The sequence below is a fragment of the Chelonia mydas genome, chromosome 21 (genome assembly GCF_015237465.2).
Source record: "Chelonia mydas isolate rCheMyd1 chromosome 21, rCheMyd1.pri.v2, whole genome shotgun sequence".
NCBI classification, from domain to species: domain Eukaryota; kingdom Metazoa; phylum Chordata; order Testudines; family Cheloniidae; genus Chelonia; species Chelonia mydas.
The window spans coordinates 8,581,291-8,845,530 of NC_051261.2; the positions used below are offsets into that span (position 1 = coordinate 8,581,291).

Here is a 264,240-nt window from a genome sequence, read left to right on the forward strand (position 1 = left end):
CTTAAACCAAGATTTTTTTAAACCTGGGGGCCTAAACTTAGGAGCCCAAAGAAGTGGTTTGATTTTCAAAAGTGCTCAGCATTCAGCAGCCTTCTCAGAGCTCCACAGGAACTACTGCGTGCACCTATTTAGGTGCCTAAATTTAGACATCCCTATTTTAAAACAAAAATAAGTCTTCCCCTTCCTGTGCCGCTGTTTCTCCGTCTATAAAATGGGGATAATTTACCTATCGGCCTACGTATTTGCATACCCCTTCCCACTATAGCTTCTGAGCTTCAAAGCAGGGCTGGGAGCCATAATTTGTGAAAAGTGCTTTGAGACCCTTGAAGAGAAGGCGTGATACACACTCCACGCACTGTTTTTATTCCCCTCTAAGGTGCGATAGCGGCCTCCCTGTCCTGTGCAAAAACGCTGGGCTCAGAGTCAGTGACAGCAAGGAGCTTTCGGCTATTTTAACTCCCCCTGTTCGTTAATTTGTTTGTCCCGCTGCTGCCGTATCCTTTCCAGACAGAATGGAAGAGGGGGGAGCTGACATCAGGCTGGCCAGCACAACACTGCTTCAGCAGTCATGCCAGACAGCAAAACAACACAACTCTGGCTCTTCGTGGGGCAAGCAGAATGCAAAGGAGATTAATTAGCATGTCACATATTGAGGCTATTCCAAGCCTTCACCGAGTCAGGAGGAAAGCTACGTGACCATCTCCAAAGCGCTACCCAAGCCAAGCTTTCTGCTCAGCTTGGTCCTCTGGCTGAGCCCAATATCTTGCTGGCAATTCCTTTGTGTTTGGAGAAACTCCACATTGCAGACAATTTGCAGTGCAAACAGCTACCCGGCCTCTCCCCGCCCCCGCTGTATAAGGATGTGCCAAACGCTAGACAAATGTTGACCTTTTATTACCACTGGGCCTATTAATGTCTCCTAATAAATCAGGGCTCTTTGCTGTGGATGGATCTCACCTCCCTTTGCCCCATTTAGTCATTGTTGAGCTTTCCACTGTTTCAATATGAAGAGAGGAAGCTTTGGCTCAGAACTGACACCCTGATTTATTGGGGGAATTTTCCTCTATGAACTGGGCTGGGGGCATGTGAAAGCGAGAGAACAAACAATTACCAGCAGTGCAGTCGGTTCAAATTCCCTTCAGTCCTGAGCTCGCCCCACTGATGCTACTCAATCCCAACCTCTACCAGCCCTTCCTGTGCCAGCAGTCAGCCCCCTCATAGCTATGCTAATGCACCTCAATCCCGACCTGCAGCACCTGCCCCGGCATTCCAATTCTGGGCTCTACCAACGTACCACAGTCCTCAGCTGCCACCAGTCTTGGTCGTCTTCTGCGTAGAGGTTTTTCAAATCTAGCTGTGCTGTGCAGTGCTTTTGTGAAGGTTCACTCTGCACTGGGCCGAGCGCATCACATTTGCTGCATCAGGGATGCCATTAGAAGGTCTCCAACTATCATCAATTTGTTAACTTTTCTTGTGTCACTCTGACCTTCAGTGGGTACAATTTAACACCCTTGCTCCCTGTTCCACCAATTCTCTTCTGGGTGACATTCCTGGGTTCTCCGATAGGTTCGGTGGGGGAATTTGGCTGCCACACCACCAAATTGTGCCTCACGTGCATTGCGGGCGCTGCATAATCTTTGAAATTATACCCTGCATGTGCAATTGCCTTTCTCTGTAGAAACACATACTTTTGCAAGACCCAAGACTAGGCCCTGAATGCAAACTCAGGAGGACTGGCTTCAATCCCCAGCGCTGCCACAAACTTCTTGTGTTACCTTGGGCAAGTCACTTAGTCTCTCCATGCCTCGGTTTCCCATCTGTACAATGGAGAGAATAATATTTTACTTTCCACACCATGTGTCTGTCTGGTCTATTTAGATTGTAAGCTCTCCAGCGCACAGACTGTCCTTTGCTATGTGTGGGCACAGGACCCCCTATCTTAGCTGGGGCCAGCAACGATTATGTCAATATAAATAATAAAAGCCTTTAATTGAATGTCCCAAATAAGAAAATTAACGTAGACATTGATTTCAAGTTAATCAAATGATCCTACTCTTCAGGGCAGGTACCCTCTTTTTGTTCCGTATTTGCACGGTGCTTTACACATGGCAGGGGCATTAGGAGCTGCCACAGTACAAACAGTGACGAGTAACAATATTGACAATTTAACCACTGTGCAATAAGCGAACATCTATTGCAGGTTTATTATCCCTCAAGTTAACGTTTTGAATAACCCTCACTCATTATTAAAGTAACATTTTATGGCCGGGGGCAGGCCTGTGTTTAATAAAGATAATTTCATCGGGTTATTTAATGAGCAACAGAAGTAGAAACATTTGGGATTTCACTGCCCTCTCACACATATTGTTTGCAGAAGGAATTTATTACAAAGCTATTAAGTCGCAATCAATCTGCTTTTAACATTAGTTCGCCTTTACGTCACCTAAAATCAATGTCCTTTTTCTTCCCTCCCCAATTTGAATGATATTTTTAGGGGCTGTTTGGGAGAAAGCGTAACCAGAATTCGTCCTGGCTGGAGTCCGAATAACTCTTCCTATAGATTGGACCCCACCCTACATATCCTCACTAGGGCTCTGCTGATCCCCAGTGCAGTCTCTTCCATACACAGAGTAGGAGTGTGCAGAATTAAGCAGGCTATGTTTTTATACATAGCATCTTCCAGGCAAATGGTGCTGCAGAGCAAAAGAACAGAGGTCCTGCATTAAAATAACCTGGGACATCACAGGGAGCAGGGGTGGGAGGGAAGATATTGTTGCCGACGAGGTTGAGGCGATGCAAAAGAGAAGGCTCTTGTAGCAGGGGGGCCAGATGGCAGGAAGGGGGAGAAGTGCTAGGTAAGCAGAAAGCACAGGAGAGAGAGAGCAGATGGGCCTGATTCTGCTCACACTTAAAATGATGCAACTACCTTGCGCCTGATTGTACACTAAGCCCGCTTTATGCTGCTCTGGCAGTGCAACGGGGCCTTAAAATCAGTGTAAATGGCCCCCTGGTAATCCTATTCCAAGGGAGCTTCCCTGGCCAGTGTAGAACTGGTGCAAGAGTGCTACACCAGCCCTGCTCCCAGCCCCCACCCCGGTAAGTGGCACGTAGCTGGGGGGCACTGCACAGCCGGTGGTCTATTCTCTGCTGCTTAGGGCACAGTCGGAAAGAGGATAAGTTAGAGCAGCCCTCTACTGAGGACCTTTGCCCCCTCCTCTACCATCCCTATCCACACGCCGGAAGGGAATTACTGAGAATCCAGTTCACTGTCTCCAGTGCAGCTGCTCCTGATTCAGCCCCGTTTAGATGAGAGGAGAATCAGGCCCATGTCTGGGGTACCATGGAGCAACACCCAGGGTGGGCATTTACAGTCAAGGAGAGCGGTTCTGAACAAGATCCTAAGCCAACGGGGAGCCATCTGGGGCCGAGGGGAACATGCTGCAGGCAGCAGCCCTCTGCATAAGCTGGAGGAACTGGGAGAAAGGGGCTGCAGGAGTCAGGGTGAGGGGACAGCAGAGCGCACTGGCCACTGACCTTGCTGCCCCAGCACCCCTGCCGCCGTACCATGAGGGACCTTTGTAGCAATTTTTACAGCAGCTCACCTCCTGGGTGGGTTCCAAGATCACTCCTGAATCTTATACCTGCCCACCTAGTACCCTGCCAACCTGGCCTCTAGAGAGATCTGCTCATTCCCCTGTCTCAGGCCTTTCTGCCTAGCCACACCTTGGCCCTGCCACTCTGCAGTCACACACACACAGCCAACTAGCAGAAAGCCATCCTCCTCTCCTCCAGGCTCCCCTGAAGCCCCCCCAAGAGATATTAACTATGAAGTTATATGGAAGGAGAAGGGGGAGGGCAAGGCTCTCCACTGGGGAACTTGAACCAACCACCAGATGTAATGCACTTCATCCCATAACCATGGGGCAGGGAGTTGCCAGTCCTTCCCCTAGCCCCAGTCTTATGCAGAATGAGCCTGCAGCCTGTTCCCAATATCTCCATTGTGGGAGCTCCAGCCCCACAGAGCACAGCCCCCCTGTAGCATGGTGCCAGTCCTTCTGCTAGCTCAAATCTGCCACCCCGCCCAAACAAGCTGCCGCAAGACTCTGATGGGAGCTCCAAACTCTCAGCCAAACCCCATGCAGCACAAACACCCAACAGAGCACACTACAAATCTCTCCCCATCCCCACCCTCAGCAAACCCACCACCTCGCAGCATAAAAATCACTGCAGGCCGCTCCAGGCTCCCCCAACACCTCCACTCGCTGTCTGGAGCTCTGCCTCCCACCCCTACAGCCTCACCCTTGTGCGCTAGAGAACTACAAAGCACCCACTTGGGTTTCCATAGCAAAAGTTCAGTTTAGGCTAAACACCAAAAACAATTGCCAAGGTACTAGACATTGCTGCAGGGACCTTACCAGCTTCAAAGCCAGCTACTGCTCTGGACAGCCCTATGGCCACACCCAGATATCAGTTACCTAGCAGGTGCTCAGCACCTCAGATTGCATCAGCCTTGATTGGTCTCAGGCCAGACATCTTAGGGGACCTGATTAACTGATGTTTTATACCCTGGAGTTAATTTTAACCCTTTGGTTGCCACATGCCGCTCATGCAGTGGGCTCTCAGCCGCTCTGACGTTCCCTGCCTCTGAACCCTATCCCTTCCCAGCATATCCCCAAGTCAACCAGAATTCACTGAAAGGGGGAGATTTTGCAAGATACCTCAGACTCTGCCTCTCTCCTCAATGGCTCCATTAAACCTATAGTATAAAGGGCCATTTTTAAGAGCCCGATACCTAGCTTGACAAAACACAGGAGGTTAGTTTAAAACAATCCTTGGTCCTCTTCAAACTTTGGGACAAGGCGCTGCAAATTCCGAGGAAGCACGTTCAGTTTAAGCCAGCCGTTGTGTAAACTGGCCGTTCTTTCTACTAAAACCGGTTTAAGTAGCTCAGGCCTCCTGCATGGAGTTAGAGGTCTCCCTGTTTGAATTAACACTTCAGTATCAAGCAGGGGGTCTCACACTTCATGGTACCGCGACCCCCTTCTGACAACAAAAATTACTACGTGACCCCGGGAAGGGGGACTGAAGCCCGAACCCCGCTGCCTGGACAGGGGGAGAAGCTGAAACTTGAGGGCTTCTACCCTGGGCGGTGGGGCTCAGGCTTTGGCTTCAGCCCCGGGCCCCAGGAAGTCTAACACCAGCCCTGGCGACCCCATTAAAATGGGGTCTTGACCCGTTTTGGGGTCCAACCCACAGTTTGAGAACCACTCAGCTACAGCATTTCTAAGGAAATCTGGGGAGTGCCAGTGTACAGGTGCAAAACTCCTCCTGCCTTTGTGGTACAAGCTCCAGAGACCCTGTTGCCTTTGTTCACATCTCTTTGAATTTACTAAGGCAGAGACTAGTAGCAAATAGAGAAAATAGTTCAGACACAGGTTTGTATTCCTCTGATCTTGGCTTCCTCCTGGGCTTGCTTCACTTCCTTGGAGAGGGATGAAAAGATCCCTGTAGCTTTACCTGTCTTCCTGGCACCCACAGACCCACTGAGGAAGGACACAGATCTCTTTACGCCTTTGATCACTCCAAGGAACCTGCTGGAGGAACTCAAGATGGCAGCTTTCACTTTTGCCATCTTAGAACGGCTGGCTGCAGCAGCCCTGAAACTATCTGGCTTGCTCAGGAGCTCCTGGAGGGTGGCAGGCGACGCATTGTTTAAGTATTGGAGGGGCTTTCTCCCACTGCAGTCCCGGAGATCCACCTTGGCCTGGTAATTCCTGACCAGCATGGCAGCAGCATCTTCACGCCCATGGATGGCGGCGACATGGAGCGGGGTGTAACCTCCGTAGGACTTTGTGTTCACAGCGGGGCAGCCGCTGGCTTTCTTGGCCATTTCCATGAGTTGGCGCGCCATCTCGCAGTCCCCACTCCTGGCTGCCCAGTGCAGAGCAGTGAACCCAGGCAAGAAGTCCCTTTTCCCAGCGAGATTCTTACCTTTGAGCAGAAGCCCATGAAGCTGGCAGGTCCAGTGGCCAGTGGTGACTTTCACCAGCCAGTCATGCTCCCCAGCTTCCAGGGGGATCTCAGCAGAGCACTTGGTTTCTTTGTCCTCCTTCAAAGCGTTTGACCCCCTTTTCAGGCTGCAGCACTCAGCGCAAGCCTCATGAAACTGCCTTCTCTCCATAGAAAGGGATTTAGGGCACATGACTGCAGAAGGACAAGACTCCCTACTTTGCTAATGGGTTTCCAGCCACCTTGTCTCCACTTCCAGGCTATGGTTCTGAGGGTGCTAATATAAGTCACAATCCACCAGTCTGAGGTCAGGAGGAGCTAAACAATGGGCAGTTTAAAGGTATAACCACTGAGTGTCTGGGGAGGCTTACGTTGTATGTAGTAATACCTGTGCATTATTACTCCGAGGGCTGACAGGCTTAGGTACACAAGAAAGACAAAGGAAGGGGTATTTTTGTAAAGAACCGAGGTGCAGACAAAGTAACTTGACCGAGGTCACACAGGCGGAGCCGAGACTTGACCCCAGCTCTAGAGCTGGTCAGGAGCTTTTGGATGAAACGTTCTCCCCACCCTGGTTAGGAAAATGCCGATTTGTCGAAACTTTTCTCTGGAAAGGGTCTGATCTGAAATGATCAAAACAAAATGTTTGGATCAACTCAAACCAACGTGGTGGTTTTTTTTTTTTTTAATTTTAGTTGTTGGTTCACTCAAATTTTTGCGATTTTGACTTTTCATCCTGATTTGGGGCAGGACATTTTTCTTAAATCTCAAAAATGTCCCCATGGGAAACCCATTTCCTACACAGCTCTCTTGAGACCCAGAACACCTTTCCTCCCCACCAGCCACCGGCATCACTAGCTGCTGAGCTTCCCTGCAGCTGGCAAACTAGCTGGGCTGTAGCTTCTGCTTTGCCAATATTTTCACCTCCACGAGCCCTGATATTTATTAATAAATATCTATTACGCGACTGGAGAATAAACGTCCTTCTGTGCTTGGGGCTTTGCTGCTCATTTATTTTGATTTAAACAGAAAGGGACGGAAGTGGGGAGATTAGCTGCCAAGGCTGAACTGACTGTCGAGAATATTCTCAGAACCCAGGCCAGGAGCTCCAATCCCCGCTGGCTGGATCCACCACCGGGTTTGTTGCGGAGTGCTTTATTGAGGGATTGGGCAGCCGCCAGCAGCTCAGTGCAAGGAGCAGGCAGCTCTGGAGGGCAAGGTTGATACTAGCTGATTTGAGGCCATGAATCTAGATAGAAACTTAAGATCAAATCTCCTTCCACTGCAGTAACGGCTTTCTCAAGGACCACCCTCTTCTAGGAAGAAAAGACAGTTCACCCCATTGCTGTCCTATAATGATTGAAAGAGGTGTGCCTTTTCCCCAGGGGATGCAACTGCTTCCTCTTGTTAGGGACAGGTATCAAGGGTCAGGATGGTTTCTATAGGTCCTACACTTTTCCAGGAGCCTGCAGAGCTAATAGAAGGCTCTCCTGCAGGTGACATTATCAACCACTCTTTTTCAGAGCTGTCCAGTGGTGCTTGGGAGTCAAGAACCCACCAGCTCATTCCACTTGTTGGGCTGGTCAAATTCAAAGCTGAGCCTCGACAGCTCAGATGTTGATGTGGGCAGTCAGTGTGTTGCAGGCATCACGCACAGGTGCACTCCGAGGGGGAAGAGCTTCCAAAGGCCAACTCTGCTGGCTGGGATAAACACACGCTCCTGTTCTCCTGGCAACAGCCCTGGGGATTTGCTGGAACAAACTGCCTGCTTCTTGCAATCATGTCATGTAGTTATTCATTAGTATTATTTTTGTTTTTATGGCTGAGGTTAATATGAACATGAAGGCCCTGGTGACCCTGCCTTCCTTCCCCACTGAGTCAAACCTCAGCTGTCTAAAACACTGCATGCAGGAGGAGCATGGGGGCGGGGGGGGGGGAGTGGAAGCACTGTCACCATGAAAATACCTGTGCCATGGTTACATGCAGCAGGCAGACACTTTGGAGGCTTCTCAAAGAAATGAGAGGCACTGGGTTCCCAGAGTCTTTGGTATGTTCTAGAATCAAAGTGTTCCAGACTCTTCACCTTGTTCCAGAGCCATTGGCTTGTCCAGAACTAATGGGCTCCAGAGCCTTTGTCATGGTCTAGAATTATGCTCAGCGTCTTTGTCATATGCTGGAACCATTGGGTTCCAGTACATGTCTCGTGTTCTAGAACCAGTGGGTTCCAGCACCTTTGTAATGTTCTAGGAGCAGTGGGTTTCCTAGCCTTTATCGTGTTCTAGAAACAATGGGTTTCAGAACCTTTGTTGGGGTCCAGAACCAAACTGAAACCAAACAATTTGTTTCTGAGTTTCTTGTCTGGCTTTTTAAAAATATTTTTTTACCTCTGCTCCCTTTGGCTCCAGGTAGGACCAAATGTATCGAAGCACCATGAGAGAGACTCTAAGATTACCAGCCTGGCATAAGCAAAGAGGGGAAAATGTGGAGGAGACTGCCTGAGTTAATGACCCTCACCCCTTTCCTTCTCCCCTCGAATTCTTCAGTCTTGTAGGCCCGAGGCGGCAGCAAGCTCAGGTCCACCAGATCTTTGAAAGTGCCAGCCATCCCCTCTGAGATCTGAATGTGTCCTCACTTCAACAGCTGCTAGTTGGTTGGCCAGAGCACCTGGGACTTGTTCCAGATTGTCACTGGTCATCAGCAACTTCCGCAGCTGGGAAAAGACCAAGAGACCATCTAGAGAGCTCATCATTCTTATCCCAGACAATGTACCCCAGCCTCTGAAAGCTACCACTGCTGGGGTCTGCAAGCAGCTGGCTCAAAGACGCAGGACATAGGTCTCTGGTGGGAGAGCAGATGGGCTTTTCTTTGTTACCCTGTGACCACAGGGGAGGGCTACTGGACAGGGAAGCTGTACCCCAGGGCCAGCCCTCCCTGCTGACCTGGCTCTTCTAGCTAGCGGAGCTCCTCCCTGGGAGTGAGTGTGTGACAAGCTCCCTTGCCATGCACAACAGGGATCACGACGAAGTCATTCCCACGCTTGTGCTCCTCAGCCTGGAGGCAGGCCAGTGAAGCTCAGGAACGTGCGACACAGGTCAGGCAGACACCCCAAAGGCATCACTCACAGCTAGAAAACAAACTGGCAAGCGCCACTTATTTTTTGCCCAGCAGAAAACGCAGGAGTGTTCTTCTCTCAGTATCTAGGTGAACTTCAGTTGTGAAAGTGCAGGGCAAATAGTCTGGGGTGGGCTAGTGGCAGGTACACGGTGAGGTGACACTCTGCAAATTCCCCCCATATAGCTCTGCCCATGCACTCGAGTGCACCCCTGCAGGGCTGCCTGCTATTTCAGTACTGGGATCCTACACAGCTGAGCCCAGTGCATCTCCTTCCTGGCCTGCAGCATCTCCTGCCACGCCAGTCCTGGGCTGCCCAGAGTTTTTCCAATGCACCATGATCCCAGCCAGCAGAATCTCCTGCAAGTCCTCTTCTGGGCTCTCCCTCAAGCACAACTCTGCCAAAGGGCCTTAATTCTGACCTGCGTATACAGTTAACAGGCCAAGGAAGCATCATGAACCCTGGACTGGAGCGGGAGGCCAGGCTAGGAGATCAGGCACACAGGGTGGGAGGGCAGAAGACAACACACCCTGGATCCATGGGTAGGAGAGTGCTGCATTGAAAGAAAGGGGTGTGTTGCTCACAGATTGTCCACAGCTAGTAACCAGCAGTTTAGACTTTAACCAAATACTGAACATGGTGCACAAAACAAGGCCCTGAATGGAGGGCCACGGGAATACGTTGAGTGCACTAGGCTACAAACAATGCTGAACTGATGTCTGGAGCAGAAAGAACATTTTCTAGAACCTCAGTTACATGGCTCAGCATCTCTGAGGTCCCTGAGTCCCAGTAATAAAAGCAGGCTAACCGCAGGCTATGGGGGGAGAAAAGGCTGCGGAGAATGTGGGGCTAAAGAGGAGGTCAGGAGAAAGACGCTGCAATCTGCAGGCTGTTTATTTTTCAGTGCAGACTAGGGCTCTTCTGGAGCTGAAGGAATTCATCTCCCTGAAAGAGCCTTGTTTTTCATGGAGGAAATGAGACAGGGAGCTTTTAATAGGAAATAAAAACACATAAAATACAGAGAAACTGAGACACAGGCCTGGAAAAAAAAATCCAGCCAGCCAGCTCTGTCTCGCCAGCAGCCCGGACACTGCCAGCAATCCCAGCAGCAACTTTGCCATCACTCGCAGTCTAGCTCTATCTGCCCCCTTTCCTCCCATTCCCCTTTCTCCTTCCTTTTCTGACCACTAAAAGCGTTAATTCCAGCTCCATAAAGGCCACTCCCTGCATGGCATGTGTGTGTTTGTAGCCTTCGTTTCCTCTCTTAAGCCTAGGGCAGATGTAGAACTTCTGCCCTGTCCCACCCAGAGCTGGCCTCAGGCAATGATAGGTGAGATCATCTCTAGAGATGCGGCCAGCTTCTGCCTAGGCTTATACCTTGCCTGACTGCATAGAGCTGCATGGAATATAAATCTGTGCAGAGTTCGACTGAGGGGGCCTGACTGTCCGTTGTTATAAGTGGGCGTAGCTCCACCAAAGTCAAAGAAGCTACATCTATTTACACGAGCTGTGGACCTGATCCAGGATCTGCCCTGCAGCTGGGATCCAGTAGGATGAAAAATTCTAGATACATGGGAGGGGCTTTCTCACCAAGGGCATGTGAACACCTCCCAGTTGATCCAGTAGAAGTTGTACCCATGCAACTGGCAAGAAGAATGTAAGTACAGTGTAAGGTAGATTTATTCTGTTCTAGATAGGTAGATAGATAGATAGATAGATGGATGTGGTGTATGGGGATAGATAGATAGGTAGATAGATAGATAGATAGATAGATAGATAGATAGATAGATAGATAGATCTATAAAACTCTCAAGAGTTTAGTGAATCCCTGAAGATCAATCCTTCCTTATTATAATATTTCTGATGACATTAGAGAGGTTTGTACAACAATGACTAGTTTCCTACCCATCGAACCTATCTGTCTGTCTAGGTACTTATATGTCTCCTCCCCCGTCACTACGGTACATAAGATTGCACTTGATGCCACCTATGACGTGAGACGTTTCACTGATTTGTTTTCTGAGCCTTTTCAGAAAATCGGAAGCGATGTAGTCTTCTGATGGGCGAAAAAACAAGAGCAGTAGCAAACAGTGCCGGGGAGTCTGAAATCAGCTGCAGATGAGTTCAGAATGTAAGGGGGGGAAATGGCTTTGACTGAAAGGGTGGAAGATGGACAGGCAGCAGCAAAGCTCCCCGCTAGCTGAAATGAGGCATGTCAGGAAGCGAGGTTCTGTCTGGTGCTTGGAAGGAATTGCTAGCTGAACATGGATATGCCAGAGTCCACCCCATTCTCAGCTATGCTCCATATAATCATGGCACAAGTCCCTTTTCGAAGTCCTGGTGGTCACAGCCAGGGATGACTGAGCTCTCCTCAACCAGACAAAGGTGCTGTTTATTCTTCTGCTCGGCTGATGAGGACGGTTGAGTAATTCTGCTTTCGTAGTGTTGAAGATGAAAGGCCCACAAGCTGTCCTCTGCCTCGTCCCTTGGCACGGAGGTTCGAGTTAGCAAACAGCTGACTTGCTTTTTCTGCAGGTCTCTCGAGAGCCTACACAATGACTCTGCAGCACAGCATCCCAAGGTGCAGTATGCAGTTGCAGCATGCACTGTTACATGCGATCCCATGCTTGGGGCGACTCTAAACCTTTGACTACCAGAAGCTGAAAGTGGAAGACGGGGGTGGGTCACTCTGTAGTTGCTCTGTTCTGTACACTCCCCCTGAAGCTCCAGTACGGGCCACTGTCAGAGACAGGATATTGGGCAAAATGGACCATGGTCTGACCCAGTAAGGCAGCTCTCACGTGCATCAGCGCACATCAGTCCAGATCCTGCCCTGGACTTGGTGAATGGGCAGCGCTTGCTATGATATCAGACCACGTTTCAAAGGCATCACAGACACCGTTACATGGATGCACAACAATGCACTCGTGCGGTGCACACCAACACTGGTGGATGCCAACTGCACATGTGCGATCCACGCCATTAGACTGAAGTCTGCTAAACCAGATGGAAAGGCCTGGTATGTCTTCAGAATACGTGGCACACGCCTTTATATTAGATTATATCAATGAGTGGGACATACCATTATGCCAGAGTGTACCACTGTGGTACTCGTTGCTAAAGTCCAGCCGTACTACACGCAGTATGCATGGTTCAACAGAAACCTCCTGATATTTGGTACTCGGTTTCAGCAATAGATGGTACAGGCCATTACAGTGTAATGCTTTGGCGTGTGGTGCATTGCATCACACCAGGACACACTGGTGCACGTGATGGGTCACAATGCAGGGGGGCATCAGTGCATGGCAGGCGCCATTGCCCGTTGACGTGCACTACCTTTAATTAAACCAGAACATCCCATTGCAAGGCACGGGCTGCTATTCCAGAGCAGATCAAGAAGAACAACTGCTTTGATCAAAGACAAAGAAAGCCAGACAAAAACCAGGGTAGAACCTAGTTCCCAGCTGCACATGTTATCGTATCTGAGACATTTATTATGTGATCAGACAATAATTAGTGCTTGCCTTCGGGAGAACATCCTGGCCCACCTCAGGGATGTTTCTAAATAACTACATGCTCTGATGGAGTCAGGACTTGGTCACATCATGTAAAAGGAAGGTTCACAAACAGGGCATTAGCTAAATAGGTATTGGACAGTAAGCACAATGATAGGAGAGGAATCATTATGGAAGAGAACAGGCCCCAGGGAACAGCTGTGGAAATGTGTTTTGAACAATTCATTGTTTTATGGACCCACAATAAATGTGTTATTAAATCGGAATGAAATGCACATCTGGAGATTGCACTGGGGAGCGCTTGCTCTCATTCATCTAGGACTGGTTAGCATCCTTAGTACACCATTGCGCACTGCTGTGTCCTTTAGCACACCACGGCCAGAACTTTCCCAGTGCTCAGCACAATTGGAGCCAGATTTAGTGTAAGAGCACAACTCCCACTTAGGCCCCTAAAGAAATGGCTGGAGTTTGCAAAGAGCTGCTGGGGGCAGAACACATCTGAAAATATGGCCCTAATTTTGGGTGCTGAGCATTTGAAAATCGGCCCCCCGGATGAGCGTGAAGGAAATGAACTAGCCATTTCACTGAATATATTTAGCCTATGTAACAGTCTACCTGGAAAATGACTAACACTCCCCAAATGCCCTGCAACAGCATATAATCAATCCCATGCAAAACTTGGAAGGTGGATTTGGTTGTGTCCTAAGTTGCTTCGATCTTCTTAAATCAAAGCATTAAGGCGGGGTAGTAAGGTATGTTGCTGAACTTTATTGAGCTGGTCCGTGCTGCATGAGTATTCACACAGCACAAACTATCAGAGTTCTCTCTCATGATAAATAGAACCAAACTCCTTCTTAAACAGGCATCTATTAAAGAAAACAGCTGTAACTACAGACACAAACAAACAGACTTTCACACAGCTCAAGTTCCAGCTCTCTCTCTTGTTTACCAGGTACCACATCCTGTCTGGAAATCTGTGTGGCATACAAAGACATCTAGTGACTGAATGACATAACTGCACAGATCATTACATGAACTGGGCTCTGTGCACAGCCTGAGGCTGGTCTCTTCTTTGATTTTTCCAAAATCCTGGTCAGGATTGTGGAGCGGACGTTAGTTTCCCCAGGGGTTCTCTCTGTTTTTGGGTTTCCATAGGCTTCGTCAGAAATCTGGAGTGAATTTTTTCCAGGCTATTACACACTCATCCGCTCCAATAAACCAACATTCATGCCAATTAAGTATATACAGTATGGATCTACAAGGAGAAGCCGGACATGTGGCTCAGGGTGGATCCCAGCTCACTGGTGTTCTCAGAGAAATGGAGGAAGGTTTTCCATGACACCATTCTGCATTTTGGGAGCGTACACTCTGAAATGCATCTTAAATTTGGTAGCGGCAGATGCTAGATGAGATAACAAACTCTAGAGCCAGCCCCCAGCCCCACTTCCCACAATGGCCGCACCGCATGTAAGAAGTAGAGGAATGGGGCTGGTGGGCAGGTAAGATGGAGAGGTTGTAAGCTCAGTAGTGGAACTCCCCATTCAAGGAAGATGTTGTAGGAGCATCTTTAATCTGACTGTCCCGGACCTAAGTTCTGAGTGGTGTCTCCTATTTTAACCAGGCTGGCTCATCATCTCTAGTCAAACCTAGACTCAGATGTTCTCCCGAACCTAGATAGGAAGGAGGGGAGCACAAGAGGGTCTCATTGCCAGGCCCTAGCACGCATCCAAAGCACTGTAAACCACCCTGCTCTAAGCTCCTCTTTCTCTGTACAGCCTGTTGTCCACTCCTTTCCTTCCTTCTTGGAGGGTTAGCACTTTGCCCCATCGAGGTAGGACCTAAGGGAGAAGAGGGAGGCAGCTTTCTGCTTTCAATGTCATTTCTCGAGGTCTGAGAGCTTTCCGAGTCCTCTCCAGTGGCACGGCAAGGAGGACATACTTTTGTGACCATGTATTATTCGCAACTGGGAATGCTCCTGAGGTATATTCGCTTAATAAAGCACGCCACCTGCTGCAGCCGAGCATCTAGGATTTCCTGCCTCACCCCTGTGCTGATGGTGTCTGGGGCATTTCTCAGCAGAATGCCAGAGCCTGCAATTAAAGCTGTAACAAAAAGCACGTGCACCAAAATCCCAGAGATACTGGCCCTGGTTTCTGATCAGCAGGTGAACTTCACCCTGTACGGATCCCAGCTGCTGCAAGTGAGACTGGCAAGCCGGCAGCCTCTGAAGACTTAAGGGAGCTTCAAAAGGGAGCCCACAGAGCAGGTAACCAAGCACTGCTAAGCTCTTTGAATCAGTTCCTCAAAGGCAACCTCCTGGGGACCCCTGAAACGGCAGGCGCACCAAGACAGTCTTGTTCGGCAGTGTCTAATTGAGAGGGTGGGAGGAGAGGGGACGCCCAGGCATGCCCAGTAGCTGGAGAAGGAACAGAAGGAAGAGACTAGTGTGTGTGCAGGTGTGATTTTTTTCTATGGCATAATGACCCCAGGGAGGGTTTGCAATGGAGGGTCTGATACAGAGCTCACCCCCGCAGAGGGTGAAATGCTGTCTGAAGTGCACTTGGAGTGGGGGAGGTGGATTCCTGGAAATCTAGGAGGGGTGATGAGGTCTCTCCGTTGGCTGTGTTTAAGATCTATGCCACCCACCCGCATCCCTACAGCCCGCCACAGGCACTGGGCTAACAGCTGTGCAGTTCTGTTCTCCCAGGAGTTCTGTGCCCAGAGGGGTGTCTATACTGGACCCATAATTCTCCAGTGGCTCTCTCAGTGGTAGAAGCTGCAGGTGGACAGGCCTGTGTTGGGGACAGACACGGGAGCCAGTCTTGCCCCTTGTAGTTGCAGTTACGAGGGTGCAGGGGAAAGGCAGAGTTTGGGATGCTGTGTGTGTGGTGCATTCCCTCCAGCCCCCTTTGACACTTGGAGCCTTGTCTGCAGAGGGTCTCTGTGCAGCAGCACTCAAGGGGAGGTCCTGGAAAGGCACTGGCAGGTCCTCCTATTTCCCCCCATGTGTGTGGGGGGGTCCCATTAGGACCATGGGGACAAATGCAGGGTGAAGCAGAGTGAACCCTGCAGCAGGTCCTTACCCAGCAGGGCAATTCCTCTCCATTGCCTTCCCTCCCGCCCACCTCCCCAGCGCCCGCTCTTCACACTGGGGTCTACAGGGAGGATTGTCCCAGTAAAGTGACAGCAAAGTAGCCGAGCTGAGGCCATGGCTGTGATACGTGGGCCTTTTGTGGCATTGCTGTACAGCAACCAAAGGGGTTTTTGCTTCTCCTTCTCCCTGAGTGACGGTAGCTACGTCCACAGAAGCATTCTTCCATTGACCTCGCTGCATTTACACCAGGGGGTGAGGGGTGTAGGGCAGTGTAGCTCCAGTGCTCAAGGGGGTGGATTTTTCACACGCCTGAGCCCCGCAGGTATGTCGACCTTCGTTTTAAGGGCAGGCCACTGGGTGGATTCCAGAGCAGAAGGCGCCCTTCTATCTGGAACGATGGTACCAAGCCGAGCCGTCCCAAACTGCAGGTCTGCTCCAGCAGAGTGCAATAATAAACGCCCAGGCACGAATATTGGGTTTTTGTTTTCTGGCGGGGGTGGGGGGTGAAGAGAAGGAAGGTTGAGAGCGAGGACGGAAGAAAAAGCTACCACTCTTTTGCCTCCATTTTCCCCAACAAAAGCCCCTTCAGTCCCTGTGCTCCCGGCTCCTCGGAGGAAGCCAACGGTAACATTTTTGTATGTGGAGCTATAAGGAAATGTGTTTATTTTTCAATGCAGTCACAGAAACCGTGCATGCATGGATGGGGAGTCAGGGAGACCTCAGGGCCAGACCCTCAGCTGGTGTAAATCAACAGAGCTTCGTGGATTTCAGTGCTGCACTGGCCCCTGACACCAGTTGAGTAACAGGTCCCCGGAGTTTATCTGGCCCCATCAAGTTCCCCTGACCCTCAGACAATTTCCAAACAACAGCATGCTGATACAGTATTGTCACTGGCAAAGCATTTAACCCTTTCAGTGTCTGGCCCTTTTCACACAACAGATTTCTCTGAAGTTTAATGATAGATACTGCAGAGAGGGATAGGGAATCAGGGCTCGGTTCTGTTCCTTGCTCTGGTGCTGACTTGCTGGAAGCCTCAGACAGGTCACGTACACCTCTCCGGATTCCTAGAGGAAAGTGCTAGCTCTCATTATCCACTAGTTCTAGGGTTTTGTTGGGAGCAAGGCTCCAGAGCAGCTTGTCTGGGCAGTAATATCCCTAGATGTGCATGGGGGAGCAGGAGGTGCAGGAACTGAGCTCTCCATGCCGTGTAGCGGGGAAGGGGCAGGTCAGCCTACAGCTCAGATGCAGAAGCCTGAGCTACACCACTCCACAGCTTCACGGCGCCCCTTCCACGCAGCCTGCACCGCAGCCGAGAGTTACAGCCACTCGGGGTCAAGCTTTCACATCTGTTCTCAATTGTCCTCAGTCACTGGAAAGAGAAGCAGCTGGAGACCAGGCCGCTTCCTTTATTTTGCTCTCTGGCTGGAGAAAGGCAATCCGGTTCCAAGCCCCGTGCCACCCCCAGGCCACCATTTCAAGAGCACTGCCTGGTGGGCAGGACAGACAGGCCAGGGCTTAGCTGTGGCATTTTCATGGTGCGGAGCGGCATAGACACAGAGAAAGCCGGATGGACGATGCTTCTCTATGTAGGTTCTAGGGCAACGACTTAAGGGGGAACCAGCCAGGTAAATCCAGGGATCTGGAGGCACAGGAGTTAGAATCTGGCGCTGCTGGAAGAGAGCAGGTCCTGGCTCGTTCATGCACTGTCAACGGGGTGACTTTGCAGCTGCTATTCACGCTGGTTGGAGAACGTAATCACAAACAGGTGTTGTTTTGCTGCTCGTTAATTCACCTGGCGCTGCGGCAGCCTCCCCGGCCACAGCAGTAACAGTAGCACGTCAGGCAGATCGCATCGGACTCAGATGCTCTTCACCAGTTTAAAGTACTCGTTTGTCTTGTTTCCATTTAAAACTCTCCCCTCGGGGTTGACTCTCTTTGATTGGTGTCAGAGATCATGAAACAAAATCCCCGCCAGAGAGGAAGGATGGGTTCATTGCTTATGGCAATGGCCCGGGCCTGGCATTCAAGCGAGATGAGTTCAATTCCTCACTCAGCCATGGATCTCTTTTGTGACCTTGGGGAAGTCACTTCCCCTCTCTGTGCATTGGTTCCCCATCTGTAGAAGAATCCATCTGAGACCGGGAAGCCTCCTTATGCTAAGGGGTGAGAGATGGTCCTTGCCCCAAAGATTTTCCAGCCTAAGCAGACAAGACAGGCAAAATATGGGAGGAAAGAGGTATTATCCCCATTTTACAGCTGGGACGTTCATATATAGATTAAAGGACTGGCTCAAGGTCACAGAACCAGAAACTGAACTTGATTCTCCTAAATCCCAATCCAAAGCTTTACCCACAAGATCTCCCTCTCCAATCAGGAGAAATAATACCATAGGACTCACCCGACCAATCACAACTAACCAACACAGAGAAAATGGTGAATACTCCTGAGGAAAAAAATTGTCATAAAAAGTGCATTGAATGATTTCAAACCATGAAATACAGTAGTCAGTGGACATCCTGGTCTGCTCAGAAATATTCCCTGGCCAGCAAAAGAGATTAGTTCAATATGTGAAATTTTTCATTGTGAATTATTCTCCTAATTCTGCAATTTTATCATGGCCACCTTGGGAACAGGAGCCTTATCATTCTGAGTCACTGAATCACAATTAGCATCCCTGATATTCACAGCAAAATCAAAAGACTCCCTTCCATTGACTTCAAAAGGGCTTTGGATGAGGAGGTCCAATGTGAATTCTTGGGAAAGTGTTTGCTGTGTCACGTTCTCTTGCTTTAGGGGTGGGTGGGATGGGAGGAAGGGGACAAAAAGGCTTGGGGAGGGCGGGTTGGCCAACAATGTTTGGAATCACAGCTGGGAACCCACAAGTCAACAGGAAATAGTGTTTTCGTAAACACAGCTGACGATGGCCAGCACACCAAATAAAGAATCTTTGTGAGTGTTTGACACAGAGAGTGAGAACAGCTTCTTTGAGGCGGAGTTCAAATGCTCAGGGAAATCCAGCATTTTCTAAATATAGAGGGAATGGAATATTACAAATGCCCAGCTTCATTCCCCTAGTGGTGTGTGCATTTCTGTGCCCTGTTTTACTTTGGAAAATGTCGCTGATCTGGACTGAAGGTTGGGAAAGAGATGTTAAATAATAGTGTGATGTCTTGCACTTCTCCTCAAGCATGTTAACCAGCTAATCATAATACAGCCCCCTGGCATGTGAAGAAGCTTTATTATGCCCATTTTATAGGTAGGGAAACTGAGGCACATAGCAGCAACTTGCCCAGGGTCGCAAAGGTATTTTAGATCAATGCAAGACAAGAACTCCATTATTTGCCCAGCTGAGATCAGGGCCCCATTCTCCAAGGAGCTCTACAGACACGTAATAAAAGACAATCCTTGCCTGGAAGATCTTTGGTCTCAATAGACCAGGCACACAAAGGGAAGCTTATTGTCCCTATCTTACTTCAACTGGGTCCCTCCTGGGAAAATCAATAAACAAATTAGGAAGGTCATTTTTCTTCTTTTTTTTTTCTCCTGCAGCATTATGATGCCTCTGAAATGCCAAGTAAATATGATTATTTTCTTTGGGCTAATTAGTTGTTCTTCATTCATGCAATCTAGTGGCCAACAGGGTCTGGCTGGGGATGTAGGGTGGTGGTTAGAACACGTTGCAGGTGAGGATTTATTTAGTTTTTCCCATGGGAGTTGCAGACCTGTAGCTTAAAGCAGAACTGGGATCTGGTTATTTATTATGAATACATTTCACATTAATGATAATTTATTGATGAAGAGTTCCGACTCCTTAGAAGTGAAGCATCGGTTTATTATTCTTGTCAGCCAGTGTTTTCAAAGGAGTCTCACGGCCCCAGCTCCAAGCCAATGCAATGTGGATGCCTGACTCCCTTACGAGCTTTGAAAATCCCAGCCATGATTAGGACGATACCACCTAGGCAGCTCATTGAAAATCAAGGCCTGGTTGTTGTTATTATTCATATTACTGTAGCACCTAGGAGCCCCAGTCACCGACCAGGATCCCACTGTGTCAGGTGCTGTACAAGCACAGAACAAAAAGACAGTCCCAGCCCCCATGGTAGATGCTGTGAAAGACCCAAAAGCTTATAGTCTAAGGCAGTGCTACTCAAAGTGGTGGTCCGCGTACAGGTGCCAGTCCGCGAGCCATCAGCTGCCGGTCTGCGAGCACATTGGAAAAAAAAATTGCCAGTCCCCCACATCTGATAGCTTGAGAAGCACTGGTCTAAGGCCTTGTACACATTGGTGGCAGCATGTAGGGTACACGGAGCGACAGATGTCAGGGAAAGGCAGGCTGCGTCCTCCCTGTGGTGTGCAGCTACACGTGGCAGTGAAATGCTCTGGCGGTGGGAGACGACACTGTGTATCTATGGGAGGTGTTGCTTGGGCCTGTAGAGAGCTGTGGAGGGTACATACCCTAGGGTCCTGGCATGTCTCTACTCACTCGCAACAGGCCTTACCATCTACACTGCTATACAATCATGCTAGCAGGGGGTGCAGTGTCCACGCTCTGCATGTTGCTGTTAAGAGCAGACCTGTCCTAAACAGACGAAAGGTCGGGGAAAGGGTAGATTATCAATCCCATTTTAAAGAAGTGGAACTGAGTCTCAGAGACATTAAGTGACTTGTCCAAGGTCACTCAGGGAGACTGTGGCAGAGCGGAGAGCTGAACCTACATCTCCTGAATCCGAACCCAGTGCCTTAACCTCAAGATCATCCTTCCCTTATTGGTACTGTGACGCCGGCAGACTAAGTTCCAGCTCATGCCAAGGTCCCCGTGTCTCAGTTGAACACTGACAAATACACAGCTGGAGTCAGACTGGCTCACCTGTGTGTTAGCATTGTTAAAATAGGTACTAGAGTTATAAGCATGTGTTTAGTGTTTGGACTTTACTGAATACTTGTAAGTTGCTGCCAGCACAAATCTCACTTATAACATCTCTATCCCGTATTGCAAGGTAATAGTTGAGTGGTTGTATTGTGACTATAAATCACCAGGCAGGAGAGAGACATTAATTAGTGTGAAGGGCTGATCTCCCACAGAAGATGTTACGCCCTGCCCGAAAGGAAGGATCCAGCCACACAAGACGGACTACTGAGGGACACTGCAAATGCAATTTCCCCATGTACCATCAACAAGAGGACAAAAGACTTTCCTTGTCCTGCTCTCCTCCACTGTGAAGATGGGCCATGCAAGTGGACTCCTCCTGTCAGCTGAGTTTGCAGCTCTGAGCTCATGGCAGCAGGGGCAAAAAAAACCCAACAACCCCAAACAAAAGGAACTTGGGATCTTTATGCTGCTTGGATTCTGGGGGTGCAAGTGTTTCTTGGCATAAACAAGAGATCCCCAGCTGCTTAGCCTGGGTTAGCCCTCAGGGACATATAGTGCTTGCTGGATATAGAAGCTTTTATTACCTTTTGAAATTTACAGCTGTAACTCATTTGTGTACGTTCATCTGCTTTAACCTTGTAAATAACTCTTATTTCTTTTTCCTAGTTCATAAATCTTTAGATAGTTTACTATAGTATTGGTTACAAGCAATGTCTTTGGTGCGAGATCGAAGGTGCAATTGACCTGGGGTAAGTGACTGGTCCTCTGGGAATAACCTGAATATTGCTGTGATTCTTGGTGTAAACAATCATCTATCACAGTGGTTTCCAATCTGTGGTCCACGGAGGCCTGGGGGTCTGCAGACTATGTCTAAGGGGTCCACAAAAGGTTGTTGTTACCCTAGAACATCAGTTTTCAACCTGTGGACCGTGGGTTTCCAAAGGGTCCGCACCTCCATTCGAAATGGAGTCTGCAAATGAAAAAAGGTTGAAAACCACTGATCTATCCCAAAGGCATGCTCACCTGGGTGGAAAGATAGATGGGAGTACCCACGGGGATGGTCTGTGGCTCCAGGTTAACGCTGTTATAGCGCCTGAGGAGTTCAGACTTGGGTGGTGAAATCTAAGTATAGATCTCACAGCCAATTTGGGGCTTATGCCCTGGTTCTACCAGTCTCCCCTAAGCTTCCTACTCATGCTCTTGTGTCATTGCCTGCAGGCCACGTTGCAATTATCCTGAAATTAACTAGTATGGATTCCTCCAGTACAAACTATGTGCCTGCTGTCAAGGCAGCTCCGTGGAGGCCAGCCCCATCCGCACTCCAGCTGACCGGCTGCTATCGCTGAACAAAGCTTCTTCCACAGCCGAGGCCCCTTGGGCAGCACCAAGGACTCTGAGAACAGAGTTTATTCCCCCCACTCCCGCCCCACGTTCCATTTTGCCCATGTGTCTGTAACACTATGGCAACGTCACGTGACCCATCCCCAGGCTGATGAGATCAATTTCCCTGAATAATCCTGGAGACCGCTCAGCTGAGAAAACACTTGGAGGGATGAAGACCCAGCCTCCTTCAATGAACTGAGAACTGCACGTTGATAGTGTGTACTATCCTTTACAGCCCATTAATTCCATTTGGGCTTTGGAGACACTCTCTCTCTGTGATTAGCACAAGACACAAGACAGCCAACACTGCGCACAAGGGAAATTTAAGTGCCTGAGCCTGGAAGAATATAGCCAAGTTCTATATGAAAGGGTTTCCTGGCTGCTATTTCTGTGCAATGTGACTTTTATTACCAGCTGCAGAGAACCTAGGGAGCCAAAGAGACCCAGAGCTTACACATCAGCCCGGCAGCATCTCTCTCATTCTTTCAGGGAAAGAAGAAAAATCACATGCTTAATATTCCACCCGCCCCACCCCTTCCCTCACATAAACCAGCAGTGCCTGGACCAAAATAGAGCTGCCTTTCATTAGCAGGGCAAAAAGTATTAACAGCAATAAAAGCAATCCTTTTTCCAGCAGCCCCCAGAAAGGCGCGAGCGCGCCAAGGGCACTGGAAGTGCAGGTGTTCCCCGTGCTGAGAGCTGCGCCGCAAGAGAATTGGTGGAGGGGGTGCCCAGCTGTTTGTACGGCGGCTGTGCACCTGCCGGAAGAGGTGCCACCTGCCATAGCAGAGACCTGCCTCTTTCCCAGTCCAGAATGTTGGGCGTACATGACCCCGGTATATGGGCATGATTGCCCACGTGCCTCACGCTGCAGTTCCCACTGGGGCCTGGAGGGGGCGGGATTGTCCATTGTTCTCACTGTGAGTTGCCGTGTGCTGGCCCGTACTCTCTTTCAGGGGCAAGAGGTGTCACTGTCCTGGCCAGTGCAGAGGGGAATCCCGCCGACCCCTGGGCTGGTGGAGAGAGACACCCAGAGGAGATTGGGGGGTGGGAGGGGAGGAGAGGGGAGTTGTTCTTTGAGGGGCAATGAGATGCCTGGGGTTTGTTAATTCTTTTCCTATCGTGCCCCCTGTGGGATATTCTCCCATGTGCACGGGTGTACGGCTGCAGGATGATGGCTCTCTCCAGGAAGGGGAGGTGAGAACAGATCCAGTCTCTGGCTGGAAAGGAGAGCTAAAGGGTCTGATTCTTCCTGCCATGAAGGGAGAGGGGACAAAAGCAGTTTAAGGCTCCTTTGCAATCCCCATACCCTGTGACCGTGCAGGGCCCCTGGTGTAATTTAGGGCAGCCTTACAGCTGCTCTAATTTGCCCCCCTACTCTCTTTCTCCCTGAAAGAGAAGCTGTGAACAGAGACAGTGAACTCCAGCCACACTCCCAATCCAACCCCCACACCAGGGGCTGGGAGTGGGGCAATGAGAGCCATTACCCCAGCTCTCCCACAGCCAGGAAGGCCCCCTGCACTTACGTGTTCTCAGGGGACAATCCCACCCACGTTAAGGCCCCTTTACGTTGGCAGAGTCACTGAGGCTCAGACTCCAGATGCCTCGGCCTCTGGTTCAAAGGTCTCTGGAATCAGCTTTGAACATCAGCAACATTGTTTCAGCCCTGAAACCTTTTGCAATCCACTGAATTCCCTGCAGAGTGGCTATTAGAAGTCTTTCCGCAGGGGCTGTCTCGGTAAGCACAGGGGCGTGTCCCGGGCCAGACCTTTTCCTCCCCATGCTGTTGCGGGGTGCACCCTGCCGCGACTGCCCTCTGCTCCAGAAGAAGCTGTGTCTCACCTGTGGGAAAGGCTCTGAGAGCCCTACAGGATGCAAAGTCTGAGGGGCGTATCATTAGCGCCGGATCTCGAGGCCCAGCTCCATGGCCGTAGGGAGGGCAGGTTACCCAACAGAGAGAGATCAGGGGTACCCACAACTCCCACCTGGGGCTCTGCCAGGAACCAAGAATGCAAGTCAGATTCCTGCTGCCTGCAGAGCCTTATTTTGCATAATACCCACAATTCCTTCTCCTGATGCCTCTTTCCCAGCTCCAGAATAATCCTCCCTCCTCTCTGGCCACAGTTAATGGTTCTGCCAGCAGCCCAGGGATTGACTTGGCTTGTTAACCCTTCTGGAGCTGTCCTTGTCCCCCACTAAGGCTGGCTGGTCCTCGAGAGATGCAGTACATTGCAGCGCCCACGCGTGGAACTGAAATCACAGTTTGCCAGCTGGGCTGCCCCTCCCCTCTGATCAACAGCTAACAATGTGGTGCAGGGACATACAACGCAGGGGATTCGCTCCTGGCTGATGCTCCATTGCGTCACGCCTTGTCCCTTTACCAACTCCCCCCTGATCTGTGGCAAGGGGGAGTCAGAATCCCAGATAGCAGGGCTGAGCCCTGATCTCTGTAACTGACCAAACTGGAACCCTGGATCTGAACTCCTGAGCTCTGGGGGGCTCCAACATCCAAGCAGAGTTTTCCAACCCTGGGCCTCTCTCTGTTATGGCTGCCTTCCCCGCGATTTCAGTGTATAAGGAAATTGCCGGGCTGACAGCTCTTCTCTTTTTACCCACCAATCGGGTCCGACATCAGCAGCTGCCGAGCAAACTTCCCACACCTGCCGGGATCTATGGTTGAACACGGAGGTGTCCCCCACTCCATGGCCGTTCAGCCCTTCAACAACTGCCTATTAAGGTGGAGGTTTCCATTATTGTGTCACCAACCCGGACTGAGACTCACCAACCTCATTTCACACAGGCCATGTAATCGCCTTCAGATGGTGACAACGGCTCAGCTGGGGATCTCCACCCAGCACCCTAAGCTCTGCCCAAGCAAGCAATTTGTCCTGATTCCAGCTGCACCGCTTCAAGCCCATGGGCACAGACAAGGAAACAAACTGTGATTCGCACCAGAGCAGCGTAATCAATCAGGGATGTCGCCTCAGCCTAGTCAGTCTATTCTAGGGGCTTGCACCTGTGCAGTTACATCAATGGCTGCCCATCGGGGCAGATGCCCCATGGACAACCCTTACAGCAGCCCCCACATCAGGCCATATCACTCTTCAGCCAGGCAAGACTGCAGCTCCTGAGCCGCAGTCCCCCCCCCCCCGGCACCCACGGTTAACATTAGTTGTGTTGGTGGGTAGGGCTGCATCAGGCACGCACTTCCCCAAGCCCGCCCACTTGCCATCTGTGCAACAAAAGCCGCTTTTTAATCATTAGCACTGCAGGACCAACAGGAGAACTAGGCGGGCGGCGATCGCATCCTCACGGAAGAACGGTTGCAACGGAGCTGCCCCTCGTGCGAAAGAAATTGATCTCCTCTCGTCACCACGGGCAGTGGGAAGGCAGAGCACACGAGGAGAAGGAGGAGCAGGAGGTCTCAAGGCTGCTGACCCTGTGCATAAATCCACGCACCCCCCGGGCTGCTGTGGAATTCATCGTGCTGGCCCAAGGGTTGTGTGCAAACAGTGGCTCGTGCCTGCAGCTATCCTAGCAGGGCAGCCTTTCACGCCTTGATGGGGCAAGGGGCCCCTTCACTCTGCCTCTTCTCCCTCCCCCCACATTCACCTCAGTCTTCACAACCCCTTCAGTGTCTGTCTCCCCTCTCTTCATTCCCCTTTCCTCCACTTCCCTTCTCAGCCCAGGTGGAATGCCGGTCAATGTAGTCAGAGACTGCAGGTCCCACCGAGGTGTGGAGATTTGGGATGGTGTCATAATCTTTAAGGCCCCTTGCAATCAATATTGGGATCCTCCCATTGGGGGCAAAGCTTGCATGAGTCCCAAGAGTTTGCTCTGTATCCCAAGGAGTGGCATATGGCAATGTTAGTGCAATTGCATTAGTAACATTTTCTTTGGATCAATGGATAGATAGAGGGACAGACAGGATTGTCCTGCAGGAAATGACTGAACTCTTTCATAATAGGCATCATTTCCTTCAGGGAATGAATTCACAGTACAGAAGAAGCTTCCCTTTTCAAAGCTCTCTAGTGTGTGCATGAATTAGTGCAAGGGACCCAGAGCCAGGCCCCCTGAGTCCTAGCCCCAGCGCTGTCACTGATTCATTGTGGCCAGGCTTTTCAAAAGAACCAGTGATTTTGGATGCCCAACATGAGCCACATTCAGAGGCCCTGATTATCAGCACATGGGTGCTCAGCACTTCTTGAACGTCAGGTCCTGTCTCACTCTGGGCCCCCAAAATGGATGCCCCTTAAATAACAAATGCCTTCTGAAAACACCGGCTGGCACAGCAATGAGATTATCAGCGCACCCCTGCTGTCAAATGTATCTACTGTCTCCCTCTTAGTGGAGTAGCTCGACTCACCAACTCAAGGGTTCATAAAGCACTGTGAAATGTTTAGATGTAAGGCGCTAAGCTCTGTTCTCTAGTCTTTGTCTCCATGTCTCCAGTTAGAGGAATACTGCCGTTGTCTCTGACTGAATACAGCTTTGGGCTCTGAGCCCAGCCACATCCCCAAAATACAGCTCCATCCCTGGGAATGTTTGGCAAGGAGCTGCTGATGGAATCCTTTCAGTCATGCAAACTTGGCTGTACAGAGTCTATTTACTTATTTAATTATTTTCCCTAAAGGCGGAGAAATAACTCATCCCAGCAGGAGTACAGAGCTCCCAGGGACATCAAAAACAAAAGACATATAATTGCATGTGGGGGGAAGTAATCTATGAATCACACAGGTACAGAAAACTTGATTGAGGTCTGAAGGATCAGGGAGAGCGGGGGGTTTGGGTAATGGGCACAGGTTTGCAATGACTGAGGCTAGATTTTGGGGGAAGGCCATTTCATGGGGGCATCACACAGGTGTGGAGGGAGCTGCGTACAAGGGAATCAGGGTGGGGCACTATTTGGAGTAACAGGGCCAAGGTTTGCAATGACTCATACTTGTTTTTAGTGGGAGAGTAGATCAGAGCATGGCAAAATTTCACATACTAAGCAGGCCACTTTCATCTTGAAGCCCTGTTGGCAAATGTTGGTGTCAGCAAAAGGCAGATTACACCAGTAACAAATAGGATACTCCTGGTCTGTGCAGAACAGAAGTCACTGGTGCCTCATTCATGGAAGATGGAGTAAACTCAGCTGACAGCAGCTCCAGTTCATACCCCTGCAATCAGATCCCCACTCTGTCCTCAGAGAACATCTGCCAACCAGAAGACAAAAGACAGTCTAAAGAATATGACTGGAAAACTTTGTTCTAATTGCATGTATCCAACCCTCCCTATAACGTATTCAACTCTCCGCGTGCTAATCCGTGGCAGCATTTAAGAATACAAAATATAGGGGGTTGGATATTAGGGAGCCCATGACCTGACCACCTGGATGTTTGAATAGTAACACTGGAATGAACTGGCTAATGTGTCTGTGCACCATTGTCCCCTATTAGGGAATCAGAATTTTCCAAGTGTGTCTCATAAGCTGTACGTCTCTACACAGAAATTGCAATGAAATTCTGTGTCTTGTGTGCAGGAAATGAAGTGTTAAGTGGCCACAGCTGCATTACAGTATTTTGCAGTCTTCTGGCACCTTCCATCCAAGGACCTCAAAGGAGCTTACTTAATGAAAAGAAATTAATGTCTGTATCACTGTACTTATTTATTACAGATGGAGAAACTGAGGCACAACTGGCAGCAAAGCTGGGAATACAACCGAGTGGGCCTGCTCCCAAATTCTGTATTCTAACCACTCGACCATTCTTCTGCCCAGTGAAGCATCAGCTTGAGAAGAGACTCCCTAACGTTATTGGGGCAACTCTGTGGACACTGCAAAACCTGTTCAGCCCAGGGAGAGAGCTCTGCATACAAACAGATTTTGTGTCTGTGATATATTGAGGAGTCTCTGACATGAGCAGGTTTTTGCTGTCTTCCCACTGGGGATTTGAAAGAGGGTTTGCATCCAGCTGGGATTTCCATACATCAATATTCATGAATGTTATCCGCAAGCAGCTTTGATCATTATTAATTATTATTTGTATTCTGGCAGCACCTTCAATGTGCTAGGCACTGTCTCCTCCTCCCCCCGACACCAGGAATTCAGTCTATATCTAAGTACCTACATGGGCCCGCATCATGGCTCCAACCCTACCCATTTCCTCCAGCACACACAGGAGAGCGGAGGCGGATACAAAGAAAATATGTACAATTTTTTCTGTGCATGTTATTGTAGCAACCTGCCTGGAACTTGGAGGGAGGAACACAGGTTTCAAGAGGGAAGAGTTTGGAGGAAGCACTGGAACTTAGTCAACGGGCACCTGGCCAGAGTCAAACACTAGCTATGGTTGCAGCATTTCCATAAATAGTTCTCTTAATAAACAGCCAGTTTAGTTTTATGAGCCTGGAGTTCTTTCATGTTATTACCCTGCAGGCAATGTGTGAAACAGTGATTTCTGTTATTATCTGTATTACAGTGCAAATAACACTGAGATGAGGGTCTCATTGTGCTAGGGCTGCACAGGCATATAGTAAAAGGCGGTCCCTGCCAGGAAGATCTTACAGTCTCAAGAGACAAAGGGTGGGAAGGGAAAACAGAGGCACAGAGAGGGAAAGCTATTTGCCCAAGGTCACCCAGCAGGCCAGTGGGAGAACTAGGAACGGAACCCCAGTCTCTTGACCCTTCCATCTAGAGCCCTGACCATTCAACAGCACTGCCTCAGTGGATACATACATTCTGTTTATTGTTTCAATTATAATTAAATAATTATATAATTTAATTTAATATATTTGAACAAACCCACATCAAATCTACCCAGCAGCTCCCTGATGGCCTGTGTTAAACGGACATCACTGGCTGACATGTACCACGCCAAGGGTTGGTTTGCACACAGTAGAGAGCAAGGCAAGGCAAAGATTTCTATTTCTGCAAGCAGAAAATTCACAGAAAGCCCCCGGGTCCCCTGAATGTGCCAATCTCTGACCTCTTTGGACCTTGGGCCTCTGGCTGGCAGTAGCCTTCAGATATAGAACTGGGTCTGAGGAAGGTGCTGTATGCGTGGGGCTGGCTGCCCCATGCGTTGCTGTGTTGTAACACAGCGGCACCTAGCCAGTGTTCCTCGGCAGAACGGGCCTTGCTGTACAAAGCAGGGCCGTTACGCGGTTCTATAATGGGATAACAAGGTTTGGTCCTAGCTCTGATCTGATCCCCTGGCAGGTAGGGGGATGTAGATGGGCTATTAGCGGCCAGCCACGAAGCGTAGCTTATTTTTCTTTGGCCTCACCAATTCATTAGGGGCTTCGCTGGAGTGGGTGGGCGAGATTCTGTGGCCTGCGTTGTGCAGGGGGTCAGACTAGATGATCATAATGGTCCCTTCTGACCTTAATGTCTATGAATCTATGATCTCTGATTAACCAGCCAATCCCCTGTAGGCATTATGGAACCAACCTGTGTTATTATTTGCAATGCAATATAGCTCCAAGGTCCCAGTCACGCTCCTGCTGTGCTGTGCACCCAGAATGAAAGAGAGAGTCCCTGCCCCTTACAATCAATGGGCTTGTCTACATGCAAACCTGCACCAGCATATCTAAAGCAGTGATTTTAAATGGATGTCATTAAACTGGTGCCAGCCGCAGTGGGGATGTCCTTTAATCAATATAAACCTGGTTTATATTGAGTTGGCTTTTGTCCGACAGGAATATGGTTTAGCTTAAAGGACATCCACTCCGCCTTCTGTGCTGGTTGAACTCAATCCATTTAAAAAGCACGCCTTTAGTTAAACCCGTGGAACTTGTGCAGATGGAGAAGGCCTAAGTAGTTCAGAAGGGGGTTTGAAGGAGGAGAGGGCAGTGCCTCAGCGGCTCGTTTCAGAGAGGCATTGGCTGTGTTTACTGAACACGAGCTCCGTGCCCCAGGAGAAATGAGGTGGGGCTGACGCCAACGCAAGGAGACACTCAAAAGCAGGGCATTTCATTTATTTATTTGTTCTAACAGAAAGCCAGGCGGCGGGGCCAGGCGGCACGGAATTGTAATGGCTTTCCCAGAGAGCTGACGTTTCCCTTCAGTTTCATATTTCAGACATTTTTAAGGGGAAAAAACCAGCCCGTGTGCACCGTCTGGGAGACACATTTTGTGCGTGACCTTCTGCACCATGTCTCCCCGAAGGCAGGTGGGGTTTATTTCAAACTAGGGGAAACTGGGAAAGCTATTATGGATTTGAAGAAGTGTGGAAATGTTCCACAGGGTCCTCTGCTGCCTATCAACAAGGCTTAAAGAGAGCAGGCCACCTGCAAAGATAGCAGACCGAGCATAGGGGAAGGAGGCTTGCGTACCTGCTGGAAAGGAGGAGATCTATCTGCAGTGGAGTCCTGGGTATTAAGTGTTTTGCTCTCCAGCCCAGGCATATAGAAACACTGGACTGCTGATTGTTCTAATAGGAGATGTGCTTTCTGCTCCTAAAACAATGGGATGCTTATGCCCCCCCGCCCTAGATTGTTGCTGTGCACTATTAAACAGCTGGTTCTTTCCACCCCAGAAGTGGCTGCATTTCAGCAAGAGGTGAAGCAATTCCTGTGTACGGTATTTCACAAAGTGCCTGACAGGGAAAGCGTGGTCTGAAAAGAGGGTCTGTGCTCAGAAGAACACACAGAAGCTGAGCAGGGCAGGCAGCTATGAACACATGACAGATTGATTTGTGTTTATCTCCTCAAGAGTCGGCGACACTGTTTTTGGAGAGGTTTGGGGGTCAAATTTTGCCTCCAGATCGACACCCTTGAAGTCAAACCAGTGGGAGTCGAGGGGACTCAGCAGCTGGCTGGCTGTATGAAAAATGACGCATAGCATTCCGCAGAGGGCTTTGCCTTTCAGGGATCTCAGCCGGCTGTCAGTGGGATGTAAAGGAACCTGTTTCTGTTGTGCTGTTTGTTTAGGACACTGAGGCTTCTGAGACGTGCAAAGCGTTCGGTGGTTCCTTGAAAACGCGAATTCAAAGCTGCGAGTAAGGAAATGCAACATTTTCCCCCTTCGCTCCTTTGACAGCAGCAGCCTTGATGCCACAGCCTGGAATGGTGGGGGCGGGAGAGAGCTTGCCTTCAGCCAGGTGGCTGCTGTAACCGTACAGCAAAGTCATGCATAACAGACATTAAGCAGAAGGAGCCACTTGGACCTGGCCTCTGTCTTGAGATCTGCTGGAAAGCCAAGTCTCCTGTCACCTTGTGTGAAATTTGCCATCTGTTACATGGCATCAGGACTAGGTGCTGAAGGTCGGGGCGGTGGGGAATACCTGCAGCACCCCTCAGATTATGAATGGGAAAATTGCTACTCCAATTTTAAGAAGAGTCCAAATTGTGATCTCAGATACAGCACTGTAAGGCCCATTGTGGGATTGCTCAGGATTTACACCAAACAAGACATGTCCCGGCCTGTGATATGTCCCTCCCAGCACTGCAAAACAGGAGACGATATAAGCCAGTTCCAGCTGTCTGGATCTGTCATCTATCCCACACTCTCTAGGCCTTGGCACTCCTTGAATCCCCGTGAAACAGGTTCCATAACCAGTCCTGTGTCAGAGAGAAATAGCTCCGAGGGAAACAGCCTCTGGGAGTATCAAGGTGAAAGGGTAGTCTTGGTAAATTCCATGGGGATGTCATAATTCTGCATTGTCATAGTCTGGGTAAGGGCCTTGGAAGCTTGGTCTCCATCCGCAACCTACTTCACATATCCCCAATACACTGTGGCCTGGGGGTTTGACCAGACTGAATCCCTTTTTGGGATCCTTGCCCACTTTCTGCTCAGGCTTGTTTACTGGCCCATGGCTGGGACACTGCTGTGGTTTCGCAGACCACTTCAAAGCAGCTGTGGAAGACAATCCTTCAACACCCCCCAGTTTAACCTGGGCTTTCCCGATCTCTTTACGAGGGCTGCTGATTTGCGGGTGCCTGTGTTGTGGGGAAGTCGGCCTTAGGAGGCTAACATCCCAGAGCTATTTCACACACTACCATAGGCAAACCCCTGCCTAGAAAAGTGCGTCCGAGCTGCAAAAGCAGGAAGTGGGCTGTGATCTTTGGACTATTTCCTGCGATCGTTATGAAACCTCTGCAAAGGGCCAGCCTGCCAAGAGGGGCATAGTAAAAGAAAAATAATCTTGGATCTGAGCGGCCCACAGGCTGCCACTATACCCTGAGCCCTGAACACAAGACATCTTGCCCGCTGTCCTCTATCTCCAGGATAGGAATGAATTGCAGCGGGAGTCTGACAAATCCTGGTACCTGCAAGTGCACTGATCCCAGTTCAGTTCCCATCTGACTCTGATGACCCAGAACTGCCATGCCTAGCCCTTTGGAGAACCTGGATTCCCATGCAGAATAATACACCCCCTGGCTTACTGTATGCTTGAAGTGAGTAGCTCAGCTTCTTCACAGCTGGAAGCTGATCTACCTACCACAGGGGTTTCTACAGCAGCCATCATTTGTAACCATTGAAAAGACAATTTGTCCATTGTAGACTTCCTAATGTATCCGTAGCATAGTGACTCAAGAGCAACAGGGGCTCCTCCAAGATTTGGGGCATTGCTAAGTAGGGAAGGAATTTCCTCCCAAATCCAAAGGATCACTTTTAAACCGGGAAGCAGGATAGTCAAGTGTCATGCGGAGAGTTTACCATGTAAGTTTATAAACCATTAAACTTCATTCAAGTGTTACTGGGCCCCAAGGCCAAATATACATCCCTAAGAACAGGGCTTCATATGCAACTCTATGGCAAGCTTACCCACAGGAAGCAAGGCCCAGGAGATGGGAAGATAAGGAAAAGGCAAAAATCCCGACCATTAGGTCACACAGAGGCTTAGGCCTGCCAGTTACATGAAGGCGTCTAAATGCCATCCTGGTAGCATACAAAGCCTCAAGGGTATTGAACCAGCCTGCTGGGCATACCCCCAGCCTGTGCAGAACTGGTGTAAGACCTCTACGTAAGCCCTGCTCTCAGCCCCCTCCATAGAATACGTGGACAGAATGCATTGGTCTAGGGCTAGCCTCTGATTCCCAGGACACAGCTCAGGCCTGGTCTACCTAGAAAATGACGTCAATTTAACTACATCGCTCAGATGCGGGGAAAAACCAGCGTAAACCCCCGTATAGACAGCATTAGGTTAATGGAAGAATTCTTCCATTGACCCAGCTATGGCCTCTCGGGGAGATGGATAACCTACGCCGAAGGGAGAGGGGAAGTGTCTACACTGAAGTGCTACAGAGGTGCAGCTGCAATGGTACCGCTATAGCCTTTCAAGTGTAGAGAAGCCCGGTGGCTGCTCTAACCTACCTTAGAGGCTGGGCAGGTCCCAACCAGTCCTAGAATATGGGATGCACAAATCCTGACCGTCTGCCAGCCACCCACACACCCTTCCCCAAGCACAGGAACAGAGTAACTGAGACTCAGGCCTGTGAAGTACTATAAAGAGAACAGACTGCACTCAGCTGTACAGGGTTATGCGGAGTGACAGCATAAACCACGAGAGAGAAACATGAGTCCCCAAAAATGAAAATGCAGCTGCACCAGGTGGGTGCATTCGCACTTCTTTATTCTACTTTCAGTACCGTAAAAAAACCCAGCCACCTCCCAGAAATCAGCACGACTGCCAATTCACTTACTGTGCTCCTGAATGGATTTGCACTTGGCTAATCTTGTGCAAATGCCTCTCTTGGCGCCTCTCTTCTCAGAGTTGTTTCTCTACATGCTAACAACTGACCTTCCGTTCAGCTCGTTCGGTATTAGCATTGCATGGCGTTTGTTCCCGGCTATGCAGCATGGCCTTGCTAATGCACTCTGACGCCTGGGAGAGCCTTTGGAAGCTGCTGCTGCACCTGTAACGTTTCCTCAATTAAGGACCCACCCTTTTCAAGTTGATTTGGCACCGTGAGTCCTCCCCTCTTGGGTATTGTTACTCTTTCTCTTAGTACATAATGGGTATTCGGGGCCACTTTTATTATGAAGGTAACAGTCCAAACCAGCTGGGAGCAATGAGGAGGCAAAATTTAGGTTTCAGGGCGATGGGTGCTAAGGAAAAATGGAAGGAAGACAGGAAGGATGAAGATTAGGTAGATAGACAGACAGATAGATGGATAAGCTGGTCTGATAGAGTGTGTGGCAGTTCTCCAGGGTTACATCCAGTTCTTTTCATACAGAGGAGGATCATCTGAATACAGTGTCCCAGAAGAGTGGGGATGCTGAGGATCCTGGAAACCCTCTCACCTGGCTTGGCAAATGGCTTGTATTTTTATTCGGTCCCAGGGACCATTGACTGGATGACGGCATCTTATGACCCCCACGAGGCTAGAATCTCATGGCACACCCCATTGTCCCAGCTTTCCCATGCTTGGGTGGTTCGTGAGATGTCAGACTTTAAAAATCCCGTGACTCAGATTATATCCTCTTCACATCCATCCTGTCTTCTGCTTGCAGAGTATCTCCCTGGCCTGGGACCCAGCCTCGCCTCTCCTGTGCCCAGTGGTGCTGGTGAGGAAATGGATTTCTAGGGCAAACAATGGAGGTTCTGCTTTGAAATCCCTCAAGCCAATGGCTCTGAAATAGGTCAAGCCAGGTGGGTTTAGAGAGACCTTCCTTCCTTGATGAGGCCTTGGGACTCTCATTACTGAGTCCAGGCTTTTGCGGGAGGGAGGAGAAGATGCCTCCAGCCTATCATCAACCCCCCCAGTTCCTGGGTTAGAAGGGGGTGCTAATTACCCTCAGGATCTGGGCTGTAATTACCGTGGGACAAGTCAAAGGCTGCTCTAGCAAACTGTCATTCCCCAGTGCCGGCAGCCAAGCCGAGTCAGCAGCTGGAAGCAGAGTGGCACCAGTGCACCCTGCTAGCAGGGGGTTCTCCTGTTGCACCACTCTGATTCTAGAAAACTCCAGGCCGAGAACTCACAGTCACTTATTTATTTCATTTGAGGGTAAACATTAAAGAATCTCCCATGGAAACAGTGTGACCCCAGAGAGTCTGGGGATCCAAGGTGGCAAAGACTTTCCACTGAAACACAAGCGTCGTTTATAAAGCACCAACCAAATAACTCTCCTCGGAGTCAGAGTTTCCGGGAGTGGCGCTGGGGCTGCTCCCCGTAGCCGCATTGTCTCCGAGGGACCGTCTCTCTCTTCAGACTCTCAAATCTCGATTCAAGAATGTTGTTTGGGTTGAAAAAACTATGACTTGGAAAAGTGAGATCATGGGTGAAGAGGCAGGTCCTAGGAGAATTAACCCTCCCATCCCCATCATGACCTCTGGATTTTCGGAAAGCAGTATTATAATGGGGCTTGGCAAAACTCAATTTTTTAATATAATTTAACCAATAATATCAATCTTTATTGTTTAGCATTTTTTCAATTTTGATTGATTTCAGTGATCTCCGTTGCATGAAATGGTGGGGCGGGGGTGGGGGGGCTGTCAGATAATTATTCAATGAGAGTAAACAGAGAGATTGAAAAAGTTAAAGCTTTATAAACTGTTGACACCAAATCATCAACATCACGTGTCAAAATATACAATGCAAATAGCCTTAAATCAGCAAGTCACCCCTGTTTGTACTGTTCACTGGCTAGTCCATCCGTAACAAGCCTAATGCAAAATTCTAAATCACTGAAGTTTGGCTGTAATATGTTCGAAAGCAACATTTTTCTTACTTTGTCCGTCTGTCTATTTCTATGATTATCCGTGGATATATTTCTTCGTGAGGGTGTGTGCGTGGGTGTGTACAGTGGAATCGACGGTTACCGACACAAATCTAATCCTTCCAAGCCTAATTAGAACCACTGGTTATGGCCAATTAGTAGATGTCATGTAGGTGCCATACAAGCTTCCCATGCACTGTTTGATGGAGACACCTCCATTCTGATCTGCCACATCCCCTGATAACCCTCTGCCCCCTTCACCCCTGGCCTTCCTTCCCCACCTCCATCCACTCTGCTAGTGCACCTCAATGCCGTCTAATCCCGTCTTGGTCTCCACTGTAGCTCTGCCAAAACACCTGAATCCAGACCTGCAGCACCCCTGGCTACTTCACTCTTTGACTCCAGCCCTGCTGCCCATCAACCCTATCCTGCCGCACGCCTTGCCGTGCTATTAGTATTGTTCCCATAGTAATAATGCCTAGAGCCCCCAGTCAAGACTGGCTCCCCCTTGCGCTAGGTGCTGTATAAACAGAGTTAGACGTGGTCCGGGCTGGGAAGAGTTTGCTGTCTAAATGGACTAGACAGATGAACAATAACTGACACCAAGCAAAATGTCAAGGGTGCACGACTTGTAGTTAGATTTTTTTTTCTCAGTGAAGAGCCCCCCCACCCCCCTCCCGCCCCAGGGACCCCAGCCAGCTTGCTCCTCCACGGTTAGGCTTTGATTTAAGCAATCCATACAAGGGAGCAGGGTTCGAGAGGTGCTTGGTTTCCCAGAGGACACTCTTACGAGTGATCAGACTGAATTCTGTGTCCGCTGTTTACATTTCCAGGGTAAGAGGCCATTCCCAACCCCAAACTCCCATTCATGGGCACAGACTCTCTTATAACAAGCTAAACGAATTAAATGGTTTCCCGGCTTATGATAGTACTGGGCACAAAGCCTGTGCTTCACACCCTTGCAGTTCCCCTGGGAATGTAATATGGAATCTCTGATGGCCACTAGTGGCCCATCCCCTTGGCATTAGGTCTCAGCTTACTGCAGCAGCACAGGGCATGCAGGGGGTGGGGCACTTGTTTCGTACTAACTCAGAAGGAAGGGTGAGGCCTGCTGGATCACTAGCTCTATTTCCTACACTATCCTGGCTTTTCACTGCAGCTCAACCATCCAAGTCGTGACCAGGGCCAGTGCTGCTTAGGTTACAATATTTGACATTAGTACAGCAGCAGGTGGTATCTATACTGTGGGTCTGATGGATGTTCCACATTCCCTTTGAATCTGCCTTTCCTGGCCTCTTCTTTGAGAGCACAGCCCAACCCAGGTATCTGGACTCAACCCCCTTGCTGGACAGCAAAGCCCTCCAGGAGCCCTGCAGTGGCTTGTAGACCTGCTGCTCACCCCTCGGCTGTTAGCTGCCTTTTCCAGGATGCAATGAAAATGAGCAAGGGAGAGAGAGAGACTCAGATTTGTTTGGAGAACTGGCACTCTCTGTCAGCGTCAATACAAGCATCCTTTCTGCCTTTCAAAGAGGATGGAGAGAGGTAACGCTGGCAAGGAAGACTGCGTGGATGCAAACTCTCAGACGTGCCAGTCAGGAAACATCAGGCCTGAGATCCACAGAGATCCCCTGCAGAGACATGCGGCAGAGTCTGAAGTCAGTTAAGGGCTATTTCTCTGCCTCTCGCCCTGATGTTCTGTAGTCACCACTTCCTGGATCTAGCTGGTCTTTCTGTGTCGGCACTTGTACCATGCTCATCATCGGGCTCTCTCAGTGCCTTCTGGGAAATCTACAAGGCTAACGAGCAGAGCCTGGATCCTATATTCTTGAATCTCTCTACGGGAAGGTGTTCAAGGCTTTAGGCTTAGGTGTTGCAGATGGTACCCTCCCAGCTGTCACTCACCCTGCCGAGTATATAATATTTATAGGGTATATACCCTGTCTAATATAAGAGTGGGTGTTGTCACTATCCAAAGAAATGTCTAACCCTTTTAACAGCCTACTAAGTTCTTGGTGTTAGTGGTGTCTTGAATTCCCAAAGATTTGACTTTGGTTCACCTGTCTAACAAGTGGGCAATGTACATTATTGTGTGCACCTCCCCTCTTTGACAGCAGGAGAGCCCCCTTCATAATTGTGTTGCTCTTCACATTAGACCAAGGACAGCTTGTGTGAAGCAAATAGGGTCTTTTCCTCTTAACTGTAGATCCACCTAACAGCACACAAAATAGAACTTCCTGGTTGGTTTAGTGGGTAGGGGACCCTTTCCTCAGACTTGGCAAGCCTAGGGTCAAGTCTGTGCTTTGACACTAATCGTAGGACTGGAAGGGACCGCGAGAGGTCATCCAATCCAGTGCCCTACTCTCAAGGCAGGGCTAAGTATTATTTAGGCCATCCCTGACAGGTGTTTGTCTAACTTGCTCTTAAAAATCTCCAATGATGGAGATTTCACAACCTCCGTAGGCAATTTATTCCAGTGCTTAACCATCCTGACAGTTAGAAAGTTTTTCCTAATGTCCAACCTAAACCACCCTTGCTGCAATTTAAGTCCATTACTTGTTGTCCTATCCTCAGAGGTCAAGGAGAACAATTTTTCTTCCTCCTCCTTGTAACAAGCTTTTATGGACTTGAAGGTGAATACACATTTAAGGTGTGTATTCATGAGGAATCAACGTGTGTTCTTAGTCTAAGGCTTACCTTGTCCTGCAAACTTGTGTGAAAACTACAACTGCCTTGTTTTCATTAGGATTTCACCTTATGTTAGCTAATTCAAGTTAAGAACACATCTTTTTTCCTAATGAAGCTAATGCCTTAGTTTCTCGGTGCCTCAGTTTCCCATCTGTAAAGTGGGCATAATAGCATTTGCCCAACTCATAACTGTGTTGTGAGGATAAATATATTAAAGATTGCATGGTGCTCAGATCCTATCAGAATGAGGGGTCTTGTATGTACCTCAGCATATGTCCATGCTTGAAAGTTGTTTGGGGTTATGTCGATCTGCGTTAAGTGTTCCTGAACAACTGAATGCGAGCAGCATATCCACACTGCATGATCCCAGGTTAATGTACTTCTCTTTGGGATCATCATGCCCACACACCCCTGCATTGCTCCAAATAAGCACTCAGCCTTCAGGGCAGCAGACATCCCCCAGTGCAATATTCCTCCACTAGGCTTTATGCATTCTGGTATTTTTTTCCACTGTGCCTTGTGGGATAGCTACCCCAAAGCACTGGGATTCTGGAACTCGGGGTCAAACGAATTAATTCCCAACCAATTAGTTCCTCTCACTAAATCCCATCATTCTTCTGGCGTTTATGAGCCAGCTCCCTTTTCCAAGCACTGTCACACAGCGTAGCGGAAACACTACTGAGGGCTGTGCCCCTGACGGTCATCACTACAGACAGGTTGCTTCCCATGTGTCTCAAACTGTGGGCAACGGTTTCTGGGGCAGCGCAATACAGGCACCTAGAGAGGAGGCGGTTGAAATCAAGCTGTCGCTTCTGCATGAATTTTTCCCTGGAGCGGCTTCCCATGGTGGGCTGCTGTTTTGGGGCACGGCCAACGAGCTGTGATGGGCGGGGCAGGACAGAGATGCAGACCTGGGAGACCAGCAGAGGTGGCTCACCCCACAGCTGCAGCGCTGGACCCAGGTACGTGGTGAGTGGTATCTGGAAGCTCGCCACAGCCTGATTGCTACCGGTCAGCAACTGCCCAGTGGGGTGTTGGTAGATCAGCCGTTGGGGCTATTGTCATGGAGGTGCTATCCGGAATGTGCTGTTGCCCTAGGTCATAAAGCTTGGAGATGCTCAGGGGTTTATTGCTGGAGTTGCATGGTTGGGGTTCTCAAATTGTATATGGGTTAATGATGGGAACCACATGCTTCTTTTTGTCCCACCCCCAGGACTCAGAATTCATCAACAGTAAGGGGTATCTCTGCACGGTGCTGCAAGGTCTGGCTGACCACCATAGAAGGTTCATCGGTATTAATGGAGGGTGGTCTGAGAAGGTCCATGATGACAAGACCACTAGAAACTCTGCACCTCATTCTGCAATAATAAATGGAACTGTTGCTTGGAGGACCACGATGGACCTTAATGGTGTTGGATTCCTCATGTCATGTCTGCAACTGCTCAGTGAATGCCAACGACAACCTTGAATTGGTTCTTACTGTGTCCCACAGCACGCTAGCCTCCAAGGAACTTCCATGTTCCCCGCGGCTCATCTGGCGGCTCTGCAAATACTGCAGGGTCAGGCGCTCTGTGCTCGCAACGCTCGTCACAGTAGTGCACGGCTGTGCAAGATCCATGCTTACAGAGATGGCGGATGCGTGGGTTGGAGGGGCTTTTGAAAAGAGGCATGAAACATTATTGGTTGCAGATAAAATTATGGGATGGAGAAAACTGCATCATGAGACATAGAAACCATGTTCCCCGTCCTCCTGTACAACGCATTTGCTCCCATGAGGCATTGCAAACCCTTCCCCAAACAGCCTGCGCTAGATGGTGGCAAGTTGCACAGTGGCACAGCTACCCACGGTGCACTGCTTTCCGCATCAGTGCAAGTGCTAGTAGTGAGGACGTGCACCACCAACCCATGGAGCATAGTGTGGACATGCAAAAGCGATTTAATTACTGTGGCGCCTGTATGTCGACATAACTTAGGTCAACATAATTTTGTGATGTAAACTTGCCTCAATGACGGGTGGAAGGAAAAGGTGGACAGGCAAGCTGAACATTATGAACAGCCAGAGAGGTGGCTTCTATGAAATGCTTCAACTGGTCAAGGACACAGGGTCAGGGATGTGTTATGCCCCTGCTGTGAGGCCAAGGTAGTCTTGTGGACAACCCATCTACTTTAGTGTAAGGCTATGGCTACACTATGAAATTAGGTCGATTTTATAGAAGGCTTTTCTCATGATTGCATGCAGGGACCAGTGATGCATGGTGCAAGGCTCATAGCAAGCTTCACTTGGGGATTTTATCCTGTTTCGGGCAAGGCTTTCATGAAATTTCTCAACAACCTCATGACATTTCCAATGACATTCAATGTAATAAGAAATCATCTTACAAGCCCGTGCCAAAAACCACGGGGCGCTGTAAGTTGTGTTAAAAACTATTGCCTAGGCATTACACAGATTAATTGCTGTGTAGACCTTTAGGCTCAGGCTGGAGTCCAACTCTGGGATCTTCTGCCCTCCCAGAGCCTGGGCTCCAGCCTGAGCCCGGACGCCTACCCTGAAATTGGATAGCCCCGCAGCCCGGGCTCTGCGAGCCCAAATCAGCTAACTCGGGCCAGCTGCAGGTGTTTTACTGCGGTGTGGAGAGAGCTGTAGCAGGCAGGACGCTGCTCCGAACAGCATTCATATTGCTACAGAAAGTGTGACCCTTTGATCTCTCCGGCCATACCCTGCCCAAATAAATAGCAGCTGCTCTGTAGGACAATGATTCCATACAACCAGCCCCTTTCCTAATAAATTCCATGAATCCGCCTCCCGTTCTTTCCAGCTACAAAGAGCGCTCCTACTAGCAATTCGTTACGAGTTATTAGGGTCACTGCAAGCATCCCAAAAAGCAGTGATAGTTTAGGCTGGGATTTTCAAAAGAATCTACATAAAGACAACCCCCTAAGGGAGTTTGGCATCCATCGCCTGTTGAATTTAACTAATTTACTCCAGGCTCCTTCAGAAACCCTAGCCCCGGTGCCCTGACTGCTGCTGTACTTAGGGGTTATTAGCGGCTGGATGAAGATCTATTGGTTTTTCTTTTGTGAGGGGAGCGGGAGGAAATGTTTGAATAACTAATAATTACGTCTTGAAGTCTGAAAAATACCATGTGCGTCGAGAGCTGGTGAAAGCGGATAGCCCCGGAATTACAAAGGCCTCTTGCTTCTCCAGAGGCAAGTTGGCAGGGAATAATGTGGAATCTGGAAGCAGCTTGGACTGCCCTGGCCCGTGTGGTGGATAAATAATAATATTTAAGCCCTTGTATAGGCCTATTTGATCTCAAAGAGCTTTACAAAGCTGGGTCAGAAGCGTTAGCTTCATAACACAGATGGGGAAGCTGGCACTGAGACGCGAAGCGACTTGCATAAGTTGAGCGACTAGCTGTGGCAGAACTGGGAGCAGAGCCCCCAAGGCAGGAAGGCTGGGGCTGTAGATAGCATGTGACTCTGGAAGGCTCCGGTCCAATTCCTTTGGCCGTGTGAATCTTGGCAAGTGCCTTCGGGCTTGTCTACAGGGGAGTTATTCCACTTTGCAAGTGGAATAAGCTGATCTGGAATAAGGGCATCCACACGTGGAGTTAATCAAGAACAGTGAATCCACTTTAAATTAGCAGTTTACCTTGTTCCAGATTAATGTTCAAGTGGAGACAAGTCCTAAATGTCTCTGGGCCTCAGGTCCCCCATCTGTAAAATGGGGACGGTAGCGCGGCCCTTCTGCACAGGCATGTGATAAAGATTAAAGATGGTAAGATGCCCAGATATTACAGTAATGGGATCATAAAAGGATGGATAGAAACCCAGGACTCCCAAATCCTGGTCTATGTGCTGTGTGTCTTAGATACTTCTAGGGCATCCTTCCCCACAGTATCTAAGCAAGAAACTATGTTGCTTCTCATGTGGCTTGACAGAGGACTCCAGCTAGCAGGACTGTCAACCTGGCACCTTTCAGCAGCAGGTGAAAACAAATTCTTAGGGTTACATTAGGTTTTTGGTATGTAGTTTATGTACCTTGGATGCTGCTTCATTAGAATAAATATTTCTATGATACATTCCTATTTAATAGTAGAAAAATAAAATATCAAGGTTCGCTGGTGACCCAGAGCCAAGGGATGCAGCCTGTGGGCCATTCTGCCAGCTCTCCCCACCCGCAGTGAAAACGTGAAAGATGCTTTGTTTCGAAGCCGTTCATCCTCAGCGTCTCCCCCCACCCAAAGCCCGTTTTTTTTTAAAGCGGCCTCATCGTCTCTGTTTGATGAGAAATGCAGGAGACTTAGGAAAAGTCTTTTACAAAACAACACCCACGGTTCCACTAACTTGTTAAACAGAGAAAGGCTGGAAACTGCCAACGCCTCTCCAAGGAAAGACACGAGAGTGAGAGAGAGGAGAGAGAAAAAGCAGGTTATTTATAAAGTCAGGCAGTGGTAGGGTATCTTCACTTGAGTCTGCAAACTGTCTGCTGCTGGGAGGTCACTCCAGAAGAAAAACCTTGCAGTGCCCATGACCTGCAAGCACACTATTTGATCAGGACTGCGGGGCGGGCACCAACCCTGGCAAATTGAGACACACACATGCTCTTTAATACACAGGAGATCAGGCAGACGAACACTGAGGCTTTGGAAAAGGGACTCTGGGTCTGGTAAGTTGATTTCTGTATTTATCATGGGTTATGCTGCCTTTTTTTTTTTATTATTTGTTTGCATACCTGCACCGCAGAGGGAATGCAACCCCCTCGCCATGCCGGTGGCACGACGCTGACACAGGGAGCCCTGTGAATCACATGCCAATGACATGGATGGCACAGGTCTGAGCCTCAAGGGCTGCTTTGGCTACAACTGGGGGAGCTTTCGCCCTTATTAACAATGCCATTTTTCATTGGTGACTTGTTAGGGAGGGGTGAGACAAGCTAGACAGACAGATTCATGCCAGACTCCATCCTCCAGACCCCCAACCACCACCTACTCCACCCAGCACAACATCTACCTGGCTCTGCATTGGGTTGTAGATGAAGGATATTACCGGGTTAACAGGGTGAGAAGGTGGCAATGATGGGGATGGATGAAGCTCATGCTGTCCGACTCTGGTTGTTCCAGCAAGGTGCCCTATGCAGCACAATCCCAGTTAGACTAGCAGTCAGTGGAATGGGACCAGCTTATTCATGCTGACAGATGAAGATGTTAAACTTGTTTTATCCTACACATGAAAGGGATACAGACCCCACTGTAGAAATGGGGTTGGACAGTGGAAAGCTCCCTATAGGAAGGGGGCTGTAGGTTGAGAGACAAACTCTGTGGACTTGGCATTGGACAGAGGGAAACTGTGCTGTAAATGCAAGAGAGACTCCTTAGGAGCGGGTAGATTGGGGGAAAGACCATCTCAGAATGGTGTGTACTTGCAGGAAGGTACCCCTAGGAACAATAGTGTATAATGGAGATTCCCCCTTAGGAAAAGTTCCACATAGTGGGAGAGACCTAGGAATTGGGGCAGACCCCCTAGGAATTGTGCCAAATAAGGGGGGACAGAACCCCTAGGAATTGTGCCAAATAGGGGGGACAGACCCCCGAGGAATGGTGCTGTACAGTGGGAAAGATGGCCTTTAGTGGGGGTGGAGGAAGCCCATTTATCGGGAAGCAGTAGTATTTTACCAGCCAAGGTACCCCTGGAATGGGAGGAGGAGGAGAGCTGCTCTCTGAAGCAGCCTGCATGCCAAGCTCCTGCACCGCACATGGACTCAATAATGCACCACGTTTCACTGGCCCCATCGGCTGCAGGAACTCCTGTAGGTATGGAAAATGGAAGAAACCCAAGAGCCCAGCCACGGAGTGTTTCAATCCCTCTTTTCTTCCCACACGAGCAGCCTGCCAGCCAGCAGTGTGCCTAGGTGGCGATGCGCGGTCTGGCTCAGAGCAGGACTGTACCCTCTTTGTCTGGCGTGCCGGGATTCCTCGTTAGGGCTGGAGCTATAAATATCCCCCCCCTTCCTGCAGCTCTGTTCTGTATGTAAGTCTGAGTCAGGGCTATGGGTGCTGTGAGGCCTGCGACAAGTAACCCAGAGGCCTCCTGTGATAATTAGTCTGGGGACGCCCCTGCCAAAGCCGCAGTTTGGACAGGCTGTCTGCACTGCAGGGGCAGCAAATCCAGATCAGAATGTCCAGCAGGCACCAATTTCACAGCTTTGCAAGGGCCTGGGCATGCCTGCAAGGGGCCCTCTGATCTTCCACCCTTACTTGGATTATAGTAGCACCAGCCAAGTGCGCAGCCCCATTGCGCTAGGTGCTGTACATACGGGCAGTGACGGTCCTTGTCCCACAAAGCTTACAGTCTAAATACTCCAGACAGAGAAAGAATGGGAAGTGTTATTGCTATCCCCATTTCCAGACAGGGAACTGATGCCCAGAGCGAGATAAGGTGACGCAGGAAGATGGTGGCAGAGATGGGAGTTGAAGCCCGGTCTCCTACAGCCCAGGCCAGTGCTGTAAGCACAAGGGCAGCCTTCTCCCTCCGCAGAACAGACCTTAACATTAAGTTGGACTCCCAATGCTCAGAGTAGCTGGAAGCCTCTGAGATGGAAGAGCAGCCCACTCTCCATCATGCTGGTCACTCTGAGACAATAAGGCCAGGCCGTTGAATGTTGATGAAATGCTTTGTGGTACGTACTGGAAGATGCCTCCGTCTCCAGAGTCATTCTCCCCTCCCCTCTGGGTGGCTGAGCCCAGTCCTGCCCCCACTGGGAGTTTGCTCGCTGATTTGAGGGACTCAGCCTGCTCCCATTGTGTTACCACTGCCCCGAGGTCCTGGCGTGTAAGAGGAGGAGGTGAAGGACTGAACCTGCTCTCATCCCTTTAACCTCCCCCGCTCAGTGCAGCCTGGGGTATTTCCCAGATGCTTTCCAAACTCTTCCTTGCATGCTGTTCTATGCATGCAGAATTAAGGAAAGAGTGTAAGCCACTGTGTGGGTGGTTATATGGCCCTCATGGCCATGGTGTGCCAAAACCTACTGTCGTTAATGGCAAGGTAGGGCAGTATTATGTAGGTAGGGCTTGTTTAGTTTGCAGAAGAGAAGAGTGAGGGGGGATTTGATAGCAGCCTTCAACTACCTGGGGGGGGGTTCCAAAGAGGATGGAGCTCGGCTGTTCTCAGTAGTGGTAGCAGATGACAGAACAAGGAGCAATGGTCTCAAGTTGCAGTGGGGGAGCTCTAGGTTGGATATTACGAAACACTGTTTCACGAGGAGGGTGGTGAAGTACTGGAATGAGTTACCTAGGGAGGTGGTAGAATCTCCATCCTTAGAGGTTTTTAAGGCCCGGCTTGACAAAGCTCTGGCTGGGACGATTTAGTAGGGGTTGGTCCTGCTTTGAGCAGGGGGTGGGACTAGATGACCTCCTAAGGCTTCTTCCAACCCTAATCTTCTAGGAATCTATGATTCCATTAACCCCATTGTACAGATGTGGAACTGAGGCGCGGGATAGATTAAGTCACTTCCCCAAGTCACGAAAGACGCCTGTGACAAAGCCAGGAATGCCAGGTTTCCTGGTCTCAATCCAAAGCCCTCTCCAGTAGGCCACCCCTCCTCCCCAGCCAAACAGGCTTTGTCTCATTGCGTCCAGGTGTCTGGGTCTGTGACTGCAGCCTGATGAAATATTAACAGCAACAATTTCATGCCACTAATTTAGCCCCTTTTCTTCTGCTTGTAAATTATCCATGAATAGACTTTGATCTTAGTAAACGTGTTTGCGATGCAAAAGTCGATGATGAATGGTTACTTCAGCCTCTGGGTTTCATCGTGACTATTTGTCACTTCAGACAATTGCTATTCATGGGGTCTAATTGGTCACTTAAGTCACAAGGTATTGTTTCTGCTTCCTGAGTGGGTGACGCCTAAAGAGCTTCCAAGCAACCACTCATAATGCAAATCTTTATACAGGTCCATGTGCATTAAATATATTTGCAATGTCAGGAGACTTGGGTTCTCTTCTCAGCTCATCACTGACCTGCTGACTCTGTCTCTCCTCCATCCTGTGTACTTCTTGTCTATATATACTAGGATCAGGAACTCTTACAATGTACAGCTCCGAGCACAATGGGGCTCCAATCTCATTTGTAGCATCTATAGACACTGCTGTAATAATAAAATAATAATAATAATAATAATTAATAATAAATCAGTTATCATGATCAAAATGTCACTGGCATGAATGTTCACAAAAAGCAAATGAAAGGGTGGTGAATTGGCTCCAGCTCTCTCTATTACTGCCACTCAAGGGCCCCCACCCACAATGGTATGATAATAACACCTGGTTCTTATACAGCACTTGTCATTAGCAGACCTCAAAGCACTTTACAAAGGAGGTCAGTGTCATTATCCCCGTTTGTACTGAAACGCCAAGAAGGGAAGTGACTTGTCCAAGGTCACTCAGAAAACCAGTGACAGAGTCAGGAATAGAACCCAGGTCGCCTTGTTCCCTCTCCAGTGCTCCAGGCCCCATGATAAACACCTGCCTGTTTCCTATTTCTAGTCACTTGTGCCTGACCTAAAGTTGTTCATATTTTTCCCACTTCTATACAGGTTCCATGAGGTTCTGCACAATGCACTGGGCTTCTGTCCTGATAGTAGCTGGGCTGTGTGGGGTCTCCCTGGGCCAGTATGAAGACGAAGAAGATATGTACTGGCTGCATCAGTACCGTCGCAGCCAGGCATTGTCCTATGACTACATGCCGTACTACGAGGCTGAGGTCCCCCCTTACTCTTATGTCCCGCCTGGGTCATCCTTTGCGGAGCCCAACCCTGAACCCGTTTCCCGGGAATGCCCCCAGGAGTGCGACTGCCCCCCCAGCTTCTCCACAGCATTGTACTGCGACAGCCGCAACCTGAGGTACCTTCCCTTTGTGCCTTCCAGAATGAAGTACGTCTACTTCCAGAACAACCAGATCACCACCGTCCAAGAGGGGGCTTTCGACAACGCCACGACGCTGGAATGGATTGCGCTGCATGGCAACCAGATAACCAGTGAGAAGATGGGCAAGAAGGTCTTTGCCAAGCTCAAGAACCTGGAGAGGCTGTATCTGGATAACAACAACCTGACTAAGATGCCCAGCCCCCTGCCCAGGTCCCTGAGAGAACTCCACCTGGCTTACAATCAGATCACCAGGATCCCATCCAATGCTCTGGAGGGGTTGGAGAACCTCACTGCCCTGTATCTCAGCCACAACCAGATCCATGATATAGGAGCATCTTTCAAAGGGTTAAAGTCCTTGATCCTTGTTGACCTGAGCTACAATCACCTCAGGAAGCTCCCTGATGGCCTCCCAAGCTCTCTTGAGCAGCTCTACCTAGAGCACAACTACATCTATACCATCCCCGATGAGTATTTCAAGGTGTCCCCCAAGCTGCTCTATATCAGGCTGTCCCATAACAGCCTGACCAACGAGGGGCTCTCCTCCAACACCTTCAACACCAGCAGCATCCTAGAGCTCGATCTGTCTTATAACAGGCTCCAGAAGATCCCCCGGGTTAGCACCAACCTCGAGAACCTCTATCTCCAAGGGAACCAAATCAATGGTGAGCAGCATCCCAACCGCAACCTCTTGATGCTAGGGGGTCCCATTGTCAATGGTCAGGACAAGGGGTAGGGAGATGGGGAGCCAGGTTCTGGCACTGTTTGTTGGACACGGCCTGGTCTAATGGCCTGAGCAGAGGGACCAGAACTCAGAAAACCTGAATTCCATTGCGGTCTATACCACTGATTTCTTATGTAGCCTTAGGACAGTCACTTCCCTACTCTGTGCCCCTGTTTGCCCCATCTACATGGTACTTTTGTGAAGTGCTCTGAGATGCTGGGATGCACGGTGCTCTGGTAAGTGCAAGGTGTTATCCTTTTGCTCAGTGGAAGTCTTTCTCGTGTCTGTGAGATTATCTTTTTAAATTCTGCAAGATGAGGTAGAACTCCACAGGGAATTTAAAGGTGAAGAAATAACGAGATTGAGATACATTAATGATTAAAAAAAATACTAGCTGAATTAAATCATCAGAGATCAGGTGACAAAGGTTATTTTAGGTACAAATGATGTGGCTGCACGGAGGATGGGGGATGCCACCGAGAGAAGAGGACACCAGAAAGTATAGTGTATCCGAATAGGATCGTATCCCTTTAAATGTTTTGAGAACCCTGTTGTGGCACTCACTGTGTCCTCTATATTAGAAGCCAGTGAGAGCAGCAGCGTGTAGGTGGCTAAGACTGGCATGTTTGTGTATATCGAGTAAACACAGTTATTTGGGACCCAGCTGTGCGCCCATGTGGTTTCTTTATATGAACTTTTGTTGTGAAAAGAGTAAAAAAGCACAACAGAAAAGGTGTGAAAAGATGAGAAAGAAACTCATTCTTTGTATGGCAGGTGAAAGACAATATTCTGCCCTCCCCCCTCACGCTGGTGCACAGGTGAATAACCCTAGAGACCTACATTTGGTTCCCTGCACTGGGATGTAAACCGTGGTGCAAGTGATGCACCTGATTCCATTCTCACTTACGTGGGTGTAAATGGGGAGTGACTCCACTGAAGTCAGTGGTGTGGGTGGGAGCAGAATTGGGTCCAGAGGACATAGGTTTGATCAGGAAGGAGGGGTAAGTGGCAAAGTGGTGTAACTTACGCCACGCTTTGGCACTCAGTGGGCGTGCAAGTCTGCAGGGCCCAGATTCAGACCAGAAGAGAGCACAACTCCTATTAAACCTAATGGAGACTGTGTCTGCTTACACCAGACCTGAAGCTAACTCTGGGAATATGAGTAATGGTGTAGGTGCACCTACCCATTTACGTGCATGGGCAAAGGCTGCTTTCTGAATGCCAGATCAGCGCAAGGTTTGCTACTTTGCCACTTACATGCACCTCATAACATACTCTGTCATTTACACCAAGACTGATTTGACCCATGGGCGTTGTACCAGCTCACTCCAGCTTGCATTTGGCCCATGCAGTCCACTTGCGTCTATGCATTTGGGCTTCTGTCTAACTTAATCCTGTATCCATTCCTGGCCTGGAGCACTGGCTTCTTGACATTACTGGCTCGGAAGCCAAAAATAGTGATGCTCCTCTCCCTGGGGTGCTAAAGCACCACAGTGCATCTCTTCCGTCCTGCTGCTCCGAGCATGCATCATCATTACAATTAGTGAGAGCTGCTGCCTGGCCTTTCCGGCAGCCTCCTCGGCACAGGGACTAAATCCATCTGCACTGTCCAAGAAATTCCAGTGTGGATTTAGCTGGGGGGGGCCTGGGTGATACTGACACGAAAGCCTGAGCAAATGTCTGAGGGAGGGTCTCCATCAGGGTGGGATGATGGGGTTCGTGCTGGGGTCAGTTGGGGCTGGGGGTAACAGGGTCTGTGTTGTCACAGGGATTCTTGTATCTGCTCACGTTGGCAGTCCCTGAGCCATCCTAGATCAGAGATTTGTGCACAGGATAAATAGTCTTTCTTGACCAGCTGTTCTACAGCAGGACCGGCATCAAAGCCTGCCCTGCTCAATGCTGAGCTTCTGTCTGCTTCCTCTTTACTGGTGCACATTACATTCGAAGGCAGGGGTTCTCAACGTTTGTCTTTCTGAGGCCCCCCTCAACACGCTATAAAAATTCCACGGCCCGTCTGTGCCACAACAACTGGTTTTCTGCATATAAAAGCCAGGGCCAGAGTTAGGGGCAATTTCCTGGGGCCCCACGCCATAGAGGGCCCTGTGAAGCTAAGTTGGTCAGACTTTGGCTTCAGCCCCACATGGTGGGGCTTCGGCTTTCTGCCCCGGGCCCCAGCACGTCTAATGGCGGCCCTGCTTGGCGGACCCCCTGAAACCTGCTCGTGGCCCCGAGGGGGCCCTGGACCCCTGGTTAAGAACTACTGCTCTAAGGGGCTATGGAGTTCCCAGACACCACTGCAATGTAGCATGGACACAGCTGAATCGGAAGTGACAGAGCCAAGGAATTAGTCTGGTTCACTGGGACAGTGGTGTACCATGTTGCAAGAGACACCAGGTGCTGTGTGAGGTCTCATTCAGAGGACTCCCTCGCACGTGCTGTCTGTGACTTTGATACAGCCATTACACCACTTGTCACTAGCCGCAGCAGAAGTCCCATCTGTAGAGGCAGCATCTCCTGGTTGGAAAGTTGTTGGCCACCTCTCCTTTTCCATTCCTAAAGTCACTTATTGGTCCCCAGAAACCAGCTGCCATTAATGGAAGCTCTGCGGGTCCAGATTGGAGAGGGGATGCAACCCTAAACTGTAGCTTGCATGCTGGCCACTTAGTTAATAATATCTCAGCTATTCCCAACACACATGGAACAAATACGGGAAGGAGGAAGCCTTCAGTCCGTGACAGCATGTTACTGAAGCAACCCATATCATGGGCTCCAGTAACCAGTACACAAAGGTTACCGTGTTCCATAGATGACTCTTCATTCAGAGGGATCCCAAGAAGACACATAGAAAGGACCAGACAAAACCAAGCATCTTTCTTCTTTCAGTCTGCCTCTCTCTCTCTCCCTCCTTACTGGGATCCCCTAAACTTCTGCCATCAGCAGCTGTTTAAAATTTCTCCAATTTGGCAGCATCGGGGAATTCAGCTTTGAGCCTGTTTATTCTAAAACCTTGGATCATCCAAAGCAGCTTGGATGTAATAGGCAGATACTTTCACGTCAGAAAGTCTCATGTCAGCGTCTAGATTTCTCTCTAAAATATCCAAGTCACAGGAGCAACGTTCCTGTTCAAAATTTGGTTCCCCCCTAAAAGGCAACTGGAAAAATCTTGTCTGAGATTCTAAATGTGCTATTTTTTTGGGTTCCGGAACCTTTAACCTGACAGTCACCACTTTGAATCCAGCCTAGGTCCATTGCTGACCATAAGTCATGAATGTTATTTTCTGAAGGATGTTCAGTACACTGAAGAGGTTTCATCTTATTATTTATTATTGTTTTGCTTATAGACCCACCCGAGATCGGGACCCTATTGTACTAGGGGCTGCACAGACTCATGGTAAGAGACAGCCCTGCCCCAAAGAGCTTGCACACAGAGCCTCAAAGATATTTACGTGCCTAACTCCTATTTATTTCAGTTTACCTCCAAAGTGGATTACGCTAATTCAGAATAAGGCATTCCTATTCCGAAATAAGAACATCCACACATGGAGTGAATCAGGAATAGTTAATCTGCTTTAAATTCACATCCTAACTTTTTCTGGATTATTTTTCATGTCAACAAGCCCTTGGTCTCTTTTGCCTTGCTTTGCCAACTGTTTGATGCAGATAAGAGCACGGCCCTACCTCACCGCAGTGTTGTGAGGGTAAATCCATTTTTTAAGAAATTGGGGGGTTCCTAGAGTAATGGTGGCCATATAAGCACTTAAGGCAGGCACCCCAAAAGAGGCCCCTCCAGGTTAGTGGAAGCATCATGTGTGGGAAGCTTGCCCTGTCATTTCCTGTGCTGCTGAGGTTCTGTGGTTAAACAGAAGCCTTTCAACTCCAGAACCAATCTGGCATCTTTCACCAGGGCGAAATTCACTGAAATAAGAAAACAAATGGAACATATATTTTTTTAAGCTGAATGCCTGGAAAAATCCATTCCTGCTTCGCTCCCCTGACAAGCCCTGCGATCCGGATGCTCTGTAATATCAGAGAAACCTGAGCAACAAGCCGTGGCTGCCTGGATCACTTACTTAAATTAAGTGTTCGTGATGCCATCAACTGTTTTAAGGGACGTGTGTAGCCCTGCACTGGGGAACTGACAGACATGCAAAACGAGAACAGACTCCCAAATGTTTGCTTTCAACGTGTGCAGTTGTTGAGTCTGCACATAGATGGCGTTAAATCATGCTGGCGCTCAACCCCTTCTGTTTATTTAGTCATGCATTTTTACGGCTATTTTTGCCACTGAACTTGAAAAATATTCAGTGGGGTTCTCTGAAGACCTTTATTTCCCTGTAGTGAATGAGGAATGCTGAAGATCGACAGAATCGAGAGGCAGTGTTTTGTTTTAACACAGACCTGGCCTCTGCTGAGCTTTTAAGATAATGATGTTGTGATCTCCTGGATGGAAGACGTTCTCCCTGTGACTCATCTCCGATGACAATATCACTTTGTCTTTAGTGTCATCATCCAAGGATCTCAAAGAACTTTACAAATCCTAATGACTGAAGCTGAGGCAGTGTGGTCCAGTGGATGGGGCATTGAACTAGGTTTCGGGAGAGATTGGTTTGACCCCCGGCTTTGCCATGAACAAGCTGTGTGACTTTTGGGCAAGTCATTTAACCTTCTCACCCACTGACTGTCTTGTCTTCTGAAGCTCTTTAGGGCAAGGGCTGTCTCTCACTATGCGTATGTACGGCACTTAACACAATGGGGCTTGGATCTTGGTTGGAGCCTTTAGATGCTACTGCAGTGTTCCCATATAGGTAAGTATGTTGGGGTACTCTACATACTAGTACTTAAGTACTTTAAATTTTCTGTACTTAGTACTTGAATTTAAATACATTTTAAAGGTACTTAAAGAATAAATAACTTTTTTTACCTGCAAATACTTTTTCAAAATAGCTGTTTGAAACCATCACATCCCTCCCAACTGTCCCAGAATCTGGCTGGCCCCCAGAACCCATTGTCCCAGCTTAGGGATTTCAAGCCTTGAGTGCCGGCTACCAGGGCTTTTTTCCGTTGGCCCCGCTGTTGCACTAGCCAGGGAGGGTGGCAGCCTTGCCCCCTCCCCAACCTTCGTTTCTGATTGGTCAATGCAACCGGCAGCGGGAGACCCGCTCCCCGGCCCAGCTGCAATGGGGAGACTTGTTCACAGCCCCTGGGGAAACCCCAGAGCACAAGGCCCCCTTGTATGGATACTTTTCTGCAGCAACAACTCTGTGATGGATCAGTGTCCAAAGAAAAAACAGATAAGCTATTATAAGAATTAGCTTAATTCTTATAATACGGGGATTGAAAGAACTTGTACATGTACTTATAAATACATCAGTTCTAATTCCACAGCATACTTGTACTTCTTGTAAAGTTCTCTGTAATGGTGTGCTTGGCACTTATATGGAAGTCCATTTTATCAGTACGTGCGGCAACACTGTGCTGCTGTAACAGAAATAACAGGGTGTCACAACAGGGAAATGGAGGCAGTGAGAGATGAAGTGACTTGACCAAAGACACATAGTGAAACAGTAGCAGAGGCAGGAATAAAACTCACGTTTCCCATCTCCCTGCTCTTAGCATTAGTCAGGGCTACTCCCCCTGTGAAAGAGCGACAGAGGGCCAGCGGGCGGCTCAATGCCTATTCCCTGTCCCGCTGCCCCTGGGTGGTGCTGGAGAGACGGAGTCTCACTGTTCTCCCAAGTCTGCGTGTGAGCAGTGCGGTCACCTCCCCAGCTTTAAACAAGGAACATCTGTGCTAACAAATTCTCTCTCCCCGGCTAGGTATTTGTTAAGTCTCCACCAAGTCCTGGAGCTTTGCTGCCCCCTGGTTGCTCTCTTCCTTCCCAAAGGCTGCACGGAAAGCTGGAGCATGCCCCTCTCCAAAACACACCCTCTCCCGCAATACAACAGGGGGCTTTCAAGGTTTGCTGTGGCTCAGTAGTGACCCACTGGGATCACAGCAGCCCCCTTCACTGTTAGCAGACAGATCTTGCTAGAAGTAAGGATAACAGACCCAGCCCTGCTCTGCAATCTACTTCCCTTCCCCATGTTAACAGGAGGGCAGGGTCTGAACCCTCCCTCAGCTACACGAGTGAAACTCCATTGACTTCAGTGGGGTGACTCCTGATTTACACAGGAATGAATGAGAGGAGAATCAGGGCCAGGGCATTTTCTGCCCTTTCAGACATGGCTAGTGATTTTGGTAGCCTCCGTTTGTTGGGTGCCCAACTTTAAGGGTCCTGATTTGCAGAGAGAAGGTGCTCAGCGCTGTCTGAAAATCAGGCCTCCTGAAGGTGTCCCAAAATCGTTACTCAGTTCTGAAAGTCTTGGCCCTAGTCCAATATATGTTCCAAACCCCACTGAGATAGCCCAAGTGTGGTTTTTAGTTATGGGAGGGATTTTTTTGTGTGTGGGGGGGACAACAAAGGGGGCACAGTGGTTCTCAACTGAATTCCAAAGGCCCTGCGTCTGCACTATGGAGCAAGACATTGCAATAAAATGCACTGTATAAAAAAGTGTATTCCCATGGTGCCTAGGCGTTCTAGTCATGTCCACTTGTTATGACTATTACTACCCATGGTGCTGTTAGTACTGATCGAGCCTAGGCATGGCTCTTTCCCGTCAGGACTGTATGAACGCTAGCTAGAGAGTTCTGGGCTCCAGCTGTCTCTTAGTGCTCTGTCTCCTTTTCCCCCTGCAGAATTCTCCATCAGCAGCTTCTGCACACTCGTCGACGTCATGAACTTTTCCAAGCTCCAGGTCTTGCGGCTGGATGGGAATGAGATCCAAAGGAACGCGGTGCCCCCAGATGCCCCCCTCTGCCTGAGACGTGCTGCCGTCATTGAGATTTAACCCCGACCGACCCTCCTCCTCCCCCCGTGCTCTCCCCCTGTCCTCAGGGCAGCACCACACCCGTTCCAGTAATCCAGGCTGGGGGAGGCCTCCACTCTCGTTTTAACGCAGCTTGGTGGTTTGATTTGGCTTCTGCAATAGCGTAATATGGGTGGCACAATAGCAGCCAGAGTAGAAGGGATGTGTCATTAACTCCACCCACTAGCTGCTACCCCTTTTAGCTTATCAGGTCACACCAGTATGGAGGCAGGTCTCTGCTTTGTCCTATAAAAACCCTACTTTTCTCTCTCTAACCAGCCAATCAGTTCTCTTGATGATTCCCCACCATTGTCTTGCTGCCCGCATGTCCATGCAGCTCCCACCAGCATGGGTGGGCTGCCTGGAGGGGACTCAAGTTGTCTCCGTTCAGATGCATTGGATTTGAAAGTTTGATGCCAGCTGGGATGGTTTTGGGGTTCATGTTCTGTGTAGGAGGAACTGTGGTAAAGGGATCAGAGACAGGGGAGGAGGAGAATTCAAGTTTTTAAAAGGTGATGTGGAAAAACAGAACAGGCCATGGGACAGGATGGGGATCATTTGAAGAGAGACTGTGGAAGAGAGGAGAGGAAAAATTGCAATAATCTATGGGTCAGAACTTCACCAGGTGTAAATGGGTGTAGCCACATTGACTTCAGGCAGCAGGTTTAAAACAAACAAAAGGGAGTATTTTTTCACAAAATGCACAGTCAACCTGTGGAACTCCTTGCCAGAGGATGTTGTGAAGTCCAAGACTATAACAGGGTTCAAAAAAGAACTAGATAAATTCATGAAGGATAGGTCCATCAATGGCTATTAGCCAGGATGGGCAGGGATGGAGTCCCTAGCCTTTGTTTGCCAGAAGCTGGAAACAGGCGACAGGGGATGGATCACTTGATGATTCCCTGTTCTGTTCATTCCCTCTGGGGCACCTGGCACTGGCCACTGTCGGAAGACAGGATACTGGGCTGGATGGACCTTTCGTCTGACCCAGTCTGGCCGTTCTTATGTGCTTATGTTCTTATGAATGATGCTGATTTACACCAGCTGAGGATCTGCAACTTTACATCCTATATGTACTGGTCTCCTCTTACCTGAGACTGCCGAACTTTCAGGGGACTATCTTCCTAGGACACACTGCAGGCTTCTGTGTAGCTAGCAAAATGTAGGAGCTGGTTTATAAAGGGGAATTGCTGGGGTGGGCGGGGGGGGGGGCAGATTTGTTTGGTTCAAAGGTTTGCAGGCTAGTTTTTGAGCCCCGCACTTCCCTTCCCTCCTCAGAATGTGGGCAAACCAACACGGCCTATTGCCCGATATGTGGCCAGGTGTCACCATTTAGCTGGAATTTGCCACTAGGATGTTTCAAGCTGAATTGGTCCAAAAAAAAAAATACCAATAGATACATAAAGCCTGGTTCCCATTTATCCTATGGCCCTTTTGAACTGCAAGAGGGTGGCAGATCGGCTTTAGCGTGAGTGCAATTATCTTAGTGCCAGCGAGACGCTGTGCTGTGGGTTTTTAAATTGATAGACCGTGGGCCAGATTCTGATCTCTGTAACAGTGGTGTCAAACCCGGAACAACTCCATTAGATAAACTATAAGGGTTACAAACCCTCTTGCTTCTAGGTACCGGCTAACCAGCAACTGCTGGAATTAGGTGAAACTACTGCTAAGGGAAGCTCGTCCAAGAATTGTCCATGAAGGAATTTCTTGAACATTGCTGTGAAATCGCTGATACTGGTCACTGTCAGAGACAAGATACCAGACAGATGGGCTCCTGGTCTGAGCTAGTATGACCATTCCTAGTGTATGCTAGCCTTCATCTTTCTCTGTAACATTTATAGCATGCCTGCCACCGAAGTGGCTGCCAATGGAAGTCAGTGAGGTGTTACTCTGGATTTTTGCCGGAGATCAAACCTAACCTCTCCTCTTTGTATTAACTCTTAATTCATAGACACAAACACCCTCGGTGGGCAAAGCAAAAGGCACATATGTGGCTGAGCAACAGAGATGGATCGACAGGCGCCTGAAACAAAGTTAGCCACATGAACGTGACACATTTACCAGGCAGCAGCGCTCACAGGTGGGGGGTGCGGTGGGGGGGTTGTCCCTGACCTGTCAGCCAGCCATGCCAAAGTACCTATAGGTGCTGGAACTAGGAGTGCGGGGGGATGCTGCCGCACCCCCAGGCTTGAAGTGGTTTCCACTATATACAGGGTTTACAGTTTAAAATTCCACCTTTTTCTGCAGGGTGTTTGCATTGGATAACTGAGTTCCTGCCAAACTTTGTCCCCTTCGGGTGGGACGAGTGGAATTTCAAGGCTGCAAGAGCATTAAGTTTCCCAGTTGAAAGTTATAAACTTCTGGCACGACGTAGCAACCTTTTCCAGTCCAGGGAGCAGAAGGGCAGATCTTGGGTGGCAGCTTCCTTGGGGTAGTATCATTCTCTGAGAGACCTTTCCTGCGTCAGTTCCACCAAACAAATTTGCAGGTGACCAGGAGGAGACAGTGCAGCAGCCATAGCTAGTGAGGAAAAGCGTTCTTGTTACTTTCAGCTCCTGTGGAATCCAGCTTTGCTAATCACTGCTCGTAACATAGGGATCATACCTTTCTTTCCGTGTGCTGCTTGGCTGCAGATGAAGAATGCTACAGTTTAACAAAGTGGCATTCAGAGTCAGTGGTAACTATAATGCGACCCGCCTTGACATTACAATACCAGGCAGGATTCACTCTGGTTCAGTGAGCTTTTGCTTCAAGGCAGACAATCTGATTCTGGAAAGCTGGTTTCATGGTTGTGTGTGAGCCCAGTCAGATGTCGCAATCAAACGAAAGGAGCTGCCCAGACTCACCCTTATTGCAAATTCCCACTGTGCCTTCCCGTTGTGGTTAATTGCGTTTGTTAAGTGTGGCACTCTCTGGCTGTACAATTGTTTGCTCTTTTCTCTTGAGGAACTCACAGGGTAGCAAGGCTTGGTCTGCGCTAAGCATCAATCCCCTTGGGCTGTTTTGGTCTGAAACACCCCTTTTCCCCAGCCCAGATTGGGGTCCCATTTAAAAAAAATCTTGGCGGTGAATTTGAATTCCACAAAAGCCAAAATACCAGCTAGGTTCACTGGACAAGGCAGAGAACAAGGGTCAGGTGACCTTCTGGGGTACTTGGGAAGCTCAAGAGGCCATCTAAACCCTCCACATTTAAACTGCATGCTAACAATATAAAGGAATCTGTACTCTCACCAAAGCATGAATTGTAGATATCATACCAATCAATAAAACCCTTTTTATAATTGCATGGAATGTGTTTCAGGAATGCAAAAAAGAGAGGCCAAGTTCTGAATGTCTGGATGGCAATTAGAGATGGGCCTGAAACAAACACTCCAGAACTTTATAAAGGTTTAAGCCTAAATTTTCAAAAGTGACTAGTGATTTTGGGTACTGAACATGAGATGTTAACCTTCAAGGGGCGTGTTTTTTCAGAGGGCAGGACCCTCAACGCTTGCTGAAAATCAGGAAGTCTCCTAAGAATCTCAAGTTGGGGTTCTAACAACGGAGGTGACCAAGATCACTCGTCATTGTTGAAAAGGGAGACCACAGAGTCCAAACCCAGATCCTAATTTTACAGTCAATACCATGCTCCAAACACTCCTGAGCTTCAGGAGTTTTGAAAATGCATCTCTGGATGCAAATTTTGCAGCTTGGATCCCTCTTCCGTGGTGACTGGCAAGCTCTCATCTTAATTCTTGTCTATTCTGAAAGATTCTGGAAGGGGGCTTCTGGGCGGAGGGGGTTGTTACTTTAAACAAACAAACCAGCAGCTACCCCAAAATTACGAGAAGCCTGCTGACACAATCACACCAGGTACCAGATCTGCCACTGGGCTAAAAGGTCAGATAGTCAATTAATGCAAATCATGTAGCACCACTGACCTGTCTGGAAAGTGAGCCATGGACAGTGCCCTGGTAAAGGCTTTCTGCCAGAAGCCCCATTAGCCAGTAATTTTACTACAATAGCTCTTAGAGGCCCCAATGCACAATTGCTCTCGGTGCTGCATGCCCATATAGTAAACAGAGTCCTTGTTCTAAAGAGTTTGGGGGGGGTGGCATCACCCTCTCTGGATACCGCTAAAACATCCATGCACCCAGGGCTTAAATTCAGCCAGAACTGTCTGGAGCAGGGCTCTGTCAAATAGTTTCAAACCCATGAGGCAGAAGCCCTGAGCCCTGGCATGCCCCATGGGGCTGAAGCATGGAGCCCCGAGTGGGACGGGGCATGGGGGCGGGTGCTGGGAAATACTGTATGGGAATTTAAGTCTTGCCTGCACCCCTCACTATAGCCATTGGCTGAGGGGTGTTGCTTTCAAGCAAGGCATCAGAGAGGCAGTATGATTCACAGGGTAAGGCCCACCTTGATTTTAAATGCGTATTTACTGTGATGAGTAAACTCTTTTTAGGCACCACTGTATTTCTGACGCTAGGTGTCAGTGCTGCATGTCAGTTGCATTCAACTTCCTCTGTTTTTAAAGCCTGAGCTGAGATGGGAATGTTCTGCCCAAGTTTTTCAGCCCCAAATACCCACCCATCTGGCACCTCTCCGAAGCCCTGATGAAGAACACCATCCGCACCCCGCAGAATGGGGTAGGTTAAGGCCAGACCTGTGGGAGCTGAGTCTGCAGTCTGAAGTTCCTCCAACTCAACAAGAAGTCGATGGCAGAACAGTAACGACTGGGCACAAACCCCCAGCTGATTGCTCCATTCTCGGGAGGGTTGGAGTGGGCTAGAACGGGAGGGCCATCAAGCACTCAGGAGGAGGAGAAAGGAAGAAAGATGTATCTAGTAGAATCTAGTCTGGGGACGAGGCAAGTGTCTCCAGGGATTCTCCAGAATATTCATGAATCCGGGCTCCCTGACAGCCTTCATCGGCCCCATCCCATGGGAAGGCAGGAGGCAGATAGGGGGATCTGAGACACACCCACTGTCAGTGCCTGTTAAAATGAAAAAGGACCTTGGACCCTGCAAGGTTAGAGCAGATCAGAGGCCAGCTATGAGCTACAAGCCCATGAGCAATCCAGGGATCGAGTGATATAGACAGCTCCTCTCTTTTCAGAGGAGAAGCAGATGGGGTGAGGCGAATGGTGCTTCAGACCAGGCTCACCTAAGAAACAGGCTCTTCCTAGGGGGGGTAGGACGAGCCTGAGATAGAGTCAATAGATTCCCAGAGATTTCTAGGTTGGTCTCCCTAATGTACAGCCGCTGGCTGGATGCTGGCACACCACTATCTGGATCAGCTGCCTCCAAATGGGATGCCTTTCCGTGCCCGGCATCTCTCCATCCTTCCTACCTGCACCCAAAATCCATTGCCTTCAGGTGGGGGCAACCCCATGGCCCACACTGCCTCTTCACATGGCTTCCCAGGACCAGCTAGAGACGAGGCCCACAGGCACTTGGGTACTGCTAGCACTTTGAGCTAGCCCGCATGGTATTCCAGCAACCCCCTGGGAAGAACGGAAGCCCCTGGAGGTGGAAAATGATGGGGTAAGGGAATGAGAGGTGAGTCTCACCCACCAATGGGACCACTGAGCAAACACAATATAAGTACATCGGCCATCACAAAAGCCAAGATAATCCCTTCTGCACAGAATCTGGGTCAGTCCAGTGAAGTCAAAGGATTTCAGCCAGCGCTGGGGGCGGTCCAGGTGTGGAGAACTCCTGAGCCTGTGGGTACCCAGCGTGGGCCTACGTAGGAGCGGAGCTGTTGCAGCTGGAATAGTCGGGTCAGCCAGGCAGGAGGCTGCCTGGCAGAGAAACTGGGGCAGCGAAAGCTGTAAGGAAATGCTGAGTACCAATTGCGTTGACACAGGTGCGCAGAGCCCAGGTTACACAAACAGCAGATGGGAGATAATGGCAGTCTCTCTCCTGCAGCTTGCGCCACGAGGGGCTGACAGTACCGGCTCCATGGTGCAGGAAGAAGGGAACAGCTTGCAGCCTGACCCAGATAAGGAGAGAGACCTTTAAACAGGCCAGTGCCTGACCACACTGGAGCTCAATATACTCCTCTCTCTCTCTGTCTAGGAGTTGGAAGGAAACGTGTTCATCAGGCAGCACACGTGAAATTCGAGGCTGGGGTTGGCCGCTCATATTCGGAACTTTATGAGCGCCATGTCCAGCGATCCGTGTCTTCCTCATGTCAACTGATTTTGGCTAGCCTTGACTCTTCTTTGCACACCCCGTTACCATATGAGTTTCCCCCCCACCAACTACACTGCTCTGTTGCTTCCCTTCTTATCGGCTTGATCATCTACTCTGGTTGAATTCCCATCCCAATCTCCAGGCATCTGCTGTTGTCAGGGTCAGATTAAGTCATAGGCACTATAGGCCAATGCCTAGGGCCCCAGTGCTTGGATCAGTGTCAGAATCACAATTTTCATTAAAAGCGAAACAAAACGTTTCTAGCCTTCGTCGTTGCAAAGAACATCCCGAAAATATGAACCCAATGCCTGAGTATGCAGACAGCCTGCAACAATAGCTCTGAGAGGTGCGAACTGCCTCATGCATCTCAGTGGGGTGTTAGCTCCAAGACCCACTACACTGGGGGCTTCCTCAATGGAGGACTCACTGCAGTCAAGCCAGACCTTATGTTAAATCTCTAGCAAAGAGAAGGCCAGTGTGTGGGAGGAGAAAAGTGCAGCCGGCCTAGACCACCCACACACCTCAGTTGCTGGGGTAAGTACTGAAAGGTCCCTCTGCCTCTCTTGGGTTTGGAGAGGAGTTCCTGGTACACGATGCATGAGTGAATATGACGTGCCGTGAACCCCTTTCTGTTAGGGGATCATGCTGGATTATGGAGCTAACGGAGCCAAAGCAACAAGGGAACCCCACAGCAGGAACAGACCGGGAATCCGAAAGGCTCGGATTGTCACTAGCATGGGAGTTTCAGGGAGCACACTGGGTGTGGTTAAATGGGATCAGTCCCAGACAGTCCCTCTCCAGCAGATGCAGCCCTCCATGCACAGTTGTTCACATACAGTGTGAAGAAGTGAGGTTTTTACCCACGAAAGCTTAAGCTCCAATACGTCTGTTAGTCTATAAGGGGCCACAGGACTCTTTGCCAGTGAACATACAGTTCACATACAGTGACTGCTGGATTTCCAGACAAGTGGGAAGTATCAGTGACTCTCATCAGGTGCATGGTCCCTCCTCAGCTGGTGTTAGCCCAATGGGTCTCCCTGCTGACCCCCAACCATGTCTTATAATGCCCACTAAATGCACACATCTGTCTTTCCTCACGATCGTTGGGAAGCAGACAGTTAACAGTGGCTGTGTCCATGGCTTTGACGTAGGTATACACCAGCTGCAGTGAATGTGTCTGCACGCCCTGGGATTGACTAAACTCCCAAAGTCCTGCCATATGCTCAGGGTCAGCCCAGAGATGGATTCTTTGTGGAGAGGATCAGGCTCAGCATAAGCCCAGGGATGAAGTGTTTGTGAGGAGGGCTCTAGCGTTCTCTTCAGTTGTCCCAGAGTCCTAGCCAGGGCATTACAGCACACGCCAGGCTGTGCATATCTGGTCCTGGCGTTCGGCAAGTGACCCGACACCCATCTGCCTTCAGTCTCAAAGCCCTGCCAGAGGCAGCCTGCAATCAACCAGAAACATACCATGGCTCACTACCCATCCTCCTTCCTCCATAATAACATCCATTCATCCAGATCAATGGGAGTAGGGGGGCTAGGAATGGGAAACACACCCCCTGAAGCAGTGCGGGGAGCCCCACTGTCGTGCAGGGCACGAGCATTTGTGGGACAGTTTTTCTCTTGCAAGGAGGGCTGCAAATTCCTTCCCTTTCAGCTGCTCAGCACCCCCCTCCCCTTCCTGTGCTCAAAAGCTGCCCAAGTGCCCTGTACACACAGCTCTTTGTTCCCGGGTCAGATTTTTGCCTTGGAGCACCAAGCTGCCCTTCCAAAAACAACAGCCTGGCACCCTGGGACATCTGCATTGGAGGCCCCTGTCTGCTGACCCATCCCACACCCCCAAAGCCATCGAATTTGGCCTGGGGCGAAAAAGAGGGGGAAGAAAACAAAAATTAAGATGCACTGGGGTGGTTCTCGTAGACAGTGGGATTGAGTCACAGGCAGGTGGGGACTCTGCATATTCTGCTTTTAGGACCAGATCCTCAGGTGGTGTAAATTGGTATAGCACCACGGCATGCCACAAAGCCTTGCAGATTCACACCCAGCTGAGGACCTGGCCCGTTAACACCAACGGAGTGATGCTGATTTGCACCAGCTGGGGATCTGACCCACTGATACTAACAGAGCTCTGCAGCTTTATACCAACTGAAAATCCACTGGAACTTGGCAGATTAACCCCAGCCAGAGATCTGGCCCGTCGGCTCCAATGGAGTGATGCCAAGTTACACCAGCTGGGAATCTGGCCCTGAATATTCAACTTCACAAAGAGCTCAAGGACTGGGAGAGGGGCAACCCCCACGCCCCTGGATGGCCCGTCCCCAAGGCAGCCTCAGAAACATCACTGTGCATTTCCAGCTCCATGCATGTTGTCTGGACAAAAACCTCCATGCAGGGGGGAGATCCCAGCTTGGCTGGGGCTACTGTCCTGCCTAATCCACCCCGCGTCAGCAAGACTGGCAAGGGGGGGCTTGACTATCCCGCTTCCTTAATAAAACAGGATCAGGGCTTGCAAAGCAGGTCAGCGCTGGGAAAACACCCTGCAAACAGACTTCGCCCGGCGGGCAGCCCTGGCGAACACAAGCAGCTGCCAACTCCCCCTTCTTCTGTTCCCCCCCACCACCACCAAAGGCCACGGCTGCTACAAGGATTGTTGATTTCTAAGGGGCCTCTCCCCCACCACCCTCCCTCTGCAGTGGGCACCGACCCTTTAACAGCACCCCAAGTCACGCCCCCCCTTTTTATCTCCCAAAGGGGAAGGCCCCCATTGGGCCACCAGGCTGCCCAATCAGAAGTCTGTTGTCATGGGGGGGTGGAGTAAGCCCTTGGCGGTGGGGGGAAGATTTTTCACTCTGTTGCTGGGAGAAGGAGGCAGAGGCTGGTACGACAGGCTGCCCTGTGGGGTGGGAGCAGGCAAAGCTCCATCTATCCAGGGCAGGCTGTTCCCACCCACTGCAGGAAGAGGGCTGGGGGAGGCGACCTTTGTCTTTGCCTGGTTTCCTCGATCACCAAAAATAAAAATCCTGCAGTGCTTTTCCCTGCCATGGTGGCACAGCGTGCTATGGGGAGTGGGGGGTCCATCTTGGGGAACACAGCAGGGGGATTGTTAGAGGCCTCAGCAAGACACAGTTTCCCAATTGACCTCGGGTTTCGGACACCTCCCTTTTAGGGCACTCACTGTGAGCCAGGTTTTTCAAAGGTGCTGATCCCATTAACCCCGAGCAGTGCTGCAGTTACTCCACTCCCTTGCAACTCAGCCCCTCAGAACCAGATTTTCAGAAGCACCCACCACAGTAGCCAGATTTTCAGAAGAGCGCAACCCCTGTGTAGGCACCTAAATAAGGCCCAAGTTTTGCAAAGTTCTCAGCACCCAGCAACTCCCCCTGTGACACAGATGGACAGATTTTTCCCAAGAACTCAGCACCCAACCTGCATCTAGTGTGCTGAGCTCCTGTGAAAATCTGGGAAATATCTTAAAAGCTGGACTCCCTAAAAATCAGTGCTTACGTCTCAAAATCTTGACCCTGGCGATCAGCTGTTTTATTCTGGTCTTAAACACCCCCCAGTTACAACTTTAGACACCTCCTGGGTGCTCAAGGTTATTTGGGTTTGCTGTTTCAGCACATGCCATTTTTTGTTTATATCTATATTTCCCCCCAAGAAAAGTGCAAAAGACACAAGGAAAATCACAATGCAATGAGTAATCCATTTAAGATGATTAACACTACTGCTCCGATAGAAAAAATCACAGAGAGAGAGAGAGAGAGAGAGTCTCTGTCTATTTATCTAAGACCTTGATTCCACAAAGTTATTGTGAGACTACTCACATAACATTAAGCATGTGTGTAAATGTTTGCATAATCAGAGTCTGAGTCATAACAAAGGGAAGTGTACACACATACACACACACTGTCTATTGCTTTGTGTTTTTCCCTTCTAGGTTGGGTTTCTCCCCGGTTGAAGTTATCATACATATTTGTCACTTCTATCAGCCACAGGCAAAATTCTGCTCTTTGTTATGTTGGTGACTCTACTGAGGGGAGTTTGTTTGGACTGATACTTGTGCAGCTAAAATCAAAATTTGCAAACACGCAGGCCTGCCATCTGTAAAACTGGGGAAATAATCCTCACCTCACAAGGGTGAGGCTTAGTTCCTTACTCTTTGCAAAAGGCTCTGAGATCTTTAGCGGGAAGGTGCTAGAGATGAGCAAATTATTAATTGTTTATTATTATTAATAAGCTGTTGGTTGTTTGAATGTTGGGCGCCAGCAGTTCCTGTAGTTCTGGAAGAGGTAACAAACAGCGCAGACAACTTCCCTTAATAACAAGGAAATAAATAATAAATACTTTGCTCTGGTGACGCGCTTTTCGTTTAAGGCCTTCAAAGTTCTTCACCAACTTTCTCTCATTTTCGCAACACTTTTGGGAGGTAGGGGAAATATTATCCCCATTTTACAGAAGGGAAAGCTGAGTCATGGAGAAAGTAGATGATTTATCCTAGGTCACACAGCCAAGTCAGGAAACCAACGCAGGAGTACTGATTCCCAGTCCCCTGCTCGAACAGTTATACCCCCGCCCTAAGACAGGAATAGAACCCAGGAGCCCTGACTCCCAGTGTTCTAACCATTAGACAACCCAGCCTCACCAATGTATTTGGAGACTGCACCTGTACCTCCCTACTCCTTCCTGTACACAAATAAGTCTTCAATCAGTATTTTTGGAGTGAAGGGAGGCCGAAGGAAGGGGGAAGGAAATTCCCAATCTGTTCAGCTCTCTTTCTTGTCTCCCCTTTTGTTGAATCTGCCATCTGTCTCGCAGTACAGTACGCCCCGCACCATTCTACGGTAACAGCGCGCGTGCCATAAATATCAAGGCAGGCTTTGTTTCTGCTTCAAAGACACATCAAGACCCTCGCTACTGAGCCGTGCCGTGCGACCAAAGCGTTTCCCAAACGGGGGCTGCCGCCAGCTCGGAAGGCATGGTGGGCCGCAGAGCTCGCTGTGCTGTTCTGGCTTTCCCCTGTCCGTGCTTGCGTTGGGGAAGTCAGGAATCGGGTGGGGAGGGTTTGCTTTTCATTGTTTCCTCTTTCTAACCTGGCAGTGTTTCACTCTGACCCCAGACGAAAGGTAGTCGCTCACTGTGTGTCCCTGCTCCAGCCTGGGGTTTTGTCCTCTCCATGATACTAGCCCTGCTGCTGCCTTGCTGAGGGAGAACTGTATTCAAGAATGGGGCCGGGGGGGGAGAGGGGGAAGAGTCCCACTGCCTGAAAGTAAGTGTGTGTGTGTGTGTGTGTGTGTGTGTGTGTGTGTGTGTGTGTGTGTGTGTGTGTGTGTGTGTGTGTGTGTGTGTGTGTGTGTGTTGCCCCTGGAGATGGTGCTCCAGCTAACATCTGCCATGCCGTGCTTGCAGAGTTCAGGAGGAGAACGAGACCCACAGAAGGACCTTCTCCTTTTCCTTTTGTCTCTGCTGCAAACAGAAATGTAAATAAGACACAGGGGTCCTGCTCCCCCAGCGAGCACCAGAGAAAGGCTCCTGGTAACCCTCATTTCCAAGGGCTCATTTTCAAGGCAGGCAAAGGGTATTGTAGAGATAAAGGAAACTCTAGGGTTTTTCTCCTAGCACCTTTCACCCGAGGATCTCAAAGCACTTAACAAACCATAAATTAAGCTTCAAAATCCCCTTGTGAAGTAGGGAAATATTATCCCCCATTTTACAGATGGGCAGACTCAGGCAGAGAGAGAGTCAATGAGCTGCCGAAGGTCATACAGCAAGTCAGTGGCAAAGAACCCAGGAGGCCTGACTCTAACCACTAGTACAAACTCCCCTGCCTAGCAAGCCTTTGAAACGATCAGGGTGCAAGAAGTGGCATCTTGCCCCAGGCTCTGGTGTGGTAGCTCCTAGAGCCACTACCATGGTGCTTTTAACACGCTAGGCGTGGGCATAAGGGACGAAGAATGGATACCGGCCCTAAAATCGCTGGTCTGAGTGCCCAAACCCTGAGTGAGGAGAGGAGGAGTGGGGGACAAACATACGGCGAAAGCACTCACCAGGAAGGACCTGGGAGGCTGCTCTCAGGATGCTGATGTGACATGATGGCCCCTGAGCTGCTGACCCCAATATGGTGGCGCTGGTGCAGCTTAAGGCAGGGGAGGAAAGGTACATGCTCGAGCTCAGTGGGATAATGCAGGACAGAGAGACACAGGGGAATAAACAGCGACCAAGAAGGTAGGAGGCAGTGTGCTCCAGAGAGTACAACCTGACCTGCGGTGCGACCTTAGGTAAGTCATTTCACTTTTCTGTGCCTGTTCCCCCTCGCGTCCTTTGTCTGTTTTGATGATCAGCTCTTCAGGGATTTTCTCACGTATGGACAAGGCTTAGCACAACAGGCCCTGACCTTGGGTACTCGTGGTGCTACGGTAGAGCACATTATACCACCAAGCAAAGGCCTGGAAAGCGAATAGATGCTGACGGTCACAGGGACACAGCGACAGATAGCTTGGGAGGTCCCTAGACATGGGAGCAACAGGCTAACTGCCCCATTGGTTGTTGCTGTCTGATGGTCCCTCTGTTCCAGCACTTAGACTCCCCGTGGTGTGATGGATTCTGCAGATGTCCTCTCTCCTCCCGAGCGGCCCTCGCTTCAGTAAGCTGTGCAAATAGACCCTTTATTGCGGAGAAGGTAAATTCCTATTGAAATAACAGCCTACAGCTCACCCAGGGCATCTGGCAGCTCATTCGCTGGAGCTTTGATCCTGGCTCTTCTGTGCCAGCCAGTGTCAGGGATGCTCTGGGCTGGCTGCAGGGCTCCTAGTTGCATGGTTTCATTTGAAATGCGGGAAGGAGGCATTAAGTCAGCTCGCACTGGGCTTTGAGTAAACAGAGAGGGGACCAGGCCTTGCACTCCAGATCCAGGATTTGGAGCCCTGCAACATTCGGGGGGGTTCAACTCAGGCGCATCTCTTAAAAAAAGAAAGTGATGGGGTGGGAACAAGATCTTCCTTCCTAACTGCTTCTCCCCCAGCCATGCCTCTTGTTTCCCTCTACCCCCTGCATTTATGTCATGTCTCCTTGGCTCCCAGCTTGTCTTTTCCTCTCTTTATCCAGGGAGCTCCAACTCACCGGAGGGGAATCGGATCTCAAATGATCCTCTCTGCCAGATGGGTGGGGGGGAAATTGTCCTGGCCTGTGAAGCTGCTGAGTCAGAACAGGGCAGCAAGGACTTTGTAAGCAGCCAATTGCAGGGCTTGCCGGTAAGGGATCAGTTACACAGTGAAAGTGACAGAATTGTAACAGGGGCCCTGTCTGGGTCCTGTCCACCTAGGAGTTCGAACTGGGTTATAAGACCATTTCCCAGCGCGGTTTGCTGTGTTCCGCCATACGCTGGCCTTCCTCTCTTGTGCATATCTGTTGTTTTCTCCTTTTTCTCTTTCTTACTTATCCCAACTGCTCTGTTTTCCTGCTTCTCCCTTTAGTAGTCTCAAGCGCTAGAGCAGTACGTGCTGGAGGACAGTCCTGCGAGCCAACGCCAGTTATTATAGTTTATACCGACAGAGCGCTCAGCAGAGTACAATACACAAAACAAAGACAGCCTCTGCCCCAGAGAGTTTACAGGTTCAAGGATAGACACACAGGGGATGTCGTAGTATCTGAGCACCAGGGAACAGACAGCTTAGATCTGGGAGGGGCATTTATTTGGCTTTCCCTTGCTACTTATAAGTCATGTGTGATGAACGGCAAAGATGAGGTTCCTCTTTTAGAAAGGTAGCATGGCCCAGTGGATAGGACCGCAGAGAAGAACACAGGAGACCTAGGGTCTATTTCCAGCTCTACCACTGATCTTGGGGAAGTCACTTCCCTCCTCTGTTCTCCCTTCCACCTTTGGTCACCCTTGTCTGTTTAGATTGTAAGTTCTATAGAGCAGGGACTGTCTTGCACTCTTGTTCTGATCCAAAGCCCATTGAAAGACTCCCACTGACTCCAATCGGCTTCAGATCTGACTTATATGTTTGTAGACAACGGTGTGCCTAGGCTCTATTGTAATACTACCAATAATAGTTTCTGATATCACTGAAAATGAGTGTCATTGGTCATTGGCCTTTGAGTGCCAAACGTCCAAGCCACCAGGTAGCAAAGACCGTAGCACTTCATGCTAGTAATTATATAATGAGGGAGTACGACACAGTAGTCAGAGTGTGGGAGTGTGAATCAAGTGTCCTGCTGTGTGACCTTGGATAAATCACTTCAACTCTTCATGCCTCAGTTTCTCCATCTTTAAAATGGGGATAATACTGCGGCGGGTTTGGGAGGGTTGATTAATCAATGATTGCAGAGTGCTTTGACATCCTTGGGTGAAAGATGCTCTAGAAGTGCAGCATACCAGTAAAGAAAGGGGGGGCAAACAGTGTTTCTAACAAGCTAAGATTCCAGTGGGTTTTTCTGAATGAGCCCCCAGCTGCAGAACCCAGAGGTTAACAGAAAATGTAGGCATGCTGAGCTGTAAAAATAGCGACACTGTTTCACACCAAATCGAAATGCAAGCCCAGCGCTTCCGCCCCGCAGGTCCCATTCCCGCAATCAAAGGCCTGAAGGTAGAAAGTATCTGTTTGCTTTGGCTGTCTGTACTGCACAAATAAAGGGATATTCTGAATACACCCATGCACAAGGGCGTGGGGCTTTATTTTTGCTGGCAACAGATCCCTTCTTAGAATCAGTGCCCGCCACCACCTTTCCTCCAAAAATGTTGTTTATTCCTCCCCCTGCCAAAAAATCACCTGACATGATGTGCATCATCTGCCAGCCTCTGTCAGGCGCACTGTGTTGCATGAAGCATGATTACTGTAGACAGTACACTCCAGAATGACTCAACCTGGGTGTAAGTGGGCAGAACATGCCCTATAATACACTAATGTGCTCTAAACTGGCATCTCCTAACCTGATCCTGCCTATTCTGGCTGCCTCTAATCTAATGAGTCATGTCCTGACCTGATCCGTCATGCCCTAGAATGTCCTATCATGATCTAGCATGCCCTATAACATTCTAACTCTGCATGTCCAGACCTGATGCCCTATAAACCATACTGTACTAACATGTTCCAGCACACCCTAAGATTTCCCAGTTTGAGACATCAGCTGAGTTACTGAAAGTTTGTTCTCTCTGGGTGACAACAAGCGTACGTGAGTCTGTGGGCTGGACAGCTTATTCCGTTCCTTCTCCTATTTAAAATTACCCTGAACTTTTTTGTTGGCTTCTACCCAACCTAGAGGAGAAGCGAGCTTGTGGAAAGGCTGATACAAGGAGGATGTTCTCTCAACTGGTCAGAAGACCAGCTCAGTGGGGAAGATTTATTTCTGAGCGCTAATCCCCTCCTCTGCCTTCTGTATTCCCAAATTCTCTTCCTTCCGTCTGTCTTTGAATAGCTGCAGTTCAGGACCCAATAAAAAAAAAGAAGTAAACGAGAGTTGGGTGACTAGACCCACTGCACAGCTGGGAGTGAGCGTGCAGGTGCATGTTCACGTTTCCTCATGTTGGCATGTGAACGTGTGTACGGGTTTGTGTGCATGCGTGCGAGAGAGAGGTGTGTGTCACAGGCAGGGATGCGGGGACAGGAGATTGGATGGTCTAGGAATTCCACAGAAAAGAGTGTTTGTCAATCAATATATAAAGGAAAAACAAACAATCTGTGAACTAACAGCTGACGGACTGAAATCAGTATTAGTCATTTGGACGGGTGGGTGGCACTCAGGTACTAAGTTGACGGAGGCCATACAAGTATCTAGACAGATCGACCTTTATTTCACCATTTCTGCTGTTAATAGTAAATACTTTCAATATCAGCAGCACCGTCACCCGGAGCATTTCAATGCACTTTTCAAACATTAATAAATTAAACCTTAAATGAGTAGACAGGGGAAAAGTTAACCCTGTTTTACAGATGGATAAAGTGAGGCCCGGAGCGCGTGAATAACTAGCATGTGTGTGGGAGGGTTAAGAATAGAACCTAAGCATTTTCAACGCCGGTCACCTACTCTAATCACTAGGTCAGTGCTTCATCTCCGATAAAACTTCAACAAAACTTTGTTCACAATCACACGGGGTCAAATTCAAGCTAATCCCCTTGAAGATTTTCCCTGTTGGAACAGGAGGAAATTGGCCCTTTCAATAAGCAAGGTAGTCTATTTTCTGGCTCGACCAAAGCCTATTAATTAACAATGCCATGAATGAATCAGTAAGACCAGCTGCTCTGCTTTAGGTTCGTGCTTTCACTTTTTTATTTAATCATTTGATAGAATAGAAATAAACTTCTGGGGGAAAAGAGCATTGTCGGAGGAGAAATGTTCCCAGCACTAAAATAAAAACATCTCAGCTGTGCCTTGGCCTTTATCTGCCAGCTGGAGATGCCCTGGCACATAATACGCATTTGTTGACATTGTTGCATATTAAATATTCCCAGGGACACATTTTCTAGACGTCCCTAAAGGAGTGTTTGTATTCATACAATAGGAAAGCCAAAGGGAGCCTCAGTCCCTGCAGAGCTGAGTTATTACAGTGCTGGGCGCCATCATAAACACAAAGAGGACTGGCATTAGCACGTGTTTGTTGGACTCTCACCTCCAGGACATTTTTAAACAGCTGGGCTGGGTGTTCTGGGCATCAGGAATGGTCTGCAAAGCCTACTGCCTCCAGTCCATCTATTCAGACCTTAGCAGTGACCCGAGAGTTGTTTCCACCTGGTGGCTTGTCTGTGAAGAATGAACGGCTGGATCGTGGTCCCACCCCCTGCCCACAGGGGTGAGTATCACAAAATCCACCACTGCATTTGCACCCACCAGAGATGTTAAGGATTCAATGGTGCTAGAACTCCAACGTCACTCTTAAGGTCCACCCCATTGTATGCAGGTGAAAGGGGCCTGTCTGTTGGGAACCCCTGAGTAGCATGAGCATGGAGGAGGGGATAGCACCCAGACATGATGTGCAGAGAGATGTCAGGCAGCCGCCTGAACGCTGAATTCTCTGGCGTTGCTCGGCCTGCGTATGTGAATTCTAGACGTTCTCTGGCTGAGGCCCCAGTTCACTCCCAGGGTTGGTGTCAGTCTGTCTGCCACACGTGAGCCTGCTCTCCGAAGCAATCAGCATAGACCATGACATTCATATCTGCCTGTTGGGGGAAACCTGAACCACTCCTTTGCCTTTCCAGAGGACTTGGGAGGGACGGGACGCCACCAGCGACACTGCGTACAGGGCAAATTGGGAACCTTATCTTCCCAAAGAGGCCCCTGCTAAGCTGTGAGGAATGCACAAGGTAGCAAGGCCAATGTATTCTTAGTCAGAGCCATCTCCAGAGGCTGCATACAAGCTGGGTTTAGACCCAGAGTGGTAACTGTCTCAGGATGAGTAGGACAGGAGGACAAAGGCACCAACAGAAAGTCCTTGCCACCAGGATGCACATAGCACTCAGCGTCCCCATCTTGAGTCAAAGCTCCTGACATGTGTGGCTGTGAATACCCAGCACCTGGTTTATTCATCCCAGTCCCTGGCAATTTGTCTGTCCAGTTCTTAGCCTGAAACACTCCACTAATCAACTCACTGGAACAGCAGATCAGGGCCCAGAGCGGTGGCTCAGTAGAGCCTGACAGGTAAGGGCCTGACAGCTACACCTCAGAGTGCAAGAACCAGGCAAGAAACAAAAAAAACCCAACAATTCCCATGAGATTCACATTCTACTTGACACCCGCCTCAGAGAGGAGCACCACTGTAAGAGTGGCAGATATAAAACACCCTGTGGGGTGAATGCAGGCTACTTATGCTTCGGCCACTTCCCCTGCGCTATCACCACTGGCCAGCCCACCTCTGAGCTCTCTGAATGATTAGCTGTGCCTGTGACCCTGCACAGCCCAGGAGAATTAAACCCTTGGGCTGATCTGTGCAGGTCTCCTGTATGTCCTGTCCCCTTGACATTCCCCGCCAGGAGAGAAAGCCGCCAGCATGATCAGGGCTGGCCTAGTCCAGCAATGTGATGTGCAATGCAGCTGTTTGGGCTACATTTCTCCCCTTCCCCCCACCCTATCCCACTCCCTCCCAACCATGAAAGAGGGCAGGGCGGGAGGGGGGGAGAAGAATAACTCCATAAACACAACACTCCTCATGGGAGGGGAGGTGCTGAGGTCATCCATCATTGGCAGCCCCCACAGCCACAATCACTGCAGGAAAGACACTGAGATAGGATCAGAGAGCTGCTTTCCCTACTTTCAGGCTGGCTCAGTGTGGGACATGCCCGGACTACTCCCTCTCCCAAAGAGGGCTATTTGGGGTAGGATACAGGACGGGGGGCGGGCGAGGGGTTGTCATTAGCTTGTTTAGCTTTGACAGATTCCTCCGAATAGGGAATCAGCATGCAAATCCCCCCGGCTAGAGATGCAAGTTCTGCCCTGACCTGTGTAATGAACAAACAAAGAGAGGCCACTTTTCTCCCAAGCTCCCCCAGCCCCGCGAGAGACAAAAGGTGCAAGCTTAGCATTGCCTGAAAGGAGACACAAAACACAACCTCCCCCTCCCCGCCACCATTCCCAGTTCCCCCCACCCCTTGCAACATCCCCCACTAGACAGATGGCAACAGTCGCCCCCAAACACCGGTTGCGTGCCGCAGGGAACGAGCCCCTTTTATCCCACAACAGGTCGTAAATGAGAATGCCGCAGACAGGCCCCGAAGGAGCGCCTGGGGAGGGGGAAGGGGGAGTGCTGTCAGGCCACTCGGAGGGAGACAAAAAAGCAACTGAGAGTCACTCCCAAGGGAGCCCATCTGTCAGTCTCGTGGGGCTCCCTTGACCACGTGCTCGCAGTGTTCGTGCGCTCTGCCACTCTGCCGGCGCAAGCCCGTCACCCTCCGAACGTTCTAGGGATAACACTCTGGGCCTATCCAAGTGTTTCTTTTCCATGGATCTCAAATACTCACTTTACAGGATCTCCCCCAAACCTACATGTGCCTATTTTCTGGTGGAGAATAGAAGGATTATTGTTTATTATGTGTATTACGGTAGCAACAAGAGACCCCAGCTGAGATCAGGGCCCCACTGAGCAAGGCGCTGTACAGACACATAGGGAGAGACAGTCGCTGCCCCAGAGAGCTTACAATCTAAACAGGAGAAAAGGGTGGGAAGGGAAAGACACAGTCCCATATATGATAGATGTGTGTCACTAGCCTCTATTGTCCGTATTACAAAAGCACCGAGAGGCCCGCGCCAAGATCAGGGCCTCAAGCTAGGCGCTTTATGTACACAAAGTAAGAGACACTTTCCGCCCCAGAGAGCCCTCCTAGCCTGAGCAGGAACACTGCTCTCTGAGCCCAGCCCTAGCCCACCTCTGTCATCGGCTGTTTGAGCGCGTCCCTCTGTTTGGAGGGGGAACGCCACTTAGTGCCATTCAGCCTCCTTCATGCAGGCTGAGGCATCGAGTGACGCAAGGGAGAAGGACGCCTCCCGGCTCCATTGTTCTCTGTGGGAAGTGCCCATGTTTCAGGAAGCGTAATGGAGACAGTCGCCTACTTTCTTCCAACCTGGGGACATTTATTATATTTTTTCCTCCCCGTTTTTAAATTTTTTTAATAAGAGAGAATTTGCACATCTCAGAGCCTCCGGCCACAGCCCATGTTTTGTGCTCTCCACCCCGTGTGGCTGTGTGAAAGGAAGCGAGCAGACAATGAGCTGAAGGAAGGTGCTGTGTTGTTCAGTGGCTGGAAGGTTTTGCGGTTGTTCAGGGGGGACTTTTTGTTAGCATTAAACAGCGCTTCAGTCTGCTCGGTTCTGATCTTGGAATTCTTCCAGCTAGACCAAGCCAAAGGAAAGAACCGAGAAAGAACACAAAGCATTTACATTAGCATTAGCATGTAGAAGAGAACAGGGTGCGTGGGTGTGCATCTCTGGTGTATATGTGTACACATATGCTTGTATCTGCATAAATATAACTGACCCTCTTAAAGTCATATTTTCCACAGCTCAACTTCACTCATAGCAAGGTTTCTCTAGAGCCAAAACTAAAAACTGGAAACAAATTAGTTATTTTGCGTGTCACAGTACCACCTAGCAGCCCTAGTCATGTGCCAGGACCCCACTGTGCCTAGGTGCTATACAAACACAGAACAAAATGACAGTCCCTGCCCCAAAGAGCTTACAATATGGATTGGCCATTTGGCTTTGACCTACTCAAGCTCACTGTGTGTACGCACACTAGAGTAGGCACCCAGCTGCTAGCTTACAAAGGGGCACTGAATGGAGGATCACTTAGGGAGAGGTGCAGCGGGAGACCGGGGCCAAGGGAGCCTTTATAATGACTGTAAAACTCAAAGGATTTGTAAGAACAATAGACATGGCCCCAAGTGCCAAGTCAACACCTGGATCTGGACTTCTGTCAATGTTCAAGCGAGTGAGGGATCTGGTTAGGTCCATTGTAGACACAGGACCAGATGCAAAGTCTGGGTCACAGTCCAGGCTTGTCCCAACTGTGATGAAATTTGGTTCAGGACCCATCTCTAGAGAAAATACCAGACATGGGGGGCTCAATTTGCCCTCAACGCTGAGCATATTTGGTCCCTTCAAGGAAACTGGGGGAAGCCAGCACTATATGTATGCATGGTACAGGAACTACCCGGTGGTCTGTGACGTTCAGGAGGTCTGGCTAGCTGATCCCTTCCCTCCATGAACTCTCTGACTACGGCACAGTCCTTGACCGCCCTTGGCATTGGCCCTGATTCCAGTCACTCCTGCTGGAATTAGACAAACCTGCTGTGTGCACCAGTCGACACCTCCGTTTCCAGTCGGAGAAAGCTCTCTTGGTGCAAACAGGGGCTTTGCCCACCTATGCTAATGGCACAAGGCACAGCACACGCACTGGGATTCTGCTGATCTGGGTGAGTCTACACCTCTCTGTCAGATTCTGGAATCTGTTCTCGAGGAGACAGGCAGTGTGATTCACGCACTTTTATGATCCTGGAATCTCCCGGTAAAACACCGCCCACTCTTAGGCAAAGAGTGGGCAAATGAGGAGCGCTGAGCCTGCACCAGGCTTCCTCTCCTCTCCGCCCCCATGCCTTGAGGAGGCAGGTGTTGCAAGCCGGCTTCAGGCCGCAGCCCCGTCTCCCCAGATACAAGAGCTCACAGCTTCACCCACGCTGCTGCCTGATTGGCCTCTGCAGCGCCAAAATAGAGAGCTCCCTTCCCCTCTAACCCCAATCAGAAAACAAAGTGCAGGAAGCACCTGGAGGCTGAGTGCCTTCTCCGGGAAACAGCCCGGCTAGGGCAGAGGGCCCTGAAGCTCTTAGTTTCACTTCTGTGTCCCCCCCCCGCCAGCTGCTGGAGGGGAAAAAACAGAACAAAACAGCTGACGCCTTCGCCAGCAGCCTGCCTGGGAGGATTAAACCCCCAGCAACAACGGCGAAACATTCCCAGCCCAAACGTGCTTCCTAGGGCCAGAAGCCAGGCTATGCGCCCAGCTGGAACCCCCCAGGCCAATACCACAGTCATGGGGAAAAGCTGGTTACTGCACTACCTCCCCAAAGACGGCCAGATCTGCAATCCTTTCACTCCCTGTATTCATAGCCCAGGAGGGTCCTGTTCAGTTCTTCATCTTTCCAAAGGAGCAGAGCAGTGGAGGAAAGATAGTCTTGTGGTTAAAGCATTGGATTGCGGACTTGAGAGAGCTACGTTTAGTTCCTTGCTTTACCACAAGCTCCCTCTGCGTGACCTTGGGCAAGTCACTTATCCCCATTTTACAGATGGGGAATTGAGGCACAGAGAGGTTGTTTCCCTTCCTCACAGGGGAATTTATGAGAATAAACGAATTGACATTTTGTGAGGCTCTCAGATACTATGTATTGTGCATGGACAGTGTGTTAGGGCAATGGGACCCTGAATGCAGCTGCTAGGTGTTTCTGTAGTGTAAATAAGCCATGGGAGCCACAGAAGTACATAGATATCAATAAAATCTTAAAATCTACATTAAAAGCCCATTACGAGAGAGAGAGAAGGAATTTACCCTTGTGCTTTTGAATGCTAGTTTATCTTCCTCATTGCGTGCTAGCTGCTGTCCTCCACACCAGAGGTGGCTGCATTTCAGCGCTGAAGTGATTCCTATGTGGAGATCACACACAGAGAGCTCCTCTATGTTTGAGCCCTGAATTTGTCCTGAAGCGCTTAACCTTATCCCCCTCTCCACTGAGCTGAGAGATGCCAGGGAATTAGCAGCATGTACCCAGCTAGCAAGAGTTATGAACTGGCCTTCCTCATTGGAGGAAGAAGTTTACAGCCTGGTTTTTAAGGCAAAAGGCTTAGCTCTCCAGTGTCAACGCAGAGGCGGGCATACGCCCTTGTTTATGGAAAAATCCCTCTGTACAAAAAAAACAGACGCAGGAAGCGTTATTGTGGATTTACAGTGACACCCACCCCAATAAGCTTTGGTAAAAGCTGAGTCCAGATTTCTGCAGGGAAAAGATTGCCCTGATTAAACAGTGCCTTTCTTATTTACTTAAGATCTTTTATACAGGCTGCTTCAATCTGGCAGGGGAGGAGAGAGCTGGTTAACAAGGCCCTGTTGGTGCTATTGTAAGATGTGCAAAAAGCACTGTTCCAGCGGAGACAGGTTCAGCACAGCTCCTGCCAGCCTTTTCCGGCTCACCCGACAGAGCTATATGGCCTGCATAGGGCCATGTGGGTGCTTGTTCAAGCCTGGTCTATAGATACAAACCGCATCCAGCCACCCACCCAGAAAAACAGGGAGATCCCCACAATAGTTTAGTCTGACAAACTTCTGCTATAGAATGGGCAAAATTCTCTTCTCAGATCTCCTCTGTCTGTCTTCCTAACCGCAAGGATCTCTCAATAGTGTCAATGAAAAAATAAGAATAATATTGATTCAATTTAAAAGAAACTCCACACCAAAGGGGGACATACATTTAAACACACAATTTCAGCTAGCACTTACACACGGCTTTTCATCCACAGACCTAACGGTGCTCTACAAAGGTGAGTTGTAGAGAGAGGTTAAGTCACTGAAATGAACCCAAGTTTCCTGACTCTCAGAGCAGTGCCCTAGCCCTGGGACATGAAAGAATTCTGTTAATGAGGGAGACAGGTTTGGTCTAGTAGATATGGAGACCTGGTTTCAATTTCCAGCTCTGCCCCTGGTTTGCTAGTGACCCTGGAAAAGTCACTTCCCTTCTCTGTGCCTTGGTTTCCCCTTCTGTAAAATGGGGGTAATTATACTGACCTCCTTTGTCAAGTGCTTTGAGATCTCCTGATGGAAAGCGCTGTATAAGACGTGGTATAGTGGGACTGAAATGCTTTCCTGAGTCTCAAAAGGCCAGGGGGTAGGTGAACACATACACAGTTCATCTTTGCCCACGTTCAGTTTCAATTGCTAAACTCCATCAAAACATCCTTTAGATGGTCCCAATTTTAACCATTCTACCAAAAGGAGAACTGCAAAGCAGATACAAATATTTGAGATGAATATACTGGCTTTTTAAAGGGCAAGTGTTCCCGTGTGAAGTCAGGTTGCTGTGGAAGTATCAGCCACGGCTTACTAACACTCTGCAGCGTAAAGGTGTATTTTTATCTTGATTGCAACATAAAATGGAGTGAGTCACCATGTCACCTGAAAACTCAGAATACGACCTTGTATAATGGTGATGAATGCAGTTAAGTCATTAAGAGGGCGGACATCTCACTCTAAATAGAGCCCTTGAACCTACATACTCTTAGGAAATCAGCAACTGAATAGGGCAGCCATTCTTCTTTAAAACCCCTGTTTCATAAGCAGTGGGCAATTAAAGGTTTAGTCTACACTTCAAACTTAGCTGCAGCACTTGGGGGAGGGTGTGTGTGTGAAAACTTCACACGTGTGTATGCCCTACCTATGCTGACCTAACCCCCAGTATAGACATTAGACACAGCTAGGTTGACTAAAGGACTCTTCCCTTGACCTAGCACCTGTCGATCAGGATGGGGGAGTGGCTACAGCAATGGAAAAACACCACTGTAGTCTGGGCCCGTGCTCCAGGGTTACAGCAGCAGAGCTATGGCCCAGCAGTGCCTGTTGTGGAGATATGGCATAAGTGTTTATTGAGGGGTGACTTTCAAGGGAAGCAGTGTCCGTCACAGCACCTATGCTGACCTAACTTCTGTATCATGGATGCAAAGAGTTCTCTCCTTAAAGAGGTACTGAGGTAGTAAAAAACAAATGGGAAGAATCCACTTTATCTTCCCTTGTGGGGGCCTTATTTATACTGATCTGAGGCAGGTGCTATTTTGTGTTGGTGCTTTGTCATTACCTTAACTTTTTAGGGCAGCAATGATCTTTTGATCTGTTTGTACAGCGCCTAGCACAACAGGATGTGGGTTTATGACCTGTAGTCCTAGGTGTTACCACAATACAAGTAAATAACAGGATCCCATTCAAAGCCCACTGGTGTTAGAGACTTCAGTGGGTTTGAGATAAGAGTCAATGGGAGTGTCTTATTCGATTTCAACGGGCTTCGGATTCCATCCTGTAACAGGGGCAATTTTAACCACACCACAACCAGCCTCTTCAGCATTCCAGCTTGACTCTCCTCCCTAAATACCACTCTTACAGTTCCTTGCAGGAACCATTCCTTGAAAATGATGTGCTGAAGAGCCACCTCTCAAAAGGACAATGAATTGATAGTATATACTGGAGACAAGTACTGTAGGCCCTGAATCAACTCTAGCTGCCATTTTCGTGACAACCCCAGATCCTTCAATGGACTGGAGTCACTGGATCAAAGGTTTTTCTGGCCAATGATCTCTCTCAAGGACTTCTGTCAGAAAGCGTCTACTGGCTTGTCCATTTGGAAGGATGACAGCGAGCTTTAGGGATAGTGATTTATGGAACATTGTTTACTTGGGATTGCGCAGGTACTCTGTAGGCACCATGTAGTTTGGGATCCTCCATAGCCAAGGGAGGGCCATTATTAGACATTTCACAGTGGCAGGGAGACAGATGTAAGAGGACACCTCATCTCTCATTCTATAATTCCATATTTTTTTAACCATAGTGGAAGCATCAAAACAGAGGTTGAGGAAGCTATTCCACCTCCATGTTCTTTATGACCCCTTTCCTCCAGCAATGGAAGGATACCCAATTGACACTACAGTGCACCCTGGATGGGAACTGGTGCCCAATTCAAAACCTCACTGATATCTTGTCACTGACTTCAGCATGCTGTAGGTCAGCCCTGGTCCTTTTTCCCCCCTAGAGTTTTCGTTTTTTGATTTTTAAGATCAGAGCTCAGCACATTGAGGGTGAAGCTCTTTTGAAGCAGATCTTTTTCACATGTGGATTTTATGTCTGTGCACACAGTCTTTAGTGCTCAGTGTTTAGGTAAGACCATAACGCCCTTTTGTGAACAATCCACCAGCACAGATGAGTTTCTCAGCACAACGTAGTTCTTCTGAATTGCTACATTTTTATTAAAGTAACAAAAGTGTACATTGGTCAGTGAATCTGTACATTTTGTATATAAAAACACTACTGTACAATTAGTATTATTCCCTCCCCTTCTCAAAAAATAGCTTACAAACTTCCTACCATTTTCACCAAATACAAAGCAGGTCCCGCTCAACGGTCCAGCTCGGTTTTTAAAAAACAATGAAAGAGGAGAAAACCCAATAGACACTACGGTACAGTTCTTCAGCTCTGCAACAGGCTTGAGAAGGCAACAGAGAACACACTTCATTCACAGCTTTTACGTGTAACAAGCTACAAAAAACTGATTCTGTCTGAATTTGGTTGGTTTGAAAGCAAACAAAACTTAATACTAAATTCCTGGCATAGAGTTAACAGCATGAAATTTGGCAGGATTTTCTTAAAGAAAAAACCAAACCAAAAAAAAAAAAAAAAAAAACCCAGAAAAGAAGGGGCTTGATTGGAACAATGGTAGTGTAGAAATTTGTTTTTTTCAAAAGCACTGTTTTTAATAGGAGAGAGGGCATGGAGCATATAAAGATAAGATTTGCATTCATCACACCAAATTGATAAACAAACCAAGTACCAGTATTTGGGAAGGGAGTGCAGAAAAGCGAATGTTGGTTTGTTCGGGAAACTTGATGAAAACGTATGAGTGAGAACTATCAAGACACCAGATAAGAAAGAAGGATCCCACACAGCACTTTGAACCGATACTTTTCTTGGAAGGGAAATTTACAGTACAGAAGCATCCACGTATTTCCCTTCATTGTGATGAAAAATATTGCACAATTCAACTCACTGTCAGCTCACAAAAGGCTCTAGAGTGCTTCATTCTAACTTCTGCTTTGCTGACAAGAGAAGTTACAGCTGGTGTGATGTAACTTCAGCTTTACAAGTCAGATCTCTTTAGTGAGAATTAAAACTGCGTGGGGGATAAATACAGGCCATTGGGCCTCTAAACGATATGCTGAGTTTTCCAGTTCAGGAGTTCAAATGCTGGTAAAAACCTTACAAAAGCCTGAACCCAAGTTTGCACATGGGAAGCGATCAAAAACAGTTAATTATCTTTTTTAAAAGGGGGTCGGAGGGGGTGGGGGAAAGAATTGTGGCAAAGAGGAATCCCCTTCCTTCTCCAGAGTGCCCAAGATCTGGAAATATATTGCACAGTGTCTGAGAACTTAGTCATAAAAGGCTAGGAAGGAACAGCTCTAGTTAGGCAAATCATTTGCCAGTTCAAAACAGGAAGGCAAAAAAACCCAGTGTGCTTTGAAACTAATCTGAGGAAGTTTCATTAAAAATAATGAGTCTTAAGTGCCTTGTGTTTTTAAGTCACCTCTTAAAGGGTCACTGGCAGGAGCTTCAGTTGGTCAGTAAAAAGGCAGTGAACAGACAAAGTCCTGGTAAAGACGTGTTCCCCAGCAGGTAGATCAATTCACATTGGTCTGGCACTTCGGCGAATTACAAATGTGCGTTGGGAACTACCAAACCATTTCAGGGCCAAATCCTGAACATTGGGCTCAGTCAAAACTGATTAAGGATCAGAAACTTTAGGCCACAAATTGCTCAGGCTTGCTGGGGGAATGGGGGAGCGGAGAAGTGATGAAATTGCAACCCCTTATCAATGTAATGGAGTAGGCGATTTTTTTTTTATCGCCAACAATCAAGGCTAGAATAGACTTCTCAGGGGGTCATGACACTCCAGTCAACTTGGGGGGGGGGGGGGTAAATTGTTTATATGATCTTTAAAAGCCCCACCCACTAGGTATTCTAGCCTTTTCATTCACAGTTGCTCAGCGCTTACTCCATAGTTAAAAATACTCTTTAGAAATGCTGTATTTCCCTCTACCCCGTTTGGCTCCTCCACCCCAAGCTGCCCAGACAGGCAAGCCCACCCACCCAAATTGTCATTCAACACTAATTAGGTAGATATTGGCTTCATAATAAAAACTCATAAGCTTGCAACAGCTTTAAAAAAGAAAAAAGGCACCTAACACTGCTTCGCTACAGAGCAGTGTCTGATATTTAAATTTGGGATTTTCTTGCTTTTTTAAAAAATATAAATAGCTCTTCATTTAAAAATAGATCCTCCAGTGAGGTATACAGTAGCCTAGGTCTTCGCAGTGTAAGAGCGCTAGGAGCATTTAGCTGGAGACAGTCATCATGTAGTTTTTGGAAGGGCTCGTGCGACCCAACATCATCTGGTTTTTACAGGTGAGCATCCCATAGGAGCTCACAGGTGTTGCCACCGCTGCTTCATACAAAACACAGATGGAGCCATCTTCACCGATCCGGTAAGACACCTCGTACGGGTCCACCCAGAGCGTGAGCTCACTGGGCAGGAGCTGATACAGCTGCTGGAGGTTGAGTCCGATCTGGCAAGCTGCTTTGCTGATAATGGGGTCCATTTTATGATTGATTCGGATGCAGCGATACCCAGAGCCTTTGAAGGGTTTCTCAGGAAACCAGTGATGTTTGTAATGCTCTGTAAGAAGAGAAGAAATTTCTAAGTGGACATGCACACCCTGCTGGAGCGAACTGGACAACAAGCAGCACTTGCAGGACACCCTTCATATAAAATAGTCTCCCCAAAAAACATGGAGGCCCATCTTAAGTACTTCGCTTGTTTACACATGAGCTGTTTGCTCTTACATTCAGAGCTAGGATTCTCCAGGCATCAGCAGAAGGAGCTTGTTTTAACCTTAACTATACCAATCTCGTCAGTCTGCTCTACTACTATAGGGAATGAAACTACAACTGACTACACGAATGGGACCCAGCAGATATTTTCCATCTCCTGATTTGTGATTGTGGGGCAGTACAGCAACGGCCTGCCTTGGAGCCCAGTTCATATGCATGCAGAGCTCTGGCTTGGTAGGGCTGGGGCAGTATTCCCGAACTCAAACACCAGGGTACATGAGCGATGTTTAGTTCCTCCGCAAGTAGCATCATGCATTTAGTTTTGGTAAACCACAAAGCCAGCTCCCATGTTGGTTTGTATTTGTTATCCTGACGTGTCTTAGTCCAGGAGATATTATCTAGTCCAACATCAGCGTGCAACAAAGACTAGAGAGGAATAAACTTCTAGAGGGGGTTGTTAGCAACAAGTTGAAGACACATTGATGTTCAACTGGAAATGGCAGAGCTGAGCCCTAATGTCTGATGGCCCAAGAGCAAAGTTAGGAAACATTTCCCCTGCCCACAAAGTTGGCCTGATCCAAAGCCCACTGAAATCAAAGAGACCCTTTCAGTTTACTGCAATGTAACTCAACAAGATCCTAGACACCAGTTGCTGAAACAAAGGGGTCCAACTCCCAGCAGCACAGAAAGATCAAGATCCTGTTTCCATCTGATCCCCTTACCCCAGCGAAGCAAGGAGCCACTTCCAGACCTGCCTTCTCCTGATGTAACAATGCAGCTGCCCCCCCACTCCCTCCCACCCAAAGTAGTTTCTTATGTTATAGGGACACAGACGGTGGGGAGAAGGACTGTGTTTATAGAGCTGTATTTGTGCCAAGGTGACGACACTCCTTTAACATATGAGTTTAACCGTTCACTCGTTAATTTCTCTTTCAAAAAAAGAAAGAAAAGAAAGAAAAAGAAAAAAAAAAAAAAAAAGAGATAGCCACAGTAATCCCTGTACTGTGTTACATCTTTACACCAGCTGAAAGGGGGGGAAGGGAGGGGTGTGAAGAAGCAAATGGCCAATAAATTCCTACAGCACCGTAAGCTTACGTGGCACAGAATGAACATCGGGGAGAAGGGGACCCTAAAGGCTGGGATATGGTGAATAAGCCCCCCCACCACACACACAATAGGGCACATGAGGGGGAGCCCCAAGCACCCAAGGGGATGCCCCCCTCCAAGGCACATGAGGGGGAGCCCCAAGCACCCAAGGGGGTGCCCCCCACTCTCTCTAGGGGGGCAATGAGCGTGTCCCCCCTCCCCTCACCTGTGAGCGCCTCCTGCAGGGCCCCGCTGAAGACCTGCAGCTGATGCTCGCTGACGCAGCCCCGGGTCCGGAGCAGGCTGGACACGAAGCCCACGGCGGCGGCGATCTCGGGCACCATGTCCGCCCGGCTACTGCTGGTGCTGACCCCGCTCCAGCGCTGGCTCATGGTTGGGCTCAGAGGGCGGCGCGGCCCCTTTAAGGCTCTGGTGTAGGAGGGGGGCGGGGGGGTGTCGCTGCACCGACCGCTCTCAGGCTCTGCGCCGGTCTCGGAGGGGAAACAGCGAAGCGGGACCCTTTATACCCCTTCGCCGACAGGCGTCAGCAGCGGCCCGGCCTCTGATTGGCTGAGTCTCTGCTTTGCTATGCTAATGAGGTGTGACCTCAGCAGGGTGGAAGGAGTGACGTGAGTGCGGGGAAAGCCAGGCTCTCTGCGAGCTGGGCTGGGGGAGGTCCAGGAGGGGCTATTTTTAGGGTCTGTCCTGGTGCTGGTGGGGGGGGCTGCAGGAGGAGGGGAAAGAACGGCACATGGCATGCCTGGGCACCGCAGCGTCTAGGGTGACCAGACAGCAAGTGTGAAAAATCAAGACGGGGGGGGTGGGGGGAGTAATAGGAGCCTATATAAGAAGACGACCCAAAAATCGGGACTGTCCCTATAAAATCGGGACAGCTGGTCACCCTAGCAGTGTCACACAGCTGCCTTTGCATTGTTACGAAGCCCTTTAGACCAGCGGCTCTCAACCTTTCCAGACGACTGCGCCCCTTTTTCAGGAGTCCGATTTGCCTTGTGTACCCCCAAGTTACACCTCACTTCAAAACTACTCGCTTACAAAAGCCGACATAAAAAACCAAAAGTGCCACAGCCCACTAGTACTGAAACATTGCTGGCGTTCCCTTTTTACCATATAATGACAAAATCAATCAGTTGCAATATAAACATTGCCGTGTATAGTATACAGAGTGGGATAAACAAGTCATTGTTTGTATGAAATTTTAGTTTGTATTGACTTTGCTAGGGCTTTTTATGTAGCCTGTTGTGAAACTAGGCAACTCTCTAGATGACCGCTGCCTACCCCCAGGGGTACGTGTGTACCCCGGTTGAGAATCGCTAATTTATACAAGCGACCATTATATGAAATTGACTCCCAGTCTTCTGTACTAGCAACTCTGTTGGCTTTTTGTCTGAGTTGTTGGACTTGCCGGTAGTGGGTTATTTTGCACTGGACTCCTGAACTTTGCTTGTTAATTTTCAACTAATGTCAAAGATGCCAGGAGCATATGGATAGAGGTGCTTTTTAGTATTTGCATAAATTTAAATAAATGATAATCCTCTCCGTGGGGAAAGGCATTTAGATGTTACAGAGATGGCTGTGGGCAAAAGCAGTGTTTTCTGGGAGGGTCTCAGAGCATTTAACAAATATTCTTCATTCAACTAAGCTTCTCAGACATCCCTGTGAGGTACCAGTGTTACGGACTATGGGTGGATTGGGCTGGCATATGTGAAGAGTTGGTCTTTTCCCCAATGACTGCTCCAGAATCTAAACTTGCATTAAAAATAATATTAAATCCAACATTTTCAACAGTGACTAGTTATTTGGGGTTTCATTTTTTAAGGAGCCCAACCTGACACAACTTCAGGCCTTCTCTCCTTCCTCGCCTGCTTTGATCAGCCACAGAGAGTTAACAAATTGACTGATATTTCAAAGGCTCCAGAGTTAATACTGCACAGAGTCAAGTTCCTTGTGTGTAAGTATCACATAAGACATTATGATCCCTAACACTTCATATTGACATTCTCAGCAGAGAGGATTTGAGGCACCAGGTGGGACAAATCAAAAGTGTTTTTATATTTTTCTTGTTAAAATTGATGTAAAAAAACCCAACCCATTTTCTATGCAATCCAATCTGCATGAGACCTCCATTGCAGAATCTGTGTGTGTTTGTGTGGAATCAGACCATTGTAGGATCAGGAGATACACTCTTTGCCTGCCACTGAAATGCAGCCATTTCTGAAGTGTAACACTATGGTAATTAAACAGCACACAGCAACATTCTACACAACAAATCAGGATGGGGGGAAAGTTTTAAAATCTTATTTCGGTTTAGAACAAGTTTATTTTAAAAAATTGATCTCCTATAGTTTTGTGCAAACCCAAGGTTGGTGCTTGCCCTAGCTTAAGAAAGGTTTGGGATCCGCATGTAAAAATGATCAGTGTTCACCCAATTGAGTATCAAGCTAGCCTGAAAGTGGAGCAAAGTAACAGCCGTGTCCTACCCTCCCCCACCCATCTGCCATTGCATTCATCAGTGGGTACAAGGAAGCAGGCAAATCTCTTGCTACAAACCAGATTTGTCCTTGTAGGCTTTGAAATAAATCAAGAGATTAAAGTCATTTAAAGGACTATTTTTTTAAATCGGTGACGCTTAAAGAAGCACATGGATGCAAGTGAGATAGAAGTAAGGATAGCGCAGGATGAGGTTATTTATATTACTTCAGTGCCTAGAGGCCCCCACTGGGATCAGGTTCAGGACCCCCTTCGTGACTGTGTAATGCCTAACACCCACACAATGTAAGGGCGCATCTATACTAGCGAGTTTTGCTGCTTTAACTATATTGGTGAAGTTAAAGCAGCAACCTCCTCTTCCCTCCCTCCCTCCCAGCCCCTGTGTGGACATAGTTATATCAGTATTAAAAGTGCCTATCGTGTATTCCAGTTTGGAAAGCAAAATAAGCTATACCAGTATAAGGCACCTTTATACCAATATACCTGCAATCCCACTCGGGCTTATATTGGTATAAATATATGGGATAAAAAAAAGTCATATTTCTAACTGGTGGCATTTTACTAATGTAACTTTTCTTGTGTAGACTAGCCCTGAGAGACAGTTCCTGCTGCAGAGTTTACAAACTAACGAGACAAAAAAAGATAAAGGCCGGGAGAAAGGAAATATTAAAACCCACATTTTAGATAAGGACTTTTCTCTGTAGTATTTGTGGTGTTCAGAATCAGCGAAAGCTATCATGATCGTCTGAGAACATTAGCTGTCTTCAGTGCTGGGCTCCGTTGGGCCAATGGCTCTCTTTACCATGGGACGAGCAAATAGGTCTGGCACTTAAAACTCAACCCACCGCGGGATCAGAACTGTGCTAACTACAAATGGATGTTTTAATATAGTTGGTGTTAACAATGGTCTTACAACTGTTACCCTGATCATGGGGGACACGTTTTGGTTTTTGTCCTCCCCCTTCCTCATCAACCAGCCAAACTATGTGATGACACCGTTTCTCAGTTCAGACCTGCTAAACCCTCTCTGCTACATCCCTCCTTAATCCTCAGCTCTTCCAGCAACCTTCCTGACTCTGTCATCAGCAATACACCGGCACGTCTCAGGCACTCGCTATTGTTCAGTGTGTCGCCTTGTGTGTTGGCCTTATCTAACTAAAGCCTGATCAACCCCCAAAATGTAGGTCACGCTAGCTGCATCACTCAGGGCAGTGAAATATTTCACATTCTCAACACCATAGTTAGGTCAACCTAACCTCCAGTCAAGACGCCGCTAAGTTGATGGAAGAATTCTTCTGTTGACCTAGCTACCGGCAGGTGAATTACCTACAATCAGCAGAGAAACCCCTTCCATTGATTTAGGAAGAGTCTATACTCCAGCGGCACACGAACCCTAACAGCAACGCAAATTCCCACTGATACGAATGGGAATCTGTGTGGGAACAGGAGTCTGGCCCCCCTCTGACCCAGTTTCAGGATGCTCACTTTAGATTGTAATCTGTTCAGGGCAGTGTCCTATGTGTTTGCCAATTGCTTTGGAAGCGTACAGCAAAAACAACATTATTTTAAAATAATAATTGAAATCAGGAGTTTTAATTTGGTTTCAAAACCATTCCAGCTAAACCAGTTTCAGATGTGGGTTTGGCTGGCAAGTGGGTTCGGTTATTTAATAAAAACGTTTTTAAAATCGGGGTTTGTCCACACTGATTAGCCAAACTAGATTTAAAACCGGTCTGGCAGGAAACAAGTTCACACTTGTGTTTTCAGACAGTGTGTGGCCCTGCTTATCCCAGCCAGTCAAAACAGATTTCAAACCGGTTTTGCTGGAACCCATGTTTAAATAAAGGTTAAGAGTTGGTTTTCAACCCACAGTCAAAGCCCAGCCTCAGCAGGCCAAGGCACCTACACAGGCCGACCATCTGCATGTAAAGGAAATCAAATACACTTTTTCCATAGTTCTTTAACGGGACAGCAACCCACCATGTATTATGTTGTCACTTTGTATCAGTACATAATCTTCTGTACTATTGTTGCTTGGAAACAGACCTTATCTCATCTTTATCTGCCCCAGACAACCCTGCCCATTTCACGCCCTAGTTAGTTTAGGCCTGCTCAGAACTGGTTTATCCATGATGGTTATAATGCCAGCAGCAACCTGTTAGCTGCCAACAACAAGGACAAATCAATGTAAATTTCCGGGTGGGGAGGACCGAGGTGGGCAAGGCCACTATGTTTAAACACAGCTGTAGGTCGTGAGCCAGTTCAGATCCTGAACACCAGAGACAGAGGTCACAACAAAATTCTGCCTATGTTGCAAACATCAAACCTCTTTTAAAACCACATGGTTGTGAAACCACATGGTAGCTGTCACCTAACTGTGATAAGTGCAAGGAAAAGGGTGGGGACAGAAAACAAAGCGCATCGTTGTCTCGCAGCTAGGGCCAGATTTTCAAGTACTCGGCCCCCCGTAGCTCAGTTCAGAACGCAGCATGCACCCAATGTGCTGAGCTCCTCTGAAGATCTAGCCGCTGGCTCTGGTGCCTAAATAGAAGCTCTTTCTCAAAAGCTGGTCCTTTGTGCTGTTGGTTTACTTAGATTTCGGAACATGATTCTATCACAGTGTTTGGCGTGTGGATAAGACATTTTAGCACATGTATTTCTAGGCATAGCACCAGCACAGTTAGACTTGGAATATATACAGGCCCATAAAACACGATTACAACATCTTTTTTCTCCCTGTCCACCCAGGCAAGAATGCATTTATATACAGTTGGGTGACAGCCATATTTCACAACCGTGTTTGGACGTGGTTGTTTCTGTAGTGCAAACAGCATTCCCAGGGGAGCAACTTCCCAGGGTTGCCCCTCTGAACTCCACTTTTCTTATCACCAGGAATTTTTCCCTTTGTAAAACATGCCTGACTTTTTGTGAATGAGGGTCTAGGCTGAGATACTTTAAGCAATTGATATCACCTTCTTACTGTACTCAGTGGAAGAATGGTGGTGATGGGGAACTGAATGAATTTTCTTCTAATTTTCTTAAGACTTCTGGGCTGATTTTCAGGGATGGTGGGCATCCACAGCTCCAGCTAACTTCAGGGAGAAAGAATTGTGGGTGAAAAATCACGTCCCATGTGCTGATGGTACTCTCCCTCACCTCATTACAGTAACTTATCTTAGAAGAAGCTGTGTATTCAAAGAGTGACACTGCCAGTAGGAGAACAAGCCCAGGCAGAAACACCCCAATGCAGAAATCTTGCCAGAGAAGGTGAGCTGGTGATCTCACTGTCTATTTCGGAGCTGGTTTCCTGTCCCTCGCATCTGGTTAAAGTTTTTCCACATCCTCTTTTTAGAATGCAGCTCCTCCCACCCCACCTTGCTTGTGTCAATGATTCACGTTGCAGAGCAAAACCGAAGGAGGTGGCATGGGCAGAAAGAAATGAGAGATCAGCCTAAGCAGCAAAATTTGGATCCATAGCTAAACATCACTGAGTTTGGGGCTTTGCAGATGTGGGGTTTTAGTTGGGCCCATTATAGAGAAAGCAGCTAGCTGCGTAGCCTGGACCTAGATTAATGACTTGGGAGATGAGGAGTGTTCAGATCCAGAGTCCTGGTTGAGGCCTTTCTCTAACAGCAGAGGAGCAAGCAAAAATTAGCATGATAGAGCTGGATGTAGCACTGGATGGAACAGAGGGAGGGCCAGGGGAGCAGAGAGAGAAAGGAAGCGCTGGGGAGATAGGTGAAGCAGGGAGCAATGCAACAAGACTTGCCCCTCAACACTACTTCACCATCATGCTTGACGAACTCTGCAAATCAATATATCTCTCTCAAAAACATCTTCCCACAGTTCCAGCCTCCTGCAAGCAAGATAAACAGCACGTTTCGAAACACAGACACATGCAGAAGGCCAGCAGTCCCCCAGGCAACTCTACCTTATTACAATCACACTGAGGCTTGCCACGTCAGCTGGCCTGCTCCTTTCCTCTTTCTGTAGAAAAGTCCCCTAATAAGTAAATATCAGAGGCAACTCCAACTAGAACACAAGCTCCGATTTCCCCTACCCACCCACTCGCCACAAAAAATTGGGGGACATTTGGATCTAGTACCCAGCTTCATTGTTAGTATGACAGCAGTGCCTGGATCAGGTTCCCAGGGTGCTAGGCACTATAAAGGCAGTCCCTATCCTAAAAAGTTTACAGTAGAAAAGACAGCCAACAGGTGGGAGGAGAAACTGAGGCACACAGCAGTGAAGTGGCTTGTCCAAAGTCTCATGGCAGCGCTAGGAACAGAACCCAGATCTCCTGACTCGCAGGACAGGTCCCTATCCATGGAATAACACTGCCCCGTTATTTCAACCCAGCTTTAAAATGGGCTGAACCATAACGTCCTGCAATTTCGTAAGAGTTCAGAGTTTAAATCCAAACCTCCCCACTCAGGTCCATCTCTTGTTTATATACTGATTGGCAGCACCTTTCCTTCTAAGGGATCGCAGAGTGCTATATATAGGAACCACTTCACACTTCCCTGAAATAAAGCCAGGTTACCTAAAGGTTGTTCTTTTCTTAGAAAAAGAGAAGTTAAGAAAAAAAAAGAAGAACACCTCCGACTGAAACTACAGGAGGGGAATTTGTAGGTGGTTAGAATGTAAACTACCTCCCCCGAACTGGAAGGTGGCCAGAGGACACCAGCGCGACTGAGTAGCTGCCAAAGAGGCAATAAACGTTGCTGGAGGATTCAGAGTATTAATGTGGAATAACATGTCGCTCAGCACCATAGCAACTCAATTGTCAGTGAAGAGTAAAATGGCAGGAATCACAGTAGCAGCAGTTGAGCAAATTTACCAGCTAGCTCAGAAGTGTCTGACACCCTGGCTGGGATAGGGTGGCTCCTGAGCGGGACACATTTTTATGCTGTCTGTCTTTAAGGTCTCCAAAGAATTGCTTAGACTAGAAGATGAACAATCCATAGGGGCCACTGAGACCCTGCACTAGGGTGACCAGACAGCAGATGTGAAAAATCGGGACAGAGTAGGGGGTAATAGGAGCCTATATAAGAAAAAGACCCAAAAATCAGGACTGTCCCTATAAAATCGGGACATCTGGTCACTCTACCCTGGATGCCCAAAAAGCCAGCAGGTAGAGCTCTTCATATTGGATTCTAGGGGACCTGGCTCTTGGAGACGTATGAAATCTGATACCTACGCGGAGGGGCATGGCAAATGGGGCAAGTGGCATATTTAATGCAGGACCGTGGGATCAGCTGCTGCCTGAGAGTCCGAGTCTGTGCTGCACCTCCAGGATATTCAACAAAAAGAAAAGGAGGACTTGTGGCACCTTAGAGACTAACAAACTTATTTGAGCACCTCCAGGAGATTCAGCGCACAAGGTGCAGCCCAGGAAAGACGAGCGCAGAAGTGGCCTTAAACCCTCCGAGTTCTGGGCTGCTCCGGTGCTTGAAACCACTCACGGCTGGTTTAACTTATGACAGCTTGGCACAGGCCAGAATCCTAATGGCACCGTGTGCTGTGGGCCTCCTCCCCCAACCCACCCCCATCTTGTCCTGCCCTGGATGTCAGGGCTTGCGATGGATGCAATGGCTGCTCTGCTGTTCCTCTGCTGTTGGAGGTCTTCCCCCATCCGTTGTGGGGGCTTTACTTGACCCCCGTATGCTGCTGGAGCAGTGTATGCGTGGTGGGGAGAATCTACTCCTAGATCAGAGACCATGGTGGCTGAAGCATAACAGATGGACAGACGTCAGGGAGAGGAGAGACAGCGGAGACGAGCGCCCCAAGAACAGACTCTGGCTCTGCCCCTCACTGCTGAGTGCAGTATGAACCTCCCAGCTCCCTGTGAAGAGAGAATCACCCACACAGACGGAGCAACGCTCTGGCATCCAAACCTGGGTGTGACCAGAGGGTTAATCCCAAATTTAGAAAGAGATTCTTCTAATACCAGAGGGGGTGGGTGGACTTGGAAAGAGGCCCTAAAACTAGTCCCAAGTGCTCCTCGCCATGCCTGGCACTGCCCTGGAATTCTTTGCACCTGGGCGAGGAGGGTGGGACAAGGGTTGCTGCTTGGATTCCTCCTGCCCCTGCATTCGGTGCCTTCCTATGGCACGTGGACTTCGGTTCGGCCAATACGCTGCATTAGCTCCCGCCTCGTTAATAGCGAACACAAAAATACAGCTGGAAGGCAGCAGCAGACACAGAGTTTGTGTTCTGTTAGCCCGATAGGAGCAACGCAGGCAGGCCTGGGGGATCAATCAGACTAAACCCCTCGAGGAGCAACTACTCTCTTAGCAAAATGGCTCGTGTGGGCTGGGATTGGCTCATTGTAAAGGAAGGGGCTATTGGCAAAAACGTCTGGATTTGGATTCTGAATCTGCACCGTTTGGATCCAGGCTTTTTGTTTGGACCCCTCTCTATTACTAACGAAGCACCTCAAAACAGCTTCATCATGAAGGACTGAACGTGCATTTCAGCACTAGCTAGTACATCAGTGTTGTTTCTGGGGACATTATATTATCCATATTAGAAGTGGAGTGAGAAGGGTGTTTAGTCTCAGAGTGTGTGCGGGGCGAGGGGAACTCTGAACCATTTACAATTTTCAGCTCAAAACCTTGGGACGTCTCCAAGGATTTGTTCTATTGCTCAATTCTGCACGTTGCTCCAGGCTCCAGGCTCACTTTACTGAAGCCCAGGAGCTTGTTACAGAGAGTTATTAGGGAAAAGGCACATTTGGAAGTGAAACATGTTCAAGTTAAACATGGCTTGCCCTGCCAGCTGCTGGATCACACACAGGAGCAGAACAGCCTGCTCCAGACCTTTCCCTGTGTTTCATCCCTACCTCTACCCCACTGTAGCTTGCTGTGGGACAATATGTTCCCATAAACAGATGATACTTTGCCAGAGAAGGGTTAAACTTCTCCCCTCTGAACAGAGAAAGTATGTACTTCCTAGGACAGCACCACTAGGCCAAAATGGACACAGCTTTCTCAGGCATATCTGAGGAAGGCCTTTGATTTCTTTGCTATATCTCAGGGCCCAGTTCTGCAACACTTTGAAGGAGTTGATAGAATTACTCATGCGGGTAGAGATGGCTCACATGAGTAAGGACAACAGGATCAAAGCCTCATCCTCCAGCTGAAGAAATCTGTTTGAGGGGCTTCCTTACTAACATGGCTGATATAGTTTATATTAGAGGGGAATTGATTTGAGGGAATAAGATGAACTCCCTGAAAAATAGAGAACCCAGAATCCTCCAGATAGTTTAGAGTCTTGCAGGGGATGAAAGGGAACAACTTGGCATGCGTCTACACCCTCTTCCCACCCCTCTACCCACCCCCACCCCCGCCCAGGTCTTCCTCAGCAACCTTGAACGCCCTCCCAGTGCAGAGCTCAAGTGATGAATATAAAAGTTGTCTTCACGTTGTTCAGCTGTGTGTCTCTGATGCTATCTGTGAGGCCCTCAGTGTCATCCACAAAGCTCCCAAGCCTGCATAGGCGCGGGAAGTAGGAGTGCGTGGGATGCTGCAGCACCCCCAGGTTTTGTGCCCGGCATCCCGGCCGCTGGCTCCGCGCCCCTGCTGCCCAGAGTCCTGGCTGCCAGCCCCACTGCTGCCTGAGGGCTCTGCTGCTGGCCCCAGATCCCACTCGGTCACTGGTCCCGAATCCCACCCAGTTGCCAGCCCCGGAGTCCTGCCCAGCCACCAGGTCTGGGCCCAAGAGCTCTGCTGCTGGCCCTGCATGCGGGGTCCCAGCCGCTGGCCCCGCGCCCGGGGTCCCAGCCGCTGGCCCCGCGCCCGGGGCTCCGCACCCGCCCCTAGCTGTGGCCCCCACCTCGACCGCCTTACCCCTGTCCACATCCCCCCTTCCCCGAGCCACGGCCCTGCTCCCGGCCCCAGCTCTAGGGGGCGGTGAGGAGCGAGGACAGGGATAAGGGCGGTGCAGCTCATCACCCCCCACTCCAAAAACTGTCCCAGCGGCACTGCAAGCCTGGGTAGAAGTCAATGCACTGCTTGCCAACCTGCCGTTCCATGCATACCCCTTAGAGTTACATCCCCACCACCACCCCACCCAGCAGCAATGGCATTGATGATTTCCACCCCCACACACACATAGAAAGCTTTGTTCCTGTGACAGTAAGGGGTGAGCAAAACCTTCTGGGCTGCAATATTTTGCTCTAATTTTGGTTGCTGGGCAGGGTGTGGAGGTGGTTGGGTTGTGTTTAGGGCCCGTGATATACAGGTCGGACTAGATGATCTGGTGGTCCTTTCTGGCCTCAAACTCTATGAAACACATCACTGCTGGTGACTGGCTCATGAACTCTGGTGACAGAGCAAAGAAACCCAGACTAGGGGTGCATTTCTTTCTGAGGCGTGGGAGGAACCCTATCTGGGCTGAAGGCAAAGGCAGCCCTAAGGAGATGGGGAACAGGTAACAGCAGCGAGGAGGGAGGTTGTTACAATCGACGCAACAGCTCCCAAGAGCTGGTTGCACCTGGGTATGTCTCCTTTGTGTTTGTTTGGATGCGGTGACATTCGTGTTGTTCCTGACAAGCCTCCCCACGACTCACATTACCCAGGCTGGACGTGCCTGGTCCAGAGGAATGCAAGGAACATGCTCTTGAATTCCAAGGCAGGAATCTGTGAAGAGCCAGGCTTGGTCCAAAAGCCTTTGGCAGCCACTGGCGCTGCTGCACTTTCTCTTTATAAAAGAACGGATGTTTTGGAGAAACTTTCCCCTTCCTGTGACGGGTCTTGGCTGAGGCTGCTCGGAGGCTGTTACTGTTCAGCTGCTTTGTCAGGAAGCCCTCATCACAGCCAGGATAAGGGGAGGCCACGTTGCCGAATCTGAGACGTCAGTGGCGGCCTTGGGAAGAAAATGGAGATGCCAGGGCAGACACTGGGAGACCTCCTGTGCTGGACCAGAACCCACCCTGTTTCCAGGCACCGTGAGTCCTGCCCTGCTTTTGAACCATGGAGCCCTCTGACTAAGCAATTCATTTATAAGGATTAGGAGGCCTTTACGCGTGCTCACCAAAGGGGCATGGTCTAGTCCTCTGAGCCCAGGACTGGGAACCAGGCATGTTTGCGTTCTTCTGAGCCCACTTGACTAAGGAGTGATTTGCCCATGGCAAGCCACTTGGCCTTGCTGAATGAGACCTGATGAGAGTGGGAAAAAAAAGTGAATTGCGCCTGTATGATGAGCAGAACCAGAGCCACTGGGTTTCTGGAGGGATCGATCTTAGGCACTTTTATGAGCCCCATCACCACAGTACCTGAGCACATCACCATCTATAATGTAGCCCCACATCACCCCTGTGAAGCAGGGCCGGGCTGTTATCCCCATTGTACTGATGAGGAACTGAGTACAGACAGACTTGCCCCAAAGGTCACACAGGGTGATTGGGAAAGAGCAGGAATTGAACGCCGGGTGTCCCAGAGCTCAGGCTGGTGCTCTAACCACTAACCCATCCTTCCCTTGCTTGGTGTGACCAGGGGCTCAGGAATGCCAGGCTGCTACATCACAAACTACAGCCACAGCATATAATGCTGGCCTCTCAGCATACTTAGGATCTTTCCTACAACTCTGCCTGCTTGCCTGACGAGCCTTTATTGCTAATGTCACAGCACCCGCTGGAGAAATGCATCCGTGCTGCTTGACCAGCCTTACATTTTAAAGGGACAGTCCCACACCAGGTGGCAGCTCCCAGCTGTGCAGCTAATTGCTCAGCCATTCTAGTGACAGCCATGCGAGGTGTGGGTGCCCGTGAGCCCTGGCAGCTCCAATTCCCCACCCTGTCCTGCTCAACATGCAGAAGGTCACGTCATACCAGCAGCTCGGGGCATCCGTCACTGGACCTCCTCTCTGGGGCTCCCGACACAGAGGTGGCTTCCTGAGTCAGTTGCTTGTAGGTGCAGTACAAACGTTGGTGTGGATCGCTAAAGCTGCCTCTCTCCCTGTCTGCCTTCACAACAGGTGAAGTCAGCTGGGACCTCTGGCGAGGGGCAGGGGGTCTTACGGGGACAGGACTCTGGACTCTGGGAATTCATTCCCCGCCATGGGCCTAGCATAGTCTAAGCCCATTGACCGTCAGGGCAGAGTGTCAGGCTTCTCTCTTTGCTCAGACCTTTTGAGGGGGTTGACATCTGCTAACTAGTTGTGCGTGCCTGCACCCTAAGATGGTGGCAGAGGACGTATTTCACACAGGAAGGAAGAATGCTGTTGTTTGCGTGTCTGTTTAGATACTTCAGGTTTGTGTTGCTATCACTCTGGGTCCCCTCTCTCTCTAGTCATATCTGGGGCCAAGGCTTCACAGGCCTACCATTTGGAGTAGCCTAACCATCCCTGGAAGAGTAGGCGTAGCTGAGTGGAAGATGGTGGGTACCAAACTGGGCAGTCCAGCTCTTAGGCAACTGTCTCCTAGGTTACAAGATTAGATTCTATTCCTGATTCTGCTGTCTACCTGTGTCTTACCACAGGCAAGTCAGGTCCTCCATCGATGCCTCAGTTTCCCCGATAAAATGGCAATAATGATAGAGGTTTTCTTGGGTAAAGTGCTCTGAGATTTATGAACTTTGGGACGTTTTGAACTACATAGCCAGTCAGCAGAGGTAGAGACTGGGAACACAGCTGCAAGAGTGTCCCTAGTGAGGCGACCCAGCATGCTGATTGCATCCCCCACAGCAGCCTCCAGCTGAACCGAAAAGTGTGCGCGCAGGGCATGGGGTGGGGGTTTTCATCCCAAGTCCCTGTAGTTCAGAGGCTGAAATGGAAGCAAGAGGTAGAGGATTGCTTTATTATGTTCTCTCCTATGGGGGAGTTTCTTATACAGGGCCTCTGCACGTGTTTCTCTGCGGACTCGCCTCTCCAGTTATGTGTAATTAGGTGCTCATACAATTTGTCTGCTATTTCTGTAGGTTTAATGCATAGCAGGAAAATTATCCATGAGAGTTTGGCTTAGATGATCAAAACTGAATGCAGGGTAGAACCTATGGGGCCAGAGATTCCATTTTAAAATAAACCTCTCCAACTCCAACCTATTCATCATGAGGCAGCGTTGTCTACAGGTTAGAGCAGCAGACAGGGAGCCAGGAGACACTGGGATCTATCCCTAACTTCAGTGTGACACTTCAGCACATCACTCACCTGGCCATTACCTTCTGACATGGAGTCTAGTAGTGCTTAGCCAACTTTGTAAAACATAATGAAGTTCCTTGGTTAGAAGGTGCTGGACAAATACAAAGTATTATTGTTTGGGTCAGTAAAACACCAGGTCCTCAGATGGTGTAAATCAGCCGCGCTCCATTGGATTTAGCCTCTGAAAAGAGCAAAGAAGTTAGCGAGTATCGAGCAAAGTATGAGTGTAGTGTCTGACACATTACAGGGAGATAGTTTCCCTTGGATGAGGCCTTTTTCCATATTGAATTTCTGTGATCTGCGTCGACTCCGCTTTTATTAGACGTTTCTGGCAGACAGCCCTCCTTGTTGTTCTGCTCGCAGCTTCGAGCCTGCAGCTCCTGCCAGGATAACCAGCATTTCTGAGTTGCCTCATGTACGGGTCCTTGAAATCTGCGGAGGCTGGAGGAGTTTGGCACTGGGGGAGTAAACAAACCATAAAAGGGTCTGAAATGTCTGTTTGCCACTCCCCCGCTTCTCGAGAGTGCTCTTGGTCTGAGCAGCTTTCGCAGGAAGTGGGCTACTGCAGGTGCTCTCCATGGTGAAGAGGAACTAATAATAGCCCACGTATTGTATCCTAGCCACTCCAGAGCTCAGAGGAAACATTGCCTGGCACATTTTTATCTGCCATAAATGGCTGGTTTTTCCCTCCCTCTCAAGGCTAGCTGGACATGAGGACTTAGATTCTGCTCTCAGTTACACCAGTAGAAAGGCAGAGAAATTCAGTGTCGCCAGCTCATGATCTCATCGCAAGCCTCGTGATATTTGATGCTTTTCTTAAAGCCCCAGCTCCTGGAGTCAAGTTATTACATGAGACTCTCAGCACTCATTTAAAACACATTTCTAGACCCCCATGGTTGTGGACAAAACCTTGACAATGTGAACCACGTGCATCCCAAAGTTAAAAAAAATCCGGGTGGCCAATAAAGAGAACTCAAAATGTGTTGTCTTAAGAAATCTCATAAATTTGGCAAGGGGGATGATGTGATTTTTGAACTCTTGGGGAAGCTGACAATACTTATAACTCCACCGATTTCCCTGGAGCTACTTCGGATTTACACCAGTGTAACAGAACATGATGCAGCCTAGTGTTTTATTCTATCTCTGCACAGTGAGATGGAGGGGATGGGCTCACTTGATGCAACTACAGCATTCAAGCTCTTGGTGGTGATCCCACGTCCTTTTCCTCCTTCCCCCATTCTGGTAGGATTTCATTGAACCCGAGCAGCTCAGTTTTGGAATCTAGATGCGGGGCCTGGAAAGGTCTCTCTGAGCAGATGGGAGCTTGTATGTTTAAAAACAAAATCCCAACATATGTGCCACCCAAACCAGACAAAGAACTGGCTGCAGTCTCCGATGTAGATCATGAGGGATTTTTTGCTGGAAAAATGGATGTGTTCCTTTTTGAGATCGACTATCATTTTGCCCAAGGAGGAGTTAAAAAGTCCTCCACTGAACATTATTGTGCCCCACTGACTTCCTCAATCTGAGCACCCCAGCAATGGAAAGGCAGCTAAAGTCCCTGGTAATATAATTATTGTGTCGGAGCCTGCAGGCCTACTCCCCTCTTCCTGCAGGATCAAAAGACACCAGTGGGCCACATTCTCTCCTGCGTGATATGCGTGGCACGGGAGGGAGCTGCTAGAGAGCAAGAGGAGAGAATCTGGGCATTGGCACTGCAGAGCCATGAGCCCAGATTCAAGGCTGGAACTGTTCAGAGACACTGCCAGGGCCTGCCCCATCTGTGGCGAGAGGGAGACGCGGGTGCACACCCACCTGCAGCCCCTCTTCCATCTCCTGCAGAATGTCTAGCTGAGGCTCTGGCTGTGTTTTTCCCCATCCGAGACCTCCATGTCAGCCTCCTCCTGGCACTGGCCAAGGCAGCTTTTAGTCAGACCAAAGAGGTGGAAGCTCAACTGGGAGTGGTGGGGCAGCATCCCTGTGACAGGTGTTTTCCATTTTCCCTGGATGCGTGCATGGAAGATTTCCTCAGTTCTTGGAGCAATGGCTGTCTGGGGCTCTTTGCTCAGTGTCCTCTTCTGATTCCCTTCCATACCTACGACCTGCCTCCTGCCCATCCCTGTGTTTACAATTTTGTCCCTGTACTTTGACTTCTGAGCTCTGTGATCCCTCCTTCATTGATTCCATGATGGTGCCATGCACTGATTCCAATGCATGGCACCATCAATGGCCCTCTGTGCTTTGTCTATGGCACCCCTCTTCCAAATCCTGCTCATCCTTACCTGAAAGCCCAGCTAAAATGGCCATCACTGTCAAAGCGGGAGTGGGCGCAGAGGCCATCAGACCTGCTTCTTCGCCTTGGAAATGTCCAAGCTGCCCCGGAGAGGGTTTTTGCGCACAGCATCTGAACGTTGTCACGGGTGGCAAATACAAAGTGAGTGGCTGAGTTAATATAAACCTTCCCCCTGCTGCTCTCCAAAAGCAATGAAATTGGTCAAAGAATCAGAAAGCACCAAGGCTGCCGTGTTCTTGCCTATTGCCTTTGGAATCCACATGCACAGCTGAGCCTTCCTGCTTCAGTACCTCTTGGGCACCCGTGTAACAAATACGAATCTGTCCCTCCCTGTCAGGGCTCTCACTAGTATTCAGATGCCATCAGAGATACTGGACCATTATTTCCTTTGGCTGCCATGGATTTATGGCTGCTTAACAAAGCAGAAGCTGGCTTGCCTCAGAGGAGTCCAGCCCCTTTGCTGCTTGTGTCCCAGGTAAGTCACTACCAAGCAGCAGCAGGGAAGGGATATACAGGCCTTAAGGAGTCCAGTGCACACCCAGAATAGAGAGGTCAAAGAACCAGCTTGTTCTGCCCCACACGTGGGTTATATAGGGGTGAAAGGGAGCCGATGATCACGTATCTTGGTTGCCAGCCCCTGAAGCCAGCGGGAGGAAGAACGATCTTTGGAACAGACTAGACACGTTCGGCAGATTAATCGAAAGGCCACGGATGCATTGTGCAAGTTTGGAAGAGGCTCAAAGAGATGACCCCTTGAAATGGGGCCGGGCATCAAACATCATGTGCTAAAGGGGGCTTAGACCGAGTGCTGGGCAGGAACAGAGCTTTCCGAGGGGTACGACACTGCTAACAGCTAGTGATAGCACCATCGCCACCACCATAAGCAGTGTAGGAGTTGGATCATTTTCCTTGATTCTTCATGTATAGCAAGGTCATCTGCATGATCACAGCCCCGAGGGTCCCGGCTTCTTCCCCTTCCTCCACTCACACCGCCTACCTGCCGCCATCTGACGGGGCAGACGCCTTTCGGTGCTTGTTGTCACTTCTTACTTGGCTGAAGGGGCCTGCTGTTGTGTGACATAACGTAGAGCTGGGCCCAAACCAGACCTCTGGTCTCATCACCCTTGCCCACAGACTTGGAGAATTTAGATCCAGAGCCAGACTTGGTAGCTTGCCCATTATCGAATCGGGATGGACTAAAGACCCCAGATCCAAACACCCCAAACCCTGGAGAAACTCAGATCTTGATTGCAGTTTCAGCACACGAGCTTGTCTCTCGACGGGAGATGCTCCTCTTTCCTCATGCTCATTCCCTGCCGGCCCACAGGCTGAGAGGCCCTCAGATGGAACAGATTCTGGTTCTCCCTTGTGGCAGCTCCTAGCATTGAGGCAAACTCCTCATTTTAAATAGCACCTAGGCCGTGCATCACAGAACAACATTTTGGTGGTAAGTGACTTATCAGCTACCTTGGGCCTAAGCAGTTCCTGGAGCATCCTAAAATCACCCACAATTATACTGCTTAGTACCTACCCTACATGATTGCTCTATAATTACATAGGGGTGCCTAATGACACTATGATTAATTCAATAAATAAATGCATAGGACACAGGGTCATACCTTCTGATCGAGGCTTGACCAATGGAAAAACATTTCTAGTGCAGCCTTCATGGGCCTGGCCATGAAACCCAGCTGGGGTGGTGGTTTCCAATCAGTCTGCACCTATGAGATTAGAGACCTGGGCATGATCCTCCCTTATGGCAAAACACTCCTTAAAATCAAGTGAGATCAAATTTCTCAGTGGCCTCAGGATCGTATTGAGGGAAAAGAGGAAATAAAGGTACTTTTCACTGTGCCAATATGTAAGCATTGCGTTTGCCCACGGTAGTACTAAACTGGCTTGTCTTAGAGCATGGTCTAATTAACATGGTGCATCAAGGGGTAGAGAACTAGTCACAAGATTAACGACCCTCTCCCCCCGCAGGATTTGAACATGGCTCTCTCATAACTTCAGAGCCGTTTAAAGATTTTTGTAGGTGGGTGCAAGACAGCCTAGCTCACTGCAAAGCCACATTAAAGGAGGAACTTAACACTGCTCACAGCACAGTCAGACCTATAGGGAAGGTAGAGAACGAAGGCATGTCTACACTGCAATGTAAGGCCAGGGTCTGAATTTAGGATCAAACACATAAATCGCCCTAGCCCAAGGCTTGGACTCAGGCTCCCTGGATCCCACGGGGTGGAGGGTCTGAGCCTGAGTCAAGCCAGGACCCAGGGTTCATGCCCTATTGCTTTGCAGTGTAGACACAGCCCCACTGAACTCATGCTCAGGGAGTCCTCCAAAAATATCCCACAATCCCAAGGGCCAACTTTCTTTGTCCTCTGGACAGTCAAGTTTGGTGGACAGTCATGTTTTCCCCCAGTGCACCAGAAGCAAAGGGCTAGAGCGGCCACATTTTGGGAGGGCGCTAGGAAGTCTGGGTTATGAGTGGTTGAACATGGGCCCAGATAATGCAGTGTAGATGCTGGAGTCCCAACTTGGGACCTAGTGTTCAACAGTTGGGGTTACAAATGAGTGTAGATGCTCAAACTGTAGGTTAACAAAGGAACAATCTGCTCACTCAAGTTCTACTAATCTTCGTCTTACGTTGCAGTGTAGAGATACCCTGAGAGACCTTTTATTGAATGAAGAAAGAAAGAAAGAAAGAAAGAAAGAAAGAAAGAAAGAAAGAAAGAAAGAAAGAAAGAACCAGTGATTGGCATTTACCATAAATTTTGGGTCCAGAGCTGAATTTCCCTGAAACTAAGGGGGACGTTGGTTCTGAGGTTTGGGTTCAGCCCATCTTAGTGACAGAGGTCAGGATCTGAACTGGCTTGTCTAGACAAATTCAGACCCATATGACAGTTTAGGGGTGCTCTGATCCAGGGTTATTTGTCTGGCCTGTTTTAAAGCCAAGCCCTTCACTGGAGTTCTGTGGTGTTCAGATCTGGGACTTAGGTTCTAGCCCTTTCTCTCGTTACAAGACATAAACTCTTGGGTTCCAAAAGGATCTTGCTTCAGGGTATTGGAAGGTTCATGCCCTAAGCACAGCTGGTGTCACTCTATTTCAAAAAGCATTGTGCTGTAGCCACCTTGGAGAAGCTAGAGCAGTGAGCAAAACTGGAGAGAAATCAGAAGTCTACTAAAAATATCCCAAGGAAGAACATTCTGCCTGAAGCAGTTGTCAACAATAACAGGAGGAGAACATTGTGCTGAGCGCAGGAGAGGGATTTGCCCGTCCTGGGATGTGTTTGTGGGGAGTATTGTTTAAGAGATTAGTACTAGATTACTGACAGAGACCAGCTGTTCTCTGAATCTCGCCCCTCCCCTCCATCCCAGCCAAGGCATTTTGCTTCGCTCTGAGCCCAAAAAAGGAATGCATTTCCCTTCCTGCCTGTGTGGCGTCTGACGTGGCCAGACTTGCACACGTCAGCAGGATCGGCTCCCCACGAGGAGGCTGGTGAAAGCTGCTTATAAACATGTGACGTAGGAGACCAACAGACACACACAAAGCGGTTAACTCCTCCAAATCCAGAGCTGGCGCTGAGGGAGGGCCAGAGCTGAAGGGACAGAAATGCCACCAAGGGAAGCCAATATAAGTTCCGTCTCGCAGTAACACACACACACACACACAAACACACACACATATTGCTAACTCCAAGCATTCACATATCATGAGTCATCCCGCCCCAACACACACACACACACACACACACACGTATTGCTAACCCCGAGCATTCAAAAATTCCCCCTGCTCCAACACACACACACACACACACACACGTATTGCTAACCCCAAGCATTCAAAAATTCCCCCTGCTCCAACACACACACACACACACACACACACACACACGTATTGCTAACCCCAAGCATTCAAAAATCACACATCCCTCCGCTCCCAAAATGACAATGATTGGCTTAAAAATCATGAGGAAAAAAACCACTGGGTTCTTTTTATTTGCTCTGTGGTTTTGAGCCCTTAGGTCGCACTTGCTAATATTTTAAAGCCTTTCTCTGCAACCATGATGAGGGAAAAAGAAAAGGAGTACTTGTGGCACCTTAGAGACTAACCAATTTATTTGAGCATAAGCTTTCATGAGCTACAGCTCACTTCATCATGATGAGGGCTACACGTTTCCTTTTAGAAGTGAAAGCTTTCATTTGTCTTGCAATTTCATGATTCCAGCAGCTGGGACTTTAATATAAGCACTAACAATTGTAAGGCTCACCATGAACTCATAAGTTGGCAACACTGCTATAAACTCCCCACCCCCACCTCCCTGCGGTGCACTACAATGTGTGTGGCAGGGGGAGGGGAGGTCAATCTGCAGAAGTCAGGAGAGCACATGTGGTTATGCTACAAATTGGCAGAGGATAAAAGTCCCTGTTGGGGTCTCTGCAGGGATGTCAATTTATCTTCTCTGTGGACAGGGTGAAGGAGGGAGGTGAGTCTGGTCCATTTCACCCACTGCACTATGGCACTCAAGGACTGAAACCCTGAAGGTAGGTGAGCAAGACACTCAACCCCTGCCCAATGAATTCCTGACAGATTCTCCTCTGTTGTGCCCAACCCAGATCAGACAGTGGGTAGCTTTTCAAACTGTTCTGAAAAATAGGAGCAGCCTTAAGATAGTCCCCTTCACCCAATTCCTACTTTCCAACTTCCATGTACCTAGTAAACAAGCCATCCAGCAAGCAATTGTTAGCTAGAACTTAGCGAGACAAGGTACATGAGGTAATATATGGACCACCTTCTACTGGAAGAGATGAGCTTTTGCGCTTGCGTAGAGCTCGTCTTCAGGGCTGGGAAAGGTACTCAGATTGTCACAAATTGGAACAGATTGGTTAGCAGGAGTTAACACGTTGCAAGAACTATACAAGGTGAAGTGGGCAGTTAACACAAAGGGGTCTACAACAGATTGTTGTAATGAGTCATAAATCCAGTGTCTTTATTAAGTTCATGATTTTTATATGTCTACTCTAATATGTCCCGTGTAGAGCTCTCCCACCAGCATAATTAAACCACTCCCAATGAGCGAAGGTAGCTCTGACAGCAGGAGAGCATCTCCCACCAACATAGCACTGTCCACACCGGCACTTTTGTTGGTCGGGGGTGTGTGTGTTTTTCCCCCCACACACTTATGACTGACAAAAGTTTTACCGACAAAAGTGCTAGGGTAGACATAGCCTTAGTGTCTAGCAACATTATGAATTTAAGCTCCCAAGCTCATCTTCTGAAGAGCTCTGTGTAAGCTCCAAAGCTTATCTGTCTTTCACCAACAGAAGTTGGTCTAATAAAAGATATTACCCCACCCACCTTCTCTGCCTAGAATTCTGGGACTGACAACATTGTAAACTCCAAACTTGTTAATGTTTCTCTTTATTAACCCAGCTCTTTGCCCCCTGGAGCATATCTCTTGGCAGGGAAAATAATCAGTCGTTTCTTTAATGAATTTCATCTCTTTTACTGTTTCCAAACTGGCCGTAAACCTTGAGTTTAATAGGATTTCATGAATGTCGGTGGTATTTGAAATTATTTGCTGAATAATTTCTATGAGTAATTCTGGTCGGCAAACAGTTCACAAGCATTTGAAATCTAAGCTGTGCTTAGTTCTGAGTGGACACGCATTGTAGGTCACATGGTATTGTTCCAGTTCCCTGACTGGAGGAGCATAACGTAGGCCACCAACAGAATCTGGAACCTGCCAGGTTGAAGCTGGTTTACCATAATGAATTGCCAGGTTCATACCATCAGTCTCCCGAGGGACAGAAATTCTCCCACAATTAAATACACTGTGAAACATTCATACAGCAGCGGAGATTGCCGTGATGCTGTCAGGCATGGGATGTACCTCCAGAAGTCTTAGCACCATGAGTGATAAGCACCAGGAGGTATTAAAGCACCAGTAGAAATGCAGGGCTTTACAGCTGCTCTCCATCATGATAGGCTAAAGTAACTCAAGGGTAGATTCCTCAAGTTAACTCTAGAGTAAAATGCATCCTTACAATCAGGCTTATCGTCAGTCTACCCTTGTTTGAAAATTTAACATTTTCTAATTAAGCATGCAATTTCTCCCTCTCTCAGCTGGTCTACAGAAGGATAAGAGCCTCCCTACTGCTATCAGCTAATGGAGATACTCCTTTAACTCTGGGATATAGGCCTGTGTTTTTGGTGCAGAACACTCAGGTTATATATATCCCTGCTTGGGACAAACAGTGTGGGTACAAAGGTCTCTTTTCTCTCTTCCAGTCTTGATCCAGACAGCTCCATATATGTGTGGATTGTCAGCAGGTGAGGTTGTTGATGGAAGGGGCTCAAACCATAGACATTTGGATCCACATCTAGGATTTCAAATGCCTCAAAATCCAGGTCTGGGATTTCAGTTCAGCCCCTTTTGAAGACAGGAGCCATTCGCAAAACCTGGCTCCGATTCCAGGCTTCAGATTTCAGATACCCTCAGAGAGGTTGCACATAATCGTCTCCTGTGGACTGTAATAGTTCGGTATCATTTCAGTGGTTGGGTTTAGCGTGCGGGTGCTGGGTGGTGTTGGTGGCCTGTAAATATACAAGAGGTCAGACTGGAGGATGGGGTGGACCCTTCTGGCCTTCAACTGTATGAGTCTAGATGCTGTTCCATCTGGGGATTTTAATTCTCAGCTGCTCTGTTACAGGAGACTTTCAGATAGAGACAGGGGGAAGATCGAGCACAAATGTCAGCATTAAACACAAGTCCAGCCATAGTTCTCCACTCCCCCTTGTGGTCAGGGTGGGAGGCATTCTGAAAGCACAAGCCTACTTCCCGTCTGCTAGAACTGTGGAGCTGCCGTTTTATTATTATGCCTACTGTGTGCGGTTTATCCAGCCCCTGCCGCTTCTCCTTCCCTGTGCCATGGGAGCCATCATGTTTCCTATGCAAACAGTAACTTTGCTAATCTCCGCCATTATCCAGCTCCCTGTTCAGGTCATAAGAACAAGAACAAATCTAGAATTCTAAGACAGCTCTCAGATTAGTGTTACTGACCGTCCTTTGCCCTGAACATCACCCAGAGCCAACACCCTCCTCCTGCCCTCTTAAGATACTGCAGATCCAGACTCTGCAGAGAGATTATGGGGTAGAAAGGGCCAAGAATTGGGGAGGAGAACACAAGGCTTTGGGTTTTTCCTTATATGATCAGTTGAGAATCGATTGTCACCTACGCTGACTACAATCACCCTCTGAATGGCTGTCAGGGAGTCGGTAATCTATGTTAGGATTTTATACTGCCACCCATCACCATAGTATCTGGGCACTTTCCATGTAAAACTGATAGCAGAATCCCTAGTGGACTTCATGGAGTCTCTGATTCTTCTCCCTTTTTGGAGTTAAAAAATAAACTTTGTGTGGGGTTGTGTTTTTGATTGTTTACATTTTGATTAATTTTGGCTTCTGGTTATTGGGAAGACAGGGAGGGTCAGCGTTGAGAGTGTCATTCTAATGGTGAAAAGGCTTTTTCGAAGAAGGTGGTCTGTGGAGAAAAGTTCTGAGGCATTTCTTGAAGATGGTCAGACTCTGGCTTTGTCCTATCTTGTCCGGAAGTCTTCAAAAAAGCCTTTCCACCATAAGAATGACACTTTCAGAGCTGCCCAGTCAAGAAGGAAAGAGACACCAAAAACCAAAACAAAACAAAAAAACCCACATAAAACTGGTGATAGAGAAGGGAGAAAGCCCCCAAAACATCTCCATTCTAAGTGTGTTGGTTGAAGAACTTTGTATATCAACTTTACAAGAGACAAAAACAAACAAACAAAGGAACCCCTCCTTCAAAGTTGCTTTTCAGATTACAGAAGTCAACAGTGAGCTGGGGGTATCCTTCCCCAGTAAAAGTAAAGGTGTATTGTCTCCCAGACCTTGCAACCTTTTCCCTTTTCCTGGGCAGCTGTCCCAGTACATGGAAGTTTGGAAGAAGACTTGGTCCCACACAGTGTAGTTGACCTAGGACTTTATTTTCCAAAGGTAGATAAGATTGAATAATTTTGACATTTTTTGTTTTCTGAACAAGGACAGGAATCTTCAGATGAGGTCATTGTCCAACAAGAGGAGACTAAACCAAGAAAGTTGGTCAAAGACAAGGGAAAAAGGTACTGTAGTGCCATTAGGCGTGTACCAAAATACATGATTGCCCTCCCCCACTACTTACAAAACAACCTCTCTACCCTAACTCGCTTTCGAGATCACTATCATTGCATTATCCTGATGTCCCAGTAACAGCCAAGGATGGATCATCATGCATCATCCAATGATGGAACTGTTCATTATAGCCATAAATGTTTCTTTTTCGGATCCTTGGCAGTATTGGCTTATTGTTTAGTGAAGTGCATTTAATTAGTAGCTTATTGTGTGGAGCTCAGTTTTAATTATGTGTCTGTATAACATGTACATTCCACAGCACGTACTGGTTGATTAACATTTTCCAACACCCCATTAAACTCTTTTCCTTCTATAGATAAGTACTCCATCAGAAGACTATTTTCCTCAGCATTTCAAGGCATTGTTTCCATCCCAACTAACAATTAGCAACATAAGACATAAAGAGGCGCTGCAAGAAAATCACATTCGCTAGTTTTCAGAAGGGACCTATGAAACAAAACTCACCTACAAAAAAGGATGGTAATATTTGTAGTGAAATGGAGAGTGGAAGCTCATGTAAATTTTGCTAGAATTGAGTGCACATTTCTCTCGCTTCAAGAAAATTCAAGGAAAGGATTCAAGTTGAAAGTTAATTTTTTACATTTAATGCTTTTCAGAGTAGTTGGCATCAAACATTGTTTATGTCTTTTAATATTAGGAGTACTTGTGGCACCTTAGAGACTAACCAATTTATTTGAGCATGAGCTTTCGTGAGCTACAGCTCACTTCATCGGAAGTGAGCTGTAGCTCACGAAAGCTCATGCTCAAATAAATTGGTTAGTCTCTAAGGTGCCACAAGTACTCCTTTTCTTTTTGCGAATACAGACTAACACGGCTGTTACTCCGAAACCTGTCTTTTAATATTAGTTATTTTAGTAAAAGGGGCTTCCTTTTCCAAGTTTCTGTGATCCAAGTGTTGTTTAATTGTTTGAAATTCAGCACACTGGGACCCAAAAGTAGCAATACACTTGTAAGTGTGGGAAACAGAAACCACTGCCCTTTTGCTTGCAGTCTAATGCCCCACAAATTGCAGGTTTAGGATTATCAGGCTGGGGGAATAATGGCGGAAATGGGTTGTTCACATTCAGTTCTAATTTAGCCACGAGCAGCACACGGAACTTCTCTAGGCTCTTCTAACCAGCTGGGCAGGTGCATCTCAGCACCTGTTCCTTCGATCCACTCTTCTTGTTATGTCCTGTAAATGTTTAATAGGAGACGGTTGTTATCTCTGTTACCTAGGCAGATGGTTTAGGGTTACTGAGCTGGTGAACAAGGACTAATTGGAAAGTGACAGATGTCAGCTAAGCAGAGGTGCCAGGCGGAAATAGAGCTTCATAAATAAGTAATTAGATGAGGGGGGATAGTGGTGGGGCCAGAGCTACCTCTACGGTATCCAGGGGAGAAAGGGTGTGGTCAGTAGCCAGGAACACTAGAAAGGTCCTCTCTGTTTGAGCCCTGGTGTAACTTACTTAGAGTTGAGGCTACAGCTAACCCAAGGACTGTCTCATTTGGGTCTGAGAGAAACGGATCCAAGCGTAACGCAATGGCCAGCTAATGTCGGAGTCCCCTTCAGGGCCTCCCGTGAACAGACTAGGGTTCTTTAAACACGTGGCGTAAGAGTTCCCAGTCCAAAGATCTTGGGATCAGGTCCCGCTGATGACTACTGACATTACCCGAGAGGAGGAGGAGAGAAATCTAGAAGTTTGCTGCTGAGCAAGTGGAAACACAAAACAGTCTTCAGCAGGCGTTCCCTTTTCTGAAGAGAAGACATGCATGTTCTGCAGTGTATGTGCACGCGCTTTTGGTTTTCCCGGTGGGCGTGCACACATTTTGTTTGATTGTGTACACACACTTGTTTGTGTACAAGTTTGTGTTGTTGGGCACACAGGTGCATCCGTACCTGAGCTTTTATGGATCTGTGGGCATGTGTATTTAAGCACAGTTGTGCAACATCTGCATTCCCGTGCATGCACCTATAAGTAAATGTGTATAAGTCTGCATGTGTGCGTACACACCCCATGCTTCCATACACCTTTCAAAAGACGTCCCTTACCTGATGTCACATAAGGAAACTATTCTTGGCTCTAAAGGGAAGTCTTGGGCACAAACACTCTGATTCTGGGGTCTGCTTTTATCTATAGACAGGGCAGGCAGAATCCATAGGAGTCTCATGTTTGTACATGGCACCTAGATACTACGTGATAGGTCCATTAGAAATACAGAGACAGATGGAAGACCCTGGCACTGGAATACATTCTTAGATGCAGAGGGCATCCAGTTCATTGACGACCATGACACTGGGGTCACCACGGTCACAAAGAGCCAGGAGGCTCATTGCCTCAATCCTGCTCGCTGCGGAATGTCCTTACGATGCCTGCGGTGAAGAGCGAAGGCTTATTTGTGGAACAGGTTGGTCACAATTTGAGTCAAAGCCTTCCACCACCTCAGAGGAAGCTGGAGATACGTTTACATAGCCTAATTATAGCTGTTTGGTGCCGGCGGGAAATGGGAGAGGTGAATGATGCCCTAACAGGCAGGTATAAATGCAGATGGGATTACGGCGCTTCTTTGATTCTTCAGGAAAATTCTTTTCCCAGTGGTCTGATAAAATGCACACAGGGCTGTGGACAGCACTCTCAACTCAGATGCACTGGCCAGGTAGACAGGAAAAGAACCGTGAACTTTTGAATCTCATTTCCGGAGACTGCGGGAACTGTGGGATAGCCACCCACAGTGCAACGCTCCGGAAGTCGACGCTTGCCTCGGTACTGTGGAAGCACTCCGCCGAGTTAATGCACTTAGAGCATTTTCTGTGGGGAGACACACACTCGAATATATAAAAACGATTTCTAAAAAAACGACTTCTATAAATTCGACCTAATTTCGTAGTGTAGACATACCCTAAGTCATGTGCAGTAGCGAGGGGTGAATTACAGGTGATGTCTATGGGAATGTGTGCTTTGAAGACAGGAATGGCTGGCGTCTTAAGAAGTTAGCAGCTATTTAATTTAGTTCGACTCTGATCTACAGCGAAGAGGGACCGAGCATTCGGGGTAGATGGGCATGAAGCAGAACAGCCCCAGCCCATGTCACGAAGGGCTACTGCTGAGGAAGCTGGGCTTAAAAATAGAGTCCTTTAAACAAATCAACAGGTGTCATGTGACATTAATAAAAAAGAAATAGGACTCCCTCCTGACTGCCTTAGATAGGCAAAGTGCTCTGAAGAGACTCAGTGTGGTTATCTTCCGCGTGAGCAAACCCAGACATGTTTAAGCGTTGGGTTCCCCTCCGATGATCTGAACCAGAACGGAGTCCTCCACCTCCATCCTCTGCTCCTGGAGCGCCGGGGGATTTTGGATGGGCCATGTCTTCTTGCGGCTGGTGTGGAGCTGTGTGCGTGGGCTGCTGTTGTGGCCTGGCTGGTTTTGGTCAGCCGGGTTTGAGCTCCCCTTTGGTGGTCTCATGGGTCGGCGGTATCACTACGCTCTTTTCTCCTGGTGGTGGGTGGACAGGGACTCACCAGGCTGTAATATTTGCAGGCACTCTCCCCTGGATCCAGGGATTTTTTTTTTTTGTTCCAACATGCAGTTATTTTTTCTGCACATTTGGGGCTGGCCTTCTTCCTATCACACCTACAACAGGTGTCCGGTCCGCGGGCTCTTCTCGGCTGGCCTGTAAAAATGGAGTTTCCATCACCGCACCAGAAGCCCCAACCCATTTGAATCATTCCCCCAGCCCTAAATGAGTCGCATCGTGAAAGGAGAGCAAGAGACTGAATACCACTGCCCCTTAACTGCTCTCAAGTTCGCTGCTGGGCAGCTGAGCCGATGCCAGATCCCTGGGTATTTCAGCTATCTCCTTACTCACACAATGAGTAACATTACACCAGATGCCATCATCCCTGTGGCACATGCAGAGTGAAGAATGCCTGATGGGTCATGTGACTCGGGGAAAATCATTCTCCCCAGCTGTGTTTACACATCAAGTTTTATAATACCAGTAAAAACTGAACCAAGAATAAAAAATTCCGTCTAGGGCCTGATTTTCAAGGGATCAGCCCAACCCGTTACTGGGACTAGCTTTTCAGAGGAACTCAGCAGCTAATGTTGAGAACTGAGGGTGAGAGGCTTTCACAAGCTGGCCACACGAACCTTGGAAGAAGGATCATGCAATTCTCCGTGAGCTTGCTCAGTGCATCTCTAATATATCCATCAGCGTTTGGATTCTATCCCTGGTTTTGCTACCAACTCCCAATGTGGCCCTGGGGGAGGCTGCTATTCTACAGTAGTTTCCTCATCTTTAGAAGGGGAATGGCAGAGACTTACCCATTCCAATGTTGCAAGACTTAAGTCATTAGTCTACATGGAAATCTTTGAGATCCATGCATGACAGAGGCAATATAAAAGCAACGTTATGTGTATGGGTGCTAATCAGTGAAGGCGCTATGCCGAGTTGGTGGCTGGGTAAAAGCAGACGTCAGGTTGGTTGTGATGAGAGCCAAGTCTGGGGGCCTCTCTGATACTTTGCTAGCTGCTGCCAGTGCTGTCATTGATATTTACCAAGTTAAAACCTAAAGGAGGCCTATGTAGTTACTCGCTTTAAGTCATGACATTAGCAAATGAAATTAATGCGACATGTTTGCATGAATGCCTGGGACAGGCTTGTCTTAACTAGCCTACTCTTCTGAAATTCAATAAGGGTAGTTAATGCAGGGATCAGAAAAAGCTTTGCGGGAAACAGGATCACTATTTATCTGTACCAAGAAGGATTGCATCAGAGTCATTTCCCAGGAGAGCGCAGCTCAGGCCAGATATGGGCAAAGCAGAAGGGAGGTCAACAGTGCCCAGCTACAGAGGGAGACAAAAAATAAATCGCCAATGTGGTCTCGAAGTAGGGTCAAAGTTTCTGATGCTCATCCCATTTTCGCTACTCAGACGTGTTATCCCAATGTGCAGACTCTGATGTTAGGAGCTCCAAGGTCACTCATTAGCAAGACTTTAACTCAGGGAGTTTAATGAGTCACTATAGCAAGCAGACAGGAGTGAAAGTAACACCATATGACTAGCTATGAATAACAAGATAATCTGAATGCCACTGCCCCTTAAGCCCCTTTTGATTGTAATTTTACACTGAAAACTCAGAGGAAAAGCAGAATCTCACATAGTTTCTTTTAGAGGACCCAGAAAAGTGTATGTGTCAACTGTATGCTGCAAAAGTCCTGGCAAAGCATTGGTCTGGAGTTTCCCACTTTGGATTTTATTCTGATTTAGGCAAGGGGTTTTAAGGAGATGGCTGTGATACAGCCATGATTGCACTGAGTGTGCGGGAGAGAGCGACACCCCTTCTAGCTGAAGCTGTAGCTGTTTGGAAGTATCAGGAATGTCCTCTGGGGACCTTCCTTATTATTGCTAGAGGATTTGTTGGGCGCCTCAAAGGAGGCGTATGGGGCACTCACCCACTTAGCTGAAGGGTGTTGAAGCTTTAACAGAGAAGCCTTTTATCCAGAATGTTCATCGTTGATGTTAAGGAGATGCTAATGGACAGCCACCCTTTTGGTCAACTTGAGGGGTTGAACCAGGGTCCTCCAGAGGTAACAGCATGATCTTAAACTAAACAGCCAAGGCTTTAAAATGAATGGCTGGTAACAACTCTCATCGTCTACTTATTGGCACAGAGGAGTACCCTTAACACTCACCAGCGAATTACACTAACGATAATCCCTTCTCCTCTTGATTGCTCAACTTTCACTCTCTTGTGACCAATTACATTAGCTCTCCAAAAAGAAAAGGAGGACTTGTGGCACCTTAGAGACTAACCAATTTATTTGAGCATGAGCTTTCGTGAGCTACAGCTCACTTCATCGGATGCATACTGTGGAAATCGCAGAAGACATTATATACACAGACACCATGAAACAATACCTCCTCCCACCCCACTCTCCTGCTGGTAATAGCTTATCTAAAGTGATCATCAAGTTGGGCCATTTCCAGCAGAAATCCAGGTTTTCTCACCCTCCGCCCTCCCACAAACAAACTCACTCTCTTGCTGGTAATAGCCCATCCAAAGTGACCACTGTCTTCACAATGCGTATGATAATCAAGGTGGGCCATTTCCTGCAGAAATCCAGGTTCTCTCACTCCCTCACCCCCCTCCAAAAACCACACACACAAACTCATTCTCCTGCTGGTAATAGCCTATCCAAAGTGACCACTCTCCTTACAACCTGCATGAAAATCAAAGTGGGCCATTTCCAGCACAAATCCAGGTTTTCTCACTCCCCCACCCCCATACTCACACAAACTCACTCTCCTGCTGGTAATAGCTCATCCGAAGTGACCACTCCCCCTATAATTATATATTAGCATTGGACAGAAACAGAAAGACAGATGAAATGTAACAACTAGAGGAGGCTGTTCTACGCTAGCGCTGCTTTATAGACCAAGTCCATCTGTCCTAAAATGGTTACAGCACAGAACTTCCAAAAATTCTTAATCCAGATTGAGCCACTTGCTCATTCAGTGGGACCTTAAAACAAAACAAAAAAACACTTGTTTGTGCCTCACTTTGTCCATCAGGAAGCCTGGGCATCAAGCAGAAAACGCCGTGGAAAACAGACCTTATAATACATATGGCTGGCCAGTGTTTAAATTGTGGATTATTTTATTCACTGTGATGAACCTAAACACCCAATAGATGGCACTATTGCTATAGGGGGAAAAAGCAGAGTGCTTCTCATACATAGTTCCAACTGGAAAACGGGATGATTGCATCGGACTGAGCTAAGGTGAGATCATCTCTTTTATTGGACCAACTTCCATTGGGGGGAAAAAGATATTACCCACCCACCTTGGCTCTCTAATATCCAAGGACCAACATGGCTACAATATTTAGCATTGGACAGAGCTGTCACATTCCAGTGTAAATATCCTGTTGTAGTAATTCATACACAGTCCCCAAGGTAGAAGACTGGATAGCAGAGCCTGTAACTTGCAACTTTTTTGGTTTTTTTAGGGTGGTCCCTTGTTTCATTGATTTTATCACACAGATTAAGTTAGGCAATTGCCTTTTCCTCTTTTGGAACACTGATTCACAGACGCCTCGCATTAACTAAGAGTATGGTATTGCAACTAGCAAGAGCCTGCAAACAGTGATACGTCATCCACAACACAGTGCTCCTCAGCTTCAAGGCATTCTGCACATCTGAACTCACAAACGTCTGAAGAATCCAGTGCTGTGTCATTTATTTGCATTATTTGCACAGGGTCCTATCACTGAATCCTATTCTATTTTGTAATTATATACCATGATATACCATGGCATATATCATGGCAATTATATACCATCATGGCAGATGTATTTTCTAATCTGCTCTCTTCAGTATTGCTTAGTTATATCCAAGGCAATCCCAATCACTGTTCTCCATTGACTGGATTTTTTCCTAGGTTCGTATACATTCGTGGTGCTATATGGTGCATAAGGGGTTATTTGATGCATGCAGTGACAAGGTCTCCAGCCTCATATAAAGTCAACTGGTTTCTTGCCTTTGAGCAAAGATATAGTAATTAGCTTTTGTCCTAAACAGATTTCCACTTTCCAGACTTGTTTTAGGGCTTTATTTTCTTTCACAAGCTGGTTAAAAACCTGCCTTTAGCAGAGTCACTAGTGTAATAACAGCAAAGTGACTGAAAAGGCCACTGTCTTAATCCTCCTTGTAGGTCTTAAAAGTCACATCTGCTGGCCTTACTGACAGGTGTTTGCTCTCTCCTCCCGCAGAGCTGTTGCAGCCACGGGAGGGGGATCCAGATTTTATTCTGTCTTGTGCATCATTCAATAGAATGGTCAGCTAAATTCCGCCTGCAGAATCCTTATTCCCTGTGATGTCAGACAGCAGGAACCCAGCCGGATTTCTAGATTCAAGAGCGAGTTTGTGACCCCAGCAGTCAGTAAAAGTATCTTTTCACTTGTAAACTGAGCAAGTTTGATCTGGGAGTGATTGAGGCACAATAAATAGATGACCTCATGGTGTCATTTTACAGGTGGGAGCATAAGTGCTAGAACTAAGGGTGCATAGCCCACCACTGAAATGCAGCCACCTCTGGGGTGAACGGCAGCAGCTGGCCCATAGTGCTACAAATTTCAGCTTGGAACACTGTGGCAGATTCCTATCCCCCTTTATGAAAGAGCTATGGGATCAATAGGTCCTGGTTTTTAGCCAAGTCTTTACATGGTTTCCAATATTTTGGGAGCGCTTGACTCAATTGCAGGGAGCCGAGAGGCACTGATCATTTTGTCTTTATCCGACACAAGGGTGAGTTCCCTCAGAGAATGTACTGTAGGAACTCCTTAAAAGCCACATCATCTACTAGTGTTACAGGAGTGCTCCGTACAAGACAGATGTCTGTATGTATGCAAATAATTACTAGATAATGTGCCAGTAGGTAGCACGCAAGATTATGTAGCATTATTTCTGGATGTTATAGGATTAAAGTTTATGCTCAGATAAATTGGTTAGTCTCTAAGGTGCCACAAGTCCTCCTTTTCTTTTTGCGAATACAGACTAACACGGCTGCTACCCTGAAACCTTCTTTTTGTTGTGCACCATATTCTGCAGTTCTTTACGGGCTGCTCTTAACTATAGCAGGGCTCCTGCCAAGGATCAGTGAATCAAAAGTATAAATTAGTCAAACAGAACATGTGCCTCAAGAAATGACTTTAGATCCTTAAAATCTTGTGATTCAGTGATCACCAGTGCAATTGCAAAACCTGCCCTTGAAAATTTAGGCGATTGAGCAAAATTCCTGCACATGGCAAAATCCTTTAACTGAAGACTGGCGACATGCACTCCTCTCAGTTCAACACAGCTGCCCTGCATGGGTGTGATCAGCTATAAAGAGAAAGCCTGAGCCCAGGCCAATGCTGAGCATCAATCTGCAGCCAGAGGCACATCCCAGGTCTACAGAACCCAGCCCAGACCATCTGCAGCCACCATGGGCAGGGCGTTTGTTTGGGTTGGTAAGTTTGCAACTGGAGATGAATTTATGTGGGATGTAACTGAACAGGACTGTTGAGTTTTATGGGATTTGGATGTGAGACTGTACCATGTATTCTTCCCCCATGGCGTGGATGAGACATTGGGTTAGGCCAATGGCATCCTGCAGAACACCCACTACTAAAAAGTGGGTGAGAGAAAAGTTGCAACTGTCTAAACTGAAAACCAACATTTCTTGGGTTAACCAATGCTGGGATGCTTGACTACAGTCGTGTTGGTGGAAAAGAGGAACAATATCACCCCCACAAGGCAACGTAGTATTATCCTCCATCTTGCAGCTGGGAAAACTTTAAGGGACTTTCTGAAGGCCGTAGAGGCAGACTGTTAGAGCTAGCGTTAGAACGCAGGAGTTCCTGGCTCTCAGTCCTGTGCTCTTAATCCACCTCTCCCTGCAAATTACTTAATTTACTTTTCAAGGTAGTTCTCTTTTAGTTCTCCTGGGTACGTTACAGGAGAACCTAAGCTCCGCTCAGCTATAACATGGACAGTCTTTGCTGCCACGTGCCGAGGCTGGAGACTGAAAGCGACTTTGTCTTTGGAACTGACTTTGCAACATGTGGTTCCCTCTGGTTTTGAGTTTATTTGTATTGCAGTAGTGCTTACGTACCCCAGGCAGGAGCCAAGGTCCCATGATAACAAGTAAGGGAAAAGACAGCCCCCACTCCAGGTGGGGAACAAGGAAGCAGAACAGAGGTGCAGTGGCATACATTAGATAGTCACAGTGGTCTCAGTAATAACAGGTCCAAGAGGATATGTGTGGTCATTAGTTATGCAGTGGACTGTAAACTTCTTTCTAGTGGGACAATTTCTGCATTTCTGCACATTTTAACCTTGTAACAGTTACCACTAATGAACACGAGGCTGGAAGTTAGCAGGCCTGGGGGAGGGATTTTTAAACAACAATCCTCTCTGCATGCATCCGATGAAGTGGGCTGTAGCTCACGAAAGCTTATGCTCAGATAAATTTGTTAGTCTCTAAAGAACTCCTAATCTTCTCTTCTGTTTTTATTTTCCCATAGGTTTAGCTGTCTTGCTGTTTCTCCAATGCAGTAAGTCACCTTTTCCATGATCGTCCATTTCTTAAAAGAGTCATGGGTAGCAGAAAAGAAATCACTCTGAGTAACAGAATAAGGCCCAGTGTTCAGCTAGGATTCAGTAAAGCTGTTTCCTTGTTCAGAGGGTTAATTTTTGAAGTGGTCTCTGTGAGCCTGATCCAAAGCCTACTGAAGTTTCATTAACTTCAGTGGGGTTTCAATGCTACTAATAAGCTCGAGTCAGTTACCTGTATGAACGGTACCTCTGTGAGCACATCCACAGCCTGCATGAGTGTAACTTAGCTGCTTTCAGATGCAATGCTCCTTGCAGGGCAGTGGCAAACAAACAGCTGCTCTCCCATACTGTCCCATACGACCACAAGTGGCCCATACGCTGGGGGACACATTCGCTTTAAGAACAGAGACAATGGAGGTTGTTCCTACTTAGCTGACTCTTTTCCTGTCTCCATTCAAAAATCAGGCGCAACAGACCCTCTTCTCACGAAAGCTTATGCTCAAATAAATTTGTTAGTCTCTTAGGTGCCACAAGTACTCCTTTTCTTTTTGTGGATACAGACTAACACGGCTGCTACCCTGAGACCTGTCTTCTGGAACTGTAACACTTAGCATGTCTTAGATGTTCAAGGTCCTGTATCACTGCTGTACTGCAATTCTCAGTGGGGTGGCCACGGGCCACCTCTGTGGGACAAAGTACAAAGCAAAATGGCAGTGAGGCCTAGCATGACCATTTCTACACCAAGATGTGCAACCCAGCTTTTCTCAAAAGCTTTCGTCACCTCAGTACCAAAGCAGACCAGTCCCATTCCCCAGAGACAGGAAAGGAATTGGAAGGGAATTCCAGGTCCTTCTGGGTTTGGGGAACCATGACTCAAGAGCTTGAATACTGATGAATACTAATGAACTCAAGACAGTCTGTGAGGTCCCATGTTATCAGCCAACTGAAGGGGTGCATCGCATTTTGATTTCTTGCCTCAATCCTCGTCTCCTCTTGACACCTCTCTCCTATTTCCACAGGCTCTGCTTGCAAACTGGTCTGTTACTTTACCAACTGGTCCCAGTACAGGCCAGCCCAGGGGCGCTTCCTTCCTGAGGACATTGACCCCAACCTGTGCACTCATCTCATTTATGCCTTCGCTGGCATGGACGTCAACCGGATCACCACTGTGGAGTGGAACGATGAGCAGCATTACAAGACTTTCAACGGACTCAAAAGCAAGTGAGTCAAAGGGGAGAGGGGCCTATCTCCCAGCGCTGGGGTCTCACCCCAAGGACTGGAGCCTCTGGGTTTATCCTGAAGGAGGAGGCAGACCTGGGATTTAAGCTAAGTCTCTTTCTAGCTTCACCGAGGGAGAAAACGCCTTTGGAATCATTATTTATCATGTGCTCAGCTGTGTACAAGACCAAGTCAGTCCTTGGCCCAAGGACTTTAGAGTTTAACCTATCCTCTCCACGAGAAGAGTGAATGTGACAGTTTGAAGAGACTCATGTTGACATCACCATAAGTGTTAAAAAGCCCAACTTCTTGCATCTGAGAGGGATTCTTCTCTGACAGATCTGCTCGGACACAGAATGGACATGAACAAGTTTTCAGTAGGGTTATAGCAAAATATAATGTATCATCAAGCACTGGGGCAGCAGCTAAGCTAGAGGGAGAAAAACCCCACCCTTCAGTATCTCCGCATAATCTGGGGACAGTTCCTTAAACTTCAGGGATGTCCCAACTTCTCCTTCCTCATGTTTATCTATAGGAAGGTTTGAGGGTGTTTACATTGCAGAAGTATGGAAGCTTTCCCCCAGATTAAGCATCCAGATTATGTCTGCATTTATTAAGATCGGAGAACACTTGCAAGTCCAAGTGCGAGGGATACCATGAAAGTGAGCTTTTTCAGCTGCTTTTAATGCAACCTTTTCTCCCTCCAGGAATCCTGGGCTGAAGACCCTCTTGGCCGTTGGTGGTTGGAATTTTGGCTCTGAAAAGTAAGATGAGAGGATATTTGTTTTCTGCATGCAAAGCGTGAGGTGGGGGGAGTGAATTAAGCTAAACCTCAAAATCCTGTGAAGTCCAGGAGAGTCAGAACAGTAGCATGGAGGAAGGAGATTGTGCATTCTATCCACCTACATTAGGCACTTATATGACCACCCTTGCCATAGTATCTGAGTGCCCCATAACACACCTGTAGTTAGCCTCAACACCTCTGTTTTCCCCATTGTACAGATGGGGAACCGAGACACAGACACTCCGTGACTTTCCCGCGGGCGCACCCAGTCGGTGACACAGCAGGAACTGAATCTGGGTTTCCACACCTCTAGACTAGTGCCCAGTTCATTGGTGTTCTATTTCAGAGCTCAGTCTCCAAAGGCAATCAGTATCAGCTGTACACCGCCTCGTGATGCCCACATCAATCTTCAGTACAACCGGGAGTTAGTGGAGTCACTCCAGCTTGACACTGGTTTAAGAACAAGATCTCGCCTGGGGGTTGTTTACGCCCTTTTTTGACTAAAATTTGTCACTGCTGAGGTTGCCTCAGAATCTTCATTCTGGCCTTGTTGTCATGAAGAGGTGGTCTTGGAAGGCAGAAGCTCAAATACTGTGTCTGGCACTGAGATTTGTGTGGTAACATTTTGGGAAGTTTCCAAATCTCTCGTGCTTTGACAACAATACACTTCCTAGCAGCTGTGAAGTCTTTGGTGCTGACAACAATTCATGTCATCAGTGTTTAGCAACTTAGATTTTTTTATATTCATTTGTAAAGCTTTAAACCTGAACCTCTCCCTGAAAGCTTCCTCCATAGCAAACAATATTCAGAATACTGTTTTGCAGACAGAAAGTCTCTTTCCTGCTCTGGATGTGACGTGGGCTGGAATTTAAAGTGAACTTGGGCTGAATATGGCCCTGCGAGCACCAGTGGCCTTGCACCGGTTTCCTCCCAGCTGTATGTAGCCCTCTGTGCTGCTGAGTTTACCTTTTGGACGTAGCAACTCTAAACTAGCCCCCCAATCTGCAGCGGGTGGTTAGCGGCACGGATGGGGGAGTTAACGTGTCACTTCCGTGTTAGGTTCTCCAGCATGGTGTCCACGCCTGGTAATCGGCGGACATTCATCCTCTCTGTGGTTGAGTTCCTGCGCAAGTATGAATTTGATGGTCTGGACCTAGACTGGGAATATCCAGGTGCAAGGGGAAGCCCACCTGAGGATAAACAGCGTTTCACTGCTCTGGTCCAGGTACAGTAAGACCTAGAAGTACAGCCCCCTCCCTCCACTGCCAAGGCAGAGATATAAGGATTCAGGACGTGTGCTTTGTCCTCACATTCCACCTGCAAACACTATGCAGTCTGCAGAGTTGAAGTCAAAGCTGGAGCGCTCTCTAAAGTAGAGACAGACAGTTTACATATGAAAGGGTCAGACAAGTGACGGAATCAAGTCACCAGAGTGTTCGACCATCTGAACCATGTTTTTTGGATCCAAGGTTTGGGCTCGTCTCTAGCTCAGAGATCTCCAAAGAGTGGGGGAAGATTGTGATCAAGGGGCATACAGGTAAGGTCAGGGATTGGACTTCCTAGCCTGCTGGCGGCTGGCTCTAGGAATCCCCACCAGATGAGCAGACACATAATGCCACAGTATCAGAAGATATTGATCAGCCACTTTGATTACGTGCTTCCTGGAATCTACCATCAAGACCTGTGCCTTCGCAGAATCAAATCGTTCACAGCATCAGCCCTGAATACGTTAATACATTGATCAAATATGTGATCTAATTGGCGTGACCCACAGCTACCAAAATGCTCAGGACCCTTCTCTAACTGTGTTTGTCAGACATGTGTGCAGTCTCTCCTTTAGTTTAGATTTGCCTTTTTTAAAGAAAAAAATAAAGATGGAAGGCACAATTAAAAGGGGGATAATTGATGGTTGTTTGGGGCTTTCTATTATTCCCCCTCAGGAAATGGCTGAAGAATTCAAGGAGGAAGCCAAGAGGACAGGGAAGGAGAGGCTACTGTTGACTGCTGCTGTGGCAGCTGGGAAGGAAAACATGGATGGAGCCTATGAAGTCAAGAACATCTCAAAGTGAGTCTATCCAGCCATGCAGTTTTACAGAGGACAGTCAAGCTACAGGACCAAATTCTATTTGGACCAGGATGCTTTGCAATGCTTCTCTTGCAGAGGGGAAATCAATGTCATCTTAGTTCCTTATTCTCCCTTTGTAGGGCCTTAGACTTCATTAACCTCATGACATATGACTTCCACGGTTCCTGGGAAAAGATCACAGGACACGTCAGTCCTCTCTACAAAGGGAAGACCGACACTGGATCCGCTGTGTACAGTAACACGGTAAGTATCAAAGAACTCTGTCGGTGACCCCTCCGTCCTGACAAATAAATAGAGCTCAGCTGCAGGAAATGGTTGAAAAGTCACATTTCCAACCAACCTGCATGTATCATCCTTCCCCCCTGTGCAAGTATCAGAACTTGCGTCACAAGCCCCAGACAACAGACATTCAGTGGCTGTATCACAGTTTGGTTGCAAACTCCAAAAACTGTTCCAGCGCCACGGTCGCATGGAGAGACTTCATGTCTGATCCCCTCGTACAGGACTATGCTGTGACATACTGGAGGAACAAGGGTGCTCCAGCTGAGAAGATCATCATGGGAATCCCCACCTATGGACGGTCTTTCACCCTCTCTTCCTCCGAGACAGGTGTTGGTGCCCCTGCCTTTGGGCCTGGATCACTCGGCCCTTTCACTCGAGAGGCAGGATTTTGGGCCTATTATGAGGTAGGGAAGAATTCACTTTTCCTGTAAGCGGCTCATTAAATGGTCCTGGGTCTACTGTGATTTAAATATGGTGCCTTGGAACTGCCCCTTTGATCCTTCTATTGGCAAACATGCTAAGATTCCCCAGGAGAATCGGCATCCCCCTCTGTATTAATTCAGAGAGGCAGCCAATCTCGATGGTCTCTTCCCGTCTCTCCATTTCTGTATTTTTTTCAGATCTGTACTTTCCAGAAAGGTGCCACCACCAAAAGGATCGAGGAACAGAAAGTCCCATATTCCTTCAAGGAGAACCAGTGGGTGGGGTATGACGACCAGCAGAGCATTAAAACCAAAGTAAGCAGTTCCTGTGTATTCTTCTTGCCACACATTGTGGAAGGCTGGAGGGGGGCTGTCAGAACCTTCCCCTAGCCCAGAGAGATGGGCTCCGCTTTGCCTCGTTGTGCTATCGGCAGACAATGCTTTGTGTGTCCCTAGCACTTTGCCTCTGAGAATCTCAGTGCACTTCACCAAAGTTAACCTGTTAAGCCTCCAGTCCCGCCTACCTTCTGGGAAGGCTAGGGTTATCCCATTTTACAGATGGGGAAATCAAGGCACAGAAAGGGAACGTGACTCGCTTGAAGTCACAGCAAAAGATGAGACTAGAAGATGACTTATGTGGTGTGCTGTGAATGGAAGCGTGGTCTGGCGGCTAACACCCAAGTGAGAGCAGGATGCATCTCCTGAGCAGTGGAGGAGTAGACCGAGTTAGAATGGAGAGTCTCCTCTGTTCCTATCTTAGTACCTGGGGTGCATAGTGATACACGGGAAAGGGAGTGAGCTGCGTGCTACAGCTGGGTCTTGTCCCCTTGCCAGGGGAGTTCGAAAGCCTTGCAGGTGAAAAACATAGAAACTACTCTCAGTGATGTTGCACGGGAGGAATCAGTCAAATTTGGCCCGTCAGCAGGTGAATTCAGCAAACAGGCCCCCCCACGAGCCCACACAATCTTTTCCTTGCGTGTAAGTGTAGCAGAGAGGATCCAGACAATGTTCTGGGGCAGGGAAGTTCCATGACTTGCAATCTGCTCCACCCTGGCAACAGAATCTTAAGGTCATATGAGATTTCAGACCAAGGAGGAAGTAGCACAGGGCTGTAAACATCCCAGACATGAGCACCCTTAGCCCCAAAGGGATTCCTGCCTACATGAGATTCATTCGTTCAAGCATAGGCAAGCTTTTAGCATGCACTTGCCCCTTCTCCCATCCACCTCTCAACCTCATAGCTGATTGTTTTGGATTTTCAAGAGGCTCCTTAGACAATAACAGTTGCTGGAGTTCTAACAGAGGCGAGATGTTTTAACTTCCATCTCCCACCAGCACCCAATGTCACAGTTTTGGAGTTTTTTCCCCTCCCAGGTTCAGTATCTGAAAAAGAAAAGTCTGGGAGGAGCCATGGTCTGGGCCATCGACCTGGATGATTTCAGCGACTCATTCTGCGGCCAGGGGAATTACCCTCTTCTGCAAACTCTGAAGAAAGAAATGAGATGCGGTAACGCATGAGTTCGTGGTCTGCCCCACACAGATAATGCAATATCTTCTTGACACAGGTCTTTTTATTATTGGGCAAGAGAATTTGTGTGGGATGGGGAGAGAGAATGAATTGCAAACTTGCACCACAGCCTCAGCCTCCTCTGAATGCTTTCGGGGTCCCCAGGGAAAGCCCTAATGACAAAAACATTTATGTAATAGACCATTTTTCTTTTAAATGCCCACGTCCAGCTTTTGGTGTAGAGCGCAAAGGCTGGAGCTGCATCACTGTTGCAGGGCCCAAGCCTAAAGAAGGGAGCCTGGGACACAAAACACCCTGACGAAAGTTGTCTAAAATCTTTGCATTGGGCCATGTTGTTATGCCTCCTAAAATGCACTCATGCAAGCCCATTGTGAATACTGAGGGAAAAAGCCACGTAACTAGGGAAATATAGAGAATTGGAAGAGTTTGCATCTAACGCTCATGAACTGTGCCACCAAACCTGCCAAAAGCAGATGGGAAATTACACATCAGAGACCCCTCCCCAGAATCATAGCTTTGTATCTGATTAGCCCAAATCTGATTTACTTTAAAGCACGCCTCTGGTAACAGCCTTATTTATTAGTTTCTCCCCCAGGCCTGTTTCCATGTTGGTCCCCATGTGCCCTGTTCTCTCTGCTCTGCCAGACCACCACCTTCACACATTTGTATCCCTCTTGGAAACTCATTTCTCAGACAACCCTCCCCATCAACTTTCAACCCCACCCTATTTAGATACATTACAAAAACGATCAACCAGAAATACTGCCATGGTTTGTGCATGCCTAAAGTAAATAGCCACACTGCATTGCTGTAACATTTGTCCTTACATATCCCATTCCCCTCACTTGTTTTCCTCCCCTATGTCCTGGGCAAACTCTTCAGAGCAAGGTCCTAGGAGACTTTGGGGTGCTATCAATAATCTATCCAGCCACCATGTATTTACGCTTCAGCACTAAGTCACCTTTAGTTTTACAGGTGTCTGTACCCAAAAAAGTCTTTGAATAGTGTCGCATAACATAGTCCATATTTATCGCACAAACAGTAATTTACCAGATCACTTTCTACGTCATTTGATTCAGAATTAGAATCCTTGTGGACTTTATGCTGTGTCCACTACAACTGCTGCGTATCAAAAGGTTGTCCTGTTGTTGGTTTGTTCTGCCCTATAGAGCCCCTGATCTAGCTATCGGCACCTTTACATCATCGCTCGTTCATATTTCACAATAAAAAGCCCCGTGTCACCTAACAATCATTTAAACCCATCACCAAACTGTCTAAAACCTCCAAGGGATTGACCATAAAATGTCTCCCTTCGTTCCATTTTCTTTCTGACTAGTAGATGCCGATAACGTTGTTTCTTCTGTTAATGCCCCCGCAGGGCTGGTTCAGACAACGTCTGTTTCAGAAACCACTGTCAGCTCCACGACATCATCGCCAACTGTTTCCTCCTCAGCCCTCAGCTTCACTACATTACCATCTATCCCCACCACAGCTACCAACTCCACGACCAGCAGGTTCTGCCTCCATAAGGCCAATGGTATCTACGCCGTCCCCGAGGCCAACGCCATGTTCTACATATGTGCCAACAGGCGCACCTTCCGAATGTCCTGCCCAGAAGGGTTGATTTTCGACTACTTATGCAAATGTTGCAACTGGCCTTAAAAGCAAAGAGCCTCAAATCACCTTCACGGAGAATTAAATATGAGATCGATTTGTATCCACTCAGATAGTTTAGTTTCCTCTGCCATCAAATCAGAGCTTAGGAGATGGTCTATATTGCAAGTGTACCCAGCAACCTTCTTCTCTATCCTTGCTGAATTACTTTCAGGAGCAACAACTATCTCAGCAATGCAGGTCAGAGTTAGGGAGGAGAGTGAGCGGGAGCAAAATATTGGCACTAACAAGCCGGGCTGACAGATTCTCAAACTGTCATGCGTTTATTTCTTCATTTTGCATTGGTCTCTTTTAGAGTCTGGCTTCATCCTCTGTCCTTATTTCATGTTTGTTTGTTCCAAGAAAATAAAGCTTTCATTTCTAAATGAAGTTGTCGTACTTTTCGTCTATGGGGTAGAAGTGTCAGGCCCTATAAGCTCGTGTTGCTACTGAAAAATGGGGCAGGGAGGAGAGAAGGAATGAGGAGATTTATGGCCTCCTTACATCAATACAATACCCTAGAGTTTGACGTGTCGTTCACTAGACAGTACAGTAAAGCATAATGCTTTATCTCAGCTCCATATTATTCCTTTTGGAGAGCTCAGCAACAAAAATTCAAGATGTACTGGAGTGTCTGTAGGGGAACACAATCTGCTACTAGTCCAGTCTGCCACGGGTGTCAAAGCGAGCCAAACAGTTTCTGGTAACACCCTCCCCTTGGTGAAGTAGCCACAGTAGCAGAAGTGGAAAAAAACAACCAGGCTTATCAGGGTCTGAGGCCCTTTGGGGCCAACCTTGCTGCGGTGAGAACTTGCATGCAATGATAAAGGAATGAGGCTTAGAGATTACGCAAGTCTCTCCAGTACAATGACACTATTTAAAGAGTCTTTGATCTACATCTTCAAGAAGAGTAATAAACCACAGAAATTTGTATCCAAGATCTCCCGCTCCTTGCCTCGGCACCATTTGTGTTTGTACATCAGGACAGAGCCAGGCTGATGGTAGGTATTGCAAAACCTACACAAGCGCGCACACACACGGTGCATGCTAAAATTGCACAAGAATTCCTTCACTAAAAATAGCCAGCTGAGTTCTCAGAGAGACAGAGTAAATAAGGCGGTTCCTTTGTGAAAAAGAACTTGAGGAGTTCTCGTAAATCAGGGTTATTGTGTCAGACAGGTATAAAATGTGGCAATGAAAAGCAGAGACCAACCATTTTGCAGTCAGATCCTGTTTCCTCCACACCACAGTGAGAGAATCCAGAGCAGAGCTGTATGACCCAGCATGGGACAGGCAATCATTTGGGCTGGTAAGACTGGAGCTGGTGACAACTAGTTTAACTCTTGTGCCGGGTGTCACTGAATAGTCCCTAAATTGTATGGCAGTTTGGTGAAGTGGACGCGATGGGATTCCCGGCTGGGGAAATCTCAATGAAACAGGCACTTGGGGTGGATGTATTTGGAGACTCATTTGTTAATGGATTGTGACCAGGGCCACCACAAAGCAAATTTTAAAGCAAGAAAGTAATTGAAGATGCTTAAAACAATCTAAAATTTTGTGATTGTCCAAGCAGAAAAGTTCTTAAACATTCAGAAGAGATTTTAGAAAGAGAGAGTTCCAAATTCTGGCTTTCATTTTCGCATCTGCAATTTGTGCTTGCAATCAGATGCTTCGACATTTAAGTGGCCTAAATTGCACCCACAAACTGCAGGTGCAAAAAGAGGTGTTGTTAGGGCCATTGTGAAGATTTCTTAGACATGTGCATATGTCTCTTTGGGAGTAGGGAGGTGGGGTATTTATCATCCAAAACTCGAATGCTACTTTACTCTCATATAATCCACAGCATCTCAAAGATAGGTCTTTACCCTTGTTCTTGTATTTCTCTAGGTTTAGCTCTCTTGCTGTCTCTACAATGCGGTAAGTAGCCACCTAACATTGTCCCCTGGTTTTACAGAGGCCAATAGAAACGTGATTGATCACATGGGATGGGGAAGAAAAGTTGTTGGGTTTTAGTAAGTCCAGTTTGGGTGGGATTTTTGATTCTTGTACTGGGCCCTGCAGTTCAAAAGCAGAAGGGGAAAGTCCTTCTCCTTAAAAACATCTCCAAAAAAGCTGTGCAAGGCCTATTCACATCCTGCATGGGTACAAGCTGCCTGCAAGGACATGGAGTCATTTGAAAAGGAAGGAGGGAAGTTGCAAGGTTAGAAGGAACTGCAGGGATCATTCTGGCTGCACGTCCACTGCCTCCCTGTCTGAGACGACCACTAGCCAAAACCTCCCCTTCTCTGCCTCCCCCTCAATCCCAGCTACACCCATGGCAGAGAGACAGATGCACCCCCTTCTTCCAATGATTAAATGACCCCTGTTTTACTGTAGAGCATGGGCAGTCTAGCGTGCCCACTTCAGTGCTCTGTGGTTAATATCGACTCCTCCATCTATGGCTTTCAGGTATAAATCCCAGATCTCTGCAGGCTACAGTCCTGTCTGTTAGCATTGCATTGCACAAAGGTGCACCATGATCCTTAGTCATTGACGGGGGAGTGGATCGCAGAGCTGCTTTCATTCTTCAGAACTCAAGTCAAGATTCCTCCTCCTTTGGCTTTTGTTCACCCGGCTATCGCATTACAAGTAATGCGCCTTCTAGCATCGGAAGCTGCCATAGGCACGATAAGGCTCAGTATGTTTTGATTCATCCTGCAGATCACAGCTTGGTTATTTTATCAGGTGGGGCCTGGGCACCCCCAGGAAGAGTCTATCATGGCGCTGCCCCATAAGAGTCATGCCATGTTACGGCCTCTCATAATAGATCACTGTCTACCCGAGGCCCCAAAGGAAATGCAACAGAAACCGCAATCCACTCACAAAGCTGTATTGATATTAGAGGACTAAGAGGCCATTCGGGCCCCTTGGGTATTGTCTTGTTGGGAGATCCCTGGGAGGTGATAGAGATAGCACAGCGATCTCAGGTTTTCATGGCACCCAGTCCTCTCACTGTCTCCCCAGGTTATGCCTCTAAGCTGGTTTGTTACTTCACCAACTGGGCCCAGTACAGGCCTGGGGAGGGGAGATTCCTCCCTGATGACATCGACCCCCATCTCTGCACCCACCTCATTTATGCCTTTGCCGGCATGAGCGACCACGAGATCACCACCGTGGAGTGGAACGATGTGACACTTTTCGAGGCTTTCAATGGCCTTAAAGCCAAGTGAGTAACACGGGGGCGCACCTGCTTCCCTGCATCCGGGGTCTCGCCGCCAGGCTGGCTGCGAGAGAGAAGGCTCACCCTCTGGTCGAAGGATAAGAGTTTTCCCAGGGAGTATCGTGTCATCCTCAGGGGATAGCGTGCATGTAGCCAGAAAGCAACAGAAAGCTTCCAGGGGTGGGGAATTAAACTAAACTCCACAGCTGAGCATTCACTTCAAACCCAGTTCCGTGACAGAGGATGAGGGGAGCAGCTGCTCCCCACATCTCGCCAGCAGCCAGTTTGGAGCTGGATTCTCAGCTAAGCAGAGCCTGAGCAGGCGAGTCAGCCAGCTTTCCACTCCTCCTGGGTAGGCCTGGCCTGAAACCACCCTGGGCATAGTTTAGATCATCCAAATCTCTCCAAACTACTTTAGCTAAGGCAGTCCCACAGGGACCGCTGTGCTAGCTGGATCCGAGTGCCATGCTCTCCCTTCCTTGCCCCCGACACCCACCTCCATGCAGACGGGGTAGTGGGTGGGAAGGAAACTAAGTCTGTGGCGTGAAAGATTCCCCATAGGACAGCCAAGCCAACCTTCCATTGTTTAAATGCACGTTCCCCCTGCAGGAATCGGAACCTGAAGACCCTGTTGTCCATTGGAGGATCAAACATGGGAACCGAACGGTAATACTGGGATCTGCGTTACTATTCCACTTCTGAGTGTGGAAGTTAATCTACCCTCGTGACACACTTGCTCGGAACAGCGGCGGGCTCGAACCCACCACCTCCAGTTCTGGGAAAGCTTTTAGCTTATAAACATGGAGGTTGAGGAAGGGGGAAATTGGTTCCCCCAAGAGCAGATGTAAAGGAGTATGGGCACGTCTAGCGTGCCTTCGCTGTTGAGTAATTATTGTCCTTGTAATAGGCAGTTTGCAAGCTATGAAGTGTGTATTTTGAGTGCAGCCAGTTCAAAGCGTACTGGGAATCTATACTACGATATACATGAATACAGAAGGCATGTCACTTTCATTCCAGCTTCTCCCACATGGCTGCTTCGGCTGCTAATCGCTGGACATTTGTCCGCTCTGTGGTCCAATTCCTCCGGACGCATGAGTTTGACGGACTCGACGTAGCCTGGATTTACCCAGGGAGGAAGGATAAGAGACATTTCACTTCTCTGATTCAGGTACAATAAAACCAGGGGGTGTGGTCACAGTCTGCAAAAGGGCTACCCAACAATGGCAGAACATACATGTCAAGCTCATAGCCTACTGCACCCAGCACATCACACACCCAGTGGATCTCCGGGGAGGTGAATTTTGTCCGTCTTTCATGGAGACGGAACCACTTTCAGAAAGAGTTTGGACATAAGGGGAATTCAGAAATACATGAACATTTAGGAAGTATCACCCAGGAGAGCAACAACACAGTCATGCTGTGTCAGACTTTGGAAGGTCTGAACAATGCCCATGAAATCCTGCTGCACAGCCACTACACTAGGATCATAGCCCAATTCCTTTCCCTCCAGGCACACTGTTGCGGGGACCCTTCTGGGTCTCATTTTCACTACAACCCATGTGTTCCAGCCTGGGGAGATGGAGAAACGTGGGCTTAGTACTAAAGAGCTGGAACATTGATACTGATCCTAAGAACATCCAGAAGTAAACGAATCAGGGTTAAAAGAACCCACAAGGAGTTTCCGAAAGGATCTACAAAAAGAAAAACAGGACTTGTGGCACCTTAGAGACTAACACATTTATTTGAACGTAAGCTTTCAAAAGCTTATGCTCAAATAAATTTGTTAGTCTCTAAGGTGCCACAAGTACTCGTGTTCTTTTTGCGGATACAGACTAACACGGCTGCTACTCTGAAACCTGGCATTAAGAAAGGATCTAAACGCTCCTAACTTCAAATCAGAAGCTAACCTCAGAGAGGCTAGATAGGAACACCCATGGAACCGTCACTGCAGGGTTCCTTGCACCTTCCTCTGCAGCAGCTGGTACTGACCAGTGTCAGACAGGATGCTGGGCTAGATGTGCCCCCGGTCTAATCCAACGTGGGACGTGCCTATGTTAATTCGGACATTCAGGTGAGCTGCTTACTTATACCCTCTAGGAACTAGCAACAGCATTTGAGAAGGAAGCTCAGAAAACCAGAAAAGAGAAGCTTCTACTTAGTATTGCAGTGTCTGCCGGAAGGATAAATATTGACACAGGCTATGAGGTCGACAAAATCTCCAAGTAAGTGTACCCAGTGACACGATTTTACAAAGGCTTCTAGAGAAGCTGTAACCAATCAGGAAAAATACCTGAGCATCGTCGTGAACAGTTCAATGAAAACATCTGCTCAGGTAGCAGCTGTCAAAAAAAGCCCAAACAAAGTTAGGACAAATGAGGAAGAGAATCTTCCTGAAACTGCTCCAATGATACTATATAATTCAGTTGTACATCCTCTGTGTTCAGTGCAGGTCACCTTCTTTCAAAAAAGGATAGAGCAGAAATAGCAGGGATTCTGCCAGGCAATATTGCCTAGCGGGTAGGGCACTGGATGGGGACTCAGGAGAGCTAGGTTCAATTCCCAGCACTGCCACTGGTTAGCTGGGTGACCTTGGGCAAGTCACGTCCTTCCTATGCCTCCATTTCCCAATGGGTAAAATGGGCATATAACAATATTGACCTCCTTTGGAAAGTGCTTTGAGATCTATGAATACATACACATGCAAATATATATAGGCAACAAAAAACTAGACACCTGGAGAGAGTTCCATAAAGAGATATTGGAGACTGGCTTAGAGAGATGAGTAAAAGGGTTTATGACAGAGAAATAAAATAGTGAATGGTATAGAAAAGGTGAAATTGCCAGCTCCTATTTACCATCTCATCATGCAACAGAAGGGGGACATGAAATCACATGAATGCCGCTGGAAATTTTACAATATAGATTAGCTTGGAGAACTCATTGCCACAAGATAAATGACAAGGATTAGACTACATTCATTTAGTATTTTTGTTTTAAGAGCTATAAATCTTCACAGCTCAGGCCATCAGCCAGTCATCAGTTGACAAGGTTAGACGGAAACTTCCCTTAGAGCAGATTCATTACACAAATGTCCCCAATGGATTTTCTGGCACCTTTCTTTAAAATATCTGGTGCTGGCCGCTATCAGACAGGATAGTGACTAGATGGACCCTGAGTCTGATTCAGTATGACAGTTCTTAAGGTACATAATCAACATACTTGGCCATATACAGTTACCCAGAATGCTTCATATCCTTGTATGCTGTTAGAGGTGCTAAAACTAGAATCTGGATTCTGAAACTCAATCACATGTCAGGAATGCTCCTGCCACAAGAGTTTTGTTTCCATGTTCAAGCCAGAACCAAAAAAGGGTCCATGTTCTTTTTTTCTTCTGTGTACAGCTGAGTTCGGGGCAGAATGAAATCACACTATTTCCACCTCTCACGATTGCAGAAGTTTCACCAACAGAAAAAGTCAGCAGATCTTGTCAGATGAGACAAGTTGGGATGAAATGTTATGAGGACAGTTTGCAAGAGATTCCACCTTATCAGTGGATCCAAACCCACACACTCATTGTGTGAGAGGCTGAGGGAACTGGGTTTGTTTACTCTGCAGAAGAGAAGAGTGAGGGGGGATTTGATAGCAGCCTTCAGCTACCTGAAGGGGGGTTCCAAAGAAGATAGAGCTCGGCTGTTCTCAGTGGTAGCAGAGGACAGAACAAGGAGCAATGATCTCAAGTTGCAGTGGGGGAGGTCTAGGTTGGATATTAGGAAAAACCATTTCACTACGAGGGTGGTGAAGCACTGGAATGCGTTACCTAGGGAGGTGGTGGAATCACCATCCTAAGAGGTTTTTAAGGCCCGGCTTGACAAAGCCCTAGCTGAGATGATTTAATTGGAGTTGGTCCTGCATTGAGCAAGGGGTTGGACTAGATGACCTCCTGAGGTCTCTTCCAACCCTAATCTTCTATGATTCTATGATTCCAGTTCAGCCTCAAAATTATTAAACCTAATCCAGATCCAAATGTAAATATTAGGTTGTCGATCCCTCTCCACACATTATTCCTGTGTGCCATTTTGAGGATGTTTATTTTGGGTTATGTAACTTATCTCATTCTCTTTTTCCTTTCCTGCAGGATCGTGGATTTTATTAACCTCATGACCTATGACTTCCATGGGGCCTGGGAGAAGACTACAGGACATGTCAGTCCTCTTAACAAGGGAAGGAAAGACCTTAGAAGTGCTGCATACAACAATGTTGTAAGTGCCAAAGATCCTTTTGTCTCTCCTCCCCTCATCCACCTAAAGTTTTACAAGCAATACAAGTTCTGAAAGCGAGGAAGTGACTTGCTTTGGAACTGTTTCCACAGTAACTGAGCTAGCTACCAAGTAGATAGAGAGACTCGTGATTGTGACTCCTCCACATGCCTGAGTACAAACAGCCCTGTACTTTGCCAGCATTCCTACAACACAGTAAAGCAGGTCAAGGGGTATTTTCAGTGTCGACAGATGACGGGGCACGAGGGATGAGGTTCATCAACAGTAGGACCACATCCTTCCAGCTCTCCTGAAGATATTCGGATGCTGGTGTTGGGCTAAAACCAGCTGCCCGAAGTTACGTGGTGGCAGATAGTGTAGGACAGCAATGTGTCTTTTTTTAAAACTGTATTTAGTGTCTCCAGGTAAGTCCGGTGTGGTCTGGGGTTTAAGTCTGGCTTGGATCACACACGAGAGGAATTTGGCAGTCCCAGCGTAGATGCGAGTTGAAAGTCATGAGTAACTCCATTGTAGCCCAAGAGTGGCAGTAGTGTTTAAGCAAGAGAAGAAATCTGGCCCCTTTGCTCTAATACAGCGTTTCTCAAACTGGGGTCCGCAAGGATATTCCGGGGGGTCCACGGGCCCCGCTGATCAACGCCTCCCCCTCCCTCCCAGCGCCTCCTGCACTGTTCCCTGGCATGCAGGAGGCGCTGGGAGAGGAGCGGGGATGGGACATGCTCAGGGGAGGGGGTGGAAAGAGGCGGGGAAGAGGAGGGGCAGGAATGGAGCAGGGGTGGGGAGAGGTGGAGTAGGGGCAGGGCCTGAGCGGGGAGCTTGGGGGTCCAAGTAGGGTTGCCAACTGTCTGATCACACAAACCCAAACACCCTTGCCCTGCCCCTTCCCATGAGGTTCCGCCCCTGCCCCTGCCCCACCCCTTCTCCAAGGCCCTGCCCCACTCACTCCATCCCCCCTCCCTTCATCGCTCGCTTTCCCCCACCCTCACTCACTTTCACCGGGCTGGGGCAGAGGGTTGGGGTGCTGGAGCAAGTGAGGGGTGCGGGCTCTGGGAAGGAGTTTGGGTGCAGAAGGGGGCTCTGGGCTGGGGCGGGGGGTTGGAGTGTGGGAGGAGGTGAGGGGTGCAGGCTCTGGCCAGCAGGCACTTACATCGGGCGGCTCCCGGGCAGTGGCGCAGCGGGGCTAAGGCAGGCTCCCTGCCTGCCCTGGCCCTGTGCCATTCCTGGAAGCTGCTGGCACATTCCTGCAGCCCCTAGGGGAGGGTCAGGGGGCTCTGCGCACTGCCCACACCTGCAAGCGCCACCCCCGCAGTTCCCATTGGTTGTAGTTCCCGGCCCGCAGGATGGGGATGGGGGCACTGGGGATGGGGGCAGCACACAGAGCCCCTGGCCCACAAGAATGTGCCAGCCGCTTCCAGGAGCGGCATGGGGCCAGGGCAGGCAGGGAGCTGTGCTGCCAGACTTTCAGTGCCTAAAATCTCCCAGTTTGGCTTCAGTAGCCTCCAGGAGATAGAGCCTGATTCCAGGAGACTTCCGGCGAAACCGGGAGGGTTGGCAACCCTAGGTCCAAGAACAATTTTAAATCAAAATGGGGGTCATCAGGTTGCTAAAGTTTGAGAACCACTGTTCTGATACACAAAATTATCATGCAATTTAGCAGTCCAAATGGTGAGGCCAGGAAGAGGAAAGGACATGGTGACAAGAAAGAACATCCTGATCTCCTCACACGGGGAAACAGTTGTTTTGGGGGGAGTGATAGCTCAGTGGTTTGAGCATTGGCCTGCTAAACCCAGGGTTTGAGTTCAATTCTTGAGGGGGCCATATTATTATTTTTTTTTTTTTAGGGGTGGGGGGAAGGTCTCAGTTTAGGCTGCCAAATACACGTTTAATATTTCCTTCAAACAGGACAATGCTGTGAGACACTGGGAGAGAAAGGGCGCCCCAGGGGAGAAGATCATCATGGGAATCCCAGCCTATGGGCGGAGCTTCACCCTTGACACGCTGCATACAGGCGTTGGGGCCCAGGCTTCCAAGGCAGGACTGCCAGGCCCTTTCACTTCAGAAGCAGGATTTTTAGCCTATTATGAGGTAAGGGGCGTATTTGTTCCATCTGGGCGTACTTTGGGGGAAGCAGCTGTAAGAATAATCTGTGATTTTGCATAATCAAAGGGAAGCCGTGCTCAGTTTTCTAACTGAAAATGGTTTCAGTCTGTACGCCGAGGAGGAAAAGGCTACTTTCATTTCCTCCCCCGTCGTGCTGGCTCCAACCCAATACCCTCAGCCTCATCCTGCCTCCGATGTGTTTTGTTTTAGATCTGCACCTTTAAACAAGGTGCCACCACGGAGATGATTGAGGAGCAGAAGGTCCCTTACTCCTATAAAGGGAACCAGTGGGTAGGGTATGATGACGTGGAGAGCATTAAAACCAAGGTAAGGAGGGCCCCAACCGTTTGCTTTGGGCCGAGAGTGACCCGACGTCTGGTGCCAATGAGCGTGACACCTACTTCCCGCTGAGAAGTATGGCCACTTGGCCAAGTCACATGACAACAGTAACAGCTTCATTTTGGGCAACGTGCGTGAGGTTTCATCCGCAGCATCAGGCTCCCATCGCCACTCAGGCTGAGGTTCTGCCAGCCAGGTCCATATGGGAACATTAAACAAAAGTAGCTGGAGGAATGTGACTATTGCTGCGACAAGCAAACACCGTTAGGTGCGGTGGGAGCTGCCCGTTCCCACTTTTCCATTCTAAGCTTACCACGCATTTCAGGGAAAATATTGTTCTTCTGGGCTACAGCTTCTTGTGTCCTCAGTCCAAAAGGCAGCATAGAAATGAACAGAAATCAAGAGTTTACCTGTTTGAATTCTGCCGGGGCGGGGGGGGGAGAAAGAATTGCCACCACCCTCCTCCCCAAAACCTATTGTAAACATTGTGCCGGTGCTCGCATGCCTGGGTACATCTAAATCTTCCAACTTGGGCTGAGCATTCAGATCAGAACTAAGGAAACAAGTTCTACGCATCTGGGGCAGTGGAACCGTGGGGGTGGATGTCTGTGCATGACACACTGAGTGCAACACGAGGAGGACTGTCAGTATCAAGTATGAGGCCATACGGCTTTCTAAGGGCAGGCAACAGAAAACAGCCTGGCTTGATGAAAAGTCGGATAAACCTACCACAGATAGGTCAGCTGGCTGCTCTGTTTATGAGCGCCATGAGGGGAGGAAGGGTCATGCTTTTCTTGCTGTCCTGAGAGAAAGCAAGTCTCCATCCCCCTCCGCACACACACAGCGCAGCAGTGGCTGCTTAGGATCAGTGCCAGACTGAGCTATGGATTTCCACCCATCAAGTTTAGGGGGAATATTCTTCTCCCCTGTCAATTCAACCTGGATCACATACCCCCATTGTACTTTGGAGCTCTCTGTTGCGTTTTGACAAGGGACGTTGCGCTGTAGCCAGGCCTCACCACAACACTGACATCTGGGTTCGGAAGCCCTATTTTACAAGATAAATTGCCCAGGGAAATAATGCAGCTCTCAGAGCCAGGGTTTAAGTGTAAAAAGCAGATGCTGGAGAGAACTCCCAATACCACCCGCAACATGTGGGTACCAGACAGGACCCAGCCAAGATGGTCAGGGACGCACCCCCATGCTCTGGGTGTCCCTAAGCCTCTGACTGCCAAATGCTGGAACTGAACAACCGGTGGATCACTCGATAATTGCCCTGTTCTGGTCATTCTCTCTGAAGCACCAGGCACTAGCTGCTGTCGGAAGACAGGAGACTGGGCTGGATGGGCCATTGGTCTGACCCAGTCTGGCTGTTCTTATGCTTTTATGAGTACTCACCAACACAGGGGTTCTCAAACTGTGGGTTGGGGCCTCAAAGTGGGTCATGACCCTGTTTTAATGGGGTTGCCGAGGTTGGCTTAGATTTGCTGGGGCCCAGGGCTGAAGCCAAAGCCTAAGCCCCATTGCCCGGGGCCGAAGCCAAAACCCTTGGGTTTCAGCCCTGGGTGGCAGGGCTCAGGTTACAGGCCCCCTGGCTGGGGCTGAGGCCCTTCGGTTTGGGCCCCCCCACACAAAGCAGGGGCGGTGGGGTTTGGGCTTTGGTCCCCCCTCCTGGGGTCATGTAGTAATTTTTGTTGTCAGAAGGGTGTCACGGTGCAATCAAGTTTGAGAATCCCTGCACTAACACAATGAAATCCCTCCCTTAGATCCCAGAGGAAGGTCAAGCAGGGAACCGGTGTGAAATACGATTCACAAGAAAGCCTGTTTCAAGAGGCTTTTGCCCAAATGGAAAGAGAGTTCAAGATCTTAAAGTTTGGAGAGAGGCTGTCCCGTTCACCCCTCTTGCCTCGTCAGGGCTATTTCTCACTTTAGTATCATGTTGAAAGGAAATGCCCACCTGACAGAGCTCAAGTAGCACAGGGGCATCTAAATGTCTGTGCCTCATTTCACGCCCTCTGTTTTTTCCCTTTCCCTCCATTAGGTTAAATATTTGAAGCATCGTGGTTTGGGAGGGGCCATGGTTTGGGCCATTGATCTGGATGATTTCAGCGGCTCTTTCTGCCATCAAGGAGCTTACCCTCTCATACAGACACTGAAGAGTGAGCTGAGCGCTGGCAGACAATGAGTGATTGCACTGAAGTGCAAAAGTTGCCAATATATACAAGGAAAGTGATCACTGGAGGTTTTGGAAGCATATTGATTTACTTTGCCAGTAGATCTGAGTTAGCTTTGCTTGGGTGTCTTTAAGATAACAATTGTATAAAATTTGAACAGCAGCAGCAGTCTCCTCGGGACATGAGAAAAACCCCTGTTAAGCAGAGACAGTAACATTTGTTATTAACTATATGCACAAGTGGCTGCTTCTTTTCATATTTTTAAGTTGCTTTATAGCTAAAACTGTCCACCATAAAGACAAAGGTGGGGACCACAAACACACTGGATCTGGGTTTAAATTTTCCTGCTTGTATAGATTAATAAATTATATGCTAAGAAGCCCAAAGATCTATACTTCCTTAATACAGAACCACTTGAGTAAAAATCAGCATCTGAAGGCCACACACACAAAATGGGGTCAGAGATAGAGATGTTGCCTCTTAGCCAATCTGATCAACCGAGCTCAATTTCCCATAGGACAAAATTTCCTTTGGGGGATTAAAAATCTAACTCATGATGGATGTAGCTGTCAAAGATTTAACAAAGCCAGAGGAGCCTTCTCAACAGCAAGCCCTAGGCGCTGAACTCACTAACAGGGGACAGGATGATCCTTGCACTTTGAACTGAAGGTTACAAGAATGAGACACATACACGCACCTCTTCATCAGACCATTCTTCCGTGAAATGGACTATCTTGCAATGCACTCTAAGGTAGAAGCCAGTGACCACGTCACAGAGCAGGATAAAGAGAAAACTGACTGTCCCTTCTGAATGCATCCGATGAAGTGAACTGTAGCTCACGAAAGCTTATGCTCAAATAAATTTGTTAGTCTCTAAGGTGCCACAAGTCCTCCTTTTCTTTTTGTCCCTTCCGACTAACTTTCTCTGCTCCTTCACATCACACAGACAGGATAATAGATACTTTACAAACATTGGTAGATTAACAGGTGGGACATACAGAGACATGCCACAAGACGCTTCTTTTATGGCTCACAGGAAACACGACACAGAAGTCAGTGTTTGTAATAATCTGATGCTATGGCAATTGACACTCTCCCCATCACAAACTTTGTCCAATATATCAGTGGAGTGATTGTCCAAAGGAAAACCTTTTCTTTCCGAACTGGTGCAATTGGCCTTGAATACAGTTGGTTGTGCCAACAGTAAGTTTATTAGGCCATGTAGTTTTCCTGTCTGTACCTGCATTTCCTCAAATACATTTTGAAGATCTAGCCTAGAAAGAGAAACTTTTCCGGATCACAAAGAGGTCCTGCCCTTATCATGGCTGCTAAAACAAACAACTTAGCTTAATATTTCAAGATTTGTGTCTCATCTCTAGCCAATGGCTTAGCATAGCTATTTTCCAGAGTTTTCATTCTGCAGGCCATTTTGAGAGAGAAATTAAATCAAGTATAAACGTTAGGGGCCTCATATCATTGATTGTATTTCTGAAGAAGCCAAAACTCAGGATCTGGCTGGGAGATAAGGTCCATTTGGTAGCTCTTCTTTTTCCTTATAATCAACTATGGATAAAAATCACATGGTACTATAGCAGCCTACTGACATTGCATTCTAGTCATTGCCTAATGTGATTTGCATTTGTCTTGACCCACTTATCTTTTCTAAAGACTAATATACACAACTTAGCATTTGTGGAGGGCCCTGGACAACTTCAGGATCTTGATTTGCTTTGGAACAATGAATGGTTAGCAACCTCTAGAGATGCAGCAGCTTTCAGGGAGCCAAAGCTGGGACTTGTACCACTGTTTCTAGTATTGCAGAACATTTCTTCTGACTTGAAAAATGCAATTTCTACCAGCTAGGGAAACTCCTCTTTGCCACATTGATATAGAAGAGCAAGCAACACTGACACCTACTGGTTGGTGACTTGAATTGCATGGATAGACCCATCTGTGTCTCATTTCTTTCAATCTGTAGCAAAAGCCAGGCAGGAGGGAACCGGGGAGGGTTGAAGGCAGAAACGCTACAGTTAAGTGAGAGAAAAAGAAAAATAAGTCTCTTGGAATAACACTGTTTTCCTTATCCCAGTAAGAATGTCTGTTCAGTGTTATAAAAAAGTGGCTTTATGATTCATCATCATTGTGGCAACATCACCCTGTTCACAGGCCTGTGAACTTCCCCTGTGCACAAAGAAACATTCCTTTTCCTTGCTTCTTTCTCTAAGTGTTCACAGGAGTCTTAAATCCTCCCCCTGGGAGTGAGTCCTCCCTGTTTTTTCCAGTTATTTCCCCCCCCTTCCCCGGCTTTTAAAAGAGACCTGATTTTTTTAAAAAAGTCAACTTAAAAATGTTTGTGTAATTTAGGAAAATGTGGGATCCCTTGCCACAGATTCTGGAGATGTCCCTCAAGAGCAGAATCACATTCTGCAAGAGTCTTTTATGGATTGCTTATATTTTTAGAGGCAGATTGTTCATCTCCTCCAGACTCAACAGCTTCAAAGCCACCCCTTTTCCCCCCCGACACACACCACCACCACCCCCTCCAGATTCAAACTGCATTTCTACATTTGTGCTTTCGTTTTGTCTCCTGTAGTGAGAGATCAGCAAGCATTTCAAAGGCAAACCCAGGAAGCATACAGCCAAAGGAACTTTCTCTTTCCTTTACCCCTTAGAATTAGGTGGACCCTGAGATTGTTATTTGCAGCAATGCTGAGCTTATCTTGCAAGAGGAGTGATAAAATAGAATAAAGCTGGATACTTGTTCTGTTTGTATAGTCCACCAACCCAGACAAACCTGGGTTTTAGATCAGGTGACAGATCATGCTGGGTTTTCAGGGCATTCAAAACACCTCTGGCTACAAATGAGATTAGTTTTGTATAGCTGGTTTTCCTCACAAACTTCCCCTGTGAATGGAGATAGGAAAATCTTTTTAAAAAGGAGTACTTGTGGCACCTTAGAGACTAATCTTTGAATCAATAAGTAACTGCCAAGTTGCCTCCAGCATCTGAAACTTCCCACAGTGACAAAGTACAGGACAACGATTTAAAGAGAAAGAGGGTCGTATTTTGCCATCTGAGCGGTCTCCTCTATGGGATGAGATCAAAGTGCTTTCCACAGATGAATCAAGCCTCACAGCCACTCTATGCTATCCCCTTACTTTTTCAATGACCCCAAGTAGACCTAGATTCTGACTCTCCGTCCTGCATATTAGCCGCCACATCGTCCTTGTTAGAAGCTTTAGATGTATTGGTTTCCAGTGATTTTATAGGATTGTGAGTTTTGCCTACAGTTCCCCACCTCCTGACTTAAGAGGAAAAAGGCCTATGGCCAGCCAAATACTGAGTAAGCATCTAGACTTACAAATCAGTGCATGTTTCAGAGTAGCAGCCGTGTTAGTCTGTATCCGCAAAAAGAACAGGAGTAACAAAGAGACTAACAAATTTATTTGAGCATAAGCTTTCGTGAGCTACAGCTCACTTCATCGGATGCATACAGTGCATAACATTTAGAAAGAAAATGCCTGTTGGCAATGCAGAGAATAAAGATCAGCCTGCTTTCTCCTACATTAAACTGCATTCCATTTTGCTGTGGGCAACACAGCTCCAACCTCTCTCCCTAAGTTTCCCTAGCAGAGTGCCTGTGTGGGAAATAAAGAAAGGGGGGAAAGACACACCCCCCCCCCCAAATAAATACCCCCACTACTCCCACATGCAGTCTTTAAGGGCTTCTGATTTCACACACCCACTTTCTCCACCGATCACTGCTTGCAAGATGCTTCCTCACCCATCCCTTTGCAGCTGGGGAAGGTAATGAGCGTTATCCCAGGTGTCTTCCATTAGGGTCTCTGGCACTCACTTCCAGCCTGTGTGAACACACAGAGACACACACCCAAGTGAAAAGTAAATTAAAGAAATAGTATTTTCTAAGTCAGTGGCTCTCTCGACCTTTCCAGACGACTGTACTGCCTTCAGGAGTCTGATTCGTCTTGCGTACCCCCAAGTTTCACCTCAATTAAAAACTACTTGTTTACAAAATCATACATAAAAATACAAAAGTGTCACAGCCACTATTACTGAAAAATTGCTCACTTTTTGATTACCATATAATTATAAAATAAACCAGTTGGAATATAAATATTGTACTTACATTGCAGTGTGTAGTATACAGAGCAGGACAAACGAGTCAGTGTCTGTATGAAATTTTGGCTTGTACTGACTTCGCTAGTGCTTTTTATGTAGCCTGTTGTAAAACTAAGCAAATATCTAGATTAGGTGATGTACCCCCCTGGAAGAGCTCTGTGTACCCCCAGAGGTACATGTACCCCTGGTTGAGAACCACTGGTCGAAGTGACAGATGAGAGTAGATATGGGCCAGAGCCAAAATGTGGGGTCAGATGTGAATTTCAGAGGGGAGAGTATTGGATCAGATGATCTGGTTCAGATCTGTCTCTGATTCAAAGGGCAGATTCCCACACAGGATTGTATCAGCGAGCTGATGCCCGTTCTCCTGCACACCAGCAGACCTCAATCTACATCACCCAGTTCAATCCCCGTAATGCCCCAATGAAGCAGACACAGTGGCATGGTTCTATTCCCTGCCCTGCCACTGGGCTGCTGGGTGAGGCTGGGCAAGTCACTTAGCTGATCTGTGCCTCAGTTTCCCCATCTGAAAATTGGGATAATGATGCTAATGACTGCCTTTGTAAGTGCTGTGAGACCTGAGCATGATGTGGGGATTGTGGGATTTTGGCTGGGGATGGGTCAAGACATCTATGCTGCTCATAAAATACAGGGGTACCAATGAACCTTAAACTCATTTCCATTAAGTAAAGGAAACATTCATTTCAGCCACATAGAGCATCCTGGCTTTTACATTTCTCACACACATACACACACACACACTCAAACAAACTATTTTTGGCTTGACATTTTTCACACTTGGATTGTCTTAGGGCAGAAGAGAATCTCTTTGGGAATGCATGAGGTTAATCAGACAAGCAAGCTGTTCATGGTTTATGGGACTTAGAACACTCAGGGTATGTCTACATTGCAATTAAAAACCGGTCGTTGACCCACACCAGCTGACTCTGGCTCGCAGTGTTCGGGCTGCAGCCCAAACTCTGGGACCCCCCCACCTCACAGGGTCCTGCAGCCAAAGCTCCAATCCGAGCCCGGAAGTCTACATGGCAATTAAACAGCTCCTTAGCCTGCGCCCCTTGAATCCAAGTCAGCTGGCACGAACCAGTCACGGGTGTCTGCCTGCAGTGTAGACATACTCTGGTGGCTTTTCATTTTTTGATAACCATTCTGTAGACTCTAGCCACTAGCTCTAATAATACAGAAAATACCATACTCCTTTATGTACATTATCAGATACACAACCACAGCTGATCAATTTCCATGACCATAACAAGATTGATACCTGCCCATTATCCACATACGGCATTCCGGCTTTCCATCGCTATGCCTTTAATCGTGAATATTGCTAAACTACATCACTCATTTCTTAATAACTCCTATATGTTATTGTGGTCTAACTACCCAGTTACTGCCTTGTTACCGGATTGCTAAAGGCACCCCCCGCCCCGCGACACACACACACATACTCCCTTCTTGCAGAATTCTGTGGTGTACTGTATTTTTCATGGTTACTTGTTTGTGTCTCGTAATGAAAGTTCAGAATTTGTGATCTGGGCTTATCTTCTTGGGCCTACCAGCATTTAGCTAAGATTCAGCCTTTGGTATGACTACTCCCACAAGACCTCCCACTAAAAAAAACAAGCCTTTAACCATAGAAAAGCCTAAAAACCCAATTATGTGTGTTCTCCTACTTGCTGTCACAGACTTCATAATGTGCTAAGCATGCTTAGCAAAGAATTATATGTTACCCAAAACTACAAACCCTCCAAGATCAGGCCAGGGGATCAACAGTCAACAAGCAGATACTCGCAGAGAAATTATAACTGCTTTCAGTAGGGTGTGATAGAGTGGACAGATATGGGATTCCAGCCCTACTTTCCTCTGTAATTTCTTATGGGTGTCTTGCCCTGTCATTTGCATTTCCTGTATGAAATCTAGCATAGAGCTCTGTTCAATTCCCTCTCAAGATGAGCTCTCAAACTAAGTAAACAAGCACAGCTCTTTAGTTAGTAATTAAAGGTCTGAGAACAATAGACTTGATTTAGCTGCTGAAGGTCTCCATGGACGCTTAAATACAAGAGAACTAGAATTACTATAAAAAGAACGAGGAATACTTGTGGCACCTTAGAGACTAACAAATATATTTGAGCATAAGCTTTCGTGGGCTAAAGCCCACTTCATCAGATGCATGCAGTGGACTCTTTGAAATCTGCAAGCTGAAGCTGTTCCTTAAGAAGGTAACAAAACCGGCATTCTCAGTCTCATCCTAAAAGCTGCAGATAAAATTTCTTTTTCTAAGCACCCACGCCTTGAGAAGATGGGTCGGAGACTTTCTGTCTAATATTGGATCCCCTAAAGGATTTCCAGACAAAATTCCTGGTTCCACAGGTTGGCAGTATAGGATGGTGTGAAGAAACTTCCGATCCTTTCTCTCAAGAAATAAGCTGAGTCTTCAAATGAACCAAACCACTCAGTGATGATTATTGTCTGATATTTTAGACTGCGTGCTCTGCATTCTAGTCACCTTGCATAGAAATATGAAATGCTGGGCCAGATTTCCAGAAAAGTTGGTGCATAATTGCACTAGCTGAAGTGTGTGTGAATGTGTACACCTAATTTACATATGTCACTGCCATGACTACACTCCCAGTGTGGTTATTTATGCGTCCAGATAGCCAGTTAGATAAGAAGGGCCAGATTCTCAGCTGGCAAACAGCAGCGGTGCTCCATTGACTTCAATGTACTGTGTCCATTTACACCAGCAGAGAAAATGATCTGAAAAAAATCTAGTTTTGTCGTTCCATTATTCCAGGAGAACTGGAATTATTGCAGTGTCTTAACATCTGTCAGCTGGCACTGCGACTTGAGAGGACAGCAGCTCCTGAGTTTGGGATCGTGCCCTAAGATCTCCACAGTAAAGATTCCCCTTGGTAAATAATCCCCAAAAGATTTAACAAGGAAACAGCCTCTAACTTCATTTTCCTGAGGGATCTTACTAATATGCCCCTATATTACCCTATATACCTATGTGGGGTAAAGAAAATACCATGTGAAGACCATCAGTGCCTTTGGCATTCGCTGACAGCAGTTTGGATTTGCAAAGGTCCTAATAGAGGACTCTCTTAGGGTGACATTAATAAATATCTATGTTATGGTATTGTGCTAGGAGCTGAACTACAGTAGACATAGACATGGTCCCTACTACAGCGGACCCGGGGCTATAGGATGGCTGGGATCTACTGGGCACTGGCTCCCCAGCAGCTGGTCACATAGGCTGCAGGAGAGGCAGGGAGCTGGCTGGACAGACAGAATATTTTTTAAATATCCATTCAGTGAAAATTTTTCTATATCTGACGTTTTGTTACAGTTCTGAGCAAACCTTCTTTGATTCGTTCACGGTCCAGAAATTCTGGTTCCTGCTCAGCTCTAGTTCCTATTCCAAAGATGTTACCATCCAAATTACTTAACAGTGAGGACCCCTGGGACCTTCAGGGCTCCATTATACTTCTCCAAGGTCAACCGCTGCGCCCTTAATTTGGCCCCCTCGTATGTACAATAAGTCTTTAATGACATGCTTACCTACTATATTTTCCACCGGACCTCTACCTCATTCAGTGCACAGGATAGATCTGCTCTGGGGGTGTGTAGTGAAGGGGGCTGATGCCTGTAGAAACCCTGCCTCCTTTGTTGTAGAAGTCAGACGGTGTGCAATGGATGAGGCAGGGGACTGCAAGATGAGAAAAGAGGGTCTCATGATGAAGGCAACTGCATGCTGCCTTGCAGAACTGGGTCCTATCCCTGCTTCTGCCACAGAGTTCCCATAAGTTGCTGGGCAACTCCCTTAAACTGAACTTTCCACACGTCCGTTAACGGTGTGTTCTGGATGCCCAACTTGAGACCTTGGGAGCAAGCATTCCCAGCTGCCACTGAAGTCACTGGGAGCTGTGCTTTGAGCATGCAAAGTGCTATTTAATGCTACGTACTCTGACGTATCAGGCGTGATGCACCTCAAGTAGGTCATCCAAAATTAGTGGGCACTTTTGATCTTAATTTCTCGGTGCCTCATTTCCAGACCTGTAAATCAGGGATAACAGTATCCCCTCGCTGCACAGGGTATTGTGAAAATCAATCAGGTAATGTTTGTGACATTCTTAGATATTATCATGATGAACACCATAGAAAAGGCCATGAGGAAATTAATAATTCTCTATTCAGAGCAAGGTAAGTGAACAAGGCTTCAGGCTACATGCTATGTAAGGAGGAGAAAACAAAATGTTGACTAGCTGGGCATTCAGTGAGCACCATTCATCCTGTGCACTCAGTGAGGCGGGGGGGAATAGTATGTGATCATATAATTGAGGATTATAGCGTAATGCATACACACAAGAGGGCAGAGTTAAGGTTGCCAGGTCCACCTTAATTCTGACATTTCCTAACTTTTGAGTGCTTGACTTTGCAACCTTAGGATACTTTTGATGTATTTTTTACATGTAATATTATATACAGTGAAAAGTGTTGACGACAACAGTGAACAAATTCATCCGGTGCAGGGAATATTGTGTAGCGGTTACAGCGGGGGAGTGTGGAATCAGCACTCCTGGCTTCTGTTTGTAGCTCTGCTACTGATCAACAATGTGACCTCAAGGCAAGGTGCTGATCTGCAAGGTAACCAGTGTTTCAGGTTTTTCCTATGGGAGTGACTTCCCAAAAGGCATGTGGAGAACGGGAACAGCTCCACCCATCCTGAAAGGAGATTGCGTAGTCGTTCCCACATCGGAAAATCCCTTCCTAGCAAAGAGGAAGAACTTGTCTCTCCTATTTTATTTCATGGCTGCTGAGTTCCTGTAAATTGGGGTGGGTGTAACAGCCAGATCCATAAAAGGAAGGTCGAAGAACCCAGATGCTGACGCCGTGAACCTCCATTCTCTGGGCCACCACGAGCAGAGCAATTGCACCCAGCCCATCCCATATCATGAAATGTCTTGGAGGAGCTGGCAAAAGCATTTCAGGAGAAAGCTCAAAAGACAGGGAAGCAGAAGCTCATACTGAGTGCAACAGTGGAAGCCCTGAGGGCACTAGTGGACGCAAGCGATGAAATCGACAAAATCTCAGAGCGAGTGCGCACAGCCGCACCTGGATTCTGCACAGAGTAATTAATCCACATGTTCAGCCATGATCCAAGATGCTTTGCATTTGCACCCGTTCCCCAGGACACCTTCTCATTCTGTGCTCTCCTCTGCAGGGCTGTAGATTTCCTTAACCTTTGACTTCCATGGTTCCTGGCAAAAAGTCACAGGACATGTCAGCCCATTTCTCCAGGGTAAAGAAAACTCCAAATCCTCTTCTTACTGTAATGTTGTAAGTGTCAACTTATGAATTTCATGGGAGATTTCTGGTACCATAACAAATGGATCATGGGGTTGAGGGATCAGGAATGTGAGTGATCAGTGTTCCAACAAGAAATCAACATTTATGAGACTATCCCCTTCTAAAATCCTTAGGACTCTGTGTGTCACAACCCCAAGCAAACAGAAATGAATGAGGAAATTCTCCATTTGTTTGTGCCATCTCCATGGGTGTAGACACCCATCTGCAGAACAGTTCTTTATCTCCAGTAACCAGAAATCACATTAACATTACAGAGTGGAATTAACATCTAGGGCCAAATGTTCAGTGGCCCACCAAAAAGGCACATGCAAAATTTGCTGATGCAAAGTTGATGAGTTTGCACATGCTGGATGAGCAATTAGCCATGCAAATACACAGCACAAAAAGACCAAACTGGCGCACGAGACAGTGGGATTCTCTCTGCAGAGGAAACCCTTTGCCACTTCAGCCCGTAGGGAATGTGCTCCCAGACCACAGAACTGTTTGCCACCATGAAGAAGATCCATGCCCAGAAATATTAGGATGCAAGCTGTCATAGAGCTCTGATTAGGATCTGTAGAGAGGTTTTCCATAGCAGAACAAGAAGCCAATCATTAAGCAAATGCCAGCAATGCTACCCTACTGTGAATTCAGTTTACGGTGCAAAATATATTATAAACCATATGTCATACCCCCTCCTACAGGACTATGCTGTGAGATACTGGAGGAGCAAGGGTGCCCCAGCTGAGAAGCTCATCATGGGAATCCCCACCTATGGACGGTCGTTCACCCTCTCCTCCAGGACAGGCATCAGCGTGCCCGTCTCTGGGCCTGGATTACCCGTCCCATTCACTCAAAAGCAGGATTATTGGCCTATTCTGAGGAAGGGAAGATGCTGCTCTATTTAATCTTGCCCTGATTTGGGGATGCAGCTGAATCAGTGTCTCTCTTTCTATTGGGACCGGCCGTTGGGATTAATTCACAAGGTTTTGCCCTCGCGCCCAGGAAATCACCCTTATGCAACGTGAATATCTTAAACCTTTCCAACAACACCTTGAGAGGGACCCAGCACTGACATTCTTCTCCGGTCTGCAACTGGTGGTGTGGTTTTGTTTGTTTTTTTAGATCTGTACTTTTACACCAGGTGCCACCACCGAGCGGATTGTGGAGCAAGAGGTCCCATATTCCTACAAAGGAAACCAGTGGGCAGGGTATGACGACGAGCCAAGCATTATAACCAAAGTAAGTGTATTTAAGGAGGAGCAGGATAAAGTCTGCTCTTTTTACGATTGTGACCTCTCCTCCCCCATTCCCCTCTCTACAGTGATCTATTCCAGGCTCTGGTTAAAAACCCATCACCAAATTGAAGGGAGGGTTGGTTTGGTTTTTCTAGCTGCTGATGGAGTCAGACACACCTGGATCCACATCTGGATCCTACCAAGGCACTCTCTGCCACGTCTCCGTTGGGGTTATAAAAATGCAATGGGAGAACAGTTGTGGAATGCGTCAGCTCAAGGGGCGCAAAATGCTGGCTCGTCCCCCGCCCACCAAGGACCCACTGCCAAACCCAGCATCTCTTTCTAGGCACAGTTCTATTCACCAAACATAGGCGACAAGCACAAAAACAATTCCTCAGCCCATACAGCACCCAGGGGCTTTTCCCCTTTCCCTCTCTTAGTCCCTCCTGCTTCATGGCCTTCTACAGGATTCTTCCCTGCCTACCTCCCCATCCCAGGGCTTTCTCCCTGGAGGCCCTGTTTCCCTAGCCGGTTCCCACTGCCTCCCCTCCCAGGGAACTCCATGCCACTCCTAATCCCCCTTCCTCACTGACATCCAGATTTTTATAGGGAACACCTGTCCCCTCTGCAGCTGCACCTGCTTAATGAGCAGCGCTGGCTGGCCCCAGCCGTTCAGCCCATCAAGGGGCAGGACACCCTTTGACACAGGAATTCACTAGAAAAGTGCTCATGGAGGAGATTACTCCATCACTCCTTCACCTCCCTACCCCTGCACAATGACACACGCTATACCCTGTGCAACAATATACATTGCCAGTGAAGTGCAGCCAGTGGACCAGCTTCCTGCCTTGGGAAAGAGAAAAGGTTTGTGTTCAAAGAGGAAAATGGGACCGGGGGGGGGGGGGCATGCCTCCCAGTGCACAAGGCCAGCATGAGGCTTAACATTTAACTCTCATTGGAGCTCCCAAAATAAGACTGAAGTAGGACTTGACAGCAGGGGTGTCATTTCAGAAAAATTCCGGGCGAGGGGGTAAGGCTGGGGGATGGGAAGAGTTGTGTCAGCATATAGAGCATTATATGTGATTGTATTATACCCAGCAAGGGCCGGGGGAATGGAGCATATGGACCTATGAAAAGTCTGAGAGGTGGGCAAACCAAGATCTGGGGGGAGGGCAACGGCCCCATTGCCCCATAGCAAATGATGCCCCTGCTTGAGAGTTGCATAGGCCTGGGGCTGGTGGATTTCACCCATAGCGCAGAGGGGTCCAAATATTGTGTCTCACCTGCACCTAATCAGGTTTCAGAGTAGCAGCCGTATTAGTCTGTATCCTCAAAAAGAACAGGAGGACTTGTGGCACCTTAGAGACTAACACATTTATTTGAACATAAGTTTTCGTGGGCTACAGCCCACTTCATCGGATACATAGAATGGAACATATAGTAAGAAGATATATATATATATACATACAGAGAACATGAAAAGGTGGAGTAAGAGGCTATGTTCTCTGTATGTGTATATATATATCTTCTTACTATATGTTCCATTCTATGTATCTGATGAAGTGGGCTGTAGCCCACGAAAGCTTATGCTCAGATAAATTTGTTAGTCTCTACAGTGCCACAAGTACTCCTGTTCTTTTTGCACCTAATCAGGTTCTTAATGGGTTTTCCCCCTGCCCCCTCTGTAAGGTTCAGTATTTGAAGAACAACAAGTTGGGAGGTGCCATGATTTGGGCAGTGGACCTGGATGACTTTGCTGGCTTGTTCTGCAACCAGAAAAAACCATATCCTCTAATAGGAACTGTGAAAGCAAAGCTGAGCTCCGGCAATTGAGTCGACAGAGTGTGAAGCTATGAATGCACTACGAGGAAGACATCTCGCTTTCTTTCTTTGTATGGGGAAAGGGTTTGAAGACATGCTGGGGAACATTCATGCAGCTCAAAAATAACACTCATGTGTGGCAGACCCGCTCTCTTTCACCAGCACATCCACTAATGGTTTCCTCTCCTCTCATTTTGTAATAAAGCCATGGCCAATGGGGCCCCTTCACCTCAGAATTGCCCAAGGCAGAGAGCACCACAAACACGCTCCTCACCCTTTTTCACCTTAGACTGCGTATTGTGTCACCCAAGTGAACCAAACCAATGGGAGTGAAAACTGTTTAAATGAAGCGATAGGAAAGGAGATGGACTTCCAACCCCCCAACCCCAAATTCTTCCTCAGAAATAATGGTGGGTGAAATGTCCACCTCAAGCCTCCAACACAGAAAAGCACACGAATCAATTGCAAATGGAGCAGGAACCTCCAGCTCTGTAAACACAAGCTCATTAAGGGCTGCAGCAGTCTGATTATCGCATCCCAAGCCCCATTATTATTATTCGCCCCCCGATAAGCTTCACCGCCTCTCTGCAAATTGGGATTATTCCACAGCTGGCCCATAACTGTATCTTATCAAGGTCTTCAGCATAATCTTATCTTGGTCCAGTCAGTGAATGCTTGGGAAGAGATTTCCAAAGGCAAAGGAATGTTGGCAGTTTATGTTCCCCGGTACCGATTCCACTGAAAGCAGTGGCTAATCAGTCTCCTTTTAGAGCTACAGGGGGTAAGCAGTTAGCAGGTAGGGTGACCAGACAGCAAGTGCGAAAAATCAGGACGGGGGTGGGGAGGTAATTGGCGCCTATACAAGACAAAGCTCCAAATATCGGGACTGTCCCTATAAAATCGGGACATCTGGTCACCCTATTAGCAGGCTACTGGTAAAAGCCAGGATATGGCTCTCTGTTTTCAATATATCAAAGACCTATGGAGCAGTCACCCACTAGTAAACTATAATTCACCTGGAGGAAACTCTGTGTCATATTAACCTCTTCTGATTCCCAGTGGATCTGCTGAGTGGGAGGTATGCCATGTGTGCCCCTTAGACTTGCAATGGGCATAGTCCATATACCCAACTATACTCACTACTCCAGGCTTGGAGAAAACCAATGTATTGCAACACCAATGTAAATGGAAAATGCCACCACCCTAGTACTCAGCGTCAGCTGTTATTAAATAATCATTGTCTGCCCTGCCCATAACTTCCCACAACTGTGAAAATTTAAATCAGTACAAATAAAAAATGCTTAAACCCCATAATTTTGCACTACTGTGAAAATGTAAATAGATAGAAATAGAAAAAAATGCTTAAAATAAAAGTTGATTATATATCAAAATGATTTTTAAAATATCAAATTCTGCCAAGCATCATGATATTGCACTGAACGGCTCTTTAGAAGTAAATGGACAACGTTTTATCTTCTTGCACCATGAGATAGATAAGATAGATTCACATAAGGACTCATACATTAGGCAAAAGATGGGGAGCCATGTTTCTGGAATAACTCATATTAGCATTTGCTGCTTTAGCTGAGAGCCACGCTGGACAGCTGGGTGGACATTCACTCAGTTTCCTGCATCAGGCACATGAAAACCCTTACACATGCTCACTGAAAGTAAGTGATAACTGTGGCTGCAGATCAGAGCTGGTCAAACTCAGAATTTCCATTTTGCGGGAAATTCTGGCATTTTTAATATTTGTTTTCATTCTGAATTGTGGGGAAAAAAATAAAAAGGAAATTGAAATTCCCATGAAATGAAATTTGTTTAAAAATTTCATGTCAGGTCACTCGAAACATTGTGTTTTTTAAATAAAATCAAAACATTTTATTCTATTTTTGGCTTTTTTCAGTCATTTTGAAATGAAAAATTGAAACATTTCACTCTGATATGCTCAAAACATGACTTTTCCAGATGGAATTTCACCAAAATTGACATGTTCCCACAGAAAGCTTTGATTTTGATGAAATGGCATGATCTGACAGAAAAACGTTCCATCTGAAAATTTTTGGCCAGTGTTATTGTAGAGTTGGTTATTCCCCCATTTTTCCTGCCTTCCATCCTTCCTCCACCCCCGTGTTGGAGCCCGGGGAATCTTCCGACCACCAGGAGCCAACCATCATCTTCTGGCTGGGTCTCCCTTCAGAACCCTGATATTCTATGATTCTGTGATTCCCATGGCTTGGGAACATCTCCCTGACTGGCTCACTGCGCCGTCTCCTCTAGGATTATGCCATGAACTACTGGAAGGACAATGGCGCCCCAGCTGAGAAGCTGATGGTTGGATTCGGGGCCTATGCCCACACCTTAACCCTCAGCAACCCTTCCAACCATGGCCTGGCTGCCCCAACATCCAGCCCACGTGCCACGGGAGCTTATATCCAGTCAGCCGGGACCCTGGCCTACTTTGAGGTAAAACTATGAAAACAGGTGCGGCGAATCGGAATGGTTGTTAGCTATGGGCATTCGCACAGTATTGTTACTGGAGGACATGTCTGCAAAAACAACGTTTCCGATAGAGACACTTGGGAACAGAATGACACAGCTATGTTTTATAACACACATGAGCTTACGCCATCATCGCAAAAATGTTACTTAGCTGCTCTAGGGGTTGTTTGCTCTGGTGAGTTCAGATAGTGTTGCCAGCAGACTGGTAACACCTTCACTGGGTGGGACCATGACCATATTTACTTTGGCTGCAAGTCGTTTGGGGCAAGGACCATCTTTGTGTTTGTACAGCACCTAGCACAATGGGGTCCAGGTCCATGAATGTGCTCCAAGGCGCTACCACAATACAACTACTAAATAATAATGTTCAGTCTTGATTCACACCTGCAGCCTTGCAATTCCACCGAAGACTGCAAAACTGTAGCCCTGTCACAACCAGGTTGTGAGTGGACAGGCCTAATGACTGGGACAGGAGTCGGGCCTAGTGGTTGGAGCAGGAATCAGGGAACTGGAGACAGGAAGCAGTGCCCAGGGTTTTTAAGAGACCCTCTCCTTTTCCTAATGCAATGTTAGTGACATGAGGTTCTGAATTATAGTGGCTTCTTGACAGCAGGAGGAAGACCTCCAGCGGATGTCTGAAGCTGGTGGTATTCCTGAACATTAAAACTAGCCTGGTCAGACCTACAGGATGCAGTGTGCTGGGTCAGTCCAAAGAGACTAAGGAGTTGAATGAACAGTCAGATATAGGCCTCTAGATCAGTTAGGATAGAGTCACAGACCTTCCTGGACCACCTTAACAAACAACTTTTATGTCCCAGGTCTGTACCTTCTTGAAGACTGGAGCCACCATCGTGTGGAATGCCCCTCAGGACGTCCCTTATGCCTACAAAGGAAATCAGTGGATTGGCTATGACAACCCTAAGAGCTTCGCCATCAAGGTAAACCTGTTGTCTGTCATCTCTTTGTGCTTCGGGTAAGGGCTTTCATCCCTGTATCGGGCTACAGAGCTACACTGCTCTCTGGAGCATGGGACAGAGGCCACTATTCCATACTAATCCTTGCCAGTTAATATCTTACAGGATCTCCACATTGCTTCTTCCTCTGCCTAGAGGATCCCTGAGATAAGAGTGAATTCCCCTCTGCTTCGTCACGCTTCTCAGGACTAGATGTGAACCGAGACCCTTGATATTCCTTACAGGTTCCTAGGCTCAGGGAGGAAATGATCAGGGTACCAACACTATACGGTGTTAACACCTTGGGATAAAGTGCACAATTTACATCCGATACGTATTGCTCTAGTTTGCTGTGAACCTGACCCAAAGCCCACTGAAGTCAATGGGAGTCTTGAATAGACTTTGAATCAGGTTCTATGCCAGCTCTGTAGCTATTTAAAGATTTAGCTTGCAGCCCTTTATCTACTCCCATTGACGTCCAGTCTTTAATGTGAGCAAAGACTGCAGGCTGAGGCCCTGAAACCTTCAGATAAGATATAACTTCAACACAAGGGAAGGCATGGTTTAGAGTATCTTTACTGATGCATTTACAACTCTGCTTAAAAATCTTCTCTCACAGGCAAAGTGGCTGTTGGAGAACAATTTTGGAGGTGCCATGGTTTGGGCTATTGATCTGGACAACTTCACTGGCACATTCTGTGGAGAAGGCAAATACCCTCTGATGAACTCCTTGAAATCTGTCTTAGGTGTCTCCACGCCCAGGAAGTAACACCCCAGTGCCTGAGGCATGGAGTGAGATGACCAGCATTCATCTGAACTCTTCTCCAGGCCTGCATCTCCTCCTGTCTTACCTCCTGCAATCTCCTCCTCTTTGGCCATGCTGACACCCCTCTCAGGTCTATTCAAAGAGCTGCTGTTGAGACCATCTTCCTGGCACGTCATTCGGACACGCCAGCCCCACCCTGCTCTGAATGTTCTTCCTTCTCCACCACACCAAATTCAAGCTTTTTGTCCTCCCCTGGAAGCCCCTTTTCGGCTCTGTTCCCCACCTTCTTATCTGCTCTCGCATCCTGTTGTCTTGCTCCCTCTGCTCTGCCACAGAAGCCAGCCTTCCGCACCCGCTTGCTGCCTTACCTCACATGCATCTTTGCACTTGCTTCCACATCCCCCAGGCAAGGAAAAACCTCCCCAAACACCTCTCTGAAGCTGCTACCCTGCCCTCCTTTAACTCCCTCCTCGAGAGGCACGTCTACCGCCATGCCTCAGACGCTTAGAAGAAAGCACATTCTAATGCCTCCCCTTTGCATTTATTTCTTTCAGACTGCAAGGTTCCAGCAACCACCCCGGGTACCAGTGCTAACCAGCCAGCCACGGCGGCTCCTTCCAAAGGCAGCGGCAGTTCCAGCGGAAGCTCCAGCTGCAGCAACTTCTGCTCTGGCAGAGCCAATGGCCTCTACCCGGATCCCAGTAACAACCACGCGTTCTACCACTGCGTGATCAGGAAAACCTACCTGCAGTTCTGCCAGGCCAGCCTCGTCTTCGACTCCAGCTGCTCCTGCTGCAACTGGGCATGAAAAGAACCCCCACTAGATTCGCAGAGCTCATGGCAACAGGTGCAGACCTCAGACGAGAGAATGATCAATGAACGCGCATTGCATTAAAATAACAATTTGTGGTCTCTGTCACTGTGTATGCACAAAGGTAGCGCTGGGCTAACAGAGCAGAGTTTGGCCTTTTGGGCAACATAGATTAAACAGCCATTAAATAAACTGTTTTGTGATACACATTCCCACTAATATGGTACCTGAATGAAAGAGGGAGACTGCTTCCCTTTCCTGGCTTGCTGAGAAGGGAGCTTCAAGGAGACGCTCTGGCCTACTGGACAGACCACGGGCCAGGGAAGCTGGACTTCTAGGCTGTTTCCAGCTCTGCCACTGACTCGTTGTGTGGCCTTAGGCAAGTCAACCCACTTCCCCCCTGCCTCAGTTTCACCATCTGTAAAATGGGGATAATGATCCTGGCCTCCTTTGAGATCTACACATGAAAAGCGCTATGTAAGAGCTATGTGTTATTTTGTATTATGGCATTAAGAATCGACCCAGAACAACTAGAAACCCTCTTTGCACAGAATAACATTATATCTTTAAAAGCCTCCTTGGAAATAGACAATAAAAGTAATTTTACTAGTCCTTCTTCACTTACTCCCAGTATGTTCCAGGCTGAATTAAAGCCTTCATGAAATCTCCATGCGACACTACCTGCATAAAGAACTGGAACACTAGAAATACTGGCAGACTTCACCATTATATGGTTAGACCAGGGAATGAACAGAGAAAGCTTTATTATTAATAATGTTGCCCCTTTTGGCCCAAGCAGTTAGCCAAAATTCAGGGTCTGACAGGTTGTTTCGGTTAAGAGGAGAAATTGATGATAGAGAGTCAGGTACCTTTCATGCAGTCATGCTTATTTACAAACAATGGACAAAGTTCTGTTTCCTTAAACAGAGTAGGAATCAAACAGCATGAGTCAGTTTTTTTGCTCCCAGTCCCAAGCCTCTTTCCAACCAGCACTCTGCCCAAAAGCTGTCTGATCTTTTCCCACATTCACAGTACACACGTGTCTCTGGTTGTGTCTTGGCTTCCTTCTCTGTCTGCTCCACTGGTATTTCTGCTGCTTCTCTCTCACACACAACTGCAATCCAAGTAATCGCCAACTCTGTGTTTGTTCTCAGATCCATGAGAAAGCCCTTGGCCCACATGGCCCAGCCACTGCCCAGGGTAGCAAGCAGTCTAGTGATTGGGTGTTGGTTTTCCATTGTTTCTTCTACCACCAAACAAAGGGACATTTGTTCCCTGGTTTAGCCTGAACGGAAGCTTGCTATCACACCCAACAATTTCAACCAAACCCCAGCATAGCAATAATATTTATTATGTGTTATTAATATAATGCCCTATGTACCCATGGCATAGTGCATTTGCTTATGAAAATCTAGGCTTGAAACCTACTATATATAAAAATGAAGCAAAAATTCAGCAGATAATAGATAAAACTATGAAATATTGATGGGAGAAAGCAGAGAGTGGCAGAATGGGCAAGAAGAAGAGAAAGTGCAAAAGAGAAACAGGAATTCTAACCTCCAAAAGTACTTCGCAAAGCCATACCAGAATCTAGTTATGCAGATTACAATTGTCTTTATACCAAGAACACAGAAAATCATCAGGAAACCAATGTTGGCTCCTCTGCCACGAGTGCAGCTAGCCGTCGTACCAAGCAGTATTTCAATCATGTCAATAATTTCTAACTCCTTTCTATGAAGATACATTGACATACACCATGTGCTCCCTGGCTGACTTGGAGCATCTGCTCCATGGCTTGATTATTCTCAGTGGAAAGAAGTGTCGCTCTCATTCCATTAAGTCTGGCCCTTTTATAGAATCAGTGTGTACCCCTTGCTCTAATACTCAATGCATAATCAAACAGTCCTGGGGCATCTCTCCTCTTTTTCCATTTGGAATTGTCTCTACCTCAGTAGGGCCAACACCTTATAGTTTCTCTTCCTCACCATTTTGGGGCCGTGGGGAACGTCTGCCTGAGGGATCTGAAATGAGGCGAACACCCTAGCAAAGCAAAAGGATTTCTTAGTGGAGTGGCATGTTGCACAGCAAAATATTGGTTTGCCCCATGCTTCGTTCCAGCCCATCCAGCATAGTCACTGGCCCCTGTAATGGAGTTGGGCAGACAAAAGGTAACTGCAGTGCAGGAAGCTGCGTACTTTGCACACGCTGCAGGGACTTGCAAGTGAAGCGATGTATTTTGAGTGCGCGCAATTTCAGATCTGAACACCCTTTGAGCACGAGGGAAGTTGGAATTTAGATTCAGACCCAGACTTCAGCTCTTGCTGGGCTGGGCTGGGCTGGGCTGGGCCATCAACTGCAAAGACCACCTAAACCTTGGGGAGATTTAGATTCTACTCTGGTTACTGAACTCCACAGCTTGGGCCCATCTCTACTAACTACTGCGGATGCATTCTTCATGAGCCTTCACATTACTTGTTCTCTGTCTGTTACCATTTATTTCTGGAAGGGGAAAAAAAGGATTAAAGTTAAATACTGAGCATTGCCTCTTTGTCTTTGTCCTCAGTGTGCAACCAGTGCCTAAGTCCTGATTGAGTCCTCTAGGCATGATTGCAATATTATTGTTAGTAGAAGCCATGCTTCACATTTCCACCTTCCTCTGCAGCATGGGGTGTTGATAGCCTACTGGGAACTGCTAGGCATGTCTCACCTAATCAGTTTCCTGCCATTGCAAGAATCAGAGGCATTGGGGATGCTTTCGTCTCTGCCTGTGGCACACCACCGTTTCATTTCCCAAGGAGTAAAAAGTTTTAGTTTAACTAAAGTCATTGGGCTCAACACAGGGGCATTTGGGTAAAATCTCTGGTCAAACTATATCTGTTTGTTAGTGCCTGTATCAGCACCACCTTCAAATGCATAGATTGGCTTTGACTTCTGACCTATCCAAGCCTGAAAAACAATATTTCATAACGCTCTGTATCCTTCATTGTACAAAGCCACTGTTGCCTTCATTGACCTTCACATCTCTCCTCATTTACCTTCCCACAATCAGAATCATAGAAATGTAGGGCTGGAAGGGACCTCAAGATCTCATCTAGTCCAGCCCTCTGCACTGACGCAGGACCAAATAAGCCTAGACCATCCCTGACAGGTGTTTGTCCAACCTGTTCTTAACCCTCCAATGTCAGAGATTCCACAACCTTCCTTGGAAGCTTATTCCAAAGCTTAACTACCCTGAGAGTTAGAAAGCTTTTCTTAATATCTAACCTATGTCTCCCTTGCTGCAGATTAGGGCCATTACGTCTTGTTCTACCTGCAGTGGACATGGAGAACAACTGATTTCCAGACTAATCTCCGTAACAAGGGCAGGTGGAACAAAGGACTTATATAAAGCAACAGACCTTATACATTAAGGTTACTGGTATTTTCCCCAGTACGTCTTTTTGCACACTGCTTTTGTTACCGCACTGCCCGAGAAGCATGTTGGGAAAAATTTCACAGGAGGCTCTGCCCTCTCACATCCATTAGATAAAAATAATTTGAAATGATTGCCTATGTCTTATTCATCTGCTTTTGAGTGAGTTCAGACCCAGCGTGGTCCTTTGTGGTTTTTTCCAGAGTCTCATGAAATGAAATCTAGATGACTTGGTGGAAATTCTCTGTCATTTCATTTTACAGGTTGTTACAAAATGTTTCAGGGCACAGGGACTTGGGGGTCTCTATGCTATGCTTTTACAACACCCTTTTCACTAGCATTGCTAATGTTTCACGCTCCCAGTGTCTAAGCTTGGCCAGAAAACAAAGACCAATGGTGCCATCTGGTCTAATAGGGGGATGTTGGGAAATGCATGGAGTAGGGGACAAGGAGTCAAACTCCAAATTCTTTGCTGGGGCAAATGGGCAAAACTTCACTGAAGTCAACAGAGATGCACTCATTAACACGAACTGAAAATTGGGCTTCTAGACTCCTGGTTCTATTTCCAGTCTGGCACTGATTTGGTGGGTGACACTGAGCAAGTCATATGACCTCTCTAGCAGCTTTTTGGTGGCCCGTGTGAAATGAATTAGCAGGTCTCAGCCTATTTCCTAGTTCCTATCACAAAAGCACCAACTTAACTGGCCCTTGTAAGGGATCGGGACATAGGTGGTGTGGTCTGGCCTAGCAGTCACAGCTGGGCCAGTGTCCACAAATAGTTAAGGGTAGCCACAAGGCAGTAGTGGCGGGGATCAGAGTAATTACTAGAGCCAGGATCAACAGGTACGGGTCAGGGTCAGAAAGCAGAGATGGTTACCATGCTCAAATCAGGACGCAAGAGTCAGGATCAGAGTCAGGCTGGGGTCAGAGACCGGCGATCAGAAAACAAGGTGAACTCTGGAGTCACAGCAGGCCAATGATCTGTACGATGGCCCAAACAGCTTCCTGGAGCACTGTGCAGGGTTAAACAGCGTGCATGGGCCAATTAGAAGGCTGCAGCCTGCTGTCTCTCTCAACCCTTTGGGTGGTACTTCCTGAGGGACCTAATTCTACAGTGCTCCTTGTAGCTAGCTCTGTGTAGCCTCCTTGTGGCAATGTGGGAATATCAGCTGTCCCCAGCTCTGAAGACCCAGGTTCTAGACCTGTGGATTTTTACAGCACCAGCTGAAACACTGACTAGCCAAGGGTTGGCTGGGCCATAATGAAGCTGGAAATAAGCTACAGTTGCGCAGATAGATCTTTGTTCATATGGCATAGCAGTGAAGGGGCATGTCTTTCACAGACGCTGCAAATACATACACCCATTATGAACACAAGACATAAAAATGGACACAAAGTATGGTGAAGTACACACATAGCTGACACTCAATCAGCAGGACACAGGAGGAATACGGACTGACAAGTGACCGGTAGGTATTGGAACAGACTCTTAAAACACCACTCCACCAGAAGAACCAAGTGCAGGGCAGTCTCTTGTCATCGCAAGACACCCCCCAACTCTAACATCAAACTGCTTGCAAGTCTACACAGGACTTTGTGCAATAGAAGACAATACCTTAGTTGCCAAGCTAAGAGAAAAGGAGTTGTTTTAAGTTATATATACATGATGAGAGAGATTTTGAGAGAGTGTAATAGGCATTTATATTTAACATTCTGTTATGGTATTCATGTTTAATGTTGCTGTCTCAAATGTGAGAAAAGGGCTATTTCCCTAGCTTTCCAATATGGACGTTGTGGTAAGACAGTATGCTTATGTCTAGGAACTTAGAAAACTTTAAGAAAATGCTTGATGAGAAAAATAGTACAGGTGGAGAAAAGAATAACGCCTGAAACGTGCACTGTCTTGGCTCTCTCTTTTTATGCTCAAACACTGAACATGGTGCCAGAAATGAGATGGCTCCTGCAGGTCTATGAAATCAGAGATGTAGAATGTTGTGGGGAGGGGGGTCAAACAAAGAGAAAGTCATCATAATCCTCATGGCAGCATACCAGATTCCTGTCCCTGAGCACAGGAACATAAAAGGAGATGTATTAGCAATGGACTAGCCTAGCAGGGTAGTTCATACAAATGTTCTTTATACTCACTTTAAGGCCCCTTTACGCTGGCCATGTGGTGTCAAGTGGGCTTAGTGTCAATGAGAATCTGGCCCAATAAATCAAGCAAAATTCACATCTCTCTACAATAAGTTTCTGTGTTGCAAACATGAAACATGCCTATTTCAACGCCACCTTCAAATGCCAACGTTCGCTTTTAATTCTGACCTTTTCAAGCCTGAAAAACAATACTCCATATCACTCCATCTCCTTCATAGAACAAAGCCATTGCTATGCTGATTGATCTTTACATTTCTCTGCATTTACCTTCCCACAACGTCCAGACTAAGCTCAGTGACAAGGGCAAGCAGGACAAAGGATTTATATAAAGAAACAGAACTTATGTGCGAAGTTTACTGGTATTTTTCCAATTTTTGTTTTTGAATCGCTTTCGTTATTGCACCACCCGAAAAGCATGTTGGAAAAAATTTCGCAGGAGGCTCTGCGCTCTTACCTGCGTTACATAAAAATAACTTAATCTTATGAATTTGCTTTTGGGTGAGTTCAGAATCAGCGCGTGATATGGGATGGTTTGAAAATTCCTTTGTGTTTTTGCCCCCAGGGTCTCAAACTGAGTCTAGGTCACCCAGTGAAAATTCTCTGTCACTTCGGTTTATTACAAAACACTGCACAGGACAAGGTTGAGAGGCTCTATGCTGTGTTTTTACGCCACTATTTTCACTAATATTGCTTGTGTTTCATGTTCCAATGTCTGAGCTTGGACATTTGTGGCTATTGGGCAAGGAGGCTACATAGACATGGCTACTGCAGCATGATGCAGTCACCACAAGGAGTTGGTGACCAGTTATCCCATCCTGAAATACTCCCGTGTGACTGAAGAGGCAACCATATAATGCGAGGGCAGTGAGATGAGGCTTGGAACATCACTCATATAAAAGGGACAGCTGGTAGTTCTGTGTCATGGTCAGTATCACCAACTGAGCAGAGATATGCCTAAATTGAAAAGCAATGTATTGCAATAGGGTTTTCGTGTCGAGAGTTTGACCAGTACGTTCAAGGATGGGAAACCATTCAAGTAGAAAATGACCATAAACCACTGGAGAGCTCTTTAAAAAATCATTTCTAGTGGCCTTAAAATGCCTTCACCTCCGCTACTGAAAATACATGTAAATCGTAGCATTGCAAGCCACAAGAAAGGGACTTAGATGTCTATAGCTAGCTTCTTATCCAGAGCAAGCCTTGGAGCATGAAAATATGGTAACTGAACACAAATATGAGATCCTCGATCTGATAGCAATACAAAAATCATGGAAAGACACAGAAAGCATAGACCAAGCAAGGCATGTGTTAGTTTCAAGGCAAACAAACTTTACAAGACTTGGAATTACTCATGTCGGCTGTTCGGTCAGGATGGCCAGACACCAGGGGAGAAGCGCCACCTGCCACTCAAGAATGCTAGAGCTAGGGAGCTGAGCTGAACATTCAAGATAGCATCATAATGCCCAGATTTTTTTAAAACAAAAACTCTGTCAAGAATCCAGAGCCACTCTGAAACAGCAGCCTGGATCTGGGATGCCAAAGACATCACGTACCAGCCAAACATGACGAAGGCTATCTGACACGTGGGGAGCAGCTGGGATACATCTGGGGAAATGCAGGGCAAGCAGCAAAAAGGGATCATTAAAATACACTGCATCCCCCACAGACCTTGGAGAAAGTAGGAATAGACCTTTTCATGGCAAACCACACTCAGAGCAAACTAGGGAAAGCGGTCTAGATGAAATTACTATAAGGTGGGTACAAAACTGGTCGAAAGACCATACTCACAGAGTAGTTATCACTGACTCGCTGGCAAACTGGGAGGGTGTATCTATTGGGGTCCTGCAGGGGTCAGTCCTGGATCCAGTACTATTCTATATTTTCATAAATGACTTGGCTAATGGAGGGAAGAGTATGCTTATAAAATTTGTGAATGACCCCAAGCTGAGAGGGAGTGACAAGCACTTTAGAGGACAGGATTCAAATTCAAAACTACCTTGACAAATTGGAGAATTGGTCTGAAATCAAGAAGATGAAATTCAATAAAGACAAATGCAAAGTTCTACACTTAGGAAGGACAAATCAAATGCATAAATATAAAATGGGGAATAACTGGCTAGGTGCTAGCGCTGCTGAAAAGGATTTGGGGGTTATAAATTACAAACTGAATATGAGTCAGCAATGTGATGCAGTTGTAAAAAAGACTAATATCATTCTGGGGTGTATTAACAGGCGTGTCGTAGGCAAGACATGGGAAGTAATTGTCCTGCTCTGCTTGGCACTGGTGAGGCCTCAGCTAAGCTACTGTGTCCGGTTTGGGGCACCACGCCTTAAGAAAGAGGTGGACAAAATCGGAAAGAGTCCAGAGGACAGCAACCCAAACAATAAAAAAACCCAGGTTAAAAACTTATGAGGAAAGGGTGAAAACACTGGACATGTTTGGTCTTGAGAAAAGAAGATTGAAGGGGGATCTGATAGTCAAATAAGTGAAGGGCTGTTATAAAGAGGGTGGCAATCAATTGTTCTCCATGCACGCTGAAGGTAGGACTCATAGTAAATTGGCATCATCTGAAGCAAGGAAGATTGAAGATAGATATTAGGAAAATCTTTCTATTATAAGGATAGTTTAGTACTGGAACGGGCTTCCAAGGGAGGGTTTGGAATTCCCAGCATTGGAGGTTTTTAAAAACAGGTTGGACAAACTCGTCAGGGATAGTCTATGTTCACTTGGTCCTGCCTCCGTGCAGAGGGCTGGGCTAGATGACTTTGAGGTCCCTTCCAGCCCTACATTTCTATGATTCTAAGATTGTGGGAAGGTAAATGAGGAGAAACGTTGATGCCCAAGCTATGGCAGAAAACTAGGGCAACAGCTATATCAAAACCAGGAAAGGACCACTCCCTCCCAGCTAACTCCTGGCAGATATAAATTATGAGCTGTGCTTACAAACTTCTGGAGAGACTAATTCTGCAATGAATCTTTCCCGCAGCAGAGCAGACTCTGGGTGATGACCAGGCAGGATTTAGACCTAATAGGAACACTTGTGACCAAGTTCTTGCTCTTGCCACCTGTATAGAAAACAGCTTCCAGCAAAAGGAAAAGACAGGGCTGTGTATTTTTATTTGCCAGCCACGTATGATACTCTGTTTACAACAATGAAGTCATTGTTGCCCTTTTTTTGACCCAAATGGCGAATCCGATTTCTGGGCCATGGGAATGTTCCCGTTGGAAGTCTGGTACTCTTTTTGATGCAATCTTATTTTTTAACAAGGGTGTCATGGGCGCCTCTACTCATCGTTTGTCAGCACCTCCTCCTGGCCACTCTGGGGATTAGCTCTTTCAGCCCGACGCCCTCTCCTTGTAGTTCCTCAGCCCGCCATCTCGCTTCCTTGGTCTGTGGGCCCTCTCTTGCTCCTCGGAAGCTGCAGGCCCTCATCTTCATGGCTCAGCCCTCGGCCAAGTCACAAGATTCCTCCCCTTGCAGAGTAACATCAACATCTTCCTTGCCATCCCAGGCAGTCCTTAAGCCCACTGCCCTGGCCGGTCCACTCCCTCAGCAGCTAGAAAGCTTGGCCCCAGACAGCCTCCAAGTCCACTGCCCAGATTGTGCCACTCACTCAGGGGCTGGTAGGGGAACCCAGGTCTGCCCTCTATTCCGGGTTCCAGTCCAGAGCCCTATCTCCAGCAGCGAAGCTCTGGGCAACCACAAACCTTCCTGCCCGCCCTTGGACTACTTCCAACCTTGCTTACCCCAGGCTCTCGTTCTCCACCATTCTAGCCAATCCCCTTTCCTCTGGGTCTGCTAGGCAAACCCCTCCTTTTGGGTCCAAATCCCTTCCTCTCCTTTGTCCTAGGAAAAGTGACTGCAGCCCCTTTCCTCCTGCCAGCTCCCTGGTTTCACAGCAGCCCTGCCTGAGCTTCAATTAATTAGGGCTCAACTCTCATCCTAAATGTCCCCCCCAGCTTGCAGCCTAATAGGTTAATTGGCCCCTTTGGCCTACGTTAACCCCTTCAGGGCGAGCGTGGGGAGCACACCCCATCGCACAAGGAACGGACAAAGTCCTGCTTCTCCGAACGCAGGAGGAACGAACAAAAGGAGCAATTTCTGAGCTCATAGGTTCAAGCCTCTTTAGCCAACAGACCCCAGAGCGTTCTCTCTAGCTTTTTCAAGGGTCACACGGGGAAAGATCTATGGCATGGCCGCTGCTGGCTCGGGTCAGCTGGCACAGGCTGGCAGGGAAGGGGCGGTGGGGCTAGAAATAGCTGAGTGGATGTTCAGGCTTAGGCTGGAGCCTGAACTCGAGGGACTCTCCACCTGAGTCGGGCCAGCTGCAGGCTTATTATCCCTGTGTAGATGTACCCACTGTGCTCACGAGCTACTGCTTGGCTTTCTTGCTTTTTGCCTCTGTCTGTTCCTGTATGCAGCGTAGCTGTAGCCATGTGTTGGTCCCAGGATATTAGACAGACAAGGTGGGTGAGGAAATATATTTTACTCGACCAGATTCTGTTGGTGAGAGAGACAAGCTTTCAAACCACACAGAGCTCTCCCTCAGCTCTGGGACCTGAAGAATTATGGACTGAACGGAGACATTGGATTTACAGCTTATCACAACAGTCTGTAACCCACTAACCCCCTATTGACTGCAGAAGTGTCAACAGGCCACTCTACCTTGAATGGTCCCTTAGAATATGGGCTAACTAGGTATGCTCAGGTTTCAGAGTAGCAGCTGTGTTAGTCTGTATTCGCAAAAAGAAAAGGAGGACTTGTGGCCCCTTAGAGACTAACCAATTTATTTGAGCATAAGCTTTCGTGAGCAACAGCTCACTTCATCGGATGTGAGCTGTTGCTCACGAAAGCTGATGCTCAAATAAATTGGTTAGTCTCTAAGGGGCCACAAGTCCTCCTTTTCTTTTTAGGTACGCTCAGCAATCTACTCCACCTTGCATTTAGCTGTGACCTCGACCTAACAAAGAGCTCTGTCTCTCTCACCAACAGAAGCTGGTCCAATAAAAGATATTACTCCTCACCCACTTTGTCTCTCTCTTCTTGTCTGTTCTCAGTTTCTGTGTGTTCTCGCACACCTCCCACACACCCAGTCCTGCTGATAACCCCTTGCCTACATGGAGATAGCTTCTGGGCCTTGTTTTAGATGTACCCGCCCCCAAAGCTTTCTTACAACTACCTTAAATGAATGGCGCAATCACACCTCAGTTTAAGCGAGGTTTTAACTCAACCCACAACGAAGCATCACCCAGCTCATAACATTATTCTTGTCTTAAATAGATGTAACTGAGAGCAGAACTAGACCCTAAGTGCCTTTAGTTGGCAAAAATGGTTCAGGTGAGCTGGTTAACTAAATTGTGTATAAAAATCCTACACCTTCTTGATTCCAGCCAGACTAGAACCTAGACTAGAAAAGCCTTGTATACGCAGATTATATAACACAATATCTGTGGTTGTACAGTAACTATTTAGTACTGGGTAATCTATTATATAATCTAAAATTAATCAGTAGAACAAGCATTCCCAACAACAGTAACACTGTAATCTATTTCTACCAGGGTCCAGCAGCTCTGTAAAATATAAAGACTGGTAACACTGTTTTCTTAGACTCAGATTCTCAAACGGGTCCACTGTACCGCAGATACTGGAACGTGTTACATGCTGCTAATCATCAAATGCCAGAATCTTCCCTTGGCTTTGGTGATAGTAGGATAGCACGGCCCAGAGGGAAGTACGCCATAAAAGCCAGAGAGAGGCAAGGCTGGATCAGTACAGAGGCAAGATGGCCAAGCTGATGCTTCTTACCAGTAAGTCCAGTTCTGTAACTTCTCTTATAGTGGCATGTACTTGGGGCAGCTAACCACTCCCACTGTTCATGATAAAGCTAGTGTGCTAGTTCTATCAACGTGAACACGAGTGTGTCTTCTCCAGCTGATGTATGGCCCAGAACCCCAGTATCAGGGAATGATAAGTAGCACTGCCCTAGAATTTAAAAACAAGTGCAGCAAAAATTCTGAGCAATGCTAAAATGTAAAAAAAGAGAGAGAGAGAGAGAGAGAGAGAGATGTTTTAAAAGACTTACAAAGAGACTAGTTAAAGGAAACTGGAAGTTTGTAAATATGTTAGTTAAAAACACAGCAAGATGTTTTCCCACATGCATAATTGGAGAGAAAACGGGCTACTGCAAGGGACAAAGAGGGAGGCAGTGTTTCCTAGTGGATAGAGCACCAGCAAGGCATTCAAGAGACCTGGGTTCCATTCATAGCTCTGCCATGGCCTGCTGAGTGACCTTGAGCAAGTCACCTCCCTGCTCTGTGCTCTGATACTGACCACCTTTGTAAAGCACTTTGAGCTCTATGGACGAAAAGTTCTTTATAAGAGCTAGGTATTAATAATAATGATACTTTATAATAATCTGTGATATGAGTTATATATATTTTATTTCAGAGGGGCAGCCGTGTTAGTCTGCATCAGCAAAAATAACAAGGAGTCCTTGTGGCACCTTAGAGACTAACATTTATTGTATTAAACACTTGCTGTTAGAAAGCAAACATTAGAAAGCAAAAATAAACACACTTCTTGATATTCCCATTGTTTTCATATGCATTCCCAGTGTTGTTTAAACAGCTGCTGAATTGTAAAATACACTTCAAAGATATGAAGACTCAAAGATGTCAATGAACCAAAGAGAATTGCTTTCTTTACTACGCCATACTCTAAAATGCACAGTAGCGAGGCTCAGGAGATATTTTAGGTGAAGCCCTGATACCAGTCAAGTGGTTGCCTAGTCCCAGGTTTAAAGTGGTAATTATTCTCTTTTTCTTTAAAGGGTTGGCACGCCTGCTGAATGCACAGGTAGGTAGGAGGTTTTTTTATTCTGAAAACACATTATTATTTTTGTTTCCCGTTTGGGACAGGAGGATATTTTAATATATTCTGTATTATTTTAGGAGTACTTAGAGACTAACAAATTTATTTGAGCACAAGCTTTCGTGAGCTACAGCTCACTTCATCGGATGCGTCCACTGAATAGGTAGGTCAGAACTTGACCTCTATCTTAGTCATTACCAACACTTGGATAGTGTTATGGGGACAGTTCCACTTCAGAAGATAAATGGACATCCTAGACATCGGACAAGGATCTGATATTCAGATGTTGAATAGCAGGGCAAGTCATAAGGTCACCCCTGTTCTGGTATGTGCACTGAGCCTATGAGGGGTTTCCTCAAGCACACAACTGCACCTACCACCTAGTTCTAAGCACTCATGGGCATTATGGGTTAAATCCTCATCCCATCCTAAGGACGCACAAGACCCAAAGAGGAGTAGAACCACTGTGAAGGAGAAGAGGGGTAGACTGTGGAGAAGCCATGCACTCAGGAAGTGGGAGCATGACCAGTGTCACCATTGTGGAGCCAGCACTAACAGGACAATGAACCATTCAGTGGGTTAAAAAGGATTGGAGATAGATGTATGTAATGATCCCCACAGGTATCTGGACTACTTCCACATATGACAGCCATATGGCTTCCATGGCTCCTGGGAAGGATACACTGGAGAGAACAGCCCTCTCTACAAAGACCCGGCTGACGCTGGTAGCAATGTCTACTTCAACGTTGTAAGTATATCTTGAAAGCTTACGGCCAGGGTCCTTTTGGTCTGTAATGACATCAGCCTTTACAATTGCAGAGGTGTAAGAATTAACATGGCAATTAACAGTCCTTGGAGAGACTAACTCATCTGTTGCCTATAGGATTATGCCATGAATTACTGGAAGGTCAACAGTGCCCCAGCTGAGAAGCTCCTTGTTGGATTACCAACCTATGGACACACCTTCATCCTAAGCAACCCCTCCAACACTACTGTCGGCGCTCCAACCTCAGGACCGGGGCCTGCTGGACCTGACACAAGACAGTCTGGGTTCTGGGCTTACTATGAGGCATGTGTGCTTGCTCATACCACACAAATATTAAATCACTAATACTCACGGAGAACAGTTAGCCAGTGCGTCATAGGCTGAAATTAGGTCTAACAAACGATCCCATTGACTAATTGCAACTAGCTAACTAATTCATCAAAAATTACAGTTTGTTCATGGACAAAGAGAAGAGAAACAAGGATCTAGATTCACAGAATACCTTATTTTTAGTGATTTATTCTGCCTGATTTAAAAATAGACTATATTACCCTAGCTAATTTCAGCTGAATGTATCAGAAACAGAATAAAATGCACCCTCATCCTTGCACACCATAAATGCCTTATTAGACACAAAGGGTAAATTAACAGATTATTAATTACTGAGTCTACAAGGTAAAGCAATCAGGGAGCCTACTCGAATTCTTTCCCCTACAGTGTGTCTAATTCTTCCACATCATCTCTTGGCGTTATTTAAATTAATTTAAATGAAGCTGATTAAGGAGTACAAATCCTTAGAGACGATACTTATGGTCATAATTAACGAGTAAGTCAAAGAAACTGTCACAGTTCTCTTTTACAGGACACTTGTTAAAATCCTCACTTCCACTTTGCTTAGATCTGCACCTTCCTGAAGAACAGAGCCACCCAGGCTTGGGATACCCCTCAGGATGTCCCCTATGCCTACAAGGGCAACGAGTGGCTTGGATATGACAATATCAAGAGCTTCAGCATCAAGGTATGATGAGACCTTCTGGTGTAACTAATGCCAGACGAGGCTTCTATTCAGCATGAGCATTTGGGCTGATTTTAGCTTCTCTCCTGGCACTTAACAGGCTCAGTGGCTGATGAAGAATAACTTTGGAGGCGCTATGGTTTGGTCTCTCAACCTGGATGACTTCACTGGCACGTTCTACAACCAGGGCAAATTCCCCCTGATCAACACTCTGAAGCATGCTCTTGGACTGAAGAGCGCTAGTGAGTAACTCCAGCAGGACGGGCTCCCAGAATTAACTCGCTGGTCGCACATAGAGATGAGAATCTGCATGCTAGCAGGGGTCTATAATGTTGCTTTTGGCCTGATTCAATGCACCCCTGAATAGCCACTCTCTCAAGAGTAATAACATATAGACAAGTGACTATCCACAACTCCCTATTTTAGAACATTTCTACCCTTTCCACTTTGTGCGAATGCCATAGAGTTAGGTGCAAAGTCAGATGTTAAGTGACACAGGGGACTAACACTGCAGCTTTTCATCTCCCTGAGACTTCGCTCAATCCAAGTCATGATTAAGGATATGAAAACATGGCTTTCAGTCTTTTGAAGTGTGGTCACAAGGCAAAAACAGTTCGCAGTTCAGAACAATTGATAGTGTCTGCCCGCAATTAGACAGGGGCTGGAACAGCAGGATCGAGACTGAGCTCTACTCACAGAGCTGTGGGGAGGACCTAGGAGCGGGGAAGATGGGGCTGCTGTGGATCAGGAGTGAATAAACTTTGCCTAAACTTTGGGATGCTTTGGGAAGCTGAAACTGGATCCAAATCTGAATGTAATGGTTTCGTTTCCTCTTTATAATGAAGCAATCAGAAGCTCAAACTTCAGCGAATATGAATTCAGGAACTAAAATTTGTTTCTTGGGACTCCTTCGCTGCTGAAATGGTGGGGGCCATGAAAACGGGTGGGTAGATGGATAGCTCATCCTGAATGGAGTACAAACCTGGCCCATTTCCTGGTAGAATCATAGTGGAATGGTAATGATCTGCTTTTATTTCAGGCTGCACTGCCCCTGCTCAGCCCATTTCTCCAATCACAGAAGCTTCCAGTAGCGGAAGCGGGAGTGGCAATTCTGGTAGCAACCCCAGCAGTAGTTCAGGCAGCAGCTCAAGCAGCTCTGGAGGCACCAGCTTCTGTGCTAGCATGGCCAGTGGCCTCTTCCCAGATCCATCCAACAGTAACAGCTTCTACCACTGCATGAATGGGAAAACCTACCTGGAAAATTGCCAGGCTGGCCTGGTCTTCGACTCCAGCTGCTCCTGCTGCAACTGGGCATGAACCGATCAGGTTATTATAACTAATTAACCATCCTAATATGACCAAAATTCCACAAATTCATTATGATGAAATAAAGCCTTCAGCAAAAAACCATTGTGTGACTAACTGCATCTTCTTTAAGAGCAGCTGAATTTTCATTGCCCTGATATGACAGTGGGGGTCTCCTCAATCAATTTGCCCACATTACTGTAATATCCAAGCACCTCACAACTTTTAATGTAGCTATCCTCACAACACCCCTGTGAGGCAGAGTGGGGCTATTGTCCCCGTTATATAGATGGCAAACTGAGGCACAGAGAGGTTAAATGCCTTGCCCCAGATCATACAAGAAGTTTGTGGTGGAGCAGAAATTGAACCCGGCTCTCCCAAGACCCAAGCTAGCATCCTCACCAAGCTCACCCTAAACCACCAAACCTCCAGCTATGCACTGCCAAAGCACCATCTCTGTAATGGTAGCTGACTGCACTTTGGTCACATTCGTAACACTATCTCCAGGGATGTGCAGGGACGTCTTTTTGATGGTACCGTCAAACAAATCAGGGATTATTATTGTTTAACAAATAGCTAGGGGTGCTAAGCCGCTTATTTTAATACTTCAACTACCTCAGTCAAATCAGATTCTCAGTAGAAGACATTGGTCCGGTCCCAAAGGAATTCTGTGTGTGACCTGCTCTGCTTGCTATACAGGTAATCCATCACCACTCAGTGTGGTGCTCTGTCCCCCTCTAGTGGTGTCTGGGCCACAGTTAGAGGGGCACAATCCAGCATACACACAATGATCAAACAATGCACTTTCAAAGGACTTTTATTATGGGTTAAAAAAAACCCCAACAACCAATGATGAAAGAACAACAAAAATCGCCACGTGTGACAGAAGGCAGAGTGTCTCACTCTGTAGGATCCTCTGCCTTCAGCTGTCTTGCAGCCCCACCTCCCACCCCCCTGGCATATAGACTGACACAGTTAAGTTTAAAGGTGGCGTCTAACAAGGAGATCAAAGCTTTATACCGCACATATTGTTTTGCGGGTAAAATACAGACACAGCAATCTCACCAACAGATACTATAGTGATAGAAGACAGACAGACAGGTAGGTAGATAGGTAGAGAAAACCTGTTAATGTAAGGGTTGACAGAGACCTTCACATCTGAAAATCCAAGTGATCCACCACACCACACCACAGCTTCATTCCCCACAACAGACGTATTTAAGCAGTGTGATCTATTATAATATGACAAAGAGCCATGGCCCTGCAGTGAACAACGTTATGTCGGCTGCTTGATGGCAGAGCCGCGGTTCATAGATCAAGGGAATCCTTTCTTTGATTTTGGTGAACATGGGTGTGACAGATAGGGCAATTTCCTGAAATATCTTTGGGAGGTCTTATCGTATTAAGTTTTTGTGTCATTGTGAGCCAGGGTTTGTATGTAATTCCATGGGGGAGAGGAAAACACAGCCCCCTCAGGAATTAAGAACAGTGGGATGTGATGAGGCAAATTAACTCAGGCTGTAACACCTCCTGAGAAGTCCCACCCCTGAGAAGGTTCACCTATATTGGCTCAAACTGGATTCTCCAGAGGCCAACAAAATGGATAAATGGATAAATAACCTGAGTTTAAACTGACTCTGGGCCTGCTTTCTGACCCAGCAAACAGACAGGACCTTGTGACCAAGGTAGGAGAGGACCCCAATCTTTAGGGAAGGGTTGCAAGGACTGACACTGACCAGAGCTCTTATGGAGACTGAGGGGATGATCTCTGGTAAGCTTATTAGCATCTATATAGGTATTTAATTGTTTTAATAGGTTTTCTTTGCAATGCTCTCACCAGAACAATAGATGTGCTTGCTTAGAAAAAGTCTGTGGTAACTTAGAACCCTGGGCTGTTTATAGGGTTGCCAGCTTTGGTTGGCCGAATTCCTGGAGATTTCATCACGACATAATCTTTAATTAAAGATGAATCTTTAATTCCTGGAGCCTCCCAGGCAATCCTGGAAGGTTGGCAACCCTAGCTTTTTGTGGGCTCTGAGGAGAACACCAAAGTGCAGGAACAAGGCCTCTTTGGACAGTCTGCCTTGCTGAGGGAACTCACAATGTACGCCAGGGACTCAGCAGCTTGGGGAAACCCTGGTCAGGTGTCTCCACCCAAGAGAGGTGACAGTTGAGGAGTAGGAAGCCTTGCATGGGTGCCCTTGTTGGGCCATAATGTGCAGTTCCCCTCAACCGTGACAATGGGTTTCCAGTACGAGCTAAGGTTGCAAATGAACTTGACAACTCAAAGCACCAAACCAAGTTATAACAAGGGCAAATGGCTGGAAATTGAAGGCAGACAAATTCAGATTAGAAATAAGGGTGCAAATTTTTAACAGTGAGGGTAATTAACTATTGGAACAATTTATCCAGGGCTGTGCTAGATTCTCCGACACTGGCAATATTTAAATCAAGACTGGATGTTTTTCTATAAGATCTGCTCTAGTTCAAACAGGAATTAATTCAAGGCAGTGTAATGGCCTGTGTGAGACAGGAAGTCAGACTAATCACAATGGTCCCTTGTGGTTTATAATCTATTAATCCAGTTCACATTTTGGTTTTTGCCTCTTTCTACAATCTAACTCAGCCAAATAGAATACATGGGGAGTCAGTTCACTTTGCACAAGAGATGGAGATACTGGGCCCAATTCTGATCTGATTTTACAATTAGTAAATTGCTTAACTCCATTGATTTCTGGGCTGAAGTGGGATTCAAGTCCCACTCCCACTTAAAGGAAGCAGATTGTGGATGTCATAGCATACACACAGAGAAATTATATAAAAACATAAGTACTCTTGCTGGAAGGTTGCAACATAACATGACTTTATTTTTTAGAATTCAAAACAATAACACACCAGAGAGAGACAAAGCAGGCTGCTCCCTAAAACAGCGAGGTACAGCTCACTCCACCTTACTTTAGGCTGGCTGGTTTCAAACTGATTGCTGCTAGACCTAGTTTGCACACTTCCCTACAGAGTCCCCTAGCTTGTAAGCAGGCCCAGGGAAAAACCCTGACGTTTAGAGTGACAGCCTATGATTTGAACAGTGTTTAAATAAACCACAATAGTTACATAAAGTCTTTAGTTCTCTTGGCATCTCCAATCTCATTCAAATAACAATATTTACAGTTGTTTTATCTAGACCAGTGGTTCCCAAACTTGTTCCACCATTTGTGCGGGGAAAGCCCCTGGCGGGCCGGGCCAGTTTGTTTACCTGCTGCGTCCATAGGTTCGGCCGATCGCGGCTCCCAGTGGCCGTGGTTCGCTGCTCCAGGCCAATGGGAGCGGCACGGGCCGAGGGACGTACTGGCCGCCGCTTCCCGCAGCCCGCATTGGCCTGGAGAAGCAAACTGCGGCTGGGAGAGCTGCGATCGGCCGAACCTGTGGACGCGGCAGGGGCTTTCTCTGGACAAGCGGCGGAACAAGTTTGGGAACCACTGATCAAGTAACATTCAACAAACCTATTAAAAGGTTATTTGCATTGCAAATAGTACATTACAATACATTTTCATTAGGGACATTAAAATAGTATAAGAACCAGCACATTGGAAAATGCATGTTTATCTTTTATATCGCCTTAGGTCTGCCCTTTCCACATTGGCAGGACTATTACACAAGATAGGTTACCTAGAAAATTGGAATCTATTTTATTACAAAGGAAGGTTGGAAAGTTTTGTTGATTTATCCATTAGCTAACCATTAAACTCTGTTAGATACCGCATCGTTTGTGTCTGTTTGGTGACAAGGTGACTGTGTGATAAAGAAGGAGGCTACATGGTATAAAAGGACGAGAGAAACGTCATTGGATCAGTACAGAAGTAAATCATGGCCAAGCTGATCCTCCTCACCAGTAAGTCCATGCGTATTATTTTATATTGGTGCATATTTTTCACAAGAACTGTGCCGTTCTATTCTTGGTCACTTTAAGCTGCAACTGCAAAGAGACGTAGCACATAAGTAGGTCCTTACGGAGCACTCATTCTGTGCTGCATTGGAGCATGTGCTGAAGATCAGATTCACCGTACTAAATCAAGCCATTTGGTCCAGCTAGACCAGTGGTTTTCAACCTGTGGTCCATGGATCTCTGGGGGTTCGCAGACTGTGTCTAAGGGGTCCACAAAAGGTTGTCATTACCTTCTAACAGTGGTTTTCAATCTGTGGTCCACAGATTATGTCTAAGATTTCCAAAGGTGTCCGCACCTCCATTCGAAATTTTTTAGGGGTCCACAAATGAAAAAGGGTTGAAAACCACTCATCTAGACTAGTGCTTTGCCCACAGCAATGGACAATGCCTGTGCTTGGAAGAAGGTCAAAGAACTTCCCAATGATGCACCAACCAACTGCGCAATGCTGTGCATAGGGTGGAAAATTCCTTCCTGACCTCCTATGGCATCAGTTTAACAGCCTGAGATATGATATGTGATCATTCCTATCCTCAGGACTTATCGGTCAATTATCTGACCTTCTTTATAAATACAGCTACAGTATTTGACTCAATCTTCCATGAATGATGTATGCTAAATTCAATCCCTGAATATCTACAACTTCCATTGATATCACTTATTCATGGGCAGGATTTGACCACTTGTTTGCAAGGTACGTCCTTGGGAAGGTCTTATTCATGAGTGCAATATGGCATCTTATGACTAGAATTGATTGGAGGTATTTGAGCCCTAGGCTCGTGAACTGTTTGTGCATTTTGCATTTTATTCCGATAGTTTCTTTACTTTTGCTTTTCTTGACAGGTCTGGCACTTTTGCTGAATGCTCAGCTGGGTGAGTATTTTTCTTAAATGACTTTGTTCTTTCTTTGATATTTGCCATATCTTACTTGTATTCTGTCCCACCCATGAATTAAGCCCTATATAGCTATTTGCCATGTCTGAGGCGCATTTAAAATGGATCCAAACAAAACAGTGACATCCCATCTACATCCCACTCACATAGCCCCTCTACAGGAGATAGCAGTCGAACAGATATACATAGAGCATGGTGAACAAACAATTCTGTGAAGCTGGGAATGGGTGACAGGGGATGCATCACTTGATGATTACCTGCTCTGTTCATTCCTTCTGGGGCACCTGGCACTGGCCACTGTCATAAGACAGGATACTGGGCTAGATGGACCATGGGCCTGACCCAGTCTGGCCGTGCTTGTGTTTTTAGGATAGCTCATCCACAATGGCAAGTATAGGAAAACAGGAAAGCATAAGATAAACATAAACTCTCAGATATAACCCATCCCTTAGTTCCTTATGGACCTACATTGTATGAGGAGCAAGATGGGCTTTAAGGAGAGCCCAAAATTCAAATGCGTGGCGTTCATAATTTAATCAGTGCACTCAGAACAGTGCATTAAGCCACCACATTCAATCAGTGACCAAGCTCCATTTTCCTTCTCTGCCTGACAAAACTGATGAACTGTTCTGTTGTTTTAAAGGTAAAAGGTATAAAATCCACATAAAATTGACAGGCTCCAATTCTCCTGTCACTTACACTGGTTTTACTAATAGTGTAATGCGACTGACTTCAGTGGCATCACTCCTGATTTACACCCTTGTGAGTGAGTGGAGAATTGGGCCCATAGTTGATTTTGACTAGAGCTGGTTGAAATTTTGAAGTCTTGTTTTTGGGTTTTGGTTTTTTTTAAAATCACCCAAACAGCTGGTGACACTTTTTGAAATCGAAAATGTTGACTTTTCAAAATGATAAATGTTCAGATTTGAATAAAGGGGGAAAACAGGGTTTGTTTTTTTAATTCCCTCCTTTTCTATCAGCTCTCATATTAATAGAATAGACCGATGCCTAAGAATTCAAATAATACTGTTTGCCTGCCATAATTAGCAATGTTATCCAACCTTGCCATTAGTAGCTTGGTTGCTTCCATCATTAGTATCCTCAGTGGATCAAATCAGGATATCTGAATTATATCATCAAGACATTAACAGGACATTCATGGGCTCATTCATACCTTCTACATTTTATGAATTGTGGATCCACAGACACTGGTACCAGGCCTAAATGGGGGAGTTTGAAGAAGCTATGCAGCAGCCTTCCTTGTCTTCTATTCCTATGTTTCTACACTGTGCAAAAGTGCTGCATTTTTCCTGAGGGTTTATTTTGTCGGCATTGACTTTACTGAAACTACCTCAAAGCAGCAAGCACCATGTCCGGTAGTAAGTGTTTTCAGAGCTGGGTCTTAAAGGATTAGAATGCTCCTCATCATCATCTCTACTCTGAGGTCCCCTTGGTGTAGCCAGAAAGAGTCCTATCTGTGGCCATGCTTCATTTTCATGAACCGGCGTAGTTTATTATAACAAATATCCCTGTAACATCTCCCCCTCCTCTCGGCCAAAAACAGGTTCTGCCTATCTGCTGACATGCTACTTCACCAACTGGGCCCAGTACAGACCAGGCCTTGGGCGCTTCATGCCTGATAACATCGACCCATGCCTCTGTACTCATCTGATCTATGCCTTTGCGGGCATGAAGAACAATCAGATCACTACCATCGAATGGAACGACCTGACTCTCTACAAATCCTTCAATGGTTTGAAAAACCAGTGAGTAACCCAATGACAAGAGACTAAAGATAGATTTGTGCATTAACACCTGACTGTATATACTAGATCCTTAAAAACCTCTGCATTATTATGAACAAGGCACTGAGACTTCAGAGTGAAGCACACATGACTGCTAGCTTTATGGATCATGTCTGCATTGCAGGGGCATCTGCACAGTGCTGGCTGAGCTCCCGAAGTCCTGACCAGCCTGCACTGGGCTCAGCATGAAACCTAGAGACAGTGTCTTCTTTGGTTGCTCTAAAGTGCTAGGCATAGTCCCAAAACACCATAGTAACCACCCTTGAAGATTTGAGGTATTGTTGTAGAGGGAGATGGTACAGCAGCTCAAGAGAATCCATGTCTAGATCGTTATTTACCTTCAGTTACTATGATCCTATATCCAAAATAGATTTCTGGGAACTTAAAGCAATATACCCAAGTGTATATTCTATTTATGTATATTATATATAATATGTTCCCATTAAATACATATCTAAATCAAACTGAGCTAATTTCAACAATGAGTGATCAATTGGGAGACGGCCTAGCAATTTCTAAGGCTCACTTAGGGGTGAAATGTGACACGGTGGATAGGAATCAGATCTGGGGTCCTTTCCTGGCTCTGCCACTAAAGTGCTGTATGACCTAGGGCAAGTCACTTCCACTCTCTTTGCCTCAGTTCCCCCATCTGTAAAACAGGGATAATGAGATGCTTATCCCTCTGTAAAGTGTGTTGAGCTCTATGGCTATAAAAGAACCACTATAAAGAGCTAAGTATTTCTGAGTAAGGCAAGGCAACACAACAAATCTCAGAGCACACTAGTCTCTCTTCTATCTCAGGACAGCAGTTACAATACAGTGGGACATACCAAACCAGAATCCCTCCATTTGTTCTTTATTCATACCGCCCCCCCATCTCAATCTTTGTAGGAACGGACAGCTGAAGACCCTCTTGGCTATCGGAGGATGGAATTTTGGAACAGCTCCGTAAGTCCAACCCATCCCTTTCTCTCTGACTGCATCCTGGTATTTTGAACATTTGAGGGAGTGAGCGAGGCAACAACCTGACTCCCTTCCCCTTTTTCCTCCCTAGATTTGTTTCGATGGTTTCCACTCCCGAGACTCGCCAGACCTTCATCAGCTCCGTTATCACATTCCTGCGCCAGTATGAATTTGATGGCCTAGACTTTGACTGGGAATACCCTGGCTCCAGAGGCAGCCCAGCTCAGGATAAGAGCCTCTTCACCGTCCTTGTTCAGGTAAGGAGGAAACCAGCTCCTTGGTGCTGAAAGAAACCTCAGTAAAAAGAAGAAAAAAAGTCACATTGTTTGTACAATGCACTACAAATGCTCCAGAGATGCATGTAAAATGTAAATGCATATAGGATACCAAATACTGGTGATATTAGCAGAATTATTTATTCATTAATTAGGATTCAGCTCAGCAAATCTCCATGGGATTCTATAGCATAGACAAGAATGGCGGATCTGACCGTAAATCAGCTGTAGGTTTATGATCATATGGAAGAGCCCTTAGTACTTGTAATTTCACAGCTGATGAATATTAAAGACGGGGGTGAAAATTTCAAAAGTGTGTAAGTGACTTAGAAGCTAAAGCTCCATTTTCAAAAGTGACTTAAACACTTAGACCCAAATTTTCAAAAGTATGTAGGTGTGTAAAAATGCAGACAGGTACCTAGTGTGATTTTCAGAAACGCATGAGCACACTGGACACCTAACTCCTCTCAATTTAAATGGGAATTATGCACCTAACCCACTTAGGTGCTTTTGAAAATCTGACTAGTCAACTATCTGCATCTTTAGGTGCCTAAGTGCCTTTGAAAATCTGCCCTTAGGAGTCTCAACGTCATTGAAAAATCAATGGGAGTGGGGCTCTCAAGTGCCTAAGTCACTTTTGAAAGTGGCACTTAGGAGCCTAACTCACTTAGACGCTTTTGAAAATGTTACCCGTCTTCTTCACATTGCCAGACAGAATTAACAAAACATGGGTGGACAAAACCGAGCAGTCTAATGGCCCTACTCATTGCAGTAAGAATTCTCAAGGAGGGAATGGGGCCATTTCTAATTCACCAGGTACACATCGAGGGCGACAACTGTTCAGTGTTGCTACTCCTAACCAATTATGGGTTGTTGTTTTTTAATCTGCCTTAGGAAATGCTAGAAGCCTTCGAGCAGGAAGCCAAGCAGGTTAACAAACCCAGGCTCCTGGTCACCGCTGCTGTGGCTGCAGGGCTCTCTAACATTGAGTCAGGCTACCAGATTCCTCAGCTCGGCCAGTGAGTACCATGCTTTCAGATATACTCTTCATCCCTCACTTAAAGCACAGGCCACATTCGAGACAACGAATATATTTCACTGTGAAAACCAGCTTCATGTCCAAAAGCCTCAAGCCTGGCTGCCAAATTAGGCACCCAAATAAAGAAAGCCCTGATTTTCAAAGGTGCTGGGCACTCACTAAAACTTATGGGAGCTCTGGGGCTCAGCACCTCTGAAAACTCAGACCAATATGGATTTAGGTGCTTGACTTGAGCCACTGAAGCTTGAAAAATTTGGCATCTGTAGTGAACTTTTGGCACTTAAAGCAGAATCTATCCTTTATCTACAGAGAATCTTTAAAGAAGATACTAAAAATACAAGGGCTGTTTATATCACTGCTTCTGATTAGGCTTTGAAAAGCCACTGTTGATGAGGAAATGAACCATTCCGAGATGAAGACAATAGCGCAAGTAATTTTATCTCCTCAGGTATCTGGACTACTTTCACGTGATGACCTACGACTTCCATGGCTCCTGGGAGGGATACACTGGAGAGAACAGCCCCCTGTTTCAAGGCCCCACTGACACTGGCAGCAATATCTATCTCAATATTGTAAGTATATCTTGACCAAGATCCTTTAAGGCCTACAACGATAGGAAATTAAGAACAAAGAACTGATCCTTGAAAACTGCAGTGATGGAAGAATTTACCTGCCACTTGTGATCCAGAGTCTGTAACTCACTGACTGTTTTTATAGGACGATGCCATGAATTACTGGAAGAACAACGGTGCCCCAGCTGAGAAGCTTATTGTTGGATTCCCAACCTATGGACACACCTTCATCCTGAGCAATCCATCCAACACTGCTGTCGGCGCTCCAACCTCAGGACCGGGGCCTGCTGGACCTTACACAAAACAGTCTGGGTTCTGGGCTTACTATGAGGTTTGTGTGCTATGTAGTTGCAGTGCACAAGTGAACAAAAATATCTGCTTGTTAAAACAACCTCAGGCCATCACAATGCATATAAATCAGAGTATAAATACTTCTATCGGAATAATTGTAACTGAGTATACAGAAAAGCAATTGTGACATCTAATATTAATGAATAGTTAATCAACCCCCATCATGGATTAACTGTTTTTCCTCTTTCTGCTTAGTTAGTGCTAGAATTAGGCCCAAACCAAAACTCAGGAACCATACACCCCAGACCTCTGGAAGCAGAGTATGAAACACGAATTTAAATTTCATAGCTTAGCTCCTCAGTGACTGACAATAAAAAGCTGACATCTGTCTACTATGTGCTAGAGAACAGGCACCCGAGTATAGGAGCCCACAAGGCCACCCATAAAGTATGAGATGAAAACAAGTGAATCTGCTTTGTACAAGAGTTGTTGCTTCAAAACTGCTGTTCCGTTTTCTGTCCATTGGCTATGTGATTGCAGCAGTGATGGAAGATTTTGTTTCTGTTTCACCCCCCTGTTTTTAGATCTGCACCTTCCTGAAGAATGGAGCCACTCAAGTGTGGGATACCCCTCAAAATGTCCCCTACGCATACCAAAGCACTGAGTGGGTGGGATACGACAACATCAAGAGCTTCAACATCAAGGTACGATGGGACCCTCTGACCTGTCAAAACCAGTGGGATCCCATTCTGCATCACTGTAGTTCCTTGAGTCTCTTTTTTGTGGGGTTTGGACTGATCTTGGCTACTTTCCTGGCCCTTAACAGGCACAGTGGTTAATGAAGAACAACTTTGGCGGTGCTATGGTATGGACAATTGACCTGGATGACTTCACTGGCACGTTCTGCAACCAGGGCAAATTCCCCTTGATCAGCACCCTGAAGAACGCTCTTGGACTGCAGAGCACAAGTGAGTGACTCCAGCAGGACAGGCTCCCAGAATTAGCACCCTTTCCTCAGATGTAGATGAGAATTTGAATACGCCCACTGGTGTATATAATGCTGAGCTACACCCTCTCAAAAGAAGCAATTTTATATCCCTGCCTACAATTCACCTTCCATTAAATTCTCCTTTTGTGACTCCCCACCCCACCTTCCAGTCAAAGCACGGCTCTTTAGAGAGACCAGATTTGCTGGGATTCAAACGAACTGGTTTACTAAGGGGACTCCCGGCTGTTGCTAACCTAGCTTGAGCTAGTTTACAGATGCCCCTGCCATCTGGCAGAGCCCTTTAAAGATCTGTGTTCTGGAAAAAATTAACAGCTGCTCTAGTGGATCCCCTTGGAGCTCAATCTCCTTTTACTTGAAGCTTGATTATTTTACATTTCTGGGCCCTGATTGCCCAGTAATTCCACTGCGTGCAACAGGTTTACAACAGAGGTGAGTCTGAACCTCTGAATCCATCAAGGAGGTACCCACTGATCACCCGATCCAAAACCTGCTTACGCCAATGAAAAGATTCCCATGGCTGTCAGTGGGAATTGGATCAGATCCTTCTTCTTCCAGTGTCTGATGCAGTCATCATGAGGCTCAGCCAGCGCACGGGGGGGCCTGTCCCTCTCAAAGCCAGCCCACTGTGCATGGTATTGCCTGCTTCTAAGCACTGCATCTAATAACCACGGTCAGATACTAGAGTGATTGGGCATGTTATAAAATAATGGATCGTTATAGACCGATCTGTACATCATTTTCTGCTTCAGGCTGCACCGCTCCTGCTCAGCCCATTTCTCCAATCACAGCGGCTCCCAGTAGCGGAGGAAGTGGAAGTGGAAGCTCTGGTAGTGGCCGTGGGTTCTGTGCTGGCAAAGCCAATGGCCTCTACCCTGTTGCCAACAACAGGAATGCTTTCTGGCACTGTCTGAATGGCATCACTTATGAGCAGCATTGCCAAACTGGCCTGGTCTTTGATACGAGCTGCAGCTGCTGCAATTGGGCATAAACCAGGATCTCCAAGCAGATGAATTTGATCCAAATTCCCTATTGCTTTATGCATATCACTGAAACCCAAAATTCTGAAATAAAAGCGTGTAGCAAAAGCCCTCGTGTGTTTGTCTGTTTTGCTGGACAGTGACTTCAGCGTCACTTTTTATTGTTTTAGATTTATTTTTAGATAATGTGTCATTTTTAATTTGCCCCTGGGGACAGAAATTGTATTCTTTGTATTAAAGCATCACCAACTGAGATCGGGGCCCTATTTTGGTAGGCACTGTACATGCACACAATAAGAGACAGTCCCTGCCCCCAAAGAGTTTACAGTTGACACACAAGCACACAAGACAAGGTAAAGGAAGGTTTATTATCCCCATTTTGGGGAGCTTAGAGAGACAGAGTGACATGCCCAAGGTCACACAGGGGGGTCTTTAGCAAAGTCAGGAATGAGCTCCTAAATACCAAACCAAAGACTTAATCACAAACCAACCAATATTGTTCTCAAGGAAAAATGCATGTGTCCCAAAGTGTGAAATGTGCCATTTAAAACTGTTTTTATCACACCGTCAGCTAGACCTTTGCTGAGCAGAATGAAACACATCAGTAAAAACACCAGAAGCTGCGAGAGTCTTGTCTAGCACTCCTATAGTTGCTCCCAGCAATGGAGCAGCACCCAAATTAACAACAGAGGGAAATTTCTGGCCAATAAGTCGAGTGAAGAAATCCTCCCAAAAGGAGCCAAATCCAGCATTCTGCCCACTCATGCCAACTGTACATTTTGACAGCCATGACAGCAGCTCCTACTGCCTCAAACTTAGGTGAGATAAGAAATAAAATGCTGGCAGAGTTAACCCAGATTAAGACTGATTTGGGAAGGGGAAAATATGAGAAAATTTGAAAGAACTGAGATTTAGTTTGGTGCTTTGGAAAAAAAAAAAGACATGCTGGAGGTGTTGCTATTCTATTCTACTCTGCTTTTATCATTATTTTTGTATTGTGATACACCTAGGGCCCCTGGGCATAGACTGGGACCCCATTGTGCTAGGTGCTGTACAAACACAGAACCAAAAGACGACTCTTGCCCCCCCGCCACCCGAGAGAGGACAATCTAATAAAACAAGAGACAGCAGCTTGAGACAAAGCCAGGTGGGGGAAACAATGAGACAATATTGGTCGGAATGAGAGGCAGTGGTCTTAGCATGCCAGCTGCCTATCTACGGCCAGTTATAAGACATCTATCTAGAAAGCATCTAAAACAGCGTGTGTGCCAGGGGGTGAGGCTGTAGGATAGGGATGCTTTTAAACATAGGTGCTGCACCCCCTGGCCTGAAGTGATTTCCATCATACACAGGGTTTACAGTTTGGTTCAATGGCTCTCAGCACCCCCCTCCCCCCCCCCCACTTTACACATTGTTCCAGCACCCCTGCTTTTAAACAAGGCGGCATGCTGATAGGATCTGGCCCCCTGTGGTATTTCTCATCTGAATTTTCTGTGGCTTGGATGCATATTATTCAGACCCTTTACTGAGAGTCCCTTTTGGCTAGAAGAAAAGGAGGGCTTGTGGCACCTTAGAGACGAACCAATTTATTTGAGCATCAGCTTTCCTGAGCTACAGCTCACTGCATGCGATGCACGGGTCCTCCTTTTCTTTTTGCGGACACAGACTAACCGGGCTGCTCCCCCGACACCTTTTCGCTGGGTAACCTCAGCCTAACCCTGCAGGCTGGGGCCAGGGGATACGAATGGGTCAGGTCGGAGCAGCCTCCCCTCACCTCCAGCCTCACTGCGAGCAGGAGACCAGCGCAGCGAGCCGGTCCGCGGAAGGACCGCCACAAAACAGCCTTGCCTGGGCTCAGACCCTGCACCCGGGGTGCCCCGCCGGGGCTGCTGTTGTCTTTTGGCTCCGCCGGCAAATCGCTGCTCTCTGCGGCGGGCAGGGCGCAGCGGCCAGTGGGCCCCCCCCGGGGCAGCAGCCCGGCGCTGGGCGCCCGCGGGCAGGAGCGCGGAGCAGCCCGGGGGTCGCGGGGGCGGCCCCAGCCGGTGGGGGAGCCCGGGAGTCCCCGCCCCCCCCCCGTGGCCATGGCAACGGGCCGTACACACGGGCCGGCGGCATGATCTGGGAGTGGGAGCTGACCGGTGAGTGGAGCCACGCCCAGCCCGGGCACCTCCCGGGGTGGGGGGCTCCCCCATCCGCCTCCGGCCCGGGCACCTCCCGGGGGGGGGGGGGGCTGCCCTACCCCCGCCAGCCTCCGGCCCGGGCACCTCGGGGGGGAGGAAGGGGCTTCCCCGCCCGCACCGAGCCCAGGCACCTGCGGGGGGGGCTCCCTCGCCCACCTCCGGCCAGGCCCCCCCCACCCCGGGGGCTCCCCAGGCGATGCTGAGCAGAGCCACCGCCTGTGGCTAAATCACACCCCACGCGGGGGGGGGGCAGGTCGCCACGTGCTTGTTGTAACTCCATCCTGCTTCTTTCTTGCATCTGTAGCGGTGCAGAAGCGAAACTCGTTTGGATCATGTCAAGCCAGGAAAATGTTCCCCTTTCACCATGCCCCAGACAGACTGGGGAACCAGCTGGTCCCCATCCTTGGGGACCCCTGTCGTGGGCCCGGGAGTTACCACACTGAAGAGGTGAGTCTTCTGCAGTAGAGCTCCCATCCCAGGGTAGCAGGATGAAGAGCCAGCTTGTGTCGCCAACCAAGATTGAGTCTCACCTGGCCTGGGGTATTTAATGTATTCAATGAGACAGTCCCGGCCTTGGAAAACTGTCTATAGAGACAAGGGGAATTTTTTTCAAGAGCACATAAACGACGTAGACTCCTAAGTCCCATTTTGAATTGTACCCAATAGAAACAAAAGAAGGCATTATTATCCCTCATTTTCCAGCTGAGGCAGAGAGAGAATTAAGTGACTTCCCCTGAATCACACACAGAGGCTGTGACACAGCCAGGAATTGAATCCACATCTGATTCCCTGCCTCCTGCTTTAATCACAAGACCATCCCACCCGTGACAGTGACAATTGAAAAAAGGCCTTTTCTTGAGATAAGAGACTTTAACAACAGGTTGGTCTCTAGCTGCTCAAATGCATTAAACCGTAAACTGACGGGAATGACATGGTAACTGGCTCTAAACATGCTTCTGCTTTTTACATACAGAGGAGTAGCATGATATATGCCTTGACTCATAAACCAGAGAGCCTCAAAGGTTATGTACTGGGAGCAAGAACATCCCTACGTTTCCCACCAGACTGCAAGGTAAGGAAAGCACACTCTACTGTGCGTCAAGGCTGCTGCGCGTTCCTGTGGGTGGTTAAAAAAAATGAATGCACTGTAATTCCATCACAAGTGCTTGTGATATGTATGCCCAATTTCCATTCACTTTGCTGGCTACTGCAGATATTTGATGACAGAATTAAGCAGGTAGGGCCAGATTTTCCAAAGCATCCCTCCATCCATTTAAGCACCTAAATAAGTGGCCCAATTTTCAGAATCACTGAACATGCCAGGTGCACATTGGGTGCTGAGCTCTTTGGCAGTTCTGATCCCTGGTTCACACAAACCTAAAATGAGTCTTACTCTGAATTTTTTGGGGGGAAAAATACTTTTTCATTTACTAGTCACAGCTCTATAAAAATAAGATAGTTCTACAAGGATTGCTAGTTTAGAAATTTATTCACTCTGGGTGAAATTCACCCTTGTGCTGAAGGCTAGCTCAATGCACCACTTAAATTCCACCTAAGAAACAGAAATTAAGCGATGGATGGATCTTATGCTGATCCTCTGCCCAGTGCTGAATTTCTCCCTCAGTTGCATATAAATATATTTCATTATAGATTACTCTGATATGCTGAAGCGTGGGGAAAGTATTCAACTATCCCCTCTACGGCTGATAAAGTAACCAAATACAAGGAATCCTTCTGTCACCTTCATTGCATGAATTTCTTAACCTGCTGAAGTAGCTCTTTGTTCTTACCTTCCTCAGCCAAGAGGATGTTTATCAGAAATAGATGCTGTTTATGAATTATAGATGGTGTCTAGATACAATGATGATGGGCACTTCAGAAATAGATTGAATCAGTTAAAGAGACAAACACAGACCAAACTCTGGAGGTTTCCACAGAAATACCCTACATACCTGCAGATCCCTTCATTGCTCCCAGAAGATAATAATTTTAGGAGTGATAGGGCACATACTGATATAAGATTAGTAGGAAAGTTTCATAGACGCCTCCAAGAAAACTGCCCAGCTTTAAGGTTTGTGCTTTTCGGCCAAAGCACCTCTAGCAAACCAAAAACAGAACAGAATTACAGACTTCCTAAAATATAGGGGTCCTGTCCTGTCCTGATTCTTATTTACACTCCAACCACTTTACACTGCTTTGGCAGCGTGCGTACATTTACATTTGCAAGCACTTTAAGGCCCCTTGACATGGTCAGAGCAGCTAGACTGTAAATGAGCATCAGGCCCTCAGTGCTAACTTCTTTTCTTTTCTTTTTTAATCTGCTGCCTGATAAATAGACTGTCACCCCTGGTCCTGGAACACACCAATCAGCATGGGTCAAAGACCGGAAGTTCCAGCCTGCCTACGCCCCATTTTCTGTCAAGTCATCACGATTTCCACAGAAGGCTCTGGATAGAGAGTTTTTCCCTGGGTACCATAAATCTGTTTCTCACTCCTTTAGTAGCAAGGTAAAAGCCAGCCTAGTCATTAAGGGATAGGATTGCAAAGGCACAAATGGGAGGTAGGCAACTGCGTACCCTAACTGCCCTGTGTTGTGTACCTTGAAAATCTCACCTGGAGTGTATAAAGACACCCTACACCCCGAGGTTCCAATGTTGCCAAGACAGGGTAAATTTCAGCCAGATTTATCGGTAGAAGCAAATGGCTCCAAAAAAAGCACAAATCGATCTTCAGATGGGAATCTACCACACATGCCACATTTATTGTGATCACTTAAGATGTCACTAACACAAGTGGAGGATGAGGCCCAAAATCCTGCTTTCATAAAATAGAATGTAAATTTCAATTTAACCACAGCACAAAACCAGGAAATCTTTTGGCACAATTCAGCGAAACGGAATCTCCGCTCAAGATAAGCTCAGGGCTCCAATAGAAAGGGCGCTAAACATGTTAGCGTTAAAGCCCATTGATTGAGCATGACAGAGGAAATTGCACAGCATCAGTGCTGCCCTACATTGGGCTCCAGTTAGTGTCTTAAGCTCTTCATTTTCATGAGCATTAAAAAACTGCCCCATATTCACCAACAGATTGGAAAAAAATAGCAAGGTTATGGTGATCTCCAAAAAATACTTCTGGAAACAGAAACACTATGCAACAGAAAAAGATTAAAGTTAAAGCTACTATTGCATAGATGTATTTTAGTGGACAAAGTCAGCTTTTGTGGTTTGTAGTCACAATCTGTAGAGTAACAGTCTGATTTCTGTTGCTTTGATTATTTAGATCATAGTAAGACAAGAAATATTCACAGCAAAAAAGAGAGACTATGTTGTCTGTTTTACAGATCTCCTTTTCACATGGCATGTTTAGAAGCATGCCTTTAGAAATCAGCATCCATGAACCTCTCTCCACTATGAATTTGTTGCAGGGATCTCGTTTTTTTTTTTCAATCTTTTGACATGTTTGCAGCGTACCCTGAGTCTGAAGGACTGGATCAAATACAGAGAGGAGAGATGTAACCAGGGACTGCCCCAATAGCAGTGCCTAATCGATTTCATAAATGATCTGGAAAAAGGGGGAAACAGTGAGGTGGCAAAATTTGCAGATGATACAAAACTACTCAAGATAGTTAAGTCCCGGGCAGACTGCAAAGAGCTACAAAGGGATCTCTCAAAACTGGGTGACTGGGCACCAAAGTGGCAGATGAAATTCAATGTTGATAAATGCAAAGTCATGCACATTGGAAAACATAATCCTAACTATACATATAACATGATGGGGTCTACATTAGCTGTTACCACTCAAGAAAGAGATCTTGGAGTCATTGTGGAGAGTTCTCTGAAAACATCCACTCCATGTGCAGTGGCAGTCAAAACAGTGAACAGAATGTTGGGAATCATTAAGAAAGGGATACAGAAAATATCCTACTGCCTCCATATAAATCCATGGTATGCCCGCATCTTGAATATTGTGTGCAGATGTGGTCGCCCCATCTCAAAAAAGATATATTGGAATTGGAAAAGGTTCCGAAAAAGGCAACAAAAATCATTAGGGGTATGGAATGGCTTCCGTATGAGGAGAGATTAATAAGACTGGGACTTTTCAGCTTGGAAAAGAGATGACTAAGGGGGGATATGATAGGGGTCTATAATATCATGATTGGTGTGGAGAAAGTAAATAAGGAAGTGTTATTGACTCCTCATAACAGAAGAACTAGGGGTCATCAAATTAATAGGCAGAAGGTTTAAAAAAACAAAAGGGAGTATTTTTTCCACACAACACACAGTCAACCTGCGGAACTCGTTGCCAGAGGATGTTGTGAAGGCCGAGACTATAACAAGGTTCAAAAAAGAACTAGATAAATTAATGGAGGATAGATCCATCAATGACTATTAGCCAGGATGGGCAGGGATGGTGCCCCTAGCCTCTGTTTGCCAGAAGCTGGGAGTGGACGACAGGGGATGGATCACTTGATGATTACCTGCTCTGTTCATTCCCTCTAAAGCACCTGGCATTGGCCACTGTCAGAAGACAGGATACTGAGCTAGATGAATCTTTGGTCTGACCTAGTATGGCCGTTTTTATGTGATGACTACTCAAGATTTAGAATCCCAGTGTGATGAACCAAAGACCATATCATGCACATCTCCTCGTGGATCAACGTGGCACTTGTAAATCAGCAGAGTATAAACTCCTTGTCTAAATCAGTTGCAGAAATTAGATCTATTTTGTGTTCATCTTCCTTTAGACCTGGAACTTATGAAGCAGACAAGCTGCCACACAAGAAAATCACCTGGCCAATGAAGTTTGGGTCTCCAGATTGGTCTTTAGTACCAGTGCTAGAGAGGAGGACTCTAAGAACAGAGGTATGGAATTTATGTAAAGGTATCCACATAGTTATTCTTTACTTTTGAGATAGGACTTGGTTGATCAAGGCATCCGACAAAGGAAACCATACAGTTACCCAGAGGGACTAATGTCATTCTCCCCATGCAGCATGCTGTACATAGAGAAAGAGAGGAAAATTACTAGAAATCCAAGGGGCTTAGAAGCAATGGGAAGGAAACATGACTGTTAATGAAGTTATGGTTGGGCATGCAGGGACTAATTTATGAAGAATGGGTCTGGAGAGAGGGCTGAAACAGTAAACTGTAAGTTATCTAGGACAGGACAGTTCCGGTCTAAGGATATAAAGAACCTAATGAAATATGCTAGGGCAATGTCTCATGTTTCCCTCTAATGCAAATCCACATAGAGGCTAATACTGCTAACAGCTAATGAGAGTTAGTCCTGTAACTCAAGCGATAGAGATTCAGAGTTCAAACTGCACTCCCGACTCACACTGGAGCTTCTTAAACTTGCCTATTTCTTTCAGCGCTGTTTTACAATGTGCTCTACTTTTAAAAGCTGTAACATCCATCCATATTTATTTCTGTTTTAGCTGATTACAGATAAAGAATTCAGGAAACATCGGAATCGATTGGCCTACTTGAGCTTATACTACAGCTGAATAGTTCTACCCATCAGAGCGTCTCTTTTCCTTTCCAATTAAGCTTCCCAATTCTGTTTTTAGCTGCACCAAGAATCGGGGTGTAAAACTAGTTCTCCTATGCTACTCGGACTCCAAAATCAGGCTGCTTCATAAAGAACTGACCAGTGTTTACATTAGGGCTTGGTGTCATTGGTGTCATTTCACTTTTTAAAAAAAAAAAAAAACACGTCAGGTTTAGAACACGCTCCAGCGTCAAAGTGTATGTGGGCAGTGTGTGTGGGGGCGGAGTTTAATAAAAGTATGACTTTTGGTGCTAGTGGGTTTGATTCTCTACTGCGCTGGGTCTTGCACTGTGATTGACAGTAGTGCAAGGTGGGTTTAAAAGGCTAGCAAATCGGAATGTGCAGGAATAAGCAAAGTAGTGGAGGATTAGGCCCAGTGGCTAAACTTGGCATGGCAGTAACAGTGTTGGTGCTGCATTTCCAGCCAGCAGCCGGTGGTTATCTTCACCTCATAAGCCTGAGGATCCTCGTCACGTAGATTGAAATCCATAGGAGTTAGCCTCCTAAATGCCGTTTAGGTTCTGGCCCATACCATTTGTTGCTCTTTCACAGAGATTGTGATGGACGACAGATGCTGCCAGAAGGTCATCAGCTGTGGATCTAGAAAGTCTGCTTAGTGTTAATAAAAAATAGAAGGGGTTGGGGTTTTTTTTATTCTAGCAACGTCCTGCTTATTGGAGGACCCTAGAAAAGCAAGCTGCCCCAGGGCATATCTACAATACAAGCTGGAATTCATGACCTGGAGGTGTTTGGGGGAGGGGGGGAAGAGTGAAGAAGGGGTTGAAGATGCACATGCTTATCCATTTCCTGTGTTCTTTCTTCCCACTCCCTTGCATGCTTGCAAGTCTCTCAAAGAATAGATGGATTTTGAAACTAGTAACTCCACCACTGGAATGATCCTCCAACGCGGATACCCCCTTCTAGCCATAAGCCCTCCTGCCCCTTCCCCAAATGCAATTAATAAAATCTAGCGAAAAAAATAGAAACAAAAACCCAGTCCCGAGCTGAGCTTTTACCCCAAACAGGGAAAAGTGCCAGAAATTCCATAAAGTCCATTGGAGACTTTGTTATTGATCCTAATTTTACAGGGAAGGTGCTCAGATGCTACAGTGAGGGACAGCAGCATAAAACCCGACGATGGATAGATAATTTCCATGCCAAGCCTGTATTACCTTCTGAAACCATTATAATACAAGAGTAATCCCTTGTCACGCTAAAGCTGGCAGGTTATAGCTCTGAACGCAGAGGCTTTAGCGGCAGTTGCTGATATTTCTTAAGCAACGTGTTATCAGTCCTCATAGTAACTGTGCTTCCTCTTATTACACACCCTCAGAAATGCGTAGTTTTTCTTGACGGCATAATTTATCTAAATTCATGCTAGGCTATCAGGGGCAAGGAGGTAATGTTTGTGCATAGTGTGGGAAGTCCCATTATGCCAGTCACTATATCGTTTTCATACATTTATTCAGAAGCCACGGACCTCAGTGCATTTTCGTTTGTGCAACAGCTGCAGTACAATATTCATGGGATTGCTACTCTTCAGTACGAATTCACCTGGAAATTTTGTGCACAGGTCACATTACTGAGAGCCTTCACTGTCATAGGGGAATAACTCAGCTAGTGAACGTACCAAGTCAGCTACATAAAATCTTTCAGGCATTCTCTCAATGGAGAAAGTTTTCCAGAGAGTTAGATGTATTTATTTCAATGTGTTAGATTTCTTTGGGACTTGTGGAATTAAAATTACACACTCTTTTAGCTTTAATCTTTCCTCAGAACCCTAGGGATTGATGACATTATTATTATTTAATATTTACCTCACTCAAAGGCCCCTTGCCAGGCAGAGCCCCATTATTTTAGGCACATAAACACTGGCATCTCACCTGGACCAAGATGGTGAAGCGATGCTTGTCCTCGGGGGGGGGGAGCCCCTAGAACGTGTTCAAAGTCCAGGTCGATCCCATCGAACCCATACTGATGGAGGTACCCAATGACGGAGTTGATGAAAGTTTTGCTGACAGTGGCTGTGGCCACCATGGTAGTGAACCTGGGAAGAACGGATTTCTTAGTTAGACTGGAAAACCATCCTCACTTTGACTCCCAACCCTACTATTCATCAGCAGCAACTCCTCTGTCTATTTTCCTGGTCACCCCTTTTGTAAATGCAGCTCCCTGCCTTCCCAGGCCAAGTCAGCCTCCCTTTCATTGTCTCTGCCATCATTTTCATCTGTCATCAGAGTTGCACATGGTTCACAAGTGTCTCTTTCACCACTGTCATCACCTTTAACGTTCCCTTTGTGCAGAGGGTCAGCCTGAGCCCATTTAGGCCCCCCAAAAGAGGGCTTATTTGGTGCTGGCGCTCTGGACAGGGGTAAATTTCATCTTTGGAACATGTTAAGTGCCACATGAAGACTCTTTTATTCATCACTATCCTAATCTTCATCCCCCCAGACTCTCCTCATCACCATAGCCATCCTCCTCTTCCTCCATCACCTATCATTCTCGCTATCATTATCCCCATCAACGCCACCCGCTCCGGCTCTGCTCTTGACCAGGGGACCATCAACAGCCATCACCAGCGTGTCACCAGAATGTTCATTTCCATCCCTAGCCATCACACACAACTTAGGGAAACTCACGTCTGGGTCCCAATGTTCCATCCTCCAATGGCTAGCACGGTGACCATTTTCTTGTTGCTGTGGGAGAGAGTAGGAAAAACAATGAAATATATTTAGAGAGAGCAAGGCATCTGTTTGTTTTTTTAAAAATCAAGCTTTTCCTTCTAGAAAGGCAGATCCTCAGCTGGTGTAAATCAGCGTCACTCCATTACAGCCAATGGAACGACGTCAGTTCACACCAGCTGAGGAGCTGGCCCAGAGATGTAGGAACTATGAGTTACTGACCACTGAACCATGGGCCGAGGACATTATTGTTCCATTCGTACGGAGCGATCTCATTGTTGCTCTTGGTGGCAAAGGCATAAGTTACATAGGTACAGAAGCATAGGTCCACATTTGCTGGTTTATATGTGGCAGTTCTATAAATCAGAGTAATAAAATAAATAATAATAAATTGACCACCGATAGAAACATCACATAAGATGTAACAGACAAATATCATCAAAAAACAACCTGACACATTGCCCCCACGTAGTCAGAAAGGTGGTCTCGAGCCATCATTTTCCTCCCACTCCACTTCTTCTGCTAAAGTAGGTATCAACTGGTGATTTGGTCCCTCCCCTTTTGCCTACCAGTGGAGAGGGATATACAGCTGGCCCATGAGTTGCAGAACTTGTATGGGATGTATGGGCCCCAAAGCAACGGTACCCCTATTGGCCTCTTGCTTTGCTTGTGCTGAACATGTGTAACTGAACAAGTTATATAAGAAAAAGAGTTGAAGGTTTTGTATAGAGGGGTGATCAATACAGTATCACCATAATGCACAAGATACTAAGAACTAATGCAAGTTAAACAAGGTAAACAATTACGTTGAAATTAAATATGGCCCAATCTCTACAGCCACTGGACTCTCCCTTATCTGCTCTATCAACCACTCCTCCTTGGCACAGACACCGTGCCAGCACTGTGAAAATGCTGTTATCTGAAAGGCCCAGGGTGCCTCTTGTGTGTTTGAACTTGCTTTAGAAAAAGATTGAAGAATTCACTGGAGAAGAGCTAGCCAGCCATTAGGAGTCAAGGTAGTGTGCTAAAAAGCGGCTCAGATTTTCTTCCAAGCTAAGAACACTACAGAGCCCCGAAGAAGTATCTACAGAAACAAGGCTGGAATTTGCATTGTATCAGTAATGTTCATGAACCCAATGTATTCTTCTCCCCATAGGCTATTATTCCTGACTGACAGGGCACAGCACCAACCGTCCAGCAGCATTGTTCTCACCTATCGCTCATCCCAGCTTATCTCCCCACACTAGGCTTAGTTGTGTCCTTCAGGTGAGGAAGGAACCAATTGTTTTTCAGAATAATGGTTTCTCATTCAAATCAGCTGGCTTTACAGCTGCATAAAGATGACTCATGCTCTTTGGGCTTGGGAACTTGACCTCCCAACACCTGTTCACCTGGGAAGTGAAAGTCGGACATGAGCAATGGCCCATCTAGTCCAATATCCTGTCCCCAACAATGGCCAGTGCAGCAGGTGCTTCAGAGAAAGGTGCAAGACACCCTGCAATAGGCACTGATGAAATCATAAAATAGCTCGTCTTTGTGATGTTGGAAGGAAAACTGAAGGGAATTCATATGGTGCCGCAAACACAAAGCAAAACACTCTCATGAATAAGGCAATACTTTCTTGCTTTTGGTTGCATTTATTTATAAAGGAAGGGACTCCAAGAGTGCTTACTATAGGAATGCTACAGCATTTTGAGACACATTACATCGGGGTTCCAAAGCAAAACGTGGACAGCATATTTTATGTAATCCCAAGATTCAGAATCAACGCAGTACTGAAATGGGATAGCCAGACTATGTGATCTGCTGAAAGCCTGGATCTGAACTCTTTCTGGAACATGGCCCCACCTCTGGATATTCCAAATTTCTGGGCTGTTGATAGTTTTGGTTTGACCCACTACAGAGATATGGGCTAGATCTAAATGCAGAATTTCACCAGAGTTTGGAGGTTTGGGGACAAAGGGGTTTGGAGCTAGGTCTCTCTTGGTATATTTTATACATAATTAGAATTATCTCTGGTGTTTCGTGAGAGGGTTCATACATACACTATGACAGCATATGGAATGGGTCTGAAGGACCAGACTGAATGTGGTAACTTCTGCTCCACAGCCAGAATGTCAGCTTGGCCCTTGCATCATGGTACACCGTGGCAGCTTTGTCAGCACAAGATTTATTTACAGGTGTTTGAATCCAAAAAAAACAAATTAGGAAAAACAGAGTTTAGTCGTTTCTGCAAGTAGGGCCTGATCCAACACTCACTGAAGTCAATAGAAAAACTCCCCTTGACTTCAGTGGACATTGGATCAGGTCCCTGGACAATAAATATGATGTTTCCCTCCCTGCTATGCTCCTTTCTTGTCCAACGATTTGGCTCTCAGTTTCCAAGGAGAACCTTCAGCTTCCCTACAAGAGGGTTGGCTCCTGCACCACAGAAAGAGCCAGTGAAATCATCCATGCCAAGAGCCCAAACCATGGCTCCTCCGTAGCGCTTCTCTTTCAGGAACTGGGTCTGCAGAAAAAGAACAGACAGCTATGTGCAACGTCCACTGCTATTTAAAACTGGCATGTAGTAATGTGCCTTAGGGAACAACACTGAATTGGGAGGGGGGTGGCTCAGATGAGGTCTTTTGTACCTCTAACTTTGCCTCCATTGATACCAGGTAACCAGAAATTGTTTCAGAGGAAGCATAGCATCTGCTAAGCAATAAAGTGGCCCACGCAAATACATTTACAGTACAGTGTGCAGCGCAGCACCATATGTGCCCAGTGCAGCAAGAATGCACCAAGCAGACTTCAGTGAAATATATGTAGGATCATCCTTGTGTGGTGGAGCCACTTGGGATTGCTAAGAACAGGTGAAACTTACTCAAAGCTCCTGTTATTTCCAGTTGTGCCTGTCTAACCAATCAGAGTGCAGGCCTTGAAATAAATTCATTTCTCCGGAGAGGTTTCTATAGTATTTTAGTGCCATTTCAATTATATAAACTTTAGGAAGAAACGTAATGTCTCCACTTGAGCTCTGAGTCTTCTTCCTCGTGAGCCCTACCACTCCATTCCTAACAAGGTCTGCTCAGAGGGCTACATCCCAAGCTGGTGTAGGTTGGCATCATTCCACTGACTTCTAGGGGGCCACACTGATTTACATCGTCTGAGGATTTGGCCCCATGCCTCTGCCCGGAAGTTGGCATTGTCTCATCTACTAAGGGACACTTATATGTTCCTGTTTCCAAGGCTTTCTAATGAGCATCTTGTGAAAATGACAAGAACCCACCTTGATCTCAAAGCTCCTCACATTGTCATATCCGACCCACTCTCTGTCTTTGAAGGCATATGGGACCTTTTGCGCTTCAATCCAGCTGGTGGTGGCTCCTTTTAAGAACGTACAAACCTGTGTAAACGAAAGTCAGTAACGGCCAGTGAGCCAGATTCACTACATATGAGGACACATTCTAAGTTTAAACAGAAAGTATGGGGGGGGAAGAGATGACTTAAGCAATCTATAGTCCTGTCCATTACAACAAATGTCTGTCACGTACTAGAAAAGTATAAACAAATAAAAAAGCAAGTTTGCTCTAGAAATATTGTATGGAGGAAGAATGGTACAGTGGTTAGCGCACTGGCTTGGGACCCAGGTTCAAATCCCTGCTCCACCATAGACTCCCCGGTGTGACCTCAGGCAAATCTCTCTGTGCCTCAGTTTCCAATCTGTAAAACAGGGATAATCTCCCTGCCCTGCCTCACAGGGTGGTCAGGAGGACAAATACATTAAAGATAGGTGCTCAGACACTACAGTAATAGGGGGCCATGGAAGAACCAGCAATAGATATAACTTGCTTGAAATGCTTACCTCAAAGTAAGCCAAGATGCCAGATTCACGGGTATACACCCCAGGAGATCCACCCCCGGAGGCTGGAGCACCAACCCCAGTATTCGTAGTAGAAAGCTTGAAAGTTCGTCCATACGTTGGGAATCCCATAATGAGTTTCTCAGCTGGAGCACCATTATCCTGCCAGTATTTCATAGCATATTCCTGTAGGAAGAAAACCCTTCACAGTAACATGACTTTCACCCCAGACAAATACCAAACCCTGGGCCTGATCCATTGAAGTTGGTGGAAAGATTCCTATTGACTTCAATGGTCCTTGGATCTAGCCCTGTATTGTTATTTGTTTTCTTACACAGTTGTAGAAAGGAACTTTGTCATCCGAGCCCTTGTGCAAGGGGCTGTTGTGTCCCGTGACAGACGCCCAACTTCCATGGAAGTCGTAGGTCATCACATTGATAAAATCAAGACTCCTAAATGCAAACAAAACAAATGCCACAGTAAGGAATCCATTTCCTAAAAGACTAAGACCTCTTCACTCTGAAGGGCTTAAGAACACCCAGACTAAAGAAGTACAAGACAAGCTAGATTGTGTTAAAGATGGCAAGTCCTTCAGGATCATCCTTAGATATTGGATAACAACATTTGATGTAGAGAGCGATCTAAACTGAAACCTTTTCTCCAAGCTCCCAAACTTTGGTGGTTTGGATAAAATTGGACTAGGATCCGAATTAACCCTGGGGTTGATTTCATTGGATTATTCTTTAATGTGGATAGGAAAGAAGAGCAAGACAGACAAACTTTCAGGATTATTACCTAACAACATCTACTGGGACTACATCCAAAGTCAAGCCAACAGACCCTACAATGCACAGACTTTTCCTTATGTTCTCGCTAGCCACCTTGCAGAAATCATTTTGACTTACCTGCCCAGTGCAGCAACTTCATATCCAGCATCCATGGTGTGTTTACTGGAAGACACAGCTGCTGAAACCAATAGCCTTGCACGTCCTGTTCTTTGTCCTTCTTCAACAAAAGCTGCTACCATTTCCTGCAAGTATAAAACAAAGAGCAACGGTCAGTCTTGTTCACTTGAGATAAAGAACAATCTAATGGGAATTAGGCCTTTTTTAAAATTTGCAAACGTCTGCAAATAATTTGAAAAGCCCTAACGTTGTCTGTGATCACCCTTCATCTCATGTCAAAACAAGCACTTTTCAGGCACAACTAACAAGTTACAGGGCTACACGTCAGCAGTTAACTAAAACATTTCAATGACTTTGATGAGCTTTGGATCAGGCTATCGACTGTACTCCTGTACCTGAACTAAAATGGTGAAGCGATGCTTGTCCTCTGGAGGGCTTCCCCTGGAACCAGGATATTCCCAGTCGAGATCTAGCCCGTCAAAATTATACTTGCGGAGAAAACCAATCACTGAATTGATGAATGTTTTACGATTAGCAGGCGAGGAAACCATGGCAGTAAATCTGGAAGAAATCATTTTTGTCTGATGATTGCATTATTAGCCCCACCCGCCTTTGGTCCTCCAGTCTTTCCAGATGGCCAGATCCTGAGCTGGTGTAAATCAAGGTAGCGCCACTGATTTCAATGGTGTTATGTTGTTTTCCGCCAGCTGAGGACCTGGCCCATAGTTTCCATCATACCATCTATTATCTCAACAGCCTTATCTCTCTGCTGATGTCTAATGCTTTTCATTATTGTTTTTGTAATCAGATTTCTCTAAACCTTTTCCCTTCATCTCTTCCCCCTCCACATCGTTGCAACATTACCTCCTCTTTTCATCATCTAACCATCAACAAAACAGACAAACAAAAACAACAAACATCTAACAAAACAGAGGTCTAAGCATAAGGCTTGATCATGTGCTGAGCCCCCAGACCCCGGTCCAGCAAAGCCCAGCTTTAAGTCCAGGAGTAGTCCCCGTGAAGGCAATTGCACTGCTCACATACTTAAAGTTAAGCACATGCTTAGGTGCTTTGCTGGATAGGACCAGAGGGCTCAGCACCTTGTAGGATTTATCCCATAGCACATGATCCAAAGCCCGCTGAAGTTAACGAGAGTCTGTCTATTGAATTCAATAGGCTTTAGATATATCCAGGCTTGGAAGGATTCAGTTTTTAATCAGAAAAATGTCAGTACACAAGGTACACTCATACCTTAAATACTGCGTGCAGATCTGGTCACCCCATCTCAAAAGAGATGCATTAGAATTGGAAAAGGTACAGAGAAGGGAAACAAAACTGATTTGGGGTATGGAACAGCATCCATACGAGGAGAGATTAAAAAGACGGGGACTATTCATCTTAGAAAAGAGAAGACTTAGGGGGATATAGAGGTTTATAAAATCGTGAATGATCTGGAGAAAGTGAATAGGGAAGTGTTATTTACCCCTTAACATGGCACAAGAATTAGGGATCATCCATGGAAATTAATAGACAGCAGCTTTAAACTAACATAAGGAAGCACTTCTTCACACAACGCACAGTCAACCTGCGGAACGCATTGCCAGGAGATGTTGTGAAGGCTATAAATATAACTGGGTTCAAAAAAGAATTAGATACGTTCATGAAAGATAGGTCCATCAACAGCTATTAGCCAAGATGGTCAGGAGTGCAATCCCATGCTCTGTATGTCCCTAAATCTCTGACTGCCAGAAGCTGGGATTTGACAGCAAGGGATGGATCATTCAATAATTGCCTTGTTCTGTTCATTCTTCTGAAACATTTGGTACTGGTCACAGGCGGAAGACAGGATACTGGGCTAGGCAGACCACTGGTCTGACCCAGTATGGCCATTCTTATGTTCTTATGATTTCACCATACACACACAAACTGATGAAAAAATGTTTCCAGCAATAATAATAAAAATTTACAGATAGACCAAGTAAGAAAAATGCTGCCCGACAACTTCTTAGAGTCAAAATCCAGTGCTTTAGACTTCTGAATTAGGTTTCTTACAAATGTACTAGCCAATGAATAGTCCAAACAGGTATGACTTGTTGATATAAGGACATGTGATGTTGACAATTTGTATTTTAAGAGTTAATAAAGCTTTAACTTTTTGAATCTCAGCATCTACAGTCATTAAATAATTGTCTGACATCCCCCCATAATTTCATGCAACTCTAAAAATTTAAATTTAAAAATTCTTAGAAATAAACATTGATGTTATCCATCAAAATTATTTTTAAAAATATGTCAAATTTGGCCAAGTCCAAATACATCCCATTATCTAGACTCTGGAAGAATAATTATTATTATTTGTGTTGCAGTATCACCTAGATGCTCAAAACTGGTGCTCCATTGTACTGGGCACTGTATAAACACATAATAAAAGTCAGTCATTGCCCCAAAGAGTTTACAATCCAAATAGACAAGACAGACCAAGGGTGTTAAAGGAAACTGAGGCACAGAGAAGGAAGTGACTTGCCCAAGATCACATAGCAAGTCAGTGGCGGAGCTGGGAATAGAACCCAAATCTGGGTCCCAGCCCAATGTTCTGTCTGGCCAATCAGCCTTCCTCTTCATGCAGTAAGAAATCACATGCTCTTATGGATAAAACACTGGATTGGGACTCAGAAGAGCTGGGGTTCTATTCCTGACTCTACCATTGTTCTGTTGTATGACCTTGAGCAAGTTACTTCATGGTTCTGTGTCTCAGTTTCCCTATCTGTACAATGGGAATAATGATACTGACCTCCTTTGTAAAACGTTTTGACATTTTCTGATGAGCTAAGCATTATTATTATTGTTGTTGTTATTACTACTGTTACCCATGGTCTCTATCCCACATTGTGCGTTATACTTTCTAATTTTGATTGCCACTGTCTTCATTAACAGTCAATACAACTGTTAAAGGAATATAGGACCCTCTTCCTTGCCGTCACCAACACCATCTTAAAAAATGAAGGGAAAAGTTCTTACTTTTGAGTACCAAAGGTTCCACCTCCAACAGCCAGGAGTGTGACAAGTTTCTTATTTCTAGAAAGCAGGAAAAAGTATTGGGGGGGGAAGAGGGAGATTAAGTCAATAAAGATGATTATTTATTTATTTTTTAAATCTATTGTCAGCTTTTAAACAATCTTCTCTATTCACACCTCCTTAGTGAAGTTATTCCAAGTTTACACCCCTCTGACTGAGGTCAGAACCTTGCCCATTATCCTTTGCTCAGGACACTGAAGTCTACTGGCATGAAACTGATTTGCATTCACAGATTCAACACCGATACATCTAGAGATGGGTTCGAACAAAGGCCTTAAACTCAAAAAGCCCCTCCTAAATTTCTGAGCGATTGAAGTCTGGATCTGAATATCATAATAAGGGCCTTTCTGGAACTCCTGATTTGAATATCTCTTTGGTGTTGGTGAGGGCTGCAATGCAAACCCAGTTCTAAATTTTGCAGAGCAAACCTCTCTCTGTTTACTGTGTTTCTTCGTGGTATGATGAGGCAACCGGAATAATCTAAACCTGCCTTAAGCAGAATTTTAAACAACAATTATCAAGTGAACTGTAAAGAAAACAACCGATTTACTTCCTGTTTTGCTACTTGTTGATGAACAAAGACCAAAACTCTTGGAAAAGGTTTACATTTTGATTGGTTTTGTTTGTTTTTTCTTGGTTGTTGGGGCCCTGATTGTTCTTTCTATTCAGGCCTTGTCTATCCTAGGAAACTCTGTGCACAGCCGGTGAACTAGCAGGGTTATAACATGAAAGATACCAGAGAAGATTTATTTTTTAATTGGTAGGGGAAATGATTTGTACTTAGACTGTATAAAACTCTGGATTTGGTTTGTTTTTACTAATAGCTGCTTTAACTAAATGCTCTTTTTAAGAAAAGGATTTTGCAAACACATTTCCCAATCCACATTTCTGAGACACTCAAAAGTCCTTCAACTAAAAACTAAGGGAAAATATGATTTTGACATCCTGGTTATTTCTAAGAATAAAAAACAAGCAGGAAAAAAAACCTGAAACACAAGGAAGCAAAAAGGGGCACAAAACCACATGTTATTCATTTATAGGTCACCTTTAAATGAACTAGTTTTTAAAATCCTCTACACATTAGACGTTACTTACTTCTCCTTTAGGGCATTGAACTGCCTGTAGAGGGTTTCATCATTCCATTCCACAGTGGTGATCTTATGGTTATTCATCCCAGCAAAAGCATAGATCAAGTGGGTACACAGGAGTGGGTCCACATTTTCTGGAGTGTACTTGGCTGGTCCTGTCCTGTACTGAGACCAATTAGTAAAGTAGCACACAAGTTTGTAGGCAGAGCCTGGTTAAAAAAAAAGAACAAACAGTGGCACCAGTGGTGTTAGTCATACGTCATAGGTGGGATAAATCTAGGAATCTCATGGGCTGACAGCCACCCCAAACATGGCATGGCTACACAATCAACTGGTTAGAATTCGTGAGCCATGATCTCATCTGTATATGCTGTATTAACGACTGATGTCTCAGGGCTGTAAACTTTAAATCCCTACGTGGGGGGGCAGGGGGCAGATTTTTTAAAGATATTTAAGTGCCTAGTAAGATTTTCAAAAGCTCCAAAGCACCCAACTCCCAGGAAGTCAGACACCTCTCTACATCTTTAGGCACTGGCTTAAATACCTTTAAAAATCTGGCCCAACATTCCTTGGCTACTAAGCACCAAACTATAAATGGAGTCAGTACTCCAGATTCCCATCAGTGCTTCTGCATGGTTCTCTTGCTTCCCAGTTCACGGCAGACAGTGTAGTGGAAAGGACACACATGTTTCATCCTCATAGACAATATGACATCTAGTACTTTATCTATTACAGGTGTGTGTGGCTGGCAATATAGACAAATGACACCATTTTCACATTAGATCGGGGTGCTGGAACAATTTTTATAGTGGGGGTGCTGATGATGGAAACCATGGAAGCCATGTATTTGGGTTGTTATTACTATTTCAAGCCGGGGGTATGGCAGCACCCCCAGCACCAGCACCCTTGTTTTACACAATATATAATTCAATAAAGGGCCTCATGTGAGTCCAACAAGTAAAACATACACCAGTTGCCCTAATGGCAGGTTTCAGAGTAGCAGCCGTGTTAGTCGGTACCCGCAAAAAGAAAAGGAGGACTTGTGGCACCTTAGAGACTAACACATTTATTTGAGCATAAGCTTTCGTGAGCTACAGCTCACTTCATCGGATGCATTCAGTTGCCCTAAGTTATACATATGTTCGTTCCATGTGGAAACACCAGGTTAGTTTAAAGCTTCCCCTCCCCTTGTCAAGACTATGTAACACTTTCTCATCCTTTGCCAGTCCTAAAGGCCATATTCAGCGCCTGATTTTACTCTCGCACTGGTGTAAATCAGGAGTAGCTCCTTCGAAGGCAATGGAGTTGCACCACTGGGAGAGGATTATCATGTCATCAGTCTTCACTTAGGCAAAATTCTCATGAACTTCAGTGACAGATTTGCCTGTAGTAGGAATGGGTGAAAACTGAACAGGGACTTGGCGATTTGACCCATTGTCTCTATTTATATTATCGGCCCCCAGACACCTAAACAGGGAACAAGACATTCTTACCCAGCTGCAGCTGCACAAGAATGGCCAAACCTGCAAACCAAATGAAAATGCATTAGAAAATAAGTCAGTCTGGTACTTTGTACTCTTGGCACCCATTCACTTAGGGTGAAATTCATTCCTGCGCAGAGGGGCCAGCACCATTTAAACCCCCATTCGAGCCCTCAAAGTGCTGCATAGGCCTTCTGCACGTGGGTGAATCTTACCCATTAAGCATAAGGTAGCCAAAATCCATTAGAGCAAAGTCTGTGCTGAAACATCCCCATGTAGGATGCTGCTGTTTCATAGATTTTGAAGGCCAGAAGGGGCCATTAGAAAATCTAGTCTGACCTCCTGCATAACACGTTAGAAAGGCGACAGATTTGTTTGAGTCTCATCCGCAGCTTTCAATTCCTGGGCAAGGATTCCCCAACTGTAATGGTTAAAGTGTCATTGGGAAGGGATCAGATTTACTCACCAGCCCATAGCAGCATCTTCCCCACCTCAGCTTCAGATTTTGGCTTCAGGAATTACCTATAAATGGAAAGGGGGAAAAAAAAAAAAAAGACTTGTATAAGAAACATGGGAGCAACAGAGGAAGTTGCAGGGTAGACAGGGGTCCAGGCAGCTGCCCATGTTTGATGCAACTCTTCTCAATGCTGTATAAGTCTAGGTGACCCAGCAGCTGAAATTCCAGTGATCCCCAGTACAACTGCTCCCAATGTTGTCCCCTCTGTTGGAGCTGAACTGGACATAACAATGAAGTAAAATTTTAGAACGGGGTCCTAGTGCGGACAGGACTGAAACAGGGAAGAACAAATATTATTGCTCTGCTAACAACAGTTTAAAAACACATGGGAATAACTGCAGCAGCTATGCACACATAAAAGCAAGCGTATAATGTGCGGTTATAAGACACACACTTTCTCAATGCACTTGGCAAAAAATCTTTTTAAAACCAAACCTATAAAATAAATCATGCATTTTAAGTTACCTTTCTAGAGTCTCCTGTATCCAACTTAGACCGATTGCCACAACTTACAATTCAACTCACAAAACAAAGCTAAAATTAAATGAACCCCTCCTTGATATGCCCTGCATATGACCTGCATATGACCTGGCAAATCCCTGCAGCATAACCCAGGGTAGCTACCTGCTTCTTTCTGCTGCCTGCCTCTGCCTATTACATATACAGGAAGGATATCCACTCCCATACAAATATACATACTGAGCTCGCATTTGTTAACTCCCCACTTCCTGCATTTTTCCCTCATAAACCCCATGATCAGACCAATGTTTTCAGGAAATAACCATAACAGAATTGTGCCATAAAAAGGCAGCTAGTAAAACTTGTTCTAAAGCAGTCACCAGCTTAGGTAAGAGCAGCAGTTCCGATCAATATTACCCCATTTACCAGGCCAGTCAGCGGCCCACTCACTCCTCCACCACTTTTACATTGCATAATTCAGCATAGAGCGCTCGCCAGGCATCACAGAGTGTGGTGCAATGTACCATGGTGCCATTATTTTGCACTTTTATCCATGCATTAATTACTATTATTAAATATTACCATAATAATTAAAGGCTTAACTGATTGTGCTGGGCATATAGTAAGAGAGAGTCTCTGCCCTAGAAACCACTGTATAAACAGACAAGACAGAGAAAGAGAGGCAGAATGGAAATGTATGTCTTGCCATTTGCTCTCATCCCTTGTTGGTTAAGTGCCCCAGTTACTAATTATCTGCCTCCTTCCATTTACAGAAGTAGAGTGGCATGAAATTTGTCCCGATATTCATCTTCCCTTTCTTCCACTGCTCCTAGCATAACCCAAGGGGGTATCGCACTAAATCATTCCACTTCCTCCTTCAAGGTTTACACCTTTCATACGTTTGTAGGCTAGTATGCTCCTCCTTTTACTCACTGTGGAGCCAAACTGCAGTATAGGTTGTTTAGCTCTCTTCATCTTTTCTCATCTACCAATACCTCCAGCTCCCTGATCTTGTCCGAGATCCCTCTAACGTTGCCACTCTGTTCCATGTCATGTTCTAAGCGCACACCTTTGTCCGGTATGATTGTATCTCACCCTTCTCAACTTTTTCTTCCTCAGCTTCACCAAGACTAAAATTCATGGATGAGTAGAAGGATATGGCAAGATGTTAGAGACAAAGAAGGCTCCTGGTCAAGTTCTGACCCATTGGACCTAACTGAGCCTCGTTTATACTCATGCAACCTGAATGACATCTTGAGCCAGATCCTGAGCTGGTGTAAACTGACATAGCTCCACTGAAGTCAATGGAGCTGGGCCCATTTACACCCACATGGGATCTGGCCCAAATCTCTGTTGAACTGGTTTATATAGTAGGTCATGATAAATCCCCCAGATTTTTTTTCCCTTTGCCACTCTCAGGAGAGAATATGGGAAGCAAACAATGCTTCCTCTGAGATATCTCATCTGCAGCCTACACTGTGACTGTCTAGAGAGGCGAAAGATATCAAACGCCTACTCCCTGCTGCAACGATGGACCCGCAAGTGGAAATAACCACCCAGACAATGAACCCGCCATTCCTGAAACTCATGTGAAGTGACTGCCTGGTTCCTGTGTTCAGTTCCAGCCTCCAAGGGAAGACAGGCAATGGGAGGTCTTAAAAGAAAATACGGAGATCGCTTCTAAGTCAGTGGGCCAGATCCTAAGCTGTTGTAAAAGGTAAATGGTTCTGTTGATTTGAAGCGGTGTTGCACCCATTTATACCAGCTGAGGATTTGGACCAATAGGATGATGTCTGATTTTTTCAGCCCCAGTTCCACCCTCAGTTACACGCATGACACAGTAGCCCCCTCAACCTGTGATTTCCCTCGGTTTCATTAAAAACCTTGAACAGCAAGAGCAATGGGCTAGATGAGACGTTACTCCTTAGGAGGCTGGTATTTTACAGGCAGCCAGCCAGCTGGCAGAAGCCAATGCAATCAAACCTGCAGCAGCAGGGTAATCTCCTGGCGATTACGTTCCATGAACTGGTCTGAAAAGCAGAGGTAGCAGGTGCAAAGATGTCTTCCTGTTAGGGTCCTTTCTGTGAATTAAAAATACCCTAAACTAGAGTCTATGGCATGAGGACACAGCATAAGAACTGAATAGAATAGAGCTTATCGCCTTCTTTCTGAGGAGGCCTGTCAAGAACCCCTCTAGACCAGGGGCCTGAGTCTCTGCTCCTTTACACCAGTTTTACCACTGCGTCGCTCCTATTATCTTTATTATTTATATTTGGCCCAGTGAAGTTACTCTAGGATTTACACCAGCGTCAGTGAGAGGAGAAGTAGGGCCAAGCTGTGCTTTTTATGTCTGTTAGGTAGCTAGGGTCATTATGAAAGGTAAATGTACGCTTCAAGGTACCCACTTGAATTCAATGAGATTCGCTACTATGATTTGTCCTCCCAATGTATGTTCTATCGTGACTTACGGCGGCAGGAACCTTCATTATCTTGAAGTCTTCTGATGAGTAAAGGGGCACCCTGAGATAATTTAACACACATTAGGAGCTATAGCTTGTAGTGGACTGTGCCAGTGCGTGCAAGGCTGTGCTATACAACAACCGTAGCTATTCATTTCCCACATTTCTCCAAGCAGGCTCGACCACTGCGTGAAGATGTCTTGTGGAACCTTCACCAGCAGGGGAGGGAAGTAAATCCCAAAATAAGGACTTGGTCGGCCCAGGGGATAGGGAACTGTACTGGGTATCAGGAGATCTAGGTTGTGTTTTCAGCTTGGGCACTAATTTGCTACGTCACCTTGGGAAAATCACTTCCACGCTCTGTGCACGAGATTCTCCATCTGTAAAATGGGTATAAGGCTATTTACCTTCCTTTGAGATTGAGGGAAGAAAAGTGAGATAACTATTAATTATTATTATTAAAAATTATATGAGCTGAGATGGAGAAGGACACAAATCTGAACCGCAGAAAGATGTCTTAGGAAATATCTGACTAAGCCAGGCTCAGCCTGTGTTGAATATCTTGCCTATGTAGTTTTGCAATGCATTAGCAGAGAAGACACTATATAAAAGAGATTATTATTTATTACTGTTAAAAGCAGGGTCACCAGTCACACAGCAGACAGAGAACATACATATTAATGCCTTATCGCCACCACTTGGCTTTTTTTAATAGGGCAAGAGGGATTCTGCCAGGAATGATTCGAGTTACAGTATGTTACTCATCAGTGTTTGTTCTGAGCTGGGACTGGGGTTAATATTTTGGATAATTACAGCACTTGCAGCTCTCATCAAAGACGAGGCCAGCTGCACAGGTAAAGTGGTGAGTCCTGCCTCCAGCACATATGTAGAATTTTGTATTATCTTTGGGGTCGGCATAGGTACCATCTTGTCTACCAGCACAAAATGAACCATCTCCCCCCTCAGTTGGGGGAATAACTGGAGAGGTAGTTGTACTGTCATCTGGAGAAGGTGTGGGGTCTGGTGGAGGGATGTCTGTCGGACAGTTGGGCACAATCGGATCTAAAATGAATAATTAACAAGTCATTAAGATACATGGATTCAGCCAGATTTCATCTACACATGTATTTCTGTGTGCCTGTCTATGTTTCTGGACTCTATGCTTCATAACTTGTAATGGCTGTTATCTTGTTTATCACCTGGGGCTCCTGGACTATGAGCACGATCCTGCATAACTTGAGCTAAAGGACTGGCCCCACCCCCACAGGTAAGAGCTGTAGCAGATTCACATCCTCTGCAGATCAGGCACAGAACGGGCATAGTTCACACACTGACAAGCATGTTTCAGAGACATGGTCTAGACGTCTAATCCTGCCTCTGGATTAACATGGCCTTGATGAAGTCACGTAACAATTCAGTGCCTCAATTTCCCCATCTGTAAAACAGGGCAAGTAATATTTATCTGCCTTATATATGCTGTGAGGATTAACTATCTTACAAAGCTCTTCCAAAATGTAAAGCGCTATATAATGGCTCAGTGTTAAGACACCACACATAGCAAAATGCTGAACTTTGCCTCATCAGTAGTTTTCTAAAGCTCATATTTACCACATGACAAGCACTTGCATTTTTATAGGCGTGCAAATGGAAACAGGAGATCCAGCTACAAATATGTGTTTTTGGGGTGACACTCACCTCTGTGCAGAGGGCTAGCACAAAACCAAAAATTCAGGCACTGCTTATGTTCTACTTAATAGCTATATTGAGAACTAGTCCATGTTGTGGCCCTCTGCAGAGGAGGGAATTTCACCTTAGCAATGTGACAAATATATACTGAACCTCCTAATTATATAGGCTGGAAATACTCATTAGCACCTTCTTACCTTTTGTTTCGAGGAGTCTCTTCAGCTCACTTATTAGAGGATACTTTCCTTCATTGCAGAAAGAGCCCAGGAAATCATCCAGGTCAATAGCCCACACCATGGCACCTCCAAAATGTTTCTCCTTCAAGTATTTGACCTATCAAAAAAATTCGTACAACTATCAATAAAATTTCCACAGAGGCTTAAGAATTCCTTTAAGAATTTCAGCACACACACACAGTGAAACGAGTAACTGGCTAGACAGCCATAGATCACAGAACTTCTAGGCAGTAAAGCCCCAGCTCAAAAATAAATGCTTTGGGAAACATTCCCATCACATTCACAGTGCCTTAGTGCAATACGAACGATGCTGAAAATATCTCCCTTTATCGAGAAACTCTGAAATGCACGGAATTTAAGCCAAGTGCTTCCTAATAGCAGGAGCAGAGCATAAGTAAAGCTCACTTTAAAATGTTAAAGGTCTTACTTTGTGTTTATAGCTGCACATGTTGTCATATCCAACCCATTCATTCCCCTTAACGGCATAGGGGACTTTCTGGTCCTGAATCCATTGTACCTGAGCAGTCTTTAGGAATGTGCAGATCTGCCAAAACAGCATAGGGTTAACACACAGTGGACCTCGTTCAGAAGCCAAAAGGTGAAGTCAATGGGCTAGATCTTGTCCCCCCTTTTAGTCTGCAATCCAGCAGCCTAAGTGGTCAGTTAGGAGTTACTCTGGTGGTGTAGAATTGGTGTACCCTGCCTTACCACCTCCTTGCAGCCCCTAGGCCACACAGCTGACAGGAGAGAAGGTGATCACATCACAGCTATACTCCAATCCCCCAGAATAGCCCCTTAGGCTTTGCAGCAGCAAAGAGTAGCTTAGAGCAGCCTTACTTTAATTTGCATCAGGGACTGAATTGGCCTGGGGAATAGGGGAGAAGAAGCAGACACAAAGGGGGGTGGTACAGCCACGTTTGCCCCACCTCCCGTTTGGGACCAGAGCTGAATGGAGCTCTTCCAGACCTGAAGATCTAGCCTGCTAGTGTCCCTGCAGTACAACACTAGTGTAAGTGGGAAGAGAATCTGTCCACTGTACAGGAAGAGAGAGAAGCTTAGACAAGAGATAGAAACTCAGCAACCAACCTAAGCAAAAAAGAAATATGTCACCTATAAATCATAAAAGTACATGCCATAAAACACTAATTATGGGCCAGATTCTCCGCGGCTACAAACTGGCATAGCTCCATTGAAATCAATGGGTCTGATTCACATTTACACTCAGGACCCTCTACCTCTCTAGCAGTGTAAAGGGGCCCTTAAAGTGAGCATACGGCCCCTTTGCACTGCCAGAGTGAAGTCAAGGCATCTTAGTTTCGCCTGAGAACCAGGACTAATGGAACTAGCTCAGTTTACATCAGCTCAGGATCTGGGCCACAAAATGTAATTTTCTCAAGCTTCTCACCTCATAATAAGCCCAGAAACCAGCTTCCCGGGTGTAAGGCCCAGAAGACCCAGCCCCAGAGGCTGGGGCACTCACAGACGTGTCACTGCTGCTAAGCCTAAAGGTACGCCCGTAGGTGGGGAATCCCATCAGGAGCTTCTCGGCTGGGACACCGTTATCATTCCAGTATTCCATGGCATATTTCTGCAGAGATCCAAATGGAAAACCTTTTTACCACCAGTGCCCGTTATCTCAGCTCCCTCTTGGAGAAATAAAAAGGGAGTTTGCTGTCTGTTCCCTTACACAGTTGAAGTACTTGAAGTCACCATAGTCGGCAGAGCCTTCACAGAGCGGGCTGTTGTGCCCTGTGAAGGAATCCCAGCCTCCATGGAAGTCGTAGGACATCACGCTGATGAAATCGAGAAGCCTGGTTTAAATTAAATGAAACAAACAAACAAAAAAAAGAAAACACAGTTAGGAATATGATTTCCTGATGGACAAATGAGTCAGCAGACAATACATCATCCCACGTTCACCTAAAGGATGCACAAGACTTTGGGCCTGAATATCCATTGCCTAGAACCTTATGCTGTCATTTACGCCTGCCCAAAGGGAGTGTAAATGCTACCATGGAGATTTAATAGCGTTTTGCACCCACCTATTTTGCATGGGTACTAATGATGAGGCAAGGGGCAAGGCAGCAGAGAACCAGGCCAATCGCATGTAAAGCACAATGCGGGAACCAGTCTACTCACTTCCCTATCTCTGCAATTTCATATCCAGCGTCAATAGTTCCTTTGCCAGCAGATACCGCTGCGGTAACCAACAGCCTTGGGAGTCCAGCGCTTGCAGCCTCAGCTTTAAAGGCTTCCAGCATTTCCTGAAAATGGAAATGAGAGCGTTGGCAGTGATTCTTGTAAAAATGTCATTCATGTCTAGCAGGGAATATCTATCTAGAAACAGCCCCGCAACCTGCCCTTTGCTATACACTCCTAAAGGTCTTCGCAAGGTTCCTTCCATGTCTCATTGTCCCCAAAGCCCTTGCAAGATGGAATAGTATCTTAAACAAGGTCTGATACCATATGTCCACAATAGTTGGACTCAAGGAACTAAAGGTGAACTAAAATAATGCAGTGCCAATGTAAACACTGCTGATACACAGCTTGGTGGTTCAGATCTGACTCACTCCAGCTGACATACAGAATAACTGAGATAGCACACTGGTTACTCACCTGAATCAAGATGGTGAAGCGATGCTTGTCCTCGGGGGGGCTACCTCTAGAACCTGGGTATTCAAAATCCAGGTCGATCCCATCAAACCCAAACTTACGGAGGTATGCGATCACCGAGTCAATGAACGTTTTACGATTAACTGGTGAGGCAACCATTTCAGTGAATCTGGAAGAGGATAATTCTTAGACAACTTGGCCCCTTTTTTTTTCCTCCACCAACATGCAACAGCAGACTTGTTCAGTTCCTCTTTTATAAATGTAATTGTCTTAATACAGAACAATCTAATTAAAACCCACTTCCACTAATCACCTCCCTTGCTGTCATTAGCAAAGTGTACCCAATAATCCACAATTAATAAAGTCTGTTATCACCAAACTCCAGAGTCTGAAGACCTGCGTATTTATCTCAGGCTGCCCTCATCTTTATCCTCCTCCTTCTCCACCATGAAACTATCCTCACCAAAATTCATCCCAACCTGTTCTCTACCACTGTCGTGTGTCCTCTAGTACCACCATCCCATTCTCTGCCCGATCTGTTCATTCAGCGTACCCTTAATCACTTTCCTAGCCATTATCTTCACTCTCAGCTTGATCCACCATCCAATGAAGTCAATGGAAAGACTCCCACTGGATCAGGACCCATCTTCGTTATCTCATCATCGTTACACTACCATTTTCTGTTTAATGCTCCCATTATCCGCTTGGGGTTTCCAACCACTGCAATATCCAACCTAACTTTTCCCAGCCATCCCCTGCTTACCCATTCTCCACAATCACCTGCCATTCGTATCATGAATGTCTAATCACCATTAACTATCTATATTTTCATAATTCATCACCATTCTTCTCCTTATTTCTTCAACCATTGTCACCAGCAACCACAGTATCATCAATACCCAGTTCTTCAGCTACCCAGTCACTACCACAGTTTACATCTTGTCATTCACATCATCATCGTGGGCCTAATCCTATCCCCCATGAAGTCAATAGCAAAGCTCCCACTGACTCCAAAGGAGCAGCAGGAGGCTGTATGTTGTCAAGGTCTCAGCATCGTCTTTGTCATTAAGTCAAGGGAAAAGTTCTCACTTCTGAGTGCCAAAGTTCCACCCTCCAATAGCCAGGCTGGTTACAAGTTTGTCGTTTCTGTGACATAAGAAAAGAAAAAGGAAGGTCAGTAAGCAGCAGTCACTTGGTTGCGTTTGAGACTTGGCTCAGTTATGAACTTTTTGTTGTTGTTATTATTTTTCATTTGAGAAAACCTATTCAGTTCTTTTTGGTGATCATAATTCAGTATTGGTAACAGCGTTGCCTAGAGGCCCCAAGCCAGATTAGAACCCCATTGTGCTAGGTGCTGTACAAACACATAGCAACAGACCGACCCTGCCCTGAAGAGCCAACAGTCTAAACAGACAAGACACACAACGGGTGGGACAAAAAGAAATGTTAGCATCCCCATTTTACAGATGGGAAGAGTGAGGCACAGAGAGACCAACTCTGTCAGAGCTGGGATTTGAACCGAGAGCTCCTAAATTTCTGTGCGATGCCTAGCCACAGGGTTCCTCCTCTTTGGTTTAAAAACTGTGTTTTTGTAAAAAAAAAATAAAAAAATTTACACTTGAACTGGACTCCTGCGTCAGACCACATTCCAGCCATGAGTAACCTAATGCATCCAAAATATACTAATCTGAAAACGGGGTTGAATACAATTGACCCTTAGGACTTGATCATGGAACCTTTACTCACACTGGTGCACACTTACACAGTTCCACCAAAATCAGCGGGACTACTTGTGTGAGTAAAGTCCCATGAAGGTTGTGGAACAGAGCTCTTAATGAAAGCATTGCTGCTAGATATCTATTAAACTATACCTGTTCTCTAATAAAGAAATTCTTCATTGCTGATAGAAAAATCTCAATTTTACCTGGCAACAAGTAGTATTGTTTAAAAGCAAAATTTGCTTTAAATCTTGTACATTGGAAAGTGCTGACCTTTTCTTTAGTGCTTGAAATTCTGGGAAGAGTCTGTCTTCATCATTCCATTCATATGGGGCAATCTTATTTTGATTCATGGTTGCAAAGGCATAGACCAAGTGGGTGCATAGATTTGGGTCCACATTGTTTGGGAAGTACTTGGCAGGTTCTGGCCTGTACTGAGACCAGTTAGTGAAGTAACACACAAGTTTGTAGGCAGAGCCTGGCAGGAGAAAAGCAAATTCCAGATATTAAGATGGAAACGTCGGTTTGTTTCTTGATGGAGACATCCGGTGTTATTGAGTGTGGAATCAGACATGCCATTCTCCTTTCACCAATGTTGGTGCAGGAGTAAATCCACTGATGTCAATGGAACAACACTGAGGTAACGAGGAAATTCTAGCCTTTTCTTGCTCATCTTCTGATCATACAAATAGATGCACCGGTCCCGAGTGTGAATGGGGATTTCATTTAACAGTCACTGTCTACTCACAAATTCTGCGTACGCAATGCTACCCTGGTATGTATATTTTCTGCATCTACATCTAGGAGTCAGTTACATGTCCCATTCAAGCAACTTCCCAATGACATGTTCCCAATGACAAATATAGCAATAAACAGTGTTTCTGAGATATCACCAAGGTCGGGGCATACCCTTTCAACCAACCACAACGCAGAGATAAACATTTGGCCCAGAGCAGAACAATTATGTTATCGACAGGATAATCTTGCTTAGTTAGAAACCAAGGCCCAGGGTGAGTAGACTCAGCTATCAGTCAGCATTAGAGAAAAAAAAGAGTACTGGTTTTATTGCCCCTTGCTCCAATTTAATACCGAGTTGCATGAAAGACACGTGCCCATTCTTGAAGTCAGAGAATGGTTGTTACAAGGAGCAAAAATGGATGGAGCCAACAAAGGGAAACATTAAAGAATAATGAAGAGGGATCAGTGAGTCAGATCCTCAGCACAAAAGCTTATGCTTAAATAAATTGGTTAGTCTCTAAGGTGCCACAAGTACTCCTTTTCTTTTTGCGGATACAGACTAACACGGCTGCTACTCTGAAACCATAACTACACTGAAATCGAGCTACACCGATTGACACCAGCTGAAGGTCTGGCTAACTGTTCTTTCTAACTGTATTGCAGTTTCATCAGGACCTTGTGCACAAAAAGAAAGAATAAGATGCTCTTACCCAGCTGCAACTGCACCAGAATGGCCAAACCTGCAAAAAGGAAGAATGCATTAAAAATAAACTTGACTAGAGCCTTTCAGTGCTTAAATCAGTCCCAGAGCAAGTAAAACGATTCCATGTACATTGGTACCCAGACACCTGCTAGGACCAGTTCTAGAACACACTGTCCCTGGGCAAAAGGCTGTTGCCTCTGAGACCAGTCATCCAGGGAAGTTATATCCTGACGTAGTCAGCAAAGGCAGAGAGAGTTACCCACCGACCCACAGCAACACCTTTCCCATCTTTCCTTCCAAGGGAAAGTCCCACCGAGGGAACTCAGAAGTGCTTTATGTGGCAGAGGCAAGTCCTTATCAGTGTGGAACCTAAACACCTGCGTAAAAGACAGCAGAACGGGGCCCCCCAACCACAAACAAAATAAAACAAACAGATAGAAAAGCTCATTTATTCAAGGGCATCAACACCTCCAGTGCCAAGGCTGGGGGTGGGAAGCTGGAACCAGATCCCCTTCCATTTATCTAAGGGAGTGGAGAGCACCAATTCCCTCTGGGCGAAATGCCGCCCGAAGCAGAGGGCCAGCAGAATGCCAGGCACTGCTTATTCCCTCAAAATGGTTTTGAAGGAACCAAACTAAAATGTTAACAAAAAATATTACTGCCTAGATCTTGTGCTGCAGGTGGGGACTCACACACACCACCCCAGGAGGGTTCAGCAACAGTGTCTCCATCCTTTGCACCTCCCCAATTCTGGGCTCCAGGCTGCCAACAGCTTCAGGTGGCCCCAGGCCAATATGGCAGCCGAGGCTCATCAGAGTGCAGGGAAGGCCTGGCCATACCCATTTCCCTCAGCCGGGCCCTCTGTGCCAGACACGGAGACCAGAGGATGCATAGGGATTGCTACACTGGCCTTGAGACATTGGCAAATACCCCTACACTGGGATGATCCTGCCATGGCTAGCTATGGCAGCTTTTTGGCTCAAAGAAGCCCCAACACAGGGGAGAATCTGGACCTCTATAAGTCTAAACCTACAGCCACTGAAGTTAGTGGGAATGCTCCTGTTAAAGTGGATGAAAGTGCATTAGGTCACTGGATCTGGCCTAAGGTGCTTATTATCCCCCCCTCCCTGACCTCATGTAACTTGTTTATCCATTAACGGCCAGTTCAGACACCCAAGGGAAATCCTGGCTTCACTGAATTCCCAAGCAAAATTCCTGTTGACTTCAGTGGAGCCTGCACGTCAACCCAAGCATCTAGCTTTCAGCAAGGGCCCGTCTTGCTTCTCAGTTTTCTAGCGTGGTTGGCTGGGACGCAGTGAGCTTACATAACTTCAGTGGCACTGCCCTCCTCAGCAACTTTAATCCCCTCGTCAGCCAGGCTATATTGGCAACACACGAAAAGATAAGGACCGAGAGGGATAGACACAAGGGGGTGGATACAAGATATGCCAAGAGAGGGCCCCTGATAAGACCCAAGCATGCCAGGTGCAAAAAACCCCAATACAATTAACCTTCAGAGAGTGACAAATGGCCTGAAGATAGACTAATCGCTAAAGTAAGTCAAGGCTGTTAAGCAGCTACCCATCGCTGCTTGCATAACTGGTTGGGAGAGCTAGATTAGGCATATCTCTAATATACTCCCCCTTTTCCTGCACCTCAGCCTACTTCTGTGCTGAACCACTGGCCAGAGCTCAAGTCTTTTCAGGACCTTAAACAAAAAGAATTAAACTGCCATGACAGAGAGCGTGCTCCCCAGTACTGGATGTTCTGTCCAGTTCCTCCACCAGCCAAAGGCAAGCTTTATGAAAGGCGAGCATCTCTTCTATTTCTTGCCAACGTCTCCTCCTCTTCTCAGAGCATTCCAGCTCAATAGATCTCACTTCATTCAAGAGTTATGCGCAGGAAATGTTTCTCTGTTGACGGTCAGGACCAATACCCTTGCTTCTGATTGTGATTGGAAGGGATTCATACCAACCATCTCGTAAAACCGTGTCATGCATGTCAGAATCAAATACTGTGTCTTTCTCTCCGCCAGCCTCAAGAATCTCTTGGGCCACCTTCTCAGTACAGAGCGTCACTCTCTGGTATTTTGGTACGTTTCAGAAAACTAAGCCTTAAGATCTGATGCACTCATTACACTTCCCTAGGCCTTTTCTAGAACCCTAAAGTCCTCAAATAGTCTCCAGTACTTGACTTGGGACCAGTTCCTAAGGCTACCCACACTGCTCCGTGATATAAATGATAACCAGTTCATGGTAACACTGCACTCATAGAAGTCTAAATTAAACCAATTGAAATGATGAAGTCACAATGAAATGTTTTTACCCTTATTGAAGCAAAACGAGAAAGTCGAAAGGATTCATCTCAAGGACCTGGGGAATTACAGACCAGTCAGCCTAACTTTGGTCCCTGGGAAGATACTGGAACCAATTATTAAACCATCAGTTTGTAAGTACCCAGAGGCTAATAGGGTTATAAGGAATAATCAGCATGGGACTTCAGTAGGACTATTCTCCCCGTAGGAAAATCATGATACTTACTTCCTTAATTCAGCTATTTCATATGCAGCATCAATAGTCTCTGACAGTCCACACAGCTGCTGTGATCAACGGCCTCCGGCATCCAGTGCTTGCAGTGTGAGCCGTAAAGGCTTCCAGCGTTTCCTAAGGGGGCAAATAAGGACCGCGGTCACTCTTGTGGGAAGGTCATTCGCTTTCCTCAGTACTGAAGTGAATGGGCCAGTACCAGCTGTGCTAGCTCGTATGAGCCACCCATGCAGGCACCCGGTGCACAGCATTCTCTCAATAGTCTGCACAGACAGCTAGCCCAGGCCTTCACTTAGTCACAGAGCAGGGTTTGACAGATGCTGAGTCTCCACAGCTCTTACTGAGGTCAGTGGGGCGAATACATGCTAAAGGTTAAGCATGGGCTCAAATTCCTTTCTGGATGGGGGCACAGGATGGAGCTGTGGGATAGCACGTCGGTTTCTCACCTGAATCAAGATGGCGAAGCAATGCTTGTCCTCTGGCGGGCTGCCCCTAGGACCCAGGTATTCGATGTCCAGGTCACTCCCATCGAACTCAGACTTATGGAGGTAGGCGATCCCCGAGTTGATGCTTTTATGGTTACCTGGTGAGGTAACCATGTCAGTGAACCTGGGAAGAAAAGGTGTCCTAACTGGACAATAGCACTATCACTTTCCCTCCTAATTCTTATGTGAGTGACACCCCCAGTTCTGATCCCACTGAGAACAGGATTTGGAGTCAGGGAGCCCATTACCAGGAACAGGACACTAGCTAGGTCTCTACAGTATCTGCAGATTAATGCAGTGATCATAAACTCTGGGACAAAGGAAAGACAAGGGAGAATCAAATGGTTACATAAAAAGTTTAATCAGGTCTGATGGTGGTGGTACTTTATATCCCAACTGACAAGGCTCCAAGGACAAAATGCAATGAATCTTGCTAGAAAGAGTGACCGGTTATGGGGTGATTACACTCAAGGCTCTGCCTCTTCATCCCTTGTGACTCTTCCTGACTACACAGATGCAGTGGGATAAAGCTGCCTGTTCCCCATTGCCTTCCTGGTATAGCCATCCAAAGGAGACAGTGTGGCCGCGCAGATAGGGCACTGGGGACTGGGACTGAGGAAATCTGGGGTTTTGTTCCTGGCTCTGCCACGAGCCTGCTGGGTGACTTTGTGCAAGTCACTTCCTCTCACTGTGCCTCAGTTTTCCCATATGTAAAATGGGGATAATGACACTGATTTCCTTTGTAAAGTGCTGTGAAATCTACACCTGGAAAGTGCTGTATAAGAGCTAGGTATTATTCAGATATAACGGGTCCCCATTCCTGTAGTTCAAGAACTACTTCTTCTGGCAGGGATGGATGTAGTGATTCCAGATCAGGATATCCGATGTGCTCATTTGTATCCTGATACCCAGAATGACCTCCCAGCTCACAACAATGGTAGTGGTTGGCCTTGGGAACAAACCAAAAGTTGCATGCATATTTATGGACGAGGCAAATACTTCGTGTGCTTGGCAAATTAGAAAAGAGGAAGGGCTTTCCCGTTCTCATACTCCCCCCATCCCTCCCTCAGGAGAGAGGAGAAATGAAACCCATCAGAAAGGAGTGCAACAATCTGCAAAAAACTGAGCAGATTTCAGTCCAGACTAACAACAGCCCACCGCCTTGCGTTACATAAAGTAGGATTAATTTAGGGCCCAATGCTGCACCCAGTTCACGTGCACAGTGCCTGACGTTATGAACAGGACAGGGAGCACAGGGGACAGAAATTCTGCATTAATGACACATTGCTGTTTGGCCATGGTTACTCTGCCTCATGGCGTAAGGGGGGCCTAAGAGGGGAGTGTATAGCTAAGCACCATATTAACACTCTTGGTGATTGGGATCAGTCTTAACCTTCGGTCTGTGCAGACATGCCCATTTTCTCCTCAACCCTCATTTACCCTGTGCCGTTGTGGGGAAAGGAGCAGTTGCACGCAGAGTTTAAGACTCCTTGCTTCTCAGTGCAGAGGACCATGCCTAGCACTGAGTCTCAGCTGCATTCACGTGCCGTCTTCCGCTCACACAGGAGCACAAGATCCTTTCAGGCTCTTCTGTGAGTCACCCAAGGAGCTGCAGGGGCCAGGGCTTTTTTTTGCAACTCCAATGAAAGCAATGGAGCTAGATCAGGGTAAAACTGGAATAATGCACGGGGGTACCAGACCCCAGATGCAGTCCATGCTAGTGCATTGACAGCAGGGATAGTCTTCAGTACCAGGCATTGCTCTCCAGCTCAGAAATGTGGCAAAATTCCAGGGCCGGCCTGGATGGTGGAGTTCTTACTCCAGAACACGGAGGAAAAGGCTGAATACAAACAACCAAGGGAAGCTGTTAATCCCGGATAGACATTCAATCAATCCCTAAGCGCATCCAAGGTTCACACGTCGACAGTGACTCGATGTTATTAGAGACAGAACTTCTTTTATTATGAACTTAAAAATAATTATTTTCACTCTACTTTTGTCCAACTCAGGTTTTTATCATCAAAAAAGCCTAATCCAAAATGCCCAAACAAAAATATAAATTTATAAATATACAATGTCTGTATGTACATACATTCTTCTATACAACAAATGCACTGGCAGGCTTGACAATGGCACGTACAGGGCTCTTTCACTAGGGATAACGTTTAAGAGCTTCTGGCTGGATTCTGAGCCTCCCACGATGGAACAATTCAACCTCAGGGAAAAAGGAATTTTACATGTTGGTCCTGGTGGCATTCAGGCCCCAATCCTGCTTCTGCTGAAGTCAATGGCAAATCTCCCACTGACTTGGATGGTACAGAATGAAACCCACAGATGGCAGGCTCCGGCCTTTGCATTTAGAATCTCCCTTTAGCAAACAGTTTTTACCCTCATTCTGTTAGACATGGGAGTGATGTGACATCACCATTAACTACAAACAGCCACTGCTTTGGCCAAGGTTGTCTTCTGAAGGGAGGAGGATTCTAGCAGAAAAACAAGGCACGTCCAAGCATGGACACTTCTTTACTCCATCATCTCAGCCACAGCACACAGAGCCCTTGCTTTCTGAAAGCAGGGTCTCAGCACAATAATTGGCTTGAGTGAAGAGGTTGTTGTGATTACTCCCCCCTAGCACCTCCCCATGCCACACTTGTCCTTCAGCTGGGAGGACAAGGAGACTTCTTCCAGTGGGTAAAGTATTGAAGCATAAGAGATCAGCACCCGACTCTCTCCGCTGGGCAATGCTGCCAGCCTGCCAGGGGCATTCTTCCTGATCACAGTCTCATGAGACAGCATGGTGAATTGTTCCAGGAATCATCAAACCAGCTAGTACCGAGGGAAGAGACTGGAAGACAAAGGGATATATTTCTAGATAGCTGGAGAGTGATAGGTGAGAGGGCAACTGTATAAACCACAGGGTACATGGACAGAGAAAGGGAGGTAGAGCACCAAGAGACTGATATTTCCCATAGATTTCTGGTTCCTTGCCCAAATGCACAGTAGGCTGGATGTTAGTGGAGTGACAGAAAGGGTTGAGCACGACCAATTTCATTGCAGAGATAGAGAGCTTAAAGAGCTGGTTTACTGAGGTGAAAAGGGAATGAGATTTTGATACTTTTCATCTCAGGATCTTTTCCACATATGCCTTCTAAAAAAAAGGCCTGATCAATTTTGCTTGCAGTTTCAATAGCTCTAAAGTGTTTCGTTTCTATTTTTCCAAAATTTAATTTAAAAAATGCTTTAAAATCATCAACCTGCTGCCTACTTTTCTTTCTCGGGCAGCCCAATTTTGGAAGGGGTAGTGGTTTAGCTAAACCTGTATACATGTGCTTCAGAGCAAAACCTTCCCGCTTCCAACAATAATAGCGTTTAACAAGGCAGTCTGAAGCGGTCAAGCCATTTGCAATTGACAGTCTGACCTCTGCAACCACTATGGGTGCAATGTTTTCGTCTGCCACGAAATCTCTGCCATTGCTGAATATTTTCACAGAGGCATCTTTTCATTTAGCACTAGCAGTCAGAGAAAGCTATTTGGTATTAGGGGCAATCCCTCGCTGGGTCCATGGATTTACAGCAGGGAATTTCTCTACTCAGGTTTTACTTATCCTTACTCAAGGAAAACTGTTGAAGTCAACCAGTGTTTTGTCTGAATAAAGGCTGAGCGAAAGTTAAGTAAGGGTCTCAGGATCCAGGCTTGAGTGAAGACTTATACCATCCCTAGGTCACTGGTCATGCAAGAAAGAGCAGTGTTTTTTGGCTGTTAAAGAAAAGGAGTCTTTCCAGTCAATAAAAGCCCTGTATTTCCGCAGGACAAAATGGACCATAAGGACAGTCCGTCAATTGATTCTCATTCCGTATTCCAAATTTTCTAGCACAGTGGTTTTCAAACAGCTGGCAGACTCTCAGGGGACCTGTATTGCACTGAAACCAAACAGAATCGAAAGGGAGCCTGAAGCAGCTGTTAGATCTTGCCATTCAGACAGCTGGAAAACATTCTCTAACTGGAAAGGTATAAACAGCATGCTTACTGCTTTTAAGTGCAGCTGTAGTCAGAAAAGCATGGCATTCTGGACCTCTGTACTTATTCCCCTCCTCTTAAGTGACACACCAGATGCACTCAGTTTACCAGATTTAAAAACAAAAAACAAATCAACTTTTAACTGCCAACATTATAAACAAAGTTTGAGAACTGAAAACGTACCAGGGATTCTTCTGCCTCTTACTGGACACTCTCCTCACAAATAAAGCCTCTGCACAGTGAATTTAGCAGATGCTGTGCAAAGCAGAGAGAAATCCAGCCCTATGGCTAACAGGCATAAAAATCTTGGACTTTTGCCAGAGAAATGCACCAATAAGACAAAGACACACAAGAAGCTGATCTATTGATTAACAGGGAACCATTCTGACAGATCTGTTGAGTAAGAAGGGGACCACAGTTAATTTTCTCAGTATAAATGCACTTTAAAAAATAGTGTGAACATTTTCTGCAACTCCACATTTAAACACTAGAATAAGTGGCATACTTGGGCAGTCTCCCTCACAACCCTGATACACATGCATAACCCTGCCCATTGCTCCTGAATAAGGGGATTTGGGCCAAACCAAAACACCAACAACTCTGAATATTCAGCAACTTTGGATCTGGGTCTAGATTTCATGGCAGGACCTCTAGCTCTGGACAACCTCAAACTCTAGGGAAGTTTAAGATATGGAGCTTTCGCAGCAGCCCAAGCCAATCTCTGGTTCAAATAGAGATCACAGTTAACAAGGGACCATGGTGTGAATCCTGTGCACACCAGTGCAGACAGGCAGAGTGGAATGGACAAGTCTTTCTTTGAGTCGAGACGAGGACTCCACCAGCCTGTGGAAGCACATCGATTCTTGCATTCTACATAGTCCACTGGGAAATGTTAAGCAGCGAAAACCCTTCTGCGTGCCTCCTCCTTACAGGACGAATCCATCCCATGAAGAGGGGGAATGTCACAGCTGCAGCTAGGTGTTCTCTGGAGTAGATGGCCTGATTCCAGTGTGAGGACTGGTGGCTTCCATGCCCCTTCCCTACTGACCGTGCCAAGCCAGCGGGAGATGGGGGTAGGGGGGAGGAGAAGTGTAGTCTGGTATGTACAGGAGGTCATCCCTCTGCTTCAGCCACTCGACCAGCAGTATCTCCCCTCTTTGTCCTGCACCACTCATAGCAGCAAAGGAAACCTCCGTGGGACAGCCAGCTGGCCTCCTCTTCCTCCATGCAGTCAGCTTGCTGCAGCTCACTTCTTCCTGCGGATCTTGGGTTTTTTCACTGGCCGGAGGTAGGGATTGTCTATTAGGCTCTCCTCTCCGTTGCGGCTGCCGGACAGGGATGCATTTTGCTGTAGCACTGAAGCATTCTCTTTCTCAGCTCCCGAATCATCCTGCCAAGTAAAAACAATAAATATTTGAAGTTAGGAACAGCTGAGCTGAGGGGGTCTGCAGACCAAAGAGATACACAGCAACCAAGAGCAATAGGGATAACGAACAATGAGCAGCACTCAGGGATATGACCCTTGTTTCCTACTGGGAGTAGATGCCTATGGGAACAGTACAGGATTCTAGGGAAATCCTCTTTCCTCTGAGGTTGCAGTGGAAGTGCCCTCATATAGTCAGGATCCAACATTAACAGCCACAAGGCTCTATTCTGTGAGCTGAAGCATGACAAAGATCTATGACGTTTTGCATGTCATTTATACTGGTGCAAAGGGGACATAAAATGGTACCCAAATCAACGCTTGACACTCTGCCCAGGCATGTCAATGATGATTCAAAGGGCAGGACAGGATAATCAGACCCAAGGAGGATCACAATGGAGAGTTCCAAGTTTCTAATCCTGGGCATACCGTGCTCATGTGGAGGGGGAGGTTTTCCGTGTCCGTCTGATCATCTTGCTCGGATGAATCCGTTTCCTCCATCTGCTGCATCTCCAGCTCAGAGGGGAGAAGAGCAGTCAGGTACGGTATTGTGAAAGGTCTGGCAGCAATCACTAGGGATGGGGAAAGGAGGGCACAGTTAGCAACTTAGGAGACTTGCTTCTCAATTAAATGTGTGTTATTTCTAAGCCAACAGCTATCAGGAAGCACTGAAGCAAACGTATTATTAAAAAAGCCCCAAAAGTGTTTAACCTCTCCTGAGACTCAGTCCCCTATCTGTAAAATGGGGCTAACAGTCTTTCCTTACTCCACAGGGTTGTTGTGAGGATAAATACATGAAAGAGTCTGTAGTACTCCGACATTACATGGGGGCCATGCAAGAACCCAAGATAGATAAAGAAATCATTTATATTTAGTGTCTGGCATTGGGCATCTTAGATAGCTCTTACATGGGAACGTGCTGACATCATCCTTGAAGAGACTCTGCGTCTCTCCCGTCTTTGCCATGAAGCGAGTCAGAGCTCTTTCCACATCACGCCTCTGCGACGCTGCCTTTTCCCGTAGTATCTGGTAATCTGCAACTGGCTCCCGGTACGTCTGTTGGGCAGGGAGGGAGAGAACAAGGAGATGTGCAGACTTAGGACTTGCAGGTACTAGGTCTGTAATAGAGTTACCGGATGCAGGACAGCCAGCTCAAGTTAAAGACACTATTCGTGAGTGGATGACACAACAAAACATAGAGCTCTCAACTAACAATGCCTTGCAGAAAGCTGCAGAGCTCAGAAATACAGAAACCTGCGGCCCAGTAAATGAGATGATTCACAGTAAATGAGAAAGTATCCTAGATAAATGGGTACCAGGCTTACATTAACAGTGTTTATGTTGCTGCTGCTGCAATGCCAAAGAGACGATGAATGACATTTGGTAAAGTCTTTTCCACTCACCGGAGTTTTGATGTAGGTGTGAGGATCCGGGAACTCAGGAAAATGGCCGGGGATGTGGGATGGATGGGGTTTGTTCTGTCCCGCCGTCAGGGCTTTGGGAGTCACGGGCTGATTTGTCACAGGCGCTGCAGTTAAATAATAAAAACTTAGTCCTCATTTTTCAGCCCAATCCCCAGCATAAGAGGAGTGTAAGCAGAAATCGAGCTGATCTCTCTATCTATAGACCATCTATAGTATAACAAGGGACAGACCATTTCCACTAGGCAACCGTTTCAGACTCCATTCTAGATCACTCCAAGGAACAATGATCAGTTGAAATTGACAATGAACTGCACTCAGCCCACCATGTAAGTATGTGGACAGCAAACCCCATACAGAGAAGTTCAATGGGCAATGAGGTAACACTGGAACAGTACCAACTATTTTGACAAATGGGGCCCTATTCCTTCATTTATCATTTGTCAGTTACAGAAAATCTGAATACAAACTGCTCTTCCAGTAGGTAGTCGTCTCCATCGTGCCTCAAAAGAACAGAAACTCTTTGGGTGCTGTGACGAAGCGGGAATGTTCTTAATGTTTGCTCTGAATGCTGTGTGGGTGCCTCAGTTTCCCCTATGCAGTTCTTCAGTATCTAGGTGGTGGGATAAGGGGGTGTGATTGTTGCAGAGCCCTACAGGGGCTGCACAGAGAATGGCCGACACCCCGTCTCCTGGCAACTGATGGCCTGGGCCCATCTCCTCTGCAAAGGTGCCAGCTGAAGGTGTTGGAGAACAAAGAGGTCAGCTGACCTCCTGGCCCGGGAAAGAGACAAAGGCTGGATGGGGGGGTGGAGGAGGCTGGGGGAGACTGCTGGAGAGAGTTTCAGTTTTGGAGCTGGCGGGGGAAATGGAAGGAGGCCCAGATGGGCCTCTGGCCTCCCTGCCCCCCCCATGGAGAAACGGAGGGGGGGCCAGATGGGGCTTTGGCCTCCCTGCTCCCCAAAGATGGACCTGACTGAGGGATCCTGGTCTCTGTACCTACAAGCTCTGTTTTAGACAATGTTCCTGTCGTCTAATAAATCTTCTGTTTTACTGGCTGGCTGAGAGTAACGTCTGACTGTGGAATTGGGGTGCAAGACCCTCTGGCTTCCCCAGGAGCCCCGCCTGTGCGGACTCACTGTGGGGAGCACACGGTGTGGAAGGGGATGCTGAATGCTCCGAGGTCAGACCCAGAAAGGTGGAAGCTGTGTGAGCTTTTTGCCCCGGAGACAGCATGCTCACAGGGAGGAGGCTCCCCCAGAGTCCTGACTGGCTTTGTAGGGAGTAGTTCCAGAGCATCGCCCAGTGAAGTCGTGACAGGTGCATGCAGAGGGGCTGGTGGAGTGCGGAATACAAGTGCATTCACCCATTTGATGGGCGTACCCCCAAGCTAAGATTTTACGGTCCACAAAATTTTAGAAATGGCCAAAAACATTTACAGGCACAGAATTACTTGTGGATTCACAGGTTAGTCAATTTCTCTTCCGTTTGTCATCAATTTCACCTTCTGGTTGTTGTATCCTAAACATTGCAGAGTCGGGCTAGTGCACAAAACCTCAAGAGAGATTTTTATTTGTTAAAAATGTTACTTTAAACAAAATAAAATCCCATGGAAACAGTCTGTTGGTCTCAGGATCCATAAAATCTGTTTGTTTGTTTTTTAAACTATACGTAGGTTTTCAACCAAACATCACCTGACAGAATCCCTTTAACAACCATTTCAATCTATCTATATTGCTTTGATTTATCTATCTACTATTGTTTTGCATGGCACCAATTTACTTGCTTAGTACAAATTAATTTCCTTGCTAGATGATAACCCACGTACGTGCAGTGATGACCATCCGCTGGGAGCGCTTGGCATATGCAGGGAGAGTTTCTACATTGAACCCTGAAACACAAGAGATGGGGAAACAGAAATCACGCGAGTATCAACAAAACAAGGACTGACGAATGTGGGTGCTTGCCCATATAGAAAACACTGCTTCTTGGCTCAATTCTGATCTCACTGAAGTCTATAGGAATTTTGCTATTTACTTCAATGGGAATAGGACAGAACTCCAAATGATCTCAATCTATATTTATACCTATCTGAGCATGAAAATGAGGCCTTTCCACTAAGACCTGGATCATTGAGGCCACCCTCTCCTCCTGTTCTATTGTCTATCTTTTTTCTCTCCAGAACCCTCAAAGTTTAGTAACTCTCTCTCCAGCTTAAGAAGACTAGACGCAGAGAAATCTGGAGGAATTTAATACCACTGAGCGTCATCCAGAAAGATATAAACTACTCTCCCAACCCGATCCCAACTGCTCAGGAACCTAGCTCTCTGCTGTTGTAACACTAATGGACCTTGTAAGCCCTGGGAAGCTCTCTCACAATCTCACTAGCCCCAATCTGAAAGGCAATGTTATTCTTAGTCAGGCTGGTAAGATGCCAAACAAGCCATGTTCCAATACCAGCAGGAGCAAGCGTAGCAAAACAACCCTCCACCCGACCCTTCATGATGCAACCATTGGAGCTTGCTGTGAACCAGTCTGATGCTCACCCATTTCGACTAAGGTAACAACAATATCCGAAAGGGTCGGCTGAGTTCTTGCTGTATGCTCACAGTAGGACTTGGCGCTCCTTCCAATTTCTGACACATCTGGGAAAGAAATGTCCAGCAGAACACGGACATTTGAAACAGACCATGGCTTACAGATTTATATCAGACTAATCCTGATTTCAGACACTTATACCTGATGAGAGCTTCAATGAGCCCTTTCACTGAGGTTAGAAAGGAAAGAAAAGGTCTTTTGGAATACAAAGTCTTATGCTGGATTTTTAATTTTTTTGTAAAAAAATGGCTTTGCATCATTTAATGGAGACATTAAGATCAAATAATCAGACAGCGTCTACCAAGTTTGCAGCACATTCATCTGCAAGCATGCAAAACCCCAGGTTTGTGAACTCAGAAAAACATGTATGCTAAGCAGTGAGTGCACAAATCAGAAAGTTAGGTGCATAGTTGTCTATCTTAGGTACGTCTATGGTCCCCTTTACTAGAGCATCAGCACCTCACAAACTTTACTGTATTTATCCTCAAACCAACCCTGTGAAGCAGGGCAGAGCTATTTACAGATGGGGAACAGAGGCAAAGAGACACTAAGTGACTTGCTCAAGGTTTCAAAGGGAGTCCGGGGCAGGGCAGGAAACTGAACTCAAGTCTCTTAAGTACTAGACTAGTGCCTTAACCACTGGATCATCCTTTCATTCTCTAGTTACCTCATTTACACAAATGAATAAGTGCTTGCAAAATATATACATTTAAGACTGGAAGCCTGTTTGAAAATGTTGCCCTAAACTTTAGAAAGAGACCAATGTAAAGCTTCAGTAATTAAGAAGCAATTAACTACTCTGGTGATCTGTCAGGTCTGTTTACATTATAGCAATGTTGCTGTATCATGGGTGCTCATTTCTATTTCCAGTGGGAATACTTGATTTTAAGACCACTGTATTTTATTTCAGAAACTATGCTGGCCTCTCAAATCTCTGCTTTATTGGTTGAAATAGCTGCACCTGTGATACAGATACTTACAGCTCTGTAACATCTCTGTCAGGGTTTCCACCGCTGCCTTTTCGGCACTCTCAAACCCAGCCTCTGTCAGCAGGGAGCTGACCACAACCTGCAGAGTCCTTCTCCGAGCCAAGTAATAATTATCTGCGGGCGTTGTTGAGTGTTTGCCTCCTGATCTCTATCGAAACAGATCCCCCCCACACACACAAAAACAGGAGATGTCAACAATGACTTCAACGAAGTGAAAAACACCACCACTTGATCACAGAGGAGTAGGGTACAGAAGGATATCATGCAAGAGCCTAAAACCAGTTCCCCAAACCTCAACTCTGCCAATATCACCTCAGCCCTGACTTCAATACCCCCTCCTATTCCAGTCTGGCAAAAGAACAGATTGGAAATAAGCATTAGGAATCACACTGATTCTGTTGCATTGTCACGCTAAGTCGCCAGATGGGACAGGACTAGAATTAAACTCACAGCACTGGAACAATTTGGAGTGCTCGGGGGCAGAACTGTGGGCATGTTGCAAGTGGAACTTTAACAAAGCAGCGTGGTGTAGTGTTTACAGCAGGATACTAGGAGCCAGGCCTCCAGCTCTGCCTTGATTTAACAAATATAAAATAAACCATAAGTCTCTCCTTCACAGTTTGCTTGTCTTCTCAGATTGTAGGCTCCTGGACTTAGGGCCAGAGTCTTGTACATTAGGGTAGCACTTAGCACTTGGCTGCTACTGAAATCCAAATACATAATAGAAATAAATTAGAACGAGCAACAGCACCTCCTATCTGATTCACTGGCAGTTGTGGGTGTGTAGTGCCTCTGAAAAACAGCCCAGTCACATCTCTGTACCTCAGTCACCCACTCGTAAAACAGCCATGACACCACACTGCCAGACCACGTCCCGTTTCTCTAGCAGGAGAATCTCAAAGAATCCCACCTGTGTTACTGCAGGAGGATCTCAAAGACAGAGGAGCCCCCCTTTTCCACAGGAGCATGTTACTAGCCCCCTCGTGCCCAGGGGCAAACAGCGGCCCAGGGAGGGGAAAGCAGATGAGCTGGGCCCAGTCTCTGCTTCACACCCTAGCCAAGTGTAACACCTCCCGCCACAGGACCCCACGTGCCCCCTCCTCTGCTCCATCCCCTCCCAGTGCCAGGCTCTGCCCGACCAACGGGACCCCACCCCTGGGCTAAGCCCTGCCAGGGCACTAGACACTCTGGGACTCGCCTCGCAGCCACCCATGCACTGTCCCTTTAAGACCCGCCCACGCCAATCTTCATGTGATTGGCAGCGACCGCGGTCAATCAGGCTACAGGCACTTCGGCCAATCGAAGGCCAGCCCCAAACCCCGCCTACTCCAGCAGGTCAGCCAATCAGGGCCTCCCTCTCTTCGGCCCAGCAGGCCCCGAAGCCGCCCACCCGAGCCGCAGCCGCTTCAAAACGCGTCGGATAAGCCGGTCCCCCGGCCACCTTGCCCCGTGCGCTGGCAATTCCCCAAGAAACTTAACCCCCCGGTATCCGCCGTTACCGTGCCCGAGCCGCTGGACACCGTGTCCGCCATCTTGAATCCATGGGCGACGACGCGCGTGCGTGGCCGCGCGGGGCATTATGGGAGTTGTAGTCCTGACGAGAGGCTGGGGCTGCAGGGGGAACCCAGTGGCATAGGGGCTGTGGTGGGGAAGCTCGTGCTGAGTCTGGGCTGCAGAGGAGCCCTAGGGCTGGGGACCTGAGCGGGAGCTGTCTACCTGAGTCTGGATAGAGCCTGAAACAGCTCTAAGAAGTGTGAATTGCACAGACCCAGTGATTTAAAGGGTATCACTGTTCACTATTTCACTGCGGATCAAGGGACGACAGAGCCTGGCTTAGGGGTGGAATTTGCGAGGGCACCGTTAATTAATTTTTCCAGTTCACAGCCTGGGCCAGTCTCAGGAAGACAGGACTTTGTGTGGGACTGGTCCAGGGCGCTACTGAAAATCCTGGAAACCTTCTGCAGTAGCCCTTCTCTCCATTGCTTCTCCCAAAATACTGTTCCCCAAATTGGTGTGACCCCAGAATCTACCCCCAAATGTGTTAAAGATCCACTCGATCTGTAGCCTAGTCAGATGGTACAAGGGCCGCCAGAAAGCAGTGCAGTGCAAGAGATGCGGTACCTGTCTAGAAACTTACCCATTCTCTCTAATTGCAGTACAAATGAAAGGACCCCCATGAGAAAGGAGCTCTCTGCCTTTCTGACATAAGGGGTCAAGGAATAGTTGGGTTGTCCTTCAGGGAATCTGCTATTTATGTCAGACTGGAAAGAGCTGAAGTTGCTGTTAGCCCTGTTGATGCCATTTCAGTTATTTTATTTCAGTTTGGCTAATAGTTTCATTTCTTTACCACTTTTGCAACCACAACAAAACATCTGACATTTACGCAAAACCTTTCATCTCAAAGGATGCTGCTGAGTTTCAGTGTCCAACGGATGGAAAGTTTGAATCTACAAAAAAAGTCTCTTATCAAGCTTGTATGAAGGGCCTAAATCACTTGGCTGGGTTGTTTGAAATATTATTCGGATTGTTTCTCAGTAAGCAGTGCTTTCTGAGCACAGCTTCAATTTCCCTTCTAGGGTGTTCAGATCTTGTGATCAAAACTTTGGTGAATGTCAGAAGTCGGTTGTGTGCTTCAGAAACTACAGAACAGGAAACCCCCCTCCTACAGCTCCCACCTCTTGCTTCCTGTTTAACTACATGTGTGGGGGAGAGAAGCATCTTAAGAACCAATAACTTTGTTGCAAAAAAGAAATGTAAACAACAGCTGCCACGCTGGAAATTAAAGGTCCTGATCTCGGTCAATTCAGATTGCAATGCAGCTTCCACGCAGCGCTTGTTTTTCAGAAGCGATGGTAGCGAAAACAGTAACCCATGGAAAAAGAAGGGGGTGGAGGAGAGGACAGACTGGATTGCTGAAAGGAAACATGTCCGGTGAAGCAAATTTCCTGATCGTCAAGAAAGGTAGGAGGCAATTTAGTTGCATTTTTACTGTAAAGTGTAGATTGAAAAGGAGAAAGAGAGAGATCTCATGTCATAAACAACAAAGAACCAGGAAAAAATTGGTGCCAAAGAGGTTGGTCGAACATAAGAATCTCGGAGACACTTCAAAGTGGTTGCTTGACAGGGAGTGATTGTTTATTGGAGGTAGATCTTGGTGCAGGGTTGGTTATGGATATATATCCCCTTGTTGTGCAGATGGTGTCAGAACCCAACAAACCAGTGACGCCGTAACTTCTGTAGCCCACGGCAGGTGTATGTGGCCTTGCCAGAAGTGCTGGAGTGGAGGCGTAGAAGCTTTTCTGCCCATTGGTGAACTGAGATGTCTGTGTCTTCTTGCAAAAGACACAGGGCATAATTTTCACAAGTGCTGAGCTCCTGCATCGTGTAATTGGAGTTGCAGTGGCCCAGCACTTCTGCAAAGCAGGACCTTCATGAATAAACCAAGATTACAGGTGGACATGGGAGAAGCTACTTGTGAGAGGATTTAGCGCTGGTACCTTATGATGGAATCTGCTGGTTAACTGTCGACATGGGTCTGAACCAGTTTGGGTGAAAAGGGGAAGGAGCGCTCTAGGTAGTCTGGCTTGAAAACCTCAACTCACTGCAACTGCCTGGAGCTAAAGCACAGGGTCAGGCTTAGCCAGTAATGTTTATAAGAGTAATAGCTGACTATCAAACCAAGAGGTAGCATGTCATACCTAGTATATACCACTAGCACTGCACATCTGAATTCATACCCTACCTCCACCTTGGCTTATGTGGTACCTAGCATGGCATGTCTGAATCCATAGCTGTAGCTTGGCATACCTGATATCCATCCATAACATGGAACAGCTGGTACCTACCTGTAACATGGCACACCTGAATCCATAGCAAGAAAGTGACGCATCTCTGGGGTGCCAGGATGTTAATTCACTGTGTGTCATATATCTGTCAAGCATCATGTGAAACCCAGGTTAGGAATGGAAGTGAAATGCTAATATGGCGAGATGGGAGTGGTGATGGCTGAGAGAGCATATGAACATCAAGCACCACACCAGAGCATTGAGCAGTGGTGCATTTGCTCCGTGTAAATACATCAACTGTCTCTAAGTCCAAAAGAAATATCCCACAAAAAATAGCTCAGCTTCTCCTTGTCCTTGGAGGATTAGGGCCAGAAACTCAGACATTTCATGCAACAGGGAGCCCTTGTGAGGGATAAGTAGGTGGTGGTACAGTACAGAGTGAGGGAGTGTTATCTAGTGCTTAGAGCTTAGGACCTAGTCCCGGCTCTGTCACTAATTCACTCGGTGACCTTAGGCAAGGCACTGTTGTGCCTGAGTTTCCCCATTTATGCAACAGGAAGGATGTTAATATTATCTACCCACCTGTGTTATTTACACTGAAAACCTTGTGTGAAAGGTGTGATATAAATGCAAAGCATTATTAATTATTCTTGTTGTTATTGCTATTTGTTTTATTATCTCAGGCCTTAGAATTCCCTCTACTTGATTGGAACTTTTGCTCTCCTCAAGACTGGTAGCCTGCCTTCCCATAGTTTGAAATATCTAGTATTTCAGAGTGCTATGATAAAGGGGAATTTTAGGAAAATGTAGGGCATCATCAGACCCTGTAACAGACAGGAAGACTACTCTGAGTCTTGTAAAACAAGCAGAGGGAAGGCTCTGTTTGGGTAGCTCATCACTGAAATCTGTTGTGAACACCTTTGTCCTCCCTTCTTAAGGCCTGGTTTTATTGTTTGTATGAAGACATTTAGTCTCTTTGACACACAAAGGGGAAACCACTTCACCCCAGTTTGGTATGGACCCCCCAACAAACTCTGTGTAACAAAACAAAAACAATCCCCTGCAACAACAACAACAACAACAAAGGGTGGGGGAGAGAAACTCCACTATAATATTTAAAAAATTCCATACCAGTAACCAAGAGTGACACTTAATAATCATGTCCATTGCCTCTTTTACCAAAGAATCTCAAAGCACTTTACAAACATCCATAAATAAAGTCACCTGTCAACAATGCTTCTCAAAACCAGGAATAGAACTCAGGATTCCAGATCCCCAGGGCTTAACCAATAGACCCACTTTCCTTAGAGCCTGGAATAGAACCCAGGAGTCCTGGCCCACTCCTTGCTCAGACCACTAGACAGTACCACCTTCCTTACAGTAACCACAAGAGGCACAAATCTGCATAGAATGGGTCCATCTGTATCAGGGAGCATTAGGGAGAATTGCATTTAAGAAAATACCCAGATGTCCTTGAGTTCCTATCTGGCTCCCTAGGCTGCAACCTTGGCCTAGACAGGTAGTGCCAGCTTTGCCCTGGTGATCATGCAGTGCCAAGTAAGCTGGTGACTCACACGGCATCTTGTCAGGTCAACAGTATTATTAGTGCTCTCCACACAGTATCTGTAGAACCCAGAGTAGAACTGCCTGCTGCTGGTTTGTTTGCCTTCCCTTGACATTTCTGGTGTTTTACAATCGGTGGCCTCTTCTGTCTACCAAGAGAACAGGGCTCCCCCAGTCCACCCCACCCGGAGTTCTGACCAATAGCAGAGAACAGAAGGCTACGCAGAGTAGGCAGAGCCTTACCCAGGGATCTGGGCCATTGTTAACAGCTCAAGGTAGTATTTCTTCCAGACCCCACCTTCCTTTCTCAGCTGAGGACAGCAGCTGCAAGGACACTGGTAAAGCCATCACACGTGTACTGAGGTTCCCGCGCGCACACGCTGTTGCGTGAGTCTGCATGCACAGAGTGATGCCCATCACTTTTGCACATTCACACTAATATGTCGGTGCTCACAACTCTCACATGCATCCTTCCACATCCACAACTGTCACCCTGCCCCCCAACACACACACAGCCTCCCTCTCTTGTTCTCACTCCACAGACTGAGGGCTGCTGTGATCACCACTATTTAAATTTCAGTTTAGGTGCGACCTCCCTGCTCCTGTCATGCTGCCAGTATGACTCATCCTTTGGGTGCCCGTTTGATAGGTTTGACTCTCTGGAGCAACAGTTTGCACGCCTTGATCTGCACCTTTTCACTTCGCAAACTGCAATATCATATTGAATCACTGTGGGGAGCTGTTAGGCAAATAACAGGACCGTCCCAGTTAAGTCTCATCTGTGCGGTTTGCTGGCATTACTTTATTCTCTGTCCATGGGTAGGTATTCTTTTTCTTTCCTTCCCAAGTTACCTTCCAGACCCAACTCAGGAAACAAACCCCTCTCTGAAACGAAGCATGTAGATCATTATATTACAGTGGCTTTGTTTGGCACTGGTTCAGAGACGGGGGGAAAACTGTGGAAAAAAGTTGTGATTGGTTAAGGCAGTGTTGTCTAGTGGATAGAGCACTTGACTGGGACTTGGGAGAATATGTTCAATTCCTGGTTGTGCCACCAGCCTGCTGGGTGAACCTGGGCAAGTCACTTTCCCTTCCTTGTGCCTCAGTTTTCCCATCTGTAGAATGGCGATAATGACCTCCTTTTTAAAGTGCTTTGAGATCCACTGATAAAAAGCACTAGATAAGCACTGGTGGGGGAAGCAAGACCACCTGGTGGGGGAAAGGGGCAGTTTGCCCCATCCCCCGTTTGAGAGGGCTCCCAAACTGAGTGCTGTTGCAACCTGGCACACAGGGTTGCAGTGACACTCAGGTTTGTCCCAGCCACTCCTTCATCATGATACCCTTCGTCATGATACCCTTCGTCCCCTGCCCACAGGGAGCCAGGCCTAGCCCCATGGGCAGGAACCACTGCTGCACGGTGAGTGTGGGGTGGGCTCACTCACCAGCACACACCGCTTACTGCCAGAGCCTCCTCCAGTTCTAATTGTTTTTGAATGGGGCCCCCCAAAAAACCTCCGTGCAGCCCTGTTATTCAGCATTGCGAGCAAGTTGATGGATAAGGAGCCCTGGAAAACTTTCCCCATGCAGTGTTTCATGGCCTCACTGCCCATGTCTTGCTCTGTGAAGAGCAAGGTATCGAATGACCCAACTGAAATCCAGAGCTATGAGCAAACAGTCCCAGTGTTATAGGTACAAGATCCCTCCCCATGGTACAGTAAAAAACAAAGCTTATCCATGCTTTATGGCATAAACCCACCTCTAACTGATGAGGATTTAGAAAAAACTTCCGCTGTAGGCAAGTTATTCCATAAATTCTGACTGCGGAGTTTCTTGCACCTACCTCTGAAGCAGCTGGTACTGGCCAATCTTGGTTTTGGGACTAGAAGAACCCCATGTCTGGTATAGAATGGCAGTTTGTATGTTCCTAATTAGAGCAAAGCAAGTGCATAGCTTGAAATTCATATTACTTAGAGTCATGTGAAATTGTGAACTAAGTTTTCACTGGAAGCATTTGGCTGCTGTCATTTTTTCCATTTTCCCCAGAATCTTATGAAATTGGTAATCTAGCTGGAAGGGGGGAAAAGCAGGATTCTCACCTTTCACATGTTTTTCCGGTAAAATCTGTTTTTCTCAAGACTTTTCATTTTCATCCCTAAGTGTTTTTCATTTTAGCAGGAAAATGTTATTAAAAAAGGAACCACTTTCTAATTTGTGGCAAAAGGAAAAAAAAAAACCCTGGGTGTCAGATGTTTTGAATTGTGTTGGGAATATTCTGCATGATTTAGTCAGACAGAGATAGGAGTGGGAGTCAAGATTCCTGGGTTGTGTTCATTGAACTGTTGTTTGACGGCAGGCAAGCTCATATAACCTCCCTGTGCTTCAGCTGAACGGTTAACATGATGCTCACTGATCTCAAAGGAGGAGCGGAAAAGCTTCAATTCATGTGTGTAAAGGATGACAGTGATTCCAGGCTCCTTAGGTGTGACTAGACCATGACATTGTCAGTTTTACTCTCGGGAGGCACTCAGGTGTTATGATGAAGGAGGCCACATAGAAACATGGAAGGATAACCTTGATGTTTTCAGATCCAGACTGTATGGCTTTCTGGAAGATATGCTTTAGTCAGGCATAAGTTGTTGGGCTTAATATAGGGGTAACTGAGTGAAATTCTGTGGCCTTTGATACACAGGAGGTCAGGCTAGATGATCTGTGGTCCTTTTTGGCTTCAAAATCTATGGCTAGATAGGCAGACTTTGAAAAGCATGCTTTGCTAGACTTGTGGTCCCAGCCGCTGAAAAGAGTTAATTTCCTTCCCTTTGTTTTTGTCTTTTGTCCAGTCCCAATCTGTATTCATCGAGTAAGATCTCCTACAAAACAGGCACCTTTATTTCCCAAGTACTAGGATATAGGGCAGGGTAGCCCCATCTCTGCCCCACCTTCCTTACCTAGCTAATGAGGAACCCAACAAAACACAACTTTGATTACCTTTGCCACGAGAGGGCGGCGCGTTACCAGAATACTTTCAGGCTCCTTCTGGAGTTGTTAAAAGACATTGTTACCCTCCAGCCTTGCACAACCTAGGGGGAAAAAATCCTTTCTTCAGCCTTCTGCTGCTGAAAACCTTTTACAAACATAGGAATTGACAGATTGGATCAGATCGGGGTCCATCTAGTTATGTATCAATACCAGATGTTCAGAGTATGTTGCAAGTGGGCAAGTATGGAATAGCCTATCCACAGAGAAAAAAGAAAAGGGGGACTTGTGGCACCTTGGAGACTAACAAATTTATTTGAGCATAAGCTTTCGTGAGCTACAGCTCACTTCATCTGTAGCTCACGAAAGCTTATGATCAAATAAATTTGTTAGTCTCTAAGGGGTCACAAGTCCTCCTTTTCTTTTTGCGGACAGACTAACACGGCTGCTACTCTGAAACCTGTACACAGAGAAAGTTTCTTCCTAACCCTATCAATCAGTGGTTGGCTTATGCCGTGGAGGAGAGAGAACCATAAAGCAGGGGACTTACCGTCATGTTGTCATTGTTATTTTTATTATATTAATCCTATCGAATGTAACTGAATGCTCTAATTGTTCATATCAATAGCTTTTTATTTAAACCTACTAAGCTTTTATTCTCACTGATATGTTTGCCACAGCTTTGTTATCCAGCTGTATATGAAATCCCTGTGTGGTGGAGGGGCAAAAAGGGCTAAAATGATCCTTGGATGTTTTAACAGGGAAATATTGAGCAAGAGTAGAGAGGTGATATTGACTCTCTAGGTAGCACTGGTGAGACTACTGTTGGACATTGTCTCCAGTTCTGGTGTTCACACTTAAAAAAAGTGTGTGGAAAAATTGTAGGGGATCCAGAGAGAAGTTAAAAGAATGATCTGTGGTCTGGAAAACACACCTTAAAATGAGCGAGTTAAGGAGTTCGGTCTTTTTAGATTGAAAGATTAAGATGTAATTAAATCACAATCTATAAATACCTACACAGAGGACTCTTTAATCTAGCAGACAAAGGCACAACAAGATCTGGTGGCTGGAAGTTTAGGCCAATAAAGTTAGAGCTGGACATAGAATCCACATTTTTAGCTGGGAGCGTAATTAACCACTGGACCAGCTTCCCATGGGAAGTGGTGAATTCGCCATCACTTGGAGTCTTTAAATCAAGATTGAGTATCTTTCTAAAAGGTAATGCTCTAATTCAGCCACAAGTTATTGGGCTGCATGCAGGAATGCATGGCTGAAGTTTTATGGCTTGTATGATGCTGGAGGCTGGACTAGATACTCACAGTGAGGTAGGTATTGTACTTCCAATTTCACAGATGAAGAACCAAGAAGAGAAGAGAAGTGATTTCCCCGAGGTCACAAAGGGGAGGCAATGTCAGGGCTGGGATTAGAAATCAGGTGTTCCTAGCTCCCAGTCCTGCACTCCCCCTCGCCTCCATTCTTGTTGAGGCATCAGAGATGATAAATCCAGGGTTTCTTAGCTGTCTCACGCCACTCTCCCAGGATGACCCTAGAGCACCCTGTAAAGACTCAGCAGCTGGCCAGATTGGAACCCCAGGGTGCATCTGTGAATTAAAAGGGGTGCTGGGGATACTGCTGTTTGCTGGATCTTTTAGATGACTCCCCCATTAAAAGCTGAGCATTTCTGGTCTATAAGCAGCACGTGGCTCTGCTTCTGAGTCACAGTGGCCTGTCTAATCGGCCAGGCATGTAGACCCATACCTACAGGCTGTCCCAAGTCTCTGCTGCCGAGAACTATTGCAGATCTCTGGTCAGCTGGCCCTGCCTAATCAGTGACTCACTGGGTTTTGTGCTCTGTTCTATTCTCTCTCTTCATTTGACTGAAGCTTTAGGGTTTGAAGGTTACAATGAGATCAGCTCAGCTGTACCGGGAAAGGAAGCTTTCAGTGGGTCTTATCACTGGTCAGATGCAAGATTTTCCTTCTTGGAAAGGCAAAGGAGTGGATGTGCTGGAACAACCAGCCTGCTCTGATCTGTTTGCACAATACACAGTGAAGGGAGCCGAGGAGTGGGGAGAGTCTCTCCATCACAGATGCTTAGCACCAGTTGGAGGGCATGTGGTCCCCACTCTGTGTCTTCCCTCTAATGGGAAAGATCTTTATAATCTCCGCCTCATCAAATAGAACTCCTCATCCTCAACATCACAGTCATGATTCTGCCTTCCCGCCCTGGCTCGGGAAAGCCTCCTCCAGCTCGCCTCACCAAAAGGTCTCTCTTGTCTCACAGCTGCAGAGCATTCCAGAGACACTGGCCCGAAACAACCCTTCGGCTTGCTACCAGGTATGTTGTGAATCGCAGTAGCCCACTGGGATTGCAGGGGAGAGGGGGATTCAGTCCAGAAGCTGAAGCAGAGAACTAACAGTGAAACAGTCAACATGTCCATGGCCCAGCCTTTCTTTTGGCAGGGCAAGGCTTGGTGGAAAGCCCCATCACCTGGGACATTTAAAACAAGGCTGGAAAAAGATCTGGCCACTAGGCTGTTGGGAACAACAATCTGGTCACTAGGCTGCAGTGACCCCCCGGGAGGAGCTATTGAGCTCTTTCATGGCAGGGACTGTGTGCATTTTGTGTCCTTTACAGCACTGAGTGAGTTGCTGATGCTTAATAATTAATAACAGACTAGATGACCTAATAAAGGCCATTTCTGTCTCTAATATCTGGGATTCTATGATCTTTTATCTGTTCTTCTCCACTTGCAAGGAATTGGACGCCATTCTGGTTCATTTATCAACATGTTCCAGCTAGAGGGTCTTAGCTTCCAATTATCCCTAGTTCTCGTGGACATCAGGAAACACCAGTGGCTCAGCCATTATGTGTGGTATCACCATCAGATAACTGGGCCAACCACAGGCTTATTCTTCTTACAGTAACTCTGGAAGGAAATCTCAACTGCACTGTCTCACGTGCTACGATTTGGCCTTGAAAAGCATCATTGATTTCCGAGTGCCCCTGAGTACTCTTGTTTCTGTCAGAAGCAGTGATTGCTGTGGATTCGCTGTATTCACGTCATCTGGCTTTTGAGGTGAGCCTGAGAGCTGGGATATTAACTTATTTGTTGGTCCCATACAATACAACGTCCAACCCAACACCCAGGAACAGGAGAGGAGGAGAACCTCTGTTTTTTAAAAGGTAGGAGCAGTTGCTGTGCAGTCTTGGTTATACAAGGGATTGTATCCAACCTCTTTGGTCTGCAGCATGCTGACCGTGCAGAGCTTGAGAAAGGACGAGAGATTGCAATCCCATAGCAGATCTATACAGCCCCTCTCAATGGCATGGAATCTTTTCCATGCAGCCATTCAGGAGCATGTCAGTGGATACCAACCCCTCTCATGTGACAGGGGTATTTAACTGTCAGTAAGTCTGACCTATGTCAGGTGACTTTGGCCAGGAAATAAAGTTCTGTCTCTTATCAACAACTTTATTACAAGGTGCACAGGTCCACACGTGGCCACTCGGGACACAACTCCACATCCCCCACTTGGGCAAAGATCCATACCTCTGTCTTCCTGCCATCTATCACAGACTTCAATTTCCTCCCCGGCTGATGTTAATAGAAGAGGAAGTTGAGCTCAAGGCCATGTTCTATTAACAGTTTCTGGTCCAAACATTAGGGGGCAGGGTAAGCAGGAGACATTTGGGGTCAGAAAATTCAGACTCAAACTCCTCTTCATTCCAGAAACTAACTGCTGCAGTGCAGGATTCTACCCCCCCACCCCCTTGCAACTTGGGTTGTGGGAATGAGCCCTCAGACAAAATGTCCATGTAACCAGATCTCTTCTCATGTATCATGACGAGAGATGGGCCTGAACTGCCGCCTTTAGACCCAGATCTGAACCCATCCAAAGTCTGAGGTTCCTCGGATCCAGGGTTTTGATGTAAACCACGATAGAGACTGGGGAGAGAGGCAGCCATACAATTTGCCTTTGGATCCAGCCCTCCTCAAGTTTGGATCTGAGACTCTGGTCCAGGCCCATCCCTGGTTGTGAAGTTATGAATGTGATGTCCTGTTGCCATGACACCAAGGAGGTGAAAAGAATTAACCCCATGTCTACTGAACCAGACTCAAGATTGTCTGGGGTTAGCAGATTTGCAGCTGGGCTCGGCTTCCCCCATGCCTCACTTCAGCCACATGCCCAGCCCTTAAACAGCCTCTAAAGTACCTTCAGACTGCAAGTGTGAGTAATGCAGAGTAAGATGGGCATCATCTCCCTGATAAACCTGGCGCTGGAGTGAAAGGGAGGACAGGACTATGTCTGCATCCTTTCATGTCTGAGCCACTTGTGCACCTCCCCCTGTGGCTGACAGCTTGCCAGAGGAAGCCCATCTCTGCTTCTGAGCCAGAGGTGCACCCAAGCCACGGTGCCGCATTGCATGTGCCTTTGATCACTTTGCAAAGAGCAAGGTGTTGCCGGCCCTGTGCAGTGACAGCCTTGCTCCCAAGGCCCAGCGCCAACAGCTCTCTCACTCGAAAGGGGCCGCTTATCTCAGCACTTTACCACATTTGGGTTTCTTGCCAGTGCTTTTGACGAGCTGCCTATCGTCTTCAGGAAACCACATGGCGGGTGGTGCCCTTGCTGGGTGGGGCTGGGGGAGGGAATCCTACTCCTCCAGGTTGCATGGCTTCAGGAATTTAGCTGGGTTTGGGATCCCAGTGACTTGATCTAGGGAAAAGTGTTAATATTCTCTGCCTGAGTATAGCAGAGGTGCCTTCCCTTCCCATGCAGGGGTTGTCAGGGTAGCAGAGCCGGGCTAGCATAAATAATTCCTTCAGCATACTACAGGGGGGTGTTGTGAGTGGTCCAGAGTGGCTGGTACGTGGAGTCATACCCTCCTTGACCAAAGTGGAAAAGCTCCCCGATTAAGTGCTTGAACTTTGGCGGCACAAAGCTATATATTTGATTTGGACTGAAGGAGCCTTTCTGAGCTCTTCCATAAGGCCCGGCCATAGGAAGTTTTTTGTGTGTTTCAGTGGGGCTCTGAGCAGCCAAGGGATATCGGTAAACTGGACTTCAAGACCCTAGTATGTTGGTGCCCAGTGTAAGCATGGCTTACTGCCGGACCTGTCAGAGGTGGAATCCAGAGGCTTTATGAGCGTTTGGAGACACTTCCAGGAGTGATGGGTGAACCTCTAAAGAGTCAGAAAAGTAACCCCAATACAGAACCTTATCTGCACAATCTGAATCTCCTATGTCATATGAGGAAGTTTGGTCCAGCAGCTAGAGCACTGGGCTGGGACTGAGAGCTGGGTTCTCTTCCTGGCTCTGCCTCTTGTATAACTTTGGGCAAGTTGCTTCACCTCTGTCTGCCTCTGTTTTCCCCATCTATAAAATGGGGATAATAATCCTGACCTTCCGTTGTAAAGCACGCTGAGATCTGTGGGTGAGAAGAGCTGGTATTATCAAATCTGCAAATCAGAACTGGGAATGTCCTAAGAGGGGTCTGTCTTTTTCCCGGCTGGATCCTGGAAATGCAGAGACAACAGCAACATATGAAATATAATGACAAAAGTAAACTTATCAAAACTTCCAAACAGGTTCACTTGGAGTTTGGGGCTAAGGTTTGGGCCGATTCTTATTTGATCAAATCCAGCTCCCCCGCCCCCAACTTCAGGTGGCATTTGAATTTTCACCATCAGCGGAAGAAAGATCCCACAAAGGACAAAGGCTGGGGTCTATTCACTGTAATCAGGAAAGGGGCCTCATGGAAAAGACGCCTGAGTAGGAAACCCTAAGGTGGAGAGGGTTTAAAAGCCCGTTGATCAGCACTGCTGTTTCGTCGTGGCCTGATTTGAAACAAGCTGAGCTCTTGCCGCGCTCATTGACTTCAGCAGGCACTCTGGTTGCTCAGCACCTCGAAAATAAACGTGCAGCTGTTTGTAAAGACCCCTTTGTGTTACAGCGAGTGCATAAAGCGTCTCCAAAGACCCTTCATCCCCAAGGCACACCTGCAAATGTTTGATTTCCCCATCGGGTTACTCAGTTAGATTTCATCCTAGAGGTAAGCGAAGAATAAAATAACACCAGCTGATGAGCAAAATGCTTGGAACCCTGTATATAAACCTGGTGCTGACTTGGAACTCACAGGATTTCAATTTTACGGCACAAAAGGGTCCCTCTGTGAAGCTGAGAGTTAAGTTTCTGGATAGTGGGAAGCAAGAAGTTTCCAAAGCTGCCGGTGGACTTTGGCAAAGGTAATAGGTTGCTATAAGGGAAGCAGTATCCCTGAGATAACGCTGGCAAGCACAGACGTAAGCAGTCGGCAACCTTGGGGGGGTCTATACGAGTGGGGCACTTTCATGGGCGTTTGTCACACATCATATTTGCCGACAGGAAAAGTGGGTCTCGACCCTGGGCTGCCTCACTTTGCTTCAGAGAGAATCTACCTCTCTCCTGGAGTGAGATGACCATGCAGCCTCTGTAATCTGTCAGCCACGACTTCCCCAACTGCCCTACCTTTGTCCCCAGGGCAAGAAGGGAATCCAGGCTCCATCTTCATCCACTAGGTAGCCCCTTCACAGTGCTCCCTAATGAGACCTTGACCTTACCCGCCCCCTGTCTCCCACGCACCTCTATTAGGAGGAAAGGAGGCTTCAGGCTCCAGGACATATGCCTAAGACCTGGGTCATCATCCCTTTGCCCCGTGACTGCTCAGGGCCTTTACCCAATCATCTTTGTTAAGAGCCAGATCCAAAGCCCATTGACGTCAATGGGAGTCTTGAGTCTTTGGGGACTAATGGGAACCCTGAATCCAAGCCCCTCTGAAATCCAAGATCATTCAGACACAGGGCTTAAGTTCATGCCTCAGGCCTATTTCCACTCATTAACCAGGCAGTAGGAGTTTTGCTTCTCGTGGGACATCATCAGCAGCCGTCAAAAGCTGGAGAGACACAGACAGGCAGAGATAGGGGCCGGTGGCTGGCAGCTGTTCAGGATACGCTGCTGATTCTGCGTAGCCCATCTCCCGCCTTTTTGGAAATGGACAGTAAGCGGGGAGAGAGAGAGAGAGAGAAATAGCTACTGATAAAGCCTCGCACAGACGAGCAGCCGTGCTCCGAGAGGGCTGCGACCCGCAGCCCGTCTCTGGGGATCTGCACCAGCTGGGAGACAATGATAGAGTTCACTGCTCGCTCTGTTTTTTCACGCTCCCAGCTCTGGGGATGGGGTCGGATATAATCTCCCTTCCTTCCTCCCTCCCTCCCCTCCTCCCTTATGTCTCCATCTCTTCCTCTTTAGGTCTAAAGTTGTCTCTTTAACCCCTGTTAACTCGCCTCAGCAGATTTACTGACTCTCCTCCCCTCTAGTCTGTTCATTCCCCTAACCACCCCACCCCAAACAGACATCTGGCTTTGGTCCCCAGGGGGGCTGCACTCAGAGGGACCTCGCTGACCAGGCTGGCTGGCTGTGGCATTCTGGGAAATCCCACAGTGCTCTATATCACATTAAAAGTGAATTTAAAAGAGTTCAAATAAGGTGAGAACATGCTTAGGCAAAGGAAGGCCAGTGAAAGCGGGATGGCTTGGGGCAGGGGGTGAGGTGGAGTGTCCCTGAAGACAGGCTCCCTCAGTGTGTGAGCTGGCGTCGGTTGAGGAGTTTGATTTTCCCAGGCTGGGGAGACAGGGTCTGTGCTGGGGTCAGAGGGGGAGAGAGCCCCCTGGGGTTTGGGGCAATGAAGCATATGCTTGACAGGGTCTAACAGAGAGACGGCAGAGAATAATGACTGTGCTGGAGTCAGATGGGGAGAGGGCTCCCTGGGGCTGGGGATAACGGAGTCTGTGCTGGGGTCAGACGGGGACGGGGGCTCTCTGGGGCTGGGGTGATGAGGTCTGTGCTGGGGTCAGACAGGGATGGGCGCTCCCTGGGGCTGGGGTAATGGTATCTGTGCTGGGGTCAGATGGGGACGGGGGCTCTCTGTGGCTGGGGTGATGAGGTCTGTGCCAGGGTCAGAAGGGGCAGAGCTGTCCCTCAGTCTGGAGTGTAATGGGGTCTGCTTTTGGGTGAATATTGAGGATTGGGGGTCTGTTCACATTCTGGGGTACAGCTTTTATCAAACCAACTCTCCTGCGCGTAGCCTGGCGTCTGTGCTTGGCGGCTAGCAAATAACATGGCAACCGACTCCTAACTCGCTCGGTGGGCTCCCAGGCTCTCTCTGCAGTGAGTGTACAGAGTTCCCACGGCACCCGGCAGAGAGCCTGTGGCTTGGGGGTACGCGAAGGGCTGCAGGTCACACTTCACCTGCGAACAACTGTCACCACTTGCAATCTCGTTTTCTTTTCCTTTTCGTAACAAATGAGCAGGGTCCCCACATCTGGCTCGGCGGTTGAACAGGTTCGATTTAATCATAGTAAGATACAAGAGACAGAGCAGAGGGAAAGAGTGGGGGGGGGAGCACCGAACACCTGTTCACCTAGACACAGTGGGCCAGGTTCAGGTTTGTGCTGCGCATGCGAGTGCTCCAGGAAAACCACAGCCAGCAGTGAGGGCACAGGGCGGAAGTTAGCTGACCAGAGTCTGCCTGGAGTGGAAAGTCATACGGTAGGCACCTCTTGCAGAGGCCCACTGCAAATTACATCACAGGTGGAGGGGAGCCGGGGCCCGATCGGCATGCTGATGCATGTCTGCAGCCATGCTGAGCCAGCATTGGCCTCCGTGCGCATTTCCCCACCCGAGGGCAAATGATTCCTGCTGGGAATGGCATGCACAAGGGGAGTATGGGGCAGGCAGGATCTGGGGACACATGAATGCTGTTTTTGGAGCACGATGGTGCAGACATTGTTAAAAGTGTGATAAACCCTCACGCTTCAGGCTCCAAACCAACCACTGACTGCCTGGACACAGGAACAATCTTCCCCGGGGCAGGTTATTCTGTAATTGCCCATTATGGGTTTCTTTGCACCTTCTTCTGAAGCAGCTGGCACCGGCCATTGGTATAGACAGGATAACAGACCGTGTGGATTTCTGGTCTTGCAAATCCTCTGCACAGCTGGCCCTAGGTGTTTTGCCATTTTTTGCCACTAGGGCCAGGGGGCACAGCAATTCGGTGCCCACAAAAGTTGACACCGAGGGCAGCTGCCCTGTTCCTATGTTCCAATGGCTGAGCCATTGTGTCTGTTCGCTGTGTCCCCACTGTCTCTCTGCACCAGCCCTATATCAGAGGTGCCAATCCCAGACCAGAAGGAAACGGCGGCAGGCACTGAGCTGATCAGAGAAGGGAGAAGGTGCTATCTCTCCTGGAAACATTTCACAAATACTGCTGAAAAGCCTATAAATATAAATTAGTCATAGTGATGAATTCACTGATACTGAATATCATTCAAGTTAGCACAACAATCCGGGCTGGGGCTTGCTTGCAGTCACCCTATTTGAAAAGCATTAGTCGCAAAAGCCTGCACTGATGTTTCTTTCATTGGTGATAAGGAGGGAGAGGAAAATGTGTACCAGATTCCCATGCTCACATGGAATCCTTCCCACCTGGGTGGGTTTTCTGTGCCCACCTGGAACAGACTTTAGAGTATATCACCTGGAACCAGTTGCAGTGTTATCATAACTCCATAGCACTGTCTAGCAAGAACAACCCAGACCATATTGTGAGCCATGATCGAGCCGTTTATATCACACTGTCAATATAAGTGGGCTGGAACCTAGGCATGTCTCCCCCAATTCATAGATCCATAGATTATACAATCAGATTGGACTTTTGTAGTCATCTAGTTTTACCACCTGCATAAGACAGTCCATAGGACTTCCTTGCATTCATTCTTGTTTGAACTAGAGCTTGTCTTTTAGAAAACCATAGTTTGCCAGAAGCTGGAAATGAGCGGCAGGGAGCGGATCACTTGATGATTCCCTGGTCTGTTCATTCCCTCTGGGGCACCTGGCATTTGCTACTGTCGGAAGACAGGATACTGGGCTAGATGGACCCTTGGTCTGACCCGGCATGGCCGTTTTGTGTTCTTATGTTATGTTCATCCAATCTTGAGGTAAAACTTGAGAGTGAAGGAGAATCCACCACGACCCTTGGTAAGTAGTTCTGATGGCTAAATATCCTCTCTTAAAAATTTGTGCCTTATTTCTAGTCTGAATTTGTCTATCTTCAACTTCAAGCCATTGGATCTTGTTATACCTTCGTCAGCTAGATTGAAGAACCCTCTATTATCAGATTCCCACAGTGAAGGGAAATTTTGCAGCATTAGTCTTGCATAAAAGCTCTATGTCGTGTCCTCTTGACAGTGCCAGGTGATAGAGGCATGTCGGGAGCTGGAGGGAATGTGGCCAGAGGGAACTACACTCTGACTCTTCTCATCTGATGGAGCTATCCATAGGGAGATACTTACCGTAGGGTAAGTTAGAGAAGCCACTGGGGCTCCTCTAAATTATGCCAGCGGGTGGACAGGCCCAACGTATGGAAGGCTCAACGGCAGCTTAAAACCATTCCTTCCTGAGATGTGTGGCTCAGGACGTGCATCTCAGAATTGGGGTTTCGGGGTGGGGAGATAAATGCTGATAAAAACCACGCTGCCCTACATGTTTGGGATCTACCTGCCAGGGGTCGAGCATGTGTAACTCAAAAGGTGACAAATTTTGCCATGCGATCGGTTACAGTGGCATCAGGTTTCTACTTTCTTGTTACTTTTGTGTGTGTGTGCATGCATGTTAACTGAGACAGCAGTTTTTCCTCCCTCCCACCCCCAACCTGATTATTGATGAAAGCAGATTTGACATGCGATAGGCCCCGAGATAAAAGCAACGTTACGAGAGAAAATAAGCAACGGCTCGGAAAAAAAAAAAGCCAAAGATCTGAGCAAGACAGCGCAGGGGTGTCGGATGTCACCCAGGCCCAGCCGCTCGCCAGCGCTCAGGTGCAGCTGGGAGGAGGTTGGCCTCATGAAAGGGTTAACGAGAGGAAGGCTGGGAGGTTTGGAGCCCTTTTCAGAAAGGTTTTGAAATCTGATTTTCTTTTTGCAACTGAGTGAGGTTTATCAACTTCCTATTTGAGAGCAGAAGTGGGAGCTGGTGCAGGTCTGCCGCCTGGGCCCTTTGCAAGCTCTGTCATTCTTTATTACTAACATAGCACCCACATGGGAGTCTCAAAAACATGATCTTAAATGGGAGCAAGAGCAGGCAGATGGGCGAGCACATGTTCCAGCACTCATTGCTACACCCTTTATTGGATCCTTGAATTCTGTCCCCGATGCACCTGCACATGACATAACCTAGCCTTTAGTTAGTAGCAGTATTGCCTATCTTCTAGCACTGTCTATACTTGGGATTTAGCCATCAATAACCAGCGACTGATGTAGCTGTACTGGTTCAAACTCTTAGTGCAGTCAGACAATGCCGCTATTTGCACCCGTAAGGCTCAACCAGAGAGTAAGCTCAATTGGTACAAATTGCATCTTTCCTTGGCTACTCATAGGGTTTACATTAGTAGCAGGCTACTGGTGGCTGAATCAGGGCTAATCTCCGGAACAGACAAGAGCTAAATTGTCTTTGTGGTGGGCTTGCAGGCCAGCATTATACATGCGAGTGGCGACACGCAATATGTCCACACCTTATGGGTTCCATCATGCAATGAATTGTGCAGCCACAGTTGCCATTGCCTTCAACTGGCACTTTGCAGGCACGGAAACATAAATGTGCACCTGCCCAGAGATTCAGTGACGTAAGCATGCTTTGGATTGCTCCCTCACAGAGAAGCGCTGCTGGGTCTTTGCTCTGGGAGAGTTTTTAATTAAAAAATGACTAATTAATCCTAAACTCAAATATGTGGACACACACACACACACACACTCTCACACTTACTTTAGGGAAGGAAGGGAATAAGCAAGCGCAGGTGGAGGGAAGGCTTGTGGAAAGTACCTTTCAAACCAACCCTGTTTAGATTTCACCAAGCCAGTGAAAGGATAAGATGAAAGCTCTGGCCTTTATTGGTCTGGTATATTTAATTTCATTAACCACCAAGGCCGGGATCAACCACTTTCTTGGGAATAACCCCAGGAAAGCAGAAAACCCAGCTGGGGCCCCTTTGTGGACATTTCCCCAAATTATTCTGCCAGTGGCTGGCGCTTCAGGGCTTTGCCAGAATCCTCCTCAGCATGTCAGCTCTTCCATGTGGCTTCGAGGCAAGTATGCATGTCACCTCCTGCAGTCCCAGTCCTGTTGGAGTCTGTGGTGCTACTGAGGCACCTGACCCCCTAATTTTCATGTGGGAAGGGTGGATCCATGCAGAGGGGGTACCCTGTAACCCCAATATTGGCCAGTCTGGCTCCCCAATAAATTAAACAATGCAAGTAGAACCAGGGAGGGGAATAGCACAGTGGATCCCTGATCCTGCCTGGGGTCTCTAGGCACCAGTGCCATATGTATTGATCACACTAGTACCAGAGACCTGCGTTTCATGGAACTTCCTTCTTCCCCCTCCCCTTTGCTGGTCATTTGCCAACGTGCATGTTCCAATAAATCAGTGAGTAGAACTGGGTGACATTTTTCACACTAAGCTTTTGTTCGGTGAACAATGGAGAGTCAGCAGCACCAACGCGGTTTGCAGATGCGTGTCGAATTCACCAAATAGTGAAAAAAACCTAAAGCAAAAATTCTGAAAAAATTCAAAACATTTTATTCTGACATTTTTGAAAGGAAATGTTTTGATATTTTGGGTTGAAATTTCCTTTTATTTTATTTTAATTTTTGATTAAAAACGCTCAAAACTGAAATGAAATGTGTTTGCTTGTTTTTACCCAGAATGGATTTTTTTTTTTTTTAACTTTTTGATTGGCCAAAAATTTTGAAAAACAGTGGTTGCGGTTCAGCCTGAAATTTATTTTTCCTTTTCAAGTTTTTCAAATGGCCAGAAAACCAAAACTGTGTTATTTGCCCAGCGCTATTTGAGAGCCTGACCATTATCTCTGCAAAATCTGTTGCGGAAAGATACAGGCATTATGTACGGCCAGTCACACTTACCTGATCCCTGCTTGTCAGAAGCTGATGTGCCATAAGAAGGATTAGAAAGATCTTATACTGTACACTGATATGTGAGTTCATGTAGGCCTATATATTTATATGTTTTGCGCAACGTTTCATACTATTGTGTTTCGGTCACTTACCTCTCCTCCATTGCATCTGGTGTTTGCCTTTGCCAATATTGTTGAATCTCTTTAAAATTCTCTATGATCTCAGCACAGACTGAATTGCTAAAAAAGAATGCACCTCAGCCAGACCTAAATAAACCCCTTTGGTGGCTCAGGACAGCCAACGCAAACTCAATTTTCAAGATGCTGCATTTGCTTAGCACCTCCAAAGCAGTAGTCTGCAAACCTAGTTTAAAGAAGCATCAGTGTGTGCAGCCAGATACATCTTCCTCCAGCACGTAGCTGCTTGTGCAAGGTCTTGGGTGAGCCAGATTTGCACATGCAAAAAGTGATGGGAGAAGGGGAGTAGAAAGCTATTTGTGTGTAGGGCACCACAGCAGTTGTCAGCTGTGCACCCAACCATCAATCTGTGCAGGTGAACCGAGTTAATCGTTATTGAGCATTTATTTTCCATTTCTTCATTTACACCCTGCAGGAAGTAAACAAACAGTTATGTGTAGCTATAATATAATCACCGGCCCTGGGCTAACGGGTGGTAAAAATAGGTTTGCATATTCTGGGGCCAAGTGAGTTGAATTCTTTTAAAAGTTATACACACCAGTTGAGATTAGTGGTGTTGCCTGGGTAGAACTGACAGCAGATTTTGGCCCAGGGTCTTCCTCTTCTGTGTCTTGTTTGTATTGACTATCTGCTGCTAGCAAACAAAGGCACTCACAATTAGGAATGGGACACTGAAAAGCAAACTCAGCTCTTTGTGCTTGCTGGGATTCATTCACTGAAGCCCACATTTTCTGATTTGGGCGCTCAGCTTGAGCCACATTGGGCTGGATTTTCAGACGCGCTGGGCATTCGCTCCTGCTGAAGTCAACAAACCCCACAGATTTGCAGCAGATGAGGATCTGGTCCAAAAGCCACAGGCTAAAAAGAAATGAAAAAATTGTATCAAGCAAAACCCATCTGAGAATCTGGTGGCCATTGGGTGCAAAAAAACCCAACAATGCATTAATATTTCTTCTTTTTTATATTGTCGGTAGCTCGCAAAAGCCTTAGTCAGGATCAGGGCCCTGCTGTGGTAGGTGCTATACAAACACATAGGAAGAGATCTTCCTGCCCTGGAGGGCTTATAAACTACTTATGAAGGAAGGTAATTAACAAAGAGTATGCCTGAAAATGGAAATACACTGTCCATTGACATATCAAATTAGTATAATGATCTGAGTAAACCAGCGTGTCTAAACCGAATCATCTCTTGGTGGAATGACTTATTGGGGGTTTCCAAAACACGTGGTTGGTCTTTCTGGAGGTCTCTGACTTGACGAGTATGTGCTTATAGATGACATTTAGATGAGTATCTGTGTCCTACCTTTCAGACTTACTATTGCATCTGATGTAAGGCTGAAGCGGAAACAATTCAAGGATAATCAAACCTTGATTATCCAACTGTTGTCGGGGCCATTTTGTTTCCTAAGGGTACTGAAGAAGGTGGGGATTGGTTGCTCTGGCAAGAATATGCAAGAATCTAATCTCTGCAGAAAAGGCTTTCTGCTGTTGAGATTAGAAACTCCACAGGATTTCACCAGCCAAGCTTACAGACTGCAGACATCAAACTTTGAGAGATATGTTGTTATTAAGGATTTAAATTGCAGTCACATCTAGAAGCCTCAGCCAAGATCTGGGTCTCATTGTGCAAAGTGCTGCACGTACCCATAGTAAGAGAGAGTCCCCAGAAGAAATTCCAATCTAAACAGACAAAGGGCAGGAGAAATATATCAGATAGGATGATGTCTATTTTACAGATGGGTAACTGAGGCACAGAGAGATTATTTAATTTACACAGGGAGCCTGAGACAGAGTTGGGATTTGAACCCCAATTTCCTGAGTCCCAGTCTAGGCCGCAGGACCATCCTTCCTCTCATATTATCTGCCTGTGGGTAACTGGCAGTGTCACTTGACTCAAAGGGTTGGGGTTCCAGTGTGCATTTAGCCCACTGTGTGGTATGATGATGGGCCTTTGTGTAGCAAGACTGTTTTCCTTTTATGTATGCTGATTTCCCCTATTGTTTCTGCATTATTTTGTGTAATGTCCTTTTTAAGCTTATCACCACTATAACGAACAAAACCATATGAGTAATCTTCTCACTAAATAAAACATAGCGTTTTGTAATTATCTGTCAGCTTTGCACAGTTCAATTCGTATTCCAGAGCACTCGAGCAGCTCAACACAATGAAGCACAAACTGTACACGGGGCTCACTTCGTCCACTGTGAAAACTGTAACGGGAATAAAAAGTGGCAGTTGTTGAGGAGTTCACGGCAATACAATATAAGAGGCTTTTCCAATGGAAACTACAGGAGGGATGTAGGGAGGAAGAGTGGATAAAGGATTCATAGACCAATGCTGGATGCCTTTGACTCTTTCCACTAAAGACGTAAGCAACTTGTATTTATACTGCAGTTGGAAATTAATAACCCACAAATGTAAATAATACTTAGCTCGTATAAAAGCCAGGTATTATTGTATTTCCATCCACAGATCTCAAAATACTTTTCAGATAAGGAAACTGAGACAGAGAGCGAGGAAGGCCCACATCCTCCAAGGTATTTAGGGGCCTAACTCCAACTGATTTCAGTGGGAGTGAGGTGCCTAAATACTGTTGAGGATTTGAGCCTAACTGACTTGACCAAGGTAATGCAGCAGGTCAGTGGCAAAGTAAGGAAGTGATCTGATTGCAGACTGCCTCCCCCTTACCACTAAATTCTAAGGATGTCTGAACACAAAGGGATGTAGGTGGTCTATTAATTCGTGATCATCACTCCCATTAGCATCATTCCCACCCATGCTGAGACAAGAAAGGTCATACAAAAGAAATTATAGGGGCACCTCAGGCTTGTCTATCCTTCCAGCACTGCCGTGGTGCAGCTGTGTCACTGTAGCGTTTTGTAAAGACACTACCTATGCCCGTGGGAGAGCTTCTCCGGTTGGCATAGGTATTCCACTTCCCCAAGAGGCGGTGGCTGTGTCGATGGGAGAAGCTCTCCCGTCGACATAGTGCTGTCTACACCAGGGGGGTAGGTCAGTATAACTGTATCGCTCAGGGCTGTCGATTTTCCACACCCCCAAGCGACGTAGTTAAAGCGACATAAGTTCCTAGTGTAAACCACACCTCAGGTTTGTTCCACTTCTCAAACTGTCTCTCAAATGTGAAGTTCATCCCAAACGTTCTCTGGTGCTGTCACCACATCATAATAATTGCACTACCTGGTGGATGGAGATCTACATTAACTAATTCATCTGCCTTCAGCCACACGTGTGGGATTTACAAGAGCACTCAGTGTTGGCGTGACTCTGAAGTCAATGGTCAAATTCCCAGTAACTGCTGTGAAAGCATGGCTAGACCAAAAGTTGACCACTATTGAAAAATGCCTCTCCCCCATATCTCTGCAACTCAGTGAATGCAGATTTTGCTTCCTTACTGCTTACATCCAATTAATTTGTAACTTGTCACCTATTAAAAATATCAGAGACATTAGCAAATGAACATTAACGCGTCCTGCCCGCCCTCCCAAACCCATAAGTGGACATTTCCTGCTTGTTGTTATGTCAGAGAGAGAAAAAGCCACAAGCCATGTCACAGCCATAGAAACCTGCGCCAGAAGTTACCTCTCTGAGCCATAACAATGTTCTAGATTGTTATGGACAGGGCAAGTGGGTTGCAAAATTAATCCAACAAAATGGATTGAGCAATTTGTATCATTGTACAAGATGTCCAGTGCTTAACATGCTGGGGTTGCTATCTAATTAATCATTAGCACTTGGTAATTAACTGCTGATTGTTAACAGGCCAGCCACTTCCCAAGTAGCCCCCCAGGGCCTGAGGTCACTCTGCAGGTACCCTGCCTCATTTTCCCTCTTCTTCAGCTCAGAGCCCCTTAAATCAAACAGCTCTTCTCTGGCTCAGTCACACCCCTCCCAACAAAAAGTATTCCCAAAATAAAGGTCTCAGATCTGCAGCATGTCCATACTACCCATCTTTCCCACCAGGGGCCTCCTGGGCCTTCTCTGCCTCCAGCCATCTCGCCGAAGACTTGGGTTTTCCTGCTTGAGTCTGCTCGCCCCCAGCAGCCATTCCCTGCTTTGGTCGGCCTACTCTTCGAGCTGGGAGGCTCTTCCAGCTCGAGGAGACAACCCTGAGCTAGCTCAGTCAGAGGTAGCATGCTAAAAATAGAGTGCAGTGGCAGTGGTGTGAGTGTGCGTGCGTGCACACACACACACACACACACAAAACTACTATCCCCTCCAGCTGCTGCAGCTATACTCTGTTTTTAGAATGCTAGCAGAGCTATGTCTCCTCCAGGTGGGAATTACAGCTCCAAGTGTGGACATATCCTAACTCCCTGAGCATCCCCTTGTCTGGTTGCTTTCTGCTGCTCTTTATAGGGGAATCAGCACCTCCAGACTCAGCTGGTTCTACCATACACACACCCCATTGCATCTGTAGTGGGCAGGCCTAATAGGATCAGGTTGGCTGGCAAAGGGGCAGGTCACTCCATTACATTGATAATTTAATCTTAATCACAAGTTTATTCGTCACACAATACATGTCGGGAGCACCTCTCACCAAAGGCATTCCATGTGATGAAACTTCTTTGGCTAACTGACTGTGGGGTGAGTGCAAAGGGCCAGCTCCCAGCCTACGTACTGCTTACGCTCTATTTGGAGGACTGAAGGGATGCTTTGGCGGTGCATAGGCGTTGCGATGGCTCCTTGCAGGGGTGTGTTTCACACTGTCTGAAGCCTCGTTTGTTAATATACTCTCATGCAGACGTGCAACATAAGTAGCACATTTGTGTGGGCTACTGCATTACATTTCAGCTCTGCAGTGCTAGGGGCGTAGTTCCAGGGCACAAGCCATCTTGTGAACATGCAAATTTTCACAGACAAGCCGGTCACCTAGTTCACATGCAACTTTGATTGCTCGACCACCTTTGAAGATGCAGCCAGCCACAAGGGCCTCTTGCCCTTTGCATTGAGAATAAAGCCATCCTTACAGACAGGGCCCTGCCTGCGCCTCGCAGGCGAGGCTCCCAGGGCGTTATGAAGCAGAGCGCCAGATGCCGATTGAAGCGCTATCTGTCGCTGTCAACATGAAGTTGTTTTTTTTTCTTTCAAAAGGAGAGAGATTCTAAGAAACCCGGACAACAAACTGCAGGCGGGGAAGCTGGAGCACAAAAGGACCTTTTACTTATCTCTGACCTTTCTGGCATGGACGTGTGTCGCAGGGCGTCCTCTGAGAGCTCCGATAATGCAGAAGCTGGGATGCATTGATTAGGCTTTGAAACTTCAGGCCACCATCTGCAAACATCTCCTAAAGACCCACACAGGAGTAATAAAATAAAGAACGGGAGAGGGAAAGAGAAGGCCAAATGCAAAGCTTTAGTAAAAGGACATTGCACAGGGGAGGTATACATTGGCTGTGGGCAGAATCCAGGGCATGGGGCACAGACATGGCTTTTCTGTGGCTGCTACTATAGGGTCATAGCAGCATCTGCAGCCCCTGCAAGTCTCTCATGTAAGTATCTGTGTAATTTGTTGAGCTATGGAAAAAGCAGTTGCAGATCTGACAGTGTGCAGGGGGCGTCGGGGGTTGTCTCTCTGAGCAGCCTGTAGCATCTTGCCTTCTTCCATATGTACACACCAGAATTGTGCCTCCCAGTTCATCTGCATTTCAGCCCTTGTGCATATGCAGGTGCCGTGTAGTTAACAGCCCATTCCCTGGCCAGTGTATCCATGCTATGACTTAGGGAAACCTGATGTCAGGGAGCTAGAGACAGAGAAGGTATGTTTGTGTCCAGCAGCCTCAATACAAAATCCCCTTTATATTCATCCCAGCCAAATCCTGTCTCTTCTGTACCACAAGGGACAGTATGTGGCACAGAGATAAACAAAGAGAGAGAGAGCAACAGATGGAATGTTTCTACTTTATTTTTAGGTAGAAAAATAAAACCCCTTCCCAGGGTCTTTGGAGAAAAACATCCTCTCTGAAGTTTTCTTGTTTTGCTGTGGGGTTTTTTGCACATGCTGTTTCCAGCTGTTGTTGAGGGATGGGCGGAGTCAGTGAAGGATCCTCTTTACAGATGTGAAGTTTGCTTAGAGCCCCACCCTGCCAGTTTGTCAAGTTGCAGTTTCAGTAGCCATGCAATGAGAGTGAGCTGAGGTCAGCCGAGGTGTGGCACTCGATTGTTATCTTTGTGGGGGTTGCAGGATTTTTTCCGCCCCGGCTTGTTTTTTCTTCCCTTTAGGCTCCAGTGACCCAGCTCTGATTTCCTTTTATACTCGTTAATTGCAATAACCCTCAGTCCCACACCTCACATGGTAATGAGCTTTTTCTTTATCACTGATATCAATCTCTTAGGGTGTGTCTCAGAACACATAGGCCTGGTCTAAAAAAGTTTTTACTGGATAACTATGTTGATGAAGGGTGTGGGTTTTTTTGCTGACATAGTTACGCTGGTAAAAGCCCTAGTGTGGATGCAGTTGTACTGGTACAAGGTGCTTTATACTGGGATATCTTCACTGAATCATGCATAAGGTATACCACTATAAACCCTTGCATACTGGTATAACTGCATCCATACTAGGGAAGTTTTGCCACGTTAACTATGCCGGCAAAACTTTTAAGTGTAGACAAGGTCAAAGGTTCTGTTCCCAGTTCTGCCACTGACCTGCTGTGTGACCTAAGCCAAGTCACTTCCCCTCTCTGTGCTTCAGTCTCTCCTCTGATCCTCCTCTGTGTTGTCTGTTTAGACTGTCAGTTCTTCAGGGCAGGGACTATGTCTTACTATGCCTGTGTACAGCATCTAACACAATGGGGCCATGAGCGTGGTTGGGGCCTCCAGGCACCACTGTAATACAAATAATAATAATAACTTATACTGATTATTTGTTAATTACTAGTTTACTTTCCACAAGCCTTATCTGAGCCATTCCATAGCAGAATATCGTTTTCATGGATAATTATTAGATCCTCTTGACCACAAGATTGATATGGTTTGATGAGATGAGAATCAATAATACTTTGGATTTTGGCTTTTATCTGAGGATTTTAAAACACTTGTAGCATCTTAGAGTGTTTTAACATATTAATTAATGCACACATAACCCTCCTGTGAGGTATGTACATATTAATCAGACAGATGGGGTAAGTAACTGCAATATGATTGGCTGGAATGCCATTGAGTTACACAAACTCACCCTGGTACAAGTGAGAGCAACTCATTGACTTCAGTGGAGATGTGTCTGCTTCCCGAGAGCTGAATTTTCACCATTACTGCCATTTTACATATGGTAAACTGAGGCATGCAGCAGTTACGTGACCTGCCCTAGGCTACAGAACAAGTCACCAGCAGAACTGGGAAAAGAACCCAGGAGTCCTGACTCCTAGTTTCTTGCTCTAACCACTAACCAACACTTCTTCCTTCTTCTATTGTGGACATAGATAGTTCCACTCTTGGAAATATTATTTATCAGGCACTCTCAGTGCTTCTTGTTCTCCCACTAGGAGGTTTGCTAAAGGAATTAGGAGTGTAGGAGGTGGGTCAGACCCGAAGTCCATCTAGTCCAATATCCTGTATCTGGCAGTGTCCAATACCAGGTACTTCAGAGGAATGTGTAAGAATCCCGCAATAAGCACCATGCTATAATCAGTCCCCACATGAGCACTCTCCCTAATTTTCTAATAGTTGGCGATTGGGTGAGCCCTGAAGCATGAGGTTTAATATCCCTTCTATAAAGCTTATAATTCATTATGATAACTCTGGAAATTCTTGGTATCCATATAAAAATGACCTGTGTCTCTTTATTAATCTTGCTTAGAAATTTCATCTTTTGGCCTCATAGGCTTGGAAGGAATCAGGGCTGGCTTTTCACTGTCAAATACACAGCATAGTTGTAGCCATGTTAACCACAGACATAATCTGTTGTTCTTTTGGGAAAGGACATCCAGGATCTCCTTATGAGACCCCGTGGAAGCTGCCATCAGAATTTGGGCAATAAAATTCTTTTATTGGACCACTCTATGTTGAATGGTCTCTTAGAATATGTGCTAACTACTTACACTAAATAATCTCTTCCACCCTGCCTTTAGCTGTGATGCTCGGAGTACCGTTCCCAGATCCGAGGAAGAGCTCGGTGTAAGCTGGAAAGCTTGTCTTTCTCACCAACAGAAGTTGGCCCAATAGAAGACGTTAACTCGCCCACTGTGTCTCTCCACTGTCAGATATGTAAAGGTCATGTTTAGGCTCATGCACTGAGAACGGCTAGGTGGGAATATTATTGCAATTGAATAGGAAATGGAAAACATTGCCCAGTTACTGTGTTTGTTCTCATTGGGGAGCCTTTACGACCTGCCCAGACCAAGCAGTTTGCTAATAATGCCCAGATCTACCTTTCTTTTCCTACAGACTCCAGCAAAGTGGGGATTCTGTGGAACAGAACGTCACTTGAGGGCCCAATCCTGCTTCCACTGAAGCTCGTTAGGAGTTTTGCTCCAATGGAAGCAAGATCAAGGCCTCGTGTCTTTAACTCTGCTTGGCCCATTAGCTTGTTAGCTTGATCCTTGCTTCTATATTAGGAAGTGCTCGTGGGCACTGTACGTACCAGAGGGGATTGATTGACTGACCCCCTCTTCCCCCAAGTAACGAAACATCTGTGTTTTGAACCGGGCACCAAGTGGTTACTGCACACGTGTGTGGCTCCTCGGCCACGGAGCGTGACCACAGGAAAAAGGCTCTGTCCAAAATAGCAAGTGAAGCATTGATGCCCTTCAGCAGAGCCAAGTGAGCCAACGGATTTCACCGGGGAGGCCCAGGCCTTGAGGCGGGGGGAGGGTTTTCTAGACTCAGTTTATTGCACAGCAATTTGCTACTGATGCAGAAAGAGTGTTTCCCTACGCGAGTGCAGTGGGAGGGCCTAATTCTCCTCTCGCTTACCCCAGTGCATCTCCATTGTCTTCAGTGGAGCTGCTCCTGATTTACAGTGTTGTAGGTGAGAGGAGAGTCAAGCCCAAAGAGCTGAGTTCTGAAAAGCTCCTTGAGCAACAGACTCCTCAGGAGCCCCCTATCTGGGGGTCACGCCTGCTCCCCTTGTCCCTCTGTATGCAACGGCCCCTAATCTCCAAAGCAGGGGCGCAAGATATTGAAGAAGTGATATGGGTTTGTTGAATGGCTTCTCTATCCATCCTCAAACTGCTTATATTCTCCTTTCCTCTCCTGTCTTTCCTTCCTCTCTGCAACAATCCATAATGCATCTTCCCTTGGCTAGAAAAGCAAGACAGGGCCTTGGGTCACTCCATAACTCCAGAGTAGCTGCCTGAGATGAGGCATGACAACCCTGTAACCCAGCCAGTCTCCCCCAATCCAACTGAGATCGGTCAGAGACTTGAATTTACCCCTGCAATAGCAGCAGATAATGCGACTGCCATTTCATATATTAGATTGGATCACTCAGACTCGTATTCAGAGACTGTCCCCACCTTCTGCATGAGTGGGTTTAAAACCCAGACAGAGGGCAACGCCACTCTTGCCCATACCAGAGAGGCTAGGTTGCTCAGTCTGGAAATCATTCTAGAATGTTTTGAGGCTAGTGCTGGTCACTTGGGGGCTAGTCTCCTCTGCTAAGACCGAAATCTTTCTTACACCTTTGTCCTTCCAAGGATCTGGTCAGGAATCTGGACGAGCTTTTCCCTAGATATTGCATCCATTACTAAATGATTAGCGCCTCAATTGTTCAGAAGTGTAATAAATAAACATAAAATAAAATTGTGAACCCACTTCTTCCCCCCTTTGAGAACAATGGGAGTTGCTGGATGTTGAGTTCCTTTAAAAACTCTAGCCCTTGGCCTAGCTTCTCTGTTCTACCTTCCCCCTTTTATCTCTCTTCCTCTTTTTACAAGTGTGTGCGTTTGTCTCTCCAATTTTTGGTTATCTGGCCGGGGTTTGGAAGTTAAAATCCTTTGTGCTGCTCCCTGGCTTGACATTTGCACCCAGATCCTTAGTATGAAAGACCCCAGTGCCTCTGACATGCTGTTGGAACCTGGTTGTGGGAAACAAAAATCTCTATTTCTGCTTTCCATCTTGTGGGCCATTCAGACTTCAGCCTGGGAAATGAAAGCTCCCTGCCGGGCCTGATGGGGCCATTTCCTCATGTCACTTCGCCAGCTGAGCCTCACACATTGGTTACCGAATGAGCGGAGCAATGCAATTCATCTCAGCAATGTGCTGAGTACTCTGCACGCTTTTTCTTTCACTCACTACCCATTGCATCTACCCACCCACTCAGTTTCTATCATTTGCCATAATGCACTGGATAATGTTCTATTCTTTCTCTCCCGTGAGCCATGCCCATGGCTTTGAATTGCTCTGGAGATCTTGGTACTGATTCAGAATCTGTCGTGGCTGATCCATTCAACTCAGTGGGCATCTTTCTGTTGACTTCAGTGGGCTTTGGATCAAGCCTGTTGGGAGGGAGGGGACACTTTTATTCTAACATAAAGCTCTTGGTAGGCCTGAAAAGCACCGTCCCTGCTGCCTGCGCTGAGGCTGTGTAGATAACCAGCAGCTCTGATGCTTGTGAAGGGTGGGAGTTCTGCGCTTATCACTGATTCAGGTCTGGACTCGGGCTGGCAAAGAGGACACAGGGCTGAGAGGCTTCCTTACCAGAGCAGCAGAGTGGGGGGCCAACAACCGTACTTTCCTTTTCAAAATGGTCCCCTTGGCTGAGCTATCATTTGCCCCGTAATGGGAAATTACCTGTATGGAACTAGAGTGACGGCTCAGCAGCTTTACAGCCTCAAATCAGACCAGTGGAAAACGTATGCAAATGATCATTGCCCGGAGTAGGGCATGGGACAGAGATCTGTGGTACAAACCCTGCATGAGGACTGAGCCCATGAGAACACGTCTGAGCGGGACCCTCCAGAATGATGCTGCCCCTGCCCTGCTCCCTCAGAGCACTGAGCTGTGATTCAGCTGCGATCTCGCCTGTTCACTGTTGCCTAGTGGTTAGAGCACTGGAGTGGGCTTCAAGAGACCTGGCTTCTAGTCTGGGCTCTGCTGCTGGGTGGTGTTAGCCTCGGTTTCCCCTTCTGTAAAATGGGGATAATCATACTGACCTCCTCTGGAAAGCGCTATCTAGGCGCAGAGGTGTGGTTATTACACTATCCTTTCCCCCCTAATACTTCTCACAGCTTCAGTAGCTGCAGCAATGGTGGGAACCCCACCGAAGACCAGTTGCCACTGGATGCCCATGTTTTAACCCCTGTGTTGCCTGGATTTGCTGTGGGTGACAGGCGAGCGCTAGCCGACACTAGGGTAGGGCTCCCACCACTGCTCCCACTGGTGGAGTTGCAGGGGTAGTAACAACAGAGACTTTTACTGGGAAAAAACTAATGTACAGCATGAAGTTCCCTAGATCATAGAATATCAGGGTTGGAAGGGACCTCAGGAGGTCATCTGGTCCCACCCCCTGCTCAAAGCAGGACCAATCCCCAATTTTTGCCCCAAATCCCTAAATGGCCCCCTCAAGGGTTGAGCTCACAACATTGGGTTAACAGGCCAATGTTCAAACCACTGAGCTATCCCTCCCCCCCCCAGAATATCAGGGTTGGAAGGGACCTCAAGAGGTCGTCTAGTCCAACCCTCTGCTCAAAGCAGGACCAAGCCCCAATTTCTGCCTCAGATCCCTAAATGGCCCCCTGAAGGATTGAACTCACAACCCTGGGTTTAGCAGGCCAATGCTCAAACCACTGAGCTATACTTCCCCCCTCCCCCCAGCTATACTTTCCCCCTCCCCCCTTATAAAACAAAGCACATCTTTGATTATCCTATTGGAGCGATCTGGTCAGCTGAGTCAAGGAGCCAGCCTGCCCAGCATGGTGCTCACTACTGCAGATGTTAGCACTTGTTTTGGGGACATGGTCTGTCAGTTCATCTTACAAATAAATATACTCTGCTACAAAAATAAATCAAGATGCACTCATGCCTATTCACAGGCACCTATGGGTTTGTCAGTTTACAGTGGGAAGGAAACTTGCCACTTAATTGCTACAGACAATATCCTGCTAGCAGCCCAACCTGCACGTCACAGTTCAGTGGATCTGATTCTCCATTGCCCCGGGGTAGTGTGGTCACATCAGAACGGTAGCATTTTACATCTTCTTTGCACTGGTGTAAATGACTAAAGAAGGTGTAGGGCAATGGAGAATCAGGCTCCCTGTGTGAAGCTCATTGCTGGGGGATGTAACAGGCAATCTTATGGGACATGGAAACTCAGAACAAGTATGCAGTGGTATGCTCCATACTAGATGAAATGGCTAATGTATAAGGCCGAATTATGGTGTCATTTGCACCGGTGTAAATCTGGAGTCTCTTCACTGAAGCTCTGCGCAGATGTAAGTGAGATGTGTGTATACATTCAGGGAGCTTATTTCATTAGCATGTTAATTAATGTAACAGCAGATTTATCTATAGGATTATATGTAATGACAAGAAATTTGCTAGTAGAGATGCATATATATTGTCTTTTATTGTGGATATCTTGGAAATTATAATGGAAAGTGATACAATGAAGTCTGCATTTGTAGGGAAGGGCATTCGTCTTATGGAATGTGGTCTAGGGTTTAGCGGAGGGGATTAGCATCAGAAGAGTCTAAGTTTCTATTCCCACCTATGCCGCTGACTCCTTGTGTGGCCTTGGACAAGTTACGTTGCTTCTCTGTGCCTCAGTTTCTCCATCTGTAAAATGGGGATATAATATCTACCTTGCAAAGGGTGTAGCGAGACTTAATTCACTAGTGTTTGTAAATCTTTGGATGGAAGGCATTAGAGAAGGGCCCAGTGATATTCCTCTCCCTTTGATCTGTGACAGGGGCTGTGTTTGAGCAGGGAGAGTTGGATGTGTCCCCTCACTTCACAGGGTCAGGATGGACGGGGAAGTACACAATGAGTAGTGGTTGGCAACCTGCTGCAGAACGGCAGGGTGACAGCAAAGCTATTGGGTGTTCCTTGGGACAGTCCCTTAGGTTTCAGACCTGCAAGTCTGCAGTGCACAGCACTTCCATGTATGCAAAGGTGGAGCAGTCACTAACCTTCATTCTGCTAGAGGAACTCTGATCTCCTCCGCTCCCAGGAAGAAGCTGACGTGGGGCTAAATATTGCATTGATTGATACCCTGTGAAACCTCACTGAAATCGGTGGGGTGTAAATCAGAGCTAAATCTGGACCCTCCAGTTCACACTCTTCCACTCTAGGAAGCCATTCCAGGGTCAACACAAGATTTTCCCTGTCAGTTACTCCGCGGGTGCACTGAGCGTAGCTAGCAAGCTTAGTGTAAAGGTTTATTGGCTGGAGGGCGTGGGATTTGCCTTTAGTTCAGATCGCCTGTAGTTGTTCTGTCCAGCCCCTGTTAATAAGGGATTAGCAGTCCCGGTGCTGTGCAGCTGGGAGAAAGGAGTAGGGCTCTTTCTTCCTGCCCTGCCCCCATCGCCTTGCAGCCACTACACACCTACACAGATACACACACAGAGCCACATCCACACCCCTCCCCTCCGTGAATAGCGTCCACACTAAAAGGCATGGAACCAAATCCAGACCAGATTCTTGGCTTCCTCTGAGTCCCACCCACTGACACCAGCTCTGAAGCTGGCCTGCAGTGCTCTGCTTAGTGTCAGGCTCTGAGTCCACTGGGACAGTGAGCAGCAGGGTAGGTTTAAATACAAGCTTTAATTTAAAAATATCATAATGTGTGGGTCTCGCAGTGTGGATATTTGCTTGGTTATTTGCCCTTTTCTCTCTTCAACTATTCTTCGCCATGGTTTATTACTATGGTACCATAAGTCCGTGATCCTGGTTCTTAGCACATGAGCCTCGGGAAAGGG

The 264,240-nt window shown here is 47.0% G+C and overlaps 11 protein-coding genes, 2 long non-coding RNA genes and 1 pseudogene across 18 annotated transcripts in view; 7 read left to right on the plus strand and 7 right to left on the minus strand.

Moving 5' to 3' along the window:
- Nucleotides 1-4,530, minus strand: part of LOC122463458 — a 12,881-nt gene extending 8,351 nt beyond the window's left edge. Inside the window, exon 1 of the long non-coding RNA XR_006286868.1 lies at nucleotides 4,416-4,530. This is a non-coding gene — a long non-coding RNA (uncharacterized LOC122463458). The remainder of the gene's footprint in view (nucleotides 1-4,415) is intronic.
- Nucleotides 4,531-42,435: 37,905 nt separating this feature from the next.
- FMOD (fibromodulin) lies at nucleotides 42,436-55,638 on the plus strand. Its single transcript, XM_007065129.4, has 3 exons — nucleotides 42,436-42,982; nucleotides 46,910-47,902; nucleotides 54,698-55,638. Exons 2-3 carry the CDS (start codon nucleotides 46,915-46,917, stop codon nucleotides 54,847-54,849), a joined length of 1,140 nt encoding a protein of 379 aa, XP_007065191.1. The 5' UTR covers nucleotides 42,436-42,982; nucleotides 46,910-46,914; the 3' UTR covers nucleotides 54,850-55,638.
- A 24,857-nt stretch (nucleotides 55,639-80,495) lies between these two features.
- Nucleotides 80,496-84,804, minus strand: BTG2 (BTG anti-proliferation factor 2). Its single transcript, XM_007065130.4, has 2 exons — nucleotides 84,467-84,804; nucleotides 80,496-82,999 (listed from the first exon to the last, which is right to left on the minus strand). The coding sequence occupies exons 1-2, from the start codon at nucleotides 84,630-84,632 to the stop codon at nucleotides 82,659-82,661; spliced, it is 507 nt and encodes a 168-aa protein (XP_007065192.1). The 5' UTR covers nucleotides 84,633-84,804; the 3' UTR covers nucleotides 80,496-82,658.
- Nucleotides 84,805-117,179: 32,375 nt separating this feature from the next.
- Nucleotides 117,180-126,852, plus strand: LOC102939222 (chitotriosidase-1). 2 transcript variants are annotated; one of them, XM_007065131.4, is made up of 11 exons: nucleotides 117,180-117,402; nucleotides 118,459-118,488; nucleotides 119,509-119,710; nucleotides 120,415-120,471; nucleotides 121,551-121,716; nucleotides 122,432-122,556; nucleotides 122,697-122,820; nucleotides 123,081-123,263; nucleotides 123,480-123,596; nucleotides 124,656-124,788; nucleotides 126,188-126,852. In XM_007065131.4, the coding sequence occupies exons 1-11, from the start codon at nucleotides 117,378-117,380 to the stop codon at nucleotides 126,469-126,471; spliced, it is 1,446 nt and encodes a 481-aa protein (XP_007065193.2). In that variant the 5' UTR covers nucleotides 117,180-117,377; the 3' UTR covers nucleotides 126,472-126,852. The 2 variants fall into 2 exon arrangements, with proteins under 2 accessions (XP_007065193.2, XP_027683257.1); XM_027827456.3 differs by having other exon boundaries at nucleotides 117,194-117,402; nucleotides 124,656-124,846; nucleotides 126,188-126,324.
- An 827-nt stretch (nucleotides 126,853-127,679) lies between these two features.
- LOC102939450 (chitotriosidase-1) lies at nucleotides 127,680-139,429 on the plus strand. Its single transcript, XM_007065132.4, has 10 exons — nucleotides 127,680-127,771; nucleotides 128,350-128,379; nucleotides 129,466-129,667; nucleotides 130,271-130,327; nucleotides 130,679-130,829; nucleotides 131,759-131,883; nucleotides 133,797-133,920; nucleotides 135,838-136,020; nucleotides 136,246-136,362; nucleotides 138,416-139,429. The coding sequence occupies exons 1-10, from the start codon at nucleotides 127,747-127,749 to the stop codon at nucleotides 138,557-138,559; spliced, it is 1,158 nt and encodes a 385-aa protein (XP_007065194.2). The 5' UTR covers nucleotides 127,680-127,746; the 3' UTR covers nucleotides 138,560-139,429.
- Nucleotides 139,430-140,431: 1,002 nt separating this feature from the next.
- LOC122463438 lies at nucleotides 140,432-142,388 on the minus strand. The gene is made up of 3 exons (XR_006286821.1): nucleotides 142,295-142,388; nucleotides 141,343-141,452; nucleotides 140,432-140,572 (listed from the first exon to the last, which is right to left on the minus strand). It is a non-coding gene; the product is annotated as an uncharacterized LOC122463438 (long non-coding RNA).
- Nucleotides 142,389-153,139: 10,751 nt separating this feature from the next.
- LOC102947167 (acidic mammalian chitinase) lies at nucleotides 153,140-155,686 on the plus strand. Its single transcript, XM_037884899.2, has 2 exons — nucleotides 153,140-153,580; nucleotides 154,435-155,686. Exons 1-2 carry the CDS (start codon nucleotides 153,404-153,406, stop codon nucleotides 154,591-154,593), a joined length of 336 nt encoding a protein of 111 aa, XP_037740827.2. The 5' UTR covers nucleotides 153,140-153,403; the 3' UTR covers nucleotides 154,594-155,686.
- On the plus strand, nucleotides 155,225-171,682 carry LOC119564440 (annotated as a pseudogene).
- A 3,852-nt stretch (nucleotides 171,683-175,534) lies between these two features.
- LOC102939664 (acidic mammalian chitinase) lies at nucleotides 175,535-183,447 on the plus strand. The gene is made up of 11 exons (XM_007065133.2): nucleotides 175,535-175,559; nucleotides 176,455-176,484; nucleotides 178,070-178,271; nucleotides 179,202-179,258; nucleotides 179,365-179,530; nucleotides 180,443-180,567; nucleotides 181,036-181,159; nucleotides 181,305-181,490; nucleotides 182,035-182,154; nucleotides 182,277-182,418; nucleotides 183,209-183,447. The coding sequence occupies exons 1-11, from the start codon at nucleotides 175,535-175,537 to the stop codon at nucleotides 183,445-183,447; spliced, it is 1,416 nt and encodes a 471-aa protein (XP_007065195.1).
- A 2,072-nt stretch (nucleotides 183,448-185,519) lies between these two features.
- On the plus strand, nucleotides 185,520-191,490 carry PIFO (primary cilia formation). Its single transcript, XM_037885053.1, has 6 exons — nucleotides 185,520-185,574; nucleotides 185,921-186,063; nucleotides 186,590-186,688; nucleotides 187,953-188,086; nucleotides 190,361-190,478; nucleotides 191,054-191,490. The coding sequence occupies exons 1-6, from the start codon at nucleotides 185,550-185,552 to the stop codon at nucleotides 191,120-191,122; spliced, it is 588 nt and encodes a 195-aa protein (XP_037740981.1). The 5' UTR covers nucleotides 185,520-185,549; the 3' UTR covers nucleotides 191,123-191,490.
- A 1,272-nt stretch (nucleotides 191,491-192,762) lies between these two features.
- On the minus strand, nucleotides 192,763-194,157 carry LOC122463493 (acidic mammalian chitinase-like). Its single transcript, XM_043533758.1, has 3 exons — nucleotides 194,070-194,157; nucleotides 193,806-193,862; nucleotides 192,763-193,213 (listed from the first exon to the last, which is right to left on the minus strand). The coding sequence occupies exons 1-3, from the start codon at nucleotides 194,078-194,080 to the stop codon at nucleotides 193,018-193,020; spliced, it is 264 nt and encodes an 87-aa protein (XP_043389693.1). The 5' UTR covers nucleotides 194,081-194,157; the 3' UTR covers nucleotides 192,763-193,017.
- A 1,311-nt stretch (nucleotides 194,158-195,468) lies between these two features.
- On the minus strand, nucleotides 195,469-205,603 carry LOC102947838 (acidic mammalian chitinase). 2 transcript variants are annotated; one of them, XM_027827490.3, is made up of 11 exons: nucleotides 205,346-205,603; nucleotides 204,707-204,762; nucleotides 204,253-204,282; nucleotides 202,767-202,968; nucleotides 201,615-201,671; nucleotides 198,992-199,157; nucleotides 198,597-198,721; nucleotides 198,026-198,143; nucleotides 197,695-197,877; nucleotides 197,119-197,235; nucleotides 195,469-196,356 (listed from the first exon to the last, which is right to left on the minus strand). In XM_027827490.3, the coding sequence occupies exons 2-11, from the start codon at nucleotides 204,720-204,722 to the stop codon at nucleotides 196,222-196,224; spliced, it is 1,149 nt and encodes a 382-aa protein (XP_027683291.2). In that variant the 5' UTR covers nucleotides 204,723-204,762; nucleotides 205,346-205,603; the 3' UTR covers nucleotides 195,469-196,221. The 2 variants fall into 2 exon arrangements, with proteins under 2 accessions (XP_027683291.2, XP_043389691.1); XM_043533756.1 differs by having other exon boundaries at nucleotides 205,223-205,360.
- A 2,747-nt stretch (nucleotides 205,604-208,350) lies between these two features.
- LOC102948065 (acidic mammalian chitinase-like) lies at nucleotides 208,351-215,219 on the minus strand. The gene is made up of 9 exons (XM_007065169.3): nucleotides 214,202-215,219; nucleotides 213,300-213,356; nucleotides 212,214-212,379; nucleotides 211,737-211,861; nucleotides 211,285-211,408; nucleotides 211,003-211,185; nucleotides 210,025-210,141; nucleotides 209,559-209,694; nucleotides 208,351-208,737 (listed from the first exon to the last, which is right to left on the minus strand). The coding sequence occupies exons 1-9, from the start codon at nucleotides 214,279-214,281 to the stop codon at nucleotides 208,469-208,471; spliced, it is 1,257 nt and encodes a 418-aa protein (XP_007065231.2). The 5' UTR covers nucleotides 214,282-215,219; the 3' UTR covers nucleotides 208,351-208,468.
- A 5,118-nt stretch (nucleotides 215,220-220,337) lies between these two features.
- On the minus strand, nucleotides 220,338-230,544 carry TAF8 (TATA-box binding protein associated factor 8). 4 transcript variants are annotated; one of them, XM_007065134.4, is made up of 8 exons: nucleotides 230,348-230,544; nucleotides 228,840-228,996; nucleotides 227,808-227,906; nucleotides 227,090-227,152; nucleotides 225,245-225,369; nucleotides 224,750-224,897; nucleotides 224,271-224,413; nucleotides 220,338-223,808 (listed from the first exon to the last, which is right to left on the minus strand). In XM_007065134.4, the coding sequence occupies exons 1-8, from the start codon at nucleotides 230,378-230,380 to the stop codon at nucleotides 223,665-223,667; spliced, it is 912 nt and encodes a 303-aa protein (XP_007065196.2). In that variant the 5' UTR covers nucleotides 230,381-230,544; the 3' UTR covers nucleotides 220,338-223,664. The 4 variants fall into 4 exon arrangements, with proteins under 4 accessions (XP_007065196.2, XP_043389679.1, XP_043389678.1 ...); XM_043533744.1 differs by lacking the exon at nucleotides 230,348-230,544 and adding an exon at nucleotides 230,239-230,329; XM_043533743.1 differs by lacking the exon at nucleotides 230,348-230,544 and adding an exon at nucleotides 229,759-230,194.
- Nucleotides 230,545-264,240: the final 33,696 nt, after the last annotated feature.

Bases quoted from the DNA above. Each gene is read 5' to 3' on its own strand.
- TAF8 (XM_007065134.4), bottom strand. From the start codon at position 230,380: ATGGCGGACACGGTGTCCAGCGGCTCGGGCACG. The intron at 225,370-227,089 runs GTACGTGGGTTA...ATTTAACTGCAG, and splicing joins GCGGATGGTCATCACTGCAC to CGCCTGTGACAAATCAGCCC. The intron at 223,809-224,270 runs GTATGCCCAGGA...TTTACTTGGCAG, and splicing joins TCCCCCTCCACATGAGCACG to GATGATTCGGGAGCTGAGAA.
- LOC102939222 (XM_007065131.4), top strand. From the start codon at position 117,378: ATGGGCAGGGCGTTTGTTTGGGTTG. The intron at 121,717-122,431 runs GTACAGTAAGAC...ATTCCCCCTCAG, and splicing joins GTTTCACTGCTCTGGTCCAG to GAAATGGCTGAAGAATTCAA. The intron at 123,597-124,655 runs GTAAGCAGTTCC...TTCCCCTCCCAG, and splicing joins AGCAGAGCATTAAAACCAAA to GTTCAGTATCTGAAAAAGAA.
- FMOD (XM_007065129.4), top strand. From the start codon at position 46,915: ATGAGGTTCTGCACAATGCACTGGGCTTCTGTCCTGATAGTAGCTGGG. The intron at 47,903-54,697 runs GTGAGCAGCATC...TTCCCCCTGCAG, and splicing joins CCAAGGGAACCAAATCAATG to AATTCTCCATCAGCAGCTTC.
- LOC102939450 (XM_007065132.4), top strand. From the start codon at position 127,747: ATGGGACAGGCAATCATTTGGGCTG. The intron at 127,772-128,349 runs GTAAGACTGGAG...GTATTTCTCTAG, and splicing joins ACAGGCAATCATTTGGGCTG to GTTTAGCTCTCTTGCTGTCT. The intron at 130,830-131,758 runs GTACAATAAAAC...TATACCCTCTAG, and splicing joins ATTTCACTTCTCTGATTCAG to GAACTAGCAACAGCATTTGA.
- LOC102939664 (XM_007065133.2), top strand. From the start codon at position 175,535: ATGGCCAAGCTGATCCTCCTCACCA. The intron at 181,160-181,304 runs GTAAGTATATCT...CTGTTTTTATAG, and splicing joins GCAATATCTATCTCAATATT to GACGATGCCATGAATTACTG. The intron at 182,419-183,208 runs GTGAGTGACTCC...TTTCTGCTTCAG, and splicing joins TCTTGGACTGCAGAGCACAA to GCTGCACCGCTCCTGCTCAG.
- PIFO (XM_037885053.1), top strand. From the start codon at position 185,550: ATGATCTGGGAGTGGGAGCTGACCG. The intron at 186,064-186,589 runs GTGAGTCTTCTG...TTTTACATACAG, and splicing joins GGAGTTACCACACTGAAGAG to AGGAGTAGCATGATATATGC. The intron at 190,479-191,053 runs GTATGGAATTTA...TTTCTGTTTTAG, and splicing joins GGAGGACTCTAAGAACAGAG to CTGATTACAGATAAAGAATT.
- LOC122463493 (XM_043533758.1), bottom strand. The intron at 193,214-193,805 runs GTGAGTTTCCCT...CGTTCTTCCCAG, and splicing joins TGGAACATTGGGACCCAGAC to GTTCACTACCATGGTGGCCA.
- BTG2 (XM_007065130.4), bottom strand. From the start codon at position 84,632: ATGAGCCAGCGCTGGAGCGGGGTCAGCACCAGCAGTAGCCGGGCGGAC. The intron at 83,000-84,466 runs GTGAGGGGAGGG...CTCTTCTTACAG, and splicing joins CCTGCAGGAGGCGCTCACAG to AGCATTACAAACATCACTGG.
- LOC102948065 (XM_007065169.3), bottom strand. From the start codon at position 214,281: ATGAATCAAAATAAGATTGCCCCATATGAATGGAATGATGAAGACAGA. The intron at 213,357-214,201 runs GTCAGCACTTTC...CTTATGTCACAG, and splicing joins TTTCAAGCACTAAAGAAAAG to AAACGACAAACTTGTAACCA. The intron at 212,380-213,299 runs GTGAGAACTTTT...ATCCTCTTCCAG, and splicing joins TGGAACTTTGGCACTCAGAA to ATTCACTGAAATGGTTGCCT.
- LOC102947167 (XM_037884899.2), top strand. From the start codon at position 153,404: ATGAACTACTGGAAGGACAATGGCGCCCCAGCTGAGAAGCTGATGGTT. The intron at 153,581-154,434 runs GTAAAACTATGA...TTTATGTCCCAG, and splicing joins GGACCCTGGCCTACTTTGAG to GTCTGTACCTTCTTGAAGAC.
- LOC102947838 (XM_027827490.3), bottom strand. The intron at 199,158-201,614 runs GTAAGAACTTTT...GATTTCTTCCAG, and splicing joins GGAACCTTTGGTACTCAAAA to ATTTACTGCCATGGTTTCCT. The intron at 197,878-198,025 runs GTAAGAAAACAA...TTCTTCCTACAG, and splicing joins AAGTTCCTTTCTACAACTGT to GAATATGCTATGAAATACTG.